This window comes from Meles meles, chromosome 4 (genome assembly GCF_922984935.1).
Source record: "Meles meles chromosome 4, mMelMel3.1 paternal haplotype, whole genome shotgun sequence".
Lineage (NCBI taxonomy): Eukaryota > Metazoa > Chordata > Mammalia > Carnivora > Mustelidae > Meles > Meles meles.
In genome coordinates this window covers 36,492,880-36,781,237 of record NC_060069.1, presented here as the reverse complement: position 1 = coordinate 36,781,237, position 288,358 = coordinate 36,492,880, and the positions used below count along the sequence as shown (strand labels likewise).

Below are 288,358 nucleotides of genomic sequence, written 5' to 3'. Positions count from 1 at the left end.
CTTTTCCCAGACTCTGGCCTTGCCCGCCTCCTCCATTTCAGTACGCGCCCCGTCCGCCGTTCGCGCCTCGGTCCGCCCGAGGAGCCCGAGCAGCCCATTGGTTCCCGAACCACCTGCTTGGGCTCAGGGTGGAGGAACCCATACCCAGACATCTTTCTGAGGTGGCAACTTGAAAGTGCCCCCACTCAGTCCCCATTTCACTGACCCCCTGATGGGGTCCCGCGCTTCCCAACGATCACCGCTCCCAGGTGTCCCTTGTAGGAGGAGCCCCAGCAGCCCGACAGCCCCTAGCTGGGCAAGGCTGTCCACACTCGTCGAGCTTCCCCTTCTGAAGGAGTATGGACGCAAGCTTGTCTAGGTTAGGGCTTGGAAGGAGACGGATGCGTGTACCGCCAACCCAGCAGAACATCAGCCTCTCCAAAACCGGGCCTGCAGGCTACTGGGATGGGGGATGCTGCCATGCTTGCACATGCGCCATGCGCAGCACGACAGGCCGCCTTGGACACCTGCTTCATCCGGGCGTGATGGTCCTGGGGTAGGTCCTAAACCCCAGGCCTAGCATGCTAGCAGAGGGATCCCACAACTAAGTTCTTCCTAAGGCAGCAACTCTCAATGGGCAACAGTAAGTCTCCATTTGGACTCCTTTTGGACTAGACGGCGATTGGGGTCCCTGTCTCCTCCAGCCATCAAGGCTCCCAGGTGTCCCTTACTGGAGGTTGCCCATGGCCAGTTGGCCGGCCCCAAGGCATTTTAGTAGCCTCCATCTTTACCTTCAGGTTGATTGTGTGCATTTGTGTAAAAGAAGGTTTGTTAACACGTTTTTACCTAGTACGTCAATAGCCCTCTCTCGTGACCTGGCCTGTGTATACCACTCCCGGGTTCCAGGTTTTTGTTTACCTTGCACTGTGCTCCACTAGCGCATACGCAGTATGCATCCCATCAGCCTGCCTTGGGTGGCTGTTTCTTTGTAGGCCTTTGGAGTTACAGCTTGTTCCAAAACGTGCATGTAGCATACTGGGCAGAGGCAGCCCACCCCTGAAGCTTTTCCTAGGTGCCATCTTTAAGCCGGCCACAGTTTCCATGGGGAGCAGTTGCCAGATGAGTTTCTAGGGTTCTCCACCCGTCCATTCTCCCAAGTATCAGTTATTGAAAGATACCTCTGCCAGATGGCCCTACTCTACTTGATGTAGCTCTGCATGCAGGGGTTAAAATGTGCATTTGTGTGGTTTAGGGCACAGAATTGGGCAGGTTCAGATACCCCCAATGATTTGCACCCTTGCTCCTGCCTCTCACTCCAGCTTGCCTTTTTCAAGCTCCCAATTCCCCTTTACATTACCCATGCATTCAAATTCTGCACTCTGTCTCAACTTTGGGTTCATGGGGACCCACAGGACTATGACACTCCCAGGCACCTCTTCTTTGTGGCGACCTCAACAATCTTGTACTGCCCTGCTTTGGATTCATCCTGCTCTGTCTTTGGAGGGTAATATGCATAGCTCTATAAGTTAATACTTGGAACTACGCTGATGCCTGCTCTTCCCAACAGTCCTCTCCTTGAATTGTTTTCACAGGACATGGTACTGTTCCAGGACCCTGGTTGGCTACCCTGATCTGCACTGCCCATATATGTGGAGCCCACCCTCCATTAGGATACTTTGAGGTGCACTCCAGGACTCCAGAGGTCTGCCAAGACCTCAGCCACCTGAATGGCTTTAGTGTGGAGAAACCCCTCTGCCCCCACAGTAGTATTTCTGAAGCTCCATTTTAAACTAGGACTGTCAGTCTTCTTTAGACTGCCTACCTGAGGGTGCCCTGGGTGTCTTCCAGACTCAAGGAACTCCCATCAGGCCTCCAGGCCCAATGAGGACTGGCTGTCACCAGTTTCAAGCTGCCATCTTAGAAAGATTTTCTGAGGTGGGATTCCTCTGCCCGCAGGACCATGCAGGTGGTTCAGGGCTGGTTGGAGCTCCACAGGCTGCTCTCTTGGGACTGGTAGGGTGGGGACAGCACATGTATAATCTGTGCAGGTCAAGAGTCTGAGGGGCCAGGTCAGTGAAGCAGGTTATTGGGGTATAAAGCATTTGTCTCCTTCCAGGCCATAACCTATCATGTGCATATTTCCCCTGAAGGTGAAACTAGAGGAGTCTGGACTGGCTTGCAAGGGTGAGGCCTAGGATGCTGCCCGGCTCCTCCTTTGGTAAGTGACATCAGGGAGTCTTGACTATGAGCAAGCCCAGGACTTTATATGGCAGCCACTCCAAATGGGAACTGAGTATTGCCAGTTCCAGAAAGATGTGGGGTGGAGGAGTTGTAAGATCCCCCTGCGCTGCAGACTGTGTAAGTGGTTTGGGACCTGCCCAATCCCACAGGCCTGGGGGACCTTGACTGCCCTCAGCAGGCTGAGGTGGTACGTTAAGTACATGGGCGAGCTATGCAGTTTGTGGGGAGGGGGCTGAGACCTGTAATTGAGCAAGTGTCTAGAGAGGCCTGGTCCTAGGAGTGGGTTGTTGAGGTGTCTGCCTTATTTTAAGAACTAACCTACACAAATGTGCATATTCCCAGTCAGTAGCAGACCTGGAAGAATCTGGAATGTCTGTCAGGGGGAGGGGATGCTGGACAGGGTTGTCAGGTATCATCAAGTAAGAAACACCTGGGAGACTTGGTTGCTGGAAAATTTTGGGATACCCTCCCCAGGCAGTCCAAATGGGGACTGGCAATCATCAGTTTAAAATGTAGGACCCTGGGGTGCCTGGGTGGCTCAGTGGGTTAAAGCCTCTGCCTTCAGCTCAGGTCATGATCTCAGGGTCCTGGGATGGAGCCCCGCATCGGGCGCTCTGCTCAGCAAGGAGCCTGCTTCCACCTCTCTCTCTCTCTCTGCCAGCCTCTCTGCCTACTTGTGATCTCTCTCTCTCTGTTAAATAAATAAATAAAATATTTTTAAAAAATAAAATAAAATGTAGGACCCTGAGTTCCTTCAGGCAGGTGGGGTCCTGGCAGAGCTGCATAGGCCTGGAGCATTCCCCTGCAGTCCAGAGCATGCTAACCGGAAGTGAACTGCACATGCACAGTTGGCTGAGGTCAGCATGGACAACCACAGAGCTGGAGCAAGATCATGTCAGATAAAGCCAGTTCAGAGGAGGGGTACCTGGCATCAGCCTAATTCTACACCTTAACCTACATAGAAACACACACTCTCCCTGGCATCAGCCTAATTCTACACCTTAACCTACATAGAAACACACACTCTCCCTGGACAGCCGGAGGAATCTGGATTGCCTTGCCTGCGGCGGGGCAGGAGACAGCAAGAAATGGCCCGGTTACCTTCCAGTGACAGACACCTGAGAGCCTTAATGGCTGGAGAAGCCCAGGACTACCTTGGGCAGCAATCCAAATGGAAGTGACTACCGCTTGTTGAAAGCTGCCTTCTCAGAAAGAATTTTGGAAGTGGGCACCCTCTTCCCCAGAGGTTATGCCGGTTTGGGGGACCAGCCTGAGCACAATAGTCCTGAGGGGCCTCAGCAGCTGAAGGCCAGCTGACAGCATGCAAACTGCCTATGTGCAGGTGGTGTGGGTCGGGCAGTCAGGCGCCTGAAACACGGCGGCTGTAAGGAGGGCCGGGTCCCTGGAGCAGGCATTTGCCAAATTCCAAGCCTAATCCTACACAAATGCACAAGTTTTCCTTGGAGGCTGAGTCAATACTGGGCCTGGCAGACTGGTTGGGGTCTCCTCCAGTAAAAGAGAGCTGGGAACCTTGGTTGCTAACCAAGTTGGGGACCTCAGGAGGCAGCCAGTCCAAATAGGGACTAACTATTGCCAGTTTAAAGTTGCCTCTTCAAAGTTTAGAGGCAAAGTGGGGGGCTTGGTGGATAAGGAAGGAAAAAATGAAAGAAGATGGGATCGGGAGGAAGAGAAACCATAAGAGACTCTTAATCTCATGAAAACAAACTGAGGTTGCTGGGGGAAGGGGAGTAGGGAGAGGGAGGTGGGGTTATGGACATTGGGGAGGGTATGCATTATGGTGAGTGCTGTGAAGTGTGTAAACCTGGCGATTCACACACCTGTACCCCTGGGGTTAATAATACATTATATGTTAAAAAATAAAAATAAAAAGTTCCTTCTTCAGAGAGACTTTCAGGGGTAGGCTCCATCTGCTCAAAAGTCTATGCAGATGCTTTGGGACAGAGCCAAGATCCACAGGCCTGGAGGACCGTGGTTTCCCCTGGTGAGCTGGTGGGATGTATACTACACATGCTGGAGCCACGCACAGATCCAGGGAGCCTGGAACAGGAAAATCCAGAGAAGCGGGGTCAGGGGGGTCACCTGTTGGTGATTACTCAGAGATATTGGGGACTAATTTTCAGGCCATTGTAATAAATTGAATAATGCGCTGAAGAGAGTCAAATTAATTTTTGGTTTCCCAGTGCATATAAAAATTATTTTTATGCTACGCTCAGTATTAAGTGTGCAATAGCATTGTCTTAAACAGCAGTATACCTCAACGTAGTAAAGGCCATATATTCAGCTAACATCATATTCAGTAAGGAAAACCTGAAAGCTTTCCCCCTAAGGGCAGGAACAAGACAAGGATGTCTACTCTCGCCACTTTCATTCAGCATAGTACTGGAAGTCCTAGCCACAGCACTCAGACAACAAAAAGAAATAAAAGGAATCCAAAACAGTAAGGAAGAAGAAGAACTTTCACTACTTGCAGATTACATGATACTATATACAGGAAACCCGCAGATTACATGATACTATATACAGGAAACCCTAAAGATTCAACCAAAAAACTACTAGAACTGATAAATGAATTTAGTAATCACAGGATACAAAATCAATGTACAGAAATCCACTGCATTTGTACATTAATAATTAAGGAGCAGAGAGAGAAATTAGGAAAACAATCCCACTGACAATTGTACCGAATAAATAAATCTAATCAAAGAGGTAAAAGACCTGTACTCTGAAAACTGCCTCCTCAGAAAGATTTTCAGGGGTAGGCTCCACCTGCTCAAAGGTCTATGCAAATAGTTTGGGACAGACCCAAAATCCGCGGCCTGGAGGACCCTGGCTTCCCTTGGTGAGCTGATGAAAGAAATGGAAGATAACATAAAGAAATGGAATCGCATGCTCTTGGATTGGAAGAAAAAATATTATTAAAATGTCTATACTACCCAGAAGCAATCTACACATTTTTTAAAAGATTTTATTTATTTATTTGACAGACAGAGATCACAAGCAAGCAGAGAGGCAGGCAGAGAGAGAGGGGGAAGCAGGCTCCCCACTGAGCAGAGCCCAATGCAGGGCTCAATCCCAGGACCCTGGGATTATCACCTGAGCCAAAGGCAGAGGCTTTAACCCACCGAGCCACCCAGGCACCCAGCAATCTACACATTTAATGCAATCCTTATCAAAATACCAGTAGCATTTTTCACTGAAGTGGAACAAATAATCCTAAAACTTATATGGAACCATAAGACCCTGAACTCTGAATAGCCAAAGCAATTTTGAAAAAGAAAAGCAAAGCTGAAGGTATCACAACTCCAGACTTCAAGTTATATTACAAAGCTGCAGTAATCAAACCAGTATGGTACTGACACAGAAACAGACACATGAGTCAATGGAACAGAATAGAAAACCCAGAAATAACCCACAATTAATGGTTAACTAATCTTTGACAGAGTAGGAAAGAATAATCAATGGGAAACAGTTTCTTCAACAAATGGTGTTGGGAAAACTGGACAGCTTCATGTAAAAGAATGAAACTGGACCATTTTTTTACACTATACATAAAAATAAATTCAAAATAGATTAAGGACTTAAATGTGAGACCTGAACCATAAAAATCCTAATAAAGAACATAGGCAGTAACTTCTCTGACATCGGCTGTAGCAACACTTTATTAGATATGTCTTCTGACACAAGGAGAACAAACACAAAAATAAAGTACTGCGACTACATCAAAATAAAAAGCTTCTGCACGGAAAAAGAAATAATCAATAAAACTAAAAGGCATCCTACTGGATGGGAGAAGATATTCGCAAATGACCTATCCAATAAAGAGTTAGTATCCAAAATATAAAAAGAACTTACACAACTCAACACCCAAAAAAACAAATAATCCAATTTAAAAATGGGCAGATGACATGAGCAGACATTTCTCCAATGAAGACATCTAGATGGTCAATAGACACATGAAAAGGTGCTCAACATCACTCATCATCAGGGAAATGCAAGTCAAAACTACAACAAGATATCACCTCACACCTGTCAGAATGGCTAAAATCAAAAACAATAAGAAACAACACGGTTTGGCAAGGATGTGAAGAAAAAGGAACACTTGTGCACTATTGGTAAGAATGCAAACCGGTAAAACCACTGTGGAAAACAGTATGGAGGTTCCTCAAAAAGTTAAAAATAGGGACACCTGGCTGGCTCAGTTGGTAGAGCATGTGACCTTTGAGTTCAGGGTTCTAGGTTCAAGTCCCATGTTGTGTGTGGAGCTTACTTTAAAAAAAAAGTTAAAATAGAGTTACCCTACTATCTAATAATAGCAATACTGGGTATTTACCCTCAAAATACAAAACCACTAATTCAAAGAGATATATACATCCCTATATTTATAGCAATATTATTTACAATAGCCAAATTATGAAAGCAGCCCAAGTACCCATCAATAGATGAATGGATAAGAAAAGATGGCATACATATGCAGTGGAATATTACTCGGCCAAAAAAAGGAATGAAATCTTGCCATTCACAACAACATAGATGGAGCTAGAGAGTAAGAAAAAAATATATATATATATCATACGATTTCACTCATATGTGGAATCTGAGAAACAAAACAAAGGGAAAGAAAGAAACCAAGAAACAGACACTTAACTATAGAGAACAAATTGATGATTTTCAGATAGGCAGTGGCTGGGAGGAGGGGGGAAATAGGTGATGGAGATTGAGGAGTACACTTGTTGTGATAACACAAGGTGATGTATGAATGTGTTGAATCACCATATTGTATACCTGAAACTAATATAACACTGTATGTTAATTATACTGGAATTAGAATTTAAGAAATTTTAAGAAATACTTCATTGCTAAAAATGCTAACCATTATCTGGGCTTTCAGTGAGTCCTAATCACTGATTATAGATCACTATAACAAAAATAATTTAAAAGTTAGGTATGTTATGAGAATTTCCAAAATATGACAGAGAAGGGAGGAAACATTGGAAAATGGTACAAATAGACTTTGTGTTGCAGTGAACAAATCCTCAATCTGTTAAAAAAAAAAAGATATCTGCGAAGTGTGATAGTGTGATAGTGTAATAAAGTAAAGCACAGTAACGTGAGGTATTTTGTCATAAGCCTTTTTAGTACTAAGAAGGAAAAATTGGTTTGTTTGGTTTTTTTTTCTTCCTATGTAGGGAAAAACCCAGTTCATCCTGTCTGTGTCTTTTTTCCCTGTGTATCTCCTTTGCTTTCACAGAGAACACTTTACTTCTGATACTTGTGGTCACCATATGTGTGTTTTTTATGGGGAGGAGTTCCCCACAACAAGAAGGAAGTCTTTCACACCAGCTGGCCGTCCAACAGTTTAAGTCTACCACTAGCTACCTGGAGATAGTGTTAGGTCCCAAAGATGAAGGTCTCAGTCCTATTAGACTGCTCCTTACACATATACCTTAGATGACATTCACAAGCCTAGGTTGTCACCTGGGCTTTTGACCAACTGGCTATACATTGGAAGTTCCAGTGAGCCCCTCCTCGGATTTGATTAATTTGCTAGAGTAGCTCACAGTCCTCAGGAAACACTTATATTTACTAGTTTAGTAAATGATAAAATAAAGGATACAGATGGTCACCCAGATGAAGAGATTCTTAGGGCAAGGTGTTGGAGAATTCCAGATACAGGGACTTCTCTCCCTATGGAGTTGGGGTGAATCATCATCCTGGTGTGACTGTGTTTACCAACCTAGAAGATCTCCAAATCCCATACCATTGGGATTCTGTGGAGGCTTCCTTATATAGAAATCGTTGGTTATTAACTCCATTTTTAGCCGCTTTACCCCCTCTTGAGAGTTGGTCCTGAAAATTCCAAGCTTCTAATCATGGCTTGGTCTTTCTGGAGACCAACCCCCTTCCAGGAGCCACCAAGCCAGCCCACTCAGAGTCACCACAATGAACAAAAGATGTTCCTCAAGCTCTTATGTAGAAATCAGCAAGAGTTTTAGGAGTCCTGTTGTCAGGGATAGCATCAAAGATAAATGTTACAAGGTGCTCCTAGTGTTCTTGTTACTTATAAAATTAAAGGGGTTTTAGGAGCTTTGTGCCAGGAACCAGGGATATATATATATATATATAATATTTATATATAAAATATATATATTATTTTATATAATATTATAAAATTATATATAAATATATAAAATATTTATATATATATAAAATAGAGCAGAATATATATATATTCTGTTATCTCATGAATGTTATTTGACTTTTAAGTATATTTTATATATATGTATATATATTACTGTATATATTAGTTCAATAAAATAAAAATTAATGAAAAACTTAAAAATTTTAAAAACCAGGACTGGATGAAATCATGAGGTAGAAAAAAGAAGAACTGTCATTCGGAGCCCAGGGCCCATATGACATTTAGGCATCAGGAAGATGAAGAGGACCCAGCAGATGAGACTGAAGGAGCCACCAAAAGCACAGGAGAACCGTAAGAGAGTGGGGGTCCTGGAGGCCACCTGGAGAAAATGTTTCAAATGGGAGAGAATGGCCAGGCATGCCAAGTGCTATTAGGAAGAATGAAAATTGCTTTTTGAAATTGATGTAATCAAGGACAATCTTCACAAGAAATTTTGGGGGACTGAAAACCTGATCGAAGTTGGTTTTAGAAAGTCTGTGAGGTTGGAAAGTGGTGAACTTGGTGACCCATTGGTATGAGAAAGAGGATGGCAATTGTGTGTCCAGGGGGCACTTTGTGCGAGCCTCTGTGTGTGGTTTCAAATGAAGATTTTTGAATGTTGATGGGAATGACCTATTATGTCACAGTCCAGGCATGTGGTTTATAGCATATATTCCCAAAATAAACTCTGTTAGGTCAGACAGCATTCCCCTTTTACTGTGATCCTGGATTCAATTTGCTAAATTTTAAGATTTTTGGCATCTATGTATAGCGTAGATTTGGAAGACTAAGCTGGTTTTACTAAGAGAACTAGAAAACTATTTCTTGTTGTCTGTGTTTGAAAGACACACATAGGAATTTGTCAATCCTCGAACATGTTATCACTCATTAAATTGGCTGGGCCAAATAGGGAAACATGGTTAAAAGGATCAAAAACACCTGGGTCCTACTCCAGCTTTTTCACAATAAATGAAATAAATAAGGCTATATAATGCCAGGGTAGGGCGCCTGGGTGGCTCAGTGGGTTAAGCCGCTGTCTTTGGCTCAGGTCCTGATCGAGTCCCGCATCTGGCTCTCTGCTCAGCAGGGAGCCTGATTCTCTCTCTCTCTCTCTCTCTCTGCCTGCCTCTCTGCCTAGTTGTGATTACTCTCTATCAAATAAATAAAATCTTTAAAAAAATATATAATGCCAGGGTAACTTACTTTTTACTCTTTTAAACCTCAATCCCCCCCCCCCGTAAAACAGTATGTATTAATAATAATATTATCTATCTCCTTTGCTGTTGAAGATTAAATAAGATAAATTTATGTAAAGTGTTTGGCATGGCTCTTACCCATAGCTAAGTGCTTAGCAAGGTCAATAAGTGTACTTACTATCATTAATGATTATTTTCCTTTAATGATTTCTCCAATTTCTTCTATTGGCTATGGATCCATCAATGTTTTCTACTGCTTCTTGAATTGATTTTTGCAAAAAGGGTCTTTGGTTTTATTATTGGGTTGAGATAAATGGGTTTTTTTTAAATCAGGTTGTGTTTTGTTAGTTCACTTATAAGCAGTAGGTTCTAAACTAACAGAGAGGGAGAGAAGGAAGCCAAGGGAATGACACAGGGCAATAGATGAGTCAAAGTCCACAGTGACTTGGGAGAGGTCACACAGATCTGTGGATCCCACCAACAGACACAGACACAGCAGCTGCTGAGGCTGATGGTAAGGAATGGGATGGTGTAGGTGATGTTACCTGTGGAGGGAAGGAAGAAAGAAAGAGCAGAAGCAGTTTCATGTTATATGTATATTTGAATTCAACAAAAATACCTTAAATTACATTTTATGGTCTCAAACACTGTGAAATGTTTTTGTTTCTCTAAACTTCATTAACATCACAGCATAGCATTGTACTTGAAAGCATTAGCATGTGACTCATGTAAAAAAGTAAAATGAGGGTCCTTCCTCGAAGAAGCAATAAGGGAAAATATACAGAAGCCTGTATAACACATTGAGAAAACGTAAAAGACAGATTTGTGAACAACAACAACAAAAAAAGCATTGCAGCAAAGTACATCATCTCCTGAGTGTTTTCATCATAGAGAAAGAACAGAATTTCTTTGAGAAATAGAGTTATAAAATATACATTATGATCCTGCTATATTTATTCAATAGATAATTTACTACTCGTTGCTCACAAAAAATATTTACAGAATAGACATTGGTTGTGGGGCACCTGGGTGGCTCAGTTGGTGAAGCAACTGACTCTTGATTTTGGCTCAGATCATAATCTGAGGTCAGAAGATCAAGCTCCTTGCTGAGCATGGAGTCTGCTTGAGATTCTCTCTCTCCCTCCACCCTTCTCCCTGTTCATGTGCTCTAAATTAATTAATTAATCTTTTTAAAAAAGAATGATATTATTTATTATACTCAGCATAGAAAAATTTTAAAAGCAAGAGAAAACTTACTAATTCATATCAGTATGTCAAAAGTGACCACAGCTGAGGTTTCCGTGCATAAATTACCAAGCATCGGAAGACATTATCTGTGACAAGAAGGGCAGATACTAATGTATCAATTAAATGTTAGCTGGGGAGTCATGTCTTGTTATGAATAAGTTATGCTATAGGTTATGATGTCATAGATGTTACATAATAAGAGTATATTAATCAATGAAATGTTAACTAGGGAGTAATTACTCCATGTGACCTTAAGTTCTTATCAGTTTTATGACTGTCTGTGGTAAACAAGAAAATGAACAGTTAACCAGTGAATGGTATGGATAAAAAAATGGGGAGCTCTTAAATCATTCAGAAGATCAACCCTTTTCTTTTCACTTACAAATAAGACTTTTTAAAAACCTGAACCATAAGTATTTAAGTCCATTCGTTTTCCATGCATAGTGGTGACATGAATGACATTCAACACATATCAAACCTTAAAAACTAATTTTAGATAAAGGTCCTATTCCTGTGATAGTAGAAAAAGTATAGGATAAGGAGAAAGGCAAAACAGGCTTCAAATTCTAGCTCAGTCACCTGGGTGACTAAAGTCATCTGGGTGACTTTAAACAAGTTACTGCAGTCATCCAAGCCTGTTTCCTAGGCAAAAATTTAGGCATAATAATACTTTCCTCACAAGGCTACTATAAGGACTTAATCAATGATAACTATTATGAAGAAAAGAAGACTGATTCTTAAATACTGGAATTTTTGAAACATTGAAAATCGATTTTCCTTTTTGAGATTCTCTTGTACTCACCATTAACTGCTTTAAAAAGCATCTTGGGCCATCTGGGTGGCTCAGTCGGATGTGTCTGACTCTTGGTTTTGGCTCAGACCATGATCTCAGTATCATGAGATCAAGCCCCTTGTAGGGCTCTCAGTGCAGAGTCTGCTTGTTCCTCTCCCTCTGTTCTTAACCCCCCAACTCTCTCTCTCTAAAATAAATAAGTAAAATCGTTTTAAATTTTTTCTAAAAAGGAGGTGTTTTTAAACCCACTAAACCAGGGGGCACCTGGGTGGCTTAGTGGTTTAAAGCCTCTGCCTTCGGCTCAGGTGATGATCCCAGGGTCCTGGGATCGAGCCCCGCATCGGGCTCTCTGCTCGGCAGGGAGCCTGCTTCCCTTTCTCTCTCTCTGCCTGCCTCTCTGCCTACTTGTAAGCTCTGTCTGTCAAATAAATAAATAAAATCTTAAAAAAAAAAACTCACTAAACCAGGCTCCACTTACTATAATTTCTAGAATCTTCAAGAAATTTTTCCTGTATATTTCCTGTAGCATATTTAACTTAGTTATGTACACCCTATGTGTTAATTATTGTAGGAAAAAAATATTTTTTCATGGTATCTGACAATTTTAATAGCTATGTAGCTTGTTAAACCAATGGTGTGATCAACTATAAATTTGTTATTTCTGTTGTTATAAATCATTTTGATCTATTAAAACTTACTTAAAGCTTTAACTGAATTAATTCTGGCCTCACACACCATACTGAGGTTAGTAGTTAACTATTGCCATGTAACAAATTACCCCAGAATTTAGTGGCTTTAAACAATGAAGGTTGATTATCTGACAGTTGCTATGGTAGCCAGACTGAGACACGAGTTTTTTTACGATGCAGCCATGGAAGTCGCATGCCATCACTTCTGCTGTATTCACAGACCAACCTTGATTCAATATGGGAGGGGAATATGCAAAAGTACCAGGAGGTGAGCATCACGGGGAGACCGTCTTGGAAGCTGGCTACCCCACACCCACACAGGAGTAAATACTCTGAAGAGATGTCTTTACCAGTGAAAATGCTTTTAAAGGCAGAGTATTTCATGGGGCACCTGGATGGCTCAGTGGGTTAAAGCCTCTGCATTCGGCTCAGGTAATTATCTCAGGGTCCTGGGATGGAGCCCCACATGGGGATCTCTGCTCGGCAGGGAGCCTGCTTCCTCCTCTCTCTGCCTGACTCTCTGCCTACTTGTGATCTCTGTCAAATAAATAAATAAAAATCTTTAAAAAAATAATAAAGGCAGAGTATTTCATCTTAAACATAAAAGCATTCAACAATTTGTTGAATGAATAAAGATTTGCTCTTACAACCTAAAGAGAAAACAATTAAGCCCACGAATTTATTGCCTTTGGGGTCTGATTAAGACCTGGATTGGTTAGCTTGCACTGTGTAGCTATCTGCGTCTTTTGGAGATGGTGGTGAGCAGAAGTGAGCATTCTACCACAGGACACCTAGGACAATGGTGCTACAATCAGTCGCTACAGGCGGAGGCAGAATGAGGATATGAGGGATGTTTCCAAAGCACCTGGGGCTTGGCTCTCAGGGCATAGTCATCAAGGAAAAAAGGTCTTTGGAGGATACCAGGACATCACAGTCAAGAGATAATGTCTGAAGATATATATCGACCCATATAGAGCTTCTTCCTATGAATGTCATTCTAGCTGTGGTTACCTGTACGGTCAGGATAACTTTAAGGTTTCAGCAGAAACACCCCATTTTTCCTCTCTACAACCTGCAGGTTACCATGTGCAGGAAGCTGAAGGGACCAATCCCAAATCTAAGCTCTGTGGAGATATTTTCAGCAAAGAGCATCTGAAGCTAAAGCCAGTCTGCCTGCAGGAGTACCAGAAATGGAATGATCGGTTTCCTAAAAGCTTCTGTCTGGGGATGATGCTCGTAGTTCTCCACACATGGTGCTTAATATATATTTTTACATGAATAAACAAAAGAATGAGTAAAAGTGCCCATGTATGAATTGAAAAGAAGTTTTTAAAATTATTTAATGGGAGACTGAGTATATAGCCCATGCTGGATAGCCAGCTTACCCTGAATGCCTCTGTTAATTATTATCTCGAGAATCTAGAGATCCTGTCTCTCTCTATATTCCCATCAAGCAGAATGTGCAGAAGAACATGTCGTTCAGTGTTCGAAGTCAGGGGCCTCCAGTGGTGGCCAGCGAAGATTGCCCAGGTGGCAGATCTTTTTTTTTTAAGATTTTATTTATTCATCTGACACAGAGAGAGAACGATCACAAGGAGGCAGAGAGGCAGGCAGAGAGAGAGGGAAAGGCAGGCTCCCTCCTGAGCAGAGAGCCTGATGTGGGGCTCGATCCCAGGACCCTGAGATCATGACCTGAGCCGAAGGCAGAGGCTTAACCCACTGAGCCACCCAGGCGGCCGGGCAGACCTTGATGTCCTTGGAAACCCTGGCTATGCGAGGAGGAGAAGGGCCACTGATGGTTGCTAGGGGCAGTTGCTATGTGTAAAAACTCACTGCACACACAGCCAAGCAGCAGGTCCTTTGTCCAGCCTCTCTCGAACTCCCTGGATGTAAGTTCCCCCAATAAACCTGTGTCTTGATCTCTGTCTCCGGGATTTTCTCTGGCCTCACCAGACCATCATCACCCCCAGCCCCCAGACTGAGAGTCCGCTGGGGTGTGGCTGTATGCTGAGTCAGCAAAGATATGTGATACAGACTTGGTGTATGAGTGTAATGCCATCCCATTCAAACCCACGTTCCCTGCTGCTGTGCCCTTGCTCTTTGCTGGAAATGGACACCTTGGGAAAAGGTACCAAGAGGCCAGCACGATGTTCCTTCTATGAAACTCTAGCTCCTCAACAATCAAGTTTGTTAATGAACATCTACTACTAGGTAATGGGGTCTCCTAAATGATTTCGTATCTATCAATTCCAATAGCTTACAAAGAATAATTGCTAAACCCCTTAAAGAAAGGACCAACGTGTTTGTCTCACCTCCTGCTGGAGACGGTCAGCAAACATTCCGTGGATGAATAAATGCTATGCCGGCTGGACTGTCTGCTCCCAGACAAGCTCCGTAAACAGTTAATCAGAATTTAAACTGGAATATAAAGCTTTCAAACCTCTTACAAGACATATATTGTTGCTTATGTGAAAAGGAAACAAGAGCATGAACCAAATGAGGAAGGCATATTTTGACAAGAGACTGATTTGAGAGTAAGAACTAATTACTTAATGACAAGCCAAGTTGCAATAATGGATGAGGTTTATAGCCAAAGACATTACCAGACTAGGATGATGTGGTTCAACCAGTTACAGGACCTTTGAAGTCAATCGTTTCAACCTGGCCGCCGGTAAAACTGTAAAACTGGCTTGGTCTGTCTGTGTGGCCCATAGACCTCCCTCTCTCCTTCAACCTTTTTCCTAGGCTAACAATTCCCTCGTGTGTTCTGCATTCTCCCCTTAACCTTTCTGTGTTATAAGGAAAATACAATGGTGGTAGGTTTAAATTATCTCTAAACATATCCCCCCAATCCTTGGATTGCCACGGTCTCAGGTCAAATTTCCCAGGCTGTAGATGGTGAGTTACACCCCTGCTGAGCTGAAATAAACTCCAGTATTTTCCCTAGAAGAAAGGGTTAAGATTTCTGGCTTTTACTTCCTACTTTTTTCTGAATACGTGCTTTAGAAAGCCCAGCTCCCTCAAGTAATGTAGTTAGATAGAATTCGACTTGGCTGAGTTAGGGGTGGTGGGGAAGTATAGCTCTTTAAGGTGTTCAGTGATTACAAAACAGCCATTGAGTTCAGGGATTATTTGATATCTAATCAACAACCTCTAAGCAACACTTGCTCGGGCAAGAAGATAATCCAATGCAAACAGAATTGGGCATTTCTTTGGGCAATTTGCTTAGAATTTTTTGTCCTTGAATGATTCAACCTGTCCTTTTAAAAATGGTGAATCAGGAAGATGTGGTCCATATACACAATGGAGTATTATGCCTCCATCAGAAAGGATGAATACCCAACTTTTGTAGCAACATGGACAGGACTGGAAGAGATTATGCTGAGTAAAATAAGTCAAGCAGAGAGAGTCAAGTATCATATGGTCTCACTTATTTGTGGAGCATAACAAATAACATGGAGGACATGGGGAGAAGGAGAGGAGAGGGAGTTGAGGGAAACTGGAAGGGGAGATGAACCATGAGAGACTATAGACTCTGAAAAACAACCAGAGGGTTTTGAAGGGGCGGGGGGGGGGGGGGGGGGCGGGGGGGGGAGGTTGAGGAACCAGGTGGTGGGTAATAGGGAGGGCACGTACTGCATGGAGCACTGGGTGTGATGCCAAAACAATGAACACTGTTATGCTGTAAATAAACAAAAAAAAAACCAAACCAAACCAAAACAAAACAAAACAAAAAAACGGTGAATCACCGTGATTCTCATTCTGACCAATATTTTAATGCTTCATGGCTTGGGGGGAAATGAGTATTGTATTTCAAATCCAGCACATTATAGCTAGCATAAATAGTTTTAACTACTGAAAGGGATTTTGAAGGCGTAATAAATAACAATGCAACAGCATGATACAAGATATTGCTTAATATTGTGTGTCTGGATGGGACATCTGGAACTGCTGCAGCCTCCCTGTGACCATGAAGAGAGTGATAAAAGAACTTTTTGCTGGACCTTGAATATATGCAATATATGCATTCAGACTTGCTCACTGCATGATCCAGACCCTGTAATATGTAGCAGGGAGAGAGACCACCTGTCTCCCCAGAAGAAGGAACCAGAGCAATTACTTTTCAGAAAGCTAGCCGGTCAGTAGAAAAGCTGTTGATGGTGAATTTGTGACTGTACTGTCTAGACTTGAAAAACTGACTTGGGGCATAGCATTCAGCCGTGCCAAGCTCCACTGTAACTAAGCAATTTTGAACTGGCAATCCAGAAGTTTGTTTAAGCCAAGCCATCATTTTCCCTTGTAAAAATTTGTGACTTCTGCATTTAGAGGTCCTGCCCTTGCCTTTGATCAGAGACATGCCTTCAGAAGGCTGTACTCTCTCGTACATTCCTGTAAAGGAGTAAATCCCCAAAATTTTACACTGAATTTGTCTATAAGGTATTCTTTGCAGTTTAACAATTACTCTGCCACAGAATCTGTGTTTCTTTTGTCTGGAGGTCAAAACTGACACACCAAGGATGGCAAAGTAGAAAGAAAGAATCTGGTTCTTTTTTTATATCTTTCTTTTCCTAACTATGGAGCCCTTTGACCTCTAGACTTTTTGCTGTGTGATATAATAAATTTCCTTTTTTCTTTTTTTTTTTTTTTCATTTTGTTTCATTGCCTAAGCCACATTGTTGTGTTTCCTGTTTACTTGCACCAAAAGTAATAGAACTGATTTACCGCCTCCGGTTGCTCTGTCAAAACTAGTGCTCGACTCCATCACACACTGCTCTCTTATCCTCCTTATTACATATTTCTATGTTTGTTTACTTATTTATTGCCATTGTCTCCCACTAAAATGTAAGCTCCACAAGACGAGGGAGTTGGTCTGTTCAGATGCCCAGTGGCAGTGCTAAGACATCATCAATGCCCAATAATACTAGTTTAATAAATGTTGATTTAATCCATGGGATTACATATTGTCTTAAGTTGGGTTTCCTAGAAGCAAATCCTAAAATAGGGATGCAGAAGCATGTGATTTTTTGAAGCAGTGCTCTTGCACTGCTGAGAAAAAGGGAGTGAAAGAAGCAGGCTAAGGTAGGCAGAGGAACTCAACAAGCTAGCTGAAGTCTAGCCTCATCCTGAGCCCATAGAGTGCTCCAGAGCGTGACTGGTTCCACAGTTAGTACCACTTTAAAGCAAGGGCGGCAAGCTTTTTTTTTTTTTAACACCCAAATCAATAAGTCATTAGTTATTGACTGTATGCTGCTTGGTGGGAATGGAGGAGACTGTTATCTCCAAGGCAAGTCAACTGCCATTCAATGAAGGGCAGTTCTCCAGAGAAGGGGACAGCTTTGAGTAGTTAGTAATCAACATTCAGGATGGCTGGGGGATGGGCACACCGCTCTCCTAAAGGGGATCCCAGTGGGATGATAATATCCAGGAAAATAGCCTAGAGAATTTCTAAAAGCAGAAGCAATAATAGGATTCAGTAAAATGGCAGATTATAAATTTAATGTATAAAAATCAACAGGAGCATGTGGGTGGCTCAATAAGTTAAGGGTCCAGCTCTTGATTTCTGCTCAGGTCATGATCTCAGGGTCTTGAGATCAAGTTCTGCATTGGGCTCTGTACTTAGCATGGAGTCTGCTGGGGATTCTTCCTCTCCCTCTTCTCCTCACTGCCATCACTCTCTAAATAAATAAATAAAATCTTAAAAAAAAAAGGTCCCTAATCAATAACTATTAGAAAATCCAGTGGAAGAAACTATGTTTAAACCATAAACTGATCAAATATCTAAGTATTCACAAATTTTAAAAAAAGGTATGGAACTCTTCATTAAAAAAATGAAGAAAATTTTAAAATTCTATCTTATGACATAAAAGAAGAAAAATAAACTGAAAGACATAACATTTCTTGCATCAGGAAACTAAGTATGTTAAATATATAAAATCTTCACAAATCGTCCTATAAATTCAATTTAATCCCAATTAAAATACAAACAAGAATGTTTTATCTTGAAAAATAATTCTATAATTCAGGAAATTTTAAAGCAAAGTACAACAAGAGACTGGTGCTACCACAGACTAATGCTGTAATAATAAATGCTCTTGAATACTTGCAAAGAAATAGGCAGATTTATGGAACAGACTAAAGGGGCCAAAATACAACCAAATATGTATGAAGAGTTAGTGATAGAGGTGGTACCTCAAAGTGGTGGAGAATGAGAGATTATTATATGTGATATCAAAACAGCTAGGTAACTTTTGGAGGACAAAAATGTTGGATCCTTACCTCATTCCTTAAACCAGAGGGAGCAAAGATATTATGCAACAAATGAAAAACAAAAGCTTCTAGAAGAAAGCATAGGAATATATTTTTGTTTATTATAGAACAAGGAAAGCCTTACCAAGTACACAAATCCATAAACCATAAGCAAAGTCAAAGCTCAAATGATGAGAAAACTATTAGCAACACATTTGACAGGCTAGTTTCCATACTTTACGAAGAGCTCTTATAAACCAGTAAGATTAAAATTGTGCAAAGTATAAGGACAGATGGTCCAGAGAAAAATAAATGCTAATGACCAATAAACTTATAAAGAAAGGCTTGACTTCAGCCACAGTTAAAGAAATGCAAATCCAAACAATGGAAGATGTTTTTTCACCTTTTGGATTGGGAAAATATTGAAGTTTAATGCTATCTAGTTCTAACAAAATTGTGGTAAGTCAGGGAAATTCACAAAAGATTGGTAGTATTATAAATTAGTGGAAATTTTGTGTAGGTGATTTGACAGTCACTTTTAATGTAGAATGCACATACCCTTGGCCTATCAAGCTCACTGCTAGAAATATTCCATAAGGTCATGATTGCAAAAATTTACCAAGATAGGATGTATAAAGATGTTCAGTGAAGCACCATTTGAAAAACAAAACAAAAACAAAAACTGGAAACAAATCGCTAATCAATGGGGCATTAGTTTAATAACTAAGATAGAATGTTCTGCAGTCATTTTTTTAAAATATGAAGTAGATTAGTTTTTGTTGATATGGAAATTATATGAACAATAATATATTTGATTTAATTAACTAGTCCCTTTTAAGTTTATTTAATTAACTCCAAAGAGTTGACTCCAAAGAGTTGACATATTCACCATTCATGGATTAGAATAACAAGGAAAGGGTGTGTAATATTAAACTCCCCTATCTTTTCAGTTCATTGCATTGCCTCAATTTTGTCATTAACAACTAGTGTCATAGCAGTAAAAAAAAACAGAAGCTATTGCAGACTTTCATTTGGAGTAAGGATAAAACAGTGACTAAGAATGCAGACTGTCAGTAATCTATGCTACTTAACAAGTTACCCAAGTACAGCAGCTTCAACAACAAATATTTATTATCTCATAATTTCTGTGGGTCAGAAATCTGTGAGTGCCATAGCTAGATGGTTCTGGCTTCAGGGTCTCTCAGGAGGTTGTAGTCATGCTGTTAGCTCTCACTGCAGTCATATAAAGGCTGAAAGAGGGCTGGAAATGTGCCCCTAACCCTACTCTTTGGTGGTGAACTTCAGTTTCTCTCTGGCTTTTGGCTAGAAGCCTTCTTTCCATCCCTATGTGGGGCTCTCCATTGGGCTGCTGCCCATGGCAGCTGGTTTCCCCCCAGAGCAAATAATCCAAAAAAGAGCAGCCACCTAAGACAGAAGCCACTGTCTAATCTCAGAAGTGACATCCCATCTCTTCTGCTGTTGGTCTCACAATCCAACATATGTGAATACCTGTTGAGATCAGGAGCCATCTGGGAAGCTGGCTATCACACAGCCCCTGGACTCAGACTCCAGGGTTGAATCTCTTAATAGCATTTGCCTCAGTTTATACATATGTAAAGTGGGAATAATAATAGTATCTACTTCTGTTGTGAACTTTATTTATTTTTTAAAAGATTTTTATTTTTTTTTTTTACACACAGAGAGAGAGATTACAAGTAGGCAGAGCAGCAAGCAGAGAGAGAGGGGGATGCAGGCGCCCCGCTCAGCAGAAAGCCCGATTTGGGGCTCGATCCCAGGACCCTGAGATCATGACCTGAGCCAAAGGCAAAGGCTTAACCCACCGAGCCACCCAGGCACCCCTCTGTTGTGAACTTTAAAACAGCTAATATATTTTAAAACTTTAGAATGCTTAGGATATTTATGACTGAATTATAGGACATTTGATATTTGCTCCAAAAAATTGGGGAATAAGAATGATGATGGTAGATAAAACAAAGATGTTTTTTAGATTATTTATGTATTTGAGAGAGAGAGAGAGAGAGAGAGAGAGAGAGAGCAGGTGGAGAGGGGCAGAGGAAGAGGGAGAATCTCAGGCAGATTCCACACTGAGCTCAGACCAGCTCCAGGCTCCAACCCGTGCCCAGGAGATCAGGACCTGACCTGAAACCAAGAGTCGGTTGCTTAACCAACTGCACCACACAGGTGTCCCTAAAATGTTTCGATAATGGTTAAAAGTGGGTGATATATAGAGAGGTTCCTATATAAGCTTTTCTGTATTGCTTAGTTTTCCATAATAAATTTTCTATAATAAGAAGTTATGTAATTCTTTATGCAAAATGTTTATAGTGGTATCTGGAACATAGTATGGACTCAATAAATGTAAATTATTACTTTTGGAATGCTAGGTGAGGCAGATATTTCTTTATTCGAATGATGTAATTTCTTATACCCAGGGTCTTTATACATGTATGATTCTGGATTAAAAATGTTATCTTAGGGGGCGCCTGGGTGGCTCAGTGGGTTAAGCCTCTGCCTTTGGCTCAGGTCATGATCTCAGGGTCCTGGGATCGAGTCCCGCATCGGGCTCTCTGCTCGGCAGGGAGCCTGCTTCCTCCTCCCTCTCTCTGCCTACTTGTAATCTCTGTCTGTCAAATAAATAAATAAAATCTTAGGAAAAAAAATGTTATCTTAGGTCTATGTAATGTTTGCTTAAAAATCATTGGTTAGGTCAAGTTGGTAGAGGATGTGACTCTCAATCTTGGGGTTGTGAGTTCAAGCCCCACTTTGGGTGTAGAGATGACTTTAAAAAATTATTGATCAGAGTCGCTTGGGTGGCTCAGTTCGTTAAGTGTCCAACTCTTAATTTCAGCTCAGGTCATGATTTTAGGATTGTAAGATTGTGCCCCACTTTGTTCTGCACTGGGTATAGAACCTGCTTAAGATTCTCTTTCTCCTCCTTCTGCCCTTCCCCTGCCACTGGCGCTTGCGCACACACATACGTGCTTTCTCTCAAAAAAAAATTTTTTTTGACCAATTTAGCTGTAATCATTTTTCTGCCGTACCCAAGTAATCTTTGCAGCTACAGAAATGCAGATACAATTTCCTTTATCTTGTATGCCCTAGCCATATCCTATGAGCCACAAGAGGGAGCCCATGTCCAGAAGCATACCAAAAGTAACAAACTTAGAATTACTATTGACAAGAATGGTAGTCCCCTGAGCAGTCGTTATGAACAGACACAGCTAACAGTCCTCCAGTCAGCATTCTTTACTCCTTCCCCAAAACCAAGGCCAACCTTGTTTCCCAAGACTCCTTGAGAAAACAAGTGGAGCCCTTCTAGTGTGAGAGGAGTTGAGCAGGCTATCTTGGTAGGGAGTGATGTGGGTTGGGGGAGACTGGGCACACATTGGGTGTACTTAGTTTCCTTGCTGCACCGGGGAAGAGAGCCAGAATCAGAGGAGCCTGTCTCAGACAGCAAGATTCAATAATATTTGAGATCTGAGGGGCATCTAGGGGTATTTCTGACTGACATGTCTTATACCAGCTTGTTCTCTTGCCTGAGATTTCCCTCTTCAGAGAGAGTTATTCCCTTAGAAGTTGACCATGCTTAAAATGCACTTCATGCACAGGATAATGGAAAGTAAATATTTCTTTTGCATCTAAGGCTGTTTATCAGGTTACTCAGGAGAGACGAGGGAAAGGAGCGAATGACGAAGTCGCATGAGGAATGCGGTCCTGGAGAGACACTAAGCACCTAGCTGGGCAAGCTAGGTGAGCCCAAGGGAGACATGGGCAATTTCAGACTGCCCTGAAGACAGTGAAAAATCACACTGAGACACTGCTTATAACAGATAATTACAAAAACTCAGATTTGCCTCATTTTTATGATCTAGGACTCAATTTCAATTCTACTCAGCTTTGTAACCCAGTTTTGGTGGAAGTTTTGTGAACTATGTCCAGCCTTGGCTATTTTGAGACAAACATATTTTACATTTTTTCATTTCTCGTGATCACTAAAACCTTTTTTTCTCCTATATAAATACTGCTTTCAATTACAGAGTTATGGACTTCAGTGTTCTCTGTATGGTGCAATTTTCTTCTTAATAAATAGAAGTTTTGCCAATCTCGTTATGAATTAGGATCTAACTTGGTTAGAGTAGAGCCCTTCTTGCAAACACTCAGCTTATCAAGATCCAACAGCGGTGCACAACAGACTGTAAAACACATATTGTTTCCATGCAGCGTTAACGCCACTTACATTTCATAGGCGTTTTTGAAAGTCAATTCTGGGGGTCCCATGATATATAAGAACAGTGATTCTATGACTTGCACACAATTCTTGCACAAGCGGCACTTCTGAGTCTCATCTGTTCCCTACTATATCCCCTCCCCTTTTTTCCTGGAAGGAGGGGCATTTATGATTAATACAGCTCATGTCAAACTTGTGAATACCTACCCTTCTACCTTTTATTTATGCCATCGTTAAGTTTACAGAACAAAATCATAGGTATGGGATTTTTTCCTCCTCAGAGGAGCCAAGTGAAATGAACTTTTTATCCTGCAGACCAAACACATCTAATGTGTGGTTTCAGTACACCTGATACTTAACATGATGGAAAAAGAGTTGTCAGCAAATTCTTTCTCCTACCCTCAATAAAACAAGACAAACTAAGTAATTAAAGGCCCCTTGAAGAAAGCCTGTGCAGGAATCTCCTGGAGGGAGAAAAGGAGAGATGGGATGGACCATCTTAATAGACGGGAATGTTAGGGGATGAGGAAAGCCTCCAAGGCTGAGGGAGGCATAGGTTTGATGAAGTCAGGAGGCCGACCTGTGCTTAGCTCCTTAAAGCTACTGAAGGGGTATCAGACAACTTTAATTGTGAAACATTGTAGCAACTCTCTACCTAAGAACCCCGAATGGGGTAACTGGCTAAAGACTCTGGAATTGGCCATCATTGCCCTTTGCTGGTGTGACCATTGGACTGACCGTGACATCTCTTAAACTCATGCAGGAGGGACATAACCTACTTAATCAATAATCTACTTTGCCTTCTTTACAGGGTAGTGTAGTGGGGAAAATCAAAGAAGTCCTAGGATATGAATGACATCTAGTAGTTAAAAAGATAAAAAAGTAGAAAGTGGTAACCACTGGTTATTGCAAAGTAAGGCATCTTTTTTATGAGATAGAAATCATTTTACTGATCTTTATGATTGTATATGTAACACATGCTCATTGCAAAAATTCAGAAATACAGGAAACTATAAAGTTTCTGTGTATGATTTTAATGGGGTCAGTTGATAAATACTAATTGATAACCTGCTTGTATTTGGGACATGTTCCCATGATAAGTAGTATCAATTTATGGGCACAGAATATTTCCTTGCATAAATACGTCAAATGTAATGCCTACTGGTAGATATGGAGATGGCTTGTAGTGCAGTTTTTATAAAGAAATAGTGACTGGGGCACCTGTGTGACTCAGGTGGTTAAGAGTCTGCCTTCGACTCAGGTCATGATCTCAAGGTCCTGGGATCAAGCCCCGTGTTCAGCTCCTAGCTCCTGCTCAGCAGGGAGCCTGCTTCCTCCTCTCTCTCTGCCTGCCTCTCCTGCCTACTTGTGATCTTTATCAAATAAACAATAAATAAAATCTTTTAAAAAAAGGAATAGTGATACAATGAACATAACTTTGCACATTAACTCAATTACTTTCTTAGGACATATTTCTAAAATTGAAATTTGTTGGGCCAAAAAGTACATGCATTTTTAGAACCTTGATGTGTACTATCAACTTCTTTTCCAGAAGACGAGCAGCAATTTTTATCTCCAGCAACAGAGTATTGACAGAGTCTATTTTTTCACATCCTTACCAATTCTGGCCATTGTCCTTTTTAAAATCAATGAATTCATTTTTTACTCACAGTTTTAAGAATGTTCCAAGCCCCAGATACTAATGATGCTTTTTTTAAAAAATTCTATAATAGAGGGGCTTCTGGATGGCTCAGTGGGTTAAATCCTCTGCCTTCGGCTCAGGTCATGATCCCAGAGTCCTGGGATGGAGCCCCACATCGGGCTTTCTGCTCAGCAGGGAGCCTGCTTCCCCCTCTCTGTCTGCCTACTTGTGATCTGTCTGTCAAATAAATAAATAAAATCTTTTAAAAAAATCTATATAATAGTAATAGTTGATCAAACATTCAGCAAGATAAGTTTCAATAGACACAATTCTGAGGCAATAATCTTTCATTAAGGAAAAAGTAATGAATTAAAATTTTATTTGCATAACATCTCATAGACAAAGCAAATGATAATTATTTAGATATATGCTGTCTCTAAACATCTCTTTCTAATGTTACCTGTAACATGACTATGACAATACTTGTAGTTCAAAATCAGTTTGTTATTGAATCACCCATATTGACCTTTGTCCTAAACACAAAAGACTTTTGTCATAACATGAACCCAGGGAAGGACTCCAAAAACAGAAATGCCTATAATTCGTTCTTCCTTTTTTTTTAATTAAAGATTTTGTTTATTTATTTGACACAGAGAGAGAGATCACAAGTAGGCAGACAGGCAGGCAGAGAGAAAGGGGGAAGCAGGCTCCCTGCTGAGCAGAGAGCCCCATGCGGGGCTCGATCTCAGGACCCTGGGATCATGACCTGAGCCAAAGGCAGAGGCTCAACCCACTGAGCCACCCAGGCACCCCACGTTCTTCCATTTTTGTATATATGTGTATATAAGTAAGTAGGTATTTAGACCAAATAACTAAATCTAAGAATTATAGCCATTAAAGCCCACTTTAATGTCCAGTAAATGCTTTTTAAAGCTCCCTCAGACTGATACAATTACATTAATTAAAAACATGAGCTCAGAATAGTGGTTGGGCTTCTTATTCTTCCCATAAGTAAGCATGGTCATTTAAAGAATTTGTAGTGATGCAAATTATAGTCAGTGTAAGTCAGAGCCGTGAAAAGCCAAAACAACTAGAGCACTTTAATTTAGAGTATTGGAGATACTTCATTTCAATTTAATGAATGGATCAATTACTTAATGAGCTCACTTTAAATAAAAGTGTATGCAATCCTTAGTCGTAGTGTCTAAAACAAACAAAACAAGCTACAATTTTTCATCGAGTTAAAGTTCTTGTAACACAAAATTCACCATTTTAAAGTGTACAATTCAGAGGTTTTTAGTATATTCACACTGTTGTGCAATCATCACTAATCTCTAATTCCACAACATTTAAATCACCTCAAAAAGATGTTCCATACCTATTAACTGTCATTTTTTATTGCATCTTCCCTTGACCCTTGACAAACAGTGATCTACTTTCTATATCAATGGATTTGCCTATCTGGACATTTCATAAAAGTGGAATCATGCAGTGTGTGACCTTTTAAAGTAACAGCTTTATTAATATATAGTTAAAATACCATATTGTTCACATATTTAAGGTGTGTAATTCAATGTTTTTAGTATATTTATAAATGCATGCAACCATCATAATACTCAATTTTACAATATTTTCATTGCCTCAAAAAGAAACTCTGTACCTTTTAGCTGTTACCTCCCTATCCTGCCATTCTTCCCAGCCCTCAGCAACCATAATCTACTTTTTGTCTCCAAAACATGACTATTCTGTGGCTAAAATTAACAAGTCAGGAAATGACAGAGGCTGGCGAGGATGCGGAGAAAGGGGAACACTCCCACACTATTGGTGGGAATGCAAGCTGGTGCAACCACTCTAGAAAACAGCATGAAGGTTCCTCCAAGAGTTGAAAATAGAGCTACCCTATGACCCAGCAATTGCACTACTGGGTATTTACCCTAAAGATACAAACGTAGTGATCCAAAGGGGCATGTGTACCCGAATGTTTATAGTGGCAATGTCCACAATAGCTGAACTATGGAAAGAACCTAGATGTCCATCAACAGATGAATGGATAAAGAAGATGTGGCATATATATACAATGGAATATTATGCAGCCATCAAAAGAAATGAAATCTTGTCATTTGCGATGACGTGGATGGAACTAGAGGATATTGTGCTTAGCGAAATTAGTCAATCAGAGAAAGACAACTATCATATGATCTCCCTGATATGAGGAAGTGGAGATGCAACATGGGGGGTTTGGGGTAGGGAAAGAATAAATGAAACAAGATGGGATCGGGAGGGAGACAAACCATAAGTGACTCTTAATCTCACAAAACAAACTGAGGGTTTCTGGGGGAGGGGGGTTGGGAAAGGGGAGTGGGGTTATGGACGTTGGGGAGGGTATGTGCTACGGTGAGTGCTGTGAAGTGAGTAAACCTGGCGATTCACAGACCTGTACCCTGGAGATAAAAATACATTATATGCTTATAAAAAATTTTTAAAAATAAAAATAAAACATGACTATTCTGGACATTTTATATAAGTGATATCATACAGTATGTGGTCTTTTGTGACTAGCTCCTGTAACCAACATGTTCTTTTTTTTTCTATTTATTTTTTTTCAGTATTTATTGTTTTTGCACAACACCCAGTGCTCCATGCAATATGTGCCCTCCCTATTACCCACCACCTGGTGCCCCCAACCTCCCACCCCCCACCCCCTCAGAACCCTCTGGTTCTTTTTCAGGGTCCACAGTCTCTCATGTTTCACTTCTCCTTCCACTTTTCCTCAACTTCCTTCTCCTCTCCATCTCCCAATGTCCTCCATGTTATTTGTTATGCTCCACAAGTAAGTGAAACCATGTGATACTTGACTCTCTCTGCTTGACTTATTTCACTCAGCATAATCTCCTCCAGTCCTGTCCATGTTGCTAGAAAAATTGGGTATTCATCCTTTCTGATGGAGGCATAATACTCCATTGTGTATATGGACCACATCTTCCTTATCTAGTCATCCATTGAAAGGCATCTTGGTTCTTTCCACAGTTTGGCGACTGTGGCCATTGCTGCTATAAACATTGGAGTACAGATGGCTCTTCTTTTCACTACATCTGTATCTTTGGGGTAAATACCCAGCAGTGCAATTGCAGGGTCATAGGGAAGCTCTATTTTTCATTTCTTGAGGAATCTCCACTGTTCTCCAGAGTGGCTGCACCAACTTGCATTCCCACCAACAGTGTAAGAGGGTTCCCCTTTCCCCACATCCTCTCCAACACATGTTGTTTCCTGTCTTGCTAATTTTGACTATTCTAACTGGTGTAAGGTGGTATCTCAATGTGGTCTTAATTTGAATCTCCCTGATGGCTAGTGATGATGAGCATTTTTTCATGTGTCTGATAACCATTTGTATGTCTTCATTGGAGAAGTGTCTGTTCATATCTTCTGCCCATTTTTTGATATGATTATCTGTTTCGTGTGTGTTGAGTTTGAGGAGTTCTTTATAGATCCTGGATATCAACCTTTTGTCTGTACTGTCATTTGCAAATATCTTCTCCCATTCCATGGGCTGCCTTTTTGTTTTGTTGACTGTTTCCTTGGCTGTGCAGAAGCTTTTGATCTTGATGAAGTCCCAAAAGTTCATTTTCACTTTTGTTTCCTTTGCCTTTGGAGACTTATCTTGAAAGAAGTTGCTGTGGCTGATATCAAAGAGGTTACTGCCTATGTTCTCCTCTAGGATTCTGTTGGATTCCTGTCTCACGTTGAGGTCTTTTATCCATTTCGAGTTTATCTTTGTGTATGGTGTAGAGAATGGTCGAGTTTCATTCTTCTACATATAGCTGTCCAGTTTTCCCAGCACCGTTTATTGAAGAGACTGTCTTTTTCCACTGTATATTTTTTTCCTGTTTTGTTGAAGATTATTTGACCATACAGTTGAGGGTCCATATCTGGGCTCTCTACTCTGTTCCACTGGTCTATGTGTCTGTTTTTATGCCAGTACCATGCTGTCTTGGTGATTACAGCTTTGTAGTAAATCTTGAAATCAGGTAATGTGATGCCACCAGTTTTGTTTTTGTTTTTCAATATTTCCTTAGCAATTCGGGGTCTCTTCTTTTTTTTTTTATTTTCCATTTTATTTATTTTTTTTCAGCGTAACAGTATTCATTCTTCTGATTCCATACAAATTTTAGGATTATTTGCTCCAGCTCTTTGAAAAATACCGGTGGAATTTTGATTGGAATGGCATTAAAAGTATATATTGCTCTAGGCAGTATAGACATTTTAACAATGTTTATTCTTCCGATCCAAAAGCATGGAATGGTCTTCCATCTTTTTGTGTCTTCTTCAATTTCTTTCATGAGTGTTCTGTAGTTCCTCAAATACAGATCCTTTACCTCTTTAACTAATATGTTCTTACCTGACTTTTTTATTATAAACGTCCTGGTCGGTGTGAAGTGGCATCTTTTGATTTGATTTGTATTTCCCTGATGACTAATAAAGTTGAGTAACTTTAAATGTGTTTTTGGCTATTTATGTATCTTATTTAGAGAAATGTCTATTTAGATCCTTTGCCCATATTAAAAATTAGGTTACATTTCTTGATTATTGAGTTTTAAGAGCTCTTTATATACTCTAGATATATGTCCCTAATCAGCTATATGATTGCAAATACATTCTCCCATTCTGTAGGTTGTCTTTTCACTTTCTTGATAGTGCCATTTGAAACATGACACTAGAAGGTTTTAATTTTGCTTAAATTCAATTTATCTATTTTTTTCTTTTGTTGCTCATACTTTCAGTATCACATCCAAGAATCTATTGTTAAATAGGAAGGAAGTCATGAAGATTTACTACTATTTTTCTTCCAAGTGCATTAGAGTTTTAGCTGTTACATTTAGGTCTTTGATCCATTTTGAGTTAATTTTGTATGCAATATGAGATAGGAATCCAACCTCATGTAGATGTCGGGTTGTGGCAGCATCAATTGTTGAAAACACTATTGTTCCCTCATTGAATGGTCTTGGCATTCTGTCAAATTTCATTTGACCATAGATGCAGAGGTTTATTTATGGAATCTCCATTCCAATCCATTGTTCTGTATTGCTCTCTTTATGCCAGCACCACATTGTCTTGATTACTTTGTTTTGTAGTAAGTTTTTCAACTGGGAAGTAAGTAAGTCCTCCAACTTTGCTCTTCTTTTTCAAGATCGTTTTGCCTATTCTTGGTCCCTTGGAATTTTATATAAGTTTTAGGATCAACTTGTCTGTTTCTGCAAGAAAAACCCACAGAATTTTGATAGGGGTTGTACTGAATCTGCAGATCAATTTGGAAAATACAAAACAAACTTCTAAATAATGGTATTAGTAAGGTCGTGGAAGACTTTTTGCAAAGATGGCCACGATCATTCCCTTCCCCATATATGGATAGATGCCGTGATTTTTTTAACTTCTCCCATCAAAAATTGGAGTCATTTCTCATCCCTTGAATCCAGGCTGGCCTTGTGACTTACTTTGACCAAAAAGAATGAGGCAAGAGTGACACTGGGTTAGTTCCAAGCCTAAGCTTAGAAATCTCTTCCACTCTTCTCCTTATTCTATCACCATGTGATCATGGTAACCTACTGGAGGATGAGAAACCACATGGAGTGTAGATAAATCACCCCAGCTGAGGCTGTCCTAGACCGACCAGCTCCCAGCCAACCTAGAAGTACCACAGCTATGACAGAAAACCCAGATGAGATCACAAAAGCCTAGCTCAAATCAGCAGAGCTTCCCAGTCTATCAAAGACTCTGGAGCAATTTTAAACAGGTATTATTCAAACAATCTGATTAAAAAATGGGAAGAGGACCCAAACAGACATTTTTCCAAAGAAGACATACAGATGGTCAGCAGACACATGAAAAGATGCTTAACATCACTCATCATCAGGGAAATGCAAATCAAAACCACAATGAGATAACACATCATACTTGTCAGAGTGGCTAAAATAAAAAAGCCAGGAAATAGTGACTGTTGGTGAGGATGTGGAAAATTAGAACCCTTGTGAACTGTTGGTAGGAATGTAAATTGGTGCAGCCACTATGGAAAACAGTATGGAGTTTCCTCAAATAATTAAAAACAGAACTACCATATGATCCAAAAATTGTACCACTGGATATTTACTCGAAGAAAATGAAAACATCATTTCCAAAAGATACATGCACCCACTTGTTTATTGCAGTCTTAGTTACAATTGCAAAATTATGGAAGCAACCTAAGTGTCTGTCAATAGATGGATGGATAAGGAAGATTTTATATATATATATACATATGACATATATATGTATGTACATATATATACACACATGTATGTATATATATATAATCACTACAACAACAGGAATGGACCTAGAGAATATTATGCTAAGTGAAATACTCAGACTAAGAAAGATAAATATCATATTATTTCATTTATATGTGGAACCTAAAACAAAACAAATTATAAACAAAGAAACAAAAAGCAGAATCAGACCTATAAATACAGAAAAAAAACTGATGGTTGCCAGAGGGGAAGGGGTGAGAGGGAGGGGAAAATGGATGAAGTGGAGTGGGAAATACAGGCTTCCAGTTATGGAATAAATAAGTCACAGGAAGGGGTGCCTGGTTTAAGCCTCTGCCTCCGACTCAGGTCATGATCTCAGGGTCCTGGGATAGAGCCCCGCATCTCTGCAGAGCAGAGAGCCTTCTTCCCACTCTCTCTCTCTCTGCCTACTTGTGATCTCTCTCTCTGCCAAATAAATAAATAAAATCTTTAAAAAAATAGATCACAGGAAAAGACATAGCATAAAGAATACAATCAATGATATTGTAATAGCATTGTATAGTGACACATGGTAGCTACACTTAGAGTGAGCATAGCATAATGTATAGAGAAATAGAATCACTATGTTGTACACCTGAAGTGAATGTAATATTGTGTATCAACTATACTCAAATTTCAAAAAATTTGAAGTTTTTAAAAAATATTTTATTTACTTACTTGAGAGAGAGAGCTCAGAGAGGGAGAGGGAGAAAGAGGACCCACCCCCCAACTGAGCAGGGAGCCCCAAGAGAGGCTCGATCCCAGGACCCCAGGATCATGACCTGAGCCGAAGTCAGACACTTAACCAACTGAGCCACCCAGGTGCCCCCAAGGTTGTTATTTTAATATACTTAGGTATGGAGTGAGTTTTGGGTTTTTTTTTAAGCAGTAAATATATAGGCAAAGAAAATTAGGCAAATTTAAAAATAAAATGTCCACAAAAATATGTTCTTCTTATGGACATCACATAGGCATATTACACAGGAAAATTAAAAAATAAAATGCCCAATAAAATGTGTCCTCTTGGAATGCCTGGGTGGTTCAGTCAGCTAAGCATCTGACTCTAGATTTTGGTACAGGTCATGATCTCAGGGTCATGAGATGGAGCCCTGCATCAGACTCAGGGCTGTGCATGGAGCCTGCTTAAGATTCTCTCTCTTCCTCTCCCTCCGCCTCTCTCCCTGTCCCCTTCTCATGTGCGCATGCTCTCTGAGACTCTCTCTCTCTCTCTCTCTTAAAAAGAAAATGTGTCCTCTTTATGGTTTTATGGATAAACAAAATGTGATGTGTGTATATTTATAAGTATAAACATAAATATATGCACACACTTACACAATGGAACGTATTCAGCCTTAAAGAGGTATGGAATTCTAATACATACCATTATGGGTGAACCTAGAAACATTACACTTACTGAGATAAGCCGGCCACAGGAAAACAAACAAAACGAACACTGTATGATTCCATTTATATGATGTACCTAGAATAGGCAAATTCATAGATACAGAAAGCATAACAGAGGTAACCAGGGACTGGAGAGTTATTGTTTAATGAATAGAGACGTGCTACTTGGGATGATGAAGAAGGTCCTGGAAGTTGATAGTGGGAATGGTTGTACAACATTGTGAATGTACTTAATGCTGCCGAATTGAAGACTTAAAAGTGGTTGAAATTGTAAAATTTATGTTATGTGTATTTTGCCACAATGTTAAAAATATGTTTTCTTTGACCTTGAATTTTTAAATATGTCTAGTTAATTCATGTACCTGGATGGCCACTCTAAAACAATACAAACTCACATGAACACATTAACCTTCTGTGCAGCTCTGAATTCTCTTGATTGGCCCCATTTCTGGTTCTAGCAGTTTGCCCCCCCTACAGTGCCATCCAGCTCCCCACTCAATGCTTCAACTTCCGCTCCTTGGAATTGACAACAGATTCTATCTAATTCCTCAGTTTGGACTTTGGTATTCCCCGGCACAAGGCTCCATCTGCACCTATGGTCCTTTGCATTTCTGACAGCACTGGCCTCCCCCTTCCTGCCCACCTGCTTCTTACAATCCCATCTGAACTTTAAAATGCACAAGGTAGACTTTTCAGAGAAAATACTTTTCATACTTGTGGCATATTTGTACTAAAAACTATTAATTGCTGGGGCACCTGGGTGGCTCAGTGAGTTAAGCCTCTGCCTTCAGTTCTGGTCATGATCTCAGGGTCCTGGGATCTGAGCCCCGCATCGGGCTCTCTGCCCAGCGGGGAGTCTGTTTCCTCCTCTCTCTCTGCCTGCCTCTCTGCCTACTTGTGATCTCTCTCTGTCAAATAAATAAATAAAATCTTTAAAAACAAAAGAACCTACTAATTGCTTATATGAAGTTCAAATTTAACTAGAATGTCCTGTATTTTTATTTGCTAAACATGGCAAGTGGATTTGGGTGTGGGGGAGGGACGCATCAGGAAAAGTAAATGAATGCTTTTTATTTTTATTTTCTTTCCTGGTGAAGCCATTTTTCCAAGCACTGCATATGTTGGTATGTCGAGGACCTCAACACCAGACTAATAGTCACAAGCTTAGTTAGAAACACATATAACTGTGCCCTCCAGAGAGAAAATATGTAGTGAATCCAATAGTGTTTGATTCCACTGGGCTTCACAGTCAGTCAATGTATTACTTTATAGCAAGCTACATCGAGTGTGCATTTAACCACATCAATTTACACTATGTTAATTTATGTTAATTTACACTGAGAAAGCATATTTTCTCAAATTATTTAAAAAGGGGCAATTAGCATATAGTGAGCACATGCCAAAGTTTTATTTAACTCATTAATGAAGAAAATAGAAAACAGAAAATAGTTTGGTGCGGATATGAGAAACTGGGATGGAAATGTCAGTGGGAAAAAGAATGTTGAAATCAGATGGCTGAGTTAGATCTGGAACTGGATCATATCCTACAAAGCAATAAAACCGTAACCTCGGGGTTATCTTCTTTACCAGAGAGGGGGTGGGAAATCATACCTTGCCAATTTTTATAAGTTAACATCTAACTTTACAGAGTTATGAGACATCTGGGCCCTAATCAGTTGTTAGCCAAAAAAAGTTCTCTTTCTTGCAAGATACGATCCTCAGGTGAGTCCATTGGAAAATGCTCTAACACGATGTTAAGATATCATTCATCTTTGGCCTTTTGTCCAATCTGGATCATTTTTCTGTACAATATATACTACATTCATAACTACATTTGGTATGGAAAAATAAAGGGTAGAGACCAACGATATGCTTGATCCCCCTTCCATTCCATCCTGGAGTGAGTCTGGGATGCCAAATAAAAATCCACTCTTGCCTTAGCTCCTCTGTGTATCCCCGGGCCTCTCACCAGTGAATACAAGTCCAGTGTTTAAGGCTGTAAATGTTTCAAACAGAAGGTCACCTAAATGCAAGCCAACTATTTCATGTGGTGCTCATCCAAAAAAACACAATTTGTTCCAATTCTGGCGGAAAAATTTGCTAACATCTGGTCCTAAATTGAAGCCTTGCTAAGGATTTCTAAGGCTAACTTTTCCTGTTTAAATTTTGGCATTCATGCTGAATTTAGAATCTAGACAAACCACAAAGAGACCTTTCCATAATACTGATTTGTTTAATTGATTTTTTTTTTTTTTTAGGAGGTGAATACAGACTCCACAACTTTCAAAAAGTACAGTGAGGTTGTAGTAGGCAACTATTGGGGCCACATCCCTTCGTCTAATCTTGTTCCCTCCCAGCTGCTCTGAATATTGATTGCTACTTGCTCAGAGCTGCCCCTTTTCTAGAGAATGCCTTTAGCCAATAAAGAGCCCCCTAAGAGGATACTCCCTCCTCCTGAGGCTGCCCGCAACCAAGGACTGACTGATAAAGGTATAAAGGCCTGGACCCTTTGGTTCTTTGGGAGGAATGGGGAGATCTGTTTGTTTGTTTATTTGTTTAAGATTTTATTAATTTGTTTGAGAGAGAGAGAGAGAGAACGAGCAGGGAGGAGGAGCAGAAGGAGAGAAAGAGAAGGAAGCAGACTCCTTCCTAAGCAGGGAGCCTGATGCGGGGCTCGATTGACCTGAGCAGAAGGCAGACGCTTAATGACTGAGCCACCCAGGCACCCCTGGACCCTTTGTTTGAAGGCAGGACCAACTCTAGGGCACAACCCAGACTCCAGAACTCCTCAAGGTGTCAGGCAGAAGCTAGACTCCAGCTAAGACACCTTCTTGCTTAGCTTTTGATTCCTCCTTGTCCTGCTTATCTCCCCTTCCCCTGACAATGCACATTCAAGAATCCCCATCACAGCCTCTGTGTCTAGAGAATCTGACATAAGACAAGGGTATCTTTGCATCTTTCCTTCAAGGCACCCAGTTAACTCCTAAGAGCTAACCAGGATTGCCAGTGTCTTAAATCAACTTACAGAAATATAAGAAAATGTATAATATGTAAATATAAAATATTAAATATGTATTTTGTGGGTTTATCATTGTTTTTATATAAACAGATAGTATCATAAACTATCACTGTTTTGCCTTTAGGCTTTTTAATTGATAATGAGTCTTGTAGATGTTTCTTATCTAGTATATATAGTGCTCTTTCTTTTGTAAAATTTTTATTACTCTGGGGTTTGTTTTATTTTTTTAGATTTTTATTTATTTATTTGACAAAGAGAGAGAGAGCACAAGCAGGGGAAGTGAGGGAGGGAGAAGCAGGCTCCCTGCTGAGCATGGAACCCAAAGAGGAGTTCGATCCCAGGACCCTGGAATCATGACCTGAGTTGAAGGCAGATGCTTAACCAACTGAGCCATCCAGGCACCCTTGAGTACTCTATTGTATCTACTATAATTACGAAATTGGTCCCCTAATTTTGGACATGTAGATTTCCAATGTTTAGCTATTGAATAAATATATATAGCAATGCTATTGTGAATTCTTGTTTGTGTGAATCCTTGTTTGTATGAAATATCATAAATAATGAATGTTTTTTAGGACAAATTCCTATCAGTGGAATTCCCGAGTCAAAGTGTACATGCATTTGTATTTTGGCAGATAGTGCTAACTTGCTTTCCACAGAAGTTGAATCACTTTTCACGATCACTGAAAATATAAGGGAATGGCTTGTTTGTCAGCCCTCACCAACATGCCAAGCTGGCAAGCTGGCATATAAAAAAAGTTACCTCTCTTTTTTTTAAGATTTTATTTATTTGAGAAAGAAAGAGAAGAGAAAAAAAAACAATGGGGAGAGGGGCAGAGAGAGAAGAAGACTCTTCCCTGAGCAGGGAGCTGAATGTGGGGCTCAATCCCAGGACCCTGAGATCATAACCTGGGTTGAAGGCAGCCACTTAACCAGTGGAGCCACCCAGGCACCTCCAAAAAAGGTATCTCTTATAAGGAATGAATTATGCATGTATTTATAGGTTTAAGAACCTTTTGTATTTCTTTTTCTGTGCAGTATCTATTTATATTATTTTCCATTTTTATATTGGGTTTTGGCTATTATTAATTTGTAGATATTCTGTGTAGAAAAATTAACTCTGTGATGTGTTATGAGTATTTTTCCAAGTTTGTCATTCGTCCATTCCTTTGCTATTTTGCAGCATTCTTTTTTCTTTTTAGGTAGTTGAATATACAAATCTATTGTTTCTTGATTTTTTTGTGTTATTGGGCAAGTTTTCTCCTGGTCTAAAGTTATTTTTGGAAATTCTGTTATATTTTCTTCTAATACTTTTATAAGTATACTTTATTTTTTACATTTAATCTAATGCATCTGTAATGTGTTTGGGTATAAAGTGAGAAGCAGTAATCCAATTCTCTTTTTCTGATGAATACCCAGATATCTCAATATAATTTATTAAATAATCCATCTTATTATTCTTATTTTATTAGTAGCTTTCATAGAAAATGGATGTTGGATTTCATCAAATGCTTTTTAGTGCATGTAGAGATAATTATATGATTTTCCCACTTTTTCTATATGAAATGGTGAATTATTGAAAAATCCTTGCCTTCATGGAGTAAATACCACCTAGTCAAGTTATATTATTCTTTTAATGTACTCCTTAACTGTTCACTAATATGCTACTTAGGATTTTTTATAATGGTGTCACTACTTAGGATTTTTATAGGCATATTCACAAATGATATTGAGCTATATTTTATTTTGTTTATGTTTTCTTTGTTTTTAGCTTCACTTCATTAGAGATTTAGAAGTCTTATTCATGCATATTTAGAACAGAGAAACATGAAGTCATTCTTCCTTGAAGATTCAGTAGAAGTCTTCAGTGAAAATATCTGTACTAGGATGCTTTTGGGGGAATAGCTCTTTAATACTTCCCCATACACACACTTTTACTATGGCAATTAATCTCTTTATATTTCCTATCCATTCTGAAATAAGTTTTGGTAATTCCTCATTTAGACTAGGTTCTCAAATTTAGTTTATAGTGATGTACCAGGTAGTCTCTTGAATCTTTTAATTTATCCTATATCTATTTTTGATTCTCTCATATAAATTCTTATTTACTGCATTTGTAATTTACTCTTTTAACCTTAATTAAATTAAATAACAGTTTACTTATTTTGCTTATTTTGGGGGAATTATATTTCAGATTTAATTTCTCAGATCTGCCATTTTTTCCAAGTTTCTAACTTCTGCTTTTACTTTTATTAATTCGTTAATTTTTATAACACTAGGCTTATTTTCTTGTGCTTTTCTGATTTCTTGATTTGAACATCTGATTCTTTACTATCAAGCTTGCTTTTTAAAAAATTAAATAATAGAACTTTCCATTTTCCTCCAAGCACTGCTTTGTATATATCTCAGATATTTTACTGTTTTCACATTTCAGTTTTAGTTTCTTCTTTGATACAAAATTGTTTATGATTTGTTGGTATAATTTTGTTATTCATTTCTAATTATATCTTCTAAATTGTATCAGGTACAAAATAATATTGCCAAAAATTAATGTTGCTTGTATTATTTCTATTTTTTTTGAAATTTATTGATTTAAAAAATCACATCTTGTAGGTATTTCTTGGATATATATAAAAAGATGTATTTTTATTTGAAGAATATAGAGTTATATGAATTAGGCTATTAATTATTTCTTCAGATGTTTGAATTCTTGGTGGAAAGACACAGAAAGCATTTTTTTAAAGATGGTTTTAATACTCCTTTGTTGTAGACTATTTTTAGTGGTAGAGGGACAAGATGAATACTGTTGTTTTAAAAATTATAGATGTGTCTTGCCATTGCAACCACATGGATGGACTTAAAGGATATTACGCAAAGTAAAATAAGTCAGAGAAAGATAAATACCATATTATTTCACTTACATGAGGAATCTAAAAAAATAAAAGAAAACAAAAAACAGAAACAGACCCATAAATACAGAAACAAACTGATGGCTGCCAGGGAGGATGGGTTAAGGGGGATGAACAAAAAGATGAGGGGGAGGTACAGGCTACCAGTTACAGAGTAAATAAGTCACAGGGATGAAAGATACAGCATAGGGAATATAGCCAATGGTATTGTAACAGCACTGCGTGGTGACAGATGGGAGCTATACTTGTGGCAAGCACAGCATAATGTATAGACTTGTCTAATCACTACGTTGTACACCTGAAACTAATGTAACATTGTGTGCCAATTATGCTTCAAACAATGTTGATTACAGTATAAAATTCTTAAAAATAAATAAATAAATATAGGTGTAATTTTCATCTTTTGCTCTAAAGGTTATAAGAGCTGTATTTGGACAAACCTTTTCAGGAGTTTTCAATTAACACAAATAACTAAGATATTGTAGCATGGCTGATTTAGGGGTAGTGATGATTGATACAGTTTTAAAGTTCCATTTTCTCTGTACTAACACTCTTCTATTATGCTAAAACTTCTGATGAGCCTGTTACATAAGGTGCTTTGGAGGAAACAAAGGAGAGATCTCTGAGAACACTTGAGGCAGTGGCGAACTCCAACTTCCTGAAGCAGTTATATGGGAAATGGTGACTGAAGAAAAGGATGTGTTGTTGGTCCCAAGGATTGAAGCCTTAAGTGTGGACTTGAGACTCTTTTGGCATATAATAGCTAGCACAAAACCTTGAAAGGAGAAATACAGCCTGCTAACCCATGAGTTGGCACAGTCTATCCAGTAGATATCTATCTAATGCTATTATAAATAATAATAGTTCAATGCTTGCTTGAGCACTTACTATGTGCCAACCACTGGTACTGGGTGGGTGTGTGTGTGTGTGTGTGTGTGTGTGTGTGTGTTTATTTCATTCTCTCTACAGTCCCATGAGGCAAGTGCTAATTTAATCTCCATTTCACAGGTGAGAAAAACAGACTTAAAGAATAATCCAAGATGGCACAGTTGGGATTTAAATACAAACAATATGACCCCCAACTGAGTCTTTTAAGTATGGAAAGGATACTAAAGAGACTTCTGGTTGCCGATGAGATGGAATAGATCTTATTCCTTCCACTCAGTACAACTCAAAACCTTGGACATTATATATAAAATAAATCCAAGAAGACCCTGAAAGGTGAAGCAAAGAAAACAAAATGTCTAGGGACCTCAGGACACAAGGAATGACATGCATTGAGTTCCCTAAATTTTCTTATTCTCAGCTAGATGCTGGAGAGGCTAACAACACAGAAATGTCAACAGGTGTAGACCAAAAAACAGATGTAGACCTTTCCAGCCAAAGGATGGCTAAGTGTAGCAAGACTGAAAACTTGTAGACATTGCCCCACTGCAGCAAATGCCACAGGAAAAACTGAGGCTCCACACAGAGCCCTATCAATGGAGGCTGAGTGGGAGACCTAGACCTTGCTCTCACCCAAATGGGTTGAGGCACTCCTGTTCCCCACCTCTGCCCCAACTGGGGTGCTATCAAAGAAGGCCAAGTGATGAGTCAGGACTTTTCATCTTAATCAGTCAGTAAAAATCCCCTCCATCCTCTGATGTCTCAGAAGAGACCAGGGAAGAGCTTCCACCACACCTGACAGTAACAAGGCAGCATGATTCTTTCCCCAGGAGATGGTGTCAGAAGAAACCTACTAAAACTGAAGATTTAAATAAGATCCAGAATCTCACAGCACAATAACCAAAATGTCTGAAACTAATTTAAAACATCAATCCTTTCTTCAAGAATCAAGAAAAATCTCAGCTAGAATGAGAAGAGACAATCCACAGATGGCAAGACCAGATGACACAGACACTGACATGACTTGACAAGGATTCTAAAGCAGGCATCATAAAAAATGCTTCAATGAGACGTTGTGAACATGCTGGAAACAAATGACAAAGTAAAGTTTCAGCAAAGAAATAGAAACTATAAAGAGGAGCCAAATAAAAAATTTAGAAATGAAACATACAATAAAATATAAAAACTCACTGATAGGCTCAATAGCTGACTGAAGAGGAGGTAAGAGTAAAACCATGTGTTTAAAGTTGAATCAATTAAACTGTATGAATGACAGAAAGAAAAGATACTAATGGGAAAAGATGAACAGAACCTCAGGAACCTGTGTGACAATAACAAAAGGCTTTCATTTGTGTCATCAGGGAGGAGATAGTATGAAGCTGAAAAATTGTTTGACAAAGTAATGACTGGAATCTGGAATGTTATATAAACCTATGGATTCAAGAAGCTATTGAACCCTAAGCAGGATCTGCCCAAAGAAATTTATGCCAGGACACATCATAACAAAAAAAAAATTTTTTTTTAAGTGGATACTCCATATGAAGCCCAATGTGGGGCTTGAACTCATGACCCTGAGATCATCACCTGAGCTGAGATCAAAAGTCAGAGGCTTAATCAAGTGAGCCACCCAGGTGCCCCCATAGTCAAACTTCTGAATATGAAAGACAGAGGAAATATCTTGAAAGCAAGAGAGAGAAATGATGCTTTACTCATACAGTAAATATAATTTGAATGAGAGCAGATTTCTCACCAGAAATCACTGAGTCCAAAAGAAAGTGGCACAGCATTTCTGAAGCATTTAAATAAAAAAACTGTTAACTCAGAATTATATATCCAGTGAAAATCATTTTCAGGAATGAAGGGGAAATCAAGACACTCTCACATAAAGAAGAACTAAAAGAACTTGTCACCAGCAGACCACCCCTAAAAGAATGGCTAAAAGATTTCAAACAGAAAGAAAATTGTAAAAGAAGGAATCTTGGAACATCAAGAAGAAAGAACAATGGAGAAAAAAATATGGATAAATACAAGACTCCTCTTCTTGAGTTTTCTAAATTATGTTTGTTGAAACAAAAATTATGACATTGTCTGATATGATTCTCGATATATGTAGAAGAAACAGTTTAGAAATTAGGAAATGGGTAAAGGGAAAAGGGAGATAAGGTTTCCATACTTCTCTCATAAAATAGCAATACCAAAACAAAAGTGCAGAAATTTAAAGAAGATATAACACTATAAAGAAAAAAAGTGATAAATTACACTAGTCCCATTAAAGGAAGTAAACCGAAGAGCTTCTTCTGAAATGGGAAAGTGAAAGGTTCCACATTATTACACTGCTCAGTATGACAAAGGTCAAGTTTGTCCCTGCTGTAGGCAGACCGACTATGGACTTTAGAGAAAGAGTTGTGTTCTATGCCAAAAGAGCTGTGTATGTGGAAGTGTGTGTGTGTGTGTGTGTCTGTGTGTGTCTGTGTGTGTATGCACACGCGTGAGGGAGAGAGGCAGAGAGATACCATGTTTGAACTCATGGTTCAACTTATTTTCATGACCCACCAGATGAGGCTTTCATTCTCCCTGGGGACCCAGCTCACAGCAGATGGTATGCACTCCCCGGGAAAGCCGTTTCCCTTTCCTTCAAGTACAAAGCTCTGGCAGCCCAAGGGGGCAAGAGGAGATTCAGGAAACAGCACTGCTCCCTGTCCATGGACTCCTCTTGGAGAAGCCAGACAGCCAAGCAAGCTGATGAGAAAACAAGAGTAGAAGACTGACAGTAATTTTGTCCCTGGCATGAGAGAATACCTGGGGAACTCTGAGAAAACATAGGACATCTGGGAGCAGAGACTAGAAAACTCAGTGGGCAGACAGGGGCTCAAAGTCCTTGAAACGAGGCTGCTACAAGAAATGTGGCTTTATCATACTTTTTAGTTGAGTGCAACTTAGACACAGAAGCTATAGTTGCATTCTCAAAGATTTTCAGATGCTATATATCCTTCAGGTCTAGGTGCTACAACACTTTTGATGAGAGACCATTGTTTCAAATTCTTAAGAAAAAGAAATTTAATACATTCCCTCACTATTCTGTTCATTGTCTAGAAGATTTTACTATTTGAAAGTTGTTTCTACTTGCAAACCCTACTCTCCCAAGATGTGGTTAGATCTTATTTACTTATATTCTGTTTTTGTTTGAGTTGGAAGACAACTGACATTCATATTTATTTTTTAAATCATATTTTAAAGGGTATCATTAAATCATTATGGTTGCACTAGTTGGAATTCTTTTGGTTGCAAGTGACAGAAACCCAACTCAAGTTAGCTCAAACAGAAAAAACTCACGGCTACTTTAGGTCACATCGGGATTTGGGGGGCTCAAACAGTCTTCACAGCCTCATATTTTCTTTTTCCTACAATCCGAAGCTTGGTATATATCTCAGAAAACTCTGCCAAGGGGCACCTGGGTGGCTTGGTGGGTTAAAGCCTCTGCCTTTGGCTCAGGTCGTGATCCCAGAGTCCTGGGATCGAGCCTTGCATCAGGGTCTCTGCTCCACGGGGAGCCTGCTTCCTCCTCTCTCTCTGCCTGCCTCTCTGCCTACTTGTGATCTCTGCCAAATAAATAAATAAAATCTTTTAAAAAGAAAAGTCTGCCCAACAAACAAATAAGAAAAGCCTTGGGGAAAATTAGTATTGGCCCAGCTTATTCATAGGCCTATTTCTGAACCAACCACCATTCCCAGGGAAATGAATGGCCAGGCTCAGTCACTCATGAGTGAGTGAACATTGAGAGTCTCACCAGATCCACACAAAATGACTCCCCCACAGTAAAGAAGAGGCCTGGTATCAGAGTAAGAGGAAAGGAATGCAAATCACACCCAAAATGATAGATGTCCAACAGATGTCTACGTACTGTGCTTGGCAACATGAATACAGAGGTAATAAAATGTAGACACTACACTCACAGGTCTCATTTTCCCCAATTTTCTTCCTTTTTCCTTCCTGATTCCTTTAACAATTTAGTAAATTGCTTTACCTCATTTGCAAAGTGCTATTCCAGACTGGAGCCTTCTGGTTTCTATTTTAAAGATTTTTGAGATCAGGGACTTTCTGTTTCTGAATTACATTTAGGAAAAACTCCTGATCATTTTGGGACTCCCCAGTCACTGTGAGAACAAAAACATTTTAGATTAAAAACACTGCTTGCACACTGTGGTTGTGAGTAACATACAACTGGTAAAACCAGAGATTCCTTTTATTAAAAAAGAAGAAGAAGGAGAAGGAGAAGGAGAAGGAGAAGGAGAAGAAGAAGAAGAAGAAGAAAAAGAAGAAGAAGAAGAAGAAGAAGAAGAAGAAGAAGAAGAAGAAGAAGAAGAAGAAGAAGAAGAAGAAGAAGAAGAAGAGGAAGAAGAAGAAGTGGTGATGCGTGATTAAAGCAGTCCTGAGGAAAAGAATTCCAATCTAGATCCACCCATCATGGTGTAGGTGTGCCCCCAGCATGTCCATACATGTCCTGGGCAGACCTTACATGTGTGCTTCAGCCATGCTCACTCCACCCACCCCAAGAACCTGGAGAGTCAAGGTCTTTTTTTTTTTTTTTTTTTTTTTTATATTATTAGCCTTGGGTAAGGACTGGACTAAGGGGTGAGAAGGGAGGGGGTTTATTAAACTGCAAATGCCAAGACCCGTTATCTAATTTACTTTGCCTCCTTCATCTTTTTAAAATTTATTTGACACACAGAGGGAGATAGTGAGAGACAGAGCACAAGCAAGGGGAGTGACAGGCAGACAGAGGGAGAGGGAGAAGCAGGCTCCCCGCTGAACAAGGAGCCCAATGTGGGGCTCAATCCTAGGACCCTGGGATCATGACCTGAGCTGAAGGCAGACGCTTAACTGATTTAGCCACCCAGGTGCCCTACTTCCTTCAATTTTAAGATTAACCACTTACAATATGACTACTTCATGAATTTATTGAAAAGAACTTGAAAGATTGTTTAGTCTGTCCTCTTGCTTCATGGACAGATCTCTACCTGATTTTACTAAGGAATTAATCCTCAGGCAGTAACATTCCATCCACCTGTGGTAATCTATTGCATTGTAGCCCATCCCTAGTACCCAACCCAGAACTTGGTTGGGTTGGGAACAAGATGAAGCATAGAGGCATGGAAGTATTAATGAGTGATAGAAATACAGGAAGCAAAACCTTTTTGCAGGTTTTTTAAAGATTTTATTTTAGAGATTTTATTTTATTTTATTTAGATTTTATTTTATTTTAATCTTTATTTAAGATTTAAGATTTTATTTCCTTATTTAGAGCATGAACAAGGGGAGGGGCAGAGGAAGAGGGAGAAGAACCCTAAGCAGACTCCATGCTGAGAACAGATTTCACCTGCACCCCTCGGGGGGCCCAATCCCATGACCACTAGATCATTACCAGAGCCAAAGCCAAAAAGTTTTCAAGAGTGCTTTTTGAAAAGGGTACAGGATTCTTTTAAAAGTTATGTGATCATACTTTCAGTTCAACATGGTGGATAAATCATGTCTAGTTCTCTGTTCCCTCCTAAAACTTCACTGAATTCGAGTTGAATTTTCAACAGTTTTATTGAGGTATACTTGACTTTCCATAAACTGTACATATTTAGAGTGTACAGTTGTGTGTGTGTGTGTATGTTTTCACACACTCCTGCCATCACATGATCACGATAATGAGCATATCCATCAGCCCTGAAAGTTTTTTGTGTCTCTTTGTCATCTCTCCTTCCTATCTCTCCCTACCCATTCCCAGGTAACCACTGATCTGCTTTCTGGTCACTACACATTAGTTTGCATTTCCTAGAATTTTATAAATATAAATATTTATATATTAATATTTATAGACAATGTATAAAATATTATTATTTATAATAATATTATAAAGTCCATCAGACTGGGGACGCCAGAGACTCCTGCCAGCACTCCTCCAGCCTCCTAGGGCAAAATGGTGCCATTTGGAACTGTGCAGGAACCGCAGAGCAGGAGAAAGCTGCATGCCCCCCAAGGACACCACTAGCTTCTTTGCCCCCACAAACACAAACACAGACCTCAATTCCTGCCTGATTCCCGCCCTCCATTCAGCCTACCCAGGAGACCGCCTCAATTGCAGCAGATCGGGCCTGCCATGTCCCTAAGCCTTAACCCTAACCCTAGTTTGGATTTTCAGGCTTCCATCCCAAGAGGCCTGGCCCCCACGCCCCCCAGATTAAGGACTTCTGAGCAACACCACAGGACACAGCCTGTCACACAAGTGGAAACCTTGTGGTTTGGAGCTGCAATGAACCCTCAGATGGGGAGAAACCTGCATGCCACCCTAAAGCCACCCCAACAATCGGCAGCCCCTCTGGCCATAGAGCTGGATTCCATCCCGCCACCAAATGCATACCCTCAACCCAGCCCATAGGGGATCCCACCTCAGCACTGGCATAAAATATTAAAAATAATCTTGTGAATATTAAGTCACAAAGTATGCATCTTTTATGTCTGACTGCCTGCAGTCAGACTAATTATTGTGAGATTTATCATGTTGTAGGATGTACCAATAGTTCATTCTTTTTATTGCAGAGCATCATTTCCCTGCATGGATATACTATATTCTGTTCATTACTTGTTGTTTGACATCTTGCTATTTTCAGTTTTTAGCTATTACATAAAATTTCTGTGTACATTTGAGCTGAAGTATTTGCAGGGACAGACGCTTTCATTTCCCATGGGTAGATACCTATCACGGGAACAGCAAGATCTTATGAAAGGTGCATGTTTAACTTTTAAAGAAACAGACAAAGTGGTTTCCTAAGCGGTTATCTATTTCATGTTTCCACCAGCAGTGTGGGAAAGGCCCAGTTTCTCCACACGCTTGCTAACGGTTGGTATAACCAGTCTTTTAAATATTATTCATTTGTAATAGGTATGCGGTGCTATGCTGGTCTGATTTTAACTTGCTTTTCTCTAATGGCTAGTGATGTAGAGCATCTTTTTACCTTTATATCTTCTTTGGTGAAGTGTTGCCCATATTTTAAGTGTTGTTTGTTCCCTTAATTTTGATTTTTGGGAGCAACTAATGTATATTAAGTACAATCTATCTAAATTCCACTCTGTAAATAGCTTCTCTGAGTCTGTGGCATGACTTTTCATTCTTTTAACATTACCTTTTGAAGGGCATTCATTTTAAATTTTGTTGACATCCAATTTATTGATTTCTTCTTTTATGGATTGTGCTCTTGGTGTTATACCTAAGAAATCTTTGCCTGACCCAAAGTCACAATTATCCTGTGTTTTCTTTTAGAGGTTTTATAATTTTACACTTTACATTTAGGCCTATGATCCACTCTGAGTTTATTTTTTTATATGGTGAAAGTCATTGAGTTGAAAATTGTTGTTTGTTTTTGTGTATGAATGCCCAATTATTCCTGTGGAAACATTTGTTGAGAAGTCTATTCTTTCTGTACAGGGTTGCCTTTCTCATTTTGGGGAAATCAGTCATCCACATGTGGGTGGTTTTATTTCTCTTCTCTCTTGTTCTGTCCCATTGCTGTTTGTCTCTCTCTGTGAATATCACACTATCTTGGTTTCTTTTTTCTTTTTTCTTTTTTTTTTTTTTTTTTTTTTTTTTTGGCAAGGGAGTGGGGGTGGAGCAGAGAGAAGGATCTCAAGCAGACTCCACACCCAGTGTGGGGCTCAGTCTCACCACTCTCAATCTCAATCTCTCTGAGATCATGACTACAGCCAAAATCAAGAGTCAAACGTTTGACCAACTGAGCCACCCAGGCAACCACTACCTTAGTTTATGTAGCTCTTCAATCTTGAAATTAGGTAGTGTTAGTCTCCCAACTTTGCTCTTCTTTCTCAAAATTTTAGCTATCATAGGACCTTTGCATTTCCATTTGAGTTCTGGAATCAGCATATCAATTTCTACACAAAAAAGCCTACTGGGATTTTGATTGGAATTGCATTGAATCTATAGCTCAGCTGGGGAATATTGACATCTAAACAATATCGAGTCTTCCAACCCATGAACATGGTATATTGTTTCACTTATTTAACTTTCAAAGTTTCTCTCAGAAATATTTTGTAGTTTTCAGTGTTCAACTCTTTCATGTCCTTTGTTAGATTTGCCCTAATTGTCTCATTTTTTACATTATTGTAATTTATATTGTTTTTCTAAAATTTCAAAGTTATAGTGCCCTTTGCTTGTATTTGGACAAAAAATTGATTTTTATAGATTGATCTTGTATACTGTAAACTTGTTAAGTAGCATATAATTCTAGAAGGTTTTTAGAACCTTCACTAGATTTTCCATATAGACAATTATATCCTCTATAAGTAAAGACTATCAACTTCTTCTTTTCTAATCTGTGTGCCTTTTAATTTCTTTCCTTGCCTGATTGCACTGGCTAGAACTTCTACAACTACATCACTGCTCCTATACATATTATCAACCAATCCTCCCAGTCCCTTACCCTACTAATGACTTACTTGGTCTTTTTGAGTTCAAGTCTTTTCTGGGGTTTGTCCTTTAAATCCATGTTCTCATCTGTTTCCCATTGCAACAGAAAAGTAGTAAGTTTCCAGCTTTTTCAATGAAGTGATAATAGTGGGGAATCTTAGGGAGAAAACATTCAATCTTCTGCCATTAAGTATTATATTAACTGAAGCTTTTTTATAGATCCCCTTTATCAAATTGAAAAAATTCTCTTCTCTTCTTACTTAAGCAGCAACCAGATCCTCTAAAAACTTATATGATTTGATTTCCAGCTGGACATGCCTGCCTGGGCACACATTTCATTGGTCTTTTCTGAATTCAACCAAAATAACCATAGATGAGTTCTTTTAAAGATTATCTATCTATCTATCTATCTATCTATCTGACAGAGAGAAAGTGAGAGAGGGAACACAAGCAAGGGGAGTGGTAGTGGGAGAAACAGGCTTCCTGCAAAGCAAGGAGCCCAACACAGGGCTCGATCCCCGGACTCCAGGATCACGACTTGTGCTGCAGGGAGACACTTAACGACTGAGCCACTCAGGCACCCAGATGATTTTTTTTTTAATTCCAGAAAAACTCAAGAATGTGTAGTGATGGAAATTTTGTGAACAAGAACAAATCAGAAAATCTGAGAAATGGACAGATATTATCTGTCAGAATTTGTACAAGACCTTGAAAGGGACATTAGGTCAGATATATTAAAGTGAACATTTACTTGTATCCATGTGCCAGGGATAGTGTGATGAAAATCAGATTGTGAATTACAGTTGGCTTAGGAAGGTGCTCAACGTTGCTACCCCAAAGATTTATCCCAGGATGGCTAATTGAGATTTGTTAAACCATGTTGGCTGTGAGTTTTCTAGAAATGTTGGAATGGTTTGCAGACCATCTTGCAGTGTGCCCTGAACCACCCTACCTTCTTTGCTGAAAAGCGCTTCTCTTCTGTGAAAGCTGTGGGCACAGAAGACTCCACTTTGTCAGGACCGTGGTCACTCAAAGTGAGATTGATCTTATACAAACAACACAGATGTTCAATCAGATGTGCCACAAGACCCTGTGCACAGTGATTGCAAGTGACATGAGTGGAGATTACTGATGGCTTCTTCCAGCCATTGAAGGATAGTAGGAGGGATTTTTCAAATGAATAAAGTTATTTGTACCTTGTCCTTCAAAAAAATTTCCCTCACAATGATTGACCTGCATGCAACAATATCGACCATCATCTAACCAAAAGACATTTTTATTAAGAACTATATCAGGGTAATGTGCTTGGTTTGCACATGTAGTTATTGACTTAATTCTAATGGTATTTTTTTCTCTATGTACAATCAATGCAAAGCCTTTTCACAATGATACAGTAATAATGTGATGCTTGTAAAACATAATTCTCATTGCTCTTATGCCAATCAGCATGCCAAACTGAATAAAATCCCAAGAATCTCATTCAAAAAGATGCATTTTAAACACACATATAAATAAAATCTACTGGCAGCAAATTAATTACTGGCAGCAAAAAATATATAAATCTGTAAGAATAAAAAATTAAATACTGGCAACATAAAAAGCAAAGGAGTGAAAACTGACTTAAAATCATTGAAAAAGCTGGAAACTTACTATTTTTCTATTGCAATGGGAAACAGATGAGAACATGAATTTAAAGGACAAACCCCAGAAAAGACTGGAACTCAAAAAGACCAAGTAAGTCATTAGTAGGGTAAGGGGCTGGGAGGATTGGTTGATAATATGTATAGGAGCAGTGAAAACACCAATTCAGAATAAGAAGTCACTTCCCCCAGCCTGTAACACCGGAAGGTCATCCTTCCTCTACTGCAGTTTAATATTAAAGGTTTACACATTGGAGAAATTTTAACCAAAGAGGATCTGAGGCAGAGCTAAGACCGGGTATGGACGGCAATAATGCAGAGAAGGGGAATACATAAAAGTCTAGATACTGAATGGAGGAAATCACTAATATTCTCTCCTTGCTGATTCCTAGAATAGTAAAAACCAGCTTGTGCAGCTGTATTAGTTTCCTAGAGATGTCATACCAGAATACTATAAACTAGGTGGCTTTAAACAACAGACATTTATTGCCCCACAGTTCAGGAGGTTAGAAGTCCAAAATCAGGGTGTTGTCAGGGCCATGCTCTCTCTCTGAAGCCTCTAAGATTCTTGGTTGCCTCTTCCAGTTTCTGGAACCCAAGATGTTCCTTGGTGTGTAGATGAATTACTCCAATCTCTGCCTCTATTCTCACATGACCATCTTCTCTGTGTGTGTCGCCCTGTCTTTTCTTACTAAGGACACCATCATATTGGATGAAGGGTTCACCCTACTCCAATATGACCTCATCTTAACTAATTACATCTGCAATGACCCTATTTCCAAATAAGACCACATTCCAAGTTTCTGGAGGTGGGGACTCCGCCTCCTGAGGGAGGACAAAATGCACCCCATAACCACATGTTAGGCAAGAGATGGGGGATTACACTCTGGGAAACTTGACTGAGTTAAGAGGAAAAAAACCTACAGATCCTAACAATTGCTGAAGCCCCAATCAAATATCCAGGTTATCGCCTGATTGCCTCTGGTGATCTGACTTACACACACACACACACACACACACACACACACACCCCTTCACAATACTTCCAGTAGCTTCTTGTTACTTGCCTTATAAACAAACATTTCAGGAAGTATTTATTATGAAAGAGAGTTTTTAAAGTAAGCCAGAGTAAACAGACTATACAGGGAATAGGAAAAAATCTGTAAGAATCTTCAAAGAGTTAACAGAAAACATCATATCTGACACACGGAACAGGTTCCTCAAAAGTACGTTAAAGGAATTAGCTCTGGGGTGTAAAAGTATGATAGCCATTCTTTTGAGTTTAATAGGTTGGAAATGAAAATAGAGGAATCCTCCTGGAGAGTGGCAAAAAAAAAAAAAAAGATATTAGAAACAAGAGAAAAAAAGGATATGAAAATAATGAGTTTGATTATTCCAGGAAGTCTACCATCCAGCAAATAGAAATTCCAGGAATAAGAAACAGAGCAATAGAAGTGAGAACTTTCTCGAAGAAATAAAACAAAAGTCATCCAATCTGGACAGATTGCAAGGGTTTACTCAGTGGTTGGCAAAAAAACATTACAAAGAACCATATCAAGACACATCACTACAACTGAAATAAACAGAACATTATAAAGCTTCTCAAAAAAAAATTGGAATCCAGAAGAGCTTGGAGCAATGATTTCCAAAATGTAAGAGAAAATGGATTACAACACAGAATTCTGTAACCAGATTACCTAAGTATGAGGGTAGAATAACTATACAATTAGAAAGGCCAGATCTTAAATAATTTATCTTCCAATGGAGGATGTGATTCATAAGGTAAGAGTGTAAACCAAGATAGAGAAAATATAGGATCCATGTTACAAGGGACAGAGGGAATTCCTTAAATTATGGTGAAATTAGAGTTTACAGTTGTGTAAACCACCTGGAAAACCACCATTCAGACTAGAAGAGGACAGAGGGAGGACTTTAGGTCTTTAAAATCCTCCAGGAAGGAGGACTTTAAAGAAAATAGTTGAATTGATAAGCTACTATGTGTCTACAGTCATTGGGATGAGTTTTACCACTCTGAAAAGATTCTGAGGATGAATTAATGATAGGTATAAAAATATTAAACAAACAAAACACCAAGGCAATTATATATTCATAAGTTGAATAAACAAGAAGTACACAAAAGGGGAGATATAATCACAATGTCCTGTGTGGCTCAATAGTAAACAATAGTTACATAGCCCCTAAACAAAAAAACTATAAACATTGAGCTAGCCACAAACTGTAATTATATGGGGGAAATGAGATGAGAAGAAGTAGAGGTAAGGACAATGGGAATATAAAAAAAATAAATCTTCCATTTCATTTTGAAAATAGTAGCTAATGTTTAATTTTGAAAAACCTAGAAGTAGCCTCATAAGCTGGTATTTAGCAATGTAGTAATAAATACTAAAAAAGAAAACCACTTAAAAGTGTTTAAAGAGGCTATAATTATGCCAGTATGATGGCATCTGTCAATATGAAGCACATAATTTGCTGAATGGAAGCCATGAACCATTAACAGTTTCTGAAGTCATGACTTCAGAAGCATTTGCGCTGTGATTCTTAAGTACTTTGGAGGTTTCTGAGGAAAAAACAATAAGCAGTATTATTCAGAATTTTGAAATAAAGGATTAACTGTTACTTTCTCAGAAAGCTGGTTATAGTCTTAAAAATCATTACAGTCTTAAAGATAGCTTTGAAATTATGAAAGAACAACTTACTTTGCCTAAAGTATAATTAACCAGCCATAGTTTATTTCAGCCCTGATGTTTCCGAGTTATTTCCATGTGATTGTTTACTTTTGTTAAACTTTAATAGCTTTGATGGTCTCAGCTGCGTTGTTCAAGATCCCCAAGTCATCAAACTCATCGATCATTGAGATACGGTTCTTGGAAGCTTAAAAGTAGTAATGCAAATAGTAACCTAAATACATCGCTAAGAATAGCTTGGCTGTTCTAAGCATTTGCCAGAACCACTTGTCTGGGCGAGGCCTGATGTTAAGCTTTTAAAAATGAGCAGTAAATGGAAATTTCAGAGCACCAAGGGACCAATAAACGAGCCAGATACTTGCTACTCCTTTTTCTCTGTGGCAGTGCCTCTCAACCTTGTGAGCACATTAGAATTGCTAGGGAAGCTTTGAGAATTCCAAACCCCATGCCTGATCTCAGACCACGTATGTAAGAAACTCTCGAGGTGGGACCTAGCTATGGGTATTGTTCAAACTCCCTGGGTGATTCCACTGTGCTGCCAAGATTGAGAACTGCTGCTCTGTGAAAAACCATGACAGACAACATTCGGATACTAGCACACTGTCTTCAGCCCTCTCCTTAAATAATCTCAGCCTTCTACTTGCGAGATGTCCAGGCAAAGTTTGATCCCCACCTTTTTGGAGAAGATGGTGTTGAGAAGAGATTTCCCTCTCAACCAGATACCTGCTTCAAAGGCCAAGGTAACTCCATCCCCACATAAAACCTCCCTCAAGGCAGTAAAGATGGGCAGGAATGACATCCAATGATAATCCCATTACCCACTTGAACTATGTTTCATAAGCAGGCTTCTCTCCGTTCTTTAGTTGCAATATTAAACATACTTTTAAAAAATTTTATTGAGGGGCGCCTGGGTGGCTCAGTGGGTTAAGGCCTCTGCCTTCAGCTCAGGTCATGATCCCAGGGTCCTGGGATCGAGCCCCGCATCGGGCTCTCTGCTTAGCAGGGAGCCTGCTTCCTCCTCTCTCTCTGCCTGCCTCTCTGCCTAGTTGTGATTTCTCTCTGTCAAATAAATAAAATATTAAAAAAAAAATTTTATTGAGAGGGTCCCCTGGGTGGCTCAGTGGGTTAAAGCCTCTGCCTTCAGCTCAGGTCATGATCCCAGGGTCCTGGGATCGAGTCCCGCATCGGGCTCTCTGCTTAGGAGGGAGCCTGCTTCCTCCTCTCTCTCTCTCTGCCTGCCTCTCTGCCTACTTGTGATCTCTGTCTGTCAAATAAATAAATAAAAATCCTTTTTAAAATTTTTATTGAGATATAATTTAGTAACATAAAGTTACCCATTTAAAGTATACAATTCAGTGGTGTCACTAATCTCAGAACATTGTCATCACCCAAAAGAACCCCACCCCTTTAGCAATCACTCCCATTCCCCTTGTAGAGAATTCCCAGCTCCCATAGAACCACTAATCTACTTTCTGTCTCTATGGATTTGCCTATTCTGGACATTTCATGTAAGTGGAATTGTACAACATATGATGTTTTATGACTGCCTTCTTTCACTTAGCATGTTTTCATGGTTCATTCATGTTAACAGCATGCATTAGTACTTCATATGAATGAATAATATTCCATTGTATGGCTATACCTTGTTTTGTTTATCCATCCATCAGTTTATATACATTTGGGTGCCATTCACCTTAGGCTATTATGAATAATGCTGCTATGAAATTTCTATACAAGTTGTGTATTTTTATTTCTCTTGGATATATGCTTAGAGGTGGAACTGCTAGGTCATGTAATAACTATGTTTAACCTTTTGAGGAACTGCCAGGATGTTTTTGTACAATTTTTGAAACAAAGATAGCTCAAGTAATGTTGCAAGTATTAAATGTTTCATTTGTAACAATAAAATGGAATTTATTTTTCAAAAGATATTCAGAGAGATTAATGCGACTTTCTTAAGGACAGGAAATAGCTGTCCTAAAATTTTAACTTTCATTGCTTCCCCCATCCCTCCCTGGAGAGAAAAAAAATGTTTTATGGATGATAAGAGGACTTATGACTTACAAAAGCAGATTCAAGCAAGGCTCTCCTGAGCGGTTGTCACAGGTCCCCAGACCAAATGTAAGATGGAGTGGTATACACAGTGGATAAAAATCCATGACTACAATTATAAATGGGATTGATTCCTTGATTTCTTTTTCTGCTGCTTCATTATTGGTATATAGAGATGCAACTGATCTCTCTATATTGATTTGTATCCTGTGACCTTACTGAATTCATGTATCAGTTCCAGAAATTTTTTGGTGGAGTCTTTCAGGTTTTCTGTATAGAGTATCATGAGATACTCTATATCAGTGATAGTGAAAGTTTGACGACTTCTTTGCCAATTTGAATGCATTTTATTTCTTTTTGTTATCTGATTGCTGTGGCTAGGTCTTCCAGTACTGTGTTAAATAACAGTGGTGAGAGAGGACATCCTTGTCTTGTTCCTGACCACAGAGGAAGAGCTCTGTTTTTCCCCATTGAGGATGATGTTAGCCATAGGTTTTTCATATATGGCCCTTATTATGTTGCCATAAGTTCCCTCTCACCCTACTTTGTTGAGGATTTGTTTTTATCATGAAAGGATGTTGTACTTTCTCAAATGTTTTTCTGCATCTATTGAGAAGATCATAGGGTTCTTATCCTACCTTCTATTAATGTGGTGTATCACATTGTTTGATTTGTGAATATTAAACCAGTCTTACAGCCCAGGAATAAATACCACTTGATCGTGGTAAATGATTCTTTTCAGGAACTGTTGGATTCAATTTGCTAGTATTTTGTTGAGAATTTTTGCACCCATGTTGCAAACATATAAGCATATTAGCCTGTAGTTCTCTTTTTTGGTGAAGTCTTTGTGTGGTTTTCGAATCAGGGTATTGCTGACCTCATAGAATGAGTTTGGAAGTTTTCCTTCCATTTCTGTTTTTTGGAATAATTTGGGAAGTATTAGTATTAACTCTTCTTTAAGTGTTTGGTAGAATTCACCTATCAAGTCATCTGGACCTGGATTTTTGTTTGCAGGGAGATTTTTTTTTAATTATTGATTCAGTTTCAGTTTCTTTGCTGCTTATTGGTCTGTTCAAGTTTTCTATTTCAACCTGTTTCTGTATGGGTATGTTGTTTATGTCTGGGAATTTATCCATTTCTTCCAGATTATCCAATTTGTTGGTATATCAATTTTTCATAATATTTTCTTTGTATTTCTGTGGTGTTGGTTGTTATTTCTCCTCTCTTTTTTATGATTTTTTGGGCCCTTCTCTTTTCTTTTTGATAAGTCTAGCTAGGGGTTTGTCAATGTTATTAATTTTTTTGAAGAACAACCTCCTGGTTTCTTTGATCTGTTCTATTGTTTTTTAGTTTCTACATCATTTATCTCTGCTCTGATCTTCATTATTTCCCTTCTTGTGCTGGCTTTAGGTCTTGTTTGTTGTTCTTTTTCTAGATCCTTTAGGCATAAGGTTAGGTTGTATTTTGAGATTTTTCTTGCTTCTAGAGCTAGGTCTGTATTGCTCCGTACTTCCGTCTTGGGATCATTTTTGCTGCATCCAGAGGTTTTGGACCATTGTGCTGACCCATTCATTGTTTAGAAACATATTGTTTAACCTCCATGTATTTGTTTTCTTTCTGATTTTTCTCTCATGGGTGACTTCAAATTTCATAGTGTTGTGGTCAGAAAATATGCATGCTATGATCTCAATCATTTTGTAGGTGTTGAGGCCTGATTTGTGACCTAGCATGTGATCTATTCTGGAGAATGTTGCATATGCACTTGAAAGGAAGTAGCCACTCTGGGAAATAATATTGAGGTTCCTCAAAAAGTTAAAAATAGAACTACCCTACAATCCAGTAATTACACTACTAGGCATTTACACAAAGAATACAAAAATACTAATTTGAAAGGATACACCGGATGTTTACAGCAGCATTATCAACAACAGACAAATTATGGAAAGAGCCCAAATGTCCATCTGAGAAGGGAAATCTGTGCTCTAAGGTGGCTGACCAATCCAGCAGGGGAATCCCAGTCCCAGCCCCAGGCCCGTTTCAGGTTTTCCCTCCTGCCTTGCCTGCCACGGGCACAAGAGTGCCACAGATAAGGAAGTAAAAGTGTATAAACTACCCCCTTTGTTTGTGCTCAGGTCTCAGACCTTGGGAGACCACTCTCCTCTGAGCCTGCTGGTGTTAAATAAGCCTCCTATCCTCCAAGTTCTCTGAGTGCTGCTTGGTTCTTCCATCAGGCAATCCAGTCCAGGTTCCACAACATTTGGTTCCCTGACCAGGAAACCCAATTGGCCCATTGTTGCCACCGGTTTGGGGGCAATGGCGGGGCAGTGATGGAACCAGGGGTTCTAACAGAGAAGATGTGCCCTGCCTAATTTTTGGCAGTCTCCTGCATGGTCGCCTCAGACCAGCCCTGCTCTGCTGTTCCTGCTGAACTCAAGGAGACTTGGCAGGTGAGGACCTGGTCCCGATGTCAGATTCCAGTAAGGCCTAGGGCCCCAGGACCCAGTTAGGCACACCTATCAGAGTGGAAGAGGAGACTGATCACCTCCTAGAGACCTCCTAGATGTCTCACAGGTAGAGACTCCTGGGTGGGGTAAGTCCTTCAGGTTAGGAACCCCCAGAAAGTGGGGGACAGGAAGGAATTTCCAAAAGGAATGCCACAGGTCAGGGCCTCCTGGGTGGGGTGGGGGGCGGGGAGGAAATGTAATAACTTCTGTGTGAATGCATGAATAAGTGACCGGCCTATTCGTGTTTGTGACTCCATGGTCTTGAGACTACGGAGTCTGAGTGGACCCCAGCCTGTTTCCATGGTGACTTCAGAGAGTCTATGGAAGCCCTTCAGTGCACCAGTCCAGGGTCTATATGGACTTGCTATGCTAAGAGACACCCAAGTCTCCTCCAGGAGGGCAGATAGGTGGGCATCTGATTGGTCTCTCCTTTGGAGGGACACCCACCCTTTGTCTCTGCACCACTGCACATGGGAACATCATTATGGGATCAGGTCAGAGTAAACCTATGGTCCTCAAGACCATGATCAAAAATTTCAAGAAGGAGTTTTCAGAAGACTATGGAGTTAAGATGCATCCCAGCAAATTGAAAACCCTATGTGAGTTAAGATAGCTTATCTTTAGTGTCAGATGGCCTTCAGAAGAGAAATTGGATGTCCCAACAGTTCAGTGCATGTGGCAAGTTGTAACAGGAGAGCCAGGACACCCTGATCAGTTTCCATATATTGACTCCTGGCTAGGAATTTCCCAGACCCTCCCAACCTGCCCCAGGTGTTTGCCTTGCAATAGGCAGGTCTTAACTGCCTCATCCAAGCGGCCCAAAGGAGACCAATAGAAGCCCCAGCCTCCACAGATCCTAGCCAGAGATCCCAAGGATAAACCAATCCTGCCCCCTCCATATCCACCCCCAAGGCCGTCTACACCTGGCTCCCCAGTTTCAGACACTCTACCGTCATCATTCTCCCCGGTGCCCCAGGCCCAGAGGATCCACTTTCTCCAGGACCAGCAGCCAGGCCGCACCCAGGACAGGTACAAGTGCCTCCAAATGCCAGTATGAGAGATATCACGAGAGGCACGATGAAGAAGACAGGACAGTCCAACCCAGCCATTCCATGATGTATTATCAGCTGTTCCCCACCACTGACCTCCTCATCTGGAAACCTAACACCCCATCCTACTCTGAGAAACCACAGACTATGCTAGATCTCATAAAATCCCTCTTCCAGACTCATCAGCCAACCTGGGAAGACTGCCAACAATTGCTCCGCACCCTGTTTCACACAGAGGAAAGGAGTACAATAATGAAAGGAGCACAGCAGTACCTAGAAGAGCATGTACCAGCAGGAGTCATCGACCCTACTACTTGGGCTAATATGGCCACACCTAAAGAGCGCCCGATATGGGACTTCACCACAACCGAGGGACAGGCCCACATCCACCGGTACCAGGAGGCCCTCCTCCAGGGAATCTGGGCAAGAGGTAAAAAAGCCAATGAACAGGGATGCCTGGGTGGCTCAGTGGTTTAGGCCGCTGCCTTCAGCTCAGGTCATGATCTCAGGGTCCATGGGATCAGGTCCCGTATCGGGCTCCTTGCTCAGTGGGGAGCCTGCTTCTCTCTCCATCTCTGCCGGCTTGTGTGCGCTCGCTCTCTCGATCTCTCTCTCTCTTTCTCTCTGACAAATAAATAAATAAATATTAAAAAAAAAAAACCCCAATGAACATAAATAAGATATCCTCAGTCACCCAACAGTCAGGGGAGTCCCCTGGGGCCTACTACAAAAGACTGTGTGAAGCCTACCGAATATACACTCCATTTGACCTCAAGGCACAGGAAAACCAACAGATGGTAAATATCTCCTTTGTGGCTCAGACCACCCCAGATATTAGAAGAAAGCTTCAAAAACTAGAGGGTTTCGCTGGGATGAACATTACCCAATTAACAGAGATTGCCAATAAGTTCTACGTGAATAGGGAGGTCACAGCTGAAAGGGAGGCTGAGAAGAAAATGAAGAAGCAAGTCCGCCTCCTTGCAGCTGTCCTGAAAGAAAAGGACGACATGGGATGTGAGGGCGATCTGGCTGCAACATCTGTCACCCCATTGATTGCCAGGGTTGATTCGGCTGATCTGGCTGGCTAGGTGGGTGTCCCCTTCCTCCCTCACTGCTCCATGTGCGTCCCTCCCAAAGCTGCGCGCTCCGTTGAAGAGGACGACCTTCCCCGATAGAGGAGAGGACCGTTCTTCGGTCAAGGGTATACGAGTGGCTGTTCTCCCCTGCTAGAACCTCCAAACAAGCTCTCAAGAAAAGGTCGACAGGAAGAGGGAGAGGCCCTGACCTCCAGAAGGAAGCAGACCCAGAACCTCCTTGGCTAGGGATCAATGTGCTTACTGTAAAGAAAAGGGGCATTAGAAGAATGAATGTCCCAACCTGGGAAAGACTCAGAAGCGCTGCCATTACAAGGAAGAACGCTGAGAAGGGGACCTCATAGACCTTGCAGAAATAGACTCAGACTGAGGGGGGACTAGACTCCCTCCTCCTTGGCCCCCATGAGCCCACAGTCAAAATAAAAGTAAGGGGCCAACCGGTGACTTTTATGGTTGATACTGGTGTGGAGCATTCTGTTGTCACATCCCCAGTGGCCCCCTTCAACAAAAGGACTGCGACCATCCTTGGGGCCACCGGGACATAGGCAGTACAACAGCCCTTTTGCCAGGCTCATCAGTGTAAACTTGGGGGCCACAAGGTCCAACATGAATTCCTTCATCTACCTGGTTGCCCTGTCCCCCTCCAGGCCGAGACATACTCTCCAAGCTTGGGGCTCAGAGAACCTTTGAGCCAACTGGGCACATCAGCCACTGATTGAACCCAGAGCAAGAGGAGACAGTGTCTCTTGTACTAGCAATTTCCATGCTGAGGGAAGAAGAATGGAGGCTATTCTGTGCCCAGGCCCAGCTGGATGGCCCGCTGGAGTTCAGGCTCACCTTCTCTTCAGTATGGGCTGAAGACATCCCACCTGGACTAGCCCAGATAGGCCCCTATCATTGTTGAACTGATCCCAACAGCCCAATCCCAGAGGCAAAGGCAATACCCCTTCAACAAGAGGCTAAGATTGGCATCCAAGAATATCTGGCCAAACTTAAAGAAGCAGGTATCCTAGTTGAGTGCCAGTTGGCCTGGAACACCCCATTCCTGCCAGTTAAGAAGCCAGGACCTGCAGCCCATCTACAAGAATGGGGGGGGGGCTGCTACCCCTACCTCTCCTACACCTGCAGCCCATCTACAAGAATGGGGGGGGGAGCTGCTACCCCTACCTCTCCTAAACACTGCAGGAAAAGCTATCAGAAACAAGGAAGAAACTCCTTGAAACCATCTGGCTTCCAAGAGAAGTAGCAATCCTCCACTGTAAGGGACACCAGAAAGAAGATAACCCCACAGTGTAGGGAAATTATCTGGCAGATGAAGCAGCCAAGACCACAGACAGTAAAGACATGGACAGAACCCCTTCCCTCACCATGGCCCTGACACCCCCTACTCAGTTACACTGAAAAAAAGAAAGAAAGAAAGAAAGAAAGAAAGAAAGAAAGAAAGAAAGAAAGAAAGAAAGAAAGAAAAGAAAGAAAGAAAATGGGCCATGGCTGAGGGAGCCATCCTGTCTGCAGAAAGATGGTGGGTGATGCCAGATGGGCATGCCTTCATTCCAGCAGCAACAGGAGGACATCTAGTCAAGGAATACCACCCCCTCACCCGTTGAGGAAAAACTGCCTGGAGGCCCTCCTCAAAAAGCACTACTACCTCAGCCAGCTACCAGAACTGTGCCAAGCAACCAATGAGCAATGCCTAACATGTGCTCAAAATAATGCTCGATCTGCACTGCAGCACCCCCCTCCAGATGTCCAGAGGATGGGAATAACCCCTTTGGAAGATCTAGAAATAGACTTCACAGACATGCAGCTGAGCAGGGGGTGTAGATATCCACTAGTAATAGTATGCATAGATTCTGAATGGGTCAAATCCTTCCCAACCAGGATGGAGCAGACCCGGGAAGTAGCCAAAGTCCTCTTGCGGGAGATCGTGCCTCGGTTTGGCCTGCCATTAACAATCTATAGTGACGACGGGCCTGCACTTTTAGCAGACATTGTACATGTCTTGACCAAGTCTCTCAACATCACCTGGAGACTCCACACCGCTTACCACCCCCGAAGTTCAGAGAAAGTAGAGCAGATGAATTGTATCCTCAAGAGAACCTTAGCAAAGTTTTGTCAGGAGACTAACCTCCCGTGGTTGGATCTGCTACCCCTAGCTCTCCTGCGTGCTCACTGCATAACTGGACACTAGGTTTCTCCCCTTTTGAATTAGTCTATGGATGGAATCCCCCATGCCTGGGGAGCCTTCCAGAAAATTTACATCAGATTGGGGATAAAGAAATAGAAAGACAACTTCAGGCCCTGAGGACTGAATAAATTATAAAAGTACACTATTGAGAGGGCCCCGATCTCCTTAGGGTCCCAGGTGTATTCCTTGCAGGCAGAAAACTCAGTGTGGGTCAAGGATTGGAAAAGAGACCCCCTCAAACCACAGCGGACAGGGCCTCACACTGTTGTTCTAACCAGCCCTACTGTCCTTAAGTTCTCTGATGTCACCCAGTGGGTCCACAACTCCAGAGTGAAAAAAAGCCCGTCACCTGGACAAGGAGCTATGCCAATGGAAAGTCTGGCCAAACCCCACAGATCCGCTTTGGCTTTTCCTTCAGTGAGTCCCCACTGACTGATGGACACCTGCTCGCCATGGTCCCTAGCTCTCATCATTATGATGTCCCTAATCCTAGGGGTCAGACTCTACACTGTTGCCCTTTCCGACTGGACTTTCCCCTGGACACTTGCCATTGTTATTATTTACTGGGTGACCCTAGGGTATATTACTGTACTTACTTGGCCACAGGTTTTATCTGCTGTTGGGCTAGCCACGATGGCTCCCTCTAACTAAGGTTGTGGACTCCATTTTTATTGGCCCTCTGCTGTCTACTCCTAAGCACAGTTCACTATGGTTTTCCTGACCCCAGTCAGTCCTAGCCTTCTGGTACCTGGTGTATTGTTCCTCCTCATTGCCTTTAGCTTGCCTGACCCAGTTGGCGGGGCAAAAGTCCTGCATAATCAATAATGCATGCTTGTCAGTCTCTTACCCAATCTTTCAGTCCTTCCAGGGAGTGATAGTCCAATTATATGAAAACCTCCTGGCCACCCCCAAAGCTCCCCCACAGCCATTCCCCTTTTCCTGAGCCTGTTGGCCACATCACAAGCTGCCCTCAGAGCCACTGCATCGGGACGTCACAGTTCAGCACCAGGGGCTAATTCACCAACTCACGGCTGATTTCTCTGTCCTCAGTCAGTCCTGGCCTTGCAGCACCAACTCAGTCCACTGGACTCAGTGGCCCTCCGAAATAGGCGTGTTTTCAGCTCGACTTGCTCATGGCCACACAAGGGGGACTATACCTCTTCATAGAGGAGAAATGTTGTTTCTATGCTAATAAGTCAGGGGTGATCCAAGAAACTCTGACCCAGTTACAGAAATGAGTTTATCACCGGTGGGAGGGGAGGCACTCCAGCGGACAACTTGGTGTGATTCCCTCTCACATGGTTCCCTTGGTTCGCCAACCCCCATCAGTCCTCTCCTTATGCTCCCCCTCTCGGTAGCATTTGTACCTTCTATTCTTAATGCCCTTACTAGGTTTATCACTGCTCAGATTGCCAAGATCAGACTCCTGTTGGTCCTCACTCACTACCACCCCTTGGAAAATAAAAGTGATGCCCTTTAAACTAGGCGTTTAAAGGAGCATCAAAGGGGGAATGATAAGGGAAATCTGTGCTCTAAGGTGGCTGACCAATCCAGCAGGGGAACCCCAGTCCTGACCCAGGACCATTCCGGGTTTTCCCTCCTGCCCCACCTACCACAGGCACAAGAGTGCCACAGATCAGGAAGTGAAAGTGTATAAAATACCCCCTTTGTTGGTGCTTGGGACTCAGACCTTGGGAGACCACTCTCCTCTGAGCCCACCAGTGTTAAATAAAGCTCCTATCCTCCAAGATCTCCTAGTGCTGCTTGGTTCTTCCATCAGACAATCTAGTCCAGGTTCCACAATTTATCGATTGATGAATGGATAAAGAAGATGTGAGATAGATAGAGAGAGGGATAGATATACTCAGCCAAAAAAAGAATGAAATCTTGCCATTTGTAACAACATGAATGGAGCTAGAGAGTATTTTTTGCTAACTGAAATAAGCCGTAGAAAGACAAATACCATATGATTTCACTTATATGTGGAATTTAAGAAACAGAACAAATGACCATAGGGAGAAAAAGAGAGAGGCAAACCGAGAAACAGACTTTTAACAACAGAGAACAAACTGATGGTTACCAAACGGAAAGTGGGTAAATCGGTGATGGGGACTAAAGGAGTGCACTTGTGATGAACACAGGGCAAACTACAGAAGTGTTGAATCACTTTATTATACACCTGAAATTAATATTACACTGTATGTTAACTAACTGGAATTTAAATTTAAAAAAATAGGGACACCTGGGTGACTCAGTTAGTTAAGCATCTGCCTTCAGCTCAGGTCATGATTCCAGAGTTCTGAGATCAAGTCCCACATTGGGCTCCCTGCTCAGCAGTGAGTCTGCCTGTCTCCCTCCACCCCTCCTCCATTCATTCTCTCTCTCTCTCCATCACAAATAAGTAAATAAAATCTTAAAAGAAAACTTTTAAAAAATGACTACAAATTATAACTATGACTAACTGAATATTTTGATGAGAGCTCAACAATCCATTTGTCTCCGGACCACATCATACAGTCTGTTTTGAAACCGCATCAGTTGCTGGTATGAGATCATTAAAACGTCGCTTTGATTTCAAAAAAGCAGTGACCTTGCAGGTAAAAATTTGTTGATTTTTCTCTTTATCTGGTACAAAATAATTAATTCTAATATGCCTAACGAATCTCAAATCTTGTTACAAACATGGGAGGAGAAGCCAAAACTAAAACAAGAAAAACATCAAGAAATAATTCAAAGTTGCACTCTGAGTAACAAAAATAGGAGTAAAGTACACTGTAGTCAAAAAGCTTGGAATCTATCCAATGAAGTTACTAACAAATGTTAGGCTTAGAGAGCTAATGGAAAGAGCTAGTAATGAAATGTATTTATTAAATAATGCTGTTGGACATAGAAAATAAACCACCATAATTTTTACAGATCCTTAGCACTTTACTTGGACAAAACCATTCCTGCAGAGCAGGAGTTGGCTCTTGACATATAGGATGGGAAGGTGCTGGTTGACTTTTTGCTCTGTTTATCATCTCAAGCCCCCATCTGGGAGAACATTTCTTTTTCCTTCTTTTAGCTTTGACCCACCTCACCCTCATCTGATCTCAGGAGGTGGAGGACAGCCACATCAGCTGACTCCCCTCAGGCTCATACTAAAACCAATGCTCAAGTGCTTGCTTCAGCGGCACATATACTAAAGCCAATGCTCAAAAAGCTGTGAGAAGAGAGAGTGCTGCTGTCTCCATTTCTAGGTTTTCTCCATGCAGTAGTGTTGGTAAGGAGGACAGGCTAGGCCATGTGGATCCACAGATCCTTGGTGGATATTCATAGGTGGTAGCTATACCAGTGGGAGAAATAATAGGTATTAACCTTAAAAATAAAAGTCAGCTATTTTACCAGCAAAAGTGGATTTATTCAGGAATAGTAGAGAATTGCAATTTGGGACAGGCAAGCTCTGGCAAAAACAATGGCAAATCCAAGAAACAAAAGAGAGGAGCATTATATTTTATGGAGGAGGAGGTGAAATTTGGGAATGGTTGTTCTGAACAAACATTGGAAAAAAGCAATATCTCAGGGTGATCACAGTTTCTCATTGGGTTTCTTATATAAAAATGCAATATACATGTTTCCCTGTTGGGACCTGTAACTGATGATTCTTTCCTGTTGATCATTCTCCTGTTGGTCTCTGCAACTGACAAGTCTTCCTGTAATTCACACCAAGCAGTAGGGCTCCCCCTTCTAATCTCTTCTTCTAGCCTTTCTAATCCATTTTATTGAGTTTCCCTTTATTAATTTCACATGGGTCTGTACAGTGGCCAAGATATTCGGGAACTCACAGGTGCAATGTATTCCTTTAATTGAAAACCTACACTCTTCCCTCAAATGATTTAATTTTTTTTAACTTTTCCTGAAACTCTAAGTGTTAACGGCCAATAGCAGTCCTAAATGCCCCCATCAGCTCATATACACAACTTATTTTATTTTCATGTGTTTTTGCTCATTGTAAGATAATCAGCATGGACAGAGGTCCTCAGTGTGCACCCATATGGTTATGTAATTTGTTCTCAGTCAAGAACCATCCCCTTGGTCAGCTCTCAGCTCTTGCACACTTTATTTTTTATTTATACAAGGGCAAAAACTGAACTACCTCTTCCCCATCATCACACCTGTGCCCTGGCTGACCAAAACATATTTATCTAAGTCTCCAATTCGAAGCCTTATTTTTTTCACTAAGTTATTCACAAATATTTCACCAAACATTCCCAAATTTATATCACCATGAAACTGTGTATCTTCCTTTCCAACTCCTCTATTTAAATAAAAGTTATATACTTATCATCTGTCAGTAAGTATCTCAAATTCAAATAAACTCCCTTTCAAATTAATGTTACCTATTATTTATAATAATGTCAAAAGTCTGGAAAATGTGCTTTTGTGTCAATATTAGATGGCACTTCAGGGATATAGGTAGCAAGAGGGAGCAGTGATATGTGAATTAGAAAGTTTACACTTAATGTCAATCCACATACTGCTTTCTTCACCATTTAAAAAAAATTTTTTTTAAGATTTTATTTATTTTTTTGACAGAGAGAGAGAGTGAGACAGCACAAGCAGGGAGAGCAGCAGAGGGAGAGGGAGAAGCAGGATTCCAGCCGAGCAGGGAGCCGGATGTGGGGCTCTATCTAAGGACCCTGGGATTGTGACCTGAGCTGAAGGCAGACACTTAACCAACTGAGCCACCCAAGTGCCTGATAGCTTTATTTTTTTATCACAAAACGATTCCATATGCTTATTGGAGGAAACTAAAAAAATATAGACTATTTACAAAGATTTTGTGACATTTAACAGGGACTTCTAAAAGGTAGTTCAAGCCACCTGTACAAGGGATTTATGTGATCCAACAGTCGTCCCCAGCCTTGTTCTAGACCCTTTATCCCTCCTTTTCAGTGTTTCTGCCTGTGGCCACATTCTGGAAAAGGAAGTGGAAGGAAGGCCCTGCTCAGATAACAATGAGCCAATGATTCTCTTTGATATCTTCTAAGTACCCTTTATCACAAGTCCTTAGCAAAAGGATTGCTTGAACAAAGAGACTACTGGTATAAAAGGACTTAATTTGTAACATGTGACTGTAGTTGATAACACTGGATTGTATAATTGAAATATGCCAGGAGAGCAGTATTTTCTCACACACACAAAGCAAATATATGAAGTGACAGATGCAATAATGAACTCGATGAGGGAGTCCTTTCACAATGTAGACATATATCAAATCATCATGTTGTCTACTTTTAACATCTTAAAATTTTTCATGCATACCTCAATAAAGCTGGAGGGGAAAAAAGAAAAAATACAAAATAGAGTAAAAAACATAGATATCATAATCCACTATGGAGCTATAGCCATTGTTGACATCTCTTTTAGTCTTTTGTCCAAATTAGATAGGCTAAAAGTTATACTTTAACTGCTTTTGGGAGGGTATTTTTTTGTACTTTGTTCCAAGTCTGGGACTAGCATGAGGCAGTGAAATGTCTAGGGCACGAAATTTAGGTGGCACTCATTCTCAGGATTCTGTAGAATCAGCACTTATATGACCCTGGAAGTTCATATTTTCTTAAATTTTGTGCTGTGGCACTTCTATTCCCTGCCCTGTTTCTTTCTGTGACTTCTCCCTCACTTTCAGGCTGTGACAGCAGGAAGAGAACAGCATGTCTTTTCCTCACTTGGTAGTTTCAAAATCCTTAAGGAATGGAAATGGCTCAAAATATAGATAATGTTTAGGAGGGGGAAAAAAACCCAGAATAATATAAAAGCCAACTCCTGTCTTGTTACTAAATGTGATTCTACAAGTGGAGAGGAAAGGAGCAGCAGAAGGGAAACAGGAAAATGATGGAAATTTAAATAGAGACAAATCCTTGCACCTTGTTCACTCCTGGGCAGACGTCCCAAGGCACACTGTGCTCCAACACAGCATGAAAGTAGCAGAAAGGACAGTGGGATCTACAGATGTCTTGAGAGTAAGAATAAGGGACATTCCTCAACAGTGAACTGCTCAGGCCTAATAATCCAGGGATCCGATATCTGGATGGTGGTGAGGATGAAGGGTCCTCCTAAATTCCCCGAAGGCTGCTAGAACTTAGATACACCTTGAAGGAAATGTTGTGGTAGAGGGGGAAGCACAATTTGATCAAGATTAAATTGTCCCCACCCTAGTGGAATGGAGGCTTACAAGAATAATTTTACAGGAAATTATATAGGAGGGGAAAACATGTAATGGCTTTTTGCCTATTTGAATGTGTTCCCTAAGGTTTGTACTCATTACGCAAGCACAGAATGACCCCTTGTGTTTCATATCATAGGCCCGTGGGGTATGAGTGGCCAAGTGAAAGGGATGAAGTTATATGGCAAGGATTCAGCCTTTCAGAAGACAGAGGATCCTCTCAAGAGCTCTCTTAACATGGTGCCTGGCTTTATCTTCTCAACCTTACATACTCAATACCCATACTATTTCCTCCAGTTAATGCACTCTCTACTTCCAACTATCTGCTTATAATCTTAGGTGCCCTCCAAAACCTAACACACAAGACCATGAAGCTGTAAGCCCTCTTTGTTGGTGTTGCCTAAAGAGGGTTCTGAAAGGGATTTGAGCAGGGTACCTGGGTTCTCATCGTGCCTGGCAAGAAACATAGTCTTGAGGACTTCTTTGAGTCATTCTGAGCATGATACTCCTGTTCATCCTTGTCTTACTGTTTGTCAATTTGTTGCTTTTTTCTTTTTGTTGTTGTTTTGTTTTGTTACTTTTTTTTAAGGTTTTATTTATTTTTTTATTTGAGAGAGAGACAGATAGTGACAGAGATAGCAAGAGAGAACACAAGCAGGGAGGAGAGGGAGAAGCAGGCTCCTGCCAAGGTCCCAGGACCCTGGGATCATGACCTGAGCCAAAAGCAGATGCTCAAGTGACTGAGCCACCCAGGTGCCCCTGTTTTTGTTAATTTATATCCAATATTTAAATTCTAGTTCTAGCACTTAGCATGGTGATAGCTTTTCTTTTTTTAAAAAGATTTTATTTATTTATTTGACACAGAGAGAGAGATCACAAGTAGGCAGAGAGGAAGGCAGAGAGTCGGGGAAGCAGGATCCCCGCTGAGCAGAAAGCCTGATGCAGGGCTTGATCACAGGACCCTGAGATCATGACCTGAGCCGAAGGCAGAGGCTTAACCCACTGCCACCCAGGTGCCACCATTGTTAACTTTCTATATGAAACAATTAAAACTTCCAAATGTGTTAAACAAAGGGGTACCTAGGTGGAGCAGTTGGTTGAGCAACCCTCTCCTGTTTTCGGCTCAGGCTGTGATCTCAGGGTCATGAGATCGAGCTTTTGCGTTGGGCTCCACGATCAGTGCAGTCTGCTTGAGACTCTCTTTCCCTCTCCCTCTGCCCCTGCTCACACATGCTAGCTCTCTCTCTTTCTCAAATACATAAATAAATCTTTTTTAAAAGTCTTAAAAACAAATACCAGATCGTCCAAAGGGTTATATCTATAAAAGGAAACCACAAAAGTCCTTGGTCAAAGGCTTCAGAGCTGCTTTGGGAAGGTAGGAGCTTGAGAAGGTTAAACTGCTGTGCAGAAGAAAATGGAAAGAATTTGTTTTTTATGGTTTTTTTCCCTCCTTTGGAGAGGGCATGCACAGAGGAGAGAGGAGTGAGTACAGAAACAAAATGTAGCCAAAAGACTGCTGAGAACGAGTGTCTGATGTCTGATTGTGAGATGCCTCTATGGCTTTACCTCCCTAAACATTCCTTGTGGACTGCTATGTACTCAAAACCTCAGGTAAGCAGAAGCCATTTTTGCTATGAAAACTAAGAAATGGATTGAAGATGGGGTAGAGATGAAGGAACAGCCTCACACTGCACATTGGAGAGCAAGAATTCAGCTGGAGGCAGCCAGATCCAGCACGGCCATGAGACCATAACTCCAGAGGGAATTCAGAGAGATCTTGGCCAGGGCACTGGGTTTCCTTTTCCCCACGCCTTGGAATATGAACCTTCAGGCCAATCTTATCTAGATCCTTCCAGTAACAGGACTATACTTGGGAAGCTAAAAGCACTTCAAAATATCTTCATGAGATACTTTTATAAAATAATATGCAATCATAACGTGTGAGAATTTATGTGGGCTGTGTAAAAGCACAAAACAAGAAAGAGACCGAGGCAGCACCAGAACGCCGACATTAAAGGTCTTAGTGTGGTCTTTCATTTTGTATTATTGTTCCCAGCAGCAGTTTGCAATGGCAGGCACAAAGTTACTGCATCTGAAGCTTTTCTGGAAACCTTAATGAGGAAACCAGCAGTCTGAAAAATGGGTTCCCTGAAACACTTTCAGCATCATACGTGTCTGAAAGCTGTTCCTTCACTCACACTGGCTCCACCCCAAGCTGCCCTATGCAATTTGTAAACCTGGCTGGTTAAAGTTTCCTTTTCTATAATGTGTTACATTTCTTCTACTCCATCCTTCTTTGTAAAGGCTTAACAAGCTTTAGTATTAAGGAAAAGTGAGCTACTCATGACCTGAAAACTTTTAGAATGCTACAGAGCAATTCCCGAGACCAGGAAGTCTCTATGTGTTCTGTTCAAGAAGGAAGGGTTTGGAGTTCTCGAGAAACAGCAACTGGTTCCCTGTGACTGGGGATGTGAGGCGAATGAAAGCTGGAAAGATCACAGGAGCCAGGCCAGCAGTTTATAATGTCTTTTGGAATAAAAGAGATTCCTGAAGAATTTTTTTAAGTAAAAAAAGTAATATCGATCCTTGAAAGGGGGAGAACACTGCTGCAAAGTGCAAAACAGGTCAAAGAGAAGCCAGGTGTCATAGTCAGCTCAGATTTCTATAACAAAATACCATAGACTGTGTGGCTTAAACAACAGACATTCATTCCCCACTGTTGTGGAGGCTGGAAAGTCTGAGATGATTGCCAGCAAGGTCAAGGTGCAGATGGCTACCTTCTTGTGGTGCCTTACCTGGGTTGGGGGAGGAGAGAGAGAGGACTGATACATCGTGAAGACCCCACCTTCATGACCTCGTTTAAACATAATTACCTCCCTCAAACCCCACCTCTTAACACCATCACACTGGACTTCAACAAAAGAGTTTTGAAGGATACAAACGTTCATTTCATAATCAGAGAATAATTTCTTAAGGAGGTTGTTGCAATAATCGAAGAGGAAAGGAGGTTGTTCTTTTAGAGTGAGGTTCTCACAACTATCAAAGAGCTGAATGAGACATTAGGAAAATAAAGATCGAATGATGGTTTCCTTATCAATTACTTCAGATACATAGATACCTAGAAGAAAAAGTCAGCCTTTGTAGACTTAGCCTAACTGTTGACTGCCAAATGCTATGGTAAGGTAATACAGGATATTAAATCTGTCCAGACTTGTGACTGTCTTGACATGTTCCCCCTACCTGGGGTGTCGAACCCAGGTGACACCTCATGTTCTGAGCTTAGGCTGGTAACATTAATGATGATCCAAGATGATCTCATCTTGACATCCTTTTATGTTTGCAAAGACCCTGTCTCCAAATAAGGTCACATTCACAGGTTCTCGGGTTAGGACACAGACATTTGTTTTGGGAAGCCACAACCAAAGCCACTGTACATGTTCTAGTGCAGTAGTTCTGAGAGTGAGTCCGTTATTTTCACAATAATATTAAGACGCTATTGGCTTGTTTCATGGGGTTGATACTGGCACTGATGGTACAAAAGAGTAGCGGTCAAAAGTGCAATTTTCTGAGCATGAATAATGTATTGACACCAACTGCACCTGAGAAGGCAAGGTGGGGACAATGTGGGGAGAGAGAAGTGGAGAAGCAGGTCTCTTCTGGAGCTGGGTAAGTGGGAGCCATAGTGGGCCCTGGGAGGACTAAGCAGGAACAAACTCTGAGTGACAGCTCTGGTTGAGTGGGTAGGGATATGCGGTAGAGTATCCTAAAAGCAGGTGTCAGAGATTCTGTGATCAGAGACTGGGGGTGCAGAAGAAATGATCCAGCCCGTGTGATGGTCATGGCTACCAGACTGGGCCTTTTTTTTCCAGGTGCAAGTTTTGGAGGGCCTCGGGTATAAGATAAAGATATAGTCACCATGGCAAATTCCAAGTTTTGTCCGAGGCAGGGAATGGAGTGTGTACTCTCCAGAGGGACTATGGTGGCAAGCAACTCTTATAATGCCTAAATGTCCGGAGGCTGGAGGCTGAGGGCAGACTTGCTTGGGTTTTGTGTTAGCTTGGGTTTCTCCACGGGCAAGGATTTGGGTGCAAGTAGTTAGTCAGAAAGTGATTCCTGGAAGGGTGGTGGTGAGACAGTGAGAACTAGAAGGAAGGAAAGCAAGGAAAGGAGCCTTTAATGAGTGAGTTACAACAGGGGGCAACTGGGGCTCAGTCACTCCAGGGACTGGGCAGAATACCTGGGATTGTCTCACGGAGAGGCAAGGAAGCTGGGGTATGTATCTACCAATTCCTGAACTTCTTTGGTTGAAGGTTGCTCTTGGGAACTCAACGCCATAGTGGCTATTGTTGTCAGGGAAAACCATGTGGAGAGAAATGCAGGGATTCAATGTATAGAACTCTCCACAGGTGGGGGTACTGAGAACTTGGAATTTCCTTTCCCTTGCTTATTAGTCATGGGACTTTTATTCTCTGTGTTTCAGTCAACTAATCTATGGAAGCAGGATGATAGTGATCAAACCTTGTAGGGTTTCAATGAGAATTAAATGACAAAAGACATGTATGTGAACTACTTAAAAATTTTCCAGGAACAGCCTTAATAATATGGTTATCATGGGAATGCCTGGGTGGCTCAGTGGATTAAGCATCCAACTTTTGGATTCAGCCCAGGCCATGATCTTAGGGTTGTGAGATCCAGGTCGGTCTCTGTGTTGGGCGTGAAGCCTGCTTAAGATTCTCCCTCTCTCTCCCTTTGTCCCTTCCCCTCTAAAAAATAATAGTACAGTTATCATGTGACCTCTGCATTGCTCAATTAATTATATTTACCTCTTTCTTATACTTCAGAAAAGTGATCATTTATTTGGTGTTAGTTGCTTTTTTGTTTTTTTTTTTTTTTAAAGCAATCTAATGGTTTTTCCTCTTAAAAGATTTTTCAGTTTCACTAGCATTCATGGTTGTGAATTTTGTTCTATCATTCATCATTATTTGTTAGCTGGGTGGTCTTCCATTAAATTGAGATGACTTCAGTGTTCTGGAAACTTCAAAATATTCACTGCTGCTGCAAGCAGAAAAACAACTAAAATCCTTTCACTTCACTTCTCCCTGAATGGCAACACAAAACGTGATAAATGTAGTTGTATTTTCTAACTATAACATGAATCTTTAGAGACATTCTGCATATATTTAGCAGAAGTTTACCTTGATAAACACAGATTTTTACATTTTTGATTGGTTGTTTGATTTTTGCCTTAGCATCAACTAAGGTGGAGCTGATATTACAACCTCATAGACAGTTTGTTGTGCTTAGCAATTGTTTGTATGTGAATCAAATTCCCTTCCACAAATCCATCTACAAGTTCTGAATGATTCAGGGCCATAAAGTACCTCTCACCTCCCCTGTTTACATTTTTGCTCTCAAAATAATGCCTTAAACTGTGTATCTTGAATATCAACACTCAATGTACACAGTTTCCTTCCCCAAAATGAGCATAACTTTGCAGTTAAGGCTAAAGGATTCCGGGTCAGATTATCTGGATACAAATTTTGGCTTTGCCATTTATTAGCTAGGTGAACATGGACAAGTAATTTAATCTCCCTTTGCATCTGTATTCCCATCTGTACAGTGGAGATATTAATAGGACTTCATGAATTTGCTATGAAAACTCAATGAGCTAATATTTGTAAAGTGCTGAGAACAGCACCTATCTCTTAAATGCTATCTAAGATTTCGTTAACTTAAAAACTTTATATATATTGACTATTTAGTATTTAATATGTACTTTGCCTTTTATAATTGACTGATTGCATTAGTCAAGTGAAAATCAGGTCAAGAAATCATTTATCTTTATTAAGATTGTCATTATTCTTCATTATTCTTTGCCTAGAAAATTGCAGTGAATATCTAAGGGGTGTCGTTTCTAACCTCCTCTCTTTCTAGACCATCTCATCTATTGCTATTAGTAGCTTTGGTCATATCGCTAGATTTTCCAAAAATTTTAATGGCTCCCCATTTCCATTATGAAACTTCACTAAGTTTTATACAGAAAAACCTTTCCTAATTACACAGGAAAATGAACGTGTGCCCTGTGATAAATAAACTAAAGCAATGAAACCGAAGTAAGAAATTTCTTTGAACTCTAAGCCCTTAAGATTTATGTCAAATTTACATTCTAATCCATAACATGGTTATACTTATTTTAACTCAGAGAACATTTTACATTTCTTGCCATCAGGAGAGTTTTCGAGATTTTTCCTACTTGTTTCCTTGGTTAACTGATACAAGCTATTGCATCAAGTATATCAATTTTGGATAATTAGACTGAATAGCAGAGACCTGACATTTCCCACCAGGCAATTTCTTTTTGCTAGGGGTGTCATGATATTTCTAAAATTCAGACAGTTAAATATACGGATATAATTTTTAACTGCTTTAGGTGAGCTATGTGGGATAATCATTAAGTAGAGATGCCCTGGACGCTGACAAAGAAAATGAACATTTTCAGACTACTGTTGATTAAAATGTTAATACATCTGTCTTCATACTAACAAGTTGTTAAGAGTGCAAGCAATAGAAACTCAACTCAAACCAGCTGAAGTGGAGAAAGACTTCATAGCTTAGTAAGTTTAAAGTCCAAGGTTGCAGTTGACTTTATCTGTGACTGTTTCCCAGGACTCCAGTGATCAGAGCTTTGCTCTCCATTTCGGGACAGGATTTCTGCACGTGGCAATCAAGATGGTGGTCATGGTAAACTGTACAATGGAAAAGAGCTCATTTTCCCCATTCCCTCTAGCAGAAAGTGCTGGACACAAGACCAGATTGGCTCAAATCCATTTCTCATTTTTTTTGCAAGATGTATTTATCTGAGAGAAAGAGAGAGAGGGAAAGAGAGAGAAAGAACACGTGTGCACATGTGTGAACTAGCATGGGGAGGGACAGAGGGAGAGAGAGAGAATCTCAAGCAGACTCTGGGCTGAGTGTGGAGCCTGGCATGGGGTTTGATCTCACCACCCTGAGACCACGACCTGAGCCCAAATCAAAGTGACCAAGTGGGTAGGATGCAGTGATTGAACAGAACTTGACTGAGTGCCATGCCAATGGCCCGAGAAGAAGAGGGCAGTTTGTCTGTCACTCTCTCACCCCTCCATAGTGTGCCCACTCCTCTAGTGGGACCAATTCTTCCCATTTTCCCAGGGCTCTCGGGTTTCCCATACACAGAACTTTGAGTGCTCAAGCTGGGTGGAGCATACCAGGACAGTTGGTTCCACCGCCTCATCACCCAAAGGTGGACGGAAAAGAGTTCTAGGGAGATCTGTAGCTACTACCCTATGCCAGGAATCTAACTGCTTGTAGTTTATTGGCAGACTGAACTCATTTCTGATCATTCCATCTCCCTTATTACTTAGGATACATGTCAAGTGATGTTTTTCAGTGAAAAGAGTTGATTGGTGATTTTTAGTTTAGTGCCATGCCAGTCTTTTGAAATCTGATGTGTAAATGAACCAAGAGTTTCAAACAACTCGTAGTTCCACCATGAACTCTCTTCCAATTCAGAATTGATTTTCACTTAGCGGTCTTGTCATGTGCAGTGAAAGTACTAGCATAACTTTGTAATTAGCATTTGGGAATTTAGCTTTTAAAATGCAAATTAAGTCAAATTTATAAGACAATTTTATTAGTAAAGTAGATGTTTAAAGAGTTCGTTCATTTAATCCAAGTTTTAACGTTTGTCAAGGCATTTACTTTTTTTATGAAGAAAAATAATCCAGTCTTAAGATAGCAAACTTTGACCAGCAGCTACTCCTGGCTAAGCCAGTATATATATCTGCGTAGTAAAGCAAGCTTTCAAAATCAGCATGTTTATTATAAATTAGGCTTAAGGGCCTCGGTGGCTCAATCGGGTAAGCATCTGCCTTCTGCTCAGGTCATGAGACCAAGGTCCTGGAATCAAGTCCCACACAGCGCTCCCGCTCAGTGGAGAGCCTTCTTCTCCCTCTCCCTCTGCTGCTCCCCCTGCTTTTGCTCACTCTCTCTCTGTCAAATAAATAAATAAAATATTTTTTAAAAATTTGACTTGAACAAATAATAAAACCACTATTTTTAAAGCAATATTTACTTCTTTACTAGCCCTCTGAGAAAATACTAAAACAGATTATTTGCATGAAGTGTTCTTGGAGGAAGAGCCTTGATGTTGGTCACCATTCCTGGAGTTTTGTCATATATTTAGTTTCATCTCTACATATCCCCATACATTTGTGTCTGGAAAATGCTGTGTGCTAAAATCCTTGCCTATTTGGTTGAAAATATTTCCTCCAGTTATTAATCAACACATATATTTGCAGGTATCACCATTACAAATATTATAAATAATTTCCTAATCAAAAACAACTATTTATTCATTCAACTATAAGAAAAAGAACGAGACTGCATATGCTCTTTTGGAAAATCCTACTCAAATGTGTTTGTTAACTGTGTCATTTTTGAAAGAATACATTTTTCAGATTGGCAGCCTCTTTTTGACCTACACAGATTTTGAAATATCTACCATTTGGTTTATCACCAATTTTTCATATTTTTTTAAAAGATTTTATTTCTTTATTTGACAGAGAGACATCACAAGTAGATAGAGAGGCAGGCAGAGAGAGAGAGAGGGAATCAGGCTCCCCACTGAGCAGAGAGCCTGATGCGGGACTTGATCCCAGGACCCCGAGATCATGACCTGAGCCGAAGGCAGCGGCTTAACCCACTGAGCCACCCAGGTGCCCCCAACTTTTCATATTTTTAAGTAAATGTCAGTTTCCAAGGTAATCAAAAACCAATCTTGAAGCTTTATACAATTTTTAATTGATGTGTGCATTTTATTGTAACACTCCAGTTGGGGCCTCTCTCTATAATTTAAAAAAGTATCACTATGTTTGTATCTTTAGGGTAAATACCCAGTAGTGCAATTGCTGGGTCATAGGGTAGTTCTATTTTCAACATTTTGAGGAACCTCCATGCTGTTTTCCAGAGTGGTTGCACCAGCTTGCATTCCCACCAACAGTGGAGGAGGGTTCCCCTTTCTCCACATCCTCTCCAGCATCTGTCATTTCCTGACTTGTTCATTTTAGCCATTCTGACTGGTGTGAGGGGCACGTGTACCCGAATGTTTATAGCAGCAATGTCTACAATAGCCAGACTATGGAAAGAACCTAGATGTCCATCAACAGATGAATGGATCAAGAAGATGTGGTATATATACACAATGGAATACTATGCAGCCATCAAAAGAAATGAAATCTTGCCATTTGCGACGATGTGGATGGAACTAGAGCGTATCATGCTTAGTGAAATAAGTCAATCGGAGAAAGACAACTATCATATGATCTCCCTGATATGAGGACATGGAGAAGCAACATGGGGGGGTAGGAGATAGGAGAAGAATAAATGAAACAAGATGGGATTGGGAGGGAGACAAACCATAAATGACTCTTAATCTCACAAAACAAACTGGGGGTTGCTGCGGGGAGGTGGGATTGGGGGAGGGGGAGCGGGCTATGGACATTGGGGAGGGGAAGCGAACCATAAGAGACTATGGACTCTGAAAAACAACCTGAGGGTTTTGAAGGGCCAGGGGTGGGAGGTTGGGGCAACCTGAGGGTTTTGAAGGGTCAGGGGTGGGAGGTTGGGGGAACAGGTGGTGGGTAATGGAGAGGGCACGTTTTGCATGGAGCACTGGGTGTTGTGCAAAAAGAATGAATACTGTTACGCTGAAAAAAATAAATAAAATGAGAAAAATAAAAAATAAAAAAAAAAGTAATCATAGTTTTTCTTAAAAGTTTACAAATAGGATTTGAAGATGTCTCTTCAAATATAAGTGGTTTCAGGCAATTACTGTTCAGTTTTCTCAAAAACCAGAGATACCAACCTGGTGTAAATAGGCTCATTCATACATCCACAATAATGGAAATCTGTATTAACGTTAACATTGGATTACATCCTATACATTTTAGATGAACTTTATTTAGCTTATTAAAATGGTGATTGGAACATATCACTGTCAAAATAATTACAGGGAGATTTGGGTAGTTCTGGCTGTCAATAACCTCAGTCATTTCAGGTTTTCCTGAATTTCTTCTATTCTCACAGTTTCAAACTTACACCTGAAACTTACTCTTTGGGGGGTGCCTGGGTGGCTCAGTAAGTTAAGTATCTGCCTTTGATTCAAGTCATGATTCCACGGTCCTGGGATTGAGCCCCACATCAGGCTCTCTGCTCAGTGGGAAGCCTGCTTCTCCCTCTCCCTCTGCCTGCCTCTCTCTCTCTCTCTCTCTGCCAAATAAATAAAATATTTAAAAAAAAGAAAATACAATTCTAAATATTTAAAAAGTATTACAGGTAAAGGTGGTGTAGTAGTCAGCCTCCAAAATGGTCCCCATCCTTGCCTCTAGTTTTCCATGCCCTGGTGTAGTCCCCTCCCACACTGACCTGTGTGAATAATGAGACTATTGTGAAAATTATGGCATGTAACTCTTGAGATTAGGTCATAAAAGACATTGCAACTTTTTCTGTAGCCTTAAATCATTCACTTTGAAGGAAGTCCACTGCCCTATAATGAAGACAATCAAGTAACCCTACGGAGAAATTCATGGGGTAGGGAACTGAGGCCTCCTGCCAACGACCATGTGAGTGAGATCCTCCCACACAGGTCAAGTCTCCAGATGATGCAGTCCTGGCTGACATCTTGCTGCTTTAGGCAATAAGCTGAGCCAAAATCCTCTAGTTAAGCCACTCTCAAATTCCTGGCCCACCAGAATCTATAAGGTCATAAATATGTGTTGTTGCTTTAAACCGTTAAGATTGAGGCAATCTGTGGAGTGCCTGGGTGGTGGTGTCAGTTATGCGATGGACTCTGGTTTCAGCTCAGGTTCTGATCCCGGGTCATGAGATGACCCATGTTGGTCTCTGCACTCAGCACTGAGTCACCTTGAAATTCTCTCTCCCACTCATGCTCTTTCCCTCTCTCTAGTAAATATATAAATCTTAAAAAAAAAAAAAGAAGACTAAAGTAATTTGTTACTCAGCAATAGGTAACTAAAACAGAAAATGAGACAGAAATGTGTTTTAAAGTTTCAAAACACAAACTTTTTGTACTTTTTTCTTATCAGTAAACTCACTGCTAAATGAAACGGAGATGTGCCATTTGGAATAAAACATCCATTCACAGGCAACTGGGCAGGAATTGATGTTGTGGGAGTCACTGGATAATTCTTGTCAGAAGAAAATTTTCAACAGTTTTTCATAAGGTGGGGAATTTATTTCTGAAAATACCAACTGGGTAGATCCTTGCAGCCTGGACAAGAAATCACACTCTAATACCATGGCTCTCAGTGATATTTTCATGGTCTTTCTTACCACAATCTATTTCATCTTGGACACATTTAACAGGAAAACATTACTGGACTCCCTGGTAACATCAAAGTACCAAATTTTCCAATCATTCGTGCACAGAAAATCTTCCATTTTCCCAGACTTTTATGGAAAATAAGATATTGGCTACCATGAAAAAGTGGTATATTATTTATTTTCCTTGATGAATGTGTGTGACAATACCTTTTGTTTTTTAAAGATTTATTTATTTATTTTTAGAGAGAGCGAGAGAGAGAGCGCATTGCGGGGCAAGGTGCAGAGGGAGAGGGAGACAGAGAATCCCAAGCAGAATCGCTGCTGAGCATGGAGCCCAACAAGGGGCTTAATCTCAAGACACTGAGATCATGACCTGACCTGAAATCTAGATTTGACACTTAACCAACCTAGTCACACAGGCACCTGGGACAAAACCTTTTTAGGGATTACAAATTCTAACAAGAACTCCCTCGTGTAGGTCCCAGGAACCAGCTGAACTGGCCTGGCTGCAATTACTAAGCTCAGTCTGTCATTTATTTCCTGCCTCTACATCCAGATTCTTTCTTATCTTGTGGGATTCCCTCTCTGCTTCTCCTTGCTGAAATCATACCCCTGCTCCCACATACCTCATTTGCTCATATGTCAAGAAGCTTCTCTTAAATCTGTCATGTAAGAGCAAACTTTCCCACCTTGGACCATATCTTTTTATGAACGTTCCCACGTTTAGCATTGTAACATACACATTTTTGGAGTTGGGAATTTAGAGTTAAACTCTAGAAGAATTTAAGTACCTTCTGGATTTGAATTACTCTTCATAGAGCTTATCTCAAATTCTTAAAAATGGCAAGAGATGGGGCGCCCTGGGTGGCTCAGTGGGTTAAGCATCTACCTTTGGCTCAGGTCATGGTCCCGGGGACCTGGGATTGACTCCTGTGGCAGGCTCTGGAGAGGCTACTTCTCCCTCTGTTGCTCCCCTTGCTTGTGTTCTCTCTCTCTCTCAAATAAATAAGTAAAAATCTTTTTTAAAAAACGCTAGGAGACTTGAAGGTATTTTCCAGTTGAAGGGTTACGCAAGTCTTTCTGCATCCCAGGGACATACTAAGACTGTAGGAGAACTGACACCTTTGGTGCTAAGAGATGGGCAGAACCCTCCTGATCAGCAGAGTTACAGAAACTTCACAAATTACAGTGCACCTTCAACCCTATCTCCAGCTGAACGCCTAGCCCCCTGCTTCAAGAAAGCATTCTACTATTCAAGAACCCATCTTTGAGTTTTTTACATCAGAAACCAGTAAGAAAATATTTACCCACAGAAATAATTTTACAACAAATTTGCTGAGACAGGTAGGTCTATATCATCATCTATTAATTTCCAGAGCCATCTATGAATATATATCTATATATTCATATATGTTTGCTACATTTACGAAGTCTCTCCACCTTCTAATAGACTTAATTTGATCTTTACCAAAAAGAAAAAAAAAATCTTTGGTGATGAGTGATGGGATTTGATTTTGCCCTCCTTACAAGTTGATAACTTAGCCTGTTTCTGTTTCACAGATTCCTGGGTCAGAGACAAAGAACTTTTTACCCATAACACATGTTTGCAGTGATTCCCCATTGCCTCCCCAATCTCATGAGGGTTGAGGTATAAGAGAAAAACAGAGGTTGGGGAACTCTTCATTTTATAGGAAGCAATAAGCAAGCCTGTTCTTTGTCCTGGAAGGAGACATTATTTCATCCCTCAAAGTTGCTTGTTACAGGGCGCCTGGGTGGCTCAGTGGGTTAAGCCGCTGCCTTTGGCTCAGGTCATGATCTCAGGGTCTTGGGATCGAGTCCTGCATTGGGCTCTCTGCTCAGCAGGGAGCCTGCTTCCCTCTCTCTCTCTCTCCCTGCCTCTCTATCTACTTGTGATCTCTCTCTGTCAAATAAATAAATAAAATCTTTAAAAACAAAAGTTGCTTGTTACAAATATAACCCTGAGAAGCAACCCAAGCAAAGAGTTTTCAAGGTCTTACATTCTTGGCATAACCAAGGCTCGCTAAGACTTAGCGAGACTCATGGAGGAGTATCTCTCCCAACAATCACTATTAATCCCCTTTATTTAAACTGAAACACTGACACCCAGAGAAGTCAATAGATCACTTTACATACACAGCTAGTAATATCAGAACTTCTGTTTTCTTATTCTTAATTGATGTTACTCTCAATAGACCTGTAGTATCTAATCTGTAAAATATTTTATTAATAAATTTTAATTTTGTTATCAGATTTTAATAATATTTAGATATTAATAAAATATTAAATATAATAAATAAATTATTAAATATAACATTTAAAACACTATCACTTATAGTTATTAAATGTTATTTTAAAATATTATTACATAAAATATTGTGAAATATATATTTTCTGAATATAACTTCACCCATTTCTTTCTTTTTTTTTTTTTTTTTAAGATTTGCTTTGTTTATCTGAGAGAGAGGACATGGGTTGGGGGCAAAGTGGGAGTGAGAGAAAGAATCTCAAGCCAACTCCCGGTTGAGGGTGGAGCCCAAGGCAGAGCTTGATCCCACTGCAGGCCTCAATCTCACAACCCATGAGATCCTGACCTGAGCTGCAATCAAGAGCCAAATATTCAACTGACTGAGCTGCCCAGGTGCCCCTAAATTCACCTGTTTTGTTTTCCTTTTTAAAATGTGGCTACTAGACAATGTTTAATTATATATATTTAATGATCATATATATATTGTATTTATATTGGATAATACTGCAATATACCATAACTCTTTTATCCTCTATTTCCCTTTTAGTCCTTTGTTCCTAAAATTTTCCCTCATTTTTCTGCAGTTATAACATACATATTGCAAATGTACCATGTACTAATCTTAAGTACAGAACTTGCTGAATTTTTTACCTATGCATATTTTGTTATAATTGAATAAGGAAAGAGTTAAGGGTTAGTCAGGGAAAGATAGGGGGGCCCTGAAACTATTCTTAGCAGGCAGAAGTGCTGTCAGAGTAACAAGAGATAAGAAAACAGACCACCTGGCCCTAAATATTAGGGAGTATTTTTCTTTGGTGGCTACATTGTATCACAGAAAGTGGCCAAACCTCAAAGAATTAAGTCATTAAGGGTGTTATCAATAGTCCATACTCAAACCAAGATGGCACACCAAGAAACTCAAGGCCACAAGCTTCCCAGTCAGTTCTCAATAAAGACTGCCTGCCACTTAAAGAGCTCAGTGGCAACCCATTTGGGACCCCCTTCACTCTAGAGAGCTGCTTCTTTGCTTTCTGCTCTCACCTTCACTTAGTAAACTTTCACTTCACTTCACCCTGTAGTGTCTACGAGATTCATTCTTCGACTTCGTGAGACAAGAACCCTGCAATCCAGTAACATAATCACCTCTCGGATCAAGATGCAGAATGTTCCCTCCTAGTCGGTATCCACTGACTCCCATTCTTTGTGAAAACTTACATTACCATTAGTAAGTTTTCCCTGTATTGGAACTTCATATATATAGAATCACTCTTTTGTGTCTTGTGCTCAACATAGTTTTTTTGGGACTCATCCCCATTGTTAAGTCAATCAGTAGTTATTTTTTATTGCTTTGCAGAATTCCATTGTATGGCTTTATTTCCAGTTGGTAGGCACCTGGGGTGTTTCCAGGTTACGCTATTTTGAATAAAGCTGCTCTGAACATTTGTGTACATACTTAACCTCTGAGAAGCGATTGATCTACCTTTGGTAAGTCATCTAATGCCCCTCTCCCACTCTAGTATTTTAACATAGTGCCCTATTTGATGAGTATTTATTGAAGTATGGTTTCAAACTAGCAGTGATTTGTCTCTTAGTCTTCAAATGGAAAATAAGGTTCAGTGTTATAATAACATCTGCTCATAGTTTCCACTATCATCACAAATAATGAACAAATAGGTCAGGAAGTCAGTCTCCTGTACTTAAATGCTCTATTTTGGCCTCGTTGCCAGTTAAAAATAGACTTGTACTACCAGATACATTTTAGTGACTGATTATGAAAGAATGTAGATGTTTCCTACACTGTTTTTTTTCCTATGATTCCTACCCATTTCCTTCTTCTCCTTATCTTTTTCTTTTTAATAGTAATTCAGAGGGGTGCCTGGATGACTCAGGCAGTTGAGCATCTGACTCTTGGTTTCAGTGCAGGTCGTGATCTCAGGACTATGAAATTGAGCCCCACATCAGGCTCCACACTCAGCACAGAGTTGACTTGAGATTCTCGGCCTCTCCCTTTGCTCTTCCCTCTGCTCGCATGCTCTCTAAATAAATAAATAAAATAGTAATTCAGAGAAAAGCAGGTTCTAAGTGGAAATATTATAGAGACACTCAAAGAAAGTCTATGTCATGCGAGGAGTGTTATTATTTTTGTAGTTAATTAAAAAAATTTTTTTCATCTTCTTTCCTTTACGCTTATGTATTTGGGAGACCATAGAAGCCAGACATCCTCTGTTTTAATCATGCATCTGAAATCATGAGACAGACTGGAGACTTAACCTCAGAGCCTCAGCTTTTTTTGTTTCTAAAGTGAGGATTCAATACCTTCCATATGGGATTGCTTGGAGGAGTAAAAGACCTAGCATAAGTGAAGCTGAGCTCTTCAGGCAACAGCCTTTATAAAACAGTTCTCATTGGACACTTACCTTCTTCCTACATGAACTGCTGTTTGTGTTTCCTGTTCTTTGTCTCTCTGAGAATTTGGGTTTTTTTCAGGTTATCTGCCTACTAAGTTTCCTAAACTGTGTGCTCAGGCATCTTGGGGTGCTGCAGCAAGCTCACCTAGAGCAATCCAGGATATTTTAAATTTTAGAGGGAAACAGTATACCTGGTATCTTTCAGACATGATGTGAACTGTACCGGCTCCAGAAAGTTCACAGTTTCAACATTAAATTGTGGTACATGTCTTTCACTGATGTCATATCTTTGCAAGGCTGTTTTCTGTGCAGCACGGAAGTCCATGCACAACAGAATGAAGATGGCAGAATCAATCCCATCTGAATCCATGATTTGAGAAATTGCACAGTGCCAAGAGGTACAGACATTTCATAAGTACCTAAGTGTGGTTATTGGAAAATAAAATAAAAAATGTGTTTTTCTCTGGGCACCTACGTGACTCATTGGACTGAGCATCTGACTCTTTCTTGTTTCTGCTCAGGTCATGATCTTATGGGTCATGAGATTGAGCCCTGCCTTGGGCTTCACGCTCAGCATGGATTCTGCTTGGGATTCTTTCCCTCTTCCCCCCCCCCCACCCCCGGGAATATCTCTCTCTCTCTCTCAAATAAATAAATAAATAAATCTTTAGAAATTTATTTTTCTCAATTTCTGTGTATTATTTTTCATAAGTCTACTAAGATATGAATACTCATTAAGTTGTTTGGATCTTACTATTCAGTAGGTGGTATTTCTTACTTTTTTGTTGTTGTTTAGAGGTGTGTAAAAAAATGACTGAGATACTAACTGCTACCAACTAGAAAGTTGAGAACTTTTTGTTCTAATGATGTTTAACCTATGATAGACAACAGTGATATGGAGAAATATGTAGATTTTATATTTTATAGTATTACAACAGTCAAGACTACATTCCTTTAAAAGATTTTATTTATTTATTTAACAGACAGAGATCACAGGAAGGCAGAGAGGCAGGCACGGGGTGGGGGGGGGAGCAGGCTCCCTGCTGAGCAGAGAGCCCAATGCGCGGGGCTTGATCCTAGGACCCTGGGATCATGACCTGAGCCGAAGGCAGAGGCTTTAACCACTGAGCCACCCAGGCGCCCCAAAACTACATTTTGTAGATAAACTATTCCCCAGGAAACTACTTCATTAACTATTAATTTAATAATTAATTAATTAATTAATTCCTATGTACCCTCAAATCTCAATTTAAAGATAACCTCTTATAGGAAGCCCTCCCTGATTAACAACTCCCCCACTCCCATTCTTGGTATTATCTAAATAAGTAACCTCTCATCTAGGCTTCCCAAACCCTTTGCTTATCCCACTGTAGCATCCTGGAAATATTGATTTTTTTTTATTTTTATCTTTTTGGGGGGTCTCTATTAGAGTTTGTCATGGGTGGAGATTTAAGTGAACTATGTATCAGTGGACTCTGGCAATGTCTGGCATGTAACAAGTGCTCAGAAGATATTTGTTGATGAATTAACAAAACACACACAGGTGTATATGGGTAATAGTTACCAGAGTTTACCAAGCATTTTATAAGTACTTCCAGGGTTATTCAAACGCCACAGTATTATCATATAACTTGAGGACTATTTACTTTTCTTGTGATTTAAAGATTATCTAGTGTGATCCTCGAGTTCAGAAAGATGAATGGAGGGCCAAGGGCAGTGGTCACTTTTGGTTATAGGAACACTCACTAAAATTTCTGAAACTAATAACCATAACCATACTAAATAGGGCGGAGAATGTGGAGCAACCAGAACTCTCAAGCTGGTCAGAGTGTTATGACAGTCTAGCCACTTTGAACAACAATTTGGCAGTTTCTCCCAAAGTCAAATACATGCTTATCTGAAGACCTAGTAATTCCGGTCCTTGGTGTTTACCCAAGAGAAACGAAAACATGTGTCGACACAATGACTTATACACTAACGGTTATAGCGGCTTTATATGTAATTATTAAAAAGCTGAAAACGCAAAGGTCTATACGCAGATGAATGGGTCAACAATTGTACTGCTTCCATGCCATGGAATTTTACCCGGCAATAAAGAAGGACTGCTGAAATACCAACAGTACCGGGTGGATCTCGAAACATTACGCGAAGGGGAAGAAGTCTGGCTCCAAGGACTACAGACTGTATGAAGTGGTGTGATGTTGAAGAACGGGAAAAACTACGCTGAGGTAATAGAAATTAGATTAGAATTGCTTGGGAGGGAGTGGTTATTGATTGGGAAGTTCCTAGAACTTATCAGAGTGGTGGGAATGTGCTATATATTCATTGGCGTTGCCGTTACCCTGGTGAATACATTTGCCCAAAACTCATGGGCTGTACACTTAAAATACGTGTATTTTATTCCATGTAAATTAAACCTCAGTTAAAAACAAAAAGAATTACATGGTGACCCAACCGACGATGGTGGCTGGAAGCAGGAGTCCCGGTGTTCTTCTCCGGGGAAGTGTATTCTTACAAGGTTAAAACAGAAACAAAAACAAAAACAAAAAAGCGAGTGTGGAGATGGGGAAGTGGGATTTCCGAGTGCCAGAAACTTTCCCAGGTACTGATTTCAAGCAAAAGAAAACTTCTCTATCTTACAGAGTGTGGGAAGACGCTGGGATAGCGGGTGCCCGATATGGGCCAGCCTCTACAGGGGTGCTGACCCAATTGGACCCCAGCTCCCGCCAGGGGTCCCACTACGCCCAGAGGCTTCCTCCCCAGCAGCCGCCGCCGGGAAGCGGCAGCCGAGAGAGGCGGGCGCTCGCCGGCGTCGCGCTGACGTCATGCGCGCGCTGACGTAGCCGGCGGCCGCGGCCTCTAAAGCGGGCTGGGTGGCGGGGGGCGCCGAGTTTGACTAGTTTGGGGGCCGCTTGGCGCCTGGCGCCAGTCCCGCCGCCCGCCGCGCCCCGCGAGCCGCGCGTCGGCCGGACCGAGCGCGTCCCGCCCGTTCCCGTGGGGACCCGCACTGGCGGCTGGGCGGCGCTCGGCAAAAGTTGGTCGCTCCCGGGCGGGCGGGCGGCCATGGAGCCCCGTAGCATGGAGTACTTCAGCGCCCAGGTGCAACAGAAGGACGTCGGCGGCCGTCTGCAGGTCGGTCAGGAGCTGCTGCTCTATCTCGGCGCCACCGGCGCCATCCCGGACCTGGAGGAGGACCTGGGCCGCCTGGGCAAGACGGTCGACGCGCTCACCGGCTGGGTGGGCTCGAGCAACTACCGGGTAAGCGGCGGCGGCGGCGGCGGCGCGGCCGGGCCGGGCACGCCCTCTCCGGCCAGCCCTTTAATCCCGGACGTGCGCCAGCAGCCCGGCGAGCCCCCGGGGCGCGCTGGGCGCCTCGGAATCGCCCGGTGAAGGGGAAGCCTGTAGGCTCAGGCGTCCCTGGACGCGAGCCGGGGACTTAGTTTCCACCAGAACCAAGTTTTCCCCAATTGTGAGCAGTGACAAATTCAGCGATTCCGTGACACAGTGCGGGGTTTTTTGGCATTAGGACACAATGTTTAATCACCTATTTAAAGAAATCATCGATGCTTTGCATACATAAAGCGCTTGAAGACTTTGCATTTGTACCTACCTTGTAAACACTATGTAGATAAGGACGGGACATTAGGATACAATTTTTAAGTTCAAAAGAGTGTGTCAAGTTAATCCCTTTTTAATTAGTGCTTTTTATCCTACTTAATCTTGTTTCTTTTTTTCTTTTATACATTTTGAGTCTGAAAGGTTGTGCTCTTCGTCTCTAAGGGATCTTGAGAGCTTAATCGGGTGCCTGATTAAGTTTACCGTTAAATCTAATACAAAGATGCTGACCCCAGGGCATTATGTATTTGTTTTTCATTTATTGTCTACAGAAAGCAGTTGAACGCTTTCTGTTAGTTTGTTCTGCTGCACTTGAATACTGACTCAGATTTGAAACCTGTGTGCCAGTAGGTGACCTAGTAAAACGTGTCTTGATGATGAAAAAATTCCGAGTTACGGGAAGAGTGAGTGTTTTTGAAGAGCTGTTAGTAGGCAGGCTGTAATATAGCTAGGTTGAGAAACCAGGTAAATATTTTGTAATTAGCTTGTACCGTAGTTTTTAGCAGTTATTTTCCTTTCTAGTCTTCTGGTGGCAGTGTTGCTCTAAAATGCTGGCTCAAATCTACGGATGAAGTGATTCTTCTAAGTAATTTATACTAATAATCCTGCGAATAGGCTGTACTTTGAAAGCTGTATTCTCATAGAGTAGAAAGTCAAACTCTACAATTACTGTGCAGATTTAATGGCAAAATTTACATGAGTTTTGGAAGGGGTTGACTTTTAGGAAGATAATAAACCATATGGGAATTAACCAACTTGATGCTCTGTTACATACTATTGCATTATTTTTCTTTTTTAAAAATTTTAGAAAACGTTAATGTTTAATACTATATCAGTACTATTTGGGAGCTTATTTCTTCGGGAGAAACAAGCTAAATTTACTTACACTGTAAGGACATATGCACACTCAAGATAATTGATTTTATGTTGCAACATAAGCTGTTACAGAAAGTCAGCTCTTCCTCCATGCTTGTTTCCCTTCCCAAGTGAAGGTGTTACTTTCTATGCTGGCCATAAGGTGTTCTCTTTGCCACAGGGAGTTGGCATTGGACCGTTTCACTCTTCAGATGTACCATCATGTCACCTTCTGCGTCGGCCATGGTGAGTTGGCTTTGGACCATTTCACTCTGAAGATGTGCCATCAGTGCATTTGAACAGTCCCATCTCTTGAAACATCTCATGGCTTCTGTGATACCACAGTATCCCAATTTTTCTTTAATGTCTTTAAGCACTACTTCTTAGTGCTGTATTTTCCTTTCAGCTGGTCCTTAAGAATTAGAATCTGTCAGGAATCTGATGCAGGTTCTCATCTCCTTACTACACATTCTGTCCATGCTCCTTACTAGATACTGTAGTCTGAGTTTCCACAATCAGAACAAAGCTGCGGTAGGCTTCAACAACCTTATCTACACACTCTCTTACAGCTGTACCGTATGTTCTACCTTCTTCTCTGTTTCACTTACTAAATTAGCCCCTCTACATGAATGTTGGATTCCATAGTCTCTTGCCTACTTAAGGTTATTAATTCATCAATTCTACTTTATCCTTCTTGAATCATTAGTTCTCTTCTTTCTACTGAATGCTGTGTATACATTTTCTGATGTTGTTAGAGGGCATTTGGGTTAGTTTCCTGTTCGGGTTTTAAGAACTAAGTTACCAAACTAGATCATCACTTTTTATCCAAGGTACAATGACACATATTTAAGTCTTTAAGAAAAAAAGTGTATCATGGAATTTTTTTGAACATGCACAAAACAGAGAATTATACTTAAATTTCAAATTATGCTGAACAAAATATAATTTTCTTCAGATTTGATAGTATTTTGGAATTTTAGTATCTTAATAATCATCATTACTTCCAAAAATTTGAGTGATTATACTATATGCTGGGTATTGTTCTAGATACTGAAGATACTGAAGATCCAGCTATGAGTAAGACTAATAAAGCTTATTCGTTTAGCTTCATTCAGATATTTATTGAGGACCTACCATGAGCAGGCACTCTACTAGGCACTTCAGATCCGGTACTGGGAAAACCAAAATCCTTGCCTTTGTGGACTTAGATTCTAGTGGAGGTAGAGAAATACACAAAGATAAATAACTAGAATCTATAGTATGTTAGAGGAGGTAAGTGCTTTGGAGAAAAAAAGCAGTGAAGGTAATAGGGAGTGTTGGGCAGGATGCATGTAGTCAAGAAAGTGAGGTGAAATTGGGTATGATGTGAAATAAATATAGGAGTGAAGAATGATTTAGGCAGAGGAAACTGCAAATGTGGAGGCCCTATTTCTGTGGAGGAACATAAAGAAAGACAACATGGCTATAGTTTATAAGTGAGTGAGGTGTTAAGGAGGATGAAATTGGGGAGCGGGTAGAAAGAGCCTTACAGGATTTTATTCTGTCATTGGAGAATTTTATGTGGAGGGGTGGCTGCTTTGTGGAGAGTAGACCAAAAAGGAATAACAGAAGAGCCAGAGAGATGATGGTGGCTAAGACTGGTTTGTTAGCAATGGCCATGTTGAGAAGTGGAAGATTTTGAGATACGCTTTGGTGATAGAGCCAACTGGACCTCCTGTTGGGTTGAGAGAGAGGAATTAAGGATAATTGCCTTTCTCAAGCGCCTGTCATATACTGGGCAGATTGATGGAGGAGTTTACTTAAAAATCAAAGGAATTAGAATTTCTTAAGATTCCCCTTCGGGTATGTACCCACCCCCCAGCATTTATACCCATAGCAGGCTCTCAGTGTTTGTTGAATCTAAATTAAAGTACATTTGTCCCTTGATTTACCAGCTGGAAAACTTATGTACTAAAACCATGTGAAAGAAAAGCTCTAGGGTGATAATTTCAAACAGGATTTTCATTTACTTGAATGGCTGACAGCAGCACTCCCTCAGTTTAGAATAACTGTTTTTGGGTATATGTCTAGAAGTAGAAATATTGGATTACACTTCTGTCTTGTCTACCTCACTTGATCTAGGATTAATCGGTATCTTTAATTTTGTCATTTGTTTCCCTCCTTTTCTGGAGGGAAATAATTTTATTATTTATATAATTAAATACAGATAGTCTGATATTTCTCTTTGGGTTTCTATCTCGTGAATTTATTTAGCTTTGTTGTTGTTAGACAACATTTCTGATTTAAACTATTTGGAAAATTAAACCTACTGAATTGAATGAAACTCCAGCCAGTGTGACAACTTGAGTGTGATTTTATTGACATCACATTAGTTACTCAGATATGTTAAACCACTTGTGATTCAGATGTGAAAAGGAGAGTGAGAAAGAGAATGGGAAAATGACCCTAAAGGTTCTGGGACTTCTTTTGGGATTAATAAAATTTTATAAACGTTTTAAAATTTCTGTTTTAGGACTTCGAAACACCCTAAAATTTTAGCTTGGTCTTAGCCCCCAATTTGCTTTTTAGAGTTTCTGTTTTTCTACCTGTTAAAAAATATTATTTTTGTTTTTAGTTTTTGTAATATTTTGATGTTTTATACTTTTATATTTATATATTTAATGTTTTTATTTTGCTTTTGTATTTTATATGTACCTTTTAGAAGGTACACTTTTGCTTTTATGTTTTAAAGGACCTGAATGGAGGGGTGCCTGGGAGGCTGAGTCGGTTGAGCAGTCTGCCTTTGGCTCAGGTCATAATCCCAGAGTCCCAGAATCAAGCCCCTGTATCAGGCTCCCTGCTCTCTGGGGAGCCTGCTTCTACCTCTGCCCCTCCCCTCTGCTCATGGTTTCTCTCTCCCTATCTCAATAAATAAATGAAATCTTTTTAAAAATAAATAAATAAAAGACCTGAATGGAGGCATTTGAATTCCTAAGGAAGTGGTGAGGAGCAAATTGAAATATAGCTTTAGTTTTCTTCTCTTCTTTCTTTATGGTTTTCTTATTCTACTGAAATGACCCTTGGCCAAGATACAGGCTAAGTTGAAAGATGTCTAAATGGAAATTCAGGAAATCATTTGTCTGTAGCTCCATAGTAAATCTTGACATTTCTATATCAGATTCACTCACCATATTCTTTAGGAATGTGTTGGCTTACTCTTGGGTCTTCAGTTACTACCCCATGTGAATTTTAGAATCAGTTAGTCAAGTTGCACTAGAAAATCGGGGCTTTTATTAGAATTACATTGAGTGTCCTCTTTTTATTTTCCATTTTATTTTACTTTATTTCTTTTCAGTGTTCCAAAATTCATTGTTCATGCACCACACCCAGTGCTCCATGCAATATGTGCCCTCCATAATATCCACCACCAGGCTCACTCAGCCCCCAACCCCCTCCCCTCCAAAACCCTCAGTTTGTTTCTCAGAGTCCACAGTCTCTCATGATTTGTCTCTCCCTCCGATTTCCCCCAACTCACTTCTCCTCTCCATCTCCCAGTGTCCTCCGTGTTATTCCTTATGCTCCACAAGTGAAGTGAAGTGAAACCATATGGTAATTGACTCTCTCTGCTTGACTTATTTCACTCAGCATAATCTCTTCCAGTCCCGTCCATGTCGATACAAAAGTTGAGTATTCATCCTTTGATAGAGGCGTAATACTCCATAGTGTATATGGACCACATCTTCTTTATCCATTCGTCCGTTGAAGGACATCTTGGTTCTTTCCACAGTTTGGCAACTGTGGCCATTGCTGCTATGAACATTAGGGTACAGATGGCCCTTCTTTCCACTACATCAGTACCTTTGGGGTAAATACCCAGTAGTGCAGTTGCAGGTTCATAGGGAAGCTCTGTTTTTCTTAAGGAATCTCCACACTGATTTCCAAAGTGGCTGCACCAACTTGCATTCCCACCAACAGTGTAAGAGGGTTCCCCTTTCTCCACATCCTCTCCAACACACGTTGTTTACTGTCTTGTTAATTTTGGCCATTCTAACTGGCATAAGGTGGTATCTCAATGTGGTTTTGATTTGAATCTTGACTCTCCCTGATGGCTAATGTTGATGAACATTTTTTTATGTGTCTGTTATCCGTTTGTATGTCTTCTTTGGAGAAGTGTCTGTTTGTGTCTTCTGCCCATTTTTTGACGTGATTATCTATTTTGTGTGTATCCTCTTTTTGGGGGAAGACTCGATATCTTTATAATGACCTCTTTTACCCATGAAAATTGTTTATGTTTTCCTTTTTTTTTAAAGATTTTATGTATTTATTTGAGAGAGGGAAAGTGAGTGAGTGAGCACCAGTGGAGGGAGAGGGAGAGGGAGAAGCATGCTCTCCGCTGAGCAGGGAGCCTGATGTGGGCCTCGATCCCAGGACCCTGGGGTCATGACCTGAGCCGAAGGCAGACACTTAACCGACTGAGCCTCCCAGGTGCTTCTATGTTTTCTTTAATGTGTTTCATTAATGTTTCATTATTTTCTCCCAATAGGTCTTACACACATTTTGTTAGATTTATTTTCATAGTTAAGAGTATAAATGCTATTTATTATTTTTAAAATTATGCTTTCTGATATATTGAAATGAAATGGCATTTTGGATATTGATTTTGTGGCCAACCTGCTCATAATGCAAAACACTTTTTCTGCAGTTGATGGATTCTTTTAGGTTTTCTCTACATATGGTAGTCCCTCCTCATATCCATGGGGGGACACATTTCCGAGACACCCTAGCAGATGCTGGAAATAGCAGAGAGTACCTATATATATGTACACAGTGTATAAAGCTTAATTTATGTTAGGCACCTTAAGAAATTAATAGTAATAATAAGGCAGAACATTTATAACAATATCCTATAATAAAAGTTACATGAATGTGGTCTTGCTTAAAATCCTCTTGTACTATACTTACCCTCTTGTGATGATGTGGGATGAAGTGATGAGATGAAGTAAGGTTAATGATGTAGACATTGTAACGTAGTGTTAGGCTATTATTGATTTCTGAAGAGGGTTATCTACTTCTGAACCATATTTGACCTTGGGTAATTCAGGCTGTGGAAGGCAAAACTGGGGATAACCGGGGACTACTGTTACTACTACCAGACAATGAAGATAGTATTCCTCTTTCTTTCCAGTTCTTTAGTTTTGCTTGGTTTGGGTGCATTGGCTAAGACTCTTAGGATGAGGGTGAGTAAAAGAGTGTAGGCATTGAGTTCTTTTGTTTCAAGGGTATGTTCATTTCACTATTAGGAATCACACTTCCTGTAGTTTTTTTTTTTTTTTAACTCTTCACTTTAAAGAATTTTGAACATACATAACGGTAGGCAGAATAAAATAACAAATCCACTTACAACACTCATCCGTCCATGGATAATCATGCTCATCATTTTGTCACAAATCACAGATACATTGTTTCATCAATGAGACTTTTTATTTAATGTCTTGAAGATAAGTATTCTTTAAAAAAATTGTTGATGCGCATGGGTGGCTCAGGCAGTTAAGGGTCCAACTCTTGACCTCAGCTCAGGTCTTGATCTCAGGGTCTTGACTTAAAGCCCCAGTTGGTTTCCCAACTGGGCATGGAAACTACATTTAAAATATATATATATATTAAAAAATTGTTAACCTCACTACCATTATCAAATGTAAAAAAAAAATTCCTTGATATCATATGCAGGGTCAAATTTCCAATTTTTAAGATGTCATACAAATTTTTAAATTAGTCATTTTATTTATTTGTTTATTTTAGTAGGCTCCCACGCAGCATGGAGGTCAGTGTGGGGCTTGAATTCACGACCCTGAGATCAAGACCTGACCTGAAACCAAGAATTGAACACATAACTGACTGAGTTACCCAGTCACTCCTTTAATTATTTCAAGAAAAATCAGGATCCACATAAGATTTCCACATTGTGATTCATTAATATATTAGTTTCCTGTTGCTGCTGTAACAAGTTACCACACACTTAGTAGCCTAAAACAACACAGATTTATTTTCTTACAGTTTTAGAGCTCAATTTCTAAATGGGTCTCATTGGGATAAAATCAAGGTTTCAGCAAGATTGTATTCTTCTAAAGATGTATTCTTCTAAAGAACTTCAAGGAGATGATTTTCCATATTCTGGAAACTGCACGCATTTCTTGGCTTTAAGGCCTCTTCCTCTGTCTTCAGAGCCAGCAGTGTTGCACCTTCAGATCTTTCTGACTACTACTTTTATCATTGCAGCTCTGCCTCCTCTCCTGCCTCTCTTTTATGAGGGATCTTGTGATATATTGGGGCCAGGATAACCCAGAGTAATTTCCCCATTTTAAGACCTTTACCACATCTTTAAAGTTCTTTTTACTACATAAGTAACGTACCCACAGGTCTTACAGGTTAGGATATGGACACCTTTAGGTGTCTTTCTTTGAATTTGTTTCTCCCTCAGTATCTCTTTTTTAAAATTCCTGGATTTTATTTGTAGATTTAAAAAAAATTCTTCATTTTATTTGTAGAGTTTCCCCACAGGTGTGTTTTGCTGATTTCATTCCTATGATGTTAGTTCTTCTCTATTTCCTATGAATTGGTAGTTGGACCTATAGCTTGGTCAGATTCAGTGCCGCCCCCACCCCCCGCCCCAGGAGGCACATAATATCAAGAAAGCACATAAGGTGTGACAGTATCTTTTATGGTGTTAGCAACCATTAATGTTCAGTGTTTAGATCCCTTAATTCATTAGGGTTTGCAAAATGATACTCTAATTTTGTCATTCCTTCACTTATTAATTAGAATGCTTTTATAAAGAAAAGCTTGGACCATTTACTTCTGTTTGGTTACTCATTGGCATAGTTTATAATAGAAAGGCAGACATACCTCATTTTGTTGTGCCTTACATTATTGTGCTTTATAGATACAGCATTTTTCACAAATTGAAGGTTTGTGGCAACCCGTACATTAAACAAGTCAGTTGGTGCCCTTTTCCCAACAGCATTTGGTTACTTTGTTATCACTATGTTACATTTTGGTAATTCTTGCAGTATTTCTGATTTTTTTGTTATAATGTGTTAGAATGATCTGTAATCAGTGATCTCTGATGTTACTATTGTAATTGTTGGAACCACACCCATTCAAAATGGCATACTTAATCAATATAGGTATTCTTACTGCTCCACTGACCAGCCATTTCCTGTTTTTCTCCTTCTCCCCGTTCCTTGAGACACAACCATATCAAAATAAGGCCAGTTAATAGCTGTACGATGGCCTCTAAATGTTCAGTGAAAGAAAGAGTTGTGTGGCTCCACATTAAATCAAAAGCTAGAAATGATTAAGCTTAGTGAGGAAGGCAAGTCAAAAGCTGAGACAGGCCAAAAGCTACTAGGCCTCTTGTGACAAACAGCCAACTTGTGACTGCAAAGGAAAGGTTCTTGAAGGAAATTAAAAGTGCTACTCCAGTGAACACACAGATGATAAGAAAGCAACGTGGCTTTATTGCTGATATAGAGACAGAGTTTTAGTGGTCTGGATAGAAGATCAAAGTGGCCACATCACTCCCTGAAGCCAGAGCGTTGTCCAAGTCCCTAACTCCTCAGTTCTGTGAAGGCTGAGATTGGTGAAGAAGCTGTGAACGTTTGAAGCCAGAAGTTGGTTCATGAGGTTTAAGGAAAGAAGCCCCCTCCATAACAATGAACGGTGGAGCAGCAAAGTGCTGATACAGAAGTTCCAACGAATCATTCAGAAGATCTAGCTAGGATGATGCATGAAGGTAGCTACACTAAACAACAGATTTTCAATGTAGACGGAACAACTTTATATTAGGAATAAGATGCCATCTAGGACTTTGACAGCTAGAGAGGAGAGGTCAATGCCTGGCTTCTAACGACAGGGTGACTCTCTTGTTATGGATAATGAAGCCTGTGACTTCAAGGTGAAGCCACTGCTTCACTTACCATTGTGAAAATCCTAAGGCCCTTCAGAATTATGCTAAATCTACTCTCCTGTCGCTCCATAAATGGAACAACAAAGCCTGGGGGAAGCGCACATGTATTTTCAACATGGTTTCCTGAATATTTTAAACCACTGCTGAAACCTACTGCTAAGGAAAAGAAGATTCCTTTCAAAATACTACTGTTCATTGACAATGCGCCTGGTCACCCAAGCTGCAGTGGAGATGTACAATGAGAGTTACTGTTGTCATCATGCCTGCTAGCACAATATCCATTCTGCAGCCCATGGATCAAGGAGTAATTTTTTTTTTAGAGATTTTATTTATTTATTTTTTTGACAGACAGAGATCATAAGTAGGCAGAGAGGCAGGTAGAGAGAGAGAGAGAGGAGGAAGCAGGCTCCCTGCGGAGCAGAGAGCCCGATGCAGGACCCTGGAATCATGACCTGAGCCGAAGGCAGGGACTTTAACCCACTGAGCAACCCAGACGCCCCTCAAGGAGTAATTCTGATTTTAAAGTCTTATTATTTAAGAAACATACTTCGTAAGGCTATAGCTGTCATAGATGGTGATTCTGTGATGGATGTGGGCAAAGTAAATTGAAAGCCTTTTGGAAAGGATTCACCCTTTTAGATGCCAAGAACATTCCTGATTCCTGGGAAGAGATCAAAATATCAACATAAACAGGAGTTTGGAATTTGATGGCTTTGAGGTGTTCAGTGGAGGGCATAACTGCCAATGTGGTAGAAATAGCAATAGCACTAGAATTAGAAGTGGAGTCTTCTCTGCACAGTAACTTTTTATCTTGATCTAGTCCCAGTAATTTATTTTTGCTTTTGTTTCCCTTGCCTCGGGAGACATATAGAGGTTGCTACAGCCAGTATCAAAGAAGTTAAACCTATGTTCTCTGCTAAGACTTTCATGGTTTTAGGTCTTACAGTTAGGTCTTTGATCATTTTGATTTGATTTTTGTGTAAGGTGTAAGACCGTGGTTCAGTTTCATTCTTTTGCATGTTGCTTTCTAGTTTTCCCAACTCCATTTGTTGAAGAGACTGTCTTTTTCCCACTGGGTATTCTGGTGGGTTAAATAGGTGATGGCTATTAAAGAATGTACCTGTAAGGGAGGAATCAAGATGGCGGAGAAGTAGCAGCCTGAGACTACATCAGGTAGCAGGAGATCAGCTCGATAGCTTATCTAAACATTGCAAACACCTACAAATCCAACGGGAGAGCAAAGAGAAGAACAGCAACTCTAGAAACAGAAAATCAACCACTTTCTGAAAGAACCTGTTTTTATCCCCTTTCTCCCCCCCACAATTAGGGGTCTCTTCTGATTTGGTTACAGTGCATTTTTCTGGGGTCTTTGCCACCCTTTTAGTAGTTTATTTGCTCCTTCATATCCTCTTATCTGGACAAAATGACAAGGCGGAAAAAATCACCACAAACAAAAGAACAAGAGACAGTACCGAAGGCTAGGGACCTAATCAACACAGACATTGGTCATATGTCAGATCAAGAGTTCAGAATGACAATTCTGAACATTCTAGCCGGGCTTGAAAAAGGCATGGAAGATATTAGAGAAACCCTCTCTGGAGATATTAAAGCCCTTTCTGGAGAAATTAAAGAACTAAAATCTAACCACGTTGAAATCAAAAAAGCTATTAATGAGGTGCAATCAAAAATGGAGGCTCTCACTGCTAGGATAAATGAGGCAGAAGAAAGAATTAGTGATATAGAAGACCAAATGACAGAGAATAAAGAAGCCGAACAAAAGAGGGACAAACAGCTACTGGACCATGAGGGGAGAATTCGAGAGATAAGTGACACCATAAGACGAAACAACATTAGAATAATTGGGATTCCAGAAGAAGAAGAAACAGAGGGGAGCAGAAGGTCTATTGGAGAGAATCATTGGAGAGAATTTCCCTAATATGGCAAAGGGAACAAGCATCAAAATCCAGGAGATGCAGAGAACCCCCCTCAAAGTCAACAAGAATAGGTCCACACCCTGTCACCTAATAGTAAAATTTACAAGTCTTAGCGACAAAGAGAAAATCCTGAAAGCAGCCCGAGAAAAGAAGTCTGTAACATACAATGGTAAAAATATTAGATTGGCAGCAGACTTATCCACAGAGACCTGGCAGGCCAGGAAGAGCTGGCATGATATATTCAGAGCACTCAACGAGAAAAACATGCAGCCAAGAATACTCTATCCAGCTAGGCTATCATTGAAAATAGAAGGAGAGATAAAAAGCTTCCAGGACAAACAAAAACTGAAAGAATTTGCAAACACCAAACCAGCTCTACAAGAAATATTGAAAGGGGTCCTCTAAGCAAAGAGAGAGCCTAAAAGTAGTAGATCAGAAAGGTACACAGACAATATACAGTAACAGTCACCATACAGACTAATAATGGCACTAAATTCATATCTCTCAATAGTTACCCTGAATGTTAATGGGCTAAATGCCCCAATCAAAAGACACAGGGTATCAGAATGGATAAAAAAACAAAACCCATCAGTATGTTGCCTACAAGAAACTCATTTTAGACGTGAAGACACCTCCAGATTTAAAGTGAGGGGGTGGAAAACAATTTACCATGCTAATGGGCACCAGAAGAAAGCTGGGGTGGCAATCCTTATATCAGATCAATTAGATTTTAAGCCAAAGACTATAATAAGAGATAAGGAAGGACACTATATCCTACTCAAAGGGTCTGTCCAACAAGAAGATCTAACAATTTTAAATATCTATGCCCCTAACGTGGGAGCAGCCAACTATATCAACCAATTAATAACAAAATCAAAGAAACAGATCAATAATAATACAATAATAGTAGGGGACTTTAACACTCCCCTCACTGAAATGGACAGATCATCCAAGCAAAAGATCAACAAGGAAATAAAGGCATTAAATGACACACTGGACCAGATGGACATCACAGATACATTCAGAACATTTCATCCCAAAGCAACAGAATACACATTCTTCTCTAGTGCACATGGAACCTTCTCCAGAATAGATCACATCCTGGGTCACAAATCAGGTCTCAACCGGTATCAAAAGATTGGGATCATTCCCTGCATATTTTCAGACCACAATGCTCTGAAGCTAGAACTCGATCACAAGAGGAAAGCTGGAAAGAACCCAAATACATGGAGACTAAACAGCATCCTTCTAAAGAATGAATGGGTTAACCAGGAAATTAAAGAAGAATTGAAAAAATTCATGGAAACAAATGATAATGAAAACACAACAGTTCAAAATCTGTGGGACACAGCAAAGGCAGTCCTGAGAGGAAAATATATAGCGGTACAAGCCTTTCTCAAGAAACAAGAAAGGTCTCAAGTACACAACCTAACCCTACACGTAAGGGAGCTGGAGAAAGAACAAGAAAGAAACCCTAAACCCAGCAGGAGAAGAGAAATCATAAAGATCAGAGCAGAAATCAATGAAATCGAAACCAAAAAAACAATAGAAAAAATCAATGAAACTAGGAGCTGGTTCTTTGAAAGAATCAATAAGACTGATAAACCCCTGGCCAAACTCATCAAAAAGAAAATAGAAAGGACCCAAATAAATAAAATCATGAATGAAAGAGGAGAGATCACAACTAACACCAAAGAAATACAGACAATTATAAGAACATACTATGAGCAACTCTACACCAACAAATTTGACAATCTGGAAGAAATGGATGCATTCCTAGAGACATATAAACTACCACAACTGAACCAGGAAGAAATAGAAAACCTGAACAGGCCCATCACCAGTAAGGAGATTGAAACAGTCATCAAAAATCTCCAAACAAACAAAAGCCCAGGGCCAGACGGCTTCCCAGGGGAATTCTACCAAACATTTAAAGAAGAACTAATTCCTATTCTCCTGAAACTGTTCCAAAAAATAGAAATGGAAGGAAAACTTCCAAACTCATTTTATGAGGCCAGCATCACCTTGATCCCAAAACCAGACAAGGATCCCACCAAAAAAGAGAACTACAGACCAATATCCTTGATGAACACAGACGCAAAAATTCTCGTCAAAATACTAGCCAATAGGATTCAACAGTACACTAAAAGGATTATTCACCACGATCAAGTGGGATTTATTCCAGGGCTGCAGGGTTGGTTCAACATCCGCAAATCAATCAATGTGATACAACACATTAATAAAAGAAAGAACAAGAACCATATGATACTCTCAGTAGATGCTGAAAAAGCATTTGACAAAGTACAGCATCCCTTCCTGATCAAAACTCTTCAAAGTGTAGGGATAGAGGGCACATACCTCAATATTATCAAAGCCATCTATGAAAAACCCACCGCAAATATCATTCTCAATGGAGAAAAACTGAAAGCTTTTCCGCTACGGTCAGGAACACGGCAGGGATGTCCATTATCACCACTGCTATTCAACATAGTGGGAGCAGCCAACTATATCAACCAATTAATAACAAAATCAAAGAAACACATCAATAATAATACAATAATAGTAGGGGACTTTAACACTCCCCTCCCTGAAATGGACAGATCATCCAAGCAAAAGATCAACAAGGAAATAAAGGAAATAAATAATAAATAAATAAATAAATAAATAATAAATAAGAATAAATAAGAAGTCCTAGCCTCAGCAGTCAGACAACAAAAAGAAATTAAAGGCATCCAAATTGGTAAAGAAGAAGTAAAACTATCACTCTTCGCAGATGATATGATACTATATGTGGAAAACCCAAAAGACTCCACTCCAAAACTGCTAGAACTTGTACAGGAATTCAGTAAAGTGTCAGGATATAAAATCAATGCACAGAAATCAGTTGCATTTCTGTACACCAACAAGAAAGAAGAAAGAGAAATTAAGGAGTCAGTCCCATTTACAATTGTACCCAAAACTATACGATACCTAGGAATAAACCTAACCAAAGAGGCTAAGAATCTATACACAGAAAATTATAAAGTACTCATGAAAGAAATTGAGGAAGACACAAAGAAATGGAAAAATGTTCCATGCTCCTGGATTGGAAGAATAAATATTGTGAAAATGTCTATGCTACCTAAAGCAATCTACACATTTAATGCAATCCCTATCAAAATACCATCCATTTTTTTCAAAGAAATGGAACAAATAATCCTAAAATTTATATGGAATCAGAAAAGACCTCGAATAGCCAAAGGAATATTGAAAAAGAAAGCCAAAGTTGGTGGCATCACAATTCCGGACTTCAAGCTCTATTACAAGCTGTCATCATCAAGACAGCATGGTACTGGCACAAAAACAGACACATAGATCAGTGGAACAGAATAGAGAGCCCAGAAATCGACCCTCAACTCTATGGTCAACTAATCTTCGACAAAGCAGGAAAGAATGTCCAATGGAAAAAAGACAGCCTCTTCAATAAATGGTGCTGGGAAAATTGGACAGCCACATGCAGAAAAATGAAATTGGACCACTTCCTTACACCACACACGAAAATAGACTCCAAATGGATGAAGGACCTCAATGTGAGAAAGGAATCCATCCAAATCCTTGAGGAGAATGCAGGCAGCAACCTCTTCGACCTCAGCCGTAGCAACATCTTCCTAGGAACAACGGCAAAGGCAAGGGAAGCAAGGGCAAAAATGAACTATTGGGATTTCATCAAGATCAAAAGCTTTTGCACAGCAAAGGAAACAGTTCACAAGACCAAAAGACAACTGACAGAATGGGAGAAGATATTTGCAAACGACATATCAGATAAGGGCTAGTATCCAAAATCTATAAGGAACTTAGCAAACTCAACACCCAAAGAACAAACAATCCAATCAAGAAATGGACAGAGGACATGAACAGACATTTCTGCAAAGAAGACATCCAGATGGCCAACAGACACATGAAAAAGTGCTCCACATCACTCGGCATCAGGGAAATACAAATCAAAACCACAATGAGATATCACCTCACACCAGTCAGAATGGCTAAAATTAACAAGTCAGGAAATGACAGATGCTGGCAAGGATGTGGAGAAAGGGGAACCCTCCTCCACTGTTGGTGGGAATGCAAGCTGGTGCAACCACTCTGGAAAACAGCATGGAGGTTCCTCAAAATGTTGAAAATAGAACTACCCTATTACCCAGCAATTGCACTACTGGGTATTTACCCTAAAGATACAAACATAGTGATCCGAAGGGGCACGTGTACCTGAATGTTTATAGCAGCAATGTCTACAATAGCCAGACTATGGAAAGAACCTAGATGTCCATCAACAGATGAATGGATAAAGAAGATGTGGTATATATACACAATGGAATACTATGCAGCCATCAAAAGAAATGAAATCTTGCCATTTGCGACGATGTGGATGGAACTAGAGCGTATCATGCTTAGTGAAATAAGTCAATCGGAGAAAGACAACTATCATATGATCTCCCTGATATGAGGACATGGAGAAGCAACATGGGGGATTAGGGGGATAGGAGAAGAATAAATGAAACAAGATGGGATTGGGAGGGAGACAAACCATAAATGACTCTTAATCTCACAAAACAAACTGGGGGTTGCTGGGGGGAGGTGGGATTGGGAGAGAGGGAGGGGGCTATGGACATTGGGGAGGGTATGTGCTATCGTGAGTGCTGTGAAGTGTGTAAACGTGGCGATTCACAGACCTGTACCCCTGGGGATAAAAATACATTATATGTTTATTAAAAAAAAAAAATTTGGAAGGGGAGGCAAACCATAAGAGACTATGGACTCTGAAAAACAACCTGAGGGTTTTGAAGGGTCAGGGGTGGGAGGTTGGGGGAACAGGTGGTGGGTAATGGGGAGGGCACGTTTTGCATGGAGCACTGGGTGTTGTGTAAAAACAATGAATACTGTTACGCTGAAAAAATAAATAAAATGGAAAAAAAAAAGCGCTAAAAAAAAAAAAAAAAAAGAATGTACCTGTAGTGATGAGCACAGAGTGATTTAAGTGTTGAATTACTACATTGTACACCTGAAGCTCATATAACACTATATGTTAACTAACTGGAATTTAAAAAACCTTAAAAGAAAGAAAGAAAGAAAAAAAAGGATCCTAAAAATGTGATTCAGATGCTACAGTTTCATGACAGAACTTGAGCACATGAGGAGTTGCTTCTTATGAATGAGGAAATAGTTTTTCTTGGGATGGTGTCTACTCCTGGTGAAGATGCTGTGAAGATTGTTGAAATGACAGCAAAAGATTTAAAATATTACATATATTTAGATGATAAGCAGCATCAGAGTTTGAGAATATTGACTTCAATTTTGAAAGAAATTCTGTAGGTAGAATGCTATCGAACAGCATCACATGCTACAGAGAAATCATTCATGAAAGGAAAAATCAATTATGGCAAACTTTATTGTTGTCTTATTTTAAGAAATTGCCACAGCCACCCGAGCCTTAGCAACCATCACACTGGTCAGCAGCCATCAACATTGAGGCAGGACCTTCCACCAGCCAAAAGATTACAGCTTGGTGAAAGTTCAGATAATGGCTAATATTTTTTAGCAATATTTTATTTTTAAGGTATTCAGTTTTCTTAAGACATAATGATATTGCATGCTTACTACAGCAAAATACAGGGTAAACATGACTTTTATATGCACTGGGAAATGAAAAAATTCACTTGACTCACTTTGTTGCGATATTCCCTTTATTTCAGTGGTCTGGAACAGAATCCACAATATTTCTGAGGTATGCCTGTAGTTCATATGATTCTTTCCTTTCATTTACTAATTGTCAAAATATTAAGGTGGTCTTTTAAGCATCCTCCAATATTGGCTAAATAGCTTTTATCATTATGAATTTTTGTATTTAAACATATCTAGTGTGTTTCAAGACAGTGCAGTTATTATCCTTGTTAATATTTAACTGTTGTATCTTGACATGACCCTAGTAATCTCTTTTGGCATATTCACTAGCTGGTATCACAAAATGTCCTGTTTGCTGCTTCTACCCTGGAATCAGCCACTTCTCTTCTTCTGTTTAGTGGGAATTAGTATATATGTGAGTGCTAGTGGAACTCAGTGTTACTTGTTTGTTTATAGATTTTTTTCAATGAACAGGATAGGTTTTATCTTAGTTTTAAAGAAAAATACATCATGAGTTCAAAGCGATTCTAATTTAGTTTCAGGACTGCATTTTTTTTTTTTTTAAATACTACTTCTGTATGTCTTCTATCTCCTTCAATCAAAAAGATTTCTAAAAGTGTTGACGTTTCTTTTTTAAAGAGTTTAGTGTATGTTCTTAGGGTATATCCCCCTGGAGAGAGATAATCAAAGTACTATAGTTTAAAGTCACTTGAAACAGTCTTCTGTGTGGTTATAATACTAATTTAGTATGCATTTAGGTTCACTTATTTTGTTTTCAATGAAATAGTGTATTCAAAATAGTCTGGCTTCCTTCTCTATTCCTTATAGTCTGTTCCTAACCATGAAATTTGTTTCCTGATTGTTACTCCATTTCTGTTATTTTTTTTTTCAATATTTTATTTATTTATTTGACAGAGAGAGTCACAGTGAGAGAGGGAACACAAGCAGGGGGAGTGGGAGAGGGAGAAGCAGGCTTCCCACTGAGCAAAGAGCCCAATGTGGGGCTCAATCCCAGGACTCTGGGATCATGACCTGTGCCAAAGGCAGACGCTTAACAACTGAGCCACCCAGGTGCCCCTCCATTGCTGTTATTTTTCGTAAACATTTCTAACTATATCTACTTGTAGTACTCTCTGTATATATACGCATTGTCCCAACTTGCTTGTTTCACTTAACAATATATCATGGAGGGGCGCCTGGGTGGCTCAGTGGGTTAAAGCCTCTGCCTTTCACTCAGGTCATGATCCCAGGGTCCTGGGATCGAGCCCCGCATCGGGCTCTCTGCTTGGCAGGGAGCCTGCTTCCTCCTCTCTCTCTCTGCCTGCCTCTCTCCCTACTTGTGATCTCTATCTGTCAAATAAATAAAATAAAAATCTTAAAAAAAAAAACAACAATATATCATGGAGGTACACCTGGGTGGTTCAGTTGGTTAAGCGTCTGGCTCTTGATTTTGGCTCAGGTAATGATCTCAGAGTCATGAGATCAAGACTCGAGTGGGGCTCCACACTCAGCGGGGAGCCTGCTTGAGATTCTCTCCCTCTCTCCCCCTGCCCACTGTCTCTCACTAAAATAAATATATCTTAAAACAATATCATGGAGGTTATTATGTAGCAGAATTAAAGTAGTCCTCATTGTTATTTTTAAAGTGTTGCAGTACCCTATATTATGGATATACCATAGTTTATTAAATCTGTCTCATATTGATGTTTGGATAGTTTCTGGTCTCTTACAATGAATAATATTCACATGTTCTTTAATAATTTTGTTTGTGTATCTTGAGGATAGATTCCTAAGTGAGATCTTATCAAGTATGCATGTTTTTCCTGCTTATTTGAGATACTGCTTTTATCATCTATAAAGTCTATTAAGTCTGTTAGTCTATTTGTAGATTTTTCAATTATGTTTTAACAGCTTTATTGATATATTTACATACTATACAATTTAGTCAACTGAAGTGTGTAGTTCATTGATTTTTTAAGTATATTTACAGATATGCACAACCATAAGCACAGTTAATTTTAGAATATTTCCATCACCTCAAGAAGATCACTGTACCCTTTTGGAGATACCAACTTTATCCCCCCACGTTCCCTAATTCTAGGCAACCACTAATTTACTTTCTATCTCTATAGGTTTGCCTATTCTGGACATTTCTTATAAATTTAGTCATACAACATCCGACCATATGTGACTTTTTTTGTTTCACTTACAGTGTTTTCAAGGTTCATTCATGTTGTAACATACACCAATCAGTTCTATTTAAGACCACGTTTTTTATTGAGTGCATATATCACATTTTCTTTATCCATCAGTTGAAGGACATGTGGGCTTTTGCACCTTTTATTGGTTTTCAGGTATCTGTGTGTGTCCTACTTTAATTCCTTTGGATATATCTCTAAGAGTGGGATTAATTATTGGCCACTCTGTGTTTTTGTAACACCCTTCACTTTATACCTTCCCTTTTTCCCTGTGCTTCATACAGGGTTTTTCTCCATGTTCTCTTCTCCAATGGTAAACTGCTCCTTACACTGTCTTTGCTAACCTAGATGTGGGGAGTGGGAGTGTTCTCTGTTTTTCTGGTCCAGCTTCAGTCTTAGGAGCCCTTTGTTCTTGAGTCTGGGGTATGAGGCTTTAACAGAAATCCTGCTTCTCCTCAACTGTAGACTTCTAATCATTTGAGCCCAGGAAGATTTTCTGCTTCTCCCTCTGAAGTAGAGAACTTTTTTTTTTCTTTTCTTTTTGCTCAGCAGCAGTGAGTTTTTAACCTGTGTCCTAGGGTGACAGTTTTTGTCTTTCTCTCAATAGCTTTATTCCTTTATTTCTTATGAGTATGGGAAAGGAAAGGTTTGTGCCTTTCCTACATAGGCAGCTGCCTCCCTCTGTCAGACCTGTACAACCAAGAGATACTTTTTCCAATTTCAAGTGTCCACTGGAGGTTTGTGGAGAAAGAGCCTGTGAGTGGGTGTCTCTCCTTTTGTGTCTCTGGCTACTAGGGATTATGTATTTTCATGCTAACCTACATTCAGCTATTAACAATGAATTAAATATAGTTGAACTCTTAACCCACTTGTATCACATTTTCATTTTCCTTCTGTCCACAGCCACATGTGTCCTATTGCTTATGTCCCATCTCTCCTTGGGGACATCTGTCTTTCCTTAAATTTCAGGCTAGTTGATTATCCTACAACTGATGGATTTCTGATGGATTCAAGAATAGATATGGTTCTGTAGATTATTTGGCTTTTTCTTGTTACAGTGGGAGTGGTATTGGTTTCCGGTGTCTGTTATCCTAGACAAAAGCTGGAATTTCTGTATAATTAAAGGTGCTGTTATTTTAACTTTCATTTAGGAAACATTTCAACATTATAGGAAAATTGCATGTATAGTCCGTAAACTTCTCTGTACCCTTCACCTAATTTACCATTTACTAACATGGTAACTCGCTATCTTCTTGCATATTTATATATTATTATTATTATTATTATTATTGAACCATTTGATAACAGGGTGCCCTAATCTTATGACCCTTTATCGCCTGATTACTTCAATGTCCTTATTTTTTTAAAAAAACTTGATAATATATGAAGATCTTTGTATGTCAGTGATTATAATTGATATGAAAGAAAGCATTGGTACTTTATATTCATTAAAATTTCTTTCTGTCTGTAGGTATCATTAATGGGATTGGAAATTTTAAGTGCCTTTGTGGACAGATTATCAACACGATTTAAGTCCTATGTAGTAATGGGTAAGTTAACTTTACTTAAAATTATTGTAGGTTTTGACATACTGACTTTTTTCCTTCATCATTTCTAATAGAATTCTTTCTCTGTGAATGCAAAAATGTTATTTTGTACAACCCAGAGATCTACTTAGCATTTTAGGTTGCCTAGACATAAAAGATTTTAAGCCTAGGGCACCTGGGTGGCTCAGTGGGTTAAGCTGCTGCCTTCGGCTCAGGTCATGATCTCGGGGTCCTGGGATCGAGTCCCACATCGGGCTCTCTGCTCAGCAGGGAGCCTGCTTCCCTCTCTCTCTCTCTCTCTCTCTGCCTGCCTCTCTGTCTATTGTGATCGCTCTCTGTCAAATAAATAAATAAAATCTTTAAAAAAAAAAAAAAGATTTTAAGCCTATTTAAATATTTACTTTGAGACCAAAAAAAGCATAAAACATACTAAATATACTGTTGATAGATTTTTACTTCATATTTTAAAATGTTTTACTGTAACTTTTATTTTTTTGTAACATTAAAAATTTATTACTTACAGCACGACTTTTTCTTTCTCTCTAATTATTCGTTTATTTTCTTCCCTTTTAAAATTTTTATTTAAATTCCAGGTAACATGCAGTGTAATATTGGTTTCAGGAGTAGAATTCAGTGATTCATCACTTACATAGAACACCCAGTGCTCATCATAACAAGTGCCCTTCGTAATACCCATCACCCATCTAGCCTACACCCCAACCCGCTTCCCTCCATCAACACTCAGTTTGTTCTCTGTTGTTAGAATCTCTTGTGGTTTGTTTCCCTCTCCTTTTTTCCTACCCTTCCCATATGTTCATCTGTTTTGTTTCTTAAATTCCACATGGAAGTGAAATCATATGGTATTTGTCTTTCTCTGACTTAATTCACTTAATATATTCTAGATCCATCCATGTCATTGCACACCGTAAAGATATCATTCTTTTTGATAGCTGAGTAATATTCCATTGTATAGAGACTCAAGCCCCCCACATCTTCTTTATCCATTCATCAGTTGACGGACAGTTGGGCTTTTGCCGTAGTTTGACTATTGATGATGCTGCTGTAAACATCATGGTGCATGTACCCTTTCAAATCACTATGTTTGTGTCCTTTGGGTAAATACCTAGCAGTACAGTTGCTAGGCCATAGGGTAGCTCTATTTCTAATTTTTTGAGGACCCTCCATACTGTTTTCCTGAGTGGCTGCTCCAGTTTGCATTCCTATAGCACCACTTGTTAGACTATATGTGAAGGACTGGTTCTTTTGTTGCTAGTCTGTTGCAGATGAATATTTTGTAAAATACAATGAAAGTAAATTACAGCAAAGTGAAAGGGAAAAAAATTCAAGGCCCAATTTTTTTTTTGTCGTTTTTTTTGTTTTTAAGATTTTATTATTTGACAGAGAGAGATCACAAGTAGGCAGAGAGGCAAGCAGAGAGAGAGAGAGGAGGAAGCAGGCTCCCCGCCGAGCAGAGAGCCTGATGTGGGACTCGATCCCAGGACCCTGAGATCATGACCCGAGCCGAAGGCAGAAGCCTAACCCACTGAGCCACCCAGGCGCCCCAAGGCCCAATTTTTTTTATTAGATTCAGTAAATAAAATTATTTTGGTCAGATTGTTTTTAAAATTTTATGTTATAAACACTCTCAGTTTTGTTTTTTTTTTACCACAGTTTGTAGACTGGTCTGGGCTGCCAGCCATACTTTGCAGTGCACTTACAGTAGCGTGTTTGTAGTACAGTACAGTATACTAATACAGTGCTTTTCTTTGTGTAGTGGTTAGGGTTACATTGATTTTGACCTGCTTTCTAAACCTGAGTGACCTTCATGGGTCTTTTGGAGTGCTTTGATGAGTAGATTTGGTTCCTGTTATGTAGAAATATTTAAGGGGGGAAGAAAAGAAATATTTAAGGGAAACTTCAGATGTTTGTGATTTTTCTTTAATGAATTAATGCTTCATGATGCTACACTTATTTTTGAATTCTCTTTGGTCAGCTTTTTATTCATGTTTGGTATCGTACTGCTTTCTTCTTTTTATTTTTATTGTTTAGCTATCCTTTTAGCAGAAGCATCTTAGTGAGTTTCCCTTATTATTCCCTTTTTAATCAATACCTGCTTCTAATTCATTCTTTGTATGAATATCCTCTAGAAAGGTTTTTTCTTTTTTTTTACTGTTTCAGTCTTCTGCTTAAAAATCCCTATAATAGGTGTTAAAAACTATGCTCTGCACACATACTGCATGGAGCACTGGGTGTGGTGCAAAAACAATGAACACTGTTATGCTGAAAATAAACAAATAAAAATTTTAAAAAAACTATGCTCTGCAAACATGTTTTACTTGCTTATGTATTTTCTTAAAACATTTTGAATCATTGTTAAAATTTAGAACATTTTACATAAAAATTCATGTTTATGGCTTGTCTTGAACAGTTGTTCAGTGTGGCAACCCTGATCTTCCACTCCTACAGGTACTTTTTGGCTGAAGTTTTGTCATAGCTTCTCTTTTGAATGGGTCATGAGATTTCTGATTAATAAGTTCCTCCCATCTCCTCTTGCCTCCTCATAACCGAGAATATCAGTTATCATATGGCAAGCTTGGAATACTACCATTTTTAGAGCTGGTTCATTTTTGGCATTTTCTGTATGTCCCTGACCATAGGCATTTGTTTGTGACCACTGCCCCTGTAGTAGTTCCCTATTATTAGTTGTGACAGATGGTATTTGAGGCTTGACAGTAATTCTAGGTATTACGTATCTTGCTTATTTTTTTTTTAAAGACATTATTTATTTATTTATTTATTTATTTGACAGACAGAGATCTCAAGTAGGCGGAGAGGCAGGCAGAGAGAGAGAGAGAGAGGAGGAAGCAGGTTCCCCACTGAGCAGAGAACCCGATGCGGGGCTTGATTCCAGGACCCTGAGATCATGACCTGAACCGAAGGCAGAGGTTTAACCCACTGAGCCATCTAGGTGCCCCTGCTTATTTTTTTTGACACTAGAAGCGCTAGATGGGGTTTGATGCTCCGACTGGTTGTAGTTTTTTGCCTCCCAGGACTGTCCTGCTTTCAGAACTTCTGTTTGGTTGTCCTTTGGTGTTCCGATTCTCTCAGCATGTATGTCCCTTCTGCCTCTCAGTAGCCTTATTTATCAGTGATCTTTAGCAAGTACTCTTTTCCACTTTAGCTAATCAGAAACTTGCTCACTCTTGCTATTTTTGGCCTAATTTGTTCCTAATTTGTGCTGTTCTTTCTTTTTGAAATCCTCTCCTCTTGGGGCACCTGGGTGGTCTAGTCAGTTAAGTGTCCCGCTCTTGGTTTTGGCTTAGGTTGTGTGATCTCAGGGTCCTGAGATTGAGCCCCACATCAGATTCCATGTGGAGTCTGCTTGGGACACTTTCCGCCCCTCCTCTCTTCTCTCTCTCTCAAATACATAAATCTTTAAAAAAAAAAAAAAAAAAAAGAAAAGAAAAGAACTCCTGTTTTTCTCTTTAAAAGATTTACTTCAGGTTCCAGTATCTGGGAGCTTTTCATATTAACCTCACCCTACATTGAAGTTTTCTTTACTCCGTGATTCTTACACCCTTAAATACTTAATAAATTGAATTAAATTGCTTTTATTCGTATTTCATGTGTGTTCTCCATATATCTACATAGGCTTATATGTGTAATTTTTTTTTGTCTTCTAATCTACTCTTTTTGTGCATTAATATTAGCCAGTATCATTTTTACTTTGAACTCTTCATACATGTTCATCATTTTCCTTGGTGAAACTTGAACTTGTTAATAGATGAGAGTGTGATATAATAGGAAAATTTTATCACTACTTTCCTACCATATATTGCCTACTTGTCATCCATTTGTTAGGACTTATCTGCTTTACATATATGAGAGATTATCCTTACACTGTTTCTAATTTGTATGGTAGCTCTGTAAGTTTGGCAGTATATCTGTATACTCTGAAGGAGGTATGGTACTAAACCAAGAGTCCCAGGGTTAACTTTGTTTAACTCTGTCTTAGAACTTAGCCAAACCATGTTAGGAGCCTTTCTGTAAAAGGAAGGAATTGAATGAAATTATGTGTAGAAGGTTCTTTTTTTTTTTTAAATAATGTAATCCTAGATATATGTAACTTGATGTGAGTGATATATATATATATATATATATTTTAGTGCACTTAGGTTATTATAGCTATTTTTACCTTTTTATGTTAAAAGTGAAGAGAAGTTTCAGGAAAATTGAGATACATGTTCACTTATAGATGAAGTGCCAGAAAGAGTATGGGCTCTATTGATGTAGTTCTTTAATATGAAAGATTTAAATTTTCTTTTGTGGCCACATGTACTGTGGAAAAATAAGCTTTTCAAACAAAAAATATATTCAGTTTACATTTAACACTGATTACCAACCCTGGTTTTATGCTAACTGAATTCAGTAAGGGATCTCATATTTTACAAATTTTAAGTAGATAGTTTTAATTGAAAATGGAATTACAGAAAGAGTATTAGAATAGTTGTGCTTCCTGGCCATCAGTTTTGCATCTTGTAAAATGGTATGCATTCCCTACAGTGCTAAGAGAATAAAACATATCAGCTGTGCTTTAAACTTCTTCAGTGTTCCACTGTTCAAAATCCAGTCTGATATATTCATTTGTTTAACATTCTTATTGTTTATAGGGTAAAAACTTTGTTTTGGATTCCTATAACTATCTATTGTAATATTCATCACATTGAATGGTAAAATTCAGTGGTCATTATATTATATACAGATTTTAGGATCCTTAAACTTTTGACTCTTCCAAATGCTTATTACAGGCTTAGCACAGGTTTGTTTGTTTGTTTGTTTGTTTTACCAGTTTTACCTCATCCTCTCACTAGGCATGTGAGGAATAGGCCTGCATCCCTTCTTATTTCGTAGACAAGGGAACTTTGAAATACAGAGAAGTTTACTGTCTTAAATAATTAATAACTGGTAGAGCAAGGAATGAAATCTTATTCTACTTGACACCAAGAGTGTTAAAAAGGAATTCTAATGCAAAAAATTCAACTTTAATAAAAAGTTTATGTAGTGTGAAATTGTTTATTTTCAGTGTTTATTATATTTTATAAAATTTTAGTTTCTCTTACTGAAGTGAGCAGTTGTTTGGGCCAATGTGTGTTTTTTTTTCTCTTTTTTAAAATTTTATTTTATTTTATTTCTTTTCAGTGTTCCAGAATTCATTATTTATGCACCACACCCAGTGCTCCATGCAATACATGCCCTCCATAATACCCACCACCAGGCTCACCCAACCCCCCACCTCTCCTCCCCTCCAAAACCCTCAGTTTGTTTCTCAGAGTCCACAGTCTCTCATGGTTTGTCTCTCCGATTTCCCTCTACTCACTTCTCCTCTCCTTCTCCCAATGTCCTCCGTGTTATTCCTTATGCTCCACAAGTAAGTAAAACCATATGGTAATTGACTCTCTCTGCTTGACTTATTTCACTCAGCATAATCTCTTCCAGTCCCGTCCATGTCGATACATAAGTTGGATATTCATCCTTTCTGATGGAAGCATAATACCCCATCTTATATATGGACCATATCTTCTTTCTCCATTTGTCCATTGAAGGGCATCTTGGTTCTTTCCACAGTTTGGCAACTGTGGCCATTGCTGCTATGAACATTAGGGTACAGATGGCCCTTCTTTCCACTACATCAGTACCTTTGAGGTAAATACCCAGTAGTGCAATTGCAGGGTCATAGGGAAGCTCTGTTTTTAATTTCTTAAGGAATCTCCACACTGATTTCCAAAGTGGCTGCACCAACTTGCATTCCCACCAACAGTGTAAGAGGGTTCCCCTTTCTCCACATTCTCTCCAACACACATTGTTTACTGTCTTGTTAATTTTGGCCATTCTAACTGGCATAAGGTGGTATCTCAATGTGGTTTTGATTTGAATCTCCTTGATGGCTAATGTTGATGAACATTTTTTCATGTGTCTGTTAGCCATTTGTATGTCTTCTTTGGAGAAGTGTCTGTTCATGTCTTCTGCCCATTTTTTGATGTGATTATCTGTTTTGTGTGTGTTGAGTTTGAGGAGTTCTTTATAGATCTTGGATATCAGCCTTTTGTCTGTAGTGTCATTTGCAAATATCTTCTCGCATTCCGTGGGTTGCCTCTTTGTTTTGTTGACTGTTTTAATTTTCTTTTTGGATTCAAATTCCACTTCTCAAGAATGAAGTGGCTATTTTTTTCATACTACTATTGTGTGATTGCTAAAACACACACATGCAAAACACCTCAGTTACAAGTAGATAGAAATAGTTATGACTGGGACCTAATTGTGTGGATTATTTATTTATTTATTTTTATTTAAGATTTTTTATTTACTTATTTGTCAGAGAGAGAAAGAGCACTAGCGAGCACAAACAGGGAAGCAGCGGGTAGGGGGAGAAGCAGGCTCTCTGCTGAGCAGAGAGCCCAATGTGGGACTTGATCCCAGGACCCTGGGATCATAACCTGAGCTGAAGGCAGATGCTTAACTGACTGAGCCACCCAGGCTTCTGTGTGGATTATTTAAATCCTGGTTTCAGCTTGTTATTTTGTGACTTTGGGAAAGGTATTTAATGCCTTTGGGCCTTCTCTGTCAAATTGGCCTATTCTATTTCATAGGATTGTTATGGGGATGACATGAGATAATTCAGTGCTTAGTACATAATAATATTTAATATTTATTAAGTGTTTATTGCTATCTTCTCCCTCACAGAAGATATCGGAACCAGAGTCCCACAGCAGCCAATCCTACAGGTGTCAATGATTTTCTCTGATGTTAATAATATATCAGATAAATACAAGTGTTTATATTATTCCAACTGACAGGTACTTCAGTTGCCTTCTGATTAAGCTTGTAATGTTATGGCAGGAACTTTTTTTCTTACATAGTCATTTCCTTGATTAAGCTTGGGTTTTTGGATGATATCATTTCATTTGGTATAGTGGGCTTCTCATCCTAGCCGAATTTTCTTCCAAAAAGAATGTAATTTCTCTTTTCCTTAAGTGTTGTTTATTATTATTACATGAGTCTGCATCTCATATTCTAGAACATATTTACATCAAATTACATATGCAGTTAATTATAATTGTCTATAAATAAATGAGAGAAAATCCGTTTCTTAATCTCATTTCTTCCTTCCCTTGTTTAAACTAGGCCTCAGCCTTCATTGCCCCAGGGAAAGGAAGGCTATAGCTGTCATGTCAAAAGAGAAACAAAAGTTAATTTCTTTGCCTTCCAACCTGCAGAATGATGCTAGTGATGGTGGGGGGTGGTAGGTGACACAGAGTACTTATTCAGTGCTCTTCACTCTAAGTGAACATTTATTCTCTTTTTAATTTTCAGTCATCTTCTGAGGTGAGTACTGCTGCAGAAATTAATGGTTAAGGATATAAAGACAAAAGGAGATGAAATATTGTGGCCACACACCTTGTAACACCACACAAGGGGAAGTGGTAGTCTAAGGGTTTATAGAAAGATAATTTTGACTTTGAGATATTTTTGCCAAATGAGTGGACTTTAGAACCTGTACCCTCTGAGATCTCTCTTCCACTCCCTTTCCCTTCAGCCTCACCCCCAATAGATGTGATTTCTTTGTGGTGCTTTGTTGATTTATAGTTATAAAAACCTTTCTCATGAAAACTTTCCAAGAATGGACTCTTACCTGCTTTTTCTCCCTCCTTTCATGAAGTAGTGCCACAGTCTTGGACGTAGTAGAGAAAAACTTCAATCGGGGGGCCTAGGCTTTTATTTTTGTCAGTTGAGTAATATGTCATACATACATAAGTGTGTATTACACATGTAATTGCACACCAACACCTGCCTGTCCCCAGGTGGAGAAACTAGAACTCTGTCATCCTAGATACTTCCTCTCTGCATTCCTGATGACACCTCCCTCCCTCTGCCAGGGGTGACCACGGACATGACCTTTTAGATAACCATTCCCTGCTCATCTGTAGAGCTTGACTAGCCATACACATTTCTAAATGGGATAATATTTCGTCTTGCCTGTTTTTTGAACATTATCATAAGTGGATATCATGTTGTATGTATGCTTTTGAAACTTCTTTTGATTAGACTCATGAGTAAAGAAAATAATTTGCTTACCTCAACTTTCATTTATGGAAACAAACTGTTTATAATTTTGTAAAATACAGCATATAATGGAGATGAATTATAAATATTTACTCTTTCTCTTGCCTTTCTCTAGTTATTGTAGCTTTAATAGACAGAATGGGAGATGCCAAAGACAAGGTTCGAGATGAAGCTCAGACTCTGATACTGAAGTTAATGGATCAAGTAGCACCACCTATGGTAGGCCTTCAGTTTCAAATTTACATCTTTCTAATCAGTGTTGAAATATCAGTAAAGATAGCTGGTAATTACAGCAAGTCAGTGAAGCCCCAGGGGACAGGAAACTAGAATTTTAAATACTGAATTATTGTTAATTCTTTAAAGAAATTGAAATTTAAGATAAAATGTCAGTATTTAACTTTTGGGGGATTTTTTGCTTTTCTTTCTCCTATTTTCTACTCTTTGACATCTTTTACAAAGCTAACGCAGAGATTCTGCTGGATACTGTGCTGATTATGTTATTTTTTAGGATTTTGTTTGTTTGTTTGTTTTTCTTACTTGCAGATAATACAGTGTTCACTGTGAAAGCTCATTTTGAGAACTACTGAATGTTATATTAATTTGTGCAACTTTTACAGCAAGAAGAAAATTTTTTATTTGAACAGGTGGTTACTGATTGTATAAGGCATATATTCTATGATACCAATTTGTGTCTTATGAATACAGTAGATTAAATTAGCCCCTGTGGAGATGTTTTGAAAGGAGAGCAGAAAGGGGCACCTGGATGACTCAGTTAGTTAAGCATCTGACTTGATCTCAGCCCAGGTCTTGATCTCAGGGTTGTGAGTTCAAGTTCCATGTTGTACAACATGTTGGGCATGGAGCATATGTGAAAAGTATGACAATAAATTGACCTGTAAACAGAGATTTATAGAGTAGCTCATGTTAAGTAGAAGAAAAATCTGGAATTTACAATATATACAATGGTATTATGGGTTATTACCTAAAATACAGTTTTAAAATTATAAAACATATTGCATATGTTTTATTAAAATTACAAAAATAAACTGTTTGCCTGGATATTTTATACCTTAGAATGAAGTCCTCGTTAATAGTTTGGTGGGTATCCTTCAACACTTGTTTAGTGGTCCAAATTTTAACTCATTTTTGACATGCTATTATAAGCAATTCTATAAGGAACATCCTTGACATGTCTTTGGATATAAATATAAAATAGTGTTCCAGAGATGGTGTTGCTGCATCAGGTATTCACATTTAAGATTTTCCGAGTAAACTTCCAAGTTACTTTCGAGAAAGTTTGGCAGAAAGACAAATATTAGTAGAATTGAATAAAGAGTCCAAGAAGAGGTATATGTGTGTGTTCATGGATCTAATAAATGGTAAGGGTGGTGTTTCTAAATGTGGAGAAAGGATTGATTGAGACAGTTGGCTGTATGTCTAGAAGAATAAAATTGGGTTCCTTCCTACACCAAATTCATATAATTGCTGTGGAATATCTGTACAGGTTATATATGCTTTTTTAAAAAGGGAATTTTAGTAGATAGCAATAAAATGACTTTTATCAAGTAATGTTTCTGTATTTGGATCCAGTGCTAAAGTGAGAAAAGCCTGAATGATAAAGTGTTGAAAAAACCCATTCCGTGTGACAGTTTGGAGCAGTTGCTAAGCAACATTGGACCTTTTAAATGCTTACTGGACTACTGGGCTTATAATGGTAGCATTGTTGTTGGGAGATTTCTAAAGCTTAGAAAGAATTCTATGTCCGTGGAAATCTTAAGGTTTTTAGGTATTGGACATAGTTTTTCTGAAAATAACTGAAACCTAAAGTGAAAGATACTAAATAAAAACTGAAAATGTGATTAAGATACTTTAAAATGTGTGAGAGCAACATTAGTACAAATTTGGCTTAGGAAAATTTGTAGAGGGGTGCCTGGGTGGCTCAGTTGTTAAATGTCTGCCTTCAGCTCAGGTCATGATCCCAGGGTCCTGGAATCAAGCCCCACATTGGGGGTCTCCTGCTCAGCAGGAAGCCTGCTTCTCCCTCCCACACTGCTTGTTGTGTTCCCTCTCTCCCTGTCTCTCTCTCTCTCTGTCAGATAAATAAATACATTCTTTTAAAAAAAAATTGTAGAGAAGTAAAGTCTGATGGGAAAATTCAGTTATTTAAAGTTGGAGATAGGGTTGGGAATAAAAAAAGATTATAACATGAGTAATTTAATTTTTTGTTATACTTGTTTACTTTTCTTTTAAATAGTACATTTGGGAACAGTTGGCTTCTGGTTTTAAGCACAAGAATTTTCGATCTCGAGAAGGCGTTTGTCTGTGTCTTATTGAAACCTTAAACATGTAAGTTTTATGATTACTGAAAATAGCTATCTTGTTTTTCATTTTTCTAAAAGGAAAGAACAATATCCATTTCAAAAAACTTGAAGGAAGTTATGGAAATAACATTTTAAGTAGTTATTAATTGATTTTTGGTATGAGAGCTTTTTTTTGAGTTGATATCTTCAGCTGTTAATTTTGTGTGTATATTAATTTAAAATTATTAGTGATAAGAAGTGTTTGTCTTTTTTTTTTTTAATAGTGCTACCCAAAATAGATGATCATATAAGAAGTATGTTGATATAACTTAGGTTCTACTTCTGTTCTGGACCCAGTTTGGAATTGTTTTAACTCCATGGTATTTCAAATATTGTAGCCATTTCCCCCCAGCTAGGTTTTCTAGACCAGTGGATGGTTACCCAAATCACAGACCGAACAAGACTCTTCCAGGTAACTAGACAGTGAATCAGGTACCAGTATGTAGAGCTCTGACAGCATAGAGCCACAGAGCTCAGAACTCCTGTCTGAAGAAGTTGTTGGGGCTTTTGATCTCTTTCTGGATTATTTGTTCAAGTTCTGTGCAACAGGATAGGTGATACATAGTAGCTTTCAACTTTTCCTGTAGTGTTACTTCCTTTTTTCTAACTATACCTTCATTTATTTTCTTTTACTCCACTGTGGTCCTTTCTGCCATCTAGAGCTTGTAAGTGCATTCAGTTTTGCACAACTTATGTGGTTTTGGCTCTCCTGTCATTTGCTTTCAACCCATGACCTCGTCAGATATTATAACCTTTATAAATAAAGGTTTTATTGGAATGCAAATTTGAGACCCAGCATCTTAAAAAAAAATTAAGTGTTTTAAAGCAAAAGCTCAAATTTTCCTGAGTCATCAGTAAGTTACTAGGTATAAGAGTGCCATTGGTTGAACATTTTGTTCTCTTGGATCATGTGTTGACAGTTTTCATTGTCAGTCATGGTTTTTCAAGTTTGCATATTTCACATTGTTTAGAATTAGTTTTTGCTTGTGTCTGATGTCCTTCATGTTTTAATGATGTGTACTCATGCTCCCCACAATGTTTGTCTTATTGATATAGACAAGAAGAAAGTGTAAGATTATTTTGTTTACTGTTTGATTAAAACCAAATTCTCTTTATTTTTGTTTCAAATTATATTTAGTTTTGGGGCTCAGCCACTAGTTCTCAGCAAGCTGGTACCACATTTGTGTATCCTATTTGGAGATTCCAACAGTCAGGTAAAATTTTACTTATATTCAAGCATTGACTAATTTTTTTGGCTATCTCTTCTTTCCTAGTGCCCTTATTCCGTTTAAAAAAAAGAAGAGGGCAGGTGGAGTTGGGTAGTGAAATCAAGATTTTACCTCATTTTTTCTCTTAAAATCCACCAAAGTTACTTTCTAAGAATGCATTTTATTCACATAAGTTGCTTAAGTTTGTTACTCGTTTGGCTAGTATTAAGGATATAGGGGACTAAAGGGATAGACCTTGGGTTTGAAAGACTGAGTGACAAAGAACTGGATTCCTTTTTATAGTCCTCCTATTTGTTGTTTGTGAGGACAGGTTATCAGTGTCCTTTCTTCCATTCCTGAATGTGGTTGCATAACAACAGCTTTTTACAGCAGTCATAACCCTATTTAATAGAGGAAATTTGTAATTTCTTTACTTGAGCTGTGTATGCTGTAGGCATAATACAGGGGTATATGCTGGATCTTGTCCATCTTAGTGGATTTGAACCTTGACTGTAACCTTTTTGTCATAGGTTGGGCATTTAGAATAACTCTGGATAAAGTTTTCCTTGCTATTAGACCCTACCTCTGCCTCTGGAAGTTTGAAGAGAGTTCTATTACCTCTTTATTTGCTCTTTGTGACCTGTGCAAGGGAACTAGAACTGTCTTCCAAACTCCTGTCTTGAGGCCACGTTTTTTTTCTTTTCATTGTGCTAAAATATACACAACATAAAATTTACCTCCCCAGTCATTTTTTACTATACAGTTCATTGGCATTAAGTATATTCACACTGTTGTGCAACCATCACCGCCATCTATTTCCAGAACTTTTCATCTTCCAAACTCTGTACCCATTAAATAATAAATCCCCATTCTTCCCAACCCCCCAGCTCCTGACAATCACATTTCACTTTCTCTCCATATGATTATACTACGCTAGGTACTCCATGAAAGTGGAACCATACAATTTGTCCTTTTGTATCTGGCATATTTCATATAGCATAATGTCTTCAAGGTTCATCTCTATTGTAGCATGTGTCAGAATTTCTGCCCTTCCCTTTTTAAGGGAAATATGTTGGCCTCAATAATATTTGTATTCATACAGTTATTGGCAGTTCTTTGTGCAGTCTTATTACAAAAAGAAGATTTTTAAAAAGCCGCATTAGTAACTTTTATATACATGTTTCTTAGATTTCTACAAAACCTTTTACAAGGTTTCTTTAGAGTTTTCTCGGCAGATCCTCTTGGTTTTTGTTACTGACCTGCCAAAATCTCTTAGGGGTTTAGAGGCATTAAAACCAACCAAGAACTTTAAGTTGTAATGGTGCCGTGAGATGACATTTTATTATGTCTCATCTAAGCTTAAGTTCTGAATTCCTTGGCAGGTGAGAGATGCTGCAGTATTGGCTATAGTGGAGATCTATAGACATGTGGGAGAGAGAGTGAGGGTGGATCTCTGTAAGAGAGGAATTCCTCCTGCTAGGTAAGTCTTGCTAAATTTTTTTTTTTGGCTACTCATTTTATAAGTTTTAATTTCATGTATGTTTGTTTTAAATAGTTTCAGTTTTCTGAGATTTTTAAAATTCACAAGATACGGGTGCCTGGGTGGTTCAGTTGGTTAAATGTCTGCCTTCAGCTCAGGTTATGATCCCAGACTCCTGGGATCAAGTCCCACATCCAGCTTCTTGCTCAGCAGAGAGCCTGCTTCTCCCTCTCCATCTCCCTCTGCTATTCCCCCTGCTTGTACTCTCTTGCTCTCTCTGTCAAATAAATAAAATCTTTAAAAAAAATAAAATAAAATTCACAAGATACAAAAAGATGTGTAGGTTTTCACTGTTTAAAAAGTTCTTTACATCCTGTAATTTTTTTAGACACTGTTTGATTATATATTCATATATTATTTAATATGTAACTAAATACCATCGAGGAAACTGTCTTTTGATACCAGACAGTAATAATCATTATTTGGAAGATGCTTGATCAAGAATTTAGTAAAAATGGGGTGCCTTGGTGGCTCAGTGGGCTAAAGCCTCTGCCTTCAGCTCAGGTCATGATCTCAGGGTCCTGGGATCGAGCCCCACATTGGGCTCTCTGCTCAGCAGTGAGCCTGCTTCCCCCTCTCTCTCTGCCTGCCTTTCTGCCTACTTGTGATCTCTATCAGTTAAATAAATAAAATCTTTAAAGAAAAAGAATTTAGTAAAAATATTAATCTACTCATTAAGTAAATATTTTTTTTGAGTGCCTCCTGTTGAAAGATATTACACAAGATACTGGATAGCAGAAAGCTATATAAGAATTAGTCACTACTGGGGTACCTGGGTGGCTCATTTGGTTAAGCATCCGCCTTCAGCTCAGGTCATGATCCCAGGGTCCTGGGATTGAGTCCCACCTCAGGCTCCCTTTTCAGCAGAGAGTCTCCTTCTCCCTCTCCCTCTGCCATTCCCCCTGCTTATACTCTCTGGTTCTATCTCTCTGTCAAATAAATAAAATCTTAAAAAAAAAAAAAAAAAGAATTAGTCACTACTCTTAAAATCTAGTCAAATAAAAAGGAAAATTCATAATATCTGAGTACAGTGGCATCAGATTAGTAAAAATTGCATTGATGAGCTTCTCATGTATCAGAACATTTTTTTTTCCTTTAGTACTTTTTTTTTTTTCCTTTAGGTACTTTTTTTCCTTTAGTACTTTCCAGAGTTTTATTTTTATTAAAGATATTACTCCAGTTAAATTTTTTGGTAAGCACATTTTAGTCCCATTTTAAGGGGGGCTTGAAAGGATTTCTTTTAACTTTTTATTACTGAAAATTTCAAACATAGACTGAAGTAGACAATAGTGTAATGAACTTCCATGTACCCATTACCCAGCTTCAACAATTATCAACTCATGGCAAGTTTTGTATGTTATAATCTTACCTACTTACTCTTGTTTTATTTTGAAGCAAATCCCAAGTCATTTTATTTCATCTGTAATTCAGTGCATTCAGTACTAGCATCACAACTTAAAGGTTTTTTTGCAAATAATTCTATAAATCAAATATCCAGTCAGCATTCAAAAATTTCCAGTTGTTTCATAAATGTCATAAGTCTATGTATATGTTTATAGGTTTCTTTGAATCCATATCCAAATAAAGTCCAACAATTAGTTGATAAGTTCTTACAAGTCTTTCTAAATATTTATGTACCTCCAACTCTTTTTTCTCTTGTTTTTATTTGTTGAATAAGGTAGGTAGTTTATCCTGTAAAGGTTCCCATATTCCAAATATTGCTGATTCTTTTTCTGTGGTATCATTTAACATATCCTTCTGTCTTTATATCCTATAAATTGGTAGTTGGATCTCGAGGCTTGATTTGATTTTTGGTGGTGGGGGTGGGGTGTCAGGAGATGGAAGACTACTTCAGAGGGATGTTCTAACTCTCATCATATTTGGCTATCTCTCTTACTATGTAATTTTTTTTCTAGTACTAATTATTTTTTCATAATAAGATAGTCCATTAAATATGCATTTTCTTACTCATTTTCTACTTCCAGGGCTAACAATTTCATTTGAGTAAATTTTACATCATTGCATGTAAATGAAAGAAATGATGTTAACGTAATGTATTTATGTGTATGTGTATATGTATGTATATTGCATTATATATTTTGAAATTTATATTTAAATTTTTTATTAAACAATTTATAATTTTATGCAAGTATGACATCCATACAGAAATGTATGTAAATCATGAGTATACAGCTCTGTAAATTATCATAAAGTGAATACACCCATGTATCCACATAGGTGGCAGAGTCAAATATTATAATCTAAAAGCTTCCCTAAATCGTTCTTAATTCTTGAATTTTTGAATTTTATAAATGGAATCATATAGTATGTGCTCTTTTGTGTCTGGCTTTTTTCAGTTAATGTTGTTATTACTATTTTTTAGAGATTTATTTACTGATTTTGGGGGCAGGCAGAGGAAGAGAATCCTTAAGCAGACCCATTGCTGAGCTGGGAACCCACCATAGGACTCGATCCCACAACCCTGAGAGTATGACTTGAGCTGAAACTGAGAGTTGCTCAACCATCTGAGCCACCCAGATGCCCCTTGTTGTTTTAATTCATTTGGATTGTTGGACCTGGCTATAGTTGTTTCATTTTCATTGCCATTTACTTTTTTATGAATAAGTCCTACTTTATGAATCCACACTAGTGATGGACTTGTGAGTTATTTTCAGTTTGTAGCTCTGTAGAATAATGCTATTAAAAACATTCTTGTACATGTCTTTTGGTATACCTGTGTATTCATCTCTTAATCTAAGAGTAGGATTGCTGGGCCATCTCATATGTTCACCTATCATTGATATTGACAAACAGTTTTCCACAGTGGTTGTAACCGTTTATTTTCTTGCTGACACTGTTTGCAAGTTCCTGTTATTCTACATTTTCACTGATATTTAGCATTACTAGTCTAAATCTTACTAATTTTAGGTTTCTGGTGTGTGTGTTTTCATTACAGTGGTAATGTGCATTTTTCTGATTACTAATGAAGAGAAGAACCATTTCATGTATTTATCAATCATTTGGATATGTTCTTTGAAAGTGTCTTTTCAGGTCTCTTGCCTATTTTTAAAAACTGAGTGGTCTGTCACTTTTTAAAAATTGATTAGGAGGGGGCACCTGAGTGGATCAGTGGGTTAAGCCTCCGTCTTTGGCTCCGGTCATGATCTTAGGGTCCTGGGATCGAGTACCGCTTTGGCTCTCTGCTCAGCGGGGAGCATGCTCCCCCCCGCCCCCCCCCCCGCACCACCACCGTCTCTCTGGCTGCCTCTCTGCCTACTTTTGACCTCTCTCTGTCAAATAAATAAATAAAATCTTTTTTTAAAAAATTGATTAGGGGGAGCCTGGGTGGCTCGGTGCGTTGAGCCACTGCCTTCGCTCGGGTCATGATCTCAGGGTCCTGGGATCGAGTCCCGCATCGGGCTCTCTGTTGAGCAGGGGGCCTGCTTCTCTCTCTCTCTCTCTGCCTGATTGTGATCTCTCTCTGTTGCATAATTAAATAAAAAAAAATTTAAAAAAAAATTGATTAGGGAGACTTTTTAACATACATTCTAGGTACAGACCCATTGTCAGCTATGTATATGTTTCAGGTATCTTCTCCCACCTTGTGATTTGCCTTTTTACTTTTTTGATGGTGTCTTTTAATGTACATAAGTTTTTAATTTTGATGTAGCTTTTGGTCATTTCCTTTATGATTAGACATTTCTGTGCCCAGTTTAAGAAATCTTTACTTACCCTAATATCTTAAAGACATTCTCTGGGCGATTGTCATGAAGTTTTATTCACATTTAGATTTATAGTCCATGTGGTATTTTCTTTGAAAATGGTGTGAAATGGGGGTTCAGAACTTTCTGTCCTCAGTTTCTTATTCCTATTTTGCTACTCTGAGTGTTATTTTCATGCTTCTTAATATCTTGTTCTGCCCTTTTCCCCAAAGAGCTCTCTTTCTGTACCTGACCTCTGTGGTCTTCATTCTGAGGTGTCCCACCTTCCAATTCCAGTGTTCCCTTTCCCATTTCATCTTGTCCACATCTTGTCTCTGGGCATCTTGTTCTGCTGTCTCCCTAAGTCTCTGGAAGATACTGTTCTGTAGGATGAAGCAACCTGTGTCTTTAAACTGAAGTGCTTGCTTTCAGATGTGTGAATATTTTATTTGTTGAATTCAGTGGGGGTAGGAAGTAAGGCTAAGGTTTAGAAATCACAGGCGCCTCTAAAAAACATATATTTTTAAGATAGAAAGTGTCTGCATTCTCAGTTTACAACTAAGAACTGACAGGATATGGGGGCGCCTGGGTGGCTCACTGGGCTAAAGCCTCTGCCTTCGGCTCAGGTCATGATCCCAGATTCTGGGATCGAGCCCCGCATCGGGCTCTCTGCTCGGTGAAGAGCCTGCTTCCCTCTCTCTCTCTCTGCCTGCCTCTCTGCCTACTTGTGATCTCTGTCTGTCAAATAAATAAATAAAATCTTAAAAAAAAAAAAAAGAAAGGAAATGACAGGATATGGACCACGGCTTAACTAAGGTTGTAAAAATGACACTATGACAGAAACATAAGAGTAAGTCAGAGAACATGTGGCAGTTAAAAACAAAATGACAGTGGCCCTCTTTCCTTCCCCAAATCTCTAAGTTTTAACTTTAAGAATAAATCATATCATAATGGCACCTGGGTGGCTCAGTCAGTTAAGTATCTGACTCATAATTTCAGCTCAGGTCATAATCTCAGAGTCCTGAGATTGAGCGCCATGTTGGGCTTTGTGCTGAGTGTGGAACCTGCTTGAGATTTTTTTTCTCTCTCTCTCCCCCTCCTCCCTCACCCCCCGGGCTTGCTCTGTCTCTCTCTCTCTCTCTCTCTCTCCCTCAAAAAAATAAATAAATCAATCAATCATAGCATGATATATTGGAAAGTAAAAGCAAAACAAACTAAAAAATACTGCTGTCAGCATGATACCATTTTGATCTGAAGAAAATTTATATATGAATTCAAACCATCAGCATACAATTCAAAAAAAATTGGATGGTGGAATTGTGTTTGGGTTTTTTTCTTTGTTCCTAATTATGTTTCCTAGTTTTCTTTTATAATGAATGTACACTGCTTTTGTAATAAGAAATGCATTGTTAACTAAAAAAAAAAAAGTGATACCAGAAGTGTAGAAAGTAATTCTGAATATAATCAGAAACAGTAACAGAATTGGTGTTGAAAGAAATTAGGTTAATAGAAAATGTCAGTATTAGTCATATCCGTATCACCTTAGTTTCTGTCGTTTTATATTTCATTGTTTTTATGTTTGCCTTATGTTTCCTTTGCATGAGTTCACGTACTTTTTAAAAAGGTCTTGGTGACTGAGTACATTTATTACAAGGTTGTAACAAGTATTTTTGATGGGTTTGGAGAAATAATTTTATGAGGAAACATGAAACTGTGTGCATGTAGGTGCTGCCTGTGTTTGGTTGCTTCTGTACTCCAGCAGGATGGGCTTGGTGTTTTCTCTCAGTAAGTGAGGTAATTGTAAGAGAGAGTTGTATGAAACTGAATTCCTGAACATACTTTTCTCAGGGAGGTGGTTAAGGAAATTGTTTATATTTAAACTGTATATAAAAAATGTATTATTTATTCCAGGTTAGAGGTGATTTTTGCCAAATTTGATGAAGTGCAAAAGTCAGGCGGTATGATTTTGAGTGTCTGCAAAGGTAAGAATAAATAATTAAGTTATTTCACGTGTCAAACATTTCTAAGATTATTTAGCAGAGTTTTAGATACTAAAACATGTTTTCAAATCAACTATTATATCACTCAGCAGATTTGATTTTGTGGCTTGAAGCTTAATTAGGGTATAAGAAAGTCTTTAGATACTGCTAATTATCATCTATTCTCTAACTCCTTTAGAGTAACTGAAAATTTAATTTTGGGTCAGTTGTGTAAAATGACACTGTTCTTTTGGCTTATTTTTTGTAGCTTCTGGGTTGAAGATTTGTTGACCCTCTTGCCTTCCATGTTCCGTGCATAAAATGTTTTTATTCCAAAAGTATTGTTTTACTTAGTTGTTTTTAATAAAAGTTTTGGGGTTTGGTGGGCTTTATTACACTTATGTGTAGACTCTCAGTGATGATACTGGTCAAGAGACATAGAAGTAGAAACTTTACCAGCATGATCATCTTTGGCTTCTCAATTGGAATTCAAGGAGGTTTCAGGTTAATATCTGGCACTTAACTCAGTTTTGTGGTTGCTCTTCTTTTTGTAAGGTTGCTAGATTGTGTTTGCTTTTAGTGGGTGGCATTTACCCAGATTTTAGTTTTTATCCGTGAATGTGAAGAATATATTCTATTTCCAAAGATAACATAGGTTGTTTTTCTACCTAGGAAAGTAGGTTCCTATTAAAGAGAGTGGGGTAGGAAGGCACCTGGGTGGTTCAGTCTGTTAAGCGTCAGCCTCTTAGCTTTGGCTCAGGTCATATTCTCAAGGCCTGAACTCAGCTAAGAGTCTGCTTCCTCTCTCCTCTCCCTCTGTTCCTCCCCAGGTGCATACGAGCATTCTCTCTCTCTAAAATAAATAAATAGAGCGTGATTCGCTTAGTAATGTAATTGATGTAGGGGGGAAAAATTGGAAAAATTGTGTGAGTTGTATAGTTATATAATGAAAAAACTAGTTACTAATACAATTTAGTTCTTTTTCCCTGGATTAAACCAAGACTGAGCATTGTTGTGTTGCAGGAAGGCAGATGGAGTGAGTTTAATGTTAAAAAGATTGTGTCTACCCTAATCTAAACTTGGTTCCACAAGCATAAATTGACTTCAGCGCTACCAATCCTCACCCTGACTGCCAGCTTTTCTCACTCTTCTCTGAATAGAAGGTGTTTTAAGTACTTCATCCTTATTTTTCCAGCAGTTACCTCTATTTCCATAGAAACCAGAAACAGCAGGAAGATGGATAGTTGTTAAAATTCCTTAGATTGAGACTCCTGTGTTTTCATACCATTTATAGTGCATTCTCATTTGTGTATTCCAGACTACGTAGTTAACAACTTTAAGAGAAACGTATAATGCATATTATAAATTTAAGGTATTATTTGGATACAGTTTATTTTGAAAGTGCTGCCTTTCTTGTATTTTGTGAGGTTATTTCTGTTACCTTCAAAATAGGAGATTTTATATTCCCTATTCTCTTAGCTCCCATTTCTTTTTCTCTTGTTTCTCTCTCCATAAACAGGAGGTTTGGGGTCAGTATCTGGCATTTATTTCTCTTGAAGGGAGTCTTTTTGTACTGGAGATTATCTGAATATTTTAAGTGTGGTCATATGTGAATGTTAAAATCTAAGAGGTATACAGTGGGGTGTAGAAGTAGTTCAGGATGTTTTTGATGACAATATTATGCTGTCATTGAAAAATACTTTATTGGATTCATTCATAAGGGAAGAGACTATAAGAGGGAAGCCTGTTTATCATGTTGGCAAGTCCCAGGGCCCAGGTCTCCTCTCGCTTGTCTATATTCTCTGTAATGTAATCCATCCCAAAGGCTTTAAATGATAACTATTTGCTGTTGACTTCTAAGTGTGTGGTTCTGGCCCTCACTCATCTCTTTTATATTCTAGATTTGGTAGTTTGTGGCCTTGATGACATTTCCTTTGGAGTGCCTAATAGGATCTCAGGCTTAACATGTCCAAAAGTAGAAAGCCTGTTGTTCTCTCTTTCTTCCCCTCAAATCTGTTGTTCCCCCAATTTACCCATTTTAGTCAGTGCCACCACCGTCAGCTCAGGTTAAAAACCTGGATTGATCACCCAGTCTGTCTACCTTTGAAGTCCTAATATATCTAAAATTTGTCCTTTTTTCCCCCATCTCCACTACTAAAACCCCACTCTTAGTCTTCAGCTTTTACCTGGATTATTGCAATAGATTTCTATTCCATGTTTGCCTTCTAGAATCTGTTTTCTACCCAGAAGTGAGAATGATCTTAAAATGTAAATTAGATCATGTCTCAGCACTGTTGAGACATGATCTGTCCCATCTCAACAAGAGAAGTTTCTGCCTCAGGGAGCCTACATTCTATTGAGGGAGATAGATCGTAAACAAGTAAACAAGTAAGCAAATAAGCGAATGATTATCCAGAGTGATTATAGTTGGTAATGGGAAGAAATACAACTACCCTTTGTTTAATGAATTTAATAAAATTAATTTAAATTATTCCTAAAATCCTTGCAGCTAAGTGAAAAGCATTAAATGAAAAAATAATTTCCACTAACATTATGGTGTGTGTCATGCCAACCCAGGACAATGAATAATTTTTTAATAATTTTTATAGGTAGAGAAATCTATTAACAGAACACTGAAAATGAATTTTTGTAAGTAATAATTTGAAGGCAAAAAGTTAGTACCCAAAGTAATACTCTTTTTTAAATTTTTGTATGATTTTTCCCTACAAAATTTCCAGCCCTTTTGGCTTATTGTAATAGTGCACCCAGCCTAAAACTTTAAAGTTATGGAACAGAAATACATTTTAGGGCAAAATAAAGGCTCAAAAAAAATTGTGGAAATAGTTCATGCACATAACAGACTGAGAGCCATTGAAGATACCACCGTTTCTTTCTCTCACTTGGTGTACATGTGCAAACAAATTGTTATGAATTCACCCAAACATGACATTCAGTTCAGATTTGTTCCATATGATATTCTAGAAACTGTTATGTTAAATAAAATTTTTTAGTGTGTCTGTGCCTGAAGCCATAATAATGAAACATCAAACTTCTTATAATAGGGGCGCCTGGGTGGCTCAGTGGGTTAAAGCCTCTGCCTTCAGCTCAGGTCATGATCCCAGGGCCCTGGGATCGAGCCCCGCATTGGGCTCTCTGCTCAGCAGGGAGCCTGCTTCCTCCTCTCTCTCTCTCTGCCTGCCTCTCTGCCTACTTGAAATCTCTGTCTGTCAAATAAATAAATAAAATATTAAAAAAAAACTTCTTATATTGATTTAGAGTGCTTTGAGATGAAAAAAGTCATTTTAATAAACAGACAAAAGCAAAAAGCCCAGGTCATAAAGGTGGTATAACTTGGTTATAAGAGTTATTTTTTTCCTCTTTAGTCTACCTCTTTTCCCTTTATGCATGTCTCAGGGCACTTTTAAAATTATTATTATAATAAATAATATCTCATGCTTTTTTCTTGATTTCATTCAAAACTGCTTTATCTATATTCTTGATTCAAGTTTTGGTTGAATTCTTCGACGTGATTTTCTAGAGAATTAGTTCAGCACTCTCGAGACACAAAGTAAATACATCATCAGAGATGTGAGCATATCATTTAGTTTAGGAAAGGGAGAAATTTTTTTTTTTTTTTTTGTTTTTTTTTTTGTTTGTTTGTTTTTTGGTCTTGAGGGTTTTTCAAGCCAGACTTTAATTCTCATATTACAAAGTAAGTTAGGCAGAATCCCTAAATACAGTAGAATTAGTTCGGCTGTGAGAAGGAAACTGAGTTTAACGTTAATCAGATCAAGGCTGGAAGTAGGCAATACCAGCCCTGGAGGAAGGAAAAGGCTGGGAGTTGCAGGCCCCCTGTGATTATGGCTGGGCCTGTTGTTGTCATGGAGCTTTCTAGACCATCTCCTACGCTAAGATGTAAACACCAACAGTGTTGGTGGCTGTGACTGCAAGTCTTTTTCTCTTTGACTGTGAAAAAACTATGCATAATTCTGATTTGTCTCATTTGCGTAGGACCTAATGAAGTCTTGGGGTGAAATCATTGTAAAATGTTTCCCCACTTCTCTATTTGAAACAGTGGCTAGGAAAAGAATGCTCTAGGAGGCTGGCAATAAAACAAAGCATAGGAATTAGGCTTTGAAATTACCTTGAAACTTGGCTTATAAGAGGCAGTAAGGTAACTTGCAGTCTAGTTTTTTATATGGTTGTTATATACACTTTCATGAAAAGCAAAGCAGCCCTTAGATTGATTTTAAAATGTGTGTGTGACCGCGAGCCCCAGGGCTTCCCGGAGCTTGACAATGTGCTGATGGTTGTACAGCTTGGATGGTGGGTGCTCCGCGTCCTGCAGCTGCGCACTGACTAGGTTCTGTCTCCACCAGAAGCAAGCTTTGTTCCGTGTGGCTCTGCTGTCCGCACACAGAGCAGCCTTTGATGGGCTGCCTTTGACGTGATTTGTTTACGGCAGCCAGAAATGCTTCCTGCATAATGAGAGCAGTTAATCATGGAAACTGGGCTATTCCTGTTTGTGCGCTTCTAGCAGTCTTCTGTTGTAAATATTAAAAGGTAATGACAAAAGGATGAAAACCTTTTTAAAAAGGCACAAATCAGTTAATCCATCAGATCATGTGATTGCTACTGATTACATGGATATCTTTAGGGAAGCAGAAAATGATTGCTGAACACATGCCTTGTGTTTTGATGATTGCATTAAAAGTCCCCCAGTGGGATGACATTTATTGGCTCCAGAGCTTTTCTTACATTAAATATCAGGCAGCCAGTACAAGGGGAAGCATCATAACCTGTATGTAACCACATATGTACAGTTAAAGAATAATCTTGATCAAGCTCTGCTAGGTTCTGCTAAATAGACGAGGATTTTCAGCAAGACCCCAGACTTTTATTTTGAAGTGGAGTAGCAGCTGTTGGCTATTGCGGTGCAGAGCTGCAGCGCGGCCTGGGTCACACAGTGCTCCGGGTGTCTGCGGGCTGCAGGCCGAGCCCAGTGGCGCAGGCACCGAGCTGCATTTATTTGCTGTGCTGTTTGACCTCTTGGTTTGAGAAAGCTCCCTGGACCATCTGAATGGCTATGGGAGATGGTGAGTAAGATGTGTTTTTCTTCCTATGCTTGTGTTAAACACTTCCTTTTAAAGTGAAGATCATTTGCTGTGTAAGAAATATATTTATCCCTGAAAAACGAAGGACACTGTGTGTGTATGTGTGTGTACAGTCGTGTGTGCATATATGCACATGTGTGCTTACTTGCCATTTAGTGTCCTTTTCTACTTGGTATGTCTATATGGAATCTGGTGAATATGACAATTTACCTTGCAACCCAAATAAGCCCTCAGCCTTTGGTAGTGGTTATGAAGGGCTATTGCAGGAAACATGGAATATGCAAAAGCTTTGAAGAGAGAATATGGAATATGGCCCTTAGAAGAATGGCAAATTTTGGCAGAAAGGTTTGCTTAGGAAGCTTGTCATCTTTCCTGTTGTATATGATAAGTAGAATTTTGTGGTAATAAAGTATTTAAAGCAAAATGGCTTGCCAGAGACACTATTTTAATTAATATGCTTCTGATTTGTCAGTGTCCCTAGTAAATAATTTTCTAGAAAATACTGTCTTTTACAAGTCCTGTATAGGGTATAATTTTATTAAAAATTGATTTTGCTTGTGTTTTATTATAATAATAATTTTTTTAATATTTCCATAGTGCTTTGTGGTGTTCCAAAGCACTTTAGTATACTTAGTATACCTTAACTTCTTAGGTACAAGTAACTATATGAAGTGTACAGAGTATTTTGGTGTTTCCATTGCACAGATTAGGAAACTGAGGCTTGCTGATAGGATAAGTCCTAGATCTAGGCACAGAAAGCAAACCAGAACCAAATCTAGAATGTCAAGTTGCATTTGGTATTGTCCTTCATAACACTTAACTGAGCATGGTTTTTTTCATTATTAAAGCTTTTGTTAATGTGCTTAGAGATATATTTTATAGTATCATCAATGCCAGAGATGTGTATGAAGGGGAACTTAAAGTTCCTGAAAAATATTCTGTGTATTTTTCATTAGGTTCTCAAGGAAGACTAGTCTGTATTTGGAAGTTTTAAGTCTAACAGTTTTATCCTTCCTTATGATGATATAATGACTTCTTTCTTAGGAGTTTGTCCCCTTGGGACTAGGAGGAATGGGATTCAAATGTACCAAAATGATGGTGTTTAAATAGTCATTTAAACTGTATGTACATGTTAATAGAAATAGAGTATAGTTTCTTTTGGTATTGTAATGGTTTATTCCAAGGATTTACATAACTGTTTTATGTCCTTTTGGAAATAATTTTAACTATTTTTAAGGCAAAATCCATCAAAATTAGCAAATTTAAGTTCTCATATACTTAAGGGCATTGCCAAGTTTATATATTTATTTATGTTTTAAACCTTAATTTACTGGTAACTCTAAATGTTGCATTTGATTTGGGCCATATCCAGATATTATTTCGTTCTTAAACATAGATTTGATGACTGTTAGTGTATCTTTACTTTTCTTTTTTCAAGCAATACATAAATGCATTCAGACTACTTAGGAATGTACTGATTTTAAAAAATCAAAGTAACAGCCTTTTACGAAGTTCAGAGGGTAACCTTCCTGCTTATCCTGTTCTTCAAAATGGAAATACTTTTATTTTAAGATTTTTTTTTTTTAATTTATTTGATAGAGAGAGATCACAAGTAGAGAGGCAGGCAGAGAGAGAGAGGGGGAAGCAGGCTCCCCACTGAGCAGAGAGCTCGATGCGGGACTCGATCCCAGGACTCTGGGATCATGACCTGAGCCGAAAGCAGCGGCCCAACCCACTGAGCCACCCAGGCGCCCCGGAAATACTTTTATTTTATTGATAATTATAGTAATACACCTTAATTTAAAAATGGGAAATCTGGGGGGGCAACCTGATTGGCTCAGTGGGTAAAGCATGATACTCTTGATCTTGGGGTTGTGAGTCTGAACCCCATGTTGGACATAGTGTTTACTTCAAAAAAATTAATTTAAAAGATAAAAATTTAAAATTTTTAAAATTAAAAATTTAAAAGATAAAAATAGGAGCTCTAAATAGCAAAGATATATAGTAACAGGTCATCTTGTGATTTCTAGTTTTTAACAGTTTCATATATACTCCTCTCTATATTGATCTTTCTCACATATAGTACACATATTATACTAGTACCATGTGAACATGTATAACAAATGGATTATGTCATTCCTAACCTGTGTTGTTTCTAATTTTTTTATTTTAATTAACAGAAATATCTTCTTTTTAAAATTTAAACACTGCAGATAAGGTAAAGTTCCCCCTTTGAACCACCTTCAAGCCCAGATATAAACAGTGGTGGACACTTTTATTAGTGTGGTGTCTGCATGCCTTTTACTGTCCCTTACATGTATATTAAGTATCAAAGTAAATGGTTTTGTTTTTATTGTGTTCATACAAACAGTATTGTTCTGAAAGTATTTTTGCCATCTGCTACATCTACTTGGTATGGCATAGAGTTTTTCTTTTTTCTTTCTTTTTTTTTTTAATGTCCTCATGTGTAACTGTCTTCTTTGAACTGTTGCATAATATTCCGTAGTATGGATATATCATAACCATTTATTTTATAGAATTTTAAGTTGTTTAATCACGTACAGTTTTCTAAATGATTCTGAAACATGTTTCTACAAATAATGTGTGTATACATACACACGTGTATATTTCTTAAAATACTCTAGAAGTAGAATTTCTGTATCTAAGTTTTAATTCATTTCAGTTGTGTTCGTTGTAACTAATTTCCTCCAAATGAGGCTTTACCACTTATATTCCCACCATCAGTGCCTGCTGTCCTGCATTCTTTTCAGTTCTCAATATTACTAGTTTTAAATTTTACCTGTCAAATGAGTGAAAAATATTTTACCCTTTTAAAAACATTTCTGTTGTCTAATAAGGTTGATCATCTTCGGATGTTTGGTTATTTGTATTTCCTTTTCTATGGATTATGTTCTGGCATCCTTAGCCAGCTTTTTTGTTGTTATTGTTATTGTTACTTTTTATGTATTCTGGTTATTAATCTATTAAATATATGTTATATAAGCTTAACTTCAAGACCATATGAAAGATTTTTTTTTCATATGAAAGATTTTAATAGCAGTTTTATGTCTAGGCAAACTCGGGTTTTTGAAACACTGTAATGACTATCAAGTGAAGAGTTGTTCAGGGTGGCTCTGATGTGCATTTCTGTTTGGTTTTTATCCTTACCCAAGAATATAAAACCAAGTAGTCAGATGATTGTGAAGTAGCTCTAGATAGTCAAATCAGATAGAGTTTAAAAACCTGTAGGATTATTATGTGGCACTGAGCCCTGCAATCTGCCTCAAAAGCTCATGAGAGGAATTTGGCCTTTTGTTGTTATGCTGCAGAGTGGCTGGAAAGAAATACGGTTTTGTTGCAAATTGTTTCTACACTTAGAGCATTTCAACAGTCTATTCTTCCAAACATGAATTTTTTAGAAAACATACACAAGTCATGATATAACCTTGACTTTCTAAAGGGAAGCCTTCTAGACCACTACAAACTGATATATCACTACTGATTTGGTAGGAAGGGAACAATAGCAAGGAATTAGTGCTGAGTAGCTTCTATGCCCTTGAATATTCTATGTGCTATGCTAGAATTGGGTTAACACAAATCACAGAAAGAAGGCAACCCTTTAACTTAGTGGTGAAAAGGCCAAACTTTTTTTTTTCTTGGAGCAGTGATAATGGGGACAACAGAATCTATAAGGAGAAAAAGTAAATTACAAGGGACAAAAGATTGGGCATTCAGCTATATAGGTGGCAGTAGTGGGCACTAAGAGCGAATATCTTAGCCTTCTTGAAACAGGCTCCCTTTACCCATCTGGGTGCAAGGTCTTAGGACACTAGGAGCAACATATCTTCCAACATAAAAGTTGCTAATGAATCTAAGTCTTGAAAGAAATGGTTTACATCTTTTTTTTTTTTTTTTTTTTTTTTTTTTTGGTACATGTAGAATGTGTAGTTGATGTTCTCTTTTTTTTTTTTTCCACTTTTTTAAAATTTCTTTTCAGCGTATCAGTATTCATTGTTTTTGCACCACACCCAGTGCTCCATGCAATCCGTGCCCTCCCTATTACCCACCACCTGGTTCCCCAACCTCCCACTATAGTTGATGTTCTTGACAGCTATATAACCAAGTATAGTTGTCATGAAAATTTACCCAAAATGACTAGTTTCTGTGAGGGTTCTAAATAAACCTTATGGGGGCACCTGGGTGGCTCAGTCCATTAAGTGTCTGCCTTTGGCTCAGGTTATGATCCCAGGATCCTGGGATTGAGCCCTGCAGCAGACTTCTTGCTCAGTGGGAAGTCTTCTCCTCCCTCCCCCTCTGCCTTTTCCCCCGCTTGTGTTCTCCCTCTCTCAAATGAATAAATAAAAAAACTTACAATAAATAAATCTTACAAGCATCATTTATTATTTACTTTGATATTATGGCTATTGTGAAATATGTTGTTTTTAATTTTATTAATACCAAGTAATGTTTTAAGTTACGTCTGCCCCTTAACGTCATTGAACTATCAAAGGTCTTAAATTTTTAATGGGCTCCTTTAAAGAAAAGGATAAAAGTCTTCAAGTAGCTTTTTAATTAAGTTAATGATTACCTAGAAATTCTAAGAGACTTTATGAAATTTCTTGGTTTCTTTTCAGCTTTATATGAGATGGACTTTATTTTTTTAAATAAAATTATTAACAATTTAAGATTAATTATGCTGCTGAAAACACAGCATCTTTATGTGAATATTAAAATTTGGCCATTGTTTTATTTTGAAGTACCTGGACTTTTAATTCCTAGTCACTTTACTGAAATTTTTTGTTTTTGTTTAAATTGAATACATTTTAAATGTTTACTGTTTGATTATTTTACATCTGAAGGCCTATTATTTTCTTTAGCTCTGAGAAATCCTCCTCTGTTATTTTTCTTAATAAGTTTCTCCCCTTCATTAGCTTTAGTCTCTCCTTACAGAATTGTTACCAGTCAAATATTGAATCTCCCATGTTGATTCACTGTCCATTATGTTTTGTCTCTTTTCCTAAGTTTTATGTCTTTCTCTTTTCCCTTGTATTCTAGGGGATCTCCTTGACTTCCTTATCCAGCCCTTCCATTAAGTTTTAATTTTAGCGATTAAAAGTTTATACGATAACAAATTTTTTTCCCTTTTCTGGTGGTTCCATTTTTACAGAAGAGTGTGTGTGTATGTGTGTGTGTGTGTGTGTGTGTGTGTGTACACTCATGCGCATGCATATTTATATGTAAAATATTGAGCTTTCTGAGTTGGGGGTGGGAAGAGCTTAATGATGAAATCATTTCATAGGTTTTCGGTGATTCCTTGCAGATCATTCCTTTACTTGTTGGCTTAGAGAGTGTCACTTCTCTGTCATTCTACAAGGTAGATCAATCCTCACTGCTACGTCAATCTGCTTCTGAGAATTCTGAGTTGCAGCTTTGCTGTGGTTTTATTCTTCAGAGCTTTCCATCCTTTAAATTTGCATTTTATGAGAATATGTTGCTATCTTTTGGATGCTGATTTCACATACTTTGCTCTGCCTTACTTTCTGTGGTCTTAACAATGTTGCTTATAATTTTATTGGGGCTCCATTACAGGGTTTTAAGCAAGAGAGCAAGGTAATTCGAATTATCATAGTTCTTTTAAGGAAGAATTTCATACATACCCAGAAATAAAGAATATTGTGACAAACCTCTGTTACTACCTACTATCCAGCTTCAAGAAATTATCAATAGATAGCCAGTCTTTAGTTATCTGTATCCCTACTTATCTTCCTCAGCCCTACCTATCCTACAGGACTGGGGTATGGGTGTGTGGACACACATGCACATGTATTCATACATGTAAAGTAAAGTAAAACTTAGTCTTTTTAAAAAGAGAACTTTTTAGTGCTCGCTTCGGCAGCACATATACTAAAAAGAGAACTTTTTAAAAAACAGTTAAAGGTTTGTTTGTAACCAGGACATATTTTATTGACAACCAGTTTTCACACCTAAAAAATTAACCCTTAGTATCAAATATTCAGTGTTCAGATTTACTCAATTGTTTCCTAAATATCTTCTTACAGTTTGAATTTTAATTCAGACAAGATTCACCATTGTAATTGGTTGATATATCACTTAACGCTCTAGTCATCTGTAGCAGTTGTCTCTCTTTTTCTCCTCTTTCCACTTATTTGTTGAAGAAAAACAGTATCTCTCAGGTGAAGTTTTCCCACATAATAGATTTTTGATAATTACATTGCTGCGGTGGTTTTATGTTCTTGTTTTTTAGGATTTTATGTCCCCTTTGTTTCCTGAAAATTAAAAATTCTTTTAATGGCTTGATCAGAATCAGGTCTAATTTTTTGTTTTTGTTTATTGGGCGGTTTTTGGCACACATTTTTATAGGTGGTATTATGCATTTTGCATTTTTATTGGAAGCCATGCAGTGTCTGATTATCTTTTTTGTTTGTTTGTTTGTTTTTGGTATATTAATATTGAACATTGGGTTCGGGTGTTGTCAGCCTGATCTGTTAGTTGTAACAGTTTTTCATTTAACAGTTTCGGCAGCCACTGATCCAAATTACATTTTTAGATGATCTCATTGTCTTCGGGGGTTTGGAAGGTTAAGAATAGAAGCAGGGAGACCATTTAAGAAGTTGTTGTAACAATATAGGCAGAGAAGATACTGGTCTGGTCTTAGATTAGGAATGGCACTAGAAGTAAAGAGAAATTACGTAGATTTGAGATATAACTTGGAGTTATATACAACAAGAATTATTCATAGAAGATCCATGTGGGGCAGAGAACTTGGAATGGGGCTTCTACATTGTGAGCTTGAGTAGCTAAATCGATGGTGATGTCATTTACTGGGATAGAGGTAGACTTAGGGAGAACAGAGAACAGGTTTGGAGATGGTATTGGTGTTACGTTACATATGTCAGATTAGAGATACCTTCAAGATATCCATAGGGGAGATGTTTAGTAGGGCAGTTGAATATTTAGGTTGGGAATGGTATAGGTCAAAGATGGTATAGGCTAGAGACAAACATTTGAGAGTTGTCAGCGTAGAGATGTTTTTTTGTTTGTTTTTTTAAAGATTTTATTTATTTATTTGACAGAGATCACAAGCAGGCAGAGAGACAGAAGGGGACCAGGCTCCCCACTGAGCAGAGAGCCCAACTCGGGGCTCAATCCCAGAACTCTGGGATCATGACCTGAGCTGAAGGCAGAGGCTTTAACCCACTGAGCCACCTAGGCGCCCCCAGAGTAGAGATGTTTTAAACTGTTGAGAATGAATGAAGACAATTAGAAAGTGTGTAGTCCAGAGAGAAGGAAGATATTCAGCATTTAGTGATTGGATAAAGGAGGAAGAGACTGAGCTAGAGATCAGAGGAAAGCCGAGAGTATTCTATTGTAAAAGCAGAATGGGAGTGCAGGCAATTGAAACCAGTTTTCTGAGACACCTGTGGTACTATAACTTATAGTGATTATTGTTTCCTAATCTCAGTTACTAATTTATCTGTCCCATATGACCGTAATCATTGTTAGATACATAAGAAGGTAAAACTAGAACCATTCAGGAATCCAGGGGCCTCTTACTCATTGTTTTAATTAGAATAGGGAAGGATATAGCTTCAAGAGAAAAGAGGAACTTTGGTATAAGAAGCTACTTAATATGAAACAGTGCATGAAAATCTATGGTGTTGTGGGTTCTTCTTTGTGAACTAGTTGGTTTACTGAAGAAAAGCCCCACAAAATGAATTTTTTAAATGAGATACAGTATAAAGTTTTGACTTTCCTATCTATTGTTTGCCATGTAAGAATGAAGGGGTTTTTCATCCTTTATGTGAATTCAGAAGCAGAAACTTCAAGTTTTGGAATACATGTAATCATAAAAGTGAATTGAAAAGTTCGAATAGCCATTTGAATATATGGCTTTCCTTTGAAGGGAAGAAGAAAAAATGGAGGGATTTCATTATGGTAATATAAGTTTACAGATCATATCTGAAACCTTGGGGACCAGCTATGTTTTGGAATTCTGAATAGGTCAGATTTTAGAAAAGTAATGGTCATAAACCATGTATGATGCAACAACTCCAGCTGGGTCTGGGGCTACACCTTATAATCAAGCACATTAATATTTTTGCAGTTAAATATATGCAAATTCACAATGAATGAAGTAAATACAATGAATAGCCTCATGTCAGTTCACGTGTTTTGCCATAAACTAAGTTAAAATCAGTTTAGATTTTGCTACCAAATGAATTTTAAAAGACAAAGCAATTTAAAGAAAAGTTAATACCTGTTCTTCTCAAACTATTCCCAAAAATAGAAGAGGAGGGAAGCTTCCATGTCCATTCTATGAAGCCAACATCACTCTGATACCAAAACCAGACAAAGACACTACAAAAAAAAAAAAAAGAGAGAGAGAGAGAGAACTACGGGCCAGTATCTCTAATGAACATAGATGTAAAAATCATCAACAAAATTTTAGCAAATCGAATCCAACAATAAATTAAAAGTCATTTACCATGATCAAGTGGGATTTAGCCCCACTAAGGCTTGGGGTGGTCTAAGGGTGGTTCAGTATTCACAAATCAATCAACATGGTACATCACATCAACAAGAGAGTTTAAAAACCAAATGATCGGGGCTCCTAAGTGGCTCAGTTGGTTAAACATCTGCCTTTGGCTCAAGTCATGATCTCAGGGTCCTGGGATCAAGTCCCAGATCAGGCTTTCTGGGAGCCTGCTTTTCCCTCTCCCATCGCTGTTCTCCCTGCTTATGCTCTTACTTGAGGTCGTGCTCTCTCAGATAAGTAAATAAAACCTATGATCATTTCAGTAGACACAGAAAAAGTATTTGACAAGATACAACATCCATTTTTGATAAAAACTCTCAACAAAGTAAGTTTAGAAGGAACATACTTCAACATAATAAAAGCCATATATGAAAAACCCACAGCTAACATCATACTTAGTGGTGAAAAACTGAGAGCTTTTCCCTTAAGATCCAGAATAAGAAAAGGATGTCTACTCTCACCACTTTGATTCAACATAGTACTTGAAGTCCAAGAAAAAGAAATAAAAGGCATCTAGACTGGTAAGAAAAAAATTAAACTTTCCCTGTTTGCAAAATAACGTGATACTATGTATAAAAACCTGAAAGATTCCGTCATACTACTCCTGATAAATGAATTCAGTCATTGTACAGAAATCCATGCCATTTTTCTACACTAATAATGAGACATCAGAAAGAGAAATTAAGAAAATAATCCCATCTACAGTTGCACCAAAAATAATAAAATACCTAGTATTAAATGTAGCCAAGACAGTGAAAGCTATACTCTGAAAAACTATAAAACATTGATGAAAGAAATTGAAGGTGACACAAACAAATGGAAAGATATTCTGTGCTCATGGATTGGAAGAACAAATATTGTTAAAATGTCTATGCTCTTCAAAGAAATCTACATATTTAATGCAGTCCCTTTCAAAATACCAACAACATTTTTCATTGAACTAGAACAAACAGTCCTAAAATTTGTATGGAACCACTGAAGTCCCCAAAGAGTCAAAGCAGTCTTGAAAAAGAAGACCAAAACTGGAGGTATCACAGTCCCAGATTTCAAGATACACTCTAAAGTTGTAGTGATCAAAACAGTATGATACTGGCACAAATAGATACGTGGATCACTGGAACAGAATAGAGAGCCCAGAAATCTATGATTATAGTCAAGTAATCCTTGACAAAGGAGGCAGGTATATGCAATGGGAAAAAGATAAGTCTCTTCAACAAATGGTGTTGGGATAACTGTACAGCTACATCCAAAAGAATGAAACTGGCCCACTTTCTTAGACCATACACAAAAATAAACTCAAATACAATAAGGACCTACCTAAAAGTGAGCCCCGAAACCATAAGAATCCTAGAAGAGCACAGGCAATAATTTCTGTGATACTGGCCATAGCAATATTTTTCTCAATATGTTTGCTAAGGCAAGGGAAATAAAAGCAAGAATAAACTATTGGGACTCCATCAGAATAAAAAGCTTATGCAGAGCAAAACAGTCAACAAAACTAAAAGGCAACCTATGGAATGGGAGAAGATATTTGCAAATGACATATCCAAGAAAGGGTTAGCATTCATTAATATACAAAGATTACTCAGCCATAAAAAGAAATGAAATGTTGCCATTTGCAACAACATGGATGGTTTTGGAGAGTATAATGTTAAGTGAAATAAGTCAGAGAAAGACAAATGCCATATGATTTCCTTCTATTTGGAGTTTAAGAAGCACAACAAAGGAACAAAGAAAAAGACAAACCAAGAAACGCTCTTAACAATGAAAACAAACTGATGGTTACCAGAAGGGAGGTGAGTGGGGATGGATGTAATAGGTGAAGGGGATTAAAAGTACACCTATCAGGATGAGTACTGAATAATGGATAGAATTACTGAATCACTATATTGTACACCTGAAACTAATGTAACATTGTATGTTAACTACGCTGGAGTTTTTAAAAAAAAAAAAAAAAGACAAACGTGCTAAAGCTGGACTCGAATTTACTGGCTTTCAGGCATTGCAGATAAGGGATTATGGGCCAATCATTTTTCAGTGCTTGCTGAGAACAGCTTGCCATTGTTATATGAATGCAGCAAAAGGTATTCATATACCTTCTACTTGGGCTTCTTTTTATTTCTTAACATCTGCCCTATCCCACACCCTTCCTCCATCTCTCTTCTTCCCTTCTCCTCCATTTCCCTCTCTATTTCCATCTCCTCCTTCATTCTGTCCCATCACTTCTTCCTCCCAATCTGTTATCTCCATCTTTTTCTCCTACTCTTACCAGCTACTCTCCTTTTTCTCTCCTCCTTTTCCATTTCCATCACACACATAACACATACAGCTTGCCTCTTTATTAATTTTTATCCTTTAGTACTTTTTAATAAGTTCATCTTGTTCATTTTCTGCACCAAACCATAGTAATTTATTTTTGAAACATTGGAGTAAGAACAAAGGTGTCAGTATAATCATGCTTTCTATATTTAATCCTTTTTATTCAGTAAATATTAAAGTACCTACTAAAAATATTCCAGGTGATTTTTTTCTGATTTATCTTCCAGTTCACTTGAGCTGTATCTAATCTGTCATGCCTGCTCACTGAATTTAAATTTTAGTTATTATATTTCTAGAAGTTCTGTTTGGTTGTTTTTTAAAAATCTGAAACTTTGGGGGGCATCTGGGTATCTTAGTCTGTTGAATGTCTGACTCTTGGTTTTGGCTCAGGTCGTGATCTCAGGGTCCTGTGATTGGGCCCGGCATTGGTCTCTGTGTTCAACAGGAAGTGTGCTTGAGGATTCTCTTTCCCTCTCCCCCTCCTCTGCTCATGTGCATATGCTCTTGCCCGCTTTCACTGTCTCTCTCTCTCTCTGATAAAGAAATATTTAAAAATCTGTCACTCTTTAAATTTTCTGATCCCTGAAATTATTTTCAACCTTGTCTAGTAAAGCTTTTATAGTCTATGCTCCATAATTCTAGGATTTTTAGTGGGTTTCTTCCTATCATCTGTGTCTGTTTATTCTTGCTTATGGTGTCTTGTTCCCTGTCATGCACATAATATGAGGCTAGAGTCTTTATTCCAGGAAAATTTTGCATTTGCCTTGGCTGTTGCATGGGAGTAGGAATACTACTAGTGTGAGCCTACTAAGTTCCAAGGGCTTGAGTCTCTTGACTTTTCAAGCACTTAATCAAGTACTCCTTTTGATTGATTTGTCTGGTGCTTTCTTTCTTTTTTTTTTTTTAAGATTTTATTTATTTATTTGACAGAGAGAGATCACAGGTAGACAGAGAAGCAGACAGAGAGAGAAGAGGAAGCAGGCTCCCCACTGAGCAGAGAACCCGATGCAGGGCTCGATCCCAGGACCCTGGGACCATGACCTGAGCTGAAGGCAGAGGCTTTAACCCACTGAGCCACCCAGGTGCCCCTGGTGCTTTCTTTTGAGAAGAGGAATAAAAGGCTATAAGAAGAGAAGGGCCAATAAAAAAAAAAAAAAAGAAGAAGAGAAGGGCTTACTTACGGTTCACTTTAACCTTGATAGCATTGTCGTTTGGTATACCAGCATTCAGTGGGAGGAATCTCCTTTAGAGTCTATATCTTTTTTATGTGGGTCTCAAATTCTGTTCCCTTTGCCTTATGAGGCCTTCAGAATAGAAATTCAAAAGTACTGATTCTGTTCCCCATTTCTTACTATTTTGTCAGATACTTGTTAAAGAAGTTTTTTTGTTTGTTTGTTTTGTTTTTTTAATGTCTATTCTATTCAGAGTTTATAGTTGTTTGCCTTTGGAGTTTTGTTTCAATAACCTGGAGACTGAATGTCTCCCTACTGTGAAATGGGTCCTTCTAAGCATTATTCCACATATCAGAGTTATGGCAGTGGACAAGAGGCAAAACTTCTTACTCTAATAGATAATAAATTTCAGTGGGAAGAGTCAGATGATAAACAAGGTAAAATATATAGGTGGTAAGTGCTAAGGAGAGAAATGAAGCAGGGAGGTATAGGGATGGATCAGTAGTGTCAGGGTGTTGGAAATGTTATAATTTCAGCATCCAGAGAAGACGTCACTGAGAAAGTGATAGGAGAATAAAGATCTGAAGTTGGTGAGTAAACAGGGTGGGTGGCTATGAAGGGAAGAGCATTCTAGGCAAAGGGGAAAAGTGCAGAGGCCCTCGTGGGAGTCTCAGCAATGAGACTGGTGGGGCTGCATTGGAGCAAAAGATGGAGAACAGCAAGTTGGATCACGTTGGAGAGAGAACTACATGGTATCTAAGATCTTGGAGATACTGAAGTACTGGTAGGCCTTTTTATGGAGTCATAAGAGGATTTTGAGCAATGGTGTTAGGTGACTTTGTTCAACACAGGACATCACGTAGAAGACAAGCTCAAAAGGGCAAAGGTGGGAAGCAGGAAGAAGGGTTAACTATGATACTTATCCTGGGATTTTTCTAGGTAATGGGGTTATAGGATAAAACAATGTTTCTGCTCACTTTCAGTCCAATTTCTAGTTCACTCTTAAAAGTATTATTTCAGGAAGTGCTGTATGATAAATATAATTGATGTGGCCTGAATATTTTATAATTAAAATATTTTTAAGCCTAGAATATTTATAATCTCTATAAATTACAAAACATTTTTAATTTGGGGACTTGCGATGATGAATTCATTTTATGAATTAGCTTGTAGTCAAGAAAAGATAGAGCATTATTGGAAGTGGTAAGAATTTTTTCCAGTCTGTAGATAAGTCCTTTTTTGATTTGTGTTTTCGAAGCTTTGTTACTGGGTACATAAAAATTTAGGGTTCTGATTTTTTTTTCCCTGTTGGATTGACCCCCTTTTTCATTATTAAGAGTGTCTCTGTCTCTAGTAATTCTTCAAACTGCTTTGAAATTAGAATCTGCTTTCTGCATCTACTTTCTGTTGATTGGTTTTTGCCATAGTTTGTCATTTTACCTTTATGTGACTTTGTAAAGTGTATCTCATTTAAGCAACCTATTTTTTAAAATTCAATATTGGTCTTTTACTTGGAATATTTAGTTCATTTACTTTTTAAGGTAGTTACTGATATATTTGGCTTCATTTTTGCCCCTTTGCCTTCTGTTTCTGTTTCCTCCACTTGTTTCAGTCCTTTTTGTCCCCTTCGTGGTTCTTTTCAGTTAATCAGATTTTAAAATTTATCTTGTATTTGTAGTTTATGTATACAGTTAATCTTTTTTTTTTTTTTAAAGATTATTATTTCTTTGTCAGAGAGAAGAGCACAGCAGTAGGCAGAGGGAGAAGCAGGCTCCCTGTTTAGCAAGGAGACTGATAAGGGACTCGATCCCGGGACCCTGGGATCATGACCTGAGCCAAAGGCAGGTGCTTAACCAATTGAGCCACCCACACATCCCTATATACAGTTACTCTTATTTTAGTGGTTACCCTAGAGCAGGGATTGGCAAACTGTTCCTTGCAAGCCAAATCCAGTACCCTCCTGATGGACATAAAATTTTATTGAGACGTAGCCACACCCATTTGTGTGTGGTACATATCATGTATCACTGCCTTGGCACTACAATGGCATAATTGAGTAGCTGCAGAGAGAGACCACATGTATGGTTTACAAAGCCTAAAATGTTTACTCGGTGGCCCTTTATAGAAAAAAAAAAAAATTGCCAACTCCTGCTGTTGAGCATTGGTTCTTAAACTTGACCATGCATCAGAGTTGCTGGGAGGGTTTGTTAATACACAGAATGCTGGGCCCCCATCTCCAGAGTTTCTGACTCATTAGATTTCTTTTGGGGCTGGAGAATTTGCATTTTTAAGAAACTGCCAGGTGATGTTCAGCTGCTGGTCCAGTACTGCTTGCCCTAGAGGTTACAATATATATATTTGACTTACTCGATCAAAAATAATGTGTTTCCTACTTCCACAATAATGCTTAAAAGTCTTAGAACTCTTTAACTTTGTTTGCTTACCTCTAAGGAACACTATTTTATAATAATTTCAAACTGGCAACAACTCAAAGGTCTATCATCAACAGAATGGATATTGCTAAATTGTGGTACACTGGATAACTATAAGCAATGAAAGTGAATCTTCAAATGTACTGAGTGAGAAGAAGCTAGATACCAGAGTGGGTATTGTATGTTTCCTTTCATATAAGGCTCAAGAATGGGCAGATCCAATTATGGAGTTAGAAGTCAAGACTGGTTAGTTGGCTCTGATAGGAAAAAATGATTTGGGGGAGGTCAATGAGGGTGCATATAGGATGCTGATAATGCTCTTTTGGTCCAGAGATGGGTTACACTGGGATGTTTGTTTTGTGAAAATTCATTGAGCTGCATACTTATGATTTATATACTTTCATCTCCCTTATTTTGATAAAAAGTTAAAATTTAATCTCCCAGTAGTTTGGGAGTGTTAAGAGTTAAATTTTTTTAAGTAAGAGACATGTACTCTTCATTTCTTGTGTGTGTGGGAACAGAACACTGTTTCCATGGGAACTTCTGGCTACTCGGTGTTTCAGTACCTATCTTTCTGTGGATTTGTGTGTCTACTGTGTCTCTCTTAGCTATATATATTTTTTTACATGGTGGTGGCAGAAAAGTTTATTTGGGATTGTGTTAGTGTTTTTAACAGAGCAAACCTATATAGAGCATACTTTTTAACTGATCTGATCTAGCTCCCTAATAATAATATGCTAAAAAATGGGGAAAAAATGTCTTTTAACTTGAAGGTAGTTTTTTCTTATAAATTGTACTGTTTAAGAAAAAAGAAAACACTTGCTGAAATTGAGTGTGGCTTTGTATTGGTGTGTCTATTTGATTTTCTTTCTTTCCAAATAAAAGTCTTACCACTTATCTTCTTTAAAATATATTCAATAGTTGGACTCAGCAGTATCCCTTTGTAGTACTGATTTCATTCTAGTTGATTTGGGTATTTGCATAGGTAAGGGGGAGCAGGTTGAGAGGAAAAGATTCTGACATTGATCTGAAGTCTGTGGTAAATCTGCTTCTCTGCCTCGCCCATCTTGTTTGTCGTGGTTGGTTTGTGCAGGGTCCTAGAGAAAACCATCTTCTCAGACGAGTAAATGCATACAGTTTGTGATTTTTTTTTTTTGTGGGAAGTGGAGGGTTCCATTTTATACAAGGAGATGATACTAGTGTGGTCATTAATAAATATTCTAAAAGGAGCTTTGGGTAGAATATTTTAGAATCATTTATGAAAGCAAATTATTTGGTTTGGTTTCTGTGTCCTAAATAAACAGCAGATTGTAAGATTACAGAGCTCATTATGCACAGTAATGAGCACTTTGATATTCCATGTTTTACTGATGCAATAATAAGCACCACAGCAGAATGAATATTGCATAAAACCTTATTTTACATTTGTATTAATTTTCATGTAAATTACATAAGAGAAAACAAATTTAGGTTTATAAACCTTTGTATTAAAAGCCTTTGAAATTTAGGTAAAGAATAAGGATTACAGCTGCATGGATAATTTTTTAAATATATGGAGAATTTTTACCTTTCATCTGGCAGTAGCTGCCATAAGATGATGTCACCTTGTAGCTGATTGGCTGTTACAGCACCTAGGGCAGGGAAGAGAAAGAAAAATGCCGGCACAAACCTTAGTGGTGGTTCTGTGGTTGTTTCAGTCTATTTTTGATAGAATCTTTGATTAGTACCGAATCTACTGTATTTGGCCATGTGAACCATTGGGAGCATCCTACGGTGAGGGAAATTAAGAGCTTTCAGAGGAATGAGGCGACTGATTTGCAAACGGATCTGTGATTGTAAGTTGCAGGATCTGGGTGTAAGGAATAAGGCAGGGTGTGCTGAAAGATATACTATGGGAGGAGCTGGCAGAAAATGCTTGTATGAGTAGCAAAAAAAAAAAAAGAAAATGCTTTTTACTATCCTTAGAGTTAATATATTTGGTTTTATGTTTTGACTTGTTATATAGGTAAAAAAATAGGATAATATGCCAGTCAAATTTTAAATTATAATGGGTTATTTTATATGGTGTTAACCAATATATAAATGCTTACTCAAAGGAGCTTTATTTTGGTTTACATCTTAGAAAATAATGATTTTAGATATAGTTTTATTTGATTTTGAGTCTTATGAAAAATGGAACAAAGCTTAGTTCTCTTAAAATACATTTTTCTAATGCTTTGTGTAGATAAAAGCTTTGATGATGAAGAATCAGTGGATGGAAATAGGCCATCATCAACTGCTTCAGCCTTCAAGGTTCCTGCACCTAAAACATCGGGAAATCCTGTCAACAGTGCAAGGAAGCCTGGTTCAGCAGGTGGCCCTAAGGTTGGAGGTAATGTAAATCCATTTCAAATCTGATGTGCATGCCTCATGCCCTTGATATGGACACACATACTTAGAACTTCAGAGGAATATGTTTATTCATGACTGCAGCACGATTGCAGATCTGGAGAGTCTGTTGCAACACACAGAAGAATATGCTGCCTTTTCAGAAATGTTTTTAAAATACTGTATATTTCTGTTTCCTGTGGATTAGTGTAGTCTTAAGAGTATTCATTTTTCAGATGTCATTTTTAAAGGGAGACATTGAAGGAGGTTTTGGGATTTGGGGGGGGGGGGAGTTGTTTTTGTTTTTAAGGACCGAGCAGGTTTTTCAGAATTTGGCTATTGATTTTCAGGTGCTATAGTTGTTAAAGAAATACTGATTTATGTAACATTTCTATAAATTCATCTAGTAGTGAGTCTTGAATACTTCAGTGTTGAAAAAAATGGTTGAAGATACTGGATATTGAATCATTTGTCACAATGGGAAATGGGTGGTGGTCAAGTAAAATTGCCTTAAAAATGGTTTCTGAATTAGATAATAATAAATAAGAAAAAACAGTTGTTGTGAAGTTATACAACACATAGTACATTCTTTGATCACATTAGAACTGCTTCTAGCATATTGTTAATCTTTTAAAAAAATTTTATGGGTTTTTTTCATATTCTGATAAGAAAGCCATGAGTACTTTTCAGGTGCTAGTTTCTGCAGGTCTTTCTGATAAAATAAATCCTATTAGAATAAGGAGGTATTTAATGCTAAAAGGACATTAGCTTCTTTCTCTTTTTCTTTCTCTCTTCCTTTCGTGTCTGTGTTGGGTGTGTTTTAGTTGTAACTTGGGAAAACAGATTTTTCCTTGTTTATAATGGGTAGGAAAATCGTCTTCAGAATTTTTGCTTTTCCTCTTTTTATCTATATCTCTTTTATTAAAAGCATAAAGGAAAGAAAAATAAACTGTATATTTTGACCAGGTCCTGTAAGTTGTGTTCTCTTGATCTTTCTATACCACTGAACATTAATTTCAAGTCATATGTATTCGAAATGCAGGGAAAATACCATAAATATTTCATTTTCACTATCTTTTATGTGCCATATAACTCTCAAGAAAGATGGTATGATATATACACACACTTACATATCTATATGTAAACATATACAAATATTTACATACACTCATATACATAAAAATAGGTAAATATTGTGAAATAGAAATGCCTCACTGATTTATCTGGATATTTTGAGTAATTCACATTTTGGTATCTTCTTTTTGTTTTGCAGTTATAGGAATATATTCTTATCCAAATGTTAGTTATCATATCCTATTACATGGTATTTTCTATTCATTCTTATCTCTGGTAAAAAAAAAAGTATGATAGTCTATGGTTTCTTTCTTTTGTAACAAATGGCTACCTTGAATTACTGCAAGGGGAATTTTTTTGTCTTGATTTTTGAATTCGAGATTTCTGATATATATGATATTTATTTCATGAAACGTCTTAGTTGACTTAAAATGAATTAATATTTGAAATACATGGTGATAATATATAATATTTTTGTAAATCTGAGCCATTGGTGTGTATTAGCTCTGTATTTCATGTTTTTTCCCCTTTCTTAGATGAAAATTGAGATTATAGTTTATCTACCACAGCTCACTTAATTTTGATGTTAATTGAATTGATAAAATCTGATATTCTTTTTAAAGAAAGATTTTCTTTATGGCACCTCACCTTCTCTGGTTTGTTGTCCTACGAGATATGAAAATGCTAGGTAGCTTTTGTGATCGTAGGCATTAATCACAAATACAGATTGTATCATCCATCTAAGCAGCAGCTCTTTTGGAAAAAAAAATAAGGGTGAGGCCTTCATTCCTTCTTCCTTCTCCTCCTCATCCTCTCCCTCATCCTTCTTCTTTTAACAATTGCAGATTCATTCTGCAATTTTTTGGGTTTTGCTTTTGTTTGCCACAACTCGTTTAGGTTCACTACCTGTTTTTCTATCTAAGAAAAGAGCTGCAGGCCAGAGGCTATTGATACTGTTTCAGATATTAATGCCCTTCTTGGCTCTCAGTCCTTTAAAAATTTAACTGTAGATTTTCTGTTCTTGGCACGGGCTTATTGATTTTTAAATTAGTTACAGAAAGTTTTCTTGAAGTCTTAGAATCTTGGAGAAGGAACATTGGCATATAGTTCAATTTACTATTCAAACATAGCAGTCCCTTTTATTATATTCCTGATAGATGACTATTAAACATATGATTAAAATAATGTGTGTGCATGAATTAAAATTTGGAACAGAAACTATCTACAGTACCACTACGTGTGGGTATAATCAACTGATAAATTATGAGTAATTCTTATTGCTTTCATAATTGCTTTTCCAATAATTTTTAAACAGACATGTTTTCTTAGGAGGACAGAATTGGCACCATTCAATCGTTTTGTATACCTTTTCTCTTACTAGTATTTTACCTGGAGCATTTTCTCATTATCTTAAGTTATTAATTGAAAACTATTCATAGCCAAATAATATCTAGGTTGCTTTCAGTATTTTTTGCAGTTATAAACAATTCCATTATCCTTTTACGTATATCTTTTCGCACATCTCCTCCAGTCATTTCCTTGGAATAAATTTCTCAAGCTTACTGAATAAAAGATACAGTTATTCTTTCAGTTTGGCATAGTGTCCTCCAAGAAGGTTATAAGCCAAATTCAGTTCTGAATAAATTAATTCTATTTTATATTGCATGAAAATCTGCCTCTTTGTAACTTAAGCAAAGAAGATGAATTATTTGTTAACCTGATACTTTGAAATACTTGAAGGTTAGGTTGCCCTGTCTTTCTGTATAACTAATTATTCTGCTTCTGAAATAATGGGGATTCAGTCGAGGCATTTCATTTGCTACTCCTAGGTATATAATATACAGATAAGTATGAGTAGTTCCTTATTAAAGTAATATGGTAGATAGGGAGGTGGTATGTATATATTCATTGAAGCCCATCGCAGTCCACTGAGTTTAGCAAATACATTTTCAGGTAAGGTTACCAAAATAAAAATAAAGTAAACTTATTTGGAATCCTAACTGAATCTACTTTTGTAGTTTAGGAGTTTAATTTACTTCTCCCAGAGATATATGTTAAGATTAAAGAGATGCATGCTAGTTTTAGCAAAGTATCCTATCCAGTTAATTAAAGGCAGTAGGACCTGTGTTTAATCTTTAGTGTTAGTTTTTCGTTGTTCTTTGCCTCCCTGTACCAACCTGTTCTTACATGGTAATTGTTTGGCCTTTAAGTCAGGGAGGATCAAAAAAAGGATTGTGGGTTACTTCATACCGATACATTATTGCCATAAAAATCCATATTATGTTGGTGTCAAAAGTGTTACCTTTGTGCTTTACTAATTAGAATAAGGATAAAATGGGGGCGCCTGGGTGGCTCAGTGGATTAAGCCGCTGCCTTCGGCTCAGGTCATGATCTCAGGGTCCTGGGATCGAGCCCCGCATCGGGCTCTCTGCTCCGCAGGGAGCCTGCTTCCTCCTCTCTCTCTGCCTGCCTCTCTGCCTACTTGTGATCTCTCTCTGTCAAATAAATAAATAAAATCTTCAAAAAAAAAAAAAATTAAAAAAAAATAAGGATAAAATGAATTTCCTTAAACAGTTATTTTCTGATAACATTTATAACTTCATAATAGGAATTAAGTAAACACGTTTTCTTTTCTTTTGGCTTAATGGTCTAGAATATAATTGCTGAAGGTACATGTTTGCTTAAAATATTTGTATCTCTAGGGCACCTGGGTGGCTCAGATGGTTGAGTGTCTGCCTTCAGCTCAGATCATGATCTTGGGGTCCTGGGATTGAGCCCTGCATCGGGCCTGCCTGCTTCTCCCTCTCTCTCCTGCTCCTCTCCCCTGCTTGTGGGCTCTCTCTTCCCTCCAGCCCCCCATCTCTGTCTCCAATGAATAAAAATATATATTTCTATCTCTAGAGTATTTGAGGTAATAATTTTTTTTAAATGTTTGAGTGTTCTCACATATATTCTCTCATTTAAATCAAAACCCCTACAGTTAGGTACTTTATTATCCTAATTTTATTGATGAGCAAACTAAAGTTTGGAGAAGTTAACTTGCACAGGGTCATGCATCTAAGAAGTGCAGTAAGCACAGAAAGTACTTGGCTATAATGCTATGCACTCTAATCTCACCGAGTAAATAAGTATTCTTCTAGATCTTTAGGTCTGAGATTATAATCTACAGTAATGATCACTACCTTTCAACATCCATAAATCCATCTTAAAGCTCAATTAGTATGATTCTTAGTAAAATAGAACATTTGAAAATAAAGCAACTTGAAGTTTTGTTGTTTTAAGTAGAAATGCTTTTTAGTATTTTCTTGTTGAAATCACCCTCCTGTACCAATAACTTTGACTGCTATTCTTTTTCAAATACAGAGATTAAATTAGATGGTAATATAATTGTTATTATTTGTAATTTTTGAGGCCAGTTTTTTACTGAGGCTTACATGTAATCATGGAGACACGTCGTTGGCTAAATGATTAGTTTTCAGAGTCCTGTTGTTCTCCCTCACTTGCTCATTCATTCAGGTAGACAGTTTTTTCTCTCTATGGTTTTCATCTAATGTAAAAGACTGCTTTAAAATAGTTTTAATTCGGGACGCCTGGGTGGCTCAGTTGGTTGGGCGGCTGCCTTCGGCTCAGTCATGATTCCAGTGGGATCGAGTCCCACATCGGGCTCCTTGCTCGGCAGGGAGCCTGCTACTCCCTCTGCCTCTGCCTGCCACTCTGCCTGTGCTCTCTCTCTCTCTCTCTCTCACAAATAAATAAAATCTTTAAAAAAAATAGTTTTAATTCTAAGTAACTACTGTGTAGTTACTTAGTACTGTGTAATTTAAGTAACTACTGTGTTTTCAAATCCAGGAGTACTTAGTCATCTTCTTGATATATTTGTATTACTTCATTTATGTCTGATCTAAGGTTTTATTAAGAATGTCCAAATATCTATTTTCCATGCTAATCATTCACATTTTTTTCCCCTCATGCAAACAACAAAGTTGATTTTTTTTTTCTTTAAAAGAAATAAAGGGCACCTGGATGGGTCAGTCAGTTAAGCATGTGCCTATGGCTCAGATCATGATCAGCAGGGCGTCTGCTTCTTCCTCTCCCTCTGCCCCTCCCCCTGCTTGTGCACGCATTTCTCAAATACATAAATAAAATCTTTTTTAAAAAAGTAAAGATCAGGGGCAGCTGGGTGGCTCAGTGGGTTAGGGCCTCTGCCTTCGGCTCGGGTCATGATCTCAGGGTCCCGGGATCAAGCCCCGCATCAGCAGGGAGCCTGCTTCCCCATCTCTCTCTGTCAAATAAATAAATAAAATCTTAAAAAATAATAATAAAAAAAGTAAAGATCTTGAGAATCAGTGTATATTTAATAAAAGAAATCTCAGATAATTTAGTGTTTAATCTTGGAAATCAAATTTTTAGCTGATAAACCTCAATTTCTTGCTTTTGAACTTTATATAAAACCAAATAACTTCTGTTTGTGCATTTTGTTGTGTTTGTTTTCTTCTTTCTTCTCCTAATGTAAGGAAAGATACTAAACCAGAATGGTTTAGCCCTTTAATCTTAAAGATTATCTGGCCCCAATTCAGGTGAAGAGACTGAGCCTTGGAGAGTTAAATGATGTATCCAAGATAAGAAAGTTACAAACAGAGATGAAACAAGAACCCAGTGCTTGGCCAGAGGCTTTTTCTTCTATCATCTCTGGGTCATCTCCTATCCAGTACTGCATGTGATACATATTTTTATCCTATATATCAAAAAACTATTACTGACATTTAGAAATTAGGGATTGGATAGTAGCCTTTCTCTGTTAAATTATAATGAATGCCACATCTTTTACTATCCATCATAAGAAGCCCTGGTGCTGTCCTTTTTTTTTTTTTAAGATTTATTTATTTATTTGAGAGAGATTGGGGTGGAGGGGGGCAGAAGGACAGGGAGAGAAATTCTCAAGTGGACTCCCCACTGATTGCAGAGGCCAACACAGGGCTCAATCCCAGGACCCTGAGATCGTGACCTGAGCCCAAATCAAGAGTCAGACCGTCAGCTGCCTATGCCACCCAGGCATCCCTGGTGCTGTATATTTTAACTTTAGTTTCAAAGTGGGAAGATTCAAGTAATTGAACAGGTTTAATCTAATAGTATCTTGCCTCTCTAATCCTGTTGCTCTGCGGTAACTGGTGCTAAGTTTGATATGTATCCTTCCACATTTTACTCCATGTTCATTTATGTAGGTACTCAGATTAGATTTTATGTTTGCCCATACTAAACACACTAGTAAAACACTTTGCAGCTTCCTTTTTTTCACAGAACATTCATTCTTCAACATCAATAATGGCAGCTCTCACATCCTTTTGTTAGCCATATAGTATCCCACATTATTGATATACCATGATGTAATAAACTGTTCACAAGTCAGGGTCATTCATGTTGTCTACAACTTTATGCCATTACGAAGAATGCTGATCTCCATGTATTTATTATACTTGGAATTCTGGTGCTTCTAATCTGTGGAATAGATTCCTCCCAGTGTTCAATTAAAGATTGGGTGTGTTTTTAATCAAGACATTATTTTCCCTTTTCCAGCATTGAATGTAACAGTCTTGTTAATTATTGTCATTTTGATAGGTGAAGAATTGTGCTTTTTTGGTTTTAATTTGCACTTTTCCATCCACCTATCCATCTGACCAAAAGCTAGCAAATGTTTTCTGAAAGCTTTTAGCATGTTCCTGCTTTTGTAACCTATGGAAACGTCAGTGAACCAAAAAAAAAAAAAAAAGATCCTGCCTTCCTGGAGTGTTTATTCTATTGAGGATCAGAGATTTAAACTCTTTAATGAAGTTAGCATATCCTTTTCTGCAAATTACATGTTGTTGTTACTTGCCCATCTTTTAATTGGGCTGTTTTATCTTCTCATCAGTCTGTTACAGTCTTTTAAATATTCGGATCTTTTATTCTTTTGTTAAAAAGTCATAAATATTTCCTCAGTGGCATTTTACATCAAATCTTAAAAGTTTTTGTTGTGGTAGGTAACATATCTGTTCTGTTCATTATGACTTCCAAATTTCCTATCCTGAATAAAAAGGACTATTGTCCAGTCCCAAGGCTATGCACATGTTTTTCAATGTATTCAAAAACATTATTTTACATTTAATTTGTTCAATATCTGGAGTTTATTTTTATATAAAGTAACAATATATCCTTTTAATTTATGTTCTTAATGCATGGCAAATTAATGTCCGTGCAGTTAAAGAAAACATTCTTTACTTCGTTTAATGAATACTGTCATACGTATTTCAGTTCTTTTCTGTAGTTTCTTTTCTTATTTTCCAGATCTGTATCTCTGTACCTACTTTAGTTTTATAGTGCATGGTTTCCCAGACTTCTTATTAAGAAAAATTTTGAGATATAACCAAGTTGACAATGCAGTGAACACTCATCACCTAGATTGAATAACTAGTGTTTGCCATATTTGTTTTAACTCTCTGTATAAATACATTCCCACACACATTCTTTTTTTATCTCAGCAATTGGAAAGTAAGTTATAGACGTTATGACACTCCAGCCATTAATATTTAATAAGCTCCTCCTAAGACTTTAAGGTATGCTGCATTCTATCCATAATATCATTATCATATGCAAGAAGGTTCCATAATATTGTGTATAAAACAATCACATTACCAACTTTTATACCCGTAACATTGATACATTTTTTGAAGAGTCTAGGCCAGTTGTCTTAGATGGTCTGGGTTCTGGATTTGTCTGATTTCTTTGTGATATTATTTAACTTGTTCCTTCTGGCCCTTGTATTTTTTGTAAATTCTTTTTTTTTTTTTTAAGATTTTATTTATTTACTTGTCAGAGAGAAGAGAGCACAAGCAGGAGAGAGGCAGACAGAGGGAAGAGGGAGAATCCTAGGACTCTAAGATCATGACTAGAGCCAAAGGCAGACGCTTAACTGACTGAACCACCCAGGTGTCCCTAGTTTTTGTAAATTTTTATACTATATGCTCAACGTCCTTTCAAGCTCTTCCATTCTATATTCAAATTTCCTGAAGCATCCTAAGAATTTTTTTCTTTTTTTAATCCTAAGAATTTTTTTTTTAAGACTTTATTTATTTGACAGAGATCACAAGTAGGCAGAGAGGCAGGCAGAGAGAGAGAGGAAGGGAAGCAGGCTCCCCACTGAGCGGAGAGCCCCATGCGGGGCTCGATCCCAGGACTCTGAGATCATGACCTGAGCCGAAGGCAGAGGCTTTAACCCACTGAGCCACAGGCGCCCCTATTCTAAGAATTTTTTTACAAGTGATTCTTTGAGGCCAGGAAGAATTTTTTGTTTTTTACCATTCAAGAATGCCCTCTTCTGTTGGTGTAGTGAAATGGCAGCTTCTTTACCTAATGATACCTGGGGGGCTTTCTGCTTCTAATTCTGCCGTGGCATCTTATTACAGTAGAGCCCTCATTTTCTCTTTCTCCCTTTCCTTTATCCACCAGGCTTCAAAGGGATAGTTCTCCTTTCTAAGTGCTACTTACCTGGGAGTCTTGGGGGGAATTTTAGTAGAGGTCTGCATTCCACCACTACCAGGATCTTCGTCCTCCATACAGTTTCCTCTGATTTTTCTCTCTGTGAGGACTTTGTAGTTGACATTGCTGGCCTTGGATGTTCATATTTCCCTATTTACTTGTAAACTGAAGTTTGAAGTGTTATTAGTCTTCTCTTAGTTGTAAGTATGTGCTGTGGGTAATTTTATTTGCTCTTCTTTTTGGTCTCTAGTTTTTGGAGTATGTGCTTGAATGTTTTATTTGAATTTGGATAACTACCGTCTCCCAAGGGAATAAAAATGTCTACTGTAAGTTTTAATATTTAGTAAGGAAATGCCTTTTTTCTTGATAAACCATTATCTCAGCATTTTGTTGAATTTTATGACATTATTTTCATAGTTTCTACTTTCAGCATTGATCTGAATCACTTCTTTATCATGTATCAAAGTTTCATAATATTTGTGGGCCATTTTTTGAAGTCTCTATTTTGTTCATTTGATTAATTGATCTGTTCCTGCACTAAAACCAAACTGTCATAATAAGCTTTATAAATCTTAATAGCTGGTAGGAACAAATTCATGTTTGTTCCTAATGTCTTTTGTTGATTGGTATCTTTGTAATTCTGTCTGTTTTATTTCTTTAAATGTTATATTCATGTATGTTTTGTAGTCTATAACTAGACAATATCTATAGTGCTAAATCTGTTATTTGTTACCTGTGACTCTTAGTTCATAATGGTTTGCCTTGTGTATTTGAACATTGTGAACTCATTGTTCGAAGGGAGTTCTTCAGGCCTAAACTGGGGATTGTAGAAGCTTTTCTTCAGATATTAATCCTGTTCAAAACTGGGGAATCAGGGACCCCTCCAGCCTTTCCTAGGTCTTGTCTCAACTCAAGAATTTCAGGTTACTCCTCCCCACCTGTTGGCTGGGGAATCCACTCTTGGATGGGAAGAGTTGCAAAGTCACATTTTGAAAGCAGCATTGAAGAATGTGAGGATTTGTTACAGCTATCCTTCTAAACAACCTATTGCAGTTTGTCCTCTGACCACAAAATTCACATGCCTTTCACACAGAAGATACACTCACAGACATTTCTCAGAAGTTTCCACTCACTTATAGCATCAGGTTCAAAGTCCATGATCTTGTAGTCTGCATTAGGTCACATGCAAGAGTTCTCTGGTGTGCCTGCTCTCCATCCAGAGGCTAATGAACTAAAAAGATATCTTACTTGCACCCCAAATGCTCAGTATACAATGGTGGTATCAGGACAGAGTATCCATAATAGACATTCCATTCAAGAAGGGGAGGAATAGGGGTGCCTGGGTGGTTCAGTTGATTAAGCGTTGGCTCAGGTCATGATCCCAGATTCCTTCGTCAGGCTCCCTATAGGGAGCCTGCTTCTCCCTCTCCTTCTGCCTGTCCCCTGCACCAGAGCTCGCTCGCCCTCTGTCTATCTCTCTCTCTCAAATAAGTAAATAATTTTTTTTTTTTTTTAAGGATGTGTGATGGCTCAGTGGGTTAAGTGAATGCCTCCAACTCGCGTCATGATCCCAGGGTCCTGGGATTGAGTCCCGCATCAGGCTCCTTGCTCAGTGGGCAGCCTGCTTTTCCCTCTACCTGCCACTCCCCGACTTGTGCTCTCTCTGTGACAAATAAATAAATATATTGACAAATGGATAAAATCATTTTTTAAAAATAAAAAAAAAAGAAAGGGAGGAACATTCACTGACATAGCAGTTTTCAAATCCAACAGGAACCTGTTGTCAGGTCCCCTTACTTCAGGGATGGTAAATGTTTCTTTGATGAAGGTTTCGTTCTCTCTTTGGGTGTGCTTCTCTAAACCAGTGTTTTCCTCTGTTCTTGGTTCTGCACTGAACTCTGGGTTCTGCCTCCTGAAATATTTCCTTCTTTTGCATAAAAATCTTGTGTTGCGGGCGCCTGGGTTGCTCAGTGGGTTAAAGCCTCTGCCTTCAGCTCAGGTCATGATCCCAGGGTCCTGGGATCGAGCCCCACATCGGCTCTCTACTCAGCAGGGAGCCTGCTTCCTCCTCTCTCTCCCTGCCTGCCTCTCTGACTAGTTGCAATCTCTATCAAATAAATAAATAAAATCTTTAAAAAAAAAAATCTTGTGTTGCCACTGTGCATATCTTTTTTAGCCCTACTTGAGAGAAGGCTCTTACTTTAAACTGTCTCTGTTTCTTGGTAGCACTCTTCAGAAGCACTGGTAATGCTCTCATTGGTTAACTCTTTTTTAAAATTACGGGGTTTAACCCTCCTACACTGTTGGTGGGAATGCAAGCTGGTACAGCCACTCTGGAAAACAGCAGGGAGGTTCCTCAAAAAGTTGAAAATAGAGCTACCCTACGACCCAGCAATTGCACTACTGGGTATTTACCCTAAAGATATAAATGTAGTGATCCGAAGGGGCACGTGCACCTGAATGTTTATAGCAGCAATGTCCACAATAGCCAAACTATGGAAAGAACCTAGATGTCCATCAACAGATGAATGGATAAAGAAGATGTGGTATATATACACAATGGAATACTATGCAGCCATCAAAAGAAATGAAATCTTGCCATTTGCAACAACGTGGATGGAACTAGAGAATATTATGCTGAGCGAAATAAGTTAATCAGAGAAAGACAATTATCATATGACCTCCCTGATAGGAGGAATTTGAGAGGCAGGACGGGGTGTTTGGGGGTAGGGAAGGAAAAAATGAAACAAGGTGGGATTGGGAGGGAGACAAACCATAAGAGATTCTTAATCTCACAAAACAAATGAGGGTTGCTGAGGGGTGGGGGGGTAGGGAAAGGGTGGTTGGGTGATGGACATTGAGGGGAGTATGTGCTATGGTGAGTGCTGTGAAATGTGTAAGCCTGATGATTCACAGAACTGTACCCCTGGGGCAAATAATACATTATATGTTAATAAAGAAAATAAATAAGAATTATGGGTTTTATATGAATTTTATTGGGATTTAAGCCATAATAACCCCGTAATGTTTATCATTTATTTTTCTCTTTAGGCTAGTCTCTTCATTGTAGCATAATAAGAACCTGCTCCTTTCCAGCTCTAAGACTTGTTCTCCTTGTTCCTATATCTGAAACATACTGCTTTACCCATTGTCTCATTCACCTTTGTATCTGATACTTATTAGTTGTTAAGGACTTAGTAGAATGAATTTTCTCTTTATACTTAAACCTTTCAGTAATATTTTGGAATTTCTGAGAATGCCTACCCTAGTCAGTCTAGCATACTAGAAACCATGCTATCTCATAAATGCCAGAAGCCTCTAATCTCAATCACCCCACCCCCACTCCCGGCCCCCATCCAAGTGAATACTAGTTTAGGGTGCGTTCTAGAGCAGGGATCAGCAAACTGGGCCATGGGTCACATGCAGCCAACTGTCTGTTTTATGCATGAGCTTAGAATGTTTTTTTATATTTTTAAATGATTAAAAATATTCAGAAGAAGAATAATACTGTATGACATGTGAAAACTATATGAATTCAAATTTTAGTGTCCATAAATAGAGCTTTATTGGAATACAGCCTTGCTCATTCATTTACATGTTGTCTGTGGCTGCTTTCACGCTACAGTGGCAGAGTTGAATAATTGCAGTGGAAACCATATGGCCTACAAGTCTGAAATACTGTTTGGCCCATTATAGAAAAAATTTACTGACCTCTGTTTTAGAGTAGTTAGGCAATGGAACAAAGCTGTTCTGTTGTGTTTTTGCCCATTAATATCTTCTAGTGTGATAGTTAACCCAGTTATATTTAAAAGAGCTTTAGTCAAGTTGGAAGCCAGCATTGCTCATCCCTTCAGCCCTGTAGCCTCTACTTGTGCTTCTGCTCTCAAACTTACTTTTTTAAATACATCACCGCTTTGTATATGCACTCACTGTCCTTTTCTTGCAGTAGTATTTAACGTTAGAGCCCATCGTTTTGACTCTCTGCCTATGGGATTCATTCTCCTTCCTGGTACTTAAAGTATTTTATAGTATTTCTTAGGTGAACTTTAAAGCTGTATCAGAAAATGGAATAATACTTGTGAGAATGAACAGTTTATTCAGCAGATTATTCCCTGTGCAGAGACCCTTTTTCTACTTTTCTTGGCCACAAAATCAAAACCAAGGGGAGGGGAAATGTTAGGCAAACTAGGATTGTAAAAAGGTTTACTTGTAGTATGTATAATAGATAAGCAGGGCCAACCTCAGCATGTCCTATCTTTACACTATTCACATACCCAGTATGCTCCCATTAGCAGCAGTTCTGCTTATACGAAATGATTCTCGAAGGTAACAGTGAGGTAGATTGGGGTCAACTATTTAAAACCATGCAAGTTCTTGTGAAATTTGGTAATGCCCGTGTCCAGGTTTAGAGACTTAATTGTCGCATCTGAACTGGTGATAAGGCTGCATGTAGTATATTTGTAGCCTTTTTTTCTCTGCAGCTTCTGCAGGACTTTTAAAAGTCATTTAATTTCTACTCTACCTACCCTCCCCCTTGGTTATTTATCCCTACTTATAAGACATAACTCACTGGATAATAAAACTAAGGCATTATGATCAAAGTGAATTGTGACTTTTAAAGTTAGGCTTTCCTATGCATGTTCTTAGTCAATTGCACATTATTGTGGCTTTATTCCCTTGAAGATGCTCTGCATTCCCTTGAAGGTGTTTGACATTGTGTTGTGGCTGGTGGGTTAATGTGTTGGAGTTAACATTCTAGTTTGCATTTGATACCATTTGTAAACTACCTGTAAGCTGTAATAACTCTTCATATTGATCTCCCCTTCACTTTCCCATTCCTCTGTAAAATTTTCTGTCTTCCACGTTTGAGCACACTGATGTTGTCAATTGGCTTTGCTCTGGTACATTTGGACATGTCTCCTCCACCAATGGCCTCCTCCTCAAAGCTTGCCTAGTGGTTCCACTTGTTACTGTAACAAAGTTATTTGCAAGAAGTGGTATATAAGTGAACAGACTATAGTTAATGAATGTGTAAAGAAAGCTGTACTGTGTTGAATGTTTAAGAACTACTTGATAAGGACAAGTCCCTAAAGAAATTTCTGTTCAGTGGCCTGGGCTGGGCAAGACAACTGCAAAGATTGGGAAGAAATTATAAAAATATAGGCTTCTGCTTTCCTGTCAGGGAACCCATTGTCAAAAAAAACTCAGTGGTGCTTGGCCAGCTCAGTCAGAAAAGAGAGCTGCTGTCGATCTTGGGGTCTTGGGTTTAAGCCCCACTCTGGGTGTAGAGATTACACAACAAAACAGAAACTTAAAAAAAAAAAAAAAAAAAAAAAAAAAAAAAAAAAAGAGGGTGCCTGGGTGGATCAGTGGGTTAAAGCCTCTGCCTTCAGCTCAGGTCATGATCTCAGGGTCCTGGGATCGAGACCCACCTCGGGCTCTCTGCTCAGCAGGGAGCCTGCTTCCTCCTCTCTCTCTGCCTGCCTCTCTGCCTACTTGTGATCTCTGTCTGTCAAATTAAAAAAAACAAAAACAAAAACACCCATATAAGAGTTTGATAAATGAATGTAGTATAAGATGTTAAGATAATATGGTTAGGTATCTTATTTTCTATTTCTTTACTTAAGCTATTTATTTTCAGTTAATCCATTATTATTTCTGATCTTGGGAATGGAGTCAGGGGTTTTATTGTTATTGGATTTTCTATAATATTTAGGGAATAACTAATTTGTTTACTATTGTAAATTAATTTCCTATGGCAAGCATGCATTCATGCCTCTCTTAGTTTATTGTCACTGCTTTTAATTTGTAGTTTTTTCTTGTCTTACAACTTTGTTACGTTGTTCTGTGGTCCATCTCTTATACTGTTAAAACTCAAAAAGATGATCTTCAAAGGTTTTTGTTTGTTTTTTTTAGGATGAGGACCTTCTTACATACCTTTGGAAATCTTTATAGTGTTCTTTTTTTATTAGGATGGTGTTAATTTTTTTAATTCAGTTTGAAAATATTTCCTTTGGTAGATGATAACCCTAATTGGGGAGATATTTAACTTTTTAATTGGATAGATTTTTAAGCTAATTATCCCTTAGGATATACATCTTGTGTGGTTGAAATCGATTTCAGTGCGTTAAATTACTACCATGAAGAAGTAAATATATAGAGTTAGAAACTAAGTACTACTTATATCAGCCAGGGTTCAGTTAGGAGACAGAAACCACAGGGGCACCTGGGTGGCTTGGTTGATTAACCGTTTCAGTCTTGATTTCAGCTCAGGTCATGATCTCAGATAGTGATACCGGCAACTCATTGGGTTCCATGTTCAGTGTGGAGTCTGCTTGAGATTCTCTGCCACTGCCCTCCATTCATGTGCACCTGTGTGCGTGGACACTCTCTCTCTTTCTGAAATAAATAAGTCTTTAAAAGTAACTGTTGTGGTTTCTTTTAAGATTTTATTTATTTATTTATTTATTTGAGAGAGAGCAAACACAAGTTGGGGGAGGGGCCAGAGGTAGAGGCAGAGAATCCCACACAGACCCCTACAGAGCGTGGAGCCCTACATGGGCTCTATTCTACAACCCTGACACCATGACCTAAGCTGAAATCAAGAGTTGGACGCTCAATCAGTTGAGCCATCCAGGCTCCCCAACAGTTATTTTTACAGACAGAATTTAATACGAAGAATTGTTAAATGGGTATGGTAAGTTAAAAATGCAGAAAGAGAACACTAAAATGTCATGGAGGTAGTAATTACAGTCAACAGCTCCTACTTCTAGAGCTGGAAGAACAAAATGAGGAGGTTAAAACTTAGAGGTGGGGCCCTGCAGAGCTGTGGCTCGACCTCTGTGAGGAGTACTAGCGGGCTGGCGTTTCTGATGGGACTGAGAGCTGCATCAGTGAGGGTTAGAAAAACTGCAACAAGAATCAGGTGCTGCTAACTGAAAGGAGTTTCCTGCCAGAGTTGCTAGGGTTTTACAGACAAGAACAGGAAGCCAGAAGGAGCATGTCCCTTCTTCTGTCAACTTCCATCTTTTGAGCACCCTGTTAATAGAGTTTAACAGGAAGCCATTAGAATGAGCAGAAAAATGGTTTACTCAATCCTAGGTAGGCCCAGCATCACTGAATATGAAAGAGTGGACTTGGAGCTGAAAGTTGCTAAATTACTCGCTCTTAAACAGCTACTATCTATTAAGTTTACTTTCTTATTGTCTATGTACAATAAAGGAAGATTTGTTTGCATATTTAAATTTAATTCCAAGGTCCTCATATCTTTCACATTTGCTTTCCTGAGCACTGCAGCATACATGGATCCTCTGCTCTGTTACTCGCCATCATCTGTTGACAGTGTCATTTAAAATTGCCATTTACCTTTTTAAATGATTATCTTTCCACCTTATTTCTTGTGTACTTGCCGCTTCATTGAATAAGGATAGGAGGGCTCTGTTCCTACTGTTTGAAGTTTACAACTAGCCTACCTTAGTATTTATAGAGAATTAATCAGCTATTGCTATGGACCTTGACTTTCCTGAAAGATGGTGATTTTTTTTAATGCTGTCTTAAAAAATGGAATGTCCCTCAAAATTAGTGCCTTTGTTGATATTAAAGGAGTTATATTTTTCATATTTTCTTTGGTGCTATCATGCTTAAAATTAAACTTAAAAATTAAATTTCTTTTGATTAGCAGGTGCTTCTAAAGAAGGAGGTGCTGGAGCAGTTGATGAAGATGACTTTATAAAAGCTTTTACAGATGTCCCTTCTGTTCAGGTAAGGATACTAGTAAAGTGGCATTCCCCATGAATAATGCTTACAAATCTGTTCATACAATTATAAGCTCCATAAGGAAAAGACCATGCCTGTTTTTGCTTGCCGTAATATCCTTCATGCCTGGCATAATGCATCCCTATTATGTGAATATATTTAAGTGAGTGAAAGGATAATGGTATTTTTGGCAAACAGTTGACTCCTGAGGAAACAAAGCATGTAACTATCCTGGCTACAGTGTGGGGGAGCTAACCTAAATCATGTCCTTTTGCAATAGTGTAAGTATATGAATGCAGTAGGTACATACCTGAAGTCATTTTGAGAAGTTAGGCCTATTATTAGTTCTTAGGATATTTGCATCATGTTTTTAAATGACAAAGCATTTTTAAGAGTATATCTGAAGTTAGTCATGAACAGAGAAATAGCACAAGGGTAACAGGTAAGGAAGATAATATATTTTCCATTAATAATGGTTCTAAAATGGGAAATAACTTTATTAAAAGACTGCTATAAACATTGGGGCATCAGTGTTTCAAAGGAAGCTTTGATATTTCTTATGGCAAGAAATACTAATGTTATAACTTTGTATCTTTAAGATCTATTCTAGTCGAGAACTTGAAGAAACATTAAATAAAATCAGGGAAATATTGTCAGATGACAAACACGACTGGGATCAGCGTGCCAATGCAGTAAGTCTTTTTATTTTGTTATCCTTCTCCTCTTTTTTTTTAATGTTCCCAAAACATGGAAATTCAGTAATCTTACTACATGGTATTTGCTTATGAAATAGATATGAAAGCTAACATTTCTTTCTGGAAAAACACTTTGAGGTAATTGGAATTTTCTGAGTTAGGGTCAGTTTTTATTGTTTCTGCTGATCCATGGAGCCTAGCTCATTCGTTAGTTTCTCCACATGTGCTGCTTATTGACTGAGCAAGAAAATGTGAGCTTCACTGATGTCTGTGTGATGATTTTGTGTGGGTTTATATAGTTGTTCATCAGTAGGCAGTGTTCTCAGATTTTATAAGCTTTTCCTGTAAAGCAGTTCACTTTGCCCCCATGCTCAATAGTTTCATAGTATTGACATCAGTTGACGACAATATGTCTGTCTGGCTGTTTTTATTTTCTCACAATGATGAAAAATATGATGAATATTTTTCACCCATGATTTAAAAAGAAAAAAGTCTCCTTGAGTTCAGAGTATTTTATCCTAAATTCCTCAATAAAATATTTGACAAGTACTTTTATTTTTTTAATCTTTTTTTTAAAGATTTTATTTTTATTTATTTATTTGACAGACAGAGATCACAAGTAGGCAGAGAGGCAGGCAGAGAGAGAGAGAGAAGGAAGCAGGCTCCCTGCGGAGCAGAGAGCCCAATGCGGGGCTCGATCCCAGGACCCTGGGATCATGACCTGAGCCGAAGGCAGAGACTTTAACCCACTGAGCCACCCAGGCACCCCTGATAAGTACTTTTAAAATAATATCTACATCGACAAAGGACTGTATATTTTAATATTTTTTAATTTGTCACATTTATATCTGAGGTTCCAAATGAGTACCTCAGTGTCCTCAAGAAGCCAGAGAAAGGTTCTGTTTCTTTTTTCTTTTAAGATTTTATTTATTTATTTGGCAGAGAACACATGATCAAGGGTAGAGGGAGAGGGAAAGGTAGACTCCCCTGTAGAGCAGGGAGCCCGATGCAGAACTCGATCCCAGGACCGTGGGATCATGACCTGAGCCAAAATACTTAACCAGCTGAGCCACGTAGGCACCCCAAAGGGTTCCATTTGAAGACTTCTGCTCTGAGAACTCTCAGTCTCCATTTTGATGAATAAATCATATATGGCCCTTTGAAAATTTTGCTTTATGGTGCTACAAACAAAAGATTTTTCAGCTTCTCTTTAATAGGAAGTTTGCATATTTTAAGGTATTGAAATATTTAACAGAAAGTAACGTTGCTTCATATTTGCTAAGTATGATTCATTACTCTGTCTTCAGGTCCGAGATTAGTCTGAGATAGAAAGACCTCTGTCATAGGTAATCTGTGCAGAAACATGACAAATTAAATGTTGTCAATATAAAACACAAACTTTGTACTTAAGAGTTTTTTGTTGGAATGCATGTCTCTCTGCTCATTGAGTAGAACATGCAACTCTTGATCTTGGGGTCAGGAGTCCAAGGGGTTGTGAGTTCAAGCTCTGTGTTGCTTGTAGAGATTATTAATTTTTTTAAATGAGTTTTTTGTTTTACTTCAAAACAACCCTTTTGGAAACACAGATGATCTTTCAGTTTTTTAATTAGAAAAGTGACATGGGCTCATTGCAGTTAAGTGGAACAGTACAGAAGATTATAAGGAAAAAGTTAATAGTTTACTCCCTATTAAGGAAACATGTTTTCATTTTGGAATATATCCTCTTCTATATATATGTATGATAAGATAAACACAGTTTTTTCCTCCCACTTCTATAAAAATAAATATCATACTAGATATATTACTCAATAACTTGTTTTCATTCAGTTTCTTTCATAAATTATGCCCTTTCAGTATAATTGCTGTAGGTGCCAGGCATATAGTAGTTGCTCAGATATTTGCTGAATGCAAATAAATAAGCACCAATATGTGCTTCTTTTTCTTAGTTAAAAGATACCATGTAATTCATTAAACCATTTCCCATTTGATGGACTTACACTTTTTTATTTTTTGCTATTTCGACAATATTGCAATAAATATCCTTGTGCACATCTATAACAATGGTGTTTTTATTTTTGTAGGTCAAGTTTTTTAAAATGGGATTGTTGGGTAAAGAGTAGATATAATTTTATTTTAGTTGTGTTGCCAAATTATTTTGAACAAAGGTGTTAGTGACTCATAATCTTACTTGCAGTAAGAGCATCTCTTTTTTTTCTCATACTAAATGCTGTTAAGTCTTTAATTTTTGCTGGTCTGGTGGAGGAAAGCGATGCATCTTTGTTGTAATTAGCATTTGCTTATCACTAGTAAGGTTGAGCACACTTTTATTTATTTTGCTCAATTTAGTATTGGACTATTTGTCTTTATCTCATTTTATTATCATTCTTTGTGTATTGTACTTAATATGTTGCAGGTGATTTTTTCCAACCATGTTGTGATTTGTTTTGTTTTTAGTTAATCTTGTTTAGGTGCCTTCTGATTTCTCCACCTATGATAGTTTCCCTTATGTGCATTAAGATTATATAACTATTCTTACAAAATTTTTCCTACCCTTATAATATCTTTTTTATGTTTTTCTTTTTTTTTTTTAAAGATTTTATTTATTTATTTGACAGAGAGAGAGATCACAAGTAGGCAGAGAGGCAGGCAGAGAGAGAGGAGGAGGCAGGCTCCCCACGGAGCAGAGAGCCTGATGCGGGGCTCGATCCCAGGACCCTGAGATCATGACCCGAGCCGAAGGCAGCGGCCTAATCCACTGAGCCACCCAGGCGCCCCTCTTTTTTATGTTTTTCATTGTCAGTCCATCTGATATAGTTTTAAAGATCTCTAAAAATTTAGAAAACCTCAGAGAAGTAACAGGAAATTATATATAATAATGGATATGATAGGTAAACTCAGCTTACCAGTATGTATGAGCACAGATATGTACCTGTGGGTATCTTCTGATTGATGTAATTCTATTAGGTATGTCTGGTGTTAATATAGAAAACATTTGTCAATCCTGTATTAAAAAGTAAAGCTTAAGACGTAGAAATAGGGGGAAGACCTATTCACAAAGTGTGAAAATAGTAAAATATGGACCTGGCTGACTAGTTTGTCCATTTGATTCTGTTCTTTGGCTTATGGGTGGATATAGTTTCCAAATTTGGCCCTTTTGAAAATAGTCTCCTTGGTAGATAGTGGTAATTTTTGCCCATTTTCAATATAATTATGCCACTGAATTGTATGCTTTACAGTGTTTAAAGTGATTAATTTTATGTTAATGCATATTTTACTACAATAAAAACTTTAAAACTTATTCTTAAGACTTTAAAATGTACTTAGCTATTCATACGTTACATATGTCCATTTTATTGTTTTGTTTTGTTTTGTTTTTCATATGTCCGTTTTGTATATAACTAAATCTATAACATTCTTTTCCAGAAAACTTTCTTTGGTTTGCATGTTTATTTGTAAGACACATTTAATGCTGTTAAAATGTCTGAATATAGTTATAAAAACATAATGAAATGTTATTTTTAGATTTTTGTTCAAATGATGAAGTTTTGGTAATTTTTTTTTTTTTTTTACATTGACACTATGTCAATAATGAAAATTCTCTTCACTTCAGCTTAAGAAAATTCGATCATTGCTTGTTGCTGGAGCTGCACAATATGACTGCTTTTTCCAACATTTACGCTTGTTGGATGGAGCACTGAAACTTTCAGCAAAAGATCTTAGATCCCAAGTGGTTAGAGAAGCTTGCATTACTGTAGCGTAAGTATGTTTTCTGTGATAAATGTTTTTTATGAATTCATTCAGTACTCAGTGATTTAGTGCTCATTAAGTAAAGCAGGACAACCCAAAAACAGCATATATGTAATCCGAAAGTAATTTTTATTATAAATAAAGATTTCATTTGTGTGATTTTTTTTTAATCTTTCTTAACAATATTATGTAAGCATTAAAATGTGGTTATATGTATAAAGCCTACATGTGCATTTTTGGTCACTAAATCTTTAAGAAGAAAATTAATGTGTCTGAGAACTATTGTTTTCTCTTTATTAATTTGGGTATTAAGCTATTTCTGACATTTTAACAATTATCGTGGAATTATAACGTATCATTAACTTAATCAAGATTGAAATTTATTCTGCATGTTTATATTTTAACAAAATTCTAGTATGGTACAACACTGACATTTCTTTTACCTCTACTTCTGATCTGTGTACTGCTGTTATATAAGCATTCTTTGAAGCTACGGAACACAAAGATGCCTACTATTAATATTTCTAATCAGAATTGCAATAGATGTCCTGGTCAGAATGGAGGGGAAAAAAAAAAAAAAATCCCAGGAAATAAAAGCTATGGGGATTGCTAGAAAAGGAACAAAACTGCCATTATTAACAGATGATATAATTATCCATGGAAAACCATGGATATATATAAGAATATATAGACAAATTATTTTAATTAAGGGACTTTAGCAAGATGCTAAATACAAGTCAATATACAAATATAATTGGATATCTTTTAAAAGCAAAAGTGAAAAGGAGAACAAAAATCTACAAACTATAACCTTGAAAAATATTCCATGTGAGAGTTCTGCTTCTAACAATGATGCAATAACTGGTAAGGAGCTAACTGTTTTGCAGAAAATTGGATAAGACATGTAAAACAGGTATTTCTAGATAATGAACAGTGGACAGACAGGGCAAGATTATGATTATTGAAAGAAACAGGTCAGTTGAGCAGTATGATCGACACAGTTTTGACCTGGAGATACTTTCTGGACCATGGAGAAGAGAGGAAGCACCCAAGCAGAGCAAGACAGTTTGATTGAGTTGATTAAACAGAGACTGGAGTTTCTGAAGATGAAAGCGGTTAAAATTTGCAGAGCAGAATCCTGGAGAGTAGAGAGAGAAACAGAGAAAGAGCTGTAGAGAACAGCATAAGGGATCCCATGAGTCTAGCTGAGTACTTATCTGTGCATGTAAAATGTGCAGCTCCCTGAGGATGGGAAAGAACTAGTGCTGGAGGCTATAAGGTAAACAACACTTCCCAGAGCTCATATGGGCTGGGAGAGGTTGAAGTTCTGATGAGCCATAATGGAGAAAACTAGTTGAATACCCAGGGCATTTGGTAGAGATCCCAGAGAGGCCACTGTATAGGAATAGTACTCAACTAACTTTTAAAGTAAGGCTCTTTCTGATAAACTGATGAAGATCAAGCTGATTCCCAAGTACATCACCTGCCTACCCAAACAAAACAATCTCTTTTTTTTTTTTTTAAACAAAACTCTCTTTAAAGGAAGACCAGACTATCCAGATACAGGTGGTACCTTCTTGCTTTTGATTTGAGGTTCCCTTCCTTTTTTTTTTTTTAAGATTTTATTTATTTATTTGACAGCGCACACAAGCAGGGGGAGCCACAGACGAAGAGAAAGAAGCAGGGACCCTTATGTGGGCTAATCCCAGAATCCCAGGATTGTGACCTGAGCCCAAGGCAGATGTTTAACTGACTGAGCCACCCAGGCACCTCTGAGGTTCCTTTTTGCCCACGAGTTTAGACATTAGAGAACTTGAAAGTATAGCGAACACTAGTAAATAGGTCTGAATACCTCTGTTAATCAAGAACCTGAGTTTTTTGAGCTAATTGTATCCCAACAGTGTATTTGAAATAAGACTTAAATATCCAGAAAGTAACCAGGGGCGCCTGGATGGCTCAGTGGGTTAAAGCCTCTGCCTTCGGCTCAGGTCATGATCCCAGGGTCCTGGGATTGAGCCCCGCATTGGGCTCTCTGCTCTGAAGGGAGCCTGCTTCTGCCTCTCTCTCTGCCTGCCTTTAAAAAAAAAAAAGAAAGTAACTAGTGATGAGAGCATCCTTCTTAAGTGTCCTAACTAAGTCATGCAGTTCAAGACTGAATTTAGTTGTTTAACTCTGAATTGGAGAGAGAAGACAGATGTTCTTAGGATCACCCAACTAACTAGTGTATGGTCAAGTTGTGTTTTCAGTCCAGAATTCTGAAACCCTACACCAAGATTTACATCTTTGAGAGTCTGCTTGTCCCTACCTTCTCATCTGCCCCTGCCAAAATAAAAAATCTTTTATAAAAAAGTGGGGATGCCTGGGAGCTCAGTTAAGCATCTGACTCTTGATTTGGGCTCAGGTCATGATCTTGGGGTCATGAGATTGAGCCCTGAGGCTGTGCACTCAGTATGGAGTCTCCTTAAGATTCTATACACACACACACACACACACACACACACACACACACACACACACACTTTCTCTCTAAATAACCATACTCTCTCTAAATAAACAAATAACTAAAATATTTTTTAAAGGAGAGAAATGGTAAAATGCCAAATTACAGCTTTGGACTAGACAGTTAAAGGGTGGGAAAAACAAGGAAATGAAGTAATATTTGCACTTCTCTTTCTCTTTTGTTTTTCTGCTTTTAGAAGTAGTTGAAATAAAAATTTTAAGTGAATTCAGTAAGAGAATGTTTTAAAATTATATACTCCTACCTATACTTAATATTAAAAAAAAATTTTTGTCTTCCTTTGTAGACATCTTTCAACAGTTTTGGGAAACAAATTTGATCATGGCGCTGAAGCCATTGTACCTACCCTTTTTAATCTCGTCCCCAATAGTGCAAAAGTCATGGCAACCTCTGGATGTGCAGCTATCAGATTCATCATTCGGGTAGGTTCTTCTCTTCTGTCTTTCTCCCTCACTCCTCCCCCTCTGGTTTCAATATACTTAAAGAAGTCATTGGTGTTTTGTTTTTTTTTAACCCCAAAGGAAAATCACTTTTGAATGACTTTTTCTGAAGTAAAAGCAGTACATGGTTATTACAGTTATTATAGAACATTTAAATAATACAGAAGGTTACCAAGTAAACATGCTTGCCTGCAGAATATAATATACACACACATGTACTTATGTGTACATGTGTATGTGTGTGTGTGTGTGTGTGTGTGTGTAATTGTGTTACAGATAGTAATGGGCAGATGTAAAACAGAAGAATGTAATAGGCACTGGTATGACAGGCAGAGTCTTAGTATTTCTTATCTTCCATATCTTGAATGTGCCCCCAAAAAATAGTTAAAAAAATAAATCTTCCCTCTTAAATTCTGGTTCTTCTACAACTAATCACTAAAGTCATTCAATATATACTTTTCCAAACTTTATGCCCATACAAACTGTATTTATTACAAAATACAATATTTTACATATATAAATAATATTTTTTAACTTGTTTTTTAAACTTAATGTACTGGGCAGCTTCCCTTGTCCACCCATGTAATTTTTCTTTTTTCTTTTTTTAAAAATTAACATATTTATTTAGCCCAGGGGTACAGGTCTGTGAATCATCAGGCTTACACATTTCATAGCACTCACCATAGCACATACCCTCCCCAGTGTCCATAACCCAACCACCGTATCCCTACCCACCCCCAACCCCAGCAACCCTCAATTTGTTTTGTGAGATTAAGAGTCTCTTATGGGGGCGCCTGGGTGGCTCAGTGGGTTAAAGCCTCTGCCTTTCGCTCAGGTCATGATTCCAGGGTCCTGGGATCGAGCCCCGCATCGGGCTCTCTGCTTGGCAGGGAGCCTGCTTCCTCCTCTCGCTCTCTCTGCCTGCCTCTCTCCCTACTTGTGATCTCTATCTGTCAAATAAATAAATAAAATCTTTAAAAAAAAAAAAAAAAGAGTCTTTTATGGTTTGTCTCCCTCCCGATCTCATCTTGTATAATTTTTCTTAAAGTCTAGATTGGTTGTCTGTTAAAGGACAGTAACATTAAATCATCCTCATCATTCTTCCCTCTGAAGTTCATGGAGTCCTTTTTCCCCATCCTTTCCAACATTGTGTATTATCTGTCTCTTAAAGGCCTCATAATTTGATAAATGAAATATTATCTCATATTCTGCTTCACATTTCTTAGATTACTAGACGCATTGGTATTTTTTTCCTTTCAGAATTCTTCTGTGGGTTGCCAGTTATTCTCTTTGTACATTTTTTCCTCACTGATTTCAAAGGCTTTTTTCTGTATCATAAGTATATTGCTTCTGTTATAGATGTTGTAGGTATGATTATCTACCAATTTGTCAGTTCTTCAAATATTGTTTAAGCTATTATTTGTTACATATAGAACTTTTAAATTTTTATGTATTGAGACAATGCTCTTGTGGGTTTTGTTATAGTTAAAATGACCTTCACCATTTCACAATCAGAAGAATATTCATTTGTTTCAAACTTTTATAATATTGCTTTTTACATTTAGATCGAACTAGATTTTGTTTTCTTGTGAAGTATAGATATCTAATACGATTTGCCTCCAAAATACAAAACCACTTGACTCAATGGCATGTATAATTCAGTCTTTTCTTGCAATGCCAGCATGTTCACATAATAAATTTCCATTAAGTATATGGGTCTGTTTTCCAAACTCCTATTCAGTTTCTTTGAGCAGTTTGTTCTTACAAAAGAAATGAAGTTTCAGGGCGCCTGGGTGGCTCAGTGGGTTAAAGCCTTTGCCTTCAGCTCAGGTCGTGATCCTGGGGTCCTGGGATCGAGTTCCGCATCAGGCTCTCTGCTTGGCAGGGAGCCTGCTTCCTCCTCTCTCTGCCTGCCTCTCTGCCTACTTGTGATCTCTGTCTGTCAAATAAATAAATAAAATCTTTAAAAAGCAAAATGAAGTTTCGTTTCAATACTGCTACACCAGAAGGCTTTTTTCACCAGTGAAATTAAATGCCTATTTAGAAAGCTATGAATCCATTTCTGTTTTAATATTTTTTTTAAGTTTCTCTAAATCCAACATCTTCGTAACTGTGTTGAAAAGTAGTAGGAATTACTGAGATCCTTGTTTTGTCTCTGAGTCTAATGGGAGTACTTTAAATATGATGTTAGGTGTGGGTTTCTATGGATACTGTATATTAGATTATGGGAATTTCCCTGTAAAATATTTTTGCTAAATTTTGATCAGGAATAGATGTAAAATCTTATCAGCTATCCATTTAATATCTTTAGAAATGATTCTCTTTTTTTTATTTATCGATTGTACATTCATGACCTGAATTTTGCTTGGCCACTGCACATCAGGATACTGCTAGCTTCATTTGGCTAATACTTTGGTTAAGATTTTGGCATTCATTTTAATATATGAGCCTTCATAGAATTTCCTGTACTTTTCCTGTTTCACATATTTTTTTATTACATTATTCTGTTATTAGGGCTTGCTGACCTTGGAAGTTCTTTAATGACTTTTCTAGTATTTTAGACTCTGAGTACTTTTGTATTTCATTTTGAATTGTTACTTGTGTTTTCTTAGGATATCCTTTTTATATGGACTTTAAGAATCAGCATGAGGTTGTATACTATATTCTCCTAAGTAACAAAAAGTCTCTACCACTGTGATTCAATTACCATTTTGTCGTGTTACAATATTATTATTTTTTTACACTTGCCAGAGGCATTGTTTATCATTTTTTTTTAATTGTTTGTTTACTTGAGACAGAACAAGTGGTGGGCAGGGGCAGAGGGAGAGGGAGAGGGAAAGAGAGAAAGAGAGAGAAGCAGCTCCCAGTTGAGCAAGAAGGCTGATGCAAGGCTCAATCCCAGGACCCAGAGATCACCACTCAGGCCAAAGACAGATGCCCAACTGACTGAGCCACCCAGGCACCCCATTTATGGTTTAGTTTTATTGTTTTTCAGGAGTGTTCTTCAGTTTTTTTCTAATCTTTTGGTTTCTTTAGGCTTCTTAATTCCTTTCTTTGACTTACACTCGCTTTTTCCCCCCCCAGGTCTTTGTGGTATGTCCTTAGATAGTTTGTTGCAGTTTTTGTTTAGTATTATAAGGCTGTAGGTTTTCTTTTGACTTTGGCATTGGCAGCATCAGAGTGATTTAGATTTACCAAATTCTCTTTATATTTATCACTTGTAATTTTCATTTCAGTATCCTCTTTGAATTACATAATGATATCATTTGCATTTTCAGTTGGTTTTTACTCTTGTCGTTTTGGTTGTTACTCTTGTTGTCGGTATGATTTCATTACATTCTGATCAGAGAATTTTGTTATACATTTTCTTCAGTAAATGCCTTGAATTTTATTTGTGTCCCAGTACATCCTTAATTTATATAAGTAGTCTTTTAGTACCTGTAGAAAATGGAATTTGTTTATGGAGTGCTTTATTCATCTCTACGTACTGCTTGATGTTTCATCTTATTCAGAATCTTTATCCATTTTTTAAATTTTTTATTTGTTTTTTATTTTTTTATAAACATATAATATATTTCTATCCCCAGGGGTACAGGTCTGTGAATCGTCAGGTTTACACACTTCACAGCACTCAACATAGCACATACTCTCCCCATGTCCATAACTGCACTCCCCCTCTTCCAACCCCCACTTCCCCCAGCAACCCTCAGATTGTTTTGTGAGATTAAGAGTCACTTATGGTTTGTCTCCCTCCCAATCCCACCTTGTTTCATTTATTCTTCTTCTACCCCCCAACCCCCCATGTTGCATCTCCACTTCCTCATATCAGGGAGATCATATGATAGTTGTCTTTCTCCGATTGACTTATTTCACCAAGCATGATACCCTCTAGTTCCATCCACATTGTTGCAAATGGCAAGATTTCATTTCTTTTGATGGCTGCCTAGTATTCCATTGTGTATATATACCACATCTTCTTTATCCATTCATCTGTTGATGGACATCTAGGTTCTTTCCATAGTTTGGTTATTGTAGACATTGCTTCTATAAACGTTCAGGTGCACGTGCCCCTTCGGATCACTATGTTTGTATCATTAGGGTAAATACCCAGTTAGTGCAATTGCTGGATCATAGGGTAGTTCTATTTTCAACATTTTGAGGAATCTCCATGCTGTTTTCCAGAGTGGTTGCACCAGCATGCATTCCCACCAACAGTGTAGGAGGGTTCCCCTTTCTCCGCATCCTCGCCAGCATCTGTCATTTGCTAATTTGTTAATTTTAGCCATTCTGACTGGTGTGAGGTGATATCTCATTGTGGTTTTAATTTGTATTTCCCTGATGCTGAGCGATGTGGAGCACTTTTCCATGTGTCTGTTGGCCATCCGGATGTCTTCTTTGCGGAAATGTCTGTTCATGTCTTCTGCCCATTTCTTGATTGGATTGTTTGTTCTTTGGGTGTTGAGTTTGCTAAGTTCCTTATAGATTTTGGATACTAGCCCTTTATCTGATATGTCGTTTGCAAATATCTTCTCCCATTCTGTCAGTTGTCTTTTGGTTTTGTTAACTGTTTCCTTTGCTGTGCAAAAGCTTTTGATCTTGGTGAAATCCCAATAGTTCATTTTTGCCCTTGCTTCCCTGGCCTTTGGCAATGTTCCTAAGAAGATGTTGCTGCGGCTGAGGTCGAAGAGGTTGCTGCCTGCATTCTCCTCAAGGATTTTGATGGATTCCTGTCTCACATTGAGGTCCTTCATCCATTTTGAGTCTGTTTTCGTGTGTGGTGTGGAAGTGGTCCAGTTTCATTTTTCTGCATGTGGCTGTCCAATTTTCCCAGCACCATTTATTGAAGAGGCTGTCTTTTTTCCATTGGACATTCTTTCCTGCTTTGTCGAAGATTAGTTGACCATAGAGTTGAGGGTCTATTTCTGGGCTCTCTATTCTATTCCATTGATCTATGTGTATGTTTTTGTGCCAGTACCATGCTGTCTTGATGATGACAGCTTTGTAATAGAGCTTGAAGTCCGGAATTGTGATGCCACCAACTTTGGCTTTCTTTTTCAATATTCCTTTGGCTATTCGAGGTCTTTTCTGGTTCCATATAAATTTTAGGATTATTTGTTCCATTTCTTTGAAAAAAATGGATGGTATTTTGATAGGGATTGCATTAAATGTGTAGATTGCTTTAGGTAGCATAGACATTTTCACAATATTTATTCTTCCAATCCAGGAGCATGGAACATTTTTCCATTTCTTTGTGTCTTCCTCAATTTCTTTCGTGAGTACTTTATAGTTTTCTGCGTATAGATTCTTAGCCTCTTTGGTTAGGTTTATTCCTAGGTATCTTATAGTTTTGTGTGCAATTGTAAATGGGACTGACTCCTTAATTTCTCTTTCTTCTGTCTTGTTGGTGGTGTAGAGAAATGAAACTGATTTCGGTGTATTGATTTTATATCCTGACACTTTACTGAATTCCTGTATAAGTTCTAGCAGTTTTGGAATGGAGTATTTTGGGTTTTCCACATATAGTATGATATGGTCTGCAAAGAGTGATAGTTTGACTTCTTCTTTGCTGATTTGGATGTCTTTAATTTACTTTTATTGTCTGATTGCTGAGGCTAGGACTTCTAGTACTATGCTGAGTAGCAGTGGTGATAATGGACATCCCTGCCGTGTTCCTGACCTTAGTGGAAAAGCTTTCAGTTTTTCTCCATTGAGAATGATATTTGTGGTGGGTTTTTCATAGATGGCTTTGATAATACTGAGGTATGTGCCCTCTATCCCTACACTTGGAAGAGTTTTGATCAGGAAGGGATGCTGTACTTTGTCAAATGCTTTTTCAGCATCTATGGAGAGTATCATATGGTTCTTGTTCTTTCTTTTATTAATGTGTTGTATCACATTGATTGATTTGCGGATGTTGAACCAACCTTGCAGCCCTGGAATAAATCCCACTTGATCGTGGTGAATAATCCTTTTAATGTACTGTTGAATCCTATTGGCTAGTATTTTGGTGAGAATTTTTGCATCTGTGTTCATCAAGGATATTGGTCTGTAGTTCTCTTTTTTGGTGGGATCCTTGTCTGGTTTTGGGATCAAGGTGATGCTGGCCTCATAAAATGAGTTTGGAAGCTTTCCTTCCATTTCTATTTTTTGGAACAGTTTCAGGAGAATAGGAATTAGTTCTTCTTTAAATGTTTAGTAGAATTCCCCTTGGAGGCCGTCTGGCCCTGGGCTTTTGTTTGTTTGGAGATTTTTGATGACTGTTTCAATCTCCTTACTAGTTATGGGTCTGTTCATTTCTTCCTGGTTCAGTTGTGGTAGTTTATATGTCTCTAGGAATGTATCCATTTCTTCCAGATTGTCAAATTTGTTGGTGTAGAGTTGCTCATAGTATGTTCTTATAATTGCCTGTGTTTCTTTGGTGTTAGTTGTGATCTCTCCTCTTTCTTTTTTTTCTTCTTTTTTTTTTTTTAATCAAAACTTTCTAATTTATTTATTTTTTCAGCATAACAGTATTCATTGTTTTTGCACAACACCCAGTGCTTGATCTCTCCTCTTTCATTCATGATTTTATTTATTTGGGTCCTTTCTCTTTTCTTTTTGATGAATCTGGCCAGGGATTTATCAGTCTTATTAATTCTTTCAAAGAACCAGCTCCTACTTTCATTGATTTGTTCTATTGTTTTTTTGGTTTCTATTTCATTGATTTCTGCTCTGATCTTTATGATTTCTCTTCTCCTGCTGGGTTTAGGGTTTCTTTCTTGTTCTTTCTCCAGCTCCTTTATGTGTAGGGTTAGGTTATGTACTTGAGACCTTTCTTGTTTCTTGAGAAAGGCTTGTACCACTATATATTTTCCTCTCAGGACTGCCTTTGCTGTGTCCCACAGATTTTGAACCATTGTGTTTTCATTATAATTTGTTTCCATGAATTTTTTCAATTCTTCTTTAATTTCCTGGTTAACCCATTCATTCTTTAGAAGGATGCTGTTTAGTCTCCATGTATTTGGATTCTTTCCAAATTTCCTCTTGTGATTGAGATCTAGCTTCAGAGCATTGTGGTCTGAAAATATGCAGGGAATGATCCCAGTCTTTTGGTACTGGGTGAGACCTGATTTGTGACCCAGGATGTGATCTATTCTGGAGAATGTTCCATGTGCACTAGAGAAGAATGTGTATTGTTGCTTTGGGATGGAATGTTCTGAATACATCTGTGATGTCCATCTGGTCCATTGTGTCATTTAATGCCTTTATTTCCTTGTTGATCTTTTGCTTGGATGATCTGTCCATTTCAGTGAGGGGAGTGTTCAAGTCCCCTACTATTATTGTATTATTGTTGATGTGTTTCTTTGATTTTGTTATTAATTGGTTTATATAGTTGGCTGCTCCCACGTTAGGGGCATAGATATTTGAAATTGTTAGATCTTCTTGTTGGACAGAGCCTTTGAGTATGAAATAATGTCCTTTCTCATCTCTTATTATAGTCTTTGGCTCAAAGTCTAATTGATCTGATATAAGGATTGCCACCCCAGCTTTCTTCTGATGCCCATTAGCGTGGTAAATTGTTTTCCACCCCCTCACTTTAAATCTGGAGGTGTCTTCACGTCTAAAATGAGTTTCTTGTAGGCAACATACTGATGGGTTTTGTTTTTTTATCCATTCTGATACCCTGTGTCTTTTGATTGGGGCATTTAGCCCATTAACATTCAGGGTAACTATTGAGAGATAAGAATTTAGTGCCATTGTATTGCCTGTAAGGTGACTGTTACTGTGTATTGTCTCTGTACCTTTCTGATCTACTACTTTTAGGCTCTCTCTTTGCTTAGAGGACGCCTTTCAATATTTCCTGTAGAGCTGGTTTGGTGTTTGCAAATTCTTTCAGTTTTTGTTTGTCCTGAAAGCTTTTTATCTATTTTCAATGATAGCTTAGCTGGATATAGTATTCTTGGCTGCATGTTTTTCTCGTTGAGTGCTCTGAATATATCATGCCAGCTCTTTCTGGCCTGCCAGGTCTCTGTGGATAAGTCTGCTGCCAATCTAATATTTTTACCATTGTATGTTACAGACTTCTTTTCCCCAGGCTGCTTTCAGGATTTTCTCTTTGTCACTAAGACTTGTAAATTTTACTATTAGGTGACGGGGTATGGACCTATTCTTGTTGACTTTGAGGGGGGTTCTCTGTACCTCCTGGATTTTGATGCTTGTTCCCTTTGCCATATTAGGGAAATTCTCTCCAATAATTCCCTCCAATAGACCTTCTGCTCCCCTCTCTCTTTCTTCTTCTTCTGGAATCCCAATTATTCTAATGTTGTTTCATCTTACGGTGTCACTTATCTCTCGAATTCTCCCCTCATGGTCCAGTAGCTGTTTGTCCCTCTTTTGCTCAGCTTCTTTATTCTCTGTCATTTGGTCTTCTGTATCACTAATTCTTTCTTCTGCCTCATTTATTCTAGCAGTGAGAGCTTCCATTTTTTATTGCACCTCACTGATAGCTTTTTTTCTTTCAACTTGGTTAGATTTTAGTTCTTTTATTTCTCCAGAAAGGGCTTTTGTATCTCCAGAGAGGGTTTCTCTAGTATCTTCCATGCCTTTTTCAAGCCCGGCTAGAATGTTCAGAATTGTCATTCTGAACTCTTGATCTGACATATGACCAATGTCTGTGTTGATTAGGTCCCTAGCCTTCGGTATTGCCTCTTGTTCTTTTTTTTTGTGGTGAATTTTTCCGCCTTGTCCTTTTGTCCAGATAAGAGTATATGAAGGAGCAAGTAAAATACTAAAAGGGTGGCAAAGACCCCAGGAAAATGCACTTTAACCAAATCAGAAGAGACCCCAAATCATGGGGGAGAGAAAGGGGATATAAAAAGAGGTTCAGAAAAAAAAAAAATTAAAAAAAGAAAATAAAAAATATAAAAAAGAAAAATATATATGTATTAGATAAACTTGTTAAAAATGTTAAAAAAGAAAAGGGTAAAAGTTTAAAAAAATTTAGCAGAAGAAGAAGAAAAATTGAAAGAAAAAAAGTTAACTGCAAGACTAAAGAATCATGGGGAGAAAACCATGAATTCCGTGCTTTGCTTTCTCTTCCTTCGGAATTCCGCTGCTGTCCTTGGTATTGAACCTTGGTATTGGTTCTTCTTGGTAGTTGAACTTGGTCCTGGCTGGATTTCTTGTTGATCTTCTGGGGAAGGGGCCTGTTGTAGTGATTCTCAAGTATCTTTGCCGGAGGTGGAATTGCACCACCCTTACCAGGGGCCAGGCTAAGTAATCCGCTCGGGTTCGCTTTCCAGAGCTTTTGTTCCTGAACACTTTCTGTAGAGTTCTGGAGGACAGAAATGAAAATGGCGACCTCCTGGTCCAGCCCAGAGGAGCCAAGAGCCCGGGGCCCCACTCCTCAGTGTACCCCCAGAGAACAGTGCCCAATCAGTCCCGTATCCCTGGCCTCCACCCGTGCTCCAAGCTCACCCAGCCTGCGACCAGTTCAAGGTAACCCTGAGCTGAGAGCTCACTCCTCGGCTCTGCCTCTGTAGCCGGCTTCCCCGTTCTAATACCTGCAAGCTCTGTGACACTCCGACACCCCTGATCCTTCTGTGACCCTGCGGGACTTGGGGCCACGCTGACCCCGTGTGGGCTTCACCCCGGTTTAGCCTCTGGAGCGATGTCCCTCAGTGGAACAGACTTTTAAAAGTCCTGATTTTGTGCTCCGTTGCTCCGCAGCTTGCCAGGAGCCGGCCCCTCACCCCGCAGTCTATCTTCCCATCGTTTTGGATTCACTTCTCCGCCAGTCCTACCTTTCAGAATGTGGTTGATTTTCTGTTTCTAGAATTGCTGTTTTTCTTCTCTTCGATCTCCCGTTGGATTTGTAGGTGTTTGCAATGTTTAGATAAGCTATCTAGCTGATCCTGCTACCAGATCTAGTCTCAGCCTGCTACTTCTCTGCCATCTTGACTCCTCCTCACTCTTCGTTATCCATTTTTTAAGAAGATACTTTATCTAGCAAATTCTGATTCTAGGTTTTTGTCAATTTCATTTCCTAACAGTTATTTTATTTTATGTATGGTCAGAGTTTTTTACTACTACCGTTTTCTGTTTTCATAGTGCTTTTTCTTACCTATTTCTTATTTTCTTAGAAGTTCCTTATTCTTGATCAATAAAGATCAATAAAGAAAGATCTTATCAATAAAGGATAAAACCTGTTTTACTTCCCTCACATTTTAAAAAGTTTACATTTTATCTCATTCATGTTGTTTTTTCCCTTAACCATTAAATAGAACAAAAACATTTTCATTTTTGGGGTGCCTGAGTGGTTCAGTGGGGTAAGCCTCTGCCTTCGGCTCAGGTCGTGATCTCAGGGTCCTGGGATCAAGCCCCGCATCGGGCTCTCTGCTCCACAGGGAGCCTGCTTCCTCCTCTCTCTCTGCCTGCATCTCTGCCTACTTGTGATCTCTGTCTGTGAAATGAATAAATAAAATCTTTAAAAAAAAAATTTCATTTTCAGCAATTGAAACTTGTAGTTTTTTACTTTCATTCCTGACTACTCTTTGTTAGTAAACTCTTACTAACCATATTTTAATAATAATTTGTTTGATTTAGTGTATTCTCAGTTTTCATGCGTATTTATCTTTGCATGTCTTATTTTTTAATTTTTTTATTTTTATTATTTATTTGAGAGAGTGCACATGCACACACATGAGTTGGGGTAAGGGGCAGAGGGAGAGGAACAAGCAGACTCCCCATTGAGTGCAGAGCCAACACAGGCTTGATCCCAGGACACTAAGATCATGACCTGAGCTGAAGTCAGAAGCTTAACTTACTGAGCCAACCAGCACCCCATCTTTGCATATTTTTAAATGGCTTTTCTTTGCCTTTACAGAAGAACTAAAAAATTGGACTTTATCTTCATACTCCTTCCTCAGAACTGTTTATTTTTCAGGGGCCCTTGGCTGGCTCACTTGGTAGAGTGAGAGACTCTTTTTTTTTTTTTTTTTTTTTAATGCCCCAAAGGACATTTTGTTTTTAAAAGATTTTTATTTATTTATTTAACACAGCAGGGGGTGGGGGAGAGCAAGCACAAGCAGGTGGAGTGGCAGGCAGAGGGAGAGGGATAAGTAAGCTGCTGAGCAGGGAGTCCAACGTGGGGCTTAATCCCAGGACCCCGAGATCATGACCTGAGCCGAAGGTAGACACTTAACGGACTGAGCCACCCAGACACCCCTAGTGGGTGACTCTTGATCTTGTGAGTTCGAGCCCCGTGTTGGGTATAGAGATTACTTAAAAGTTTTAAAAAATGGTTTTTAATTGTTGAGTTTTGTTCAGAATTGTTTTCTTAATTTTTTTATTGTTTAAGAAGTAAGATACCATTTGTTTCTTTTCTGGAAAAACAAAAACAAAACTTTAGGAAGTTTTACAGAATAGTGTCTGTGTTAGAAGTTTCCCTATAGCAGGTCTAGGAGTCTTCCTCCATTAGTGCTATCCTTCCACAGTGGATAAGGATTTCTGATGAAGGTGAATTTTCCTTAAATTATGTTAATTTTAATGGATCATTTAATTATTGCTTCTGTTTTCTTTGTCAGGTTTTTTTCTTCTGTTAGTCCTATACAGATTTTGGAACCTCAGTATCATTTATCATTTCTTAAATAATTTTTTGTCTTTTGCTTTATAGCTGTATCTGTTCTCAAGAAAAATTTCTTTAAATTCTGCTTATGTGACAGTATCCATGTTGCCATTCTTAGGCTTTACACATAATACATTGTTTTCAAATTTCTCATTTTTCATAAGCTTGCTTTATAATATTGATACACTAGCCTGTCATCTCACTGTAAATATAAATCTAGTGGTTTTTGTTGTTCTGTTATTTTCTGTTTTCTGTATTTTATTTTGTCTCCCAGAGGACAGCTTCCTTAGATTGCTCTATTTGACTTGTAATTCTCCTTTTAATTCTAAAGAAGCTTTTTATTTTTGGGTTATCAGCTTGTATTAATACAGTAAAATCTAAATCTGACTTGGTGTTTGGTTGAAATGCTTTATCTGTAACTATGAGGTTCACTTTTTCATTTCCTTTGGTATAGCTCCCCTGAATATGGTGTAGTAATAAGTCCGTGTATCTCCCCATCCCTGCCACTGTGTTGAATGTGGGCTAATCAACAGTAGAGTTTTGGGCAGGTTATGAGTGAGAGGAAGAGAATGGTAGATAAGACCTATTAAGTATGTTGTGACTGGGCATCTCCTTTGGCTTTAACTCCACAGCAGTGTTTAGGGAATGGATCCTTCTGGGTGCTGTAGGAAACAAGTCCACAGAGCCCTTCTATGCTGAGTGTTGTATAATCCTCATTTTGAACAACTTTAGGTCTATTGATGGTTTTCTTCTGTAATAGCTGAAAAAAAAAGTTTGCACTTTTATTTTGGTTGAGTTAGTTATAGCAGACACAGATGTGATACATATTCTCTTTCAGTGAAAGACTTGTTTTTCCAATACTGGAAGCACTACTGGCAGACAGCCTTTTCAGGGATTGCCTCAGCTACAGAGAGCTGCCTTTTTGAAGCTCTTGTCCCTTCCCTTTATGGTCCACATCCAATAATTGATTGATGTGGAAGTATAAGTTTTGGCCATTTTAAACTAATTCAAGACTGCTCTGAAGGGCCATTTTAACTTCAAAGCCCCCTAAAGACTTTTAGCGAGGATATTATGTGGCTGAATCAGATTGATTTGTCTGCCAGTTCCTGCTTCCTTTACCTCCCTTTCACAAGTGTTGATTCCAAGGGTACTTCTTAATATCCTGTATGCTAGACTTCATGTCAGAGCCTGCTTTCTAGGTAATCCATCTTGTGCCATTAGCTCAGAAGAAAAAGGGGATATTTGAAGCATCAAATATGTATGCTTAGTTTACTATTTTATTCTTCTGTCTCTTTTGTACTTTTTAATGTTTACTTCACTAAAGAAGAGCATTTAAGAGTGAGTTGTAAAAATCAGAAGATTATATCAGTTGGGGCACCTGGGTGGCTAAGTCATTTAACTGTCCAACTCTTGATTTCAACTCAGGTCATGATCTCAGTTGTGGGATCCAGCCCTGCATCATGGACTCTGCACTCAGCAGGAAGTCCACTTGAGATTCTCTCTCTCCCTCTCACCCTCTGTCCCACCCCCCCATATTGGCACATGGGCTCTCACTCTGTCAAATAAATAAATAAATCTTTAAAAAAAAATGTACCTGTTGAACTTTAGTGGAATTCTAGACAGCTGTGGTACAATCACAATGAAGGTTACATTAAAATCACCATTTCCAAGTGCATTCCCAGTAGTTAGGTGTGCAGATTCACTCTGGTTACTTGCTTGGATGACTTAGTTATTATTTTCCGCAGCAGTTGCCATCGTACCTCAGAGAGCATGACAGATGCATGCCCAGTTCCTCTAGTGCTCCCTCCCTAGAAATACACTGTCCTAACAGGTCTTTGCAATTACACAATTAACTTTTCTTTCTTAAATAGTATTTCAGCTACACCTGTCCTCCTGAAACTATGTCATCATTACTGTTACTTTAATTGGGGAAACTGTCTGACAGTCTTAATTTCTTTCCAAATCTGATTTTATGGTTTTTTTCGTTCTGTTCTAATATATCTAAATACTTGGTTGTAAGGCCAATAGAAGAAGGGATTATATGAATTGGACAATATTTTTCAACTTTTTCTAAAACATCTCTTTCAGCATACTCATGTACCCAGACTTATACCTTTAATAACAAGCAATTGCACATCAAAATCAGTTCCTGTAAGAAGGTAAGTTTTGAGGGGGAAAAAATTTTAGTATAGCTTTAATACTGTATTATGTTTAATTCTTATTCTGGTGCAAAAATTCGTTGTCAGTAATTTCTTGCCTTCTAGAAACCTTAGTAAATTTTTTATGTTATGTCCTATAGGGAAAAAGGAATGAAATGATCATTATAACCACTCATGTTTTTCAGTTTTATCATATTAAGCTTTGGATTCTCTGGGCCACTGGTTGCCTGGTTTTCAGAGAGGATGGAATCCAGAGTCAGGCCCTCGCTAGAGTCCTGCAACTGCCATTGATTGACTGTCCTACCTTGGGCAATTTAAGCTGCTCTGAACTTCAGTATCCACATATGTTAGTAGGGCTAATGATATTGATCCCATAGAATTGTGAGGATAAAATAAGATAGATGCACATTAGTAGAATTCAGTATAGTGTTTGGAACAGAGTAAATAGCCATATCAGGTCAATCTGTCAATCTTTGTCTCTCCTTATGATTTTTACTATTTTTAATGTCATCGGTGTCACCAGCAATACTAAAGACAACAAAAACAAGATTTGTACATTTGTTGATCAAGAAAATTATGAAGAATCAGGGATGCCTGACTGACTAGGTTGGAAGAGCATGTGACTTGATCTTGAGGTCATGAGTTGGAGCCCTGGGTTGGGTATTCAGAGTACTTATTCACATAAAGAAATACATACATCCATATGTCATACATACATACATACATACATACAAAAATTGAATCGGGGGCCTCTACATGGCTCAGTTGGTTGAATGTCCCACTCTTGGTTTTGGCTCAGGTCTTGATCTAGGGGTCATGAGTTCAAGCCCCACATTGAGTTCCATGCTGGACATGGAGCCTACTTAAAAAATAAAAATGAAAGAAAAAGAAAACAAAATTGAATTATACTATGTTATTTCACTTACATATGGAATCTAAAAAATAAAGCAAATGAACGTAAATAATCACAGAGAGCTAACTGATGGTTGCCAGAGGGGAGGTGGATGGGCAAAATAGGTTGAAGAGGATTAAGAGGTACCAATTTGAGTTGTAAAATGAATAAGTTACAGGGATGTGTAAAATACAACGTAGGGAATATAATTAGTAATATTGTTTAACTTCATATGGTGACAGGTCATAACTACAGTTATTGTGTTGAGTATTTTATAATGTCACTAATATAATATTGTATGTCAAGTACAATTAAAAATAAATCTTAGAAATAATTTTAAAAATAAAGACATTTAAGTACCATATCTTATATATTGATTTGATATATGTATCCATCTTTTCTTGATCTCAGTGTCTTAACTATTTTAAAATTATATTGGCTTGGGGCACCTGGGTGGCTCAGAGGGTTAAGCCTCTGCCTTTGGCTCAGGTCATGATCTCAGGGTCCTGGGATCGAGCCCCGCATCGGGCTCTCTGCTCAGTGGGGAGCCTGCTTCCCTCTCTCTCTGCCTGTCTCTCTGCCTACTTGTGATCTGTCTGTCAGATGAATAAAATCTTTTAAAAAAAAAATTATATTGGCTTGACTTATTTTATTCAAAAACCATCTTAAGTGATTTTTCCAAGACAGTAGACATAAGAGTATAACTACATTTTTTATACTATCTGATCATGTTTTGATATTATTTCTGTTGTATGCTTATAAATCTGTTCTTATTCATTTGGTCATTATTGTGTCAATAAATATTGTTTGAGAAGAAAACAAAATTATTTTAAAAAAAACTTTTTCCTTGATAAATATGTATTCTTTTTCCTTGATAAATATGCATTTAAATACTTTGACTGCTAGGAAGAAGCCGAAAGAGATGTTACTGCCTTTAAGTGGTTCAGATTTTGGCAATAGTTATTTGATCACGCTCTCTTACGTCTGAGGTCAGCAAATGACAGCTTGCTGGTCAAATCTATCCAACAGTCTATTTTTGTACAGCCTGCAAGCAAAGATTATTTCTTACATTTTTGAAGGGTGGTTATAAAGGGGGAAAGAAGAAATATGAGATAGAGACTTGTATGTGGTTTACAAAAGCCTAAAATATTTACTGTCTGGCCCTTTACAGAAGAGGTTTACCAATCTTATGTTGAGGAAAATGGTAACTGGAGAAATAAGAATGTGACAGAGAAGAGTCAGGAAATACGTCATAAAATTGCCTTGAAAATGGGGAGCAATTCAGTAACTGTAGGGGAATTGAGTGGGTGTAACCTACACAGAGATGTAAGCTTGCTGAGTGTTACGAGCCATCAAACAGGCAGTTGAGACCGGAACGCATGATAAATATAGTCTCAGTAGGAAAAGAAGCTAACAGGGTATAGGGTATTTGTAGGGAAGGCAGGATTAGGTTGAAGTTTGAATGTCTGCAAAGAGAAATTTTGACATTCTTCCATACCTTGACAGTCTTTGGTGAGAAGGTAATGTCATCTTGGTTTTTATTTCAGCTATGACCAATGATTAAAAAGGAATAGGGAGAAGAATTGGCTTAATTAAGCAGGAATTCTTGTAGCTTATGTAAGAGGAGCAGGGACTAAACTAGAGCTGTATTGATGATAATTGATTGAAGATTTTATTCAGGAACTAATTCAAGTGATTTTGGGTGTAGAAATGAGAATTTGATCGGTGGATATGGATGAAAAGGTGGTATCAAGTGCTTCAGACTATGAGTTCTGGAATCAGAATGCTAGGGTTTGGCCTCTCACTTAAGGCAAGTTAATTTAACCTCCTTGTTTCTCATTTTCTAATCTATATAATATGGGCTAAAAGAATGGATTTGAGAGGGTAAGAATTAATTTGTTCCTTTGTATGTAGTGTTTGAGTTGACAGTCTCTGTCTATGTAGGGATGTCCAGTTCAACCATGAACTGCTTGAAACTTTGACTTAACAGCCAAATCGAAGAACCAGTGCTAGAGATAGAGGCCTTGATGTGAGAAGCATAGCTGTTAGTCAGAGCTAAGGGTACAGATGATACAAATGTTGTTTCCCAAGTAAAGACTATGAAAGAGAAGTGGGCTGAAATCAGCACCAACCAAGTGAGCACCTATTTAAGGGAAGGTGGAGGAAAAGTGTTAATAAAAGAAGGAAAAAGAAGAGAGAAGTATGTCATCAGTTGCCAAGAATAAAGAGAAATTCAAGGACACAGTTGAGGAAGTTGAGAACTAGAAGGCTTAGGAGAAAAGATGTAAATACTTGATTAAAAATTATGCATATTTAAGCGGCACCTGGGTGGCTCAGTGGGTTAGCCTCTGCCTTCTGCTCAGGTCATGGTCTCAGTCTTGGGATCGAGCCCCACATCGGGCTCTCTGCTCAGCAGAGAGCCTGCTTCCCCCTCTCTCTCTCTGCCTGCCTCTCTGCCTACTTGTGATCTCTCTCTGTGTCAAATAAATAAAAATCTTTAAAAAAAATTATGCGTATTTAAGAAAACAAGATCCATTCCATCTTTCTTGGTCACCATTGTATATCTTCAGTTTCTAGTGCAGAGTAGGTGTTTGATAAGTTTTTTTTTTAATTAAATATTGAATTTTTATATTTGACAAACATTTTAAGGTAAAACTATGGGGAACCTTGAAGGTTTTTTGAACTGTTTAGCATAGGAATAGTTGAAATCTTAAAGTTAGGTATTTGACGGTTAGAATAATTAAAAACATGTCTTATACTTTAGTTCAGAGAACAAAGTGCAGTATTATAGAAGAAATTAACATTTAAATTAATATAGCTTAATATAATGTTATAACACTTGGTCATAATTTACTTTTATTTTTCAGGCGTTCATTTGAATTTTTAGATTTATTGTTACAAGAGTGGCAGACTCATTCATTGGAAAGGTATGCATTGACTTCCTTTCCTACTTCCCTCTTCTCCCGGAGCACTGTCACCAGAGGTGCAGCTGTGATTTTCTTCCTTATTTGTGGGTTGAGTCAGGACCTCTTAAGTAGAATGGGTTATAAAAAATTAAATTGGGCAGAAATTTTAAAATGTATCTCCAGACAAGTGACCTTGGTTTCCTGAGTGTAATTAATCAAGTAATAAATGATTTAAGGTAGAAGGAGGGTCCTCCTTTTCAAAGGAAAGAGAGAGATTTTAAGAAGAGATTCATTGGAAAGTTTCTCTGAACCAGTTGTCAGGTGTCATTGGTCAGGAGTGTACGGAGCAATGTCTAATGTAGCTCCGAGATGAACAAGAGGAGATGTGCACAGCTAGTTGGTCACTAGCTAGTAGGCTGTTTGCATGGTAGTAATTTCAGGTTTGAAGCTTTGATACACCTAGGTATACCTGCATTTAGACTGAATACCTTGCTGATTTTCCATTTTCATGGAAATCATTAAACCTGTTAACAGCCCATTTTTTAAAAAAAATAATGTTTGTTGTTTAATACAGGCATGATGTAATTCCAAGTTTCCTTTAAGTTCTTTTGTGGCAGCTACTGTTCATTTAGGTCACATCATAACTAATTATACTGTTAGCACATCATTTCTACATTGGTGGGTTGGTGAGGAACCACACCAAAGGGGTTTTTTTATTCATTAAGAATTTAAAATGTGGGGGCACCTGGGTGGCTCAGTGGGTCTGCCTTCGGCTCAGGTTATGATCTCAGGCTCCTGGGATCGCGCCCCACATCAGGTTCTCTGCTCAGTGGAGAGCCTGTTTTCCCCTCTCTCTCTGCCTGCCTACTGTGATCTCTCTCTCTCTCTCTGTCAAATAAATAAATAAAATCTTAAAAAAAAAAAAGAATTTAAAATGTGGGTACTATACATATATACATTATAAACATAAGTAACTTATAAACATAATTCAACTTTTTAATGTTTGACTTGTCAGGAGGAAACCATACATGAATTAAATGTGTGGAGTAGATTACGAGAAAATCTTAAACTTACTACACACTCAGTAATCTTTTTATCTCACCTGCTCCTTTGTGATTGATGCATAACATATAGGTAATAAGTATCATTTGTGGTGAAATATAGTTTTATTCATGAATCTAACGGTGTCTGGGGACACCTGGTTGGCTCAGTTGGTAGAGCATGAGACTGTCAAGGGTTGTGAGTTCAAGCCCCATGTTGGGTTTAGAGATTACTTAAAAATAATAAAATCTTTAAATAAGCTATTGTGTTTTATAGACATGCAGCTGTCTTGGTTGAAACTATTAAGAAGGGAATTCATGATGCTGATGCTGAAGCCAGAGTGGAGGCAAGAAAGTAAGTCTATAATGTTTTTTTGTGACAGTGTAAATGTACTTGGATCTTTTCTTTGAAAGGAATCATATTGGAAGAATGAAAATATCAAAAGTGTCTCAACTATTCTACTTGATTAACTCTTTAGTAAATTCGAGATAGATTTTTCTCCATTAAAATGTACTAGCTATATGGGGCCCCCTCATTTGGTAGAGTGTGCAACTCTTGATCTCAAGGTTGTAAGTTTGAGCCTTACATCGGGTGTAGAGATTACTTTTTAAAAATCTGTACCAAAGGCTAACAGTTGACTTCACATTATCGTTTGTATGATCATCAGTATTCCTATTCCATCATAACATCCTCACTTTCATTGTGAATAAAAATAACTCATTTATTGAGGATGTGCTAATTACCTGATACTGTGGGGCACTTGGTATACATTACTATCTCATCTTGAAAATGATCCTGTAAAGGTGGTATCTCTATAGATTGGGGGTTTACTTCTGGCCACACGAACTGTAAGGATCACAGCCAGATTTTGAACAGAGATCTATTCTTCTCAAAAGCCTACCAGCTTTCCACCAAAACTTGTTAAATTTAGAAATTGTTCACTTGAGGGGTACGTGGGTGGCTCAGTTGGCTAAGCATCTGACTCTTGGCTTTGACTCTGGTCACAGTCTTGCAGTCATGGGATCAAGCCCCTCCTCAGGCTCTGTGCTCAGTGCGGATTCTGCTTCAGATTCTTTCTCTCACCCCCTCTGCCCCTCCTTTCTCTGCCTCTCTCTCTCTCTCTCCAATAATAAAATGTTTTTTAAAAAGTATTCATATGATATGTGGTAGATATATTAATATAGTCTCATCTTCATTCTTGAATGTGTACATTTTATGTAAAGCTTTGTATGTTCTTTTTTCCCTTTTTTGTTGTTGCTTGTTCATTTGTTTTACAGGACATATATGGGTCTTAGAAATCACTTTCCTGGTGAAGCTGAAACGTTGTATAATTCCCTTGAGCCATCCTATCAGAAGAGTCTTCAGACTTACTTAAAGAGTTCTGGCAGTGTAGCATCTCTTCCACAGTCCGACAGATCATCCTCTAGCTCACAGGAAAGTCTCAAGTAAGGTCATACGAGTGATATCACTGATTTCTTCCTCTCCAAACCTTTGTAGTTCCTTAAATTAGATGGTTAGATATCTGCTTGGTTTCACTTGAAGCCTTGGAAGAATGAATAACTAGAATGTACAGTTGACCCTTGAGCAGTAGGGGTGTCTACACCCCCATAAAGCTGAAAATCTGCATATAACTTGACTCCCCCAAAACTTAACTACTAGTACTCTACTGTTGACTGGATACCTTACTGAGAACATAAACAGTTGATAGACACGTATTTTGTACGTTGTATATATGTTATGTATAGTATTCTTACAATAAAGTAAGGTAGAGAAAAGAAAGTGTTATTTAGGAGAACCATAGGAAGATAAGATACATTTACAGCACTGTACTGTATTTGTTGGAAAAAAAAAAATCTACATAGACATGGACCCACACAGTTCAATCTGTGTTGTTCAAGGGTCAACTGTACTTACTTTTTTTTTGGTCTGTGCCTCAAGGGTTGATTGCATGCCTGTGTAACTTCTTTTGGGACAAAGAGTTTAGTGATTCAGATTTTGTTTCTGTATTTTCATGTCTGTAAAAAATATTGGGAAACACTGTTTTATGTACATTTTTTAATACCCCCAAATTAGTTCATATAGTAAGCAGCCCATTTCTAGGGCATTATAATGAAGGAACTGTAATGGGGATTCGGGAGTCATCTTCAGAACTCTGTCACAGCACTGTGTGACTGGTAAAAACACACTGCTTTCCTGTGTCGTCTTTTGTACAGCTTAAAACTTCAGCAAATCCCTTCAGAGGGGCCAGATTCCCTAGTATCTGACTCACTTCTGTGTAATTCCATTCTCATCATTAAATGTTGGCTTCCTCAGACCCTTGTTGCCTTGGCAGCCTTGACTCTAATTTTCTATCTCTCCAGCCCTGTGAGGTTGCTAAAATCTCTAATGCCATCTCTATTCCCAAGCCGTGGCCTCCAGAATCTGCAGGTTTCCTTGCAGAATGTGGGCTACCTCTCTGTGATCCTATCCCTTTAGGACTTTGACCCCGCCCTCTCTGGAGGAGTGGGATCAGGGTGAGTCTAGTGAGGCAAGCTAGGGCATGAGACTCAGGGACGCTCTCACAGGGTCTTGTGAGTACTGGATTAACATGCAGTGATTTACAGGTTTTTGCAAGAAAAGCAGATATGATCCGATTTCAGTATAATTATTGTAGGAATAATTAACCTATCCAAACTTCGATTTAAATTTGTGTTCAAATCTTCACTGCAAATGAGCTTTGTTGTTTTTTTCCCTTTACTTTTATTTACTTTGCTCAAACTTCAAAGTGCCTATGAATCATTTAAGATATTGTTAAAGTGAAGAATCTGATTCACTGGATCTGGGACGGGGCCTGAGATTTTGCATTTTTTAACATGTTCCTAGATGATATCTTTGCTTTTTGAGTATGGACCGTACTTTAAATAGCAAGTACCTAAACAAGATATTTAATCTTATTTAGTATTAACATCTTTAAACATAACCAGCTATAAGTTTTGTGAACCTTGAAGTGGTCTGCCTCAGTCTAATAGAATAACAGTTTTAAGGGCCAGTTATAAAAAATAATACAATACTGGGTTTAATAACCAACTACCAAATTTACAGTTTGATAATAATGACTTAAAAAATATTTTTCATTACCCTGATGTTAACCTGTATGGAGTCTTTGCCTCTCTTCCCCCCAGTTTTAAGATTTATAGGTATACTTTCCTAATCCCCCTTACATATTTAGATATATTATTTATCTCTGGACTGCAGAATGGCATTATAATTCAAGATAATTTTAAAAGGTACTAAAGGAGATGGTGGGTTCTTTGAGGGGATTTGAGCTGTTTTTGCTTTCTAACCGTGTTATCCTCAGCAGTAGTTCTTAGCCTCATTTCTCTTATCCCATGCAGTCATGCTCAGCAGCACAGCTGTAGGTGGTGTGATACCTACGTGATAATGGCATCAATTGCCAACAGCCACAAGCCAGTACGGCTTAGGTGAAAGGGGCTTTGGTCATGCTGAATTCCATGTGTGCTAGTGATAACTCTCTCTCTCCTCCTAAGGAAAACATCTTAGAATACAAATGTGGGAGTGTGCTTTATCGCATCCTCTGTGGTGAGCACTGTAATGGGTGCTGAGGACCAGAGTGAACAAAAGCAAGCTGGTTGCCTGTCTTGGTAGAGCTTACATTACTAGCTTCATTGCTAGTTACTTCATCTTTGCTTCACAGCTGAGATACCACTGATAGGTGACGACTGTTCTCAAGTGATTTGTAAAAGGAAAAATAAAATTAGAAGTAAGCTATTCAGGAAACTCAATACTAATTCATTAATTGTTTTGAGAAGGGTAATAAATTACATCTTCTTATTAAGTCTTTCTTGTTATCTTGCAGTCGCCCTTTTTCTTCCAAATGGTCTACAGCAAACCCATCAACTGTGGCTGGAAGAGGTAAACTGCCTTTTTAAGCAAAAGTCATAGCATATTTTACATAGAAACCTAACACCATAGCTGTGTTTGTAGACTGTATACATATACTACACAAAATATGTACAATATAGTGTATATTATATATATGTATATTTGTATTATATAGTATATGGCATAATCCAAGTTCCCTGAAGCATTACGTACCCTTACTTGTGATGCCCTCTGTTCTTCTCTTTTGTTTCAGTTCTTTACAGTGCTGGTCATGACCCACTCTGTTGATTTCACAGCCTATTCATGGATCACAACTCACAGTTTATAAAACTCTTTATAAAACTGATAAACTAAAGACCAGAAATTTAATGACTTAATTTGCATTGCCTAAGAATGGTAGACTCTGCATTACTCTCTGACTAACCATATCCTGAAGTAGTTCTCCCTGCATTTTTCTGATAGTAAAAAAATAACAGTGTTGCCATCTGTTTATCATGTACAGTGCTTCATTTTCATGAATCAGTCATGAACACCATCTCTTGATCTACAAGATGGTTGTGTAAATTTTATAAAGGATATTTATAAAGGAATTTTTTTTCTCAACTTATGGAAGAGGAAAGTGAGGAAGAGGAGTGTTGAGAAAATTGTCCAAGAAGACGTAGTTGCAACAGGACTGAAATGGAAGCATTCTTACTTTAAAATACTATAAAGTACTTTGTAGGGTTCATTTGTACCCTGCCTCCTTTTTGACCATTTGTCATCATGGATTAGCTCATGACAGTTTCGGGTTTATATAATTTTCATGCTGTTCGCAGTGATTTAAATAACATAGGTTACCTATGCTTTGTTTCCCATAGTATCAGCAGGCAGCAGCAAAGCCAGTTCCCTTCCAGGAAGCCTGCAGCGTTCACGAAGTGACATTGATGTGAATGCTGCAGCTGGTGCTAAGGCACATCATGCTGCCGGGCAGTCTGTGCGAAGCGGACGGTTAGGTGCAGGTGCCCTGAATCCAGGTTCCTATGCATCACTAGGTAAGACAGCTTATTATGGGATATTCTACATTATGGTCTCAGTGAAGTCAGGATCATGGTGATATCTTAATCATTTCTATTTCTTCCTTGCTAGTTAAGGATAGTCCATATGTTTTAGTATGAATCTATACTTAGAACACAATTCTAAGGTATTTAAGCTACCTTGTTTTTACTTTTTCCTTTGTAATCCTCCTAATCATCTTGGTTAGAAGAACAATTCTTGAGTCCATGATTTGCCTGTAGAATTTTCATAGTTCTGCACTACTGCCACATTTAATTACTGGTTATTAAGAAAGTTGGGAAGGGCTTTGGCCTTGTATCCATCCAGCTTCTGTTCTCTTACCAAAAAGTTAAAAGCCTTTGGGGATCTGGAGAAAATGCAAAGCTTAATTAAAACCAGAGTTTAATCATGTATTCCCAAAGCTATTTGGAATTTGTTTTTTATGTTTATCAACTATATTATTAATTTTTTTTAGTATATCTGTCTGTTTATCTAAGTAATCTCTACACCCAATGTGGGGCTTGAATTCATGACCCCGGGATCAAGAGCCGTGTGCTCTTCAGCTGAGATGGCCAGGCATTCTTTTGTTTATCAACGCTACAACTTTGAGGCTGGTTATTCATTTTGCTTCTCTGTTTTGTGCTTCATTTTTCTTTTCCTTGGGTAGTACTGGTAAAACACTAAGCAGGCAGCTCATTGGAGCACAGTAGGAAATACAGAGATATTGGAATGAACTGTAGTACATGATAAAGTTAGCACCTACATTCAGTGAGGAAAAGATAAATAATTCAGTAAATGGTGTTTAGACACATGGTTTACAATTTGGTATAAAATTAAGTTAGGGGCGCCTGGGTGGCTCAGTGGGTTAAGCCGCTGCCTTTGGCTCAGGTCATGATCTCAGGGTCCTGGGATCGAGTCCCACATCGGGCTCTCTGCTCAGTGGGGAGCCTGCTTCCCTCTCTCTTTCTCTGCCTGCCTCTCTATCTACTTGTGATCTCTCTCTGTCAAATAAAGAAATAAAATCTTTAAAAAAATAAATAAATAAAAATAAAATTAAGTTAGAACCAGGGTGCCTGGGTGGCTCAGTGGGTTAAAGCCTTTGCCTTCTGCTCAGGTTGTGATCCCAGAGTCCTGGGATTGAGCCCCGAATCGGGCTCTCTGCTCAGCAGGGAGCCTGCTTCCTCCTCTCTCTCTCTGTCTGCCTCTCTGCCTACTTGTGATCTCTGTCTGTCAAATAATTAAATAAAAATCTTTTTTAAAAAATTAAGTTAGAACCATTTTGCATACCATATAAAAATTTATTCCAGATGACTAATGAGTTGAAAAACAGCTTGATAAAAAGAAATCTCAGGGAAGGAATTTCTAAATATAAATACCAAAAAGTCATGAGGGAAGAGTCTCTCTGATTTAAATCTTAAGTCTGAAAATATAAAGTGGCTGAAAAGCTAAAGGGGAAAAAGTTTTATCACATACTACCAAAACAGCTAAAATGTCAGCAAGTTTTATAAGTCAATGAAAAACAGATGCACTTATTTTTATAGAAAAATATTCTACGTATATCAAAATTGTCCTCCCAAAACACCAGAACAAATGTTGAATCTTAGCTGGACTCAAACAAGTGCAAATTGAAAGAACTGTAAATAAAAAAAGTTAATTAGTGGCTGATCCTGATAAAAAAAAATACAGTTAAAAAGTGCTGATGTGGGACTCCTGGGTGGCTCAGTTGGTTGGACGACTGCCTTCGGCTCAGGTCATGATCCTGGAGTTCGGGGATCGAGTCCCACATCGGGCTCCCAGCTCTGCAGGGAGTCTGCTTCTCCCTCTGACCTTCTCTTTACTCATGCTCTCTCTCACTGTCTCTCTCTCAAATAAATAAATAAAATCTTTTTTTTAAAAAGTGCTAATGTGAATTAAACATGAAACACTTTTTCTAAGTGACAATTTAGTAATACCATGAAGCTTTTCTTCTTTATTTTTATTATTTATTTTTGAAATAAAATTGACATGAATATAATACTAGTTTCACAGGTACCACCTATTGATTCAACGATTCTATACATTACTCAGTGCTCACCACAATAAGTATAGTCACCATATAATGTTATTACAATATTATTGAACTCATGAAGCTAAATATTCAGAATTCATTTATTACTATTATTTTTTTTTTTTTTTTTAGAGAGTGCAAGCATGAGCAGGACCAGGGAGGGGCACAGAGAGGGGGAAAAGAAAATCTTAAGCAGGCTGTACATCCAGTGCAGACTCTGACACAGGGCTCAGTCTCATGAACCTGAGAGATCATGACCTGAGCCAAAATAAGAGTCAGATGCTTAAACAACCGAGCCACCCAGGTGCCACTAAATGTTCAGAATTTAGATCCAGTAATCCAGTTTTTGTAGATAATTATGCAAGAAATAAAAAAGAATATTCATTGTATTTTTAATAATAGATGTTATTAGAGTCAGCCTTGTTATGTAACAAAAGGGGTATGATTAAATTATACATACGTATAAATACTATGCAGCCATTAACAAGTAAAAGTTTCAACAAAGATCAAATGATCCTATCAAATGAGTGATAATTTCATCATTTTGTATAAAATTATACGTAGATAAATACACATATACTAAACAAAGATGTTAACAAGGATGTCAGCAGTGGGTAGTTCAGTGCTTTTAATTTTCATAAAACTTTTCTGTATTAGAAACATTACTGGGAATGCAGTGTTATTTCAGTATATGAAAATGAATCAATTAAATATATTTTATTAACAGAATAAAGGAAAGAAAACATAATTTTTTCAATACATGCAGAAAAGGCATTTTCCAAAGCCCGAGACCTTTTCATGATAAAAAATAATCAACAAACAAATAGAAGGGAAATTTGTGAACCAGGTAAAGAGCATCTATGAAAAATCCACAGCTAATACCATACTTAATGTGAAAGACTGGATGCTTTCTCCCAAGATCAACAAGATAAGGATGTCTGCTCTTGCCCTTCCTAACATTACCATGGAGGTTCTACCCAGGTCATTAGGGCAGGCAAAAGAAATAAGATGTATCCAGATTGGAAGAAAAGTAAAACTGTCTGTATTTGCAGAAAACATGACCTTATATTGAGAAAATCCTACGGCACCCACAAAAAAGAAAAAACTGTTAGAGCCTAATAACGAGTTCAGCAAGGCTGCAGAATATAAGATCAATATACAGGGACACCTGGGTGGCTCAGTTGGTTAAGCAGCTGCCTTCGGCTCAGGTCATGATCCCAGTGTCCTGGGATCGAGTCCCACATCGGGCTCCTTGCTCAGCGGGGAGCCTACTTCTCCCTCTGCCTCTGCCTGCCACTCTGTCTGCTTGTGCTCACTCTCGCTCCTCTCTCTCTGACAAATAAAAAAAATCTTTAAAAAAAAAAAAGATCAATATACAAAAATCAGTTATGTTTCTAAATGTTAGTGATAAATAATTTGAAAATAAATACCAATTGTAGTAGCATCAAAAAGAATAAAATACTTAGGAATTAATAGTAACAAAAGAAATGTAAAACTTCTCTAGGAAAAATCACTCCTGTATTTCTTCTTTATTCTTAACACTCATAATACTGCTGTCACCAGATTTGTTGGTTTTCCACACCAACCGGTTCTACACCAGCTGGATGTCCTACATTTCAATTCAGTTCTGACACTAACTATAATTAGCATAGACCTCACAGATTAAGGGCTCAGTCCTATAAGACTGCCTCTACCAGCCCTCATCCCCACTCTTCAGACATCAATTGCAAATCCAGGTTGTCACCAGTGCTTCTGACCAAATGGACTATAATCAGAGGTTCTGATAACCTCCTCTTCAGGTTCAGTTAATTTGCTAGGTTGACTCACAAAACTCAAGAAAACAGCCTACTTACTAGACTACTGGTTTGTTACAAAGGACTTGTAAAAGATTTGAATGGGCAGCCAGTTGAAGAGATACATGAGGCAGGGTCTGGAAGGGTACAAAGCCCAGGAGTTTTTGTTCCCATGGACTTATATTGTGCCACCCTCCTGGTACATTTACCAAACCAGAAAGTCTCTGAACCTTGTACTTTGGGGATTTTTAGGGAGGCTTCATCACGTAGGCATGATCAGTCATTAACTCAGTCTTCAGCTTTTCTCCCTTCCCCAGAAGATGGAAAATGCCTAAATATCCCAAGCTTCTAATCATGCTTTTTCATCTTTCTGGGGACTAGCCTCCATTCTCTCCAGGAGCGCACCGGGAATCACCTCATTAAAACAAGACACTGCTTTCATTCCGGAAATTACAAGGGTCTTAAGTCAAGGTATCTGTGTCAGGTACCAGGGTCAAAGACCAAATATTAGAACAAAAAAGATACTCTTAGTGCTCTTATAATTTGGGAAATTATGAAGGTCTTATTAACTCTGTGTGAGGAACCAGAGGACAGAGAATCAAGGGCAAAAAATTTTTATATGTATGTTTTCACACTTGTTCACTGAAAGCTACAATACATTTTTACGTGTCATCCTTGCGCAGGGGCCATGCTAATCTTCTCTGTATCGTTCCAATTTTAGTATATGTGCTGCTGAAGCAAGCACAGCTACAATACATTTTTAAAAATCTAAATTAATGGAAAGTCACCCAGGTTCTTTAAAGACTTACTACTGGGGGTGCCTAGGTGGCTTAGTCAATTGAGCGTCCAACTCTTCGTTTCAGCTCAGGTCATGATCTCATGGGTCATGAGATCTAGTCCCACCTCGGGCTCTGTGCTTAGCAGAGAGTCTGCTGGAAATTCTCTCTCTCCCCACCGCACTTGCTCATGCTTTCTCTCTTTTTCTCAAATCCTTAAAAAAAATTAAAGACTTGACATTGTTAAGATCGCAAATTGACCTATAGATTTAATGCAATCCCTGTCAAAAGTCCAGATGCCTTTTTTTTTTTTAATATTTTTTATTTATTTGACAGAGAGAAATCACAACTAGGCAGAGAGGCAGGCAGAGAGAGAGGAGGAAGCAGGCTCCCCGCAGAGCAGAGAGCCCGATGCAGGGCCGGATCCCAGGACCCTGGGATCATGACCCAAGCCGAAGGCAGAGACTTTAACCCACTGAGCCACCCAGGCGCCCCCAGATGCCTTTTTATGGACATTGACACACACATCCTAAAATCCATATGAAAATGCAGGGAATCTAAAATAGATGAAATGATTTTGAGAAAGAACAATCTTGAAAAAGTTGGTTGGATTCACACTTTCCAATCTAAAAACTTACTCAAAGCCACAGTAATCAAGCCTCTGTAGTACTGGCATAAGGATAAATATATAGTCCAATGAAGTGGAGTTAAGGAGCCAGAAATAAACCTGTATATTTATGATCAGTTGATTTTTTCACAAGGGTGCCAAAACCATTCATTGGGGAAAGAATTCTTTTCAATAAATGGTGCTGAAACAACTGGACAGCCACTTGCCAAGGAATGAATTTGGATCCCTACCTCACACCATATCCAGAAAGTTAACTCAAAATGGATCAAAGACCCAAATGTAAGAGCTAAAACTGTAAAACTCTTGGAAAAAAACATAGGTGTAAATTTTTTAAGTAATGTTTTCTTAGATACTACACGCCACACACACAAACAACATAAGAAAGGATAGATAAACGGGCTTCATCAAAATTTTAAAACTTCCGTGCTTCCAAAGGCACCATCAAGAAAGTGAAAGGACAGCATAGAGAAGGAGAGAAAACGTTTCAAATCACATAACTGACATTAGGGACTTCTATTCCAATTACATGAAGAACTCTTATAACTCAGTAACAAAGACAATTCAATTTAAAAGTGGGCAAAAGATTTGAATAGACATTTCTCTAAAGACAACATACAGATTGCCAGTAAGTGATGAAAAGATGCCTAACATCATTAGTCATTAGGAAAGTGCACATCAAAAGCATAAGATACCACTTTATTCATGAAGAGGGCTGTTATCAAAGAGATGGACAATAACAAATGCTTGTGAGGATATGGAGAAATTAGAACCCTCATGCAGTGCTGATAAGAATGTAAATAGTGGAGCTGCGATGGCAACAGCTTGGGAGTTTCTCAAAAGTGAAACAGTTATCAGCTGACCAGCAGTTCCATTCCCAGCTGGTATATTCCAAAATAACATGAAGAATATGTTATGAAAATGTGTACATGAATCTTCATAGCAACAGTATTCATAATAGCCATGGAAACAACCCAAATGTCCATCAGCTGGTGAATGGTTAAATAGATATGGTTAAATAGAGTGGAATATTATTCAGCCATAAAAAGGAATATGTTACATAAAAGTACTAAAGCATGCTTCAGGATGGGTGGACATTTATTGTTTGATTCCACTTACATGCAATGTCTAGAGTAGATAGATCCCCAGAAACAGAAAGTAAATTAGTTGCCAAGGGCAAAGAGGGGAATAGAGAGTGACTCCTAAAAGGATTTCTTTTGGGGGTGATAAAAACTTTATGGAATTAGTGATAAGAGTTGTGCAACCTCTTAATACACTAAAGATATTGAATTGTATAGCATAAAAGGTAAAATTTTATGGTACATAAATTATATCTTTTTTAAAAAAAACTAAGGAAGAAACTGGAAAACATATAAAATGTATTTATCTGGAGTCTTTAAAATGTGATATTTAGTATCTATTATTTTATTACCAGAAAAATACAATATTTGAAATGTTTAGGTATAAACTAGGAAGGCAATTTGTAACTGTTTTTTTTCATAAGAAAGTCTATAATAGTTCTATGAGATTGACTTAATTAGTTTCTTTTGGTTTTTTTAAGGTTTGAATTGCACATTTACTTCATTACAGAAGGGAAAGATGTCCCTCTATCCTCTTTTTCTGACCCGTGTTTACACTCGGAGACCATGAACTCCTTGCCTTTGGCTCTTTCCAGGGCCTGGATAATGGATTTTCTCATTCTTTTTCTGTTTCTCTATTTCTTCTTCCTGTCTTTGTCTCTCTTTCTCTCCCCTACTTTCCTCCCTCCCCCTCTTCTGCTTCTCTCTTCTCTTCTCTGCCTCCCTTTCCCCACTACCCTCCTCTCCCTCTATCAGCTTTCTTATCCACATGAGACTGATGTATTCTGTTTTCTTCTGCTTTGAGCCTTGCTTGTTATGGCTGAACATTTATTGATCAGAGGGAGTGTTCCATTGTTTTTCAGCAAACACTTAATGAGCACTTCTGTTTTTTCCAGGCACCCCACTAGGTCATGGAGATACAGAAATAGATGCTTTTGTACTCAGGAGTCTCTCAGTCTAGTGGTAGATTGCTAAAGGATGAGCAGCTGAAAATCTTGTTGCGTTTTATGCATTTAGAATTTGAAGTCCCAGTGAGACATCAGACTGGAGGTGTTAAGGAGTTGTAGTATAATGAGAAAGAGAGATACAGTGGCATCAAGATGGTATGGTAATAGAACTCGGAAGAAAGATGTGTGCTTGTGAGATTGGATTTGGAAGTCATTAGAGACTTTTCTTACTATAATCTTGCAATGTTTAAACTTAGTTCATTACTTAAAGCAGTTGCTTCTAGGTTTTTTTTCTCCCAGTTCCTTTGGGAATGGGGAGAATGGGGAATGGGAATTCGATGAGTATTTGATGTCAGGAAACTCAGAAGACCAAAGCAAGAGGTCTGCCTGATGGTGGCAGGAGTCCCAAGTTGGGATATGGGTTTCATTAACTTCTCACTCTAGGCAAGTGAAAATCAAATTCATTATCTTTGTTTGTTTTTGTATCTTTTTCTCACAAAGGAACCTCATCTTGTTTAAATCTCCTAGTATGTTTTAATTGAGTATAAGTTGCATTATACATGTCTGAACTATGAGTTCTGTCTTCTTAAAAATAATGTCCTAGGGATTATAAAATCATATTTTTCTAACATACTGAGTTTTCCTCTATTCTTTGCTTGCTCTTTCATCAAAGAGGATACTTCTGACAAGATGGATGGTAAGAACTTACTTTTCTAATTCTACTAAAGATTTTTATGGCTCTTGGATTCTGTATAATATCTTCATTCTCTTTTCAAAAATATACTGCTTATTTTGTAGCAATCTTAATGTAAAAGTGGCTACCTAATTCTCTAAAATTGTGGGTTAAGCATAGTCATTTTTGGGTTTCCCATTCTATTCAAATACTAGGTTACTGTTTCTTTTAAGTTAAATCAGTTATCTTCAAATTTTTTACCTTAGCTCATAGAAATAGTCTTGATTTCTCAAGTCTTTCTCTGAAATAGAATCAGAATCATAAGAATGGAAAGAAATCTCATAAATCATTTGATTGAACTCTTTAGTTTACTAACTGTGATACAGAGAGAGACAAATGAGATATTTTACAGATTCATGTGGTTATTTGTGAAAACAAAATGCAAGTTACAATGCTGTCTTTTTAAGAACAAGTTTAAAACTAAGATTTAATCAGGACTGAACTTTTTTTTGTTTGAAAAGTTTTGCCTTTTTAATCTCAGTATTAAGTGATTATAGTTTATATTTGCTTGGTTCAGTGTGGTATTTTATCTTTATGGTATTCGTCAGATACTACGTGGCATATTATCTACATTTTCCCTTCACTTCATCAGATACCATACTGTTGTCTAGGAACTTGAGCTTTTTTTAAGAACTTGTAAGAAGATACTGAATCTGTAAGTCTTAGTAGGAGATCTAGGAAAGATGGAAAATTGTATGTTTTCTGTCAGTTATTACATAAGCTCTTAAATAGAGACATCTTCCATTCTGATGAAATGGGAGATTTGTTTTATCCTGGGTTGGGTACATGACAGTTACTTATATTGTCTCTATGTTCCTCTGGATGTTTAATGTCTTTCATAAGTTAAAAAAATTATTGAATGAAATGAAAACCCACCACAAGATGGTTTCTGTATTTTAAACTCTTTACGGTAACATGTCTCATACTGAAATTCTGTGTCCTTAAACTATTCTCACTTTCCAGATTAAGATCTTTCTTTGTTTGGCTCAGAAACATCAGCCTATTTGAAGACTCATCTGTGTCATGTGGTGTGTTACTCTCACCTGATGTTCAGTCCTGTGTTTAAAAAAATCTGTCATACACATGCAGAGATACATCTATTACTGCCCTTTAGTATAGAGTTGTGACATTTTTACCTGGGCTAATGATACATTATATGTTAGTACAGAGTTGTGACATTTTCACTTGTTCATTTCTGCTACTTTTCATTGACATCTAGAGAGCACATATACATGTTGAGTAAATAGCTGATGGATTGATAGATCTTTGTAATGCTTTAATGAAGATTCTGGGTTAATGAGGCCTACATCATGGATTTGACTTCTATGTTTGTCACTTAGCTCTTCTAGTTCTTTTATGGACAACTTTTTGAAAATGCACAGAAAATACTCTTATTCTGTAAAAATCTTCATTTCAGAGAGTAATGACAGGGTTATGTCTTTCTTGAGGGATTACCTTCCATAATTTTCTTCACCATTTCACATTTTGAACATGAAATGGAGCAGATAAAAGTGCTGTGGAATTTTGCCATTTTCATTTGTCTGGTTTTAACCTTTTCTTGTGCTGTGGGTCATTAGATGGCCTCAAATTTGGGGTAAGGCTATACGACTAAGAGATACTGTTTTCACTCTTTCATTTTAGTCTTGGGTGGGAGGTGCAAGTAGGTCTTAACATCAGCATTGGCAGAATTTGTTGAAATGTTACTGTTTTATTTCTCTTATTTAGGAGCAACATCTGAAGATGGTAAGAATTATACATTTTGTTAGTAACACAAATACCTCTACATTAATATTTTCACTAGTAGGAATTAAATACTAAAAACTAAAATAGGCTATTTTTTTTTGTTTTGCAAAACTATATAATTTGCCAGCTGTGGTAGCATCTACATTTTATGTTTGGTTGTGTTAGTTATACATGTGAATTTTTTTCCTTTAGTTCTTCATTTGGAGTTTTGCTTTGTATCTTGGATCATCTCATGCTAGAAAACATAATTTCTTAACATGTTTAATACTTTCTAGTGTAAAGTTAGTAAATAATTTTTTTTCCTGTAGCATCATTAGTGCTTTTCTTTATTTTTATGTTTTGCTTTTTAATTTATGCTAATTCATTTGTACTTTGGGGGAGCATGCTCCACTGCTTTATCATGGGAGTTTAAATGCATTTATTTAGTCCACTTTTAAGTGTGTCTTTAATTTAGAATCAGTGGAGAATTGCATATATGATTTGAATTTGAGATGACAAAAAACTTGCTAGTTACACTACTCTATTTTATTGAGCCAGTTTGCTTTAAGAAAATATTGATTGCTTTTGAATTTGTGGAAAGAAAAAAAATTCAGTTTTTTAATTTATATTGCCTGAAGGCTGTCTTATTAAACCTCTGATTTTTAAACACACTTCTTTTTCTCCTAAGTTTTTCATGGATGACCTTTTCTTGTGATATAAAACCAAGTATATTTAACAATTTGTCTCCTGTCTACTCTGATATATTTGAAATATTTCTTATTTTTTATATCAGTTGGAGTACTCTATAAAAATGGTTTCTGGCACTGTGGCATTGTAATTTAGAACAACAGTATCAAAATACCTGTCCTGATTTCTTATTGGATAAATTCTCCATTTCAAAAATAATAATTTTGTCTTTCTGTTTTACTTCTTAGTCGGGAGAACATTGTATCCTACCTCTAAACAGACTCTGTAAAAGGGTGAAAGGCCTGAAATATGGGCTTATTAAGGGCCTTGAAGAATTGAGAATGCTAAACTCACCAACTAGAGTTCTGGTTTTGCTTCTGTTGTATTCCTGGTTTTTAATCACTCTTATCTTCTGTCACTCATTTCTTAATTTTATAATTTCTCCTTACTCTTCATTATTTTTTCCTAATTAATATAGCCATATCAGGCTATCCAGTATAATGATTGTCCTACAAATTGTTTCTTTTAACTGAACAGGATTCTGAGCCCTTCTTTATGATTGTGTTTAGTATTGGTTCTGATTTGAGATGGTTGAGACTGCTTGAGAACACCATAGTACCTACTAGTAATATATTTTTGTTTTTACTAATGACACTTTACTTAGGTACTTTGATCAACATTATCTCCTTTGGTTTAAAAGCTCTAGAAATAGATGTTTGTGGCTTGATTTTGTGGAGGGGGATGAGACATTGGTAGAGGAGAAGGGAGTAATGCTGAGAAAAGTGCCAAAACTTATGTGATAGGTATTTCCTCAAATTATTTTATAAATGAAATTGATTGGGGGGAAAGAATCATAAATCTGTCCATATTTGTCTGTAGTAATCTGATGTTTAGCACAGGATAAAATATTAAATATTTTACCTAATATTATCTCTTCTTGCAAATCCCTTTTAGAAGTATGTTTTCAGTCAAAAGAATTGTTTGGGTAGTTTCTAATAAGATTAGACTGATATTTAAAACTATAAGCTGTATTTTAGAATAAACTAAATTTCATGGAAACTGAAATTTTAGAATTGGAACTACCAATTAAGAAACAAGTAGCATGCCTATGGTAATTATCTCAGTTATGACTCTACTGAACTAATAATCTCAAACTAAGAATGGAAATCTTCTACTTTGACTTACTTTTATCCCTGAAGGAAAGTTAGCTTATGGTGTGCAACACATAAAAGGCAGTACATATTTTTGAAATTTCAAGAGAATTATCACCTGTCAGTGACGGTTATGTTGTTAACAAAATTTAACAATACTTGAAAAAGCACACCCAATTAGAAAATTATAGTGAGATTTTTTTTTCCTCATTACTAAATATCATTATAGAAAAATGTCTTTAATTACATAAATAATTTTGTTCCTTAGGCCGGGTAAGAGCAAAGCTTTCAGCACCACTTGCTGGCATGGGAAATGCCAAGACAGATTCTCGAGGAAGAAGTCGAACAAAAATGGTGTCTCAGTCACAGCGTACGTATTGCCTGAGTTTTCCTGGATTTATAATACACTAGCATAAGTATGTTGCTTGTATATGATTGTATTAGGAGATTGACCAGTGGATAAAGACAAAGCTAACTTCAAAAAAGACGAGCCACATACTGAGTTCTTGTTCTGTACTTTAGGTTCATCATCACCTGACAAAAATGAAGGTATTTTTTTTTTCAATGTTTTGGGTCAGTTGTTGTGCATGTTTTGGAATTTTTTTGAGTGGGTGTTGTCTTGTCTTTGGTGTGTTACTAGGGCTGCATCATTGATATCCGCCACTTAGAAAGAAAAAACTTCATCTGCTGTACAAAGTTTTGCATGGAGATATTTTAAGTAGCACAAATCTCTTAGCATTAAGGTTTTCACAGTCTATGCAAAAATTTGCAAATGTAGAAAATTGTGCTTTTTAGAAGCAAAATAACTGCCATATGTTAGCATCTAATCTGGTTGCATCTAGCTAATCGTATTCAAGGACAGATATATGTGTCTTCGTACTTCCCCAAAATCTATTGGAATGTGGTTAGCATTTTTGGCAGGTATATACTGATTGATAGTGAGGAAACATAAGATGACCAGTTCTGTTATATTTCTTATTAAATTTAAGATTTATATTTTTACTGTTTCATTGGGAGCTGAGTTCCTCATAAGCACAATTATTAAAAAGCACAATTTTGAGGTCTAGGTAAAATGAATGATTCATTTCTACATGTTCCAGAATAATAACCCATACATTTATGGCATTATTAATTTAAGAATTTGTTCCTATTCTTTCTCTATCAAGAGATTTTCATTAGCACTTAGCTCTAAAAACGGGATTTTTTTCCTAAGGAAGTAACTGGGGGGTTATTCTGCATACTTGGCTATTTTGAAAAAAAGTATTTATAACTGTCTTCCATGGTGGTGTAGGTGATTTATCAAGACATACATGTCCCATTTGTCTGTTTTTAGTTTGCTTCCCAAATCTTGGAATCAGGGAAAACAGCTAGGCTTGGAGGGGGGCAGGTGGTGATTACACAAGTCCTGCCAGCAGGTTTTCCTTTTCTCCTCTTTCCAAAGTCAAAAAATCCAGGCAGAGAAATGATGGGAATATTCATTAAGAGCCCCAAAAATAAGGAAATGCTTGGTAAAATTGGTTTGCAAATTGATGATTATTTATAAATAAGAAAGATGGAAAATGCCCTCTGGGTTAGGGCTCTTTCAAATTCCACATTAGGAATCGATCATATCACCTTCTTCCCTGATTTTTAATTTCTTTTTCTGTATTTTTAGAATAATTTTTTTAAGTAGTTCAGTCTTTAGCAGTTGTAGCATAGTTGGTTAGCCATGCTACTCCAAATGTAGCATCAGCATCACCTGGGAGCTAGTTAGAAATGCAGTTTCATGCCACCACAGTGTCCTGGATTCAGTCTTTTTAACAAGATCACCAAGTGATTTGTGTGTAATAAAGTCTCAGAAGTATCTGATTTAGATCATGCACTCTGGAGCCATATTACCCACATATGAATCATAGCTCTTCCAGTCTACTCAACATTGCTGTATTTCTGTATATTTATCTATGAAATGAGGAGAATAATCTCGGAGGATTGTAGTGAGGATTAAACATTATACTGTACTATTACTTGTGTAATCACCACCTGCCCCCCTCCAAGCCTAGCTGTTTTCCCTGATTCCAAGATTTGGGAAGCAAACTAAAAACAGACAAATGGGACATGTATGTCTTGATAAAGTATTAATGTACTTTAAGATGGTATCCATCTTAAGTATCCTTAAGCACTCTGTATTTCAGCTGATAAATTGTCCTCCCTGTTATTATTAACCTAATGTCAACTGAATTTCAAACTCTTATTGTGTACTTTTGTACCTTGTTTATGTATGGTCTTTGGGAAACAAATAAAAAACGATAATGTTAGGAAACTTAAAGCATAAAGAAGAATAAAGATAGCAAACCAAAACTGTCTGTATCCAGTATCTTAAGGATAAAATTTAATCTGATGTGAGCTATTTTATTTAGTTCTTTTCTAAAGTAATACGAAGACAACTTGTGACAGAGATTTAAAGTGCTTCGTGTATGGTTTTCTAATATATTATCTAAGGACCTCCCTTTTAGATATATTGTAATTACTGATCACTTCAGTAAGATTTGGAATAACTTTTTTACATTTGTTTTTTCACTTTGAAACCCAGTCTACAATACTTCAAATCCTCTCCTGACGTATGAGGACATAATGATAGGCTTTTTAGACCTGGTAGGATTTTAAGATCAGAAGACCCTCACTGTGAAATCACTTGGGTTTTAAATCAGATTGGAGAGGTTTTTGTTTGTTTGCTTGCTTATTTATTTGAATGACTGTATATTCCATTCCAGATTCTTTCGAAAACAGAAATTGTGGCCCTCTATGATTTGATGCAAGTTTCTTTACAACATATTTGCACAGAAATATTGCTGTAACCTCCGTATTCACTTTGTTGGGAAGTAATTCATTAGGGTTTGCATGATCTTTTCAATTTTTTATGTTTCCATTTAGGGGGGAATAATCTCTTGGGTCAAAGCAGGTGTATTCTGATGACTAACCAAAATAAAAAAAAAGCAGACCCAATGGAGAGACTTCCAGATTTATATTTATATAAGGATGGTGTCTTTTGTTATTGTTGGTAGTGACTGGTTGTGTACAAATGACTGTACAGCCTGTCAGAAACTTGGTCTCCTCACTCCAACCCCTGCCGTTGTTTTTTTTTTCCTGTGCATCTTAAAAAAAAATTTGTAGCTTTTTCGTGTAAGCTTTCTTCAGCTACAAGATACTGTAGTTCTTCTTTACCTGTACTTTTAAATTAAATGTTTAAATGCTTAAAAGTTAAACATTTAATTTTTTAGATTATAGGCTATTACTAGAAGAAAAGCTGAAGAATTTACATTTACTTTTGCAACTTCATTTCATCTGCTTTGTACATGAGTCTGATTTCAGCTGTAAAAGCTACTTAAATGTACTGCTTTTGTTACAGACGTCTATGGCTTAGGGATTTTTCTTTTAAAGTTTGCTTTTTTTGCTTTAGGATTTTTTATTTTCTAAGAACTGACTAAAGCTTTCTTATTTACATCTGCCATTCATTTTAAATCTGCTCCTTCCCTCTTCGTGGATTATAACCCTTACCCTAATTCTGCCTTTACACTTGTTCAGGATCACAATCTGCTAATACCATTGGTGGTAAGAATCTATAGACTTTATGTGTGCATCTATTGTTTGATCATATTTTCATTATTGAGAATGGGCTCTATTCAGCAGAAAATCTCAACATAAAATTCCATCATTGTGTAGCCATATTGGAGCAAAAATCACCAATTATCTTCGGCCTGTCTTTATTTTATTACCAAACCCTTCAGTTGTTGAAATTATCCAAGTCAATCCCACAGGTTTAGATATTCAAAAGCAAAGGAGCTTTAGTAATGCCTTGAAAATACCTCGTGAAAAATATAACATGTTAGATTGAAAACTTTAGGTAGCATGAGAAAAATTAGGTATCCCATTTCAAGTTTTGCAAAGTATTTTCTAGTAGCATCTAGGTACATCATGGCCCTTTTCTTCAACTCTTTGGTTTTCTTATTAGTATTTAGCCTAGGTAGCCCTTGGGTGGGGAAAAAGCCCTGATATTTTCTCTATGTACAAATAATTACAAAATGAGTCACAGGCATTGGAAGTATCACACTGTTGGTAGGGGACTGGAGTCAGTGGAGAAGAGAGGGTAATGGTGAAAGTGAAATGAACACTGCCAATTTTATTTTCTAGGAGAGGGTATGAATGAATTTAAATATAGAAAGAGTGAGCTTGCATAATTTTGATAAACACAGTTAACCTGGAATAGGTGGAGTGATTACTCTGCCTCTGTACTGCATGTTTCCTCTCTGCTGAATAGACCTACTTTTCAAGGAATTCTTAGTCTCCTACCAACACCTCTATCCCTTAAATTTATATTAGTTTTAACAGAATACCATATTGTATGTGTTCATTCAGTTCATTATTTATACTTTCATATTGTTGCAAGTGTTCCCATAAAATATTCCATTGGCTTATCTTGCATTGTGAGTTTGTGGCATGTTGGGTGTTTGGATGTTTTGGTGTGTATGTTTAGTTTAGATACTGCATGGAGAAAATAGGTGCCTTGTGGGTATCCTTAAGGTTATAACTGAAAAAAATCTGATTTGAAGATTCTTCACCTGAAAACACCAAGAAACAGTTCAAACGAGGCATTGTTTTAAAGTAAAACTGAATAATTTCCCTGTAATAATTTAGAATTCCTTCTACTCAAGTTAATTGTTTAATTTTATTGGAAGTACTGCTTTGTTTTAAACAGTATTGCTATAACCAGGGGAAGATAATTTTCATTTTGTGTGCTGGTAGAGTCTAGGAATTAAGCATGAATTTAAATTGTATTTAGTAAGACCATGCCAAGAAAACTACGGTGAGGGTCACAATCAGCAGCCCATGGACCACATCCAACCTACCTTTATTCATGTATTGTTTGGTCTACACAACATGATAAAAATGAGAAAATTTCAAAGGTTTCATTTTCTTAAAAAACCCTAAAACCTGGCTGGTATTATTTCAGACACAGCTGAACTGTAAAGTCACCCCCCCACCCCATCTTACACTCAGTGCTCCTCCCTCATTAACATCTCCTGCTTGACCACATTGGCATTCTGAGTCTTTAGGTTTTGCTCTGTGAAAATGAAGCATGATTGGGTAAGATTATACAGGGTGAGCAGTGACTGCCCTGTTGGTTAAGGCAAGTGATGCCCAATAAAGGGGAAAGTAGCTTTCATAAAGAGTTGCTTTCATTTGTCTAAGTGCGAGTTTAACTTTTCTATAATGCTACCATTCAGAATGTAGAGTTAAATTTTATCTTGGAATTATCTAGTTTGTTTTCCTATTCAGTGAAGACGTGAAATATTTTGATTGACAAGGACCTCATTTCCTTAAAAGTTAACCCATGCAATTCTAATTTAAAACCGTGTTTCTTAACCTTTTTTTTAGCCCTTGCCCCAATCTGTGAGATTTTGTCCAGCTCCCTCTCTCTTTTCCCCTGACCACATATCCTCTGCCTTCCAAGACTGAGAATTGCTAGTTTAGAAAGGGTCTGACTTCTCTGACATTTGCTCAAAGTTCTTTTCTTTCTTTTTTTTTTTTTTGAAAAGCACTTTTTTATTCTTTTTTTTTTTTTTTTTTTTATTTATTTGACATAGAGAGATCACAAGTAGACAGAGAGGCAGGCAGAGAGAGAGAGAGGGAAGCAGGCTCACCGCCGAGCAGAGAGCCCGATGCGGGACTCGATCCCAGGACCCTGAGATCATGACCTGAGCCGAAGGCAGCGGCTTAACCCACTGAGCCACCCAGGCGCCCTCAAAGTTCTTTTCTACTCTCAGTACCCCTACATCTACGTCCTAGGCATGGCCACCCAAGATCCCTTTGCTGTTGGAAAATAGCAAAAAGCAAGTTTCCTTTTTCAGCTGGCCCAATTTTATATAAACATTTAAAATTTAATTTTATAAAAATTTTTAAAAATTACTGTTATATAGTAGCAAGATAATTTGCTACTACAGGAGCATCTCAGAAGGCAAATTGTTTTAACATGAAGAAAATTTTTATTATATTCTTAGCAAAATAATAGCAGTAATGGAATGACTAATTCTGTTCCTTGCAAATACATAGCTTTCTAATATATAGCTGTAACCGTGTGAAATGTATTGTCAGATAAGTTACTTTTTTGGAAATCTCTTATACTGTTTGTGTTCTGAAACATACTTTAGTGTTGTCCTATACCCCTCAAAACTGAAAATAGATTTTACATGATTTTTACTGTTCAGTCCTAAGATATATAGCATACTCTTTTTTTCCAGGTTATGACTATCATTAATCCATTTCCTTTGAACTTAGAACTTGCCATACTATCCCAATTTTCTCAGATGTATTTCTTGAATTTTTATCCTTTTAACAAGTTTTCTTAGAGTTCACATCTTAACATTCATGTGTATGTTTGGTGTTCAGCTGGCAGCCGGTCGGGGTCTCCAGGAAGAGTTCTGACCACAACAGCCCTCTCCACTGTGAGCTCTGGTGTTCAAAGAGTCTTGGTCAATTCAGCCTCAGCGCCGAAGAGAAGCAAGATACCGCGGAGCCAGGGCTGTAGCAGAGAGGCTAGTCCCTCTAGGCTGTCCGTGGGTAAGGTTTTCTCTATGAGATTTGGGACCTCTTCTTTTGTATTTCAGGCCTGGATATTGGATAGCATGGCCAAGAGTTGGGCCCTTAGAAGCTAGAAGAAAACAATTCAGAATTCAGAGAAAATTGAAATACAGGTTATAAATTGAATTAGGTATCTTACCTGAAATGTATAATTCATTTATATTTTAATCCTTTTATTTGTAGCCTTACATTTGTAGAACACTATTTTACCCTTATAATCTTATACAGACTAGAGGACTGTATTCAAATTTAACTGTATTCCTGATAATGCTTTATCAAGAGTAATTTGTTCTCAACCTCAGATTGATCAATTTTTAAGAAACAAAAATAAAACTAACATATCAAAAATGCAAATTCTGGCGCCTGGGTGGCTCATTCGTTAAGTGTCTTCCTTCAGCTCAGGTCATGATCCAAGGGTCCTGGGATCAAGCCCTGCATCGGGCTCCCTGCTCGGCAGGAAGCCTGCTTCTCCCTCTCCCACTCCTCCTGCTTGTGTTCCCTCTCTCACTGTGTCTCTCTGTCAAATAAATAAAATCTTAAAAAAAAAAAAAATGCAAATTCTGTCTTTTGTTTCCTCCCTTTCTGTGCTGCTGTTGCTTTCTACCAGCCCGAAGTAGTCGTATTCCTCGACCAAGTGTGAGTCAAGGATGCAGCCGGGAAGCCAGTCGGGAGAGCAGCAGGGATACAAGTCCTGTTCGCTCTTTTCAGCCCCTCGGTAAGTACTTGGGCAGGTGTTGATCATGTTTCTTTCCCCTTTGTTATCACCGTTTGATAACCTCAGCATTCTTGGGGTTTAGCTTTCTTCATGGACTGTCTTTGCCTTTCTTTTCTATCCTGATAGAAGAAAGAGTCAGAAGGAAATTACATGTTTGGGAAATTCCTTTGACATTTACTTGTTTTAAATGAGCAACTTAGACCTTGTATAAACAAATTGCCTCCAAAATCAAATAAATATCAAACAGATTTAACTACTGAATATTGCATTCAAGATTTATCTTAAGAAATAAACCTATCCAATTTAAAGGTAGTATTTAAATATTTAATTTCAAGTGAAGTATGGACCATTTTGTTTGATAAAATAAATGCTGTTGATTTTTATAGCAGAAGTATTAACATTTCAACTTAGATATTTAACTTAGGTTATTAGAGTGCTGCAAGATACCATATGAACTACTAACTAAAATGGGAGAGATTAACATTTTTTAAGTGTTTTATAGTTTTAATAGTCATTTCCTGTATATTAGTTTGTGTCATGTCACTGCTCTAAAACCTCTCAGTTCCTGGTTATATAGGTTATATTATAACCTTGACTCTAGTAGTATAGTTACCTCAATTATAAAAATCTTAAATGACTTTTTAGAAACTTAGTATTTGAGAATAATCGGAGAGGCAGAATTTTTTACATTGAAATTTTTAGAATTTCTGCATGGTCCTTCAGCTTTTTAACTAGTACTTTGTTTATAATGCCATTTCAGGTTTTTTGTTTTAATTCCATAAAATGTAGGTTGCTGTAATACTTAAGAATTTCTCCTCAGACTTCATGACATTTAAGTAGAACATAGTTCTCTTCATTGCCTATTGGAATTACTATTTCATTCAATAGACATAGTAGTGTAGGATACCTAGAGATTAATTTCTGTTCTCTGGGCTATTTGGTTCAACTAAATCACTAGACTGTCCTGTACTGACCTAGAAAACCCCCATTGAGCTAGGGACACAGATAGGGATATCCTCAGCCTTTGTTGTTTCTGTTCCAGTCCCAGGTGCCAGAGTTCCCTTTCAGTACTTTGCCAGAGCTATTTTTAGTTCATATACAGTAGCCATACACAGTATTTTTAGTTGATATACATACAGGCTGTGTATATGCACACATATACATGTAGATGTATGTGGTGCATCTTCATGTATATGTGTCTTTAAAATGAAATAAATCCTATATTTGTATAAAATAACCATGCTGTCTTGAAGGGTTGAAGGAAGTCCACTTGGGTGAGTGGGATGTGTAGTAGTAGTTTAAGAGTATATGTTCTAGGTCACATGGCCTGAGTTCTGTAACTTCTGTACCTGAGTTTCCCAATCTGTAAAGTAGGATAATAATAGTATGTACTTGTTAGGATTGTTTTGAAGAAGCTGTAAATGAGCAAGTACGTGAAACAGATCCCCCAGAGCAGTGTGCTTGGCACACAGTGAATGCATGGTTATCATCATCATCGCCACTGCCTCCGCTATTGCTCCACCACCTTTCCTCTAAAAAGCTCTAATTGCTTGCCCAGAAGTAGTTTCCTTGTACTTTAGTAACAAGGATCTTAGGTATTTTTAAGGTCTTAACACCTGCATCCGTAATGCTAATATGGCGGTATTTTTAGAAAACATGAGATATCGCCTACTTGTGCTCTCTCTCTGTCAAACAAATAAATAAAATCTTAAAAAAAAAAAAGGAAAAGAACAGAGAACATGAGATATCAAGAAGAAACCAAAATGTACCTTTTAAACCTTAAGTCAGAGATTAGAGAAAATTTAAAATCAATTTTTAATCACTTATAAATAAACATCGTTAATATGCCTGTTTTTAAAGAGAAATGGTGGCTAGCCATTTATTTTCTAGATTCATCTCAAAGCCTCCATTTAACAATTTAAATCACTTAAGTTTTTATTATTAAAGGAAGCTGCTTTCCTGATTCTAGTGAAACATTATATTTGAATTAAAGAAGATACGTCTTTTAATCATATCGTTTTAGAAAAATTGATTTTTATAACCCTTTTATTTACATATGGATACAGCATAGTGAAGGTAGCAGATTAGCCCTGTTTATTACACAGGGATGAGCAGTAGCATTCTAGAACATCAGGTTATCCTTCGCACTCCTATTGTTTGCTGTGTTTGCCTGCATTCTGCTGTCCTTACTGTGTTTATTTGGTGAATCCTTTTTTTCACCTCTGACTTGAATATCACCATTCAGCAGATGAACCGCAAAGTTTGCCATGCATTCAGTTGTAGCATAAGGCCAGTGTGAAGGTCCTAAAGCCCCAGAAATAAATCAGAGCTAAGGGCACCTGGGTGGCTCAGCCCATTAAGCAACTGCCTTCAGCTCAGTCCTGGAGTGGAGCCCCACATCGGGCTCTCTGCTCATCAGGAAGCCTGCTTTTCCCTCCCTGTGCTCTCATCCAGCTTGTACTCTCTCTCTCGCTCACTCTCTGTCTCTCAAATAAATAAAAAATCTTTAAAAATAGAAGAAATAAATCAGCTGAGCAAAGCCAAACTTCTCTGGAACTTGCACCCTAGTTTATGTTTATTTCTGGAGACAAGTTTCAAAAAGAAGGCTTATGTTATTACAAGCATGTGAGTGGTGCCTCTTACCACTTATCTGCAGCCACAGGTAACCATTGATTCCAGAAAATTTTTCAAAAATTTTCATCCATTAGGCATTTCTTTATTGGTAACTCTTACCGTTTTAAAAACTATTTCTGTCAGGTAAAATTAAAACTATGTATTAGTATGTTTTAATTAACAATACCAGTCACTTTTCAGGGTCTGATTAAACCTTTTGTGTGGCATTCTTTCTGTTTAATCCTTTCAATCTTTTTGATCTTTTTTTTGTTCATTAAGGTCCTGTGGCAAAGAAAAGAGTGATTTGTGTAGTAAAAGTATTTTAACTGCTCTAATTAATGTATCCAAATAAGAGTAATCTATTTCATTAAATACTAAAATGAGTCTTTCCTAGGTTATTTGTTTCTGTATGTAAGAAGAATGACTTTATAGTATTAGGAAAATTAAGATTTTAAGATATGAAATCTAAAATGTGCTAAAATTAGATTCAGAGGGACATGTCACATTTCTAGTCTTTTGATTAGATTAGTTCTCCCTTTTTTATGTTCAAATGTGCTTTGATATTTAAATAATCTTTTACTGAATGCAGAAGTTACTTTCTGTGAAACATGGAAAATGTTTAGGCAAATGTAAATGAGGTATGTTATCTTTTGAACAATTGAAGATGGTGTGTGTTCTGTTTAAGAGCAAAGGCTTTGAAAGAAGACAAATACTGAGGTGTTTCATTTACTAGTAGTGTGGCTTTGGTTACATTAATTAACTTCTCTCTATGCTTGAATTTACTTATCTATAAAATGGAATAGTAATACCTGCCTCATTGGGTTCAAGATTATAAGGAGAGAGGTTATTATTGGTTGCTTAGTTACCATAGTGGTTTTTTTTTTTTTTAACTACAGTGTTCATTTTTTTTGTTTCATGCTTGTACTTTTGACATTTCCTTCCATTTGAATACTTGCTTTTTTTGTCTCCTGTGGACTTATGTCTGTCCCCCTAGGTGTAAGATCTTTTGTGTGTCAAGGGTGATATTACAGTGCTAATGTTCAATACTTGGCAGTATTCTGATCCTTAAGTACTAGTAATACCAGTGTTGACTAACTCTCCTTGCCTGACTATAGTGCTGCCATTATTCCTTGTTTCTGTGGTAATAGATGAGGTTTGTATGGTCCTGTTATTCCAGCCTCCAGACACCATTCCAGATCTACTGGTGCCCTCTACGCCCCCGATGTATATGGGGCCTCAGGTGAAGGATGAGTACATTTTCACTATCATCTATGCATTCATCTCAGATTTTTGTCCTTTTCAGTTTCCATTGAATTGTATATTCATGTTTTTAAATCAGTTTGTTTTTATTTAAATTTAATTTGTTGGATAATAAGTCATTTGTGATTTTTTTTAATTTCCCCCCAAGTAACTTTTCCCCTTTCCACAATCTTATTTGGGCATTTTTCTCACTGGCAGGTGACATTTTTGTGTGTGTGTATAACCTAGTTATGTCATGTTTAAGTATGGAATTGTTTTATGTTCTCAATTATGTACTTCATCTTTGTACATGTTTTGGGAAAAAAAAAAAAAACCAAAATGGTGGATGAAGTGTTTTAATTGTAAATGATGGTGTAGAAAGGAGTTAAGGGGGAGAATCCATCTCTAGTTTGTCTTTACATACCTCAGAATGTTGGGCACACAGTAGGTGCTTAATAAATATTAATTGACATGTCTTAGTTATTAACTGAAATCAACCTATCTTGAAGAAGAATAAATAATAATTGTTGGAGGGTTTTTTCCCCTTGTAAATTGGTGTGGCTTTTTTGAGCTCCCTGGTCATTATTGGTTTGAGGTTCGATCTTTGTTCTGGACTACTCCGTGGCTCACCTGAATGGATGAGATTTGCCTGACTGTGATAGAGCTGGGTTAATTGCAAGGGCTACAGATTTGCAAGCCCTTAGCCACCCATTCTTTCTTCTATCTTCTGGTCATAAATGTCTCATAGCTACTCTTTTTTAAATTTGTTTTCCATACACTGTCAGTAATTTTAATTGCCTTTACCATTTTATTAGACCAAAAACCAAATGTACTCAGAAAATACAGAATTGCTTTTAAAATGCTTTGCCCCATTGGTTTTTTTTTTTTCCCCCTCCCCTTAAGGATCTAAAAGTTTCCAATGTGACACCGTTACATTTATGACTCTCTCAAAGCTGTTTTCCTCCTTCTGACGAATCAGGTCCGGGGTATGGGATCAGCCAGTCAAGCCGACTGTCATCTTCTGTCAGTGCCATGCGAGTCCTGAACACAGGTTCTGATGTGGAGGAGGCGGTAGCAGATGCCTTGGTACTCTTCTCCATTTCCTTATCGTTACAGATCTTCCCATTATGAAACTAATGTATGGGTAAGGCAGTCTACCAGTGCAGAAAAGGACAGGGGAAAATGCTTGTGGATTAAATCTAGGAAGATCAAATGTGGACAATGTAAAAAGCAGAACAGTATAATCAATTCCTGATCTTTATTCTTGGCCAGAAATTTCAGCCAAGGGTAGAAGTAATTGATGGCATGTTAGGAATATAAATATTGATGTCATTAATATGGTGATGTGTTTTATGCACTGTAGTACACTAAGAGTAAGAGTAGATTAGATTAGTACATAAATAAGTACACTACAAGCATATATTCAAAGCTTGCTTAACTTTGAGTATTTAGGGATTGTGTTAGTTTGGGGTAGGATTTTCTGAGCTGAGCGAAAGTAGAATTTCAAGACACATGATAATTAGGATATCCTCCTGGCTCTTTATACCTGACACATTAAACAGTGAGATTTAAAAACATCATGTACAGATCCATGGTAGTTTGTCAGAAGAGTGCTATACATATTTCACTGTTGTTTTTCTCACTTAAAAGTTATGAAGGACGTGTCATTTGAACAATGAGTGTAATTGGCTTTTGCCAGTCTCCCAAGTAGTTCAGTATGACGCTTTTTCTTTCAAATTATACATCGTGCCTTTTAAGACTATATAATCACATTTTAACCAGTGTTGATATGATGCAGTTTATCCTACATATTTGAGAAATAAGTTTTGAAAAGTATTCATTGGTCATAGCTGTAATACAATAAATGTAATCACATACGTAGTTCTGCTCTAACAGTCTACGTGTGCTGAATTTTTCCCTTTATCTCGCCCATTTGATTAATTTTCTAGAAATAATACAACTAAGTAGGAACTTTGTTCTCTTAGGCATGGAATGTATTGATCACATCTTGTTCTGATGATCTTAAGTCAGTCAGATGCTTTAAATTTACTGTTTTTCATCATGTATTTCTCAAATCATATTTTTAGTTTCTTTTTAAATAGGAGATTTACTAGTTAAATTATGCTCACATACATTTTATGAATTGAGTGGGTTATTCTTGAACTATTACTTATAATACTAAGATGTGTTTGAAATATATAAAGAATATTTAACTACCAGGCCCAAAAGCTGAATTCCAATAATTTGATTCTGCCTACTTACATTATTTGCATAGCATAGATACTCCAATTATAACTATTAATTTCTAGAAAAAAATCTTTCCAACTAATAAGCCTAATTTGTACCTTGGGAAAAATCACAGAAACAAAGTTAACTTTGGAAATGACAAAAGGGTTCAAATAGAAAATTTGAGGGGCACCTGGGTAGCTTAGTTGGTTAAGCGTCCAACTCTTGATCTCAGCTCAGGTCTTCATCTTAGGAACATGAGTTCCAGCCCCATGTTGGGATCCACAATGGGGACATGGAGCCAACTTTAAAAAAAAAAAAAAAAGAAAAGAAAATTTGAGTTTCGTTAGGAAAACTGGTTATGGGAGTATTTTTGTAGCATAGGAGTAAAGGATTTCGGCAAGATTGAAGATACAGTCTGCTAATAAGCAGTTCTCATGTACCTATATATTAAAAAATTTAATGTTTCTGATTATGGGCATTGTTTATGCCTACTTCATTGTGCTGTTTAGCAAAATGTTCTTCATTATTTTCAATTTTTCTCTTTAAAAATTTACTGCTCTCAGCTCTTAGGAGACATACGGACTAAGGTATAGACATTGCTGTTTTCTGACATCTTATGATACCATAATTTTTTTCTTTTGCTTCATCAGATTCACACAGACGATAGTCTTCTAGAAAATACTCAAGTGGAAGTAATAAGATCCTTTAATACATCCATTTTTCTGTACATGTGATTATCAATAAGGAGATGCTGCTTGAACAGAATGTCCCGTGGGGGTTCTTGTCCTTCCAGCTTGACTACTCCATACAAATGAGATGTTATCATTCATAATGATGTCTATAACAAAACTGATTCTAGAGCCCAACACAGGAAGTGCCATGTTAGCACTTTCTAAATTAAGTTGAAGTCTCTAAATCAGTAAGAGGCATTTAGTGATGCAACTGTCTTTATAAAGCTATTTTGAAGTAAAGTCAAATTACTTTTTGTTTTTAGATTTTAGACTTGGGAGAATTTGTTGTGACTGGAACTGTTTTAAATTATTGTGCTTGTTAACATGTTTCATAGAAATGTCTTCATGCTCATCAGCCTAAATTCAAATATTGGATTTTATAAAGATGTATTTCCAGTCCTTCCAGGGAAATCTCAAATAAGCTATTTACTCTCTCTCATTTCATTGTTATTATGTAAGGTATTATTAGCAGTTACATATATTAAATAATAAGCTTCAGATGTAAAGAAATCAAAGGAATCTAAATAGGCTTTCTTGCATTTATTGAAATAGATGGTACAGACATTAGAAAAAACATGGAGGATGCTCAGGGGGCTTGCCCCCTAAAAATAGTAGCAAGCAAAATAGGTTCTCATTATTTTTTGTCTGTATTTCACTTCGTAGGAGATATGACGAAGAAAGTGTGGCAAGAGAAGTGGTAGCAGATATAAAAGGGGAACTAGAGAAAAGAGAAGGCAGACAAGAAAATATAGAAGTCATACAGGAAAATGTGTTTTCCTGGTCTATTCTCATCCTTTAAAAAGTAGTGTTCTCTTCTTAACCTACTCAAATTTCAAGTAGTTTCTGTTCATTTATACTCTAGTAGTTCTTGGTTTCCATGAAAAGGAAGAGGAAGAGGGAAAAAGCCACAATTTGAGCACTTCCCACTTTAATATCTGAACTTTCATATAGTCTTATTCTGTTTCTCCTATATCCCCTAAAGTTTAAAAATATTTCATCTTCTACTAACTTCTAAAACATGTTTTTTCTGAAGCAAAACTAAACATTAATAATAAAATCAGTTATCAATTCATTGATATAACATTGATAATTTTATTATTACAGTGATTAGCCGCATGCTTGGTACTGATAGTAAAACAAAACCAGTCTGTCTTTGTGGTCAATAAAAATTGTAAAATATCAGTATATTCTTTTGGCTACTGCTAATGAGACCCTTTATGTATAACAGAAAAAACCTGCTCGAAGAAGATATGAATCATATGGAATGCATTCAGATGATGACGCCAACAGTGATGCGTCTAGTGCTTGTTCAGAACGCTCCTATAGTTCTCGAAATGGTAGTATTCCCACATACATGAGGCAGACGGAAGATGTGGCAGAAGTCCTCAATAGATGTGCTAGTTCCAATTGGTCAGAAAGGAAAGAAGGCCTCCTGGGTCTGCAGAACTTATTAAAAAATCAGAGAACACTAAGGTGAGTTGTGTTGTCTTAAAATAATAATCCTGTCAGTTTAGCACTTTCAACTTGACTTTGTCTGCATAATACCTTAGAGATATTAATATGGGAGCAGACTTGTTTGAAATTCAGAAGATGGCATCAAAATATTTCCCAGGCTTCAGGACTGTCTATACTATATATACTAGAAATTTTTATTAAAAGGAAACTTCTAATTCACAAATAAAAATTCATGAAAAAGGTATTAATTTTTAAAATTAAAAAATAATAAAGTGTACATAGGATTAAAGCTAGCCAGTTTATTAAAATTCATTCCTGATAAATTTTTCAGCAAGAGGAAAGAATGTTTATGCTCACTTGAACATGAAGGTGTATTCTCAGTGTTCATGTAATTTGTGAGTCTTAGTGTAATACAAAATGGAATTGGAGTGAATTTGTCTTAACTTTATATTGGTTTTTTGTTTGTTTGATTTGGTTTGATTTCATTTGGTTTCCTTTCCTACTGGCTTTTATTGCTTTTTCCTTCTAAGTTCTTTATTGTCTTTATCTGTATAATATTTTAAACTTCTCTAGTCAACCCCTTTAAGAACCTAGATTTAGATAATTCTAAGTTTGTGTAGTGGAAAATTAGAGGAATACTTCCTGACTTGATACCTGAAGTCAGGGTTAGAGTTGCTAGCTGTACTTACTTTAGAAAGTATTAAAACTGGGGTGCCTGGGTTGCTCAGTGGATTAAAGCCTCTGCCTTCAGCTCAGGTCACGATCCCAGAGTCCTGGGAACAAGCCCCGCATCGGGCTCTCTGCTCAGCGGGGAGCCTGCTTCCCCCTCTCTCTCTGCCTGCCTCTATGCCTACTTGTGATCTCTATCAAATAAATAAATAAAATCTTTTTTAAAAAGTATTAAAACTATTTAATTTAAAATAGATGTTCATCTATATACTGTCTAATATATTTTAATGTTTGTATATCACACTTCATGAATCATTGCAGTTAATCATAATATTGTTCCTAACCCTGTCAAGATTAGGTTGGTATTAGGTTCAGTATATCATTATCAGTGGCAGGAGGGTAGGCAGAGTGTAGAAAGATTTTAGCCCTCAGGTGGCCAAATTTAAGAAAACATCTTGGCATTTAAAGGATAAGATTCATGTGCTGGGAATGTCATTTGTACAGTATCCCTGTTGTGCTACATTAATGAAATACAATTATAGTTCTTTTCATATAACTTAATTTTTAATATAATGGGGGTTGTGGCAGAATTATTGTTGTATTTGATAAATTTGTATTTATCCTTGATTAGAAAGTCCCACTCATTTTTTGATTTGGAGGACTGTTTTGTTTTTCTATAAGAAGCCTAATTATGCTAAGGTTATTTTAAATGAATTCTTCCTATAGCAAGGTATTAATAAGCTACTTTGGGGGCACCTGGGTAGCTTAGTTGGTTAAGTGTCTGACCTCAGCTCAGGTCATGATCTCAGGGTTTTAGGAATAAGCCCTATCCCTGTACCCCACCCTGCCTCAGGCTCCCTGCCTAGGGAAAGCAAAGGGCCTTTGCTTGTTCCTCTCCCTCTTCCTCTGTCCCTCTGCCTGCTTGTGCTCTGTCTCTCAAATAAATCTTTTTTTAAAAAAGATATTAATAAGCTGCCTTATTATTTTGACAGTCGAGTTGAACTAAAAAGATTGTGTGAAATTTTCACAAGAATGTTTGCTGATCCTCATGGCAAGGTATGTTTTAGTATTTAAGATTATTTACTTCTATGAGATGTCATTTGTGGATTGCCCAAAAAAGCATAAAATAATAACAAAACACTCCAAGCCATTTCTTTTCAAATATAATTGAAAGTGTTTGATATCGTACATAATTTAGAAATTGCTCTTCAGTAACCATTTGAACTTCTCCAGAGAGATTGTTTTAAGACTGTAAGCTGAGAGATATAGTAACAAGCATGATTCATAGAATTAGTCAAACTGAATGTGTTTGTATCACTAGAAACTTTTTATTGCTTGTAAAGAGAGAAAATTGGGGTAAGTTGAAAAAAGGTCTTCTTGAGAACTTTTTATTGTTTTCTTCTTTGGCTGTGTTAATGTAAATATATTCTTAAAAGAGCAATTGTATAGAAAAGAACTGCCATTAAATAACACAAAAGCACAAAATACTTGTCGGCCACAGTTTGGTAGTAACATTAAAAAAAGGGCATTACATATGTTGACATAGTCCATAAAAATTTTCAGAGCACTATTTAATTTTTAATGTTGATTAAAAATACTTCGTTTTAAGCACTTAGGCGTAATCTGCATGTATACCAGGAAATTTTGGTTCACCTTGCAGGATAGTTACTGTTATAAAATGTATTTGGTTACTCTGTTTTCAATAATGTGTCTGACAATGGTGAAACTTTATTGTCTTTTTTTAGGTTACCAGTTGTCTGCATGAGAATTTCTAACTTAAGTGAGAGGGAGATGTGGAAGGGAAATTATAAAAAAAAGAAAAAAAAGTTAACAAATTTCACCTTATTTTTTTTTTGTCTTCACTTTGTTGTTGCACATATCATTCTCATTTTTTTCTTTTTGATATTTTCATTACTTGCAACACTACTTTAAAGATAATAAAATCCCACTTCATCTATAAACTAAAGTCTAGCTAAAGATTATAAATTGCTTCTACTTTAAAACAGTTTTCAAAGATTACCCTCTATTAGAAGGTATACTTATTTTATCGAAGAATGCAAGTTTCCATTATAGACAAAGATTAAAATACACTTCACAAGCAGTTTGTTTAAAATTTATAACTTTGAGGGGTGCCTGGCTGGCTCAGTTAGTGGAGCTTACAACTCTTGATCTCAGGATCATGAATTCAAGCCCCTCATTGGGCCTAGAGGTTACCCAAAAATAAAAATAAATGAAGTTCATAACTTTCAAACTGAACATGTAGATAACTGTATGATTTTACATTTACATTGCTACCACTAGTTATAGCTGTAGGACTTGTTTTAATGCAAAAAAATCTATCGATCTTGAACAAATTAATTGTTGGTCTATTTTCTTGGCAATAGAAACCAAAGGACAAAACAATTGTTATCTGGATGGGCCTCTTTTACAAACAATATTTTAGTAATTATCTATGTGACTTTTAAAAACAGAATTTTGGGGGCGCCTGGGTGGCTCAGTGGGTTAAGCCACTGCCTTCGGCTCAGGTCATGATCTCGGGGTCCTGGGATCGAGTCCCACATCGGGCTCTCTGCTCAGCAGGGAGCCTGCTTCTCTCTCTCTCTCTCTGCCTGCCTCTCTATCTACTTGTGATCTCTCTCTGTCAAATAAATAAATAAAATCTTTAAAAAAAAAACAGAACTTTTTTTTTTAAGATTTTCTTTGTCTATTGGCCAGAAAGAGAGCTCAAGGAGGGGGAGTGGCAGGCAGAAGGAGAAGCAGGCTCCCCACTGAGCAAGGAGCCCAGTATGGTACTCGGCCCTAGGACTCTGGGATCATGACCTGAGCTGAAGGCAGACACAACCGACTGAGCCACCCCGGCGTCCCTAAAAAACAGAATAATAAAATATCTTCAGTAAGTGATATAATTCTTCCCTGCTGGAAGGTATAAGACCAAGGCTGGATTATTTCTTGAAGCCTCAGTTTATTTTTTGCTAGGACAATAATACAATTTAGTTGGATGCTAGAATTTATACGTTAATAAAAAAAGAAACACTTTTTAAAGAGTCTCTTGGAGATGAAATAGGAAAACTGAGTTTGACGTTGAGAAAGGAACTGAACTGAGCACATGTGCTTGGCTTCCCTTAATAGACATAGAGAACCAGCTACAGTCCTCCTTAGAATTGCCACGAACATGACTTTTTGGTTTTTCTTCATCAGGTTTTATAACAATATACAGTTCTTACCAACCCATCTGGTTTTGTTCGTTTGATTATGTTTTTGACAGTTTAGTTCAATGAAGACCAAGTGTAATGGGAAGATTTTTGTTAATTTATTTCTGCTTGACTTTTGTTTGGTGGTTGTCCATCAGAGGCTCTGCCAATAATGTAATTGATTAAGAATAAACTGGATATGTCACCATTCTGTGCTGAGTTTAAAATGTCAGGGTTTGGGGCGCCTGGGTCGCTCAGTTGGTTAAGCATCTGCCTTTGGCTCAAGGAATGGTCTCAGGGTCCTGGGATTGAGCCCTGCATTTCGCTTCAAGCTCAGTAGGAAGTCTACGTGTCCTCCTCCTTCTGCCCTTCCCCCCGCTCAGGCTCTTTCTGTCTCTCTCTCAAATAAAGAAATAAAATATCAGGGTTTGATTTGAGCTTTTGCATTATATCCTGATATTATTAAAATAGCAGATCTCTCTATCCCCATTTTTTAAATATATCTTGATGGAAAGTACCAACAGCTCCATCTTCAGGATCAAGCATTTTGATACTTTATTTTCTTTCTAAATACAGTTTTGTTATCAGAAGTAGACCATTTTTTCGTTCTGTAAAGGGCCATATAGTAAATATTTGCAGCTTTGTATGCCATAAGGATCTCTATCACCACTACTCAACTCTGCCATTGTTGCACAAAGGCATCTATACACAATATGTAAACAAATGATTATGGCAGGGTTACAACAAAACTTTATTTATGAACATTGAAATTTTAATTTTCATGTAAATTGCCCATTTTTAAAAAATACTTTTTAAAATCATTCTTAACTTGCAGACTGTAGTTTGCTGATCCCTGTTTTCTATGCTCAGTTCTGAGTTATTGACACTACAGTAGAAACGTATGTCCAAGAGCCTCTGCTCACAGAGCTCATGCTGCCAGTTGAAGGTTAGGATTTTTTTTTTTTTTTAAGATTTTGTTTGAGAGAGTGAGAGTGGGAGAGCACAAGCAGGGCAAGTAGCAGAGGGAGAGGAAGAAGCAGGCTCCCCGATGAGCAGGAAGCCCTCTATGGGGCTTGATTCCAGAACCCTGGGATCATTACGTGAGCTGAAGACAGATGCTTAACTGACTGAGCCACCTAGGCACTCCAAAGTTGGGATTCTTGAAGGGAAACAATGGATAGGCCCCTAGGTGAAATCATCCAGTGTATTCTGGTATTTCTCTGCCATTCTCTATTACTGATCTGAGATTTTTGTTTAAATGCACAGTGCTGCCTTGTAGTGCTTCTCCTCTCATCTTTCTCTTCTCTTCTCCAAGGAGACCATGTCAAATAGTTTCTCTCCTCAAAACTGCAGTCCATTCACCTCCCAACTTATGTTATGCCCCAAGCATATTTCTTGGCTTCTTAGCTTACCTAGAAAACAGAGGCCATCAAGCAGAAACTCTCATATCTTGCCTCCAAACCAGCCACTGTATCTACACAGAAACCCATTCTTTCTATCTTCCCTCCTATTGAAATGGAGGGAGGTCTCACCTTGAAGCTATTGTTAGCCACAATACTCTATTGGGCCTAATTTTTTGCTAATATGGTCTCATCTGCTTGGCTTCCGTGAATGGCTCATAAATTCCATTTTGCTGGTTGACATTTCTTTATGTTTTCAACTTTATTATTGGTTTTTCAATTTATCTTTTCTGTCTCCTTAAGGAATGTGATGTGTCTGTTGTTGAAGTGCCTGTTGTGTCTCATCCAGTCTCCCTCATACCCTTCGTCAGGCAACCGTATCTCTCTAGCCTGTTTTACCAAGTGTTGGTTCTGTGTAGATTCTCGTCCTGGGCTCTCTTCTTTCATTCAGTACCTTATCTAAAGCTTCCGTTACCGCTTGCTGTAACCTAATAACTCCCAAAAGTGTACTTCCAGTCCATATTTTTCTCTTGTGCTTACTTAGTCACACGTCTTATTAGTCATCTTCAACCTCAAAACTGCTTTATCTCATTGGATGGTTTGTCTCATTAGATGAAATCTCCATTCGCTCATTGCCTGAGTGAACATTTTGGCCATCATTCTGGAAACTCACTTAATCCTAATTGATCCAACCTTCTGAATATCTATCCATTCTCACTGCCAGTTCAGGGCACAGTGGTCTTTTTCCTATTGCACCTCTTCCACACTGCATCCTTTAGTAATCTTTCTATAAAAGATAAATTTTCTCTACCAGCTTAAAAACCCTGTAGTGACTACTCATTGGCCTCAAGAAAATGGCAAAACAAAGCCTATCATTTTGCTTGTCATTCCTTCCTCACTCTCACCCCAGCCCTAGACTACGTCCATGTCCCCAAAGGAGCAATGTACTTTTTTCTTATAGCCTTAAAAAATGTTGTCAGGTTATGAAGGGGGGGCGGGAGGGTTGGGAGGTTGAGGGACCAGGTGGTGGGTAATGAGGAGGGCACGTACTGCATGGAGCACTGGGTGTGATGCCAAAACAATGAACACTGTTATGCTGTAAATAAACAAATAAAAATAAATAAATTTAAAAAAAAATGTTGTCAGGGACATTTCTTTGTTTTCCTCAAGCCTGGGTTAGCTTTCTACTACTTGTGAATCTTAGTCACTTTATCAGTGACCTCAACTGTCCTGAAACCTCACAGGGCAAAAACTGTCGAAGCCTTGCCCCAGAATGGGCCATAGTGTTTAGAAGGAGACATCTCATACCACTAGCTTAGTTAGGTGGATTTTCCCCTGTCTTTTTAGGTTAAAATCAATATTTCAGTCTCTATGTTAACACCTTCTGGATAATAGCCTACTTCATGGTAACTGAAAGTTGTTCTCACTCATGCCCAACACAATTGAGACTACTGTCCTCAGCAGAAACAAGATACTTAGGGAAACAGGTTGTGGATAGCCCCCATCTACTTTTCTACCATCTACTTTGATATAGATCTCCTTCTCCAACCCCCAGAATGTTTCCCTCTTATATATTTTAGAATGTCAAGAAAGCTCTATTATGCAATGCAGACACCCCAGAAAGGAAGGGCCAAGAGAGCTTTTTCTGAATACCGTTGAAATATGTACTGAATTTTTTTTTCCTGGTATAAGATTGGCAAGTATAGTTTGCAGGCTGAAATTATTTGATACTTGTAACTTGGTAAACTTTTTTTCACCTCAAATAAGTGGTGCAAATAAGTGGTGATGGATGATAATGTATGTATGACAGTAATTTAGAACATAAACTGCAAATGTTTGATTTAAAGCCTGTTAATATTTTTCTAGAAAGACAGTACAACATGGTGATATCAAGTATGGATAGTAGAGCTAGATTATTTGTGTTTGAATTCTACCTCCAACACTTACTAGCAGTGTGTGCCTTAGTTTCCTTATCTGTAAAACAGAGTTAATAGTAATACCTACCTCATAATATTGTGAGGATGATTAAATGAGTTATTATGTGTAAAGCCCTAAGTACACACCAAACACTGTGGAAGTTTTTTTAAAACTAAGTAAGCTTGAAGAATGAAGAAGTTCAGGGAAGATTTTTATTTTGACCACTCTAGAATCGTTTTTTTCCTTCAAAATGTAAGAAGAGTCAGATGCCAAAAGTTATCTTATGTGTTCTTACATTTGCCTCTGAGGGAACTGTTTGAAAGGAACTACCTTCACTGAGATGCATGCATGCTTTGAATTGGCATTTTACGATCTATATAGTCCTACCTCTTGAAGTCATACCATTGAGTCTTAAACAACTAGGGTAGGAGTTTAATCTATGGCTACTCACATAGGACACAGTTGGGTGCCCAGGTCAATTCTGGTCTCCTAAATAAGTGTTCTAGAGAGCAGAGCTGTTCACAGTCTTAGGATCAGGAAACCATAATGCACATCTTACTGGGGCAAAACTTGAAGTTCTGGTATAAACAGTTACTTTTTATTTCCAAACAACTGTAGTTGTTCTAAACCTTCACAGATACCATTTAAGTTGTAAATGTATTGCTTCTGAAGAGGAGAAAAAAAAAAGTAAATATTATACTTTGAAACTAAATGTTGGCACTGTTCAGAAATGGGGGCAGGTATCTTAGTCTTAGATTCTTTATAGAAGTTGAGCCTCAAGGATATTAGAGTCTGGAAAAAAAGTTGGTTTTCTGGGTTTTGTTTTTACATTTCTTTGGCCAGGAGGTGAGGGAGAAACACAGAATAATCACATATTCTTCTCTCTTACTGTTCATTTAACTCATTTTTAAAAACTGTTTTGAGTTTATCATAAAACTTTGAAAAACATTTGTCACTTTTATTTTCTAAGTGTTTTTCTTCCATACAGGAACTTTGCATTGATGGCGACTAATTTGTGTGTTTTTTTTTCTTTTTTTTTTTTTTTTCTTTTTGCATGCTGTCCCCTGTGTTGGAACTCTCAATAGAGAGTAAGTTGGTTCAATATTTGTTGGAAACCTAACTTTACTGCATGACTGTGAAATTAACCCTTTTTCTCTATTTTCTCTCCCGAAGAGTTCATGCAGTGTTGGACCCTTTGCAATCTACGAAATGCTATTTGCAGTTATGCAAACTGTCATTCTGTTTGGAGATGTGCTTTTTAATCCACTAATTAATCTAATTTGATTATGTTCTTCTGTTCTATATTTGATGACTGGCACACCTAAAATGTGAGATTGAGAGAAGACTGCCTCAACTGTAATAGCCCAAATGTTATGTTTTCATTAAAGTACACTTGTGAGATATGTGGAATTATAAACTGATTTCACTGAAGGGTGGTTCCATTGAATTATTAAAAATAATTCCCAAGTTTCACAATAATTAAAGTCTTTAGTCCCAACCTCAACATAAGTACTTTTTCTAATAGTCTATAAACATCATTCCATGAAAGCAAACAGAACAGTTTATGGAGCAATTTTTCAGATTTTTTTTCTGAAATCTAAACTTTTAGCACTAATATAAACGTATCTACTTTCCACTTTCTTCATTAATTTTAGATAAAGAAAAAGAAGGATATCAACATCTAACAGTGAACTCTGTGATAGGGTAGTCAAGTAAGAAATTTTTATGTGAAATTCCCAGTATGTGTTTTGGATAGATGTATATAGTCATGTGTCTTATCACTTTAGTAAGTACTATTGATAGGATTTAAGTGTTTTGAAAAATAATAGTAGAATTCTGTATGTGGAGTACTGTAAATAACACATCTACATTTTGTTCTCTGTACTTTCATGGTATATAATCAAAAGAAATTTCCACTTAGGAGAAAATAGCAGTTCAGACCTTGGCAGGGACGTAAACTTTGGATATGTCAGCCTGAGAAGAAAGGGCCTCCTGGAAATGACTGGCATGAGTCTAGAGAAATGGGAGATGTCAGAAAGTTTAGAGGAGAGAGAAAGAAGAAGTTAATCTTGGTTGGGATGAAGGGAGGATTTTATACATCTTCCCTTGCCATTGAGAAAAAAGGACTGACTATCAATTACAGGGTAAGTTTCCACATAAGAGAAATATTCTTGAAGGAACTTTTTCTGCACATTAATTGAACAAGTTTTTGTTCAGTCTTCAACCTCTGATAAACTTTGAGCTTGATTCTAATTGATAATACAAGACTATATAAAAATAGAGGCTTTATTCTCAAATGTTACATGTTCCAAATGGGAAGATGATATACAGATAGTCCAAGATCAGTTTGGAGAGTTAGACCATTGTCTAAGCATTTGAGACATTATTTTGCAGACTATTCTGTAGGCAGTGGAGAATTTTGTTTCTCTCAGAAGAATGATATCACAGTCTGATGGTGAGAAAGAAGCATGAGTTGGCCTGGTGCCTGTTCTGTAAATAAAATTATATTGGATCACAGCTGTATTCACTTGTTTGCATCCTGTCTATTGCTGTGCTACTGTGGCAGAGTAGTTGTGGTGATAGACACTGTATGGCCTGCAAAGCCATATATACTTACCTGGCCTCTTCCAGAAATCAGCCTTGAAGTCAAAAAGACCTGGTGCCTACAGTGATAGTAGGATGGATAGATTTGGGAAGGGCCAAAAGAAAGCTATTTCAGAGGTCCTGGGGCCTTCTAGGCTAGAGCAAAGTGGGCCTGTTAAAGAGCAGAGCAGGCCTATTAAAGTCACACTTTTGATGAAAAACAAATCAAGATGAAGTCTGGCTTTTTTTTTTTTTTTCTTTAAGATTTTTATTTGTTTGACACACACAGAGAGAGAATACAAGCAGGCAGAGGGAGAGGGAGAAGCAAGCTCCCCACAGAGCAGGGAGCCTGATGCGGGGCTTGGTCCCAGGACCCTGAGATCATGACCTGAGCCAAAGGCAGCCGCTTAACTGACTGAGCCATCCAGGTCAGGTGCCCCTGAAGTCTGGCTCTTAATCACTGCACATTTAGAATGCAGAAGGAAAATGCCTGGCAACAGAAATGAAAGAAGGAAAATAACAGGAGGAAAGCAGTGGCAAGCCACAGAATGGCCAAGCATACTAAGCTAATGAAAAAGCTCCTACTTCTTCTCATGCTCAGGAGATAGTTGGTGGGAAGGAAACTGAAGGAGAAATGCTGTAAGCAAAGGATTTAGATTGAGTGTAAAGATAGTAGAGGAGACCATGCTATAGAGAGCAAGAATCCAGAATAGAAAGATTAGTCTTAAAGAGGAATAAAATTGTCTCTCCCTTATAGAAACAATTATTAGAAGGATGGTTATAGAGGAAATCAAAGTGAGGGGAAAAGTCAGTATAGAGTTTTATGTTGAATGACAGTCAAGTGCATGAGGTAAGTTATCTTGTAATAAGAGTGGATGGAACATAGCTGAAAGCCAACTAACTTGGTTTTAAGTCACGACCCTGCCATTGACTATGGAAACTTTGAACAAGTCACATAATTTTCTGGTTCTCAGTTTCTTGAGAACCAGATAAAATGGGAGAGTCGACTTTGGAATTTTTTTTTTTTTTAAGATTTTATTTATTCATTTGACAGAGAGGGAGATCACAAGTAGGCAGAGAGGCAGGCAGAGAGAGAGGAGGAAGCAGGCTCCCTGCGGAGCAGAGAGCCCGATTCGGGGATTCGGGGCTCGATCCCAGGACCCTGAGATCGTGACCTGAGCCGAAGGCAGCAGCTTAATCCACTGAGCCACCCAGGCGCCCCATCGACTTTGGAATTCTAATGTTGATTTTACTATAGTGAAAGCTTAAAGAAAGAATCTTCAGGAAGAAGAGGCAAGAGTTGAAACAAGATTAAAAGTAAATCAAAGAATTAGAGTGTTGTGCCTGGCAAACTAGGTTTGGGGGATGGGCAGAAAGCCCTGATGGGTCCTGTTTGCTGTAATTCCTGAGGTGTAAATACCCCACCATGGCTAATTTCAGGCTATTAACTACCTGACAAAATTCCTGAATATTTAACAGTCAGCTTTCTAGTCAAGTACTAACTGAGTCAACACACCACTGGACAGATTTTAATGAGATGCATTACTTAAGAACACTAGCCTTCCTTAAAGTTTTTTATCTTATAAAATTTTTTAAACTAGTAGATTAATATTGGAACCAAGTATAAACCCCATTGAAGGAAATGGAGACTAATAGCCTTCAATGATTTTTTAGAAATCACTAAAATTAAGGTGTAGATTTGTATAGTTACAATTACCCTCATCACTTATAATTACATTTGGGGCAGTTTTAATAAATACTGTATCTTATACCAAAAGGATTTGTGACCACTGACATATTGAGAAATCCAGGAGTCTCTAATTAGCCCAGTATGTCAGAATGTTCTTATATTTCAAGGTAGCTGTCAGCAAAGTCATCTTCTGATTAACTCAGTGCCATTCTTCCAAAGAGCTGAGGTGTGGTGAGGCTATCAGTAGGTAATTGCTTGCCCTAAATTTGAGATAAAGTGGATTTCAGTTTAACTAGGCATCATTGACAATATTAGGTGTGCCAGCCATTATGGCCAAAGTTTCTTTACCAAGTGATGCTGCATGGAATAGCTAATTGTTGAACTTCTGCGCAGAAGTTGGATAACAGTTCAAACATACTCTTGTATCACAGAGTCCAATGAAAAGCAAGAGAGATTGTTTTTCCGCTTGGCTGCCAATCGCTGTGCCTCTGATTCCCGTATTCCCTTTCTATTTTGGTTTTGAATTGATCACAGAGGTCAATATTTCCTCCTTTCTCTTCCTTTCCCCATTTATCCACTGTAGGTATTCAGCATGTTTTTGGAGACTCTAGTGGATTTCATACAAGTCCACAAAGATGACCTTCAAGACTGGTTGTTTGTACTGCTGACGCAACTATTAAAAAAAATGGGTGCTGATTTGCTTGGGTCTGTTCAGGCAAAAGTTCAGAAAGCCCTTGATGTTACCAGGTAATGTTTTCTTTAGATACTTCAAGTTTATCCAGTAGTAATCAGGAATGCTTAGTTTCTATGTTTAGATTTCTGAGCCCTTCTGATCCATTTAGGCTGCATGGGCTTCATGTGAAAATTGTTAATGATGCCCATTCACATCGATATATCTAACATAGCATTGGTCCTTAAACCTAACACTGCCTTTCTTTTCTAAAACTGTCATGAGCTTTGGTTGAGTAATTCAAAGGTGGTATTTTATCTTAATTAGGATATTCAAAGCAGAGTTGAAGATCTTATTCAATCTAATGTAAACATAAAAAATAGTTCCTAAATTTAAAAAGAATGTTTTATTATAACACTTAAATATTCAGAATCTTTTTTCAGAAGATTTTGAACCAATGATACATTTCTTTCTTGTGTAGATTGTTGAGGTGACTTATTTCAAATACCCACTTACTAGGTTGAAGTGAGTCTAGAATTCAGATACTAGGTCTGGGAAATAACTCTGATAATGTTCAACTTAATTTTTTCTTTTACTTTTTTATTTTAAAGATTTTTTATTCATTTATTTTAGAGATTTTATTTGAATATTTTTATTTATTTATTTTAGAGAGCGTGCAAGTGGGGAAGGGTAGAGGAAGAGGGAGAGAGAGAATCTCAAGCAGACTCCCTGCTGAGCACGGAGCCCCATGTGGGCCTCGGTCTTACAACCTGATCATGACCTGAGCTGAAATCAAGAGTTGGACCCTTAATCAACTGAGGCACCCAGGCACCCCACAATTTTTTTTCCTGATTAAATCCATACCTAAGTCAAGATAGATCATTATTTACTATAGTGTTGCTTTTTTAACCCCTATAGGATATAGATTGAAACGTTCACATTGTTCTGAGAATAACTTAGGTGCTGTAAGTAGTATAAACTATACCACTTACAGATACTACTTCATGCATGCTCTTTGAATGGCATATTATATTTTGGTATTAAGCATAATCTTCTGTTTACTTTGCTAAATGTTTGCTTGATTAATTTTTGTTTTGCTTTATTCTTTCCTTCTTTCAGAGAATCTTTTCCAAATGATCTTCAATTTAATATTCTAATGAGATTCACTGTTGATCAGACCCAAACACCAAGCTTGAAGGTAAAAATTGAAGTCTTTTGAAGACATTGTAAGGAATTGAAGTATTTTATTTATAGAGTTATGTTGATATTTGTATTTCTGTCCAATGAGAAGCTGTTCCATCAGTGGATTTTGTTTTTATAAACTTTCAGACAGTCAAGCCAGCACTTCGGGACCAGCTTCACTCTTTTTGGAGCTCCAAGGTTTTTTTTGTTTTTGTTTTAATCTTCATTATTTCTTTTCTTAACTCTCTTTAAAAACTCTGCCGTGTTTCAGAGAATGTTTGTATGCATCTGGTTTCAACTACTAACCTCTGTAAGCCCTTTAAGCATGCACAGATTGTATTTCAAATGTTACTCAATTGCCAGACTATCTCTGAAGAAGCTTACTGGGGATTTCCATTTAGAAAGCAGCACAAGTATGGCCATCTAACTCTAAGCTGGTAATGCAGACTTGCTCTATAAAGTCTTACTTAATTTTATGTTTGTGATTTCCCAATGCTTTTTTTTTTTTTAAGGTTAGAAGTTTGAATAGGTATTTTGGGCAAAATGTCAGTTTTGCCTATATTTATTTTAGTAAACAAAAATTTTTAACTTTAATCTCCCCGCTATTTTCTAGTTCTCCTTAACTGAAATAGTAACTTTTCTTTTTACAATGTGATATTTCTAATGTGTGCATAAAATTTAGAATCAGGATTAACTTTCTCAATTATTATTAGCACACTTTTTAAAATTAATTTATGTGAAAATGAGATGGATTCCAATTTGTGACTTAAAATAATTACTAGGTTTAACATAGAAGAAAAAAAATTATATGTGAAAGCCCCTGAATTCTTTACTAAAGATGTTTTCTTTGTGAGTTTTATTAAGTGAGATTAAAGTCAGGGAAATAACAAGCATATGTGCATTTACAAGCCTTACATTTTTCTGCTCTCTTCTGCACGAAATCTGTTTCTACAAGCATTATTGCCCATGATTGATTTTCCTTTAAGTTTCTGAATATGATTTTGCCTTAAAAATCACAATTATGTTTCTTACAGGGTTGAGTTACTCGACATAATGTTAATTTCTCAGAGCTGCTTTGTGAAAGGGATTCCATTTATTTTGATTTTTAAATGTGACCTACAGAAGGAGAATCATTTACTTGATTTTACTGATAAATGTTTTGAACTCATTCTTTGTCCTACCCATTGTGCAAGGCATCCTAAAATTTATAATTTATATAATTTATATTTATATAAATTTATAAAATTATAACTTACATTTATAATTATATTTATAATTTATAATTTTTATTATAGTGCACAATAAACTATAATAAGGGCTATAACTTAGGTACCAGAGGTAGGTAGGTATTCAAGTGCTATTGAAAATGTGCATAGAGCTATTTCATGGGCTAGTGGAAAGGGAGGTCCAAACCATTGACTTAAGAAATAAAGATGATGGGTTCAGGGAGAGAATAAAGTTGTCAAATGCCTAGAGAAAAAGATCGTGGGAAACAGACAAATTAAAATTAGCTTTCCTGTTGGAAAACGGAGACTGGAATCACAGACTGTTTCTCTGAAAGCCATATATTTATATGGGCCGTATATTTATATGGCTTTTATATATACATACATTACATTTTATATCAACATACACACAAAGCAAAGCTATAGGGGAAAATCACTCTTCAACTCCTAAGTTAATATTTTAGAATAACAAGGAAAAGTTAAATTGGAGCCATACCTATGCCAAAAATAAATAACTTTCAGATGGGTTACAGATTAAGATTAAAAATCTGTTCTGAACAGGTTATAGAAAAACACGAACAGCTTGAGTGTGAGATCTATAAAGTTCTTTATTGAAAAAATGATGGATCTTGCAGATAAAGGAAAAAATTTTATACGAAATTTTATCTCCCATAGTCATGTGGTTAAATATCAGAAAAGAAGCAATAGAATGGGGGAAATGGCAATACAAAGTGATTTTGAGTAAGTAATATTTAAAAAAATAATTTTGGTGACTTCTTTTTCTGGGTTTCACAGATATGTTGTAAAGTTATGCACACTTGAGCAGCAAGGTAATTTTTACTTCTCTGAAGAAGAATGAACGTTTGTGTTATTAAAATTAGAGATTATGTATATAAACTTATGAAATATCCTACTTAAATATAAACTTTCAAATGATTGTTATATATGTATTGTGATTATTTTGCCTAGTGGTATAGTAAACACACCTACTCTATGAAACCCTTTTAAAACTTCATGTGTGTGAGGCACCTGGGTGGCTCAGTGGGTTGAGCCTCTGCCCTTGGCTTGGGTCATGGTCTCAGCGTCCTTGGATGGAGCCCTGCATTGGGCTCTCTGCTCAGTGGGGAGCCTGCTTCCCTCTCACTCTCTGCCTGCCTCTCTACCTACTTGTGCGCTCTCTCTCGCTCTCTCTCTGTCAGGTAGATAAATAAAATCTTTAAAAAAAAGATTTTAGGATTTAAAAATAAATAAATAAATGAAACTTTATGTGCCTCTGTAAATTGCCAGGACATTGCACTAGTTGAATCTCACATAGCACAAGTAAGTATATTCAACTATTGATGGTGGCAAATTGAAAACAAACTACACTGATGTTCATTCTTTCATTTGCTATTGCCACCTTTCAGTTACTCACACTGATAGAAGGTGACTTGGCTTTAAGAATCCAAAATGTTAGTGCTTGCTTCAGCAGCACATATACTAAAAAAAAAGAATCCACAATGTTGTTAGGTGCTGCCATATTTTATTAGGCCTGCTACTGCAGAGTTAACCCTAAGTCTCTTTCCCTTAGGTACATTTTACCTGAGATGGCTGATAGGTTAACTCTCGGGGTTTTTTTCAAATACATCTCTTATAGTTCATAAAATTTATTCATTTTGAAATGAATGTAATCTAAGCACTTTTTTCTTTAAAAAAAGTTTTTAAAGATTTATTTCTTTTAGAGAGAAAGAGCATGCCCAAGAGAGGGGGGAGAGGGAAAGAGAGACAAAGGAAAGAAGCAGACTCCCTGCTGAGCACAGAGCTCAATCCCATGGCCCCAAGACCACAACCTAAGCCAAAACCAAGAGTCGGACACTTACGTGAAGAACCCAGGCCCAGGCACCCCCTTTTTCTTTTATAAACAGGAGTCAGAAGTGGGGAAATGTACAAGAGTCAGAACCTTATTTTAACACTTCACTTCCTATATATTGATTTAGCACAGTACTTCCCAAGGACTTTATTTGGGTTGAGTGAGACAAGTGGCATCTTAAGATCAATAACAAGAGAAGAAGGATCATTGTTATCTTAATCTTTGGCAATGTTTTTTCAAAGTTGCTGTTTTAATCATACACGTAAACCTTCCAAGTCAGTATTTAATACATGTTCAGCATCTGCTGTATCCAAGGACTGTACACTATGCCAGGTGCCATTTCCAAACTGCACCAGCAGAGTCCTTTAGAACCATTATTTACAAATCCTAGAATGTTAGAAGATGTGACAGTTGTTCTCACCCTGTTTTTCTGCTCCAACATACCTGAGAGAAAGGTGACAATTTAACAGTGCTTACTCTAAGGATAACAAAGTCTGATCATAAGGAAGAAGCATGTGTGTTTGCCCCACCTCCTGCTGATTTTGAAGCCTGCATTCGACCACACGCCTATCTACCATGTACCCAAGCATCAGGAATTACGAATGAGCGTTGTATTTTCTCCAGTGGTACTTCTGTAAAACTTCTTTTTTGTGACACTTCTTTTGAAAGGCAGTAGTTCTGGCAGTTGATGGACCTATTAAGGACATGATATTTGGTGAATGTTACTGTTATGTTTGGGGGGAAACCTGTATTGCCCACCTCAGTTACTTATTTGGTTTATGATACCTTATTTCCAGTATACTTTTGGTTCATTTCCCCAAAAGCCAAATTATACTTGATTTATAAAGGCTGACTCCCAGGGAAATCTAGACAAGAGTTAGCTATAAGCTCCGAAGGCAGGCTCAAGGAAAAGGGTCTAATTTTATCAAGAAGAGTCTTCAGCAGTTGTTCAGATGCAGGGAATGAAACACCTGGGACTTAAAAGTTCTGCTATATGTGAAAACAAAAATCCACATTACCATGTATTTGTATCTCAGATATGTAAGTGGTTATATAATTTCTTTTTTGTTGTTGATGGTGTTTCATTTGGTATTGGTCAAAAATATAATCACCTGATTGTTTCTGAAGTATTATCTGTATCCCTCAGTGACCATCTGATTGTCCTCTCATTTTGCTTACCTCTGTAGGTGAAGGTTGCTATCCTTAAATACATAGAAACTCTGGCCAAACAAATGGATCCAGGAGATTTTATAAATTCCAGTGAAACTCGTCTGGCAGTATCTCGGGTTATCACTTGGACAACAGAACCCAAAAGTTCTGATGTTCGGAAGGTATGTTTTAATTTAAGGTTTAGAAGGTAAATTAGAAAAGCAAGTCAGTTGTTTTGGATTGCCAATGAAGGGAATTAATGTTTCAGGACATTACCAGTTAGTATTGAGTTATTTACCTGGTGACATGAAGACTTTTCTTTTTAATGTTCTCTTTTAAATTATTTTAAATTTTATCCAATTAATATGAGTATAATATAAAAAAGACTGTCCTGGGGCACCTGTGTGGTTAAGCATCTGACTCTTGGTTTCAGTGTATGTTGTGATCTCATGGATCATGAGATCAAGCCCTGAGTCAGCTCCGTGCTCAGCAGGGAGTCTGCTTGAAGATTCTGTCCCTCTGCCACTCCTTTCCACTTGCATGTGTGCTTTCTACCTCTATCTCTAAAATAAGTAGCTCTTTTTCTTTTCTTTCTTCCTTTTTTTTTAAATAAACCTAAAAAAAACTGTCCTGGGGCGCCTAGGTGGCTCAGTTGGTTAAACATCCAACTCTTGATTTCAGCTCAGGTCATGATTTCAGGATTGTGAGATTGAGCCCTGCTTTGGCCTCTGTGCTGGGTGTGAAGCCTGCTTAAGATTCTCTCTCTCCCCCCGCCCTTCCTACCCCCCGAAAAATAAATAAATAAACATTAACTGTCCTTGCCACAATCCTCCCAAGCTCTAATCTTATAAACATTCAAAATATAGTCAACCCTTGGTAGTAACCAAAATATTTAGAGAATTTATATGTTTCAACATCCAAAAAAACAAATAATCCAACTAAAATGGGCAGAAGACATGAACAGACATTTCTCCAAAGAAGATATACAGATGGCCAACAGACATATGAAAAGATGCTTCACATCACTCATCATCAGGGAAATGCAAATTAAAACCACAATGAGTAATCACCTCACAGCTATCAGAACGTCTAAAAGTCAAAAACACAGAAAACAAGTGTTAGGATGGATGTGGAGAAAAGGGAACCCTCTTGCGTGGTTGGTAGGAATTCAAATTGGAGCAGTCACTGTGAAAAACAGTATGGAGGTTTCTCAAAAAATTAAAAATAGAAGTACCCTATGATCCAGGAATTGCAGTATTCGGTATGTACCCCAAAAATACAAAAACACTAATTCAAAAGGATACATGCACCCCTTTGTTTATAGCAGCATTATTTCCAATAGTCAGACTATGGAAGTAGATCAAGTGTCCACTGATGGAGGGATGGATAAAAAAGAGGTGCTATATATACACACACATATACACATATATATAAATATATAATGGAATGTTATTCAGCCATAAACAAGAATGAAGTCTTGCCATATGAACAACATGGATAGAGCTAGACAGTATAATACTAAGCACAATAGTCAGGAAAAGACAAATACTATATGATCTCATTCATGTGGAATTTAAGAAACAAAAGGGAAAAAGAGACAAACCAAGAAACAGACTTTTTTTTTGAAACAGACTTTAAATTATAGAAAACAAACTGGTGGTTGCCAGAGGGGAGGTGGGTGAGGGGATGGGGAGAAAAGGGAAGGTGATTAAAGAGTATACTGAACATAATCAACAAAAAAAATGAAATTAAAAAAATACGGTTGACCATTGAACAACACAGATTTAAACCGTGGTGGTCTACTTGCATGCAGATATTTTTTATAGTATGGTACTATAAAAATATTTTCCTTAGGATTTTCTTAATAACATCTTTAGTTTACTTTATTGTAAGAATACAGTATATAATACATAGAGCACACAAAAGATATGTTGATCTGCTGTTTATATTACCACTAAGGCTTCTGGTCAACAGTAGACTATTAGTAGTTAAGTTTCGGGGGAGTCAAATTATAAAAAAAAATGCAGAGATTCGACTGTGCGGGAGGTTGGTGCTTGTTCAAGGGTCAACTATAGTCCAAATCTTTCTCCTTGCAGGTACCATTGTATTTCAAATAAGAGTTTACAACATTACCTGATCTACTCATTTTAGGTATTATCTGTTGATCTATTGATAAATTTAGCCATTATGTAGCTTTCTATCTATCTTTGTACATAAGAACTTAGCTTTGGGGACACCTGGGTGGCTGAGACGGTTGATCGTCTGCCTCCCAGGATCCTGGGATCAAGTCCCACATTGGGCTCCTTACTCAGTGGGGAGCCTGCTTCTCCCTCTGCCTGCCACTCCCCCTGCTTGTGCTCCCTGTCTCTTTTTCTCTCTCTCTCTGACAAATAAAATCTTTAACAACAACAAAAAAACTTAGCTTTACCCATACCATTCCCACATCCTTTCCTATATCTTTCCCCATTATCTTCAGAATACTTAGGAATCAACCACTGGTAATCAATACAAAAGATACACCTTTTGACTGTGGAAGTGTTCACTCCTACAACAAATGGTTTCTTGCTACCTCCTTTCTTAAGCTTTGTTGTGGTGTAAATTACCTTGTTTTCCATTTCCCTGGTTTTTATTTTAATGTTGTGTAACAGTTCATATTTTCAGTTACTTTGTAACATGCTTATGGGTAACATTTTCCTTATGCTCAAAAACATAAGTTATTTATTTATTTCATGGGGAGCTCCTTTCTAGACCTTCTGTTCTCTTCGTCGTCTTCCTGAGACTTCTCTTCATCCTTTACTTTCGCCCTATATGTAGCTCTGTTTACTCTCTTCCTTTGTGAATCATTTTCTTTGATATATGCTGTAAAGAAGACACAGAATATATATATTTTGTGACCTTTATTTCTAATGGTGAACACTTTACCCAACAGAAGCAGAATATATATATATTCTTCTCAAGTGTATATGGAACAGTCTCCAGGATAAGACCATATGCTAGGCAATGAAATAAACCTAGGCGATGAAATAAACCTCAATAGTTATTTTCTTAAAAGAATAAAAATAATACAAAGTATGTTCTCTGCCAACAATGGAATGAAATTAGAAGTTAATAACAGGGAAATTTGTGGGGGGTGGGGGGCTTACAAATACATGGAAACTAAGCAACTTATTCCTAAATCACTAGTGGATTGAAGAAGAAATCAAAAGGGAAATTAGAGAATATAATGAGGTGAATGAAAATGAAGACACGACATACCAGAATTTATAGGATGCAGCTAAAGCAGTGCTTAGAGTGAAATTTATAAGAGTTAATGCTGTAATAATAAAGGAGAAAGATCTCAAATTAGTAACCTTAACCACTACCTTATGACACTGGAAAAAGAAGATCAAACTAACCCTAAAGTAAACAGAAAGACAAGACTAAAGCACAAATTGGGGTGCCTGGCTCAGTTGGTAGACCATGAGACTCATGATCTTAGGAGCCTACTTAGAAAAAAAGGATTATAGCACAAATTAATAAAACAAAAACAGTCAGTGAAACTAAAAGCTGGTTTTTTGAAAGATCAACAAAACTGGCAAACTTTTAATTAGATTGACCAAGAAGAAAAGAGACTAAAATTACTAGAATTAGAAATGAAAGAAGGAATATGACCAACCTTACAGAAATCAAAAGAACTCTAAAGGAATACTATGAATACTTATACATCAGTGGTTTAGATGAAATGAACAAATCCCTAGAAAGATGTAGACTACCGAAACTGACTCAGGAAGAAATAGACATTTTAAGAGAACAAGTAAAGAGATTCATTTAGTAATCAAAAAAGTACCCATGAAGAAAAGCCGGGCTCAGATGGCTTCCATGGCAAATTCCACCAAACAAGTTACTACCAGTTCTTAAGAAACTCTTCCCAAAAAACAGAAGAAGGAACACTTTCCAACTCATTGTGTGAGGGCAGTAGTACCTTGATTCCAAAACCAGGTAAAGACATACACACGCACACACACGCACACACACACACACAAACTACAAAGTGGTATCTTTCACAAATATGGATGCAATTTAATCCTCAACAAAATATTAGCAAACTAAATCTGCAGCATATAAAGAGCATTATACACCATGACCAAGTCAATGAGATTTATCCCAGGAAAGCAGGGTTAAATTAGCATCTGAAAATCTATTAAAGTAATACACCATTATCAACCAAAAGACAAACACATAATTGTGTCACTAGGAAAGGCACCTAATGGTGCTCCTGCCTGGCTCAGTCAGTGGAGCATAGGACTCTCCATCTCAGATTCTAAGTTCGAGCCCCACATTGGGTGTAGAAATTACTTAAAGATAAAATCTTAAAAGAAAAGGTATCTGGCCAAATCATAACATCCTTTTGTGATTTAACAAAAAATACATAAAAACTAACAATGGAAGGAACTTTCTCAGGCCAGTAGAGGACACCTGCAAATATCCACAGTTAAACTCATACTTAATGCTGAAAGACTGGATGCTTCCTCAAAATTAGCAAGACAAGTATGTCTACTTTCACTATTTCTGTTCAGCATACACTATGCAATTCAGTATATACTCTGCATTACACCATACTCTGGTCTAAGTGTGCTAAACTGGTATGGCTAAAAATGTACACATCAACAATTTCTGTATCTATTCAACTGGGGATTCTAGCCAGGACAGTTAGGGAAAAATAAGAAAGAAAAGTCATCTAGATTATAAAGTTAGTAGTAAAACTATTTCCATTTGCAAATGATATGATCTTGTATAGAGAAAATCCTAAGGAATCACTAAAAAACTATTAAAACTAGTAAGTTCATCAAGTTTGCAGGATATAAAACAGTATGCAGAAATTAGTTATATTTTTAAAACTTTTCAGTGAGCAATCCAAAAGTGAAATTAGGGAAAGAATTTCATTTACATTTACAATAGCATCAGAAAGATTAAAATCTATAAGAATACACTCGACAAAAGAAATGCAAAATTTATATAGACACTACCAAATAGTTTTGAAAGAAATTAATGATTTAAGTAAATTGGAAAACATTCCATGTTCATGGCTGGGAAGGCTTAATAAGATGGCAATACTGCCCAAAGTGATCCACAGGTGAAATTTGTAGAAATTTGTGAAATCCCAGAATTTGTAGAAACTTACAAGAAATTTGTAGAAATTTACAAGCTGATTCCAAAATTCTATGGAATTGCAAGGGTTCCATTACAGCCAAAGCAATCTTGAAGAAGTACAAAGTAGGAGGACTTCACACTTCCTGATTTCAAAACCTAGTATGGGCATACCTCAGAAATATTGCAGATTGTGTTCCAGACCACTGCAGTAAAGCCAAGTGATATGAATATTTTCATTTCCCAGTGTATATAAAAGTTACCTTTGCACTATGCTGTGGTCTGTTAAGTGTGCAGTTATGTCCAAAAAGATGTACATACCTTAATTTAAAAACACTGCCAAAAAATGCTAACCATCATCTAAGAATTCAGAGTCCTAATCTTTTGGCAGGTAGGGAGTCTTATCTCAATGTTTACTGATCAGGGTGGTGGTTGCCAAATGTTGGGGTGGCTGTGGCAGTTAGTTACTTGAAAGAAGGCAACAGTTGTGGAAAACAGTATGGAGGTTTCTCAAACAGAAATAAAAATATCACAGACACTACTAGGTATTACCCAAAGAAAATGAAAATGCTAATTTGAAAAGATAATTTGCACCCCTGTGTTTATTGCAGCATTATTTGCAGCATTATTCACAGTAGCCAAGATGTGGAAGTAACTCAAGTGTCCATTGATAGATGAATGGATAAAGAAAATTAAGTATTCATTTACAGTGGACTCTTAGCAGCCATAAAAAAGGATGAGATCTTGCCGTTTGCAACAGCATGGGTGGGCTTGAAGGATATTATGCTAAGTGAGATAAGTCAGATTGAAAAAGACAAATACCATGTGATTTCACTTAAGTGGAAACCAAAAAAAAATGAATAAACAAAAAGCGGAATCAGACTATAAATACAGAAAACAATCTGATGATTGCCAGAGGGAACAGGGTAGGGGATTGGGAAAATGGATAAAAGAGAATGGAAAATACAGGCTTTCAGTTATGGAATGAATAAGTCACGGTTATAAGAGGCTCAGCATAGGAAATATAATCAGTGATATTGCAATAATGTATGGTGACACGTCGTAGTTACACTCGTGGTGGGCATAGCATAACATAGAGAAGTTAAATCATCATGTACACTTGAAACCTATGGGACATTGTGTGTCAACTGTACTCAAGTTTTTAAAAACTTCTTTTTGAGATTTTGTTTATTATTTATTTGGCAGACAGAGATCACAAGTAGGCAGAGAGGCAGGCAGGGAGCCCAACACGGGGTTCGATCCCAGCATCCTGGGATCATGACCTGAGCTGAAGGCAAAGGCTGTAACCCACTGAGCCACCTAGGTGCCCCTAAAATTGGTTTTTAATAACTAATTCCAAATCAAAATAAAAGTCATTCAGAATTCATTTTTTATTTTATTTTTTTTTATTTTATTTATTTGACAGAGAGAAATCACAACTAGGCAGAGAGGCAGGCAGAGAGAGAGGAGGAAGCAGGCTCCCTGTGGAGCAGAGAACCCGATGTGGGGCTCGATCCCAGGACCCTGGGATCATGACCTGAGCCGAAGGCAGAGGCTTTAACCCACTGAGCCACCCAGGTGCCCCCAGAATTCATTTTTTAAAAACTAGGGGGGAAAAGGAAGTTTTCTGCATCTATCAACTCTTCTGCCATTTCTCTGTAGTATGAAATACTGTTTAATAGCATTTTACCCACAGAATTTCTTTCAAAATTGGGGTCAGTCCTCATACCTGCAGCTGCTTTACCAACTAATCTATGTAATATTCTAAATTCTTTGTTATTTCAACAACCTATTCATCAGGAATAGATTCCATCTCAAATAACACTTTCTTTGTTCATCGGTAAGAAGCAACTTCTTATCTCTTCCAGTTTTGTCATGAGATAGCAGCAATTCAGTCACATCTTCAGGCTTCACTTCTAGGTCTCTTGCTAATTTGACCATATCTGCAGTTATGCCCTCCACTGAAGTCTTGAACCCTTCAAAGTCATCCATGAAGGTTTGAATCAACTTTTTCCAAATTCCTGTTAATGTTGATACTTTGATCTCTTCCCAGGAATCACAAAGGTTCTTAATGACATCTAGAATGGCAAATCCTTTTTCAGAAGGTCTTCAATTTACTTTGCCCAGATCCATCGCAGGAATTACTATCTATGGCAGCTATAGCCTTACGAAATGTATTTAAGTTACAAGTCTTCAAAGTGAAAATTACTCCATGATTCGTGGGCTGCAAAATGGATACTGTCTTAGGGATGAAGACAACAGTAACTCTCATTGTACATCTGCATTGCAGCTTTTGGGTGACCAGGCGCATTGTCAATGAACAGTAGTATTTTGAAAGAAAGTATTTTGAAACAGTAGTATTTTGAATCTTTTTTTCCTTAGCAATAGGTTTCAGCAGTGGTTTAAAATATTCAGGAAACCATATTGTAAATACATGTGCTCTCCCCCAGGCTTTGTTGTTCCATTTATGGAATGACAGGAGAGTAGATTTAACATAATTCTGAAGGGCCTTAGGATTTTCACAATGGTAAGTGAAGCACTGGCTTCACCTTAAAGTCAACAGGCTTCATTAGCCCTTAACAAGAGAGTCACCCTTGGGGCGCCTGGGTGGCTCAGTGGGTTAAGCCGCTGCCTTCGGCTCAGGTCATGATCTCAGGGTCCTGGGATCAAGTCCCGCATCGGGCTCTCTGCTCAGTGGCGAGCCTGCTTCCCTCTCTCTCTCTGTCTGCCTCTCTGTCTACTTGTGATCTCTCTCTGTCAAATAAATTAAAAAAAAAAAAAAAAACGAGAGTCACCCTGTCGTTTGAAGCCAGGCATTGACCTCTCTAGCTGTCAAAGTCCTAGATGACATCTTATTCCTAATATAATGTATAAAATATTCCTAATATAAAGTTGTTCCATCTACATTGAAAATCTGTTGTTTAGTGTAGCTACCTTCATGCATCATCCTAGCTAGATCTTCTGAATGATTCGTTGGAACTTCTGTATCAGCACTTTGCTGCTCCACGTGCACTTTTATGTTATGGAGGGGGCTTCTTTCCTTAAACCTCACGAACCAACTTCTGGCTTCAAACATTCACAGCTTCCTCACCAATCTCAGCCTTCACAGAACTGAGAAGAGTTAGGGCCTTGCTCTGGACAATGCTCTGGCTTCAGGGAATGTTGTGGCCACTTTGATCTTCTATCCAGACCACTAAAACTCTGTCGCTATTTCAGCAATAAAGCAGCGTTGTTTTCCTATCATCTGTGTGTTCACTGGAGTAGCACTTTTAATTTCCTTCAAGAACCTTTCCTTCGCAGTCCCAAGTTGGCTGTTTGTCACAAGAGGCCTAGCTTTTGGCATGTCTCAGCTTTTGACTTGCCTTCCTCATTAAGCTTAATTATTTCTAGCTTTTGATTTAATGTGAGAGACACACAGCTCTTTCTCTCACTTGTACACTTGAAGACCATTGTAGAACCATTAATTGGCTTCATTTCAATATGGTTGTGTCTTAGGGGAACAGGGAGTCCCAAGGAAAGGGAGAGAGAGGGGAATGGCTGGTCAATAGGACAGTCAGAACACAAACAACATTTAATGATTATGTTCGCCATCTTATGTGAACATGATTCGTGGTACCCCAAAACAATTACAATAGTAACATCAGAGATCATTGATCACAGATCACCATACAAATATAATGATGAAAAAGTTTGAAATGTGACACAGAGACATGAAGTGAGTAAATGCTGTTCTTGCTCAGCAGAGTTGCTACAAACTTCCAAAATATATAAAGAACTTATACAACTCAGTACCCAAAAAAAAGTCCAGTTTAAAAATGGGCAAGAGACATGAACAGACATTTCTCCAAAGAAGACATACACATGGCCAACAGACACATGAAAAGATACTCACCTTCACTCATCATCAGGGAAATGCAAATCAGAACTACAAAATAATCACCTCAACTTGTCAAAGTGGCTAAAATCAACAACACAGGAAGCAAGTGTTGGTGAGGATGTGGAGAAAAAGGAACCTTCTTGCACTGTTGGTGGGAATGTAAATTGGTACAGCCACTGTATAGAAGTTCCTCAAAAAATTAAAAACAGTACTACCTTGTGATCCAGGAATTGGAATATTAGATATATACCCAAAAAACACAAGAACACTAATTCAGAAGGCTACATGCACCCCTATGTTTATAGCAGCATTATTTACAATAGCCAAATTATGGAAGCCGCCCAAGTGTCCATCAGTAGATGAATGGATAAAGATGTGTGTATATATATGGAATATTATCCAGCCATAAAAAAAGAATGGAATCTTGCCATTTACAACAACATGGATGGAGCTAGAGAGTATAATACTAAGCAAAATAAGTCAGAGAAAGAAATACTGTGTGATTTCACTCATATGTGGAATTTAAGGAACAAAACAAAAGGGAAAAAACAAGGAGAAAGAAGAGGGGCGTCTGGCTGGTTCAGTCAGTAGAGCATGTAACTCTTGATCTTGGGATTGTGAATTCAAGCCCCACATTGAATGTAGAGATTACTTAAAAAAATAAAACCTTTAGGGACACCTGTGTGGCTCAGTCACAGGTCAGTTAAGCTGCTGCCTTCGGCTCAGGTCATAAACCCAGGGTCCTAGGATCGAGTCCTGCATCGGGCTCCTTGCTCAGCAGGGAGCCTGCTTGTCTCTCTGCCTCTGCCTGCCACTCTGCCTACTTGGGCGCACGCTCTCTCTCTTTCTCTCTGACAAATAAATAAAATCTTTTTTTAAAAAATGAAACCTTTAAAAGAGAAAAAACAAATTGAAGGTTATCAGAAGGGAGATGGGTGGGGGATGGGTTAAATAGTTGATGGGGATTAAGGAGTGTACTGTTGATGAACACCAGGTGATACATGGAATTGTTGAATTACTGTATTGTATACCTGAAACTAATAACACTGACACTGTATCTTAACTGGAATTAAAAGCTTAAGAAAAAAGAAATGGAATACAGTATTCTAATGAAGAGCTGATTTATGTTGTGAAATAAATAAATAAGTAAAAATGTATGTAGTAAAGCAAATGTGACAGTAAAGCATAACAAAAATGAAGGACTTTATCAAAATATACTAAAAATACTGCATTTTAAATCATACAGCTTAAACCCGTATTATTTAATGCAGAAATAGACAAATCAATAGAACACATAGGAAGGTCAGAGGATCAGAAACAGTTTGGTTATATGGGAGGTTAATTCATGATAAGGGTGTCACCTCATGAGGAAGGAATATACTCATTGGTAAATGGTTTTGGAACAGTTAGGCTCTCTACCTCTGGAGGGAAAGAAAACTGAGTCTCCTACACCAAAATAAAGCCTAGATGGAATAAAGTATAGCTTAACAATCATTAATTCCTTTGCTCAGAGTAACTTGTTCCAAAAAAGTGTTCCAAAAAAGATCAATAAAGTTGTTTCAAAATACAAGTAGGTTTTGTTGTTTTTTTTTAAGATTTTATTTCAGAGAGAGGATGCATGTGCAAGGGGGAATTGGGGCACAGGGAGAAAGAGAGAGGGGCAGAGAATTTCAGGCAAACTCCCCATTGAGTGTGAAGCCTGACAAAGGGCTCTGTCTCATAATACTGAGGTCATGACCTGGACCCAAACCACAAGTGAGACACTTAACTGACTGAGCCACCCAAGCACCCCTAAAATAGAAATAGTTTTATTTAAGTACGACTAACGTGTTCGAGGACATACCCACACAATGTATATTGGGCTTATATTATAGCTGTTGTTTTGTTATATTTTTATTATTTTTTATTATTATATTTTTCCTTCAGCAGTATATGATAACCCTTTCCCGATTTCTTCATGTATAGAGTTCCATCATTCAAGGCCGTGTTGTATAGTGTGCCATTGTTCCAGTGTAACATAATTGAACCATTCACCTCGTGTTTTATATTTGGATATCATAAACATAGAACACTTAGGTTTTCATAGAATGGGGTCTGAAAAGGTCCAGGACAAGATGGACATATTTTCATCTCAGTCATGATTTTGAACTATTTGGGTTTTTTTCCTCCTCTCAGTGAAGTTTCTGTGGTAATCTGAATTTCAAAGTTTAGCTTTCAGTAGCTCTGTTGATTACATTAAAAGGAGGAAGTAAATTTCTCAGTTTTCTTAACTGATCTGAGGAAGCAAATCACAATGTTTTTGTCTGTAAAGGAGCTGCAGGGTTTGAGAGGACTGACTTCATTGTTTTGCTCACATTTCCACCAAAACACTGTTTTCCATTTATATAAAAATGAATAATAAAGTATTAAGTTGTTCTGAGTAGACTTTTTATAGCTTAGGGGAATATATAGGTTCCCCCACTATCTGAAAATAGAATGTTCCTGTGAAACCTTTCATATGCCAGAATGGTATAAAGCAAGGAAACAATTCCATTAATTTATATGGAAAAACTTGTAAGTCTTCCCAGACCCAAAAATAGCGTCTTTTTTTTGCCTTTCTGGTACCTTAGGATACACCTTGCTAACAGACCCATGAAATAAATCAAAGCACAGATGCTTACATACACAGTTCAGCAATGCTATGCTATGGTGACTTGATGCTGAGTTTAGTTCCTAGGGAAGGAGCTTGGTGGTACCATTCTCACTACTTAGAGTACATGCTGCCTTTTTAACGGTTCACTGCAAAACAAATGCTGAATACTATTTTTGCTTTTTGCCTTAATGTAAAGGTGAAGATCTTTTGTTTTTCTTTTGGTTAGGGAAGGCAGGTACTGTTGTAGGTCTTTCATAAAAGCAAAGTGGTATAATGTGAACTTTTGGAAAAGTGTAGGACACCTGTATTGGTATATTTCCATCCATCTTTCTTCTTATAATCACTTATGAGGAAAAGTGAAGAAGTAGTATATATTGGTAGAATAACCCCCAGAAACTGTTTAACTTTTGCCATTGAGTGCTAGATTGTATTTGTAACATTTTTTATATTCCCTTGGCCAATTATTTTCTTACTCTCCCAACAAAGAAATCTGAAAGTGTGTAAGAACCTTTTTTTTGTGGGAAAGATGGCCTTGTGCTATTGAACAGAGATGTTGAGTGAAGAAAATTGTCTCCTCTGAGTAACCAAAATATACTTCTCTACTTATTCTATGTCTTTGTTTTCTAGGCAGCACAGTCAGTGCTGATTTCTTTATTTGAACTCAATACTCCAGAGTTTACAATGTTATTAGGAGCTTTACCAAAAACTTTTCAGGATGGTGCTACAAAGCTTCTTCATAATCACCTACGAAACACTGGCAATGGAACCCAGGTATCTTTCAGTTATTTTCTTGACTATTATGTGGTGTGATGGTTTCCCAGCAATTGCTTCCTTTTTTACATGAAGTAAACTTCTGATCCTAGTTTATAATTTTTGCATCTGTATTAGGCAACATCTCCTATGCAGTATTAAATACTGTTCTGGAAAGAACAGTATTTGGGCTTGTCATATTTGTGTTATAATTTGATATACATTAGGTTGGTGGTGAATGGTGGCCAGGGTATGAACAGGGAAAGCGAACCAGTCCTTATTTGAGGACTAGAAGGGATGACTTGGTTAACAAATAAGATCTGAAGAAGGTGGAGCTTTAAAAGGTGTGTTCACAAACCTGTTCACAGGTTTATGGGTCCCTAGTTGCTTGAATACAGAATTTTGTTTTGGAGACGTAAGTTCTGGATAAATGAAACATTACAGTGTTATATGTACCTGTATGGCAGGAATCATTTACATTATGCCTAAAAAATTAAATGTAAGTATTAAAACGATATTTGATCATGGATAAAGGAAAGATTAGATGCACTTATGGCAGGCTTCAGGTAAAGTGAGGGTTAAAAACAATCTGAGAACAATTTCTTGGGACTAAATTTGGTTATCTTTTGAAAGGAGAGGGATTGTTTAGTTATATCTTAAAAGGTAGGCAAAATAATAATGATGAACTTTACTTTGGTATGCTTGAGAAAAATCATTTATAAAGCATAATCAAGGAGGAATAAAATTTGAATATTGATAATGGTTGAAGGAAGGATATTGGCTTACAATGGAAAGCTAATTTAAAATGATCAGTTTGGGGGGAGTACCTGGCTGGCTCAGTCTGTAGACCATGCGACTCTCAACCTCAGGGGCATGAGTTCAAGCCCCAGATAGGGCAGAGAGCCTACTTTAAAAACAAATTTTTTAATTTAAAAATTAATTAAAATAAAATAGTTTGGGGTCCTGTTGCATCTATGAGAAGAAAGAAGTTGATAATATTTGAGAGCAGGAAGCAGGTGAAGAAAACAAAAATTAAGACTAGAGGTAGGTTCCTGAATGGGGAAAATGTTTTTTCCTACAGAAAGCAGAGATAAATACATGAATATTTAGAATACTAACCTACAAATATGTCTCTCTTATCGTTCATCTTCTTGATTGCATGACTTCCCTAAGAGCCTTTTAGTTGAACTTACCTGTCATATGTTAATATTTATTTGACTCCCCTAATCAGGGTTCCATGGGAAGTCCTTTGACAAGACCAACACCACGTTCACCAGCCAACTGGTCCAGTCCTCTTACTTCTCCTACCAATACATCACAGAATACTTTATCTCCAAGGTAATAAAAGGGTTATTTTCCATCATGGCTTGTGTTTGCTGATTCCCCTTCCTAGACAACAGACAATAATGTAATTCCACTTGATTTCCACTTGACTTGAAAGGTCTTGACATACGGAAACTTAGCAGATTCAAAAATTATAAGTTTATTCCAAAACTAACCCTTTAAATGAAAATAATACACAGGATAACTACTTTTTCTGTAAGTGAGAAGAAAACTTAAACAGCTTTTGTAAATTAGTGCTTGAAGCATTAAATGGAGTAGTTATGTTTCTGAGATATACTTACAAAAACATAAAAATAAAAAATAAGGAAAGGCTAAATATAAAATGGCATTATATCTGTGTCTTCAGGAAAGAATGTGACTGTGAGATTTGTCCTTAATAAAAAATAAAAGCTATATAAAATTTTCACACACTTAATGCAGTTCAAGCATTGACTGTATTTCAGATGAAGTTCTTGACTCATTAATAAACTAATTTTTTTCCTGGCCTTTTAAAAAATCATTTGCATACTATTCCATATTGACTTACATAGTTATTAACATGATTTTATTAGCCATATGTCATAGCCTGCTTCATCATATTTATTACAGTTATAGGATTCTTCATCAGCATCCGAGGAAGAAAAATACATTGCATACTTCACCTGGCCTCGTTTATTCCTTGTGACACACATGTGACAATTTGATGGCTAAATTCCAGATTCAGTTGAGTTTTAGAATTTGATTATAGAAGTAATGTCAGTAACATATGTGTTCGGTGTTAAAACTTATCTGCCTTCCTACAAGTTTGTGTGAAATACATTTATCTTCTCTTTTAGCTGTACCATAATTGTAAGTTAATCACAGGAGTTAGCAAACTTTCTGTAAAGGGCTATATGGTAAATATTTCCAGCCTTGCGGGCCACGCTGTATTTGTTACCTCTACTTAGTTCTGTGGTTACACTGTGAAAATAGCTGTAACAGGTACATGAATAGATAAGTGCTGCTGGTCCCAATACCATTTTTATGGACACTGAAATAAGAATTTATATGATTTTCATTGGAAAAGTGTTAGGAAATGTTATTTTGACTTTTCTCTCAACTATTTAAAAAAATAAACATTTCTAGATTTCAAGGGTCGTGATTTGCTGGCCCTGGTTAATCAGAACATTTTTGAAAGTAACAGATAAATGAGATGTTAAGGGCTATGCATTTAGAGTCATTGTAAGCTGCCCTTGGTGGGTCAACAAGGGGACATATACCTTAACCATTTACAGTTGTCAGGTTTTGTTTTGTTTTGCTGATTATGCTTTGGAGAGCCTACATAATTGCAAATGTGTTTGTGTTTTAAAACTATACATAAATAATTAGTTGTCTTTTTCATAGTGCATTTGATTATGACACAGAAAATATGAACTCTGAAGATATTTATAGCTCTCTTAGAGGTGTCACTGAAGCAATTCAGAATTTCAGCTTCCGTAGCCAAGAAGATATGAATGAGCCATTGAAAAGGGATTCTAAAAAAGATGATAGTGATTCCGTGAGTATTTGAATATTCTTACATTGCAGACTTTTCCATTAAGAGGTTTTTTAACTATTTATTTTAAAGAGAGAGGGAGAGGAGATGCTCAAGTGGGATGGCGGGGCCAGGGGCAGAGGGAGAGGGAGAATCTTAAGCAGGCTCCATGTCCAGTGGGAAGCCTGACTTGGGGCTCAGTCCCATGACCCTGAGATCATGACCTGACCTGAAATCAAGAATCGGACACTCAACTGACTGAGCCACCCAGGTGCCCCTCATTAAGAGATTTTTGTTGAATTTTTTTTTTTAACTTTGCTTTCTGTCATTTTTCAGATATAATTTTTTAAGGGATCAGTCACTCTCCAAGTGTTCACTGAATATCTACACATGCCAGGCACTGTTCTGGGTCTTGGATTTTACAAGGCAAAGTTGCTGCCCTCAAGTTCCTTATAAATTTTCAGAGAGAGATGAGTACTATTGAGTTTAATGTTAGAACACAAAGTGAATCTATTTTAGATTAATTGGTCAGGGAAGGCCTCTCTCAGTCAGTGGCATTTCCATTGAGAATAAACAAAGCCATACAAGATCTAGAAGAGAAGAATTCCATAAAAGAAGTGGCAAGTGCAAAGACATTTAGATGGGAACAAATTTTGCATAGTTGGGAACTGGGACAAAAGGGGGTGGTGCTGGATTATTGTGAAAGAGTTGGGGGGTGGAACATGGGCCAGATCACATGAGTCTTATAAGAGTTAATGCATGTAGTATTTTATTTTCCACTAAGTATAGTGATAGAGTTTTGCATCATCAATTTGTAGAGCTCCAGTTGAGAGAGAATGTTACGACCCATATTTCTTACATTGGTAAATATTGTTTAGTTTGTTGTTTCTGCCATCATACAAAGAGTAGTTGTTTTGCATGGGGGAGGAGGAAAAAAGAGTAGCTGCTTTTTACACTGCTGCCGAATACTTTTCTCAAAACAAGCCATCCCACCATTTCCTACGGAATCTGGTTCCTCGGTGTTTGCAGAATTGTAGAACATTGCGGTGCTTCAGCATCTCCCTAAAGGGCTCCCTCCTCTGCCCTCCTGACTGCTCTCCTGCTGTTGTTTTTCTCCCCATGCCTGTCTGGCAGATGGCCCTACCAAACTGGATGTCAAAAGCCAGCTTACTACTCAGATTTGAGGTTCCCCACCCCAAAGGCTACATGAAGTAGCAATAACAGTTTAGTAATAAAAATCACTGCTTGAGACTTTTTTACCTCAGAGATAGCAGGATACAATGTGGGGAGCTCAAGCAGTGGATTCTGGCAGAATGAGTTTAAATTCCAGTTCCTGGCAGTTACTAACTAATCATACATTACCCCTTCTAAGCCTTAGTGTCTTCATTAGGAAAATAAGGATTATTACTGCCTACCTTAAAAGTTACCATAAGTATAGTAAATTATATGACTAATTTGTTACGTCCAGCTCCTTGTTTTAAGTTCCTGTCTTTTCCCCTAGAGCTCCTCTTTTCTGTTTCAGTTGACAGCAACACTAGTTGCTCAGCCAAAAACCTTGGACCAAGGAGTTGTCCTTGTCTCCTCTCGTTCTGTCATCCTCCATGCTCTGTCAAAAATCTGTCAGTTCGGTTTTCAGAATATATCCAAAATCCATCCACTTCCCATCACTGCCATTCTGGCTTGAAACACAATCATCATCCATTCTCTCACCTGGGTTATTAAAATAGGCACTTAACTGGCCTTCTTGACTCTGCCCGTTGGCTTCCTGTCATCCGTTCTCACTCCTCGATTTATATAACTCCATAGGAGGTCCCAGAGTAAAATCCAAAGCCTACACAATAGGCTTTTTCCCCTTTTAACCCTCTGACATCATCTACTACTTTCCTCTGCTCCAGCCACACTGGCCTTCTTGCTATTCCTTGAACTTCCTGGGCATGCTCTTGCCCCAGGGCCTTTGTCTTGCCTCTCCCCTCTGTCTTAAGACATCCTTCTTCCAGGTAGCTCCATGGCTGATTTCCTCGCTTTCTTCAACTCTTTGTTCAGATGGCTTACTCTGACCCTGTCGAATCTGCACCCTCCTTCCTCCCACCACAGTGCTCATGGTCCCTTTAATCCTGCACTGCCTCCCATACGCTAGTCACCTTCTCCCATACTGGGTACTTTACTCATTTGTTATGGTTAGAAATGTTTGCACCCCCGCTAGAGTGTAAACTCCATGAAAGTGGACCTCGTTCTCCCTTTTGTTCACCAGTATATCCCCACTGCCAAGAACAATGCCTGGCACGCAGTAGGAGCACAGTAAATACGTGAAGAATATTTGTAAAGCACCTGAGTAATGGCTTAGCATGTAGTTGCTGTGAGTAGATAGTGACGATCGGGATATTGATGGTTGTAATGATTTTCATACTAGTATTAGTATCAGTGTTAGTATTGATGTTTTCATAAATATGTTAATGTGATCAAACTTCAGCAGGCATCTATTCAAAGGGTATGGTCCTTGAGGCTTTTTTTTTTAATAGCAGGCATTTTAAAAAAAAATTGATCCTCTTGTACTTTGTTGACAATCTGTCATTGTGTAATCTACTGCCTTAATAATGGAACCTGCCAGCTTTTAGTTCTATGTTGCTAATGAAAATCCTTTTATGTCTTTAAGTGGCATAGAGAAGTTTTTGGTAATCCCACTGTATATCCTTTGGTCAAGCCATTAGCAAGGGAACTATAAGAATTAGCAACAGCATTCTTTTATGATTCTTATTTGCCCTCACAGCTGTGGGTTTGGTTTTTTTTTTTTTACACCTTTACTTTAAATTTTGACATTTTAAAAAAGTTTTAACTTACTGTGTTGATTCCCATTACTTTTTTTCAACTGTTAATTGTTACCTTTTTTAAATTGACTTTGAGGGAATAAAGAAGAATCTTTCTAGAATTTCAGAGATACTTTAAAATAAATTATTTGCAAGGCACCTGGGTGCCTCAGTCAGTTAAGTATCTGACTCTTGATTTTGGCTCAAGTCATGATCTCAGGGTCAGGTCATGAAGTTGAACCCCTTCTCTCTTGCGCTCCCTCAGTCCCTACTCCCTCTTTCTCTCAAATAAATAAATAAATAAAATATTTTTTAGAAAATGAATTAATTTGCTGTGCCTTCTCCCCATTAATAGATGTGTGGTGGTCCTGGGATGCCTGACCCAAGAGCAGGAGGTGATGCTACTGACTCAAGCCAGACAGCCCTTGATAATAAAGCTTCGTTGCTCCATTCAATGCCTGCTCACTCCTCTCCTCGCGCTCGAGACTATAATCCATATAACTATTCAGATAGCATCAGTCCCTTCAATAAGTCTGCCCTCAAGGAAGCCATGTTTGATGATGATGCCGACCAGTTTCCTGATGGTAGGTTCTGGGTCATATTTTGTCACCTGTATTTTAGAGGATTGGTAGTCAATGAAACAAGAAATACATGTGCTTTTATTATAACTCCTGAAGAAGTAAGGAGCTTTGGGATGAAAATGTTTCTCCCATCTTTTAGGAGCTCTTTTCTAGTGGTTTAGTAGTTTTCTACCCCAGAATGAGAAACAGGGTAATCCTGAGATCATCCTCAAACATCAGGAAATCCTTACTGACTGCCCAGAAACAACTGAAATCCGTTGTAGCTTATAAATTTAGTTTATTTCTAGACATAATTCAGTCATTAATTTTTATACCAGCGTGACATAAACCTTTGAAGAACTACCCATTCTTAATAATATCCCTTTAATAAAGTGTAAAATCATAAACTCTAGTAAGATGCAAGACCAATGTGAGGGAAGCTACCATTAGTTTTTGGAGCCAGCTTAGGACTAGCTCTGCACTTTCAGTGACTTATACCAAGGGTGTGGGACTAGCTCTAAGTTGTCCAGCCTGATATATGGTTGACTGTCCAGAGTGTCACATCTGAAAGAGGGTAGAAATGTACTACCTACCTGCCCTTCTAATTACAGTATGAAGTTAGGTTCACATATAAAATGTATAAAAACTGATATAAAATACAAAATACTACACATGGTTTAGGTATTTTTAATAAGAGGGAATTATTTTTTTTTCCTCTACAAATTACATAATTTATTAATTTTTTTAATTGAAAACTCAAGTAATATAAAGTAATAGATAACTATGTGGGTAAATTTGAAAGTATCCCCTTACTCATGATACTATACTTAGGTAGTTTCTGGTTTTCCTTTGTTCCCCCTGTATTGCTGTCTGTAAACTTTTATGCACATACATAATAATTTACTCTAAGAGAGTCCTAGAGATGAATTGCTCGATTAAGGGATACATAAGTTGAAATTTTGAGAGTTACTACCCAATTACCAACTCAAAACACTTGGCTAGTTTAGGTAGTGCTGATTTCCTCACTGACACAGAATGTTCAGACTTTTTTAAAATTTTGAAATCCATCACCATGATGAATATAAAATATGCCATCCTAATGAGCATTTCCCTAATTATTAGGAAGACTGAGAAGTTAGATATCAGAAATATTTTATAATTTTTGTAATTTGGTAAGTGGAAAAATCTCTTCATTTTTATTTCTTTGATTACCAATAAGGTTGACAAATCATTTTTTTACCAATATGTCATGTTAAGAGTCTTAATATATCATAATTACCACAAAGGCAAAATTATGACAACTTGCCATACTGAGTCTAAATTACATAAGAACGTATAAAATTGCTAGAATGATTTACTGCAGTGTGTTCTGATCCATCACAACTAGCTACTCTGTTACTGAGGTTTAGTCACAGTAGCAGCAAAACAGGAGGGAATAAATTGGACCTAGCATGATCGTGTCCTTTAGACCCTCCCTTGTTGCAACAGCATGGTAAGCTGAGACCTAGTTTTAGCAGCTTTAATTATTCTTAAATTATTTATGTACAGAGGTCACACGCTGGCAAACCAAATTGGTTCTACTAACATTGCTTGCCTTGGCTACAAAATATATATATGTATACATATTTTTTAACAACCAAAAGCAAAATACACACACACATATTTTTTTTTTACAATCAAAAGCTTAAAAGATGGGGGTATAGCACAAAGAACTTTTCCTTGAACCATTTGAGAGTAAGCTGACAAAATGATTCTCGATCACCCCATATATGGTCACTTACCATAAAGACATTCTCCCACATAACCACAATCTACTCATCCAAATCAGGTAATTATCATTAGTACAGTAATAAACACCTGCCCTTAAACCCCATTAGATGCTGATTTATAATGGGATGTTCTTGTCACATTTTTATCACATTAAGAACAAATAAAAATGAGTAAAACAGGATTTATAATCAAATTCCCCAAATCAACTGCAGTGTTTTTTAAAGTTTTTATTTAAATTCCAGTTAGTTAATACAGTATAATATTAGTTTCAGGTGTGCAATTTAGTGATTCAGCACTTCCATACAACACCTGGTGCTCATTGCCAAACTCAACTGCAATATTTTAAACAAAAAAGTTGCTATTTCTGACTGTTATTTTCTTTTTCTGTGTCACCAAATACTTTATTTACAGTGTTATAGTCCTTATTTAATCTTTCGAGGTGTTATACTAAGTTATTAAATTATAAATTCCTTGAGAAGAGAAACCATATCTTAATCATTTCTAGGTTTCTAACAATTTCCAACAGGGTGATTTATATATACTACGTGTCCAGTAAATGTTTTATTGAATTAAAAAAAAAAAACCCTTCGAGCCAGAGGATCCACTTCAGAATCTCACATTGCTTTCAGTCATCATGTGTCCTTTGTCTTCTTCAGTGTTTAGTCTTTCCTTTGTTCTTGTGACCGTGGCACTTTTGAAGGTCACAGACGTATTATTTTGTAGCATTTCCCTCAATTTAGGTTTGTCTGATGTTTTCTCGTGATTGGATTCAGGTCATGTGCTCTTGGCATCAGGGTCCCAGAAGTGATAGTGCATTCTTCAGGTAATACATGATTTCGCTTTGCTCTTTGACTGGTGATAGAAACTTGAGTCACTTGACTATGGTGGTGCTTACCAAGCTTCTCCACTGTGAAATACTCATTCTATAATTAGTAAGTGTCTTGGGGGAGGTACTTTAAAACTATATTAAAATTTATTCATTTAAAAAGTTTCATTTACATATTTCTAACTGTGAACTCACAGTTTGCATTGTACTTAGTGGGTTATAATTTGTAACTGTCATTTATTTTGATGCTCAAATTGTCTTTGATTTGACCTGCTCTTTTGACATGTCCCCATCCTTGCATGCTGGCATAACACAATGTTGGACTGTCCCTGCTTGAGCCCTGGAATCAATCATTCCTCCAAGGAGTGATCCTTGGTTTCATTTAATAGAAAATGGTCTTTAAGGGCTAGAGTCTGGGCACAAAGTATACTCACTACTAGTGGGATATCACTATTTCCAAGACCTTTCAGTGGCCAGAGTTTAAGGAATGTGTGTGTGTGTGTGTGTGTATGTGTACACACACTGATTTACATTTGTTTATTTCCGTATCAAAAGCTATGTGTTTATTCCGATCCCAATTTAGCACCCTGAGATTAATTCTAATTTCCTTCTTTTCCATATTGATAAACTGCTTTTTTCTGACACTGAGAAACCTGGCTCTCATTATCTTTAATACATTTACTTATTTCATCAATCTTCCTGTATGCCGCCAGTTTTCCATCTCTGCCACTACCTCCTCACCTTGCTGGGCTCTGCCAATCCACGTGGACACCTTCAACATGCTTGGGCTCTGACACACCTGGTCACCACTCCATGTGGACACCCTTCTTGCCCTGGCTGAGCTCCAAAATTCCATACTTTGCCACTCTCCCATGTGGAAAAAAACCCTGCTTACTCTGCTCAGGAATTTGTGTCCCCAGGCCTGGTCATTTGTATTTTTGATGAATGGAAAAAATCTCTTTATTTATGAGGCTGAGGAATCATGTTTTTAGCAACTGTTTATGTTAAGAGAGTTAATATATCACAAAGCCAAAACTGTGACAGCTTAGGAAGATTTCCTACTTCGGGGGATGCCTGGGTGGCTCATTGGGTTAAGCATCGGCCTTCCGCTTAGGTCATGATCCTGGTGTCCTGGGATCAAGTCCCACTTTGGGCTCCTTGCTCATCAGGGAACCTGCTTCTCTCTCTGCCTGCTGCTCCCCCTGCTTGTGGGTTCTCTCTCTCTCTCTCTCTCTGTGTCAAATAAATAAAATCTTTTAAAAAGAAATAAAAATTACCTACTTAGTAACTGACTGATTCTCTTTTCCTTTACTTAAGATCTTATATTTCCACTTGTTAAAAGAGGACATCGTTGGAAATTATATTACTGAAGTCTAAACTGGATAGAATATTTTTGAACAAGAAAATTATTTCTTCACAGCATAATACTTTATTGATTTCTAAAACATAAGACAGTCATTTTATGCTGAACAGACTTTGAAAATGGATAAACCATTAGTTCAGCAAAATAGTTGCTCTAAGCTTCATATAGCAATTAATCATTTATTGTTTATTTTCATTTTTAAAGTTGAGATAGGGAAGCTCTTGTCTGACATTATTTTATTGTGAACATTGCTAATGTCACCCATTCTTTTTAATTTTATTTGCCTCCATTGCTCTTTTGATTTTCCTTCCATGTCTACCTCAATGCAAAATTTCTCCTTTTTGTGTTTTTAAAGTCCATAACTTTTGGCAGAAGGTAAGAATTTTGTTCAAGTCAGAATTTCTATAAAAAGAAATTGTTTTGAAATTCTGAGACTTATTTAGTATGTCTGTTGCTCAGATATTTCTATACATATTATAGACGTATATACATCAGTGATAAATTTTTCAAAATCAACAAGTAAAAATAAAATTCCACTAATGTCTGCATGTAATTATGATCTTTGTAAAGTTTACCGGGGACTATAATATTCCAGAATACTACTGCTAATGAGGATAGTTCTGTTATGCAAGAGAGACTCATATCAAAGTTAGCCAGTGAAAAGAATATCCCATATTTTTTCAGCACTGCAACAGAAATATCGGAATTGTAATAGTGCCAATATTTGTCATAAGAACAAAGAAAATTAATATTAGTGAGTTTACTATATTCTGAGCCCAGGTCTTCACTATGACCATAGGAAGTCAGTACCCTCTTCCCATTTTACTCATAAGAAGATTGAGCCTCAGCACTAATTAAGAACATGTGCCTGTTGCACAAAGAGGCACAGGTTTAGTGGGACTCCAGAGCCTGCCTTTTCCCATGACCATGATGCCTCTCGTGAGGAAACACAGTTGGTTACACTTTATCTTAATGGAGTTCTTTGTTTTCTCATTTGTATCCTATATAGGATATCCTGTATCCTATTTTGTTTTGGAACAAAATATGTGGTTTCTTGGGCAGAAATTATTTTTCTGTTAGTCATCTGTTCAGACCACTTTATGTCAAGCCATTTCTAATTATCCTCTAGAGTAATTACAAAGCCTATGTTAATGGAGGAAAGAGCTGCATTCCTTCAAAAACATTTTTGTGTGTGTGAATTTCCTTTATTGAGCTGAAATAAAATAAAACTCTAAATAGAATGATTGATCCTCTGACATCTGTGAAAGTCTGATAACATGACTGCAGGAGTGACTTTTGTGAGATATACAGAGATGCATTTATCCCACCACAGTAGCAGCTGTTACTGTGGCAGTACTGTTCCAGTGTGGGTCTATATACTGAAATTATTGTAAGACCGTTTTTATCCTCCAAGTAAGATACCATCTTTGAATGCAAATTTCTTCTTTTTTATGATTTTGCTCTTTTTACAGAGTTTCTTCAAAAACCCTAATTTGGTTCACCTGGTGGTCATTCTTCCCAGACTGTCTCTCATTTTTAAGTTCAGCAATCACATTTTATGCTCTGTGTATGAGGTTATTAGTGGTCTAATTGTACTTCCATGAAAGTTGTCATAATAAACTTCTTTTTAATAGTTAGTGATTGTTGACACTACATTTTGGTTCAATTTTCCTTCCCCATTAATCTGTTTTACTCTAGTTGGATTCATCTATTCTTTTTTTTTTTTTTTTTTTTAAAGAGAGGGGATGGGGACGGGGCAAAGGCAGAGAGAGAGATAATCTTAAGCAGGCTCTGTGCCCAGCGCAGAGCCCAACATGGGGCTCAGTCCCATGACCCTGCTATAATGACCTGGGGTGAAATCAAGAGTCAGACGCTTAACTGACTGAGCCACCCAGGCACCCTGAACCCATCTATTCTAATGGTTCTGCTTAATTTCCTTTCCTTAGGTTTCCAAATCACCTTAAGTAAAATATAATTTTTCTTTCCCCTACTTGTAGGTGTAGGTTTCCCGCAACCTAAAATGTCAGGCCATTGGTATCTCTAGGTCAAGGGCTAACCAGCTGGCAAGATGAGGCACAGTAGCTTCTGTTTTTACAGACCAATAGTGAACCGTCTAGCAAACTGCAACCTCAAGGTTCATTTTTGGGAAGCTGGTTCTTTCCTCTTGAGCCTTTGCTTTTATAGGCAACAGCCATCTCCCAGATGCCAGATCCACAAGCCTTCTCTGGCCTGTTAGGATCAGCGTAAGTGGCAGCCCATCCTATGAAAGAGCAGCATGTAGGCCAAGTGGACCTACAGACAGTATAGCTCCATGACGTCAACTGTCTCCCTGGAGATTTGGGAGAGGGAGTGACCCCAAGTGTATCTTCCAAGCTCAGGCACCATATTCTGTGGTTATTTTGTTTCGGTGGAGTTAAGGAAGCGTCTACAGCACAAACTCAGGCCACTGTGTGCCCAAGTTCTGGAAGGGCTGAATTTATCATTTATTTTATCAACAAAAGAATTTAGGAAGAATTCTGGTATTTTATAATGTTTTAATATGAACTTTGGGATGTAACTATCTTTCCTACAAAAACTATTCAAGCACTGTAAGTGTCCTTTAACATTCATAAAATTCATGAGTTCATGATTATACTTCAAAAAAGAAAGCAAAAACAAAACTCTTTGATCATTTTTACACCCAACTCTTGACTCTGAAATTTAAGGGACAATAGTAAGTATTCTGCCTCTTCTATCAAACTATATTTCAGGATAATCAGAATAGCTCTAGTTGAGAAAGTTACTCTCTACAGAAGAATTCCAGCCCATTTTTAATTTCTAATAAAATAATTCAACGGTAATCAGTGGATGAAACCATTGCTAAAAGATTGATGGGGTGCCTGGGTGGCACTGGTGGTTAAGCGTGCAACTCTTGGTTTCTGCTCAGGTTGTAATTTCAGAGTCCTGTGATCCAGTCCTGCACTGGGCTCAGCTGGAGTCTGCCTGATTCTCTCTCCCTCTCCCTGCGCCCTTTCCCCCACTCATGTGCATGTGCTCACTCTCACTCTCTCAAGTAAATCTTAAAAAAAAAAAAAAAAAAAAAAAAAAATTGGGGGGGTGGTACCTGAGTGGCTCAGTCCAGTGGATGTCCAACTCTTAATTCTGGCTCAGGTCATGATCAGAGTTGTGGATCGAGCCCCAAATCAGGCTTTGTGCTGGGCATGGAGCCTGCTTAGGATTCTTTCTCTCCCCCCATGCGAGAAAACTCTCCCTCTCTCTTTAAAAAAAAAAAAAAAAAAAAAAAAAATTTAAATTGATAGGAACTTTACAGTGATGGGATCAATTTGTCACCACTTAAATCCAGTGGTTGTTATTAATATCACTAAAAATGGAGTACCCAAACATTGTGAGCCTCCTGGCATGGCACCATAGAAATGCATACTGATGTATGTAAGGATTAAATGATTTATTTGCCATTTACTAGAAATATTTCAGGGAAAAAAGTGGGAAGGGATGAAGATGAAGCAAGAATGATAAAATCTTAATTTTTAAATCTGGTGAGGGGTGTGTAAGGGTCCATTATATCTTTTCTTCATGTGAATTTTCATTATAAAAAGTTTTAAACTAGAATTGGTGTTTTCAAGATTAAAAAGTGAAAAGAAAATTCGTCTTTTTTTTTCTTAAAACTAACATTGTCTGTTTCATAAGGTTATAAAGTCATCATCCCCATACTTATGAGAGCTGACCTATAAAGTTGCAGAATTAACATTATGTCCTCTTGCCAGATGTTTCCCTCGACCACTCTGACCTGGTTGCAGAGCTGTTGAAGGAGCTGTCTAACCATAATGAACGTGTAGAAGAAAGAAAAATCGCCCTCTATGAACTCATGAAACTGACACAGGAAGAATCTTTCAGTGTTTGGGATGAACATTTCAAGACAATATTACTTCTGTTGCTTGAAACCCTTGGGGATAAAGAGGTAAATGGCAGGATGTGTAAATAATAGCCTGTTTTCCTGTCTTTGATTGCTGGTTAATCAAGAACTACACAGATTTGGAAATTGGGAAAATGAGTCTCTCTTACTGCTTCTTCCTGTGTGGAATTTTCATAATGAGTACTTTTTCTTCTAAACCAATAGTTCACTGATTTTGAGCAATTAACAATGGGAAAAATTAAAGGTCGCTGATGGTATTTTTATAGGAGAGTACAAGTTACTTGTTTTGCATATTTAAACTACTTGTTCAAAAGTGTAATTTCCTGTTCCATAGGATGTTGTTGGTTCTTGATCTCCTGCAAGTATTAAAAGTGTGATTTAAGTTTTCAACTATCAATGTGAACACTTAATTATGTAATATACTGTATACTTTATGCAGTTGTCTACAACTTATCCCTGCCCTGATGTTAAGACCCTTAAGTTACAGAAATGGAAAATGTGGAAAATTGTCTACAACCCAAAATATTAAAAACATAAAATATTTCTTCTTAGCCTACAATCAGGGCTTTGGCATTAAAGGTTTTAAAAGAAATCCTAAGGCATCAACCAGCCAGATTTAAAAACTATGCAGAACTGACTGTCATGAAAACATTGGAAGCACATAAAGATCCTCATAAGGAGGTAAGTTACCTGACCATTAAATTATTATTTTATTCTCAGTACTTTTTCTATTATTATTTTTATTAACATATAATGTATTATTTGCCCCAGGGGTACAGATTTGTTGAATTGTCAGGCTTACACACTTCACAGCACTCACCATAAAGCACATACCATCCCCAATGTCATAACCCAACCACCCTCTCCGTATCCTCCTTCCCCCAGGCAACCTCACTTTGTTTTTTGAGATTAAGAGTCTCTTATGGTTTGTCTCCCTCCTGATCCCATCTTGTTTCATTTTCTCCTTCCCTATCCCCCATAGCCCCCTACTCTGCCTCTCAAATTCCTCCTGTCAGGGAGATAATATGGTAATTGTCTTTCTCTGATTGACTTACTTTGCTTAGCGTAATACCCTCTAGTTCCATCCTTGTCATTGCAAATGGAAAGATTCTGTTTCTTTTGATGGCTGCATAGTATTCCATTGTAGATATATACCACCTCTTCTTTATCCATCCATCTGTTGATGGACATCTAGGTTCTTTCCATAGTTTGGCTATTGTGAACCTTGCTGCTATAAACATTCGGGTGTACTGCCCCTTCAGATCACTATATTTGTATCTTTAGGCTAAATACCCTATTCTCAGTACTTCTTATATTACCGCATGAAATGTGAAGTGTACCCTTGAAGAGTGTCAGTCATTTCAATCAAATGAACACTTAACTTTGATGTTCCAGGTAGTATATCTGACAAAGATGCAGTCATATTTTTTCTATTAAATGAGCTATGGTGATATCGTGGTCTTTCACCTGCAATAAGCCAGCTCTAGGATATAATCTTGATTTCATTTTTTCCTTCTTAATTTGACTTGTAGTTTTCTAAGTTAGAAATCACCAGCCATTACTGTCCACTTACCAATAAGAATTGGGTTTTTTTGAGGGACACCTGGGTGGCTCAGTGGGTTAAGCCTCTGCCTTCGGCTCAGGCCACGATCCCAGGGTCCTGGGATTGAGTCCCACATCGGGCTCTCTGTTCAGCAGGGAGCTTTCTTCCCCCTCTCTCTCTGCCTGCCTCTATGCCTACTTGTGATCTCTCTCTCTGGCAAATAAATAAATAAAATCTTTAAAAAAAAAAAAACAAAAAAACAAGAATTTGGTTTTTTGAAGTAACTTAAGAAGAATCATTATTAAAATGGTAAAGTGTCTGTAGGAGCTAGATGTCTGTTCAAAGTTTATTCAATAAAATAATGAGGACAGCTTTCCTGAAAGAGTCCTGTAAATCTGTCTCATCTATCCATCTATCTCTCTCTCTTTTTATTTATAGTTGTGTAAAAAAAATTAGCCTTTTTAAACTTTTATTTAAATACCAATTAGTTAACATACAGTGTTAGATTAGTTTCATGTGTAAAGCACCAGAGCAGTAACATGAGGTGCCTCTGGTAGAACCAAGACATAAGCGAAAGACGTCAAACAAGGAAAGTAAAAAAATAGCAGTAAGACAAAATAGATCAAAACTAAATGTAAGAGCTGAAACTACAACTTTCAGAAGAAAGCATGGGTGTAAATCTTTGCCATCTTGGATTAAGCAGTAGTTTCTTAGATACAACACTACAAGCACAAGTAGCCAACAATCACAACAAAAACATAAATTGGACTAAATCAAAATTTAAAACTTTCGTGCTTCAGGATGCCCAGGTGGCTCAGTTGGTAGAGCATGTGACTATTGATCTCAAGGACATAAGTTCAAGCCCCACGTTGGGTATAGAGATTACTTAAAATCTTTTGAGGGCATCTAGATGGCTCAGTCAGTTAAGTATCCCATTCTTGGTTTTGGCTCCAGTCATGATCTCAGAGTCCTGAGCTTGAGCCTTTGGGCTCTGCACTCAGCTGGGAGTTGGTTTGAGATTCTCTTTCCCTCACCCCCTCCCTCTGCCTCTCTTGCTCATGCTAACTAGCACTCTCTCTCTCTCAAATAATCTTTAAAAAATGCATAATAAAGTATTTTTTTAAATAATAGAAAAGGGTGTCTGGGTGGCTCAGTCAGTGAAGCATCCGCTTTCAGTTCAGGTCATGATCCCAGGGCTCCCTGCTCAGCAGGAAGCCTGCTTCTCCCTCTCCCACCTCTACTGCTTGTTTTCCCTTTCTTGCTGTGTGTCTCTCTGTCAAATAAATAAAATCTTTTTTTAAATAATAATAATAAATAAAAACTTTCATGCTTCAGTGGCACCTGGCTGGGTCAGTCAGTAAATCATGAAATTCTTGATCTTGGGGTTATGAGTTCAACCCCACGTTGGGCATAGAGTTTACTCAAAAATAAATAAATAAATAAAATTTAAAAATCAGTGTCATAAATTTAAATAATTTTTTCTGTGCTTCAAAGGGCACTCTAAAGAAAGTGGAAAGACAGAAGAAAATTTTTGCAAGTCATATGTCTGATAAGGTAATATATAAAAAAACTCTTGCAACTTGACAACAAAAAGAGAAATAACCCAATTTAAAAATGAACAAAGAGGGGCACCTGGGTGGCTCAGTGGGTTAAAGCCTTTGCCTTCGGCTCAGGTCATGATCCCAGGGTCCTGGGATCGAGCCCCCCTTGGTGTTCCTCTGCTCAGCGGGGAGCCTTCTTCCTCCTCTCTCTCTCTGCCTGCTTCTCTGCCTACTTGTGATCTCCGTCTCTCAAATAAATAAATAAAATCTTAAAAAAAAAAAAAATGAACGAAGAATGGGGTGACTGGGTGGCTCGGTCGGTTGAGCGTCTGACTTGATTTCAGGGCATGGGATCGAGCCCCGTGTCCAGCTACATGCTCAGTGGGAAGTCTGCTTCTCTCTCTCTCCTCCCCCTCCTACCTCTCCCCCCTGCCCCTCACCCCTGCTCATGCTTGCTCTCTCTCTCTCTAAAATAAATAAATGAATTATTTTTTAAAAATGAACTAAGGACCTAAATAGACTGTTATCCAAAGAAGACATGCAATTTGCCAATAAGCACATGAAAAAATGCCCAGTATCAGTACTCATTAGGAAAATACACTAAACCCACAGTGCACTACCACTTCACATACACGAATAAGAAAAACAATAAGTGTTGGTGAGGATTCAGGGGTACCTGATTTGCTCACTTGAAAGAACATGGCTCTTGATCTTGGGATCTTGAGTTTAAGCCCCACGTTGACCATAGAGATTACTTAAATAAATCTTTTAGAAAAACGAAAAAGAAAAGAAAGTAGTGTTGTGAGGATTTGAAGAAATTGAAACCCTCTGAATTTTCAGAAAATAATGACTAGAAGTCTTACAGGAGAGTGAGTCATAACTTCTAAATCTATATGGATTCTTATTTAGATTTCTTTTTTTATTCAGCTGGTGTTTAGTAGTAGAACATCTGTAGTATCTTGCTGAAGGTTTAAAAAACTTTTAGTTTTTTAGATTTTAGATTTAAATTTTAGATTTGTAGTTATCCACCTTCTGACCCAAATAAGGCCTGGCATCTCTATTTTTACAAAAGATAAAAATTGACATTCTTGATAAAGAAGATGTGGTATATATACACAATGGAATACTATGCAGCCATCAAAAGAAATGAAATCTTGCCATTTGCGACGACGTGGATGGAACTAGAGGGTATCATGCTTAGTGAAATAAGTCAATCGGAGAAAGACAACTATCATATGATCTCCCTGATATGAGGACGTGGAGATGCAACATGGGGGTTAGGGGGATAGGAGAAGAATAAATGAAACAAGATGGGATTGGGAGGGAGACAAACCATAAATGACTCTTAATCTCACAAAACAAACTGGAGGTTGCTGGGGGGAGGTGGGGTTGGGAGAGGGGGAGGGGGTTATGGACATTGGGGAGGGTATGTGCTATGGTGAGTGCTGTGAAGTGTGTAAACCTGGTGATTCACAGACCTGTACCCCTGGGGATAAAAATACATTATATGTTTATTAAAAAAAGAAAAAGAAAAGAAAGGATGAATACCCAACTTTTGTAGCAACATGGACGGGACTGGAAGAGATTATGCTGAGTGAAATAAGTCAAGCAGAGAGAGTCAAGTATCATATGGTTTCACTTATTTGTGGAGCATAACAAATGACATGGAGGACATTGGGAGATGGAGAGGAGAAGGAAGTTGAGGGAAATTGGAAGGGGAGACGAACCAAAAGAGACTATGGACTCTGAAAAACAACCTGAGGGTAGGAGGTTGGGGGAACCAGGTGGTGGGTAATAGGGAGGGCACGTATTGCATGGAGCACTGGGTGTTGTGCAAAAACAATGAATACTGTTACGCTGAAAAAATAAATTAAAAAAAAATTAAATATCTGAATCCAAAAAAAAAAATTTACATTCTTAAGGCATTACATCTAAAATTGGGTCTTCTGACCTCCAGTGTATTTGCCACTGTGCCTTTCTTAGTATCTCTCATAGATTGAGATCCAAAGTGAGAAACTACTAAATTAGAATCAAAAGCAATAATTTTTACATGGTCTCAAGACCATCTCTAGAGATTACAGATTCTACTAAAATAGAAAGACAGCCATTTCTTCTCTTCATTATAAAATTAGTGTCAGCCCTCCACAGGCCCAATACAGAAGGAAAGAAAATCATTATGAGGAGATGAAGGAATAGCATGTTAAGTTGATAGCCCATTAATGAGACTTTTTTAAGATTTTACTTTTAAGTAATGTTTTCACCTCACTTGGAGCTTCAGCTCACAACCCCAAGATCAAGAGTCGTATGTTCCACCAACTGAGCATTCAGGTGCCCCAGGATTATTTATATTTTATTATAATATAATAATATAATGTAATAATATAATGAAATATCATGAAAAAGGCATGAATACTCCTGGAGCTGAGGGTGCTGATAGTGAGCAGGGTTTCAGTATGACTATTCTAGAGGATTCTGTTCACCTTAAAGATAAATGGAGCTTTCACTACCCAGTACAGCTCGACTACAGTATGATTTAAAAATTGCATCAGCCTGAGGCGCCCAGAATGCACAGTCAGTTAAGTATCCAACTCTTGACTTCACTTCAGGTCATGATCTCAGGGTCATGAGATCTAGCCCCATGTCGGGCTCCATACTGAGTGCAGAGCCTGCTTAGGATTTTCTCTCTACCTCTCTTTGCCCTTTCCCTCCACCCACCCTCAGAAAACCAAACAAAACAAACTTGCATTAGCCAATGTTAAGAGAACATGAAAGAAAGAAAGAATATCTGGAAAAAATATTTCTCCCCATAAATCTATTCTGGTTTCAAAAGTTACTAACAGTTTGCCAACCCTGTGTTATCTACACCCTCACTTTTTTTTTTTTTTTTTAAGATTTTACTTATTTATTTGACAGAGAACACAAGTAGGCAGAGAAGCAGGCAGATAGAGGGGGAAGCAGGCTCCCTGCCAAGCAGAGAGCCCAATGTGGGATTCAATCCCAGTATCCTGGGATCATGACCTGAGCTGAAAGCAGAGGCTTTAACCCACTGAGCCACCCAGGTGCTCCTGCACCCTCACTTTTTGTGTGCGTTTGTTTACTGTAGTAGTTTCAAAGCGAGTTATAGATACCTTGTTGTATTGCATATTTCATGAAGTTTTACTTCCAGGACGCAGTATAGCATTTTAAAATTTTACTCCAATTTAAATATTTCCTCTTTGTTTTAGGTGGTAAGATCTGCTGAGGAAGCTGCATCAGTGCTAGCCACTTCAATCAGTCCAGAGCAGTGCATCAAAGTGCTTTGTCCTATCATCCAAACTGCAGATTACCCCATTAATCTGGCTGCAATCAAAATGCAAACAAAAGTGATAGAAAGAGTATCCAAGGAAACCCTTAACTTGCTTTTGCCAGAGATTATGCCAGGCCTAATACAGGTGAGAAACAAAATTTAGAGGAATAAATTATGATACATTTGGGATTTGGTTATTTTAGGCACTTTATAGGCAACACTAGTGGCATAACCAAGCCTTCCTACTGTCTTGGATATTCAGAACAAAGACTTTCCATAACTAGCTCTGTGTGTGTGTGTGTGTGTGAACCATTTAGTCAGTTTTAAGTATGCAATTCAATGGCATTAAATTCATTTATGATGTACAACCATTACAACTATCCAGCTTCAGAATATATTTTATCATCCCAAACAGGAACTCTGTACGCATTAATAATTCCCTGTTCCTTCTTCCCATGACCCCTGGTAACTTCTACTTTCTCTCTTCTCTCTCTTCTGCTTTATAGGTTCCTCATGTAAATGGAATCACACAGTATTTCTTCTGTTGTGGCTGGCTTACTTCATTTAGCATTGTGTTTTTAGAATTCATCCATGTTATAGCATGTTATAGAATTTAATTCATTTTTTATGGCTGAGTAATTTCCATTAATGTGACTACCACAATTTATTGAGCCATTCATCTTTTGATGAATATCTGGGTTGTTTCCCTTTTTTTTAATAACATAAATATTGCAGTGAATTTCCTTTTACCTTCTTATATGTATATATTTAGAAGTAGAATTCCTAGGTATTGCCACATTTCTCTCCAAAATGGTTATACTGATTTGCAGTCATAATGTGTTTTTCTCTATGCACACAAACCCATCCACATAAACATTTTAATAGTAGGATCACATTTTATAACATGCTTTGCTTAATCATAAATTGTTAACTTTTTCCATCCAATAGATTATATTCTATAATGTAACTTAATGACTGGCTAAAATTATTATATAGTGTGTATAATAAAACCACTCCTGAAAAGAATTAATCATTAATTTCTTTGTGCATCTTTAGTATTATCTTTGACTCTGTTCTAAGCCTAATATTAGTCACTAAATTGTGGGGTCCTTTGGTCCTAAGAAAAGCATATATGTAGTACGTTTATGTCATACGTATAGTGGGTACTGAATAAATTTTTGCCAGGTGTATAACTTAGGGTAATGGTAGGGATGGGACAGATGTTGAGCTTAATTCAGCCTGAATTACAGGAGTACCTTGACTGCCAACCCCAGTTTTACTCTGTTTAGATTTTATTCAATAATGAAGTGCTCTTGAGTTCCCTACAGCTGAATGTTTTAGTAGGGTTCATCTGGAGACTTTACAGAGCAGGTTGGCAAAGTGGCAGCTTTCCAGGCTAAATAAAGGTAGAACCCAATAAGGAAAGCTAACTGATAGCAGAGTGGAGGTGTGGAAGAAGAGAAAGGGACATTTCTGCTGGGAAAGGCAGGAAGGTTAACTTCAGTCACTAAAGCTTCCTCTCCCGTGGTATGCCTATAATCTCATTTTTGAGCCCCATCTTCTGTCCATGTTGGAATTGGAATAGTGCCTTCTCAGATCCCCCAAGAGTGCTAACAAGGACTTTTCTCCCTAGGGTTATGATAATTCAGAGAGCAGTGTTCGGAAAGCTTGTGTCTTCTGCCTGGTGGCTGTCCATGCAGTAATTGGTGATGAGCTAAAACCACATCTCAGTCAGCTCACTGGCAGTAAAGTAAGTAATGATACTTTGTCCTAAAGGTGGTGGCATTGGTACATTTTTCAGATTTAGTTCTTTGTTGTGTTAAAGGGTAAATTTGTTACTCAGCTTCGAACAGGTCAGGCCTTGAGCATCCAACTATTCCTCCTACCGTTTGAATGTTAACTGTTCCTACTTTCACGTTGGTCACTCTAGAGAAGTCAGGTAGGGTAGGGTGCTGTGAAAGAAATGCCTGCAGCCAGCACATTCCTTGCAGACTCCCACACCCAAATCCTTGCCCCCAAGGACTGTTTAAGAATGAATAGTGGTTGGGGTGCCTGGCTGGCTCAGTTGGTGGAGTGTGTGACGCTTGATCTCGGTTGTTGTGAGTTTGAGCCCCACAGTAGGTATAGAGATTATTTAAATACGTAAGTACATAAATAAATACCCTTTTAAAAAAAAAATAGTGGTTTTATATATTCATGGATTACTTATATCTCCCAAAATGTGGAACCCTTGGGCATTTCTTTAATTCCCCCCTGTGAACTATGATAATCAAATATTTGCTTTCCTTAAGACTTAAAAAAAAAAGTAGGGGTATCTGGCTGACTCAGTCAGAAGAGCATGCAGCTCTTGATTTTGGGGTCGTGAGTTCAAGCCCCACATTAAGTAATAAGATTACTTAACTAAATAAGCTTAAAAAAATTTTTTAAGACTTTAAAAAAAGTCTTTCCTCATTTCTTTGATACTATCAAACATTGAAATTTATTCTACGAGGTGAGGATAAACGATGATTGTTGAAGTTTTGCTTATGAACCATTAGCAGGAAACACTCTTCCTCATTTAAACAGTTTCCCACACCCTAGCTATTGTCATTACTATGATCAAATTTATTTTTAAAGTTGCAAAAAGGAGGGGCACCTGGGTAGCTCAGTGGGTTAAAGCCTCTGCCTTCAGCTCTGGTCATGGTCCCAGGGTCCTGGGATCGAGCCCTGCATTGGGCTGTCTGCTCAGTGGGAAGCCTGCTTTCCCCTCTCTCTCTCTGCCTACTTGTGATTTCTGTCAAAAAAGAAAAATCAAAAAAATTACAAAGAGGTGGAGAAAATACCTATAAAGCTTAAGTATATACCCAACATTAAATACTTATGTAAGTTATAGGTAGACTAAAGCAGTGATTCTTAACCCTTTCTGAGTTACAGACCACTTTGAGATATGGGTTGTATCTCATCCCAAGAAAAATAAATAGATACAGAAAATTTTACACAAAGTTTCAGAGGATTCACTGAGTCCCTGAATCCCATGGATACCAGCTTAAAAACCCTTGAATCAATGAGTTAATGTTAAAAAACCAAACTTTAAACAACACAGTCTTCTTTTGGGTTTTTTTGGTTGTATTGTTGTTGTTGTTGTTGTTGTTTTAAGATTTTATTTATTTATTTGACAGAGACAGAAAGAGCGCAAGTAGGGCAAGTGGCAGGCAGAGGGAGAAGCAGGGTCCCCGCTAAGCAGGGAGCCTGATGTAGAACTTGATCCCAGGAACATGGGATCATGACTGAGCTGAAGGCAGACACTTAACTGGGTGAGCTATCCAGGAGCCCCTCTTTTTTTTTTTTTCCTCTAAAGTAAACTCTACACTGAGCTTAAACTCAGGAGCCCCTCATGCTCTACCAACTGAGCCAACAAGGCGCCCCAACACAGTGGTTTTCAAAGAAAAAAAGCTTTTGTGATAAGCTCAAGTTGTGTCGTGATAATTCAAAGATGTCTGTAAAAGAATTAAATTTGAGTACTTTGTCAAGACTCTTAACTCCAGGAAGCTGAGAGTTGCTGGGGGGGGCGGGGTTAATTGGCTGATAGGCATTTGAAGTAATGAGCATGGGAGTTGTATGCAACTAATGAATCACTAAATTCTACCCCTGAAACTAATAATATGTTATATGTTAATTAAATTGAATCTAAGTAAAAAATTCTTTTAAATTAAGTACTTTGTCAGAATGCTAGGCAGCAAAAAAAAAAAAAAAAAAGAATGCTAGGCAGCCAGTTGCATATGAGATCATAGCTAGGTTGAGAAAATATTTGGAAACAATATTAGATGAAAAAAGTAAAGCATAAAATTGTATATGCCCTGATAAAAACTTTATAAAAATATGATCTCATCTAGCAAAGACTACAAAGTGACACAGAGAAATCAAGAACATTCTTGGAGGGCAATGTTATAGTTGTTTAAGATCTTGGGTCCTGGAACCCAGGTGCCTAATTTCCTATCCAGGCCCACTTCTTACCTACCCTGTGACTTTAGGGTAATGACTTACACATCCTATATCTTGATTTCCTCATCTGTAAATTATTGTTGAGATAAAAAGAGATAGTGTAAGGTAGTTAGCTTATTATATAGCACATGGTGCTCAGATGTTTGTCCTTATTGTCTTAATGGTGACTTATTTTTCTAAGTTTAAGTTTTACATGCTATCAGTACAACATTTTTCAAAAAGGCATATTAGAATACTCAGTTATTAGGGGTGCCTGGCTGGCTCATCCTGGTAGACCATGCAACTCTTGATCTCAGGGTCATGAGTTGAAGCCCCATGTTGGGTGCAGAGATTACTTAAATAAATGAGTAAATAGAATACTCAGTTGTGAACAGACTGAGACTTGAATTTTTTTTTTTTTGTAATTATTAATTAACAACAATAACTTGGGTGTAACTGAGTCTAAAATCTCTCCTTTAAATTCATATATGTATAGAATTTTTTAATAAGCATCTTACTATAACTTATAATTTGCTCAGTGACATATGTTCGGCTTGAATCTGCAGATGAAGCTACTGAATCTTTACATCAAACGTGCACAGACAGGTTCTGGAGGAGCTGATCCCACTACTGATGTTTCTGGACAAAGTTAGTGAAGCTGATTAAAGTGAACCAGGCCTCTCAAAGAAAGGACAGACAGACCACCCCTCATCAATGAAAGGAAATTTTCAAACACGTCTTTTGGAACTTACCATCTTTCCCAGTTTTAGTTTTCTGTTTTGTTTTGTATTTTCTGTAACAGAGGGCTATCCTCAGTCTGCATGTAACCTTTATGATAGTTATTCCAAATTCAAGAAGAAGCAGTATTAACATCAGTTGATCAGTACAAAGTAATTTTTAATCAAATTCATCATTTCACATGTTTGTACTTCTTTGTCTTCCCATTAACCTTTGCCAGTGTTATGATTGTATAAATTTTTTTAAATGCTGGTTAAAGAGAATGCTTAAAGCTTTAAAAGTTTAACAGTCTAAAACTTTTTTTTTTTTTTGCCTCTATTCAGATGCAGAATAATATTTTTATTGCTACTTGGAGTTTTGTTCCGTATCATGTCCTATGCTAGAAATACTGAAATGATGTGAAACAAAGCAGGACTCATTTGAACTACAGCTGGACTCTGTTGGTGTGATGGAGATACATGTCATTAGTTGCAATTTCTTTGGGGTGATCTGTAGTTTAAAACTAAGACCTCAGAGAAAGTGCTACAGAATCAGCCAGTTCTGTAACACTGATACTGCTTGTTGGTTGTTGATCTTGCCATCTTTATTTAAAACCATGTCCCCTCTAAGATCCCTTAAGAAAGCTGCACCAAATCATCTGCCTGTTGTTTTCTTGATACTTATTAAAATAGAAGGTTTTATTGCAGGGTTTTTGGTTTATCTTTGTTGTGAATGATGCTTTTTTCATATTTATTAATCTCAAATTCACTTATGAACAAACTTGATAATGGAAAGAGACAAAAAGTAAATCAAGTGCATGTATGTCCTTGACTGTCTTCTGTTTCTCATTTAATAAACAAACTTATTATTGAGACATGGGAGTCAACCAGCACCTTTTCTTTAAATGGTGGAACCTGGTTTCCTTTTACCATGAAATTGTCTTACTTGAAAACATTGATCCTGATGAGAGAGAAGATGGTGCAAGGCTATTATCTTTGTGTAATGGACTCAAATTCTCTACCTCTTCAGGGCTAATCCTTATAACTGAGCTGCTGCCTGTAGTGTCCTTTGGAAAACTACTTCAAGGGTGATTTTCTGTTATATTTTAACAAATTTTTTTAATCACCTTTTGCTACATCTATTCTTTTCATGTGCAGCCAACTTTCAAAAATTACCAGTTTGGTGAAAGGCAAATTAGATCATTGGGAACCAGGATACTAATGATTTCTCATCTTGACTTTTTAAAAAATCCTAACATGACATGAATTTGACTGGAAAGGCAAATAGCTATTAGGGAAGCAATTTGCTATTGTTACAGAGTTATCTGTACTTTATTTGTTTAATTGAAAAAAATGTAGAAATGTATGTAAAGAATTTAAGACAAGAGTACTGGATGGATGATTTGTCATAGGCTTTTCCCTTCGTTTCTGTTCTAGCAGCAGGAAAATAGTTTCTCTATATCCCCTCCCCTTTACCTGTAACAGTTTTGTTTTCTACTGTTAATTACATTGTGTATTTATAGTTCTATGCTTACTGTTGTGCATATACTGGCAATAAAACTGTACATAACATTACTTGAAAAAATTAACAATGTATATCAGTTGTTTTTCTGTCTCACTGTGTGAAAAGTCATGTAGCTCCTAACTACATTTTTAAAACTATTTCAGAGGTCATGTATTAGTGCTATTCACATGAATTTTATAAGTGTATCTGAGGAAAACAGATTCATCTGGAGTAGCCTCCACAGTCAAATTAGATGGCTATAGGGGCGCCTGGGTGGCTCAGTGGGTTAGGCCTCTACCTTTGGCTTGGGTCATGATCTCGGGGTCCTGGGGTCAAGCCCCGCATTGGGCTCCCTGCTCAGCGGGGAGCCTGCTTCCCCCTCTCTCTCTCTCTGCCTGCCTCTCTGACTACTTGTACTCTCTCTCTCTCTCTGTCAAATAAAATCTTTAAAAAAAAAAAAATGAAGAAACTCATGAGGCCATTTCCTCAAAAACAAAAAAATTAGATGGCTGCATATGCATGTGTATGACAGCTTATCTTTTTTTTCTTAAGATTTTTATTTATTTGTTTGATAGAGCACAAACAGGCAGAGCTGAAAGCAGAAGGAGAGGAGAAGCAGGCTTCCCTCTGGGCAGAGAGCCCAACGTGGAACTCAGTCCCGGGACCCTGGGATCATGACCTGAGCCGAAGGCAGAAAGCAACCAACTGAACCACCCAAGAGCCTCTGACAGCTTATCTTTAATAAGAAAAGGCATTTTTTTTTTTAAGATTTTATTTATTGGGAGATCTGGATGGCTCAGTCGGTTAAACATCTGCCTTCTGCTCAGGTCGAGATCTCCGGATCCCAGGATCAAGCCCTGCATAGGGCTCTCTGCATAGCAGGGAGTCTGCATCTCCCTCCCATTCTTCTATATGCTCACTCTCTCTGTCTCTCAAGTAAAATCTTTAATAAAATTAATTTTTAAAAATAAAGATTTATTTATTTGGCACAGAGAGAGAGAGCACAGGCAAGGGTAGTAGCAGAGGAAGAGGAGAAGCAGGCTCCCCACTGAGCAGGGAGCCTGATGCAGGACTCAATCCAAGGGCCCCAAGAAAAGGCATTTTAAACATTGAATTTTTCTTAGTTTCTTAGGTATATTTTATGTTCCATGACCTTTTGTGTATTTTATAATCATTTTTAATCTAAATATTAATTTTTACCCCTGCTTCAAGATCCTGCTTTAACTACTGTTGACAACTAAGTAGTATGCTGTAAGCTGAGTAATAGCTCCACTTGAACACCTGGATCAAGCACCTGGCATCTAGAGGCAGGCACTCGAATGAATGAACTGAGTAGTAAAAGTATGTTTTAATGTGTCTAGGTGAAAGCTAATATATAAAAACATGAAAAAATATTTAAAATCCTGTAATTTTAGGGGCACCTTGCTGGCTCAGTTGGTAGAGCATGTGACTCAATCTCAGGGTCATGATTTTGAGCCCCACGTTGGGCATAGAGATTACTTTAAAAAATAACAAAAGTAAAAACATACATATTAAAAATTAAAATCTATATTTTCACTTCATGAGGATTTAAGGAAATTATTATTGACTCTCCAAATTTGTTCATCCAGAAATGTATTTAGGTGTCAGCTATTAAAAACTGATAATAAGTTCTGGTTAAATTTTTTCTTTCCACCTTTCTCCCTAAACATTATCAGTATCATTCATTTCCTGCGCTGCTCAGAACTAATTAAAAGTACATAATTCCTCATTATAAACCATGTTTGTTTCTTGGAAGTTTTCAAAATCTATAATAGGCTTCTGCCATTTTCAAGTAGGATGTGGCTTGAACCTGAGTTTCAAATTCGGAGTATATTTACTGTATTCCTTTATATTCTATCTTAATAAACTTTGAGTCAAAATGATTTTTCACCAAATATGTCTCTTATCAAACCAGATCTGTTTGTAAATTCAAGTGTATCTTATAATTTAGAATACCATTTACAGGAAATAGAAATGAGGATTGGTACATCACTCCATAATACATAAAGGGTTTTTGTTTTTTGTTTTGTTTTTATTTATTTGACAGATCACAAGTAGGCAGAGAGGCAGGCAGTGGCGGCGGTGGGGAGAGGAAGCAGGCTCCACGCCAAGCAGAGAGCCCAATGTGGGGCTCGATCCCACGACCCTGCAATCATGACCCAAGCCGAAGGCAGAGGCTTAACCCACTGAGCCACCCAGGCGCCCCATAAAGGGTTGTTTTTTTTTTTTTAAGCTTAATCTTTCACACCTTTCTGTGTTGTTTAGGTTTATTTCATTGCAATTAATCACATACATTTTTACAGCTATGCAAAAGAAAGAATTAAGCTTAAAAAAGCTATCCATCTCCTTTTTTTTTTTTAATTTTTCAGTAATCTCTACACCCAGTGTGGGGTTCAAACTCACAACCCCAAGATCAAGAGTTGCATGCTCCACTGACTAAGCCAGCCAGGCACCCCAAAAGTTATCTATCTCTATAGAGCAGAAATAAATTATATAGAAACTAGAAAAAAAAAAATAGAACAGATCAATGAAACCAGGAGCTGGTTCTTTGAAAAAATCAATAACATTGATAAACTTCTAGCCAGACTTACCAAGAAAAATAAAGGACTCAATAATATTACAAATGAGAGAGGAGAAATAACCAACACCACAGAAATGCAATCATAAAAGAATATTATGAAAAACTACATACCAACAAACTGGACAGCCTACAAGAATTGAATAAATTCCTGGAAACATAACCTAACAAGACTGAAGCAGGAAGAAATAGAAAATTTGAACAGACTGATAACCGAAAAAGAAATTGAATCAACCCCCCCCCCAAAAAAAAAGTCCAGGACTAGATGGCTTCGCAAGCAAATTCTTTTTTTAATTTTTTTTAAAGATTTTATGTATTTATTTGACAGAGATCACAAGTAGGCAGAGAGGCAGGCAGAGAGAGAGGAGGAAGCAGGCTCCCCGCAGAGCAGAAAGCCCGATGTGGGGCTCGATCCCAAGACCTTGGGATCATGACCTGAGCCAAAGGCAGAGGCTTTAACCCACTGAGCCACCGGGCGCCCCTTCACAGGCAAATTCTACCAAACATTTAAGGAATAGTTAATACCTATTCTCAAACTATTCTGAAAAACAGAAAAGGAAGTAAAACTTCCAAATTTATTCCTTGGGGCCACCATTACCCTGATACCAAAACCAGATAAATATGCCATGAAAAAGAATCACAGGCCAATATGAACATAGATGCAAAAATTCTCAACAAAATGCTAGCAAACTGCGTTCAGCAATACATTTAAAAAATCCTTTACCATGTGGGGTGCCTGAGCACGCAGAGCATGCAACTATTGATTTCAGGGCTGTGAGTTTAAGCCCAATGCTGGGCATGGGAGCCTACTTTAAAAATAAGACTCATTCACCATGACCAAATGGTATTTATTCCTGGTTTGCAAGCATGGTTGAATATTCACAAATCAATCAACGAGATACACCTGTAAGAGAAAGGATAAGAACCATAGATCATTTCAATAGATGCAGAAAAAGCATTTGACAAAGTACAACATTTATAATAAAAACTCAACAAAGGGGGCGCCTGGGTGGCTCAGTGGGTTATCCTCTGCCTTCGGCTCAGGTCATGGTCTCAGGGTCCTGGGATCGAGCCCCACATCGGGCTCTCTGCTCAGTGGGGAGCCTGCTTCCTCCTCTCTCTCTGCCTGCCTCTCTGCCTACTTGTGATCTCTGTCTGTCAAATAAATCAATAAAATCTTTAAAAAAAAAAAAAAACTCAACAAAGTAGGTTTGGGGGAACATACCTCGGCATAATAATAAGTCCATCTGTGAAAAACCCACAGCTAACATCATCTTCTGGAGAAAAATTCTTTTTCCCTAAAGGTCAGTAATATTACAAAGCTGTAGTGATCAAAACAGTATGGTATTGGTATAAAAGTAGGCAAGTAGATCAATGGAACAGAATAGAAAAGCCGGAAATAAACCCACAGTTACATGGTCAATTAACACTCAACAAAGCGAGAAAGAATATCCAATAGGAAAAAGTCTCTTCAACAAATGGTGTTGGGAAAACTGGACAAGAACATGCAGAAGAATGAAACTGCATTACTTTCTTATACCATACACAAAAATAAACTCAAAATGGATTAGAGACCTAAATGTGAGACCCTGAAACCATAAAAGTCCTAGAAGAGAACACAGGCCATAAGTTCTTTTTTTTTTTTTAAATGCAACATACAAACTTTATTTAACAAAAGTAACAGGTAAAGTCAAACAGGCACTTATATTAAAGAGAAAAACCGACTAGAAATTTTATCTTAAACACCTTATAGTAACCTACTTGCCATTGCATTTAGCTGAGCTCTGTTGCTGTGAAGAATACAGCTCATGCACAGGTATGGATCAACAATTTGTACATTTTTCAAGTATTCACTGAATACTACCCTTATATACATATATACATTAAATTTGAAAAAGACTTAATTGACAATCCCCAGATAGACTTCATTTTTGTTGCTCTTTTGGAAGAGGTCGTCTAAAGAGAAGAATATGTGGTTCTGGCTCATGAATCATGTAGTGAACCCAGCCTAGACTCTGTTGGACGCCAAGTCTCCTCCACTCCTCTTCCGACATCAGATGGGTTTTCGGGACTTGTTTGGAAAGTTCTCTGGGTAACATGACATGCCGGTACTCGTAGTGCTCGTCGAAGTACTTGTCCGAGTAGTAGATCTGCTTGTGGGCCATCCTGTGGGCGGGCGGGAGCGTCGGGGCTGGAAGAGTGGGCGCAGCGGGCCACACGTCCACCTCACGCCAAGGCAACGACTCGACTCGGCCATAAGTTCTTTGACATTGACTGTAGCAACATCTTTTTAGATCTATCTTCTGAGGCAATGGAAACAAAAACAAGAATAAACTATTGGGACAACATCAGAATTAAAATCTTTTTTTGTAAGATTTTTTTTTTTAATTTGACAGAGAAAGAGAGATCACAAGTAGGCAGAGAGGCAGGTAGAGAGAGAGGAGGAAGCAGGCTCCCTGCTGAGCAGAGAGCCCGATATGGGGCTTGATCCCAGGACCCTGAAATCATGACCTGAGCTGAAGGCAGAGGCTTAACCCACTGAGCCACTCAGGTGCCCCAGAGTAAAAATCTTTTACATAATGAAGGAAATAATCAGCAAAACTAAAAGACAGCTACAGAATGAGAGAAGATACTTGCAAATGAAACGTGCAGTGAAGGGTGAGTATCCAAAGTATATAAAGAACTTCTAAAACTCAATACCCCTAAATCAAATAATCCAATCTAAAAATGGACAGAAGACATGAACAGACATTTCTCCAAAGAAGACAGATGCCCAACAGACACATGAAAAGATGCTCATCATTACTCATCAGGGAAATGCAAATCAAAAATACAATGAGATACCACCTCACACCTGTCAGAACGGCTAAAATCAACAAGAAACAACAGGTGCTGGTGAGGATGTGCAGAAAATGGAACCCTCTTGCATGGTTGGTGGGAATGCAGACTGGTACAGCCACTTGGAAAACAGTATGGAGTCTCCTCAAAAAGTTAAAAATAGAACTACTTTATGATCCAGCAATAGCACTACTGGCTATTTACCCAAAGAATACAAAAACACTAATTCCAAGGGATTCATGCACCTGTATGCTTATAGCAGCATTATTTACAATAGCCAAGTTATGGAAACCGCCCAAGTGTCCATCAACTGATGAATAAAGAAAAGGTGGCATACATATGCAATGGAATATTACTCAGTCATTAAAAAAGAATGAAATCTTGCTATTTGCAACCACATGGGTGGAGCTAGAAAGTATAAAGCTAAGTGAAATAAGTCAGAGAAAGAAATATCGTATGATTTCGTTCATATGTGGAACTGAAGAAACAAACTAGCGAAGGGGAAAAAATGAGAGGAGACAAATCTAATTATAGAAAACAAACTTGTGGCATCTGAGTGGCTCAGTGGGTTAAAGCCTCTGCCTTTGGCTCAGGTCATGGTCTCAGGACCTGGGATCAAGCCCTGCATCGGGCTCTCTGATCTGCAGGGAGCCTGCCTCCCCTCTCTCTCTGGCTGGCTCTCTGCCAACTTGTGATCTCTGTCTGTCAAATAAATAAATAAAATCTTAAAAAAAAAAAAAAAGAAAACAAACTTGATGGTTACCAAAGAGAGGTGGGTGAGGGGATGGGTGAAATAGGCGATGAGGATTAAGGAGTGCACTTGTGATGAGCACCAGGTGATGTATGGAAGTGTTGCATCACTGTATTGTACACCTGCAACAAGTATAACCCTGTATGTTAACTGGAATTTCAATAAAAATAAAAAGTTACCTTTCTTTATTGCACTAGAGATTGCTTAAATAAACTTAAAAAATATTTTTTAAAGAAGAGCCTTGTGGGTTTTGAAGGGTCAGGGCTAGGAGGTTGGGGGAACAGGTGGTGGGTAATGGGGAGGGCACGTTTTGCATGGAGCACTGGGTGTTGTGCAAAAAGAATGAATACTGTTACGCTGAAAAAATAAATAAAATGGGGAAAAAAAAGAGCCTTGTTATGTTTTTAAGATTCTATTTTTTAAGTAATCTCCACACCAACGTGTGACTTGAATTCACAACTATGAGATCAAGAGTCACATGCTCTACCAACTGAGCCAACCAGGTGCCCCCAAAAGAGCTTACTTTAAACAAATCAAGAAAATTGGGTGTAGCTTTTCTTCCAGAAGTTTTATTTTACAATTTTCTTCTTTCTTATGAAGTTATAATGTTTAGTTTGCTCTCCAAACTGAGCAAGACACTTTTCCCTCCAACTGGCCACTGTTCCACAACTTAGTTTAGTTTAGCAGGACCGAGGGATACCAGTGGAGGAAGGACCCCAGATGCAGTGTTAGGCATCTTAGGTATGTATTCTAAAATAAAATCTAATTGAACTAAAGAATTCACCGGAGACTTATGCAAAAGAATAATGTGATTAGAATCGGCTTCACAAACACTGCAATTGTACATCCTCTGAACACTTCAGAAATGACGTGTTTTTAGGTAACGATGTTTTACAGATTGAGCTCTGTGAATCTGGCTCTGATTACCTTTATCTCCTTATTAAATATTGTAGCAATCTGCCTGCTGTAAAAACGTAGTTGTAGATCTGATCATGAGAGGACAGCATTAATGTGCTTTTAGAGGGACTGATCCAGGAGGCTCTGGCCCGGGACTCAAGGACTCAGTGCAGAAAAGTGCCCAGTGGCAGGCCCAGCAAACCCGCCATTCCGAAGGGCGTGTGCTGTGGGCAGCCCTAGCCTCCCACTACCTTCCACTCTTGGTGGTGTCAGACTCCTAAGACAGTATTTTTCCCCTTAAGAAAGTATAAATCGGTGACTTTGTTGGTAGTGAGTACAAACAGATTGCTTAATAACCAGTTTTCAGGTTTTATGTCTACAGCCAAATGTATATTTTTATCAAAGTTTATCAGAGTAGAGACTTAGACCCAGAGTTAGATCATTTTGACAAAGCAAGAAATGGGCTTTCTCTTCTCCATCCTCATAAAGCAGTGGTTCTCAACGTGGTGATTTTGCCCACTGGAGGACATTTGAGGATATTTGGAGACATTTTTGGTTGTCATAACTTGGCAGGGATGGCCACTGACATCTAGTGGGTACAGGCCAATGATGCTTGCTGCCAGACATCCTACAATACACAGGATTGCCCCCCACAACAAACAGTTATCCAGCCCCAGATAATAATGCCCAATAATGTCAGTAATGCCCAAACCGGGAAACCTTGCATTAAAGCAAGGGAGTTGCTATGGACACCTGCCCTGGGTCAGGGGGAAAAAAAACAAAAAAACAAGAACAAAAATGAAAAAAAACAGAGTCAGGTTTTTTACACTAAGGTTGAACAGAAAGGTGAACAATCCAGAACTCACTTCTAGATGACTAATTTGAGGATCAGTTTTCCCGTTTTTATACATACGGGCTCACATGCCAACCACTCAACATAAATCGTTGACCCCCAACATAATCCAAACCATCCTGGCTCATCTTCTTCTGAAACTTACTCCATTCTGAACTCTCAGTCTAATGCAAAATTAGTCCTTCCAATTTTGCTCTCATCAAAGAAACAGTGATTTTTATTTCAAGGAACTGATTATCTAGCTCCTGAGGGCAGAGAATTTCCATATAGCAAGGTTCACTGCAGGCCAGCAGCAGTGAAATTGACTGAAGAGACCCAGGAGAATGGCCTTGGGGTTGGTTGGCCAGTGTTGAAAAGTAGATTGTTATCAACTTACCAAATATGGCATGATTCCACCTAGGAGGTACCTAGAGGAGTCAAATTCATAGAGACAGAAAATGGGATGGTGGGTGCCAGGGGCTGAAGGGAGGGGGAACAGGATGTGACTGTCTAGTGGGGATGGTCACTGTCTGGGATGATGACAAGAAGTGAAGGGTGGTGATGGCTACACTAGAGTGTGAATGTACTTAACACCACTCACCTACACATTTTAAAATGACTAAGATAGTAAATACGATGTCGGGTGTTTTACCACAATTAGAAATAATAGAAAATAACAATGATCGTTAAAATGAGGTCACCATATAAAAGTGACTCAAGAACTCTGTTCACCACCTGATTGCTGCGAACGGCGACACGTGAAGACGATCAGGTAGACAACCTATAGAATGCTATCTCTATCCGTCTATATACATACAGAACCTACGTAAGAACAGAGCAGGCAAATTGAAGCACCTTTTTAAAAAAACAGATGTGTTGTGAGACGTGTTGGTAGTGCTTACCCACAGAATTGTGACATTTCCATCTTTGCTTCCTCTCTTGTACACTGCCTGCTCATTTGTCCATGATCTCCGTTTCCCTGATGCTGACTCTGCGGCTCATCTTGCTCCAGGTGTCTAGACTGAGCACCTAGAGTCAGACCTTCTTCCAGGTTTACCCAATAGGCAGACCTACCGCCCTCTGCCTCTTGTCACCCTTGCCTCCGCTGTTGCACCCACCGTTGGCACCTGGCCCACAGATTTCCCCACCTTCCCAGAAGAGGTACAGCAGCCGACGGGTTAAAAGAAGGGGTTATGCCATAAAACCATTCACATACAAGTCACTATTTCCACCGCTTGGGTGAGTTACTGAATCTCTCAAAGCTTCAGTTGCTCCTCTACAGAGCAGCACGCTCCACAAGTGATGGCCTGTCATACTCTGGTCTCCAACGGGGGCAGTGGCCCCCCAGCCGACACACTGGGATGCCACGCCCTCTTTCACATCCAGTCACTCTGCCCTCCTGGGACCTGGGCTGCTCTGTCCAGCTAAGGATCACAGACTCAGCATTTCACTTGCTAATTGTAGGGGGATTTAACAGCTGGTATTAGTTTATGTTTTATTGTGGTAAAAGGATATACAACATTAAATTTACCATCACAGCCTCCTTTAAGTGTACTTTCAGTAGCATTCAGCATATCACACTGTTGTACATCAGATCTCTAGAATTTTTTCATCTTGTAAAACTGAAATTCTGTACCCATGAAAAACTAATTCCCCCTCCTCTAACCCTTGGCAACCGCCTCCCTACTTTCTGTTGCTACAATTCTGATACATTTTAGAAATATCTATACATGTTAGAAGTATACTATCATATTGTATTTGTCCTTTTGTGCCCGGCTTGTTGCACTTAACATAATGTCCTTGAGGTTTGTCTGTTTTGTAACATATAGCAAGGTTCTCTTGTTTTTGAAGGCTCAAGAATATCCTGTTGTATGAACATACACATTTCTTTATC

At 37.9% G+C, this 288,358-nt stretch overlaps 2 protein-coding genes, 1 non-coding gene and 1 pseudogene across 31 annotated transcripts; 2 read left to right on the top strand and 2 right to left on the bottom strand.

The window, feature by feature from the left end:
* Window positions 1–85,832: 85,832 nt before the first annotated feature.
* On the top strand, window positions 85,833–278,632 carry CLASP2 (cytoplasmic linker associated protein 2). 29 transcript variants are annotated; one of them, XM_046001628.1, is made up of 44 exons: window positions 85,833–86,234; window positions 106,653–106,731; window positions 114,965–115,068; window positions 117,104–117,195; window positions 118,348–118,423; window positions 119,800–119,897; window positions 125,570–125,640; window positions 147,456–147,602; window positions 163,866–163,945; window positions 164,539–164,631; window positions 168,245–168,390; window positions 171,186–171,321; window positions 185,033–185,103; window positions 188,863–188,922; window positions 190,219–190,296; window positions 191,220–191,387; window positions 193,799–193,854; window positions 194,682–194,855; window positions 202,797–202,820; window positions 204,582–204,599; window positions 206,685–206,786; window positions 206,939–206,965; window positions 209,978–210,004; window positions 212,840–213,010; window positions 213,639–213,746; window positions 217,537–217,599; window positions 218,578–218,684; window positions 220,391–220,414; window positions 221,787–222,031; window positions 223,675–223,738; window positions 226,857–226,859; window positions 234,047–234,210; window positions 235,253–235,331; window positions 235,463–235,513; window positions 239,578–239,721; window positions 251,803–251,946; window positions 253,157–253,263; window positions 254,632–254,785; window positions 257,921–258,149; window positions 265,849–266,042; window positions 266,550–266,678; window positions 272,306–272,512; window positions 274,001–274,117; window positions 276,894–278,632. In XM_046001628.1, the coding sequence occupies exons 1-44, from the start codon at window positions 86,040–86,042 to the stop codon at window positions 276,978–276,980; spliced, it is 4,713 nt and encodes a 1,570-aa protein (XP_045857584.1). In that variant the 5' UTR covers window positions 85,833–86,039; the 3' UTR covers window positions 276,981–278,632. The 29 variants fall into 29 exon arrangements, with proteins under 29 accessions (XP_045857584.1, XP_045857583.1, XP_045857585.1 ...); XM_046001627.1 differs by having other exon boundaries at window positions 163,863–163,945; XM_046001629.1 differs by lacking the exons at window positions 206,939–206,965; window positions 209,978–210,004 and having other exon boundaries at window positions 85,834–86,234; window positions 163,863–163,945.
* Window positions 199,342–199,441, bottom strand: LOC123941052 (annotated as a pseudogene).
* TRNAN-AUU lies at window positions 268,344–268,416 on the top strand. Its single transcript has one exon. It is a non-coding gene; the product is annotated as a tRNA-Asn (tRNA).
* Window positions 278,633–282,985: 4,353 nt separating the features above from the next.
* LOC123940548 (cyclin-dependent kinases regulatory subunit 2) lies at window positions 282,986–283,391 on the bottom strand. Its single transcript, XM_046003441.1, has one exon. It carries the CDS (start codon window positions 283,309–283,311, stop codon window positions 283,072–283,074), a length of 240 nt encoding a protein of 79 aa, XP_045859397.1. The 5' UTR covers window positions 283,312–283,391; the 3' UTR covers window positions 282,986–283,071.
* Window positions 283,392–288,358: the final 4,967 nt, after the last annotated feature.

What these genes read in the sequence shown, in the direction of transcription:
- CLASP2 (XM_046001627.1), top strand. Translation starts at nt 86,040, where the DNA reads ATGGAGCCCCGTAGCATGGAGTACTTCAGCGCCCAGGTGCAACAGAAG. An exon ending in TAGGAGACATACGGACTAAG is followed by an intron (nt 220,415 to 221,786) that starts GTATAGACATTG and finishes TATGTATAACAG; the next exon opens with AAAAAACCTGCTCGAAGAAG. An exon ending in AAAGTTCTGATGTTCGGAAG is followed by an intron (nt 239,722 to 251,802) that starts GTATGTTTTAAT and finishes TTTGTTTTCTAG; the next exon opens with GCAGCACAGTCAGTGCTGAT.
- LOC123940548 (XM_046003441.1), bottom strand. Translation starts at nt 283,311, where the DNA reads ATGGCCCACAAGCAGATCTACTACTCGGACAAGTACTTCGACGAGCAC.